Source organism: Bubalus kerabau, chromosome 21, assembly GCF_029407905.1.
Source record: "Bubalus kerabau isolate K-KA32 ecotype Philippines breed swamp buffalo chromosome 21, PCC_UOA_SB_1v2, whole genome shotgun sequence".
Lineage (NCBI taxonomy): Eukaryota > Metazoa > Chordata > Mammalia > Artiodactyla > Bovidae > Bubalus > Bubalus kerabau.
In genome coordinates this window covers 5,405,663-5,692,159 of record NC_073644.1, presented here as the reverse complement: position 1 = coordinate 5,692,159, position 286,497 = coordinate 5,405,663, and the positions used below count along the sequence as shown (strand labels likewise).

Genomic DNA, 286,497 nt, shown 5'->3' with positions numbered 1-286,497 from the left:
ACGGGCTGGGAGCTGGGAGTGGGGTTCAAGAGGGAGGCATTACACTTATACCTTTGGCTGATTCACTGTGATGTGTGGCAGAAACCAACACAATAAAAAAAAGAGAACCGAACATAAATATTATCAATGTTTGAGATAAATAGAATACCAAAATACCTAAGGACAACTATTAACAGATTCACATGGAACTAACAGAATTAAACGAAAATTCTCTTTCCTAGAGCAGAAATAGATAATGACCTAAATGCTTCAATCAAAAAACTTTGCTCTAAGCTGTAAGTGGGATAGGGAACATGGCAAAAATTAAAAACAAGCAGAAGTAGGAAGTGGTATGTGGGCTTGGGTCAGTAGGGGTGGGACTCAAGACTTTTGCCTTTTATTTTAAGATGCTTTTATACTGCTTGGTTTAAAAAAAACACACACAGATACTGCTTTCATAAAAAGTAAACTGTTTTTTAAAATGCACGTTCCTGGACCCTGCTGAACAGTTCTAACTTAGGAAATCTAAAGAGTATCCCAGGAATGTGCACTTTGACAAATGCCCCGGTTGTTTTCTTTTTTTTTTCCTCTTTGCATGTGTAAAAAGGTCGTGCTTTGAGAACTATTGCTAAGTACATTGATACTGCTTTTGTTGATGCTGTTCAGTCACTAACTCGTGTCTGACTCTTTGTGATCCCATCGATGGTAGCTCACCAGTTTCCTCAGTCCATGGGATTTCCAGGCAAGAATACTAGAGTGGGTTGCCATTTCCTTCTCCAAGGAATCTTCCTGACCCAGGGATTGAACCTGCATTTCTTGCATATCCTGCATTCCCAGGCGGGTTCTTGCCACTAAGCCACCAGGGAAGCCTTTAACACCACTTACTTAACTCTATATTCAATGGAAATTTCCTTTCCATCTGCAGAGTACCACTGATCCATCAAGTCTGGGTTTTATTCCTCTTCTAACCTGTTCCTGTGCATCCATCCATCCATCTACATTTTAAACATTCAGTTCAATTCAGTTGCTCAGTCGTGTCCAACTCTTTGTGACCCCATGGACTGCAGCACGCCAGCTTCCCTGTCCATCGCCAACTCCCAGAGCTTGCTCAAACTCATGTCCATCTAGTCGGTGATACCAACCAATGATCTCATCCTCTATCATCCCCTTCTCCTCCCACCTTCAATCTTTCCCAGCATCAGGGTCTTTTCCAATGAGTCAGTTCTTTGCATGAGGTGGCCAAAGTATTGGAGTTTCAGCTTCAGCATCAGTCCTTCCAATGAATATTCAGGACTGATTTCCTTTAGGATGGACTGGTTGGATCTCCTGGCAGGTCAAAGGACTCTCAAGAATCTTCCCCAACACCACAGTTCAAAAGTATCAGTTCTTTGGCATTCAACTTTCTTTATGGTCCACCTCTCACATCCATACATGACTACTGGAGAAACCATAGCTTTGACTATATGGACCTTTGTCAGCAAAGTACTGTCTCTGCTTTTTCATACGCTGTCTAGGTTGGTCATGGCTTTTCTTCCAAGGAGCAGGCGTCTTTTAATGTCACAGCTGCAGCCGCCGTCTGCAGTGATTTTTGAGTCCAAGAAAATAAAGTCTGTCACTCTTTCCATTGTTTCCCCATCTATCTGCCATGAAGAGATGGGACCGGATGCCATGATCTTAGTTTTTTGAATGTTGAGTTTTAAGCCAGATTTTTCACTCTGTTCTTTCGCTTTCATCAAGAGACTCTCCGGTTCCTCTTCACTTTCTGCCATAAGGGGTTATTCTGTGTATCTGAGGTTATTGAGATTTCTCCCGGGCAATCTTGATTCCAGCCTGTGCTTCATCCAGCCCGGCATTTTGCATGATGTACTCTGCATATTAGTTAAATAAGCAAGGTGACAATATACAGCCTTGACGTACTCCTTTCCCAATCCGGAACCAGTCCATCCAAACATTTAAACATTGGTGAAGGGTTAATATGAATCTTAAGATTTAGTATAAAGGAAAGCCACAAGACTTGTCTTGAAGGGGCTCATGGACTTAAAAATAATTCATAGTTACCCATCTAGTTTTCTCCTTTGATCTGTTACTAAACTGTAAATCACGCTCTGATTTAAACAAACAACAAAAAAGCAAAGCAAAACTGTCTTCAACTTTATTTTCATTATTTACTATTACTTCTGCCCAGGGTGTCATTAGTGATTACAGTTAAGGAGTTACATTGAATTGTAATGAATCTAAGGCCTTATGGAAAAAGTAGCCAAGTCTGCCCTCTCTCTCTTACACACACACACACACACACGCACACACACACGCACACACACGCACACACATGCACACAGAGGTAAAGTGAAGTGAAGTCGCTCAGTTGTGTCCGACTCTTTGTGACCCCATGGACAGTAGCCAACCAAGCTCCTCCGTCCATGGGATTTTCCAGGCAAGAATACTGGAGTGGGTTGCCATTTCCTTCTCCAGGGGATCTTCCCGACCTAGGGATTGAACCCGGGTCTCCCACATCATTGTAAGCAGACGCTTTACCATCTGAGCCACCAGGGAAGGACATATCCAGTCTAGTGAAAATCACCAGCCCTCCTCATTTGACCCATTTGGAATCAAACGGTTAGTGTTTTGAGGGATCCTAAGGACCCGATCCGTCCTTTCATTAAGAAGGTCGAGAGGCTTGTGCAAACCACTTTCTCAGTCCAGTGACTGCTCTGATAAACCACAACTTCTCACCTCAATCACCTTCTTTGCTTTCTCATCCTGGGATAGATAATTTAGTTTGTGCAAGAAATTGGTACAAAATAGCTTACATAGTGTATCAATTTTAATGTTAAATTCAAGTATATGCATCCTTTTTTTTGCATGTGAATTAATAAGAATATATCTTTTAATTAGAAAAGACAAAGCCTAAAATCTATTTTTAACAAGAATAATAAGCCTATCCATTAACACTCTGAAAAGCTTCTACATGAGGATTCATCTGTGTCTAATAGAATTTTACTTCTATCATTTACATAATGACCTTTGTCTTCAAAGTAAGGTCTCATATATTAAATTGCTATAAATGTATCTGAAGTCTTAAGATATATTCAGTTATATAGGTAATTTCTAAAGAGACCTAAAATCTGCTGCTGCTGCTAAGTCACTTCAGTTGTGTCTGACTCTGTGTGACCCCATAGATGGCAGCCCACCAGGCTCCCCCGTCCCTGGGATTCTCCAGGCAAGAACTCTTGAATGGGTTGCCATTTCCTTCTCCAATGCATGAAAGTGAAAAGTGAAAGTGAAGTCGCTCAGTCATGTCCGACCCTCAGTGACCCCATGGACTGCAACCTACCAGGCTCCTCCATCCATGGGATTTTCCAGGCAAGAGTACTGGAGTGGGATGCCATTGTCTTCGCATTTCCCCCCAAATCAGGAATTTAAGTGAAGTTGACCACAAAAGTAGACTTTAGTTGTAATTTTGGAAAAGATTTCTACTTTCTTAAAACATTGCTTTTTAGCAAATTCTCCCAGCTCACAAAATGCAGCAGGAAATGTGTGGTCTGAATGCCTCTCCACTGGCTCCAATGTGGTATATATGTATTTTTTTCCATTGTTATTAATACTGATTAAATTGTTATGAACTTTTTAAAAGAAGAAAAGATGGCCTGTTTTGAAAACTACAAGTAAAATTCATTATGTCTGTGAAAAAACTCAATGTCTAATCTACCAAGCTTTCCCAGTGCATCCATCCCTCCATCCATCTGTATTTTCAGCATTTGTAACAATTCATAATAACAAGACAAATGGCCATACACCATGAAACACCCTGTCCTGATCTAGGTTCGTGTCAGCGTTGAGTTGCCATTTGAAAGCCAAAGGCTGGTCTTACTTTTTTAACCATCAAGTGAAATTGCTATGCTCAGTGGGCTGTGTGCACCCTCATACAGCAAGGCGTTACATGGATGGATCTTGTTCTCCAAGCAAATTCTATGGTTTTAAAAATCCTCACACTCAATGGAAAGAAGAATTGGTCACCCTTCAGCCTTTTCAGTAATGTCCACATACACAAATAGTCACATTCACAAGGGGCATCTTTAAGATAAACTCGTAGAAAGAGCCTCTGTGAACACCCAGGAATGTGAAGGGGAGAATTATAATCAGCACAATCTCTCTTCTGTTGGGATGTTCATCTTACTTTCTTTACTAGTGATGGACGCTGTGCCAGTCTCCATGGAGAATGTCGTGGTATCTAGTTGAACATTCAAATTATGTCAGCTTGACCATCTAACCACACATAGCAAATGCTTTCTCTGCTTCTTTTTGGAAGAGAGATGGTGGAAAGAGTGAAAGTAGATCTCTGATACTCCACCCAGATGTCAGAGAGACACCAGCCTGGGTACAAACCACGTGTCGGATTTCCCCGGACTCTGTGGACAGCAAGACTGCCCCGTATGCCCACCTCCCCCCTCTGCCTCTTAGGATCCTCTAAGAGTACTGACCAGGTTCAGGTGAAGCTGGCCTCTACTAAGGGCAGCTCTGGGTACCTTGGATGGCATCCTTCAGAGACGACTGCATTAGACGCCCAGGTGATGGGGCAACTGGACCAAACACCTGACACCTTACCCATCCCCGCCCCTGGGCCCCTTGGTGATACAGCCTCCCAGACCTTAAACCACACCAGAAAGAGAAGCTCGTGGGGCAAACACTGCCTTCTGTTGTTTGTTTCCAACCAGGGCGCTCAAAGGGTAACTTGGGTTTGTTTGTTTAAGTAAATCGATTCATTTTATTCTTATAATTGTTCAGGGAAAAAAAGTGGTCACTATCATGTGTATTTAACAAAATACATGATAACTAACAATGCAATCCTGTTTTTCTTTTCTGTTTCTATTTTTTAATGAAAATACATACATATATTATGGGTAGATGTGTGTGTGTGTTAGATTCTGGGTAATCACTTAAATTTATTTTCCTGTGGTGGCAAGACACATAAATGTAAAAGGTGCTGTTTTGCCATTTTTAAATGCAAAGTCAGTGACATTACATTCCCAGGGTCAGGCAGCCGCCACCACTACTCTTTCCTGAACATTTCCATCGCTTCAAAGGGGAGGTTTGAACTCCATAAATACATAGTGCTGGACTCAACTAAGCAGACAGAAGAGTAAGAAGCAAGCTGTAAGGACTGATCAAGGCAACATATTTATTATGAACACAAAACTCTGGGAGTTTTGAACAAAGTGATGAAGCTTGCAGCTCAAAGCAAAACCCAGAATTGGACCTTGGGGTCCACATTCACCTGGACCACCAGCTTCTGAACGTACCCGTTCTTCTGAATTTGCCCCTGTTCTTTGGAAAGCTTCCTGTTCATTTGACCACGCCATCTTGGAGGCCTTTGCTCTTCCCCGCGTATGTAACTCCAGTGGCTCCTAACTTGTGTTTGGTGTTTTGTTTTGCTCTGAAATGCCTTTCTATCTCAGAGAATATGATACATAGAATACAGAACAAGATTCAGTCCAGTGTTACAGCCTCAGTGATGCATCATCTCAGGTCTTAAAATCCACGGCTGTCTCTGCCTTTGGAGGGGAGCAGCAGGCTTCTGCCGGGTGAGTGAGGGCTTGCGGGTTTGGGGGAGCCAAGAGTGGGGGGGCACCCTAGTTTGAGCTGGGGCCAGTTCCTCTGAGCCTGTCGCTTTTGCCAACCTTGTATGAGTCCACATTTGCGAGTCCCCTGACATCCAGCTGTCACTCACTGGCAACAGAGAAGCTGGAGTGGGGGTTTCATTGTAGCCCCTGAATTCCCTGCTTCCACACACCCTCCGGTCGACCTGGGGCTGGTGGTGTGGACGGATCTCTGAGAAGGATTCTGCCGCCCTCCGTGGCTCTGTATCTATGGTAACAGGAGGATGTTATGGTGAATAACTGGGGGAAAGAAAGGTGTTCATATCTCCCTTCGTAAACTGTCAATGCATCAGGCTTCAAAACCTTATTTTAAATGACGACATACTTTAACCGTGTAAGCAGTAGCGCATCTCTCTTTAGGAGCTGTGTGCTCCCAGGGTGTGCGATGGGAGGCATCTGGTTTCAGTTACACACTAGGGAAAAATGCTGTGAGTCAGAGGAAAGGGTATGTGTGCGTGTACATGTGTTTCTGTGTGTGTGTGCATGTGTCTGTCCATGTGTGTGCATGTGTCTGTGCATGTGTGTGCACTTGTGTGTGTGCGCGTGTGCGCGCATGTGTGTGCACGTGTGTCTGTGCATGTGTGCACGTGTGTGTGCACGTGTGTGTGCGGGTGTGTGCATGTATCTGTGCGTGTGTGCACGTGTGTGTGCACGTGTGTGCATGTGTGTGCGTGCGTGTGTCTGTGTGTGCACTGTGTGTGCGTGTGTGCGAGTGTGTGTTCATGTGTGTGTGCATGTATCTGTGCACGTGTGTGCACGTGTGTCTGTGCATGTGTGTGCACTGTGTGTGCGTGTGTGCAAGTGTGTGTTCATGTGTGTGTGTGCACGCATGCGCGCCCTCTGTGGGTGGGTGGCGGGCACTCTCGTGCAGTTACCGCTGTCAGGGTTTGTGTTTTACCGCACGAGGGCACGTCTGACCCAGCAGCTGGTGCTTAGGGCCAGCATGTCTTAATCTCACCCATCGGGTCGTGGCCGGTGCTCCCTGAAGCCGTGGTCCTTGCATCCTCCCCACTCCCAGGCTGGTTACCCCATTCTTTCCACCCTCTAGGATGGGAGGCCTCCCAGTGTCTGTGTGTTTGGACTGGGGTCTGAGACCACTGGCATTTACTTGGGTGGAGCAGAGAGGACGCTGGCAGAGAAGAGGAAGGAAGATGGAGGCATCAGGGGACCCCGGCCGTGCACCCCGGGCATGCGGTGAGACCTCCGGGCTTTGCCCGGCCCCCTTCCTTCCCATTCTGGCTGCCTGAACAGCTCTCCCACCTGGGGACCAAGAGACCCAATCCCTTTGAATGAGGCAGGGTCTAAACACAGACATTTTCTTTCACGCGTAGATACATACCCGATAGAGAAGCGGGACTTTTAGTCTCAGGGTGAAAGGTGAGTTACATGGAGAGGAAGGGGTGCCACCCAGTCCTGCCCAAATCTGCACAGACTCCTGGGTGCACTGCTCAGCCGATCCCAGGAGAGCCCCAGAGCCCAGGGTCACCACAGAAGGAAGGTCAGCCAGGCTGGGGGATCCAGAGGCCTTCCCCTCTCCATGCAAAAGCAATTTTGAGGACTTCCATTCCTACATCACCTCAACTCCTGTTTCTTCATTTTTAATTTAGAAAAAAAGATACAATAAGCAATTCACCACCACTGAGTTGGCTCACATTTTTCTGAGCAGAGAGAGCCTGCACGCTTTTAGGTTAAAGAAAAGGTATCACCTAAATTCTCAGTGATGGGCAAACGCAATCTTGAAAAGAAGGGTGTGGAAAACCAGCAACCCACTCTGATGGGGTCCAGGGACCCAAATTTTCCCTTGAATGTTTTCTCTTGATTTCCCTTAACTGTGAAGATAAAGAAATAAGATAACCAAAGCAAACTGAAATAAATTTGATAATACTTAAACTTTAGTTATATATTCTGGTTTCTCTTCTGTCTGCATTAAAACAATAGGGAAAATTCTATGCCTCTTAGAAACGAATTTGTCTGAGGTGATCGCTACCCTTGAATTGATACAAAACTCCTGAAAACATACAAGATTGGTTAGCCCTTCTGGGATCTTTCTGGTTGGAAGACAAATAAGCAAAAACATTTTGTTTCACTGACTTTACATTTTGCTCGGAGTCCGTTTTTCTCTGTTTCCTTGAGTACATTTTCTGCTGAGATTCTGCAAACAGGCATCAGGATGATTCAGAATCCACTGAAGTGTATGAGCCTCACAGTTTCTGAGATTTAATTACGTGCCGCGTGGCGTTCATAAAGGGCACACGGTCTGTCCGTGCATCAGATAGCCCCAAGCAGTGGTCGCTTTCTCTCTCGGGTTGTTCAGTGAGACATTAGGCCAGCTCCTGGGCACATCAGGATTACGAATGCAAGCACCTTTATATACTTGGTGTGTGTGTGCTCAGTCACTTCAGTCGTGTCCGACTCTCTCTGTGACCCCGTGGACTGTAGCCCGCCAGGCTCCTCTGTCCATGAGATTCTCCAGGCAAGAACACTGGAGTGTGTTGCCATGCCCTCCTCCCAGGGGATCTTCCTGACTCAGGGATCGAACCTGAAGCTCCTGCAGCTCCTGCATCTCAGGCGGATTCTTTACCATCGAGTCACCAGGCAAGCCCCATGTACTTGGTGTAGAAATGTGGAACTAAGGTTGGAATTGGTGATTCCAGGGAGCGTCTTAGTGCTCCAGTAGTTCCTACACTAAGGGCTCAGTGGACGATGTGAAAGTGTAATGGGGGATGCCCACTACCCACAGGTCCGAGCCTTGGTCCAGGGCTTTTGCTGGAGCCGGGTCCAGGGATGGGACCCAGAGATGTGCACACAGTTGGTCCTTGGCCGAACCCAAGATGTTGGCTGGTGGGAAGTGTTGAGCCCTGAACTGGAGAGCTCAGGCCTGGGGGTTTGTGGCTGCCATCAGGAAGAACCCAGACTCCAGAGGCAGACTCAGCCAAGATGGAAAAGGCCACTCACCACACCCCTCACGGTCTGACCAAGGATACCCTGGGCTCCCGACAGCCCTCCATCCTGAAGACTGGATTGTTGTCAGCGGGTTTAGGACTAAACTTGCAAAGGAAGAGGACAACCTCAAAGATCCGAGGGACCTGCAGAGTGAGACAGAAGAAGGGGGTCCTCCTGACCGCTCTCACGTGGTAACAGAGAAGCGCTAGGCTCTGGGCTGAGTTGGGGAATTCCTCCCCCGCCTGCTGCTCTGAGTCTATGGACCATTCCTTGCTTCCCTGCGCTCAGTGCTTAGAGAACCCGAGGTGCGGCCACTAGGAGGATCAGAGATGTCCATGGACACACGGCGTCTAAGGATGTCAGCGGTGGCCTCAGTAACAATCACTGATGTGACCGCAGGTAATGAAAGGGATGACGGCAGTTGGTGGAGAGAAATCCCGAGTCAGTCAAGTGCCTGGCAAACAAAATGCATGATGTCAGCCCCTGTGGATGGAAGTGGGAGGCAGTCTCCAGGGGTTTTCAAAGTCTGAAAGATGGGGAGAGGTCCAAGGGGTGGGAGGGATGACCACTGTCCCTGCACAGGTTGTCCCTTTAGGTGACTTGCCCGTCCAAGCCAGCATGGACACTGGGAACTAGCAGTTGAGGTCTTTCTCGTTCTACCTAACAACACTGATTGTCCAAGTGACCCATCTCATTCTGGAATTAGATAGCAGAGACAGTAGTATACCCTTGCAAGTGAACTAAAAACCATTGAATTGAACACTTCAAGATGAAGAATGTCATGGTACATGAACTGTACTTCACTAAAAGAAGGTGAATCATCACAGGGCGGTTGAAAGTGATCTTAAAAAATATTAAATGGTATGAAGTTAGAAATGGAAGTCTTTTGAGAACTCCTTGGCAGTCCATCGATAGGACCTCAACACCACTGCAGGGGGCACAGGTTGGATCTCTGAGTCAGGGAACTAAGATCCCACGTGCCCCAAGGTGCAACCAGAAAACAAAACAGAAATCTCTAGATTCTCCTGCTGACCTACATGCTACTTGTTCTCTCCCCACAAAGGGAGACCATAGTACCATCTTCCAAAAAGTCTCCCTGATCATGGAGTCTACATGTGTACATATAAAGGGTCAGACTATGCATAGTATCCTGCAGCTTCTTTTTTTTTTTTTAATGTAAAAATAGATCTCTCCAGGTCAGTATATATAAAAATTCCTAATTTTTTAATAGGCACATAGCATCCTGCTGTACTATCATTTATGCAAGTGGCCCACTATAAGTGGGCATTTAAGTGTTTCTAAAATTTTGTCTTCTACCTACATGTCTACGCACCTATGAAAGTTGCAAGTGCACGTGGATGAAAGTAGAAGTAATGGGCAGAGGACAGGTGCACTTAAATTTTAATGACTGTGCCACACTGCTTTCCAAAAGCTGTTCCCACCGCCCAGGGCCCCATCCCTCACGCTCTCTAGGTAGGATTCTTTGTCCTCCAGAGAAGCTTCAAGGACTACTTGACTGGGGGGCAGGGGAAGATGATGAAGGGCTTGGGAGGGAAACCAGCAACTCCTGTGGCTTGAACTAGGGCAGCCCTATTTTTATTTGTACATAAACTGTGATTCTGATATAAGCATTTGAAAAAATTTATTAAAATTATAGCTGATTTACAATTTGCATTGGCTTTAATTTTTATTGAAATACAGTTGTGATATATGGGGGTTTTGATAAAAGGGTTTCACTTAAAAAAGATGAGATAAAGAAAGGTTTGAAAACAGGTAGTCCTACAGAGTCATGTTTCCTCCCGGTTCCAGAGTTATTTCACCCGCTGGGGCCCCTAGGCCTCCATGCCCCTGGTGATCCCGCCCCACTGACTAACCAGTAGCGCGATGCAGACACTGTGCTGGGAGATGTCCCAGGTGTATCTGAAGACACTGAGGCTTCTGTCTTTATCCCTCTGATCACTCATTCTGGAAGGAGGTGTCAGTCTTGTGGCTGGATGCACAATCCTGTGAAGGCCTCCCACCAGGAGGGACCATTTTGCCCACCGTGTGAGCCAGCGACCTGGACGTGGCCTCTGGATGACCGCGGTCCCAACAAACACCTGATGCGGTCTCTGGAGCGGCTCTGAACCAGAACCACTGGCTTAGCCGGGCCTGAATTCTGATCCATAGTAACCATGTGAGATAATAAATGTGTGAAAGCGAAAGTGTGAGTTGCTCAGTCTTGTCTGACTCTTTGCAACTCCATGGACTGCAGCCCTCCAGGCTCCTCTGTCCATGGGGTTCTCCAGGCAAGAATACTGGAGTGGGTAGCCATTCCCTTCTCCAGGGGATCCTTCCCAACCAGGGATCAAAACCAGGTCTCCCACATTGCAGGCAGATTCTTTACTGTTTGAGCCACTGGGGAAGCCCAATAAATGTTTATTGTTACTCAAAGCCTCTGAGTGGGGACATGTTGTTACATAGCAGTAGATAACTAATGTACCTGGGATTGTGAGCTTTGGTGTCTCAGAGTCTATACTTTTGGTTTGATAGCTGGATTTAAACCTCACCTCTGCTCCTGTCCCCTTGGAAACTCTTGGTATTTCCTGCTAATTCAGGACACACCATCCCTTCCAAAGGAGGCTGCAGTCAGATGAGTGTCCTGGAGATGACCAATATCCATCCTGGTTAAGGACAGACACAGTGACTTGGCCACTGAACACTAAATCCAAATTAAAACTAAGCATAGGCTATTCATTCAGTCACTGTGACCTTTGAGACAAGCAATTTTTTGTTGGTTTTGGTTGTGCCCTGTGGCTACAGGATCTTAGTTCACCGACCAAGGATTGAACTCCCGCCTTCAGCAGTGAAAATGCAGAATTCTAACCATGGGATGACCACGGAATTCCCCGAGACACCAATTTTTGTACAAGGACAGAAGGACTCAGTTAGAAGCCAGATTCAATGGGTCTAAGTCAGCAGGGCTGGAACAGATTGAAGACTGTTCCCTTTAGGATGTTGGGAAGAAAAAGGAAGGTTCTTCTTTGTTCAAGGCTTGGAGATGGTATTCCCTTTTTAAGAGAAAGGAACGAGGGCCTGGGATGAAATGAAAACCATGATCTCTGGCAGTAACTGTTGGAGAGAGGGGTGAAAAAGAGCAGGAAGTCCAAGCCAGGCTTTAATCATTTCCTGGAACCAAAAGGCAGAAGATTCTGCCTCCTTCGCCCGGGACTGGAGATTCCAGACACCTGAAAATGTGGGGGTTCAGGAGCCCCCACCCCCAGTCACGGGGTTCTGGAACTCGAGCTGAGGATGAACTAGAGAAACGGTGATGCCTCCAAGACGGCAATGAGCCTGGTGCTGAGCTGCACATGGAGTTCAGTCCATACGTGGGGATGGAACAAACACTCCAGTGGGGTCCCTTCAAGGTGGCAACAGCCAAAGTAAGAATGGAGGAAGGTCAAGGCTGGGGTTTTACGGGTGCCCGCAAGAATCTCCCGGGAATCCAGGAGGTAAACCCAGTCCTGCAGGGCTTTGTGGCAGTGCCGCACTGCTTGCACCTGGACAAAGGTGTCCTCAAGCAACAGGATACAAAGGGACTAAAAATAACTGTGTGTGTGTACAGTTGGGGCAAGTTACGGACAATAAGATACAAGTCAAGATAGAAAAAACCCAACTGCCACTTCTGAAGACCCGGGAGCAAAAGCAGGGTCCTGCCTGTGCCTCCTGTATTCCACACCAGCAAAGGATGGGCAAACCATCTAAGCCACCCCTCCAGCCAGCCCCCTGGACACACCCCTGCCCTCACCCCATGTAAGGAACCAGCTCGCCCCCCTCGGGAGCGAGCAAGGGGACTGTTACCTACTTTTGCTCCCTCTGGCTGCAGCGGTGGCCCCAATAAAGCCTGGCCTGAATTTCTTGTCTGGCCTCTAATCAATTTCTATTGATTAAAGAGGACAAGAGCCCTGGTGGGGATGACGAATGGGGGCAGGAGTGGGCTGAGGCCTGGGGGTGACTTAGCAAAGGTAAGGGGCTGAGAGGGAAAGGCCAGGTCTGCCCCCCAAGGAGCTCTGCAGTGGTAGGCCAGAGTCCGGAGGTGGGGGAGGACCAGGGCCCAGGGGCTGGGCCCACCAGTGACTTTCCTTAATCAAGAGCCAACGCCTTTTGTTCCCATCTGGAAGGTCCTCCAGCCCCCAGGAGGCCCCGGCTTGTTCACGACAGTGGCGGCTTTGTGCTTCTCTCTGAAATAAAACTTTTATCTTAAAAAAGAAAATGTGTCCAATGCAGTCTGTTATAATCACAGTATTCAGATCGTCCCCACTCAGGCGAGGAGGGCGAGGGGGGTAGGGCGAGGGGGGTAGGGCGAGGGGGCCGTGGGTTCACTGGGGCACAGGAGAAAAGTTCGTTCCCAATGCCTTTTCCCTTCTGAATTTCTGTTCTAATGTATTGAAGATACACAGGAAATTTAATCTCAAAACTTGGCTTTGATTTTTTTTTTCCCCCAGCTAACCCCTTCAGTGTTGAGAAAGACCTGGCCATGTAGCCAAGGAAATTAAAGTTTTGGATTGGGTTCCCAAGAGTTTGGGCTGCGTGACAAAGGGCGCAGGAATCCCGAGCCCCCAGGTGTGGCCCGCGTGGGTGAAGAAGCTTCCGTGTGTCCCCCACTCATTGGGGAGGAGCCTATGCGTCGGCGGGGAGGAGCCTGACTCACAGGCCCTTTGTGTTCTCCCAGGGCCCCGCGCAGACTCTCCCGAGGCCCCGGGCTCTCTCGGCAGGTCCTGTCAGGCCGCCTTGACCCGACTTGCACTAGAGCCTGGCAGCAGCCCGAGCCTAGCAGGTCCCGGCTGGGATGGCCGTGCAGACGGTGTGCGCGCGGCTCCGCGCTCACCTGGTGCGGAGCGGGAAGCCGGCCCCGAGGGCCACGTGACGCCGTGCCAAAGTGACTCTGCTCGGTGGCGGGGGGCGCGGGAAGCGGGGGTGACCGGTACCAGAAATAAAGGCGGCGACTCCTCTAAGGACGAGGCCGCCCGCGCCGCGTGTGCGAACGCAAAAGCCTGCAAGGTCCCGGGCGCGGAAGGCAGGCTGCTCGGCGCGACCCCGGAATGAGGTCACCGCAGGGAGTGGCCGGGGGGCGGGCGGCGCGGGCGGGAGGACCTGCCCCCCGGGATGGCGCAGGCCTCGGCGGCTGTGCCCACACGAGCCTCGGGTCCCCGCCTCGCAGCACCCCCGGGCGGCCGCGCTGCGCCGCGGGGAAGCCCGTCGGTGACCCGGGGACAGATGCCCGCGACCCCGCGGCCCGTGGGAACCATCTTGGGAAAGACACCAGGTCACCCCCGCCCGTCCCCTCCCGGGGGGCCGGGCTGCCCTGGGTCAGCCCCCGGGCCGCGGGCGGGCTTGGGCTGCGGTGGGCGCGGGGTGGAGCCCCCCCCCCGCCCCGGGTGCCGCCCCCACTTCCCGGCTCCCGGCCGCGAGCCTTTGTTTCGACAGGGCCCGCGGCGTCCCCTGCTGGCCGGTCTGGGCCGCGCCTCCTTGACCTGCTCCGGTTTCTTGGGAGGCCGCGGCCACGCGGACGGAGGTGGTTCCGCTTCCATCCGGATGCTACAAGCAAGTGTCCACCGCCCCGCAGCGCCCGCAGGCCTGGAGAACCGAACGCAGGGCGCACAGACGGGGCGGGGTGGGTGGGCTGGGAGAACCCTGCTTAAACCCCCGCGCCTTTTCTGCAGGACAGAGGCCTGTGCTTGGTTCCACAAAGGCATTCTAGAAAACGGACTCATGTAACCTTTGCAAAGATGGGATCCAAGCTGTGCAGTCTTGGCCACTTGAAAACCTTTTAAGTCACTATACCAAAGAGCTTTAGCCTGGATTAAATGCAAAATGCCACTGCCTCACTTTTAAAAGCAAGCACAAGAGCTAAGAGCAATCCCAGACTGTTTGTAAACCGTGCGAAACAGGCACTCCGAGAGCCCTCCCTCCCCCTCCCCCATCCTCCCTCCCCCTCCCCCATCCTCCCTCCCCCTTCACGCCCCCATTTTGTGCAAACGCGGTTTGCCCGGAGCTTCTGGAACCCCAAATCCTGGGAACTCGCTTGTTCTGGGCGGCCACGGGGAAGGCTGGGCTCACAGAAGGGATTTTTAAATCTCTGAAGGATTGGTCAGTGCGTGTCGTGGAAAAGCCGACTCCCTCCTAGCTCAGGGCGGCCCGAAGAGGTGGGCCGGGGACTCGACCGCATGTCCCCAGGCGGCGTCCCCTCCTCCCCGCAGCCCTCCTCTGCAGCCCCTGCCCGCAGCCTGCACGCTGTGGGTGCCCCACCATGAAACAGGGTTCCGCCGGAGAGATGGACTGCCATGCACCTGGCTTTTTAGAGGCAACAAATGAAAGTCTCTTAGGAAAAAAAAAAAAAAGGTAAAGTCGTGAGGGAGAGGCAGAGAGCAGAGTCCGAGTCTCCTGAAGACTTCTTCAAAAAACGAACCTTCTGGCACTTGCTGCAGTAGCCAGCAAGTAGAAATTTCCACACTGAAGAAAACGTCCTTCCAAATGTAGCTCGTCCACCAAGAGAGAGGCATCGCAAGGTCCCCGGTTTTAGTGGCAAAGGGCATTATGATTTATTTGTTCCAGTTTGAAAATGATGTGCCCTGCCATTAGGACTCGTGGATGTAAACACCGATTCCCACGTGAATTGAATTAGTTCACACACCATCCGCCCCCTCCCCCCCACCCTCCGCATGCTTCAGAGAACAATGGAGGGAGCTTGCTGACAAATTATGCCTGCATTTAATGCTCTGATTATTTGGTGAGTTAAACACAGAGGTATCAAAAGCCAGACCTGCCTCATATTTAATCTGCACTTGTTACTCTGCTTTCTCCTCCTTTTCTGTTTCTTCCCCAAAGATTAAAAGAAAAAAAAAAATTCTGACTTGGGTTGCTTGTGCCCTGAGACTGAAACCAGTCATGGCCAGGTGGAACGTGGAATGTGTGGGTGGCAGAAGCTTGTCACTGGATATCTCATTGGTGATTTTTTCCCCTTTAATAAAAGTATTCTGAGGAGTGACTATGAGTTAGTTGGGGCTTCCTCCTGCCTTGGCCCAGGCCGGAAAAGCCCCTAGGCAGCTGGGCAGCTCAGGGAACTTCCCTGCTCTCAGCCAGGCTTCCGTTCACTGGAATGAAAAGGAATTATGCCAGGCGTGGACGAGTCATGTTTAATTCAAGTGAACTTCATTCACTCATTTGTTCTATAAATATTTATTGAGGACCTGTTTTGCGGCCCCTCCTGAGAAGCCAGGGTTCCTTGGGTGGTGGAGACCCCCACGTGGCTGCCCTGGGTGCTCAGCCTGGCTCCAGGGTGTTTGCTCCCAGAGTTCTAGGGTGCTATGTTGGTTTTGGTTTTTGGTTTTGCAAATCAGACTCTGCTTGTTTAATCTAAATTCTAACACTAAACCTAATCTATCTAAAATATGTTGGTGGCATTTAACAATAATGATCAATACAGCATATTGGTTGGATGGAAGGACTAGAAGATATGAGTGGCCGCTTTCCTTTCGAGGGCCCACAGTTTCCAAGTAACCCCTGTCCCTGGCTCATTAGTGAGCAAGGTTCCCTCCCCTCCCCCCTCTGTGCCCTCATTCCTATAATGTAAACAGCTGCTAATAGCTCCTATTTCTCTTTGTTCAAACAAACAATAGCCTTTATAACTAAGAAGAAAATTAGTATTAGGTGGAAGCCTCATTTTCGGGTTCTTAAAGCGCTCCCCTTTTTTTCCCAGAAGAATGAAATCCAGCAGTTAGAAGAAAAATTCACATTTAAAGTTTGGAAAGTGACAAGAAAAAGGTCCATCCTTAATGATGCATAGACACACTTATGATTGCATTTTAAATATTTTTCTTTTCTTTAATTTCCTAACTGAAAAGTTGTAATTTGGGGAACGAGGGTGGTCAAAGATTTGGGGAGTCACGGCCCCTCCTGGATCTGGGGCAGTCTTGCCCTCTTTGTTCAAGCCCAGGCAAAGGCCTGATATCGAGGGGGCTGGGTTTCTTTGCCAAATTAGGGGATTACACTTATTAATGTCTAAGGAGTGCTTGGAAATGAAAGATGAGCTAAAATATGCCCAAACCCCTTGATTCCTTTCCAACATAAAAGAAATCTCTTCCTGCTTGACCTCAGGGCTTAAAAACAGCATGGTGTGAGTTGAAATTTAAGTCCCTGGGAGATGTAGGAGGACTTTGTAAACATTTTATGTTTTTCTACGAGATAGATTCAGTGGGGGGCTAAGCTTCCAGAGTAACCCACTTAGTACATGTCGGTGGGGAAAACCTTAACCTGTGTGTTGTTGCATTTTTATATACATTTTACTCTTTGTGTATTTAACTATTATTATTCTGGAAGGCCTTGGAACAAGACCAACAACCTGATCCTTTGTGAATAAGTGCTTTCAGAGTGGAAAAATCTTTACCCTTTATTATCACACATTATCTTTGATATAACCTTTCTTCAGGTTTGTGGTAGAATTCGATGTTCTCATTTTGCATTCTAATATACCCATAGAAGGAGCTTCCTGCATAGCTCAGTGGTAAAAAAAAAAATCTGCCTGCAGTGCAGGAGACTTGGGTTCATTCCCTGGGTCAGGAAGATGCCCTGGAGAAGGAAATGGCAACCTGCTGCAGTATTCTTGCCTGGAGAATCCCATGGACAGAGGAGTCGTGGGTTACAATCCACTGGGTTGCAAGAGCCAGACAGGACTTAGCAACTAAACAATAATAACAACAACAAAGCCACAGAGAAAAATTACACTTTCCTTTTAGTTGATTTGAAGATGGGAAGGCGTCATTATTTAAGGAGATAAGAGAAAAAGTGTTCAAGAGTCTCAGGATTGTTCCTGAATCCACATTTGGTGATAAATATTAATAGGTAAAGGCAGTGTGCTGGGCCCTGGCTGGTCGGGCCTCCTTTCTTCCTGTCCCAGCTGAATCCCAAGTGCCCTGAGGTTGCAGCTTCCCCTTCTAGTGAATGAGCAGAGAATCACCAGGGATGCTGTTTAAAAGTGAGGGTCCTCTGTGCTCCACCCTGAATGCTTGTCTTCAGTAGGTCTGGGTAAGGGTCTTGGAAACTGTACTTCTGACAAACATGGGGCTGATTCTGATGCAGAAAAAGTTCAAGACACTTGCCGTGCGAACTAGTGGAAGAATCAAATTAGGTCGCTTTACAAATAAGAAACGAAAGTGATTTAGACTCTGTCTTGAAAAGCTGGAATTACCCCCACTTGAGTGTCATGAACTTCGATTTGGGAAATGTCTTCACAATACATTCAGGAATTGAGCAGACTTTGGAAGCTGCGCTGTTTGCCTGACTGTGCCAAGCCAGAGAAGTCGGACGAGCTTCAGCCGTCCCTCCCGCCACCCGCCCCACCCCCCCGCCCTTTTAACTGTCGACTTAAATACACCCACGAGTCTGGGTCCACAGGGAGAGTTCTGCACACTCCAACCAGCACGTGATTTATCCTCCTTTCCACACTCCTCACACAAATGGTTCTTTCTGGTTTGTAGCCTAAGCTGTTAACTGTGGGCTCAGCCTTCACCTCCTGGTGACAGAAAGCCTTTACCAAACCTGTGGTCCCATCCCTGAATGCCACCTCTTCTGATATTAGACAGTGCTACTTGTTTAGAGCCTCCTGTGAGTTAGACTTTCATACATGTGGAGTGACTGTGTAATTTATTGTTCAAACGGAAATACTCTTGAGAGTAAACGGGACAATGTTAAAGGGATGTCAGGGCAGCGGGGACTGTCTGGGGCAAACCAGGATGTACTGTCCCCTGAGCCAGACATCACAACTGCCATGGGAGTGAGGATTGTGAGGTCACAAAGCCAGGGAGGAGCCAAGACCCTTAGTCCAGATCTGGGAGACTCTGAACTGGGTTGAATAGTGTCCCCACAAACTCCTGTCCATCCAGAACTTCAAAATGTAATCTAACTCAGAAATAAGGTCTTTGAAGATGTCACTAGGTAAGATCAGGTCATCCTGGTTTAGCATGGGCCTTGTTTACAGTGACCAGTATTCTTATAAGAAGGTCCAGTACTTTGGCCACCTGATGCTAAGAGCCAACTCACTGGAAGAGACCCTGATGCTGGGAAGGAGTGAAGGCAGGAGGAGAAGAGGGCAGCAGAGGATGAGATGGTTGGATGGCATCACTGACTCGATGGACATGAGTTTGAGCAAACTCTGGGAGATAGTGGAGGACAGAGGAGCCTGGTGTGCTGCAGTCCATGGGGTCGCAAAGGGTCGGACACGTCTTAGTGACTGAACAATGAACAGCAACATCCTATGAGAAGAGAGGAGGGGACCTGGAGGCCAAGGAGGGGCCTGTGTGATGATGACAGGGGCTCAGATGGGGTCGTGGGTCCACAAGCCACGGAGCTCCAAGCATCGGCCTGGCACAGGCTCTCCCCCGGGCGAGGCGGAGCTGGCTCTGCCGACACCTGCGTCCTGGCCGCCTGGCCTCCAGGCCTGTGAGAGCATACATCTTGGTGCTCTGACGCCGCCAGCGTGGTATCGCCCAGGCTGTGAACCAGCCCCAGGAAACTGGTCCAGACCCTAAAGGCCAGTGACCAAGTCCACCACAATCAGTGCTCAGGACTTCCTGGAAACCTGCGTTTACGCCCGATTATTCACTTACTTTTTATGTGAACTTTAGTAAATGACTTACTCTTGAAGACTCACTTTTCTCGTTTGTACCGTGGGAATGAGGATAATTGTACCTGCCTTATAGGCTATAGTATTGTTATTCTCTTTTTCCCTCAACACATTTGTTTTATGTGGGACTTTCCCAGAAATAAAAGACACAGTCTCTTATGGAAAACCGCACCTTACAAAGAACCACAGGTTAAAGTGTTGAACAAAGCACGATCTTTGCTTTTAGGGAGCTTTCAGACAAGGAAACAACTATCCCAATTTGGATGTGGGCTTCCCTGGTGGCTCAGTGGGTAAAGAATCCTCCTGCCAACGTAGGAGACATGGGAGACTCGGGTTTTGTTCCTGGGTCGGGAAGATCCCCTGGAGGAGGGCATGGCAACCCACTCCAGTATGCTTGCCTGGAGAATCCCATGGACAGAGGAGCCTGGAGGGCTGTAGTCTATGGGGTTTTAGTGAAAACCCATCACCTGATACAGAGTCCTAATTCCTGATACTAAAGTCGAAAGGAAAAGTGACCTTGTTTTCCTTCTCCCAAATGGCAAGAACTCAGGCCTGACCCCCGGCAGGACCTGCTGGACGCGCCCACGCGGGATCCCATTGACTCATTGACGGGAAGTGGTGCTTAGGATCTGTTCACAGCTGTTGTATTGTTGTCCGCTGTATTGTTGGCCAGACTTTTCATGCAAAGAGAGAGCCTGCTGCTTCCTGTGCCTTGACCCCCCAGAATTCCGGATTCTTGGCAGCTTCTGAGTCCTCAGGCAGGCCTGTGGCCCTCCCTGTATTCGATCCCCCACTAGTGAACTTCTTGTACTTTAGATGGCTGGAAAGAATTGTCCCAGTTGTGATCAGAATACTGACTAGCAGATGGGTTTGCACTGGAAGCTGGGCCCCAGGAAGAAACCACCAAAGGAAGGGGGTCTGATCATGAGAGAAGGCTGCCCAGCAAAGGTAGGCTTGCTTCCTGGAAGTGATCTGGCTACTCTGCGTCTTAGTGTTGCTGACAAAAGATGGGGCTTGAGATGTTTCCCAGCCTTCTTTTTTTGGACAGGAAAGTAGGGTTTATTGCTGGGCTTGAGTAAGGAAGGGACAGCGACCAGGCTTTCTTGAGTGCAGGCCCCATTTGTCCAGAAGGTCACCAGAAGGGCACAGTTAGGGACCTATTTGATTCCACAGCTACCGGGATGGCGTCTCTTCCACCGTGTTTTCACATTCATCTGCATGAAACTTAGTAGATCCCCACTTGGAGATGAGATCTTCTGGCAGCAAGGGAACTTGACCTTGGCCCCGTAGAGGCCAAGAACACATGCTGCTTGTTCTGTAGCTTGGTGCAGATGGACATTATGACTTGGCTGATGTGCCCCTGGGCTTTCCAAAGGCACCACACACATCTGTCTGGAGCCTAGACTGGGGCCAGCATGCCAGTCATGAAGGCCCACTGGAAAGAGTTGTCTCCAAGGTCCCTTAGGGCAACCTGTCTGGGTAACAAGCTGCATACGCTACCAAGAAGGCTGTTGTTTGCAGCCATTGCACGCTGGGTCCCCATGGGGAAAAGAGCACAGTCAGCTTAACTGGCTGCCAACAGCCTTCTTCTTTTTAGAGATTCGGGGTCACCATAACCCTTACCATCTTGGTTTCTTCTTTACTGTCTACTGCTGCCCCAGGCACCTACTGAAAGCCTCTCACAGGCAAAAGCCACAAGGTATTCACAGGAGGATTAGCACCCTGTGTGGATCACAGCAAACTGGAAAATTCTGAAAGAGATGGGAATACCAGACCACCTGACCTGCCTCTTGAGAAATCTGTATGCAGGTCAGGAAGCAACAGTTAGAACTGGACATGGAACAACAGACTGGTTCCAAATAGGAAAAGGAGTACGTCAAGGCTGTATATTGTCACCCTGCTTACTTAACTTCTATGCAGAGTACATCATGAGAAACGCTGGGCTGGAAGAAGCACAAGCTGGAATCAAGATTGCTGGGAGAAATATCAATAACCTCAGATATGCAGATGACACCACCCTTATGGCAGAAAGTGAAGAGGAACTCAAAAGCGTCTTGATGAAAGTGAAAGTGGAGAGTGAAAAAGTTGGCTTAAATCTCAACATTCAGAAAATGAAGATCATGGCATCTGGTCCCATCACTTCATGGGAAATAGATGGGGAAACAGTGGAAACAGTGTCAGACTTTATTTTTCTGGGCTCTAAAATCACTGCAGATGGTGACTGCAGCCATGAAATTAAAAGACGCTTACTCCTTGGAAGGAAAGTTATGACCAACCTAGATAGCATATTGAAAAGCAGAGACATTACTTTGCCAACAAAGGTCCGTCTCGTCAAGGCTATGGTTTTCCCAGTGGTCATGTATGGATGTGAGAGTTGGACTATAAAGAAAGCTGAGCGCTAAAGAATTGATGCTTTTGAACTGTGGTGTTGGAGAAGACTCTTGAGAGTCCCTTGGACTGCACGGAGATCCAACCAGTCCATTCTAAAGATCAGCCCTGGGTGTTCTTTGGAAGGAATGATGCTAAAGCTGAAACTCCAGTACTTTGGCCACCTCATGCGAAGAGTTGACTCATTGGAAAAGATTCTGATGCTGAGAGAGTTTGGGGTCAGGAGGAGAAGGGGACGACAGAGGATGAGATGCCTGGATGGCATTGCCGACTCGATGGATGTGAGTCTGAGTGAACTCCGGGAGATGGTGATGGACAGGGAGGCCTGGCGTGCTGCGATTCATGGGGTTGCAAAGAATCGGACATGACCGAGTGACTGAACTGAACTGAGCACTTAATGGGTGCCTGGCCCCCAAATGCTGGAAGAACTAAAAGACTGTGGTATTGAAAGGGGCACCTTTGGATAAAAAGCCAAGCAAGCACCTGCCATTGCTTATTGAGCTACAATTAGATCACATCAGATTCTGCACATAAACCTTTGTTGATGAATCTAGTTGGGAATTCCGCCTGCTCACCAGGGTATTAAAATATACCATCCCACAAAGAGAGATGGTTCTTCCATAGCAGGTGGCTGAGACTGTAGATTATAAATTTAACACTTAAACCCAGATCGATTGCCTCCCAAGTCAGTGCTCTTTGTGTTAGAACCATTGCCAGACTCCACCTGGTTCTCCCTCTCATAGTGATATATCGGAGGGGAGAGCAGAGGCTGGGGATGGGTTGGGCTGGCCCATTATTTGGAGACTGAGTCCCTGGGTACACTCAGTGTTTTATGACCTTAAATAAGTTTCTTTTTGTACCTCTGCCTCTTAAAGAGATGGGAATACCAGACCACCTTACCTGCCTCCTGAGAAATCTGTATTCAGGTCAAGAAGCAACAGTTAGAACCGGACATGGAGCAATGGACTGGTTCCAGATTGGGAAAGGAGTACGTCAAGGCTGTATTTTGTCACCTTGCTTATTTAACTTATATGCAGAGTACATCATATGAAATGTGAGGCTGGATGAAGCGTAAGCTGGAATCAAGGTTGCCTGGGAGAAATAGCAATAATCTCAAATACACAGATGACACCACCCTTACGGCAGAAAGCGAAGAGAAACTGAAGAGCCTCTTGATGAAAGTGAAAGAGGAGAGTGAAAAAGCTGGCTTAAAGCTCAACATTCAAAAAACGAAGGTCATGGCATCCTGTCCCATAACCTCATGACAAATAGATGGGGAAACAATGGAAACAGTGACAGACTTTATTTTCTTGGGCTCCAATATCACTGCAGATGGTGACAGCAGCCATAACTTTAAAAGACACTTGCTCCTTGGAAGAAAAGCTATGACCAACCTAGATAGCATATTTAAAAGCAGAGATATTACTTTGCTGAAAAAGCTCTGTCTAGTCTAAGCTATTTTTCCAGTGGTCATGTATGGATGTGAGAGCTGGACTATAAAGAAAGCTGAACGCTGAAGAATTGATGCTTTTGAACTGTGGTGTTGGAGAAGACTCTTGAGAGTCCCTTGGACTTTAAGGAGATCCAACCAGTCCATCCTAAAGGAAATCAGTCCTGAATATTCACTGGAAGGACGGATGCTGAAGCTGAAACTCCAATATTTTGGCCACCTGATTCAAAGAACTGACTCATTGGAAAAGACCCTGATGCTGGGAAAGACTGAAGGCAGGAGGAGAAGGGGACAACAGAGGATGAGATGGTTGGATGGCATCACCAACCTGATGGACATGAGTTTGAGCAAGCTCCCAGAGATGGTGAAGGACAGGGAAGCCTGACGTGTTGCAGTCTGTGGGGTCGCAAAGAGTCGGACATGACTGAGCGACTGAACTGAACCACCTCAATTCCACATCAGACAGGAAGGAAACCTGTACAGTAACTCTCTAATATGATCTTGTTGTATTCCAGAAAAATCATATAAAGAAAGAAAGTCAGTAAAGATCCTCTAATTTGTATGACTTTGCCAATATCTTCTGTTGAAAAATTTATAAATCATTATCATTCTGGTTCACGGTTGCATTTTTTTTAAGACAGAAACTCATATATTTGTGAATTCAGCCACTTAGTTACTCTCATTATTACTGAATGGTAATCATGGGGGTTGGGAATCATTTATAATTCTCTTGTGCAGAGCATATCCTCTGAGCCAAGGAAGTCATCTTCTGTGAAGATGGGGGACAGCCCAGACTGGACAAGGGGAAAATCAAGGATTGCGGGTAGAGAAAGAAAGCAAGTCGATGGCCAATACTGTGGTTCACAAACCCAAAGGAGGTATCGAAAGTAGACGAGATACAAAGAATAATCTTAGGGACATCTCAGTCCAACCACTTAGCTTAAGCGTTAGAATTGGACCAATATTGTTGAAGGTCATAGTTGATTTGTTCATGTATGTGTGTGTGCTTGTTCCTTTTTCACTTAATTTTGTGATTCTTATTCACTTAGTTTTCTTTGGAACTTTTGTACATAGCGATGCGCCCTCAAACCTCACACTGCTTAGTCTTGCATAGTTTTGAAGTCTCCACAAGTAGTGCAATATTGTAAGCACTTTGTTCTTTTTTGCCTGTTTGTTTGGGATGCTGTCTGTGGGTGTGGATGCACATAACTCTTGCTCATTTTCACTGTGATATAGAATTCGATGGGCTTCCCAGGTAGCACTAGTGGTAAAGGATCTGCCTGTCAATGCAGAAGACACGAGACACAGGTTTGATCCCTGGCTTGGGAACATATCTTGGAGGAGGCCACGGCAACCCACTCCAGTATTCTTGCCTGGAGAATCCCATGGGCAGAGGAGCCTGGTGGGCTACCATCCATGGAGTTGCCAAGAGTCAGACACGACTGAAGCAACGTAGTACACACAGGCACGTAGAATCCTGTTGCATGAATACACAGTAATTTGTTTACCAATAGGAAGTTTCATTTTTTTCCCTTTTTTATTGCTCACACTATTATGGTATTTTAATATTATTTATACATACATAATTATTCCTAACTTGTAAACATTCTCTGAACATAGGCTCTGGTACATAAAAGACTGCACTGTGAATCAGTTAGTTTTCTCCACAGTTTCTTTGGAGACCAGAGGCCTAAGAGCCGAGGTTGTTGGCAATGCCCTCCTTTAGCCCCACTGTGCCTCTGTTTAAAATCAGTCACCTGTTCTTCAAACAATGTTTCTTCTCAACTGTGCCCCCAACTACATGTCAAAACCTCAATGCTATCAAATGGTGTCTTTTGACATCAAAACATCAATTTATGTCAACTGTAATTTAACCTAAAGCTGAGCTTCCGTTATTAGAATGATAATGTCCTTTGTCATATGTCTTTTCTTTCACTTTCCCTGATTTTCATTATTGAAACAACACCTGCTTCCTGTGCGTTGAGAGATGGTGCTGATGCTAATGGGGGTCTGTTACCAGAGCACCCTGTGAAGACGGTGTCAGAGCCCACGGTGATGAGCTGAGCATTCTATAAATGGGGATTGAGAATAATCAAGACATCCGTGGAGCCAAACCGGCCACAGAAATACCATAGCAACAGATGAACCATAATTGCGGCATTTCGGGCTATTTCCTCAGCTACACTCTCACAGAATCGATGTTCACACCGTGTCCTCAGGAGGAGCCCAGGTCAGGTCTGGCTACCCCCGTCCATGAGGGCTCGGCTCCTGGGCCAGGAAAAAGCGGGGTGTGCTCCCCTTTCCAGCCCCTCTGCTTCCTGCCCACTTATGCCTAAAGTGTTCATGGCAGCAACAGAGATGTGGAGGTTCTGGGCACCACACACCCCAAGTCAGCCAACCCAAGTGACCTAATAAGATTTTGCTCTCAAGAAACAGAACTACTGAGACTTCCCTGGTGGTCCAGTGGTTAAGAATCTGCCTTCAATGCAGGTTTGATTCCTGGCCTGGGAAAATCCCACACTCCATGGGGCAACCAAGAGCCTGTGCACTCTGCCACAGAGACCCAGAGCAGCCAAAAATAATTTTTAAAACATGGTACTGAACCTTTAACAAAGTCGAATTTAAATAAACAAACCAAATATCATAAGGTAAATAAGTGTTTTACAAGTTCTGTTCCCATAATGATGTACAAGCTCCTACAGGACCAACGCTCTTGAATGAAACATATATACTAAAAAAAGAAAACTACGCGTCAGCTGGGAGTTCTTATCTTGGTGGACAAGCAAGAAGACCAGAGCAGCATGTGGGGTTGTGAAGTGACAACACCGTCCATCTCTCTCAACAGCGCGGGGTCAGGGCTGGGCTCCCTTGGCCTTGGGGGGTCTGTAGACTCTAAACATTTGTTTCTGCAAATGGACCCCCGTAGCTAGTGGTAAAGAATCTGTCTGCAATGTAGGAGACGTACAGACGCGGGATCGATCCCTGGGTTGTCAAGATTCCCTGGAGGAGGAAATGGCAACCCATTCCCGAATTCTTGCCTGGAGAATCCCATGGACGAGGAGCCTGGTGGGCTACAGTCCACAGTGTCACATGAGTCGGACATGACTGAAGCTCCTAAGCCCAGGACAGCACAGCAGATGTGGCCCCTGCTTCTCTAAGGCACGGAGACTGGACAGGACTCTTGGGACCCATCGGACCATGACCTTCAATCCTAATCCTGAGAACACCCAGGAAGGGGCCAGCTGGAGAAGGAAGGATTGCCTCTCGAGGGACGTCCCTTGGCCTGATGCATCTTGCCAAGGTGTCTACTGAGAGAGGCGGGCAGGTTGGTGGGGACGGTTTTCTTGTGGTGAGGACTGTAGGGGACTGAGCTGCTGGAGAGGGCAGAGTCTTTCCCATGGAGTTCCTGAATGGCGCAGCTTTCTGGAAAGACAGACAGAGTGAGCCCAAGACCCTTGATATGAAGTCAGAGGATGGGAGAAGGCTTCCTGGCTGCTCTTGCCTCCCTTCAAGGCTGCAGGCTTACTTATCAGACACTTCTGCGGATCACGTCTCTCCCTGTCTCTCAAGACAGCCAGAATAATTGATTTCATTAAAGTCTAGATATTCTAGAACTAGTTCCTGTATGTTAAGTGGTGTAGAGCTTTCCCCCTCTCTGCCATCTTTAAAGGGTAATCTGAATTCTGGAGGTTTGCTTTCAGCCTTCTCAAACCCATTTTGTTTCCATGGTTACAAAGCACTGCTGTCCCTGACCCACAATGCATCAGGAGGGGTACACTGGCTGCCTAGTAATGGCTATATTGTTTTCCAGATTTGCAGACCTCCTCAACACTACCCGGATATTAGAAAGGTGGCTGCCCTTCTGTTGTGTGCGCCAGCTGGCAGTCCTCATGTAAGTGTTTTGCACGGAGCAAGGTAAAGGATATTTGCACTATAAATTACAAATATTGAAGCATTCCCCCAATAAATGGAATATCAAGGACAAAGGTTGGAAAGCAAGAAAGCATCAGCAATTGCCACGCATCCCAGGGGAATTTCCTCTTGCCTAGGCTAAGTCCATTAGTCTAGCTCTGTACTTGGAGGCAGGAAGCCCTGTCCGGGAGGCCGATGCCGCGATGGTCAAGGGTCGGCAGCCGATCTGAAAGATCCGAATGTGAATCTGTTTCTTGCTAGCTGTGGGTAGTTCATTCTCTCCTAACTGCAGTTCCCTAATCTTTGAAAGAAGCAACTCTCGCAGGCTTGTTGAGAGGATTAAATGAGATATGTGAAGGCTTTTATAGTACATATTATGCACTCAGTAAATGCTAATAGCCAGTTTTGGCGCTATGACTTCAAAAGTCATCAATCCCTGTGATATAAAATAGTGCACAGTATGTCAGTGCAAAGTGTATAGAAAGTGTTTGGTGGGGCTTTGGGATTATGATTACATCACCATGGTGATGGTGATAACGGTGGTTATGGTGCTGACAATGACCAAGTTATTGAGGCACAGAAATTACAGAGACTCCAGTGTAACTGGTTGCATTCGCTCCACTAAATGAAAGATGTAGTATACATAATGATTAACAGTGTGTGTTAGTCACTCAGTCACGTCCGACTCTTTGTGACTGCATGGACTGTAGCCCCCCAGGCTCCTCTGTCCATGGGATCCTCCAGACAAGAACACTGGAGCTGCCTTTCCCTTCTCTAGGGGATCTTCCTGACCCAGGGATCCAACCCTGGTCTCCTGCATTGCAGGCAAACTCCTTACCATCTGAGTCACCAAGGAAGCCCATAATGTTTAATGCATGATTTACATTTTGACCTTGCCTAGAGTGAAAAAGTTGGCTTAAAGCTCAACATTCAGAAAACGAAGATCATGGCATCTGGTCCCATCACTTCATGGCAGATAGATGGGGAAACAGTGGAAACAGTGTCAGACTTTATTTGGGGGGGCTCCAAAATCACTGCGGATGGTGATTGCAGCCATGAAATTAAAAGACGCTTACTCCTTGGAAGGAAAGTTATGACCAACCTAGACAGCATGTTCAAAAGCAGAGACATTACTTTGCCAACAAAGGTCCATCTAGTCAAGGCTATGGTTTTTCCAGTGGTCATGTGAGAGTTGGACTGTGAAGAAAGCTGAGCACTGAAGAATTGATGCTTTTGAACTGTGGTGTTGGAGAAGACTCTTGAGAGTCCTTTGGACTGTAAGGAGATCCAACCAGTCCATCCTAAAGGAGATCAGTCCTGGGTGTTCACTGGAAGGACTGATGTTGAAGCTGAAGCTCCAATACCTTGGCCACCTGATGCAAAGAGCTGACTCATTTGAAAAGACCCTGATGCCGGGAAAGATTGAAGGCAGGAGGAGAAGGGGACAACAGAGGATGAGATGGTTGGATGGCATCACTAACTCGATGGACATGGGTTTGGGTAGACTCCGAGAGTTGGTAATGGACCGGGAGGCCTGGCGTGCTGTGGTTCATGGGGTCGCAAAGAGTCGGACACGACTGAGCAACTGAACTGAACATGTGTAGATGTGACTTACTCGAAGTTGATGTGTCTGAGTTTCCTTCTCAGGAAAGTGGAGAGGACGATAATATCCCCATGTACCTCACTGAATGCACTGGTAGTTTTGGGGGCCTCGGACAGAACCAGGGCTGAGATCTTGGGAACATGCATCAAGGCATGGAAGAGGAGGATACCAATGAGGCAAGCAGGAAGCAACCATGCTATTCTCATCCCTCACGTGCCTCTTAATCTGCTTTGCCAGCTATTTCTTTCCTGTGTGAAATCTCAGGCTGGTCCTCAGAACTTTTCTGACCATTGGAATTATATAGTCTTCTCATCACTTCTCAAAATAATAACAGTCTTATTTGAGAAATTACAGTGCCTACATGGTAAAGTGCCAAACTTCATTTAGAATGACAGTGTCTCTCTTTCCCCACTTTGTCCTGGCTTCAAAGTGAATTTGTGACTTCTGCTAAGACGGTTGATGAGGGGCAAGAATCGTGAAACTGACTTTCACCACCTCCTTTGAAGGACAGATTGTCCTCACCGGGGCCACTGTGACTGTGTGACATTAAGCAGGCTGTCCCCTCCCAGGCCTCGTGCTTCTCATCAGTGGACCGAAGGAGGATGACTGCACATGGGAGAGTGAGGTGTGAGAGACATCCCTGCGGGAGACATCCCGGCATAGACAGAGCGCCCAGTCAATCACCATCACTGTTTCCACGTTACTTTTTTTTTTAGACTGACAGTCTTGTTGCAATTGTGTAAAAACAGGCTGCGATGCATTTGGCAGACTGAGAGTCACCTGCAGCCAAAGCTCGGGTTGTGCAGGCCGCTGAGGGCTCAGGGCCCTGCCCTGCATGGTGAAGAGAAAACCAAGAGGTCAAGTTCTAACCCAGGTGGGAAGGCTGGTCCCTCGGACAGTCTGACTCCCTTGCCTTGCTCTCAGGAAGGCAAAGGGCATCATTTCCCTGTGCTGCCGCAGTCTCCTTGGTGAGAGGCTGGGGAAGGTTTACGAAATCCCCAGGGAAGGCCAGAACCTCCCTGATGAGCACCCCCTACCTCCCACCCCGCTGATTGGTGTTCTCTTCCAGCCACTTCCCAGCCCTGGCCATCCTGACCGCCTATGAATCAGGCTGTGTGTTCCCATAACCTGCCAGCAGTACATCAATTACACGTTATAAATGTTGCCCTATACGTATAATGTGATTATGCATATTAACTATGTATAATATGAGCTGGAAAAGACCCTGATGCTGGGGAAGATTGAGGGCAGGAGAAGAAGGGGACCACAGAGGACGAGATGGTTGGATGGCATCATCGACTCAATGGACATGGGTTTGTGCAAACTCCAGGAGATGGTGAAGGACAGGGAAGCCTGGCGTGCTGCAGTCCATGGGGTCACAGAGAGTCAGACAGGATTGAGCGAATGAACAACAATCTGAGTCGGCTAAAGAAAAGTGAAGATTTGGAGTCTGGCTGGATACCCTTTCCATGGGCTCTTCCCATGGACGACTCTGTCTCATGAATCATATTCCATCCAGAACCTATCTCCTCCCCTGTATCCTCTCTCAAGTTGTTGTCTGCAAGGAGGCATGGATCTTAGCTATTTGAAACTACCCAATTAATGAAGAATGTTGGACTCTACTCAACACTAAATCTACTTTATAACTTTTTGATGTTTTTTATCTGGTGTCTCAAACTTCTTTAAAAGGAAAAGAATTTCAACCTTGAAAATGGCATCAGTAACTACTGAGGACTTTTCTTGAGAACACAGAGCCACCTCTTATTCATAATTAGTTTTTCCCAGACCCCTGCCCATACCACCTATGCAAAATCACTTGAAGACAAATGGTATTATTCATTATCTGCTTGTCAGATAATGAAGTAGATGTTCAGACACTGCTATACCTGCTTGAGTCCCAAATTATAGAATAAATGTCTTTACTTTTGGAAGCAGAAAGGAGTTTCAACTGTCTGGCCATTTCCAACAGGAAAGACTCAACCTCATTTTTATCTGGGCAAGTCCATGTTTTCCTTTATGTAGGAATTCCAACCAATTTCTGTGCTAAGAGACTGTGCACACACTCAATGCACACAACAACTCCCTGGGGAGGACTAAGTGTATCTCTATTTCACACTAAGCTTTGAGATTCGAGTCTATACAACCAGGAGATGGCAGGCCATGGCTTGAAGTTTGACATCTGCCATTCTGCCTCCTACTCAAATAAAGACCCTGGGTTCCTTCCCATACTGGCTCAGAAAAGTCTCAATACAAAATGTGTGGGATCATCTTGAGTGAAGTTTGGAATAATTTTAATATTCATATACCTTAAACTTATATAGTACTGTATGTCTATTATGTCTCCATAGAAAAACTGGAAGAAAAAATATTAAATATTCCCTTGTCTACACCCAGAAAAGATGAATGATCTCATTCAAAAAGGTATATGCACCCCAGTGTTTATAGCAGCACCATTTACAGTAGTCAAGACATGGCAGCAACCTGTGTCCATCAACAGAGGACATGGATAAAGAAGATGTGGTACGTATACACAAGGGAGTATTACTCAGCCATGAAAAGGAATTATATCATGCCATTGGTAGCAACATGGATAGACCTAGAGATTGTCATAATGAGTGAAGACAGTCAGAGAGACACTTACACATGATATCACTTAGCATGTGGAATCTAAAAAACAGAACAAATGAACTTATTTACAAAACACAAACAGATTCACAGCCATAGAAATAAACTTATGGTTACCAAAGGGACAGGGGGGAGGATAAATTGGGAGTATGATTAACAGAGGCACACTACCATATATAAAATAGATAAACAACATTTACTGTATGGCACAGGGAACTATACTCAACAAACTGTAATATAATGAAAAAGAATCAGAAAAAAGTGTTTATATATACATATACATATATACAAGTATCTATGTATAACTGAAATACTTTGCTTACACCCAAAACTAACACAATATTGTAAATCAACTATACTTCAATTAAAAAAAACTCCAATGACTCAGTTTAAAAAATATTCCCTTATCAAAAAAATATTTTCAAAAATTTTTTAATACAAAAAATTCAAAAAAAGACAAGAAAGACACTACTTTATTTACCAAGAAAGACACACTGTATTTCTCTTTCTAAATACAACTGATCCTTTAACATCCCATTTAAGAAAATAAACTTTCTCCCTTATCTGAACACTTACAATATATTTTTTGAAGCAGCTGATGATACATGGGGCATAAAAGTGAAATATTTACTAAAAATGTGACTGTGAACCACTCCGAAAACATCTCTCCAGGGGACATTTGTTGGTGATTGAAATGTTTTGAGACTGGAGTTTAATGAGCATGTCGGACTTCAACTGTATGTCCTGCAGTCAGGAAACGCAAAGCAGCAGAAGCCTGTAACTCACCAGGTTTGCTCCGGCCCCACCACTGGAGGAAGAACAGAGCCCGCGCCAGGCCCCCAGCAACACGGGAGAGCAGCGTACGGACCAGCCGACTCTTCTCACTTCTTTTCACTTCTCCCCTCGCTTGTTTGAAAAAACTGCATTCTCACTCTTCAGATTACGCAAGTGATCTTCTAACAATGTTATGACTGAACAGAGCAAAAAATAAATATAACAGGATGATACAGATCAATAAATGTGTCTAAATCGGACAATTGCTCTTTCTCAGACGTGTTCCAAATGTATTAGTGGAAGTAATATTTATTTATTTATTTATTTTATTTTGAAAGATTAAAAGTCTTTCTCTTACTGCACCTTTCTTTCAACATCTCTAGGTTTCTTTTTTTTTTGGTCGGTGATTAGCCCCAGTGTCAGGCAGAACGCTCTGTTCTGGCCAGGCACTTATCTGGGTCTGCATTGTGGGCTTTATTGGTGCTTGAAGGGTGAGGCTGGGCCCTCCCAGCTCCAAGAAAACAGAGTGAAGTACAGTTGCCAGAGAGGATGAGGAGCCTGGCTCAAACAGGAAGTGATAATAATCTCTGCTTCGGCTTTTGAGAGTTTAAAGTACTTGAAGAAAGTTTGAATCGAGGCCTGGGATATTTAACCCTTTCAGTGCCAGGACAGAAAAGACGACGACGGTGAGGGCAGAAGGGGTGCTGAAGTCCAGGAGAAGCTGGGGCAGGGCAGCTACTGACATTCAAAGTGCTGTGGGCTTTATCAGTGTCCTCCCTGAAAAAAAGAAGTTGCTTTAAAAATCTGCACAAAAGACACCACTTTTAAGTAGAGAAATCGTCATTTCTTTCCTTCCTCCCCCTCTCCTGTCTCTGGTAGCTTTCTGAAAAGACCAGACCTGAACAATTTGACCATCATAAACATTTCTTCAAGTGAATGAGAAATTCAGTTGTTTCGCTGCTGGGGAGAAAACCCTGCACATTCTCACAGTCTGCCATCATGGCAGGAAGGCTCCGCGTCAGTGGGGGTAAATGCCGTGATCCACTCTGTAAATTCTCTCAGGAAACCCGAGGCCGTGAACCAGACAGTGCTAAGGCCAAAGAGATTAAGATTGAGGACCACAGCTCGGTGGAATCTATTTATAGGCATCCACACAGAGAAGAGGTTGAGGAAACCTTTTTTGGTCAACTCGCCGAAGCGTTCAGTTACGTCTAGTTATGATGGGCTGTTTAATTCCATTACATTCTGGAAAAACAATTCAGCTGACCACAGACCACCAAATAGCTTTTTGGACAGCACTGGAGAGAATTTCCTCTTTCAGGATGTTAGAGGAATCGGACAGGACAGAGGCTGTAACCGATCCTTAACAGGGGAGAAGTGGTGGGAGACCTAAAGATAAAGCAGGTAGATGGTTTAGAGGAATCAGTCACAAACAACAGAGCAATATTTCAGGAGAAGGAAAAAAGTGAAATCAGAAATTAAGAAGAACTTTAGGAAGCAAACAAATGTTCTGTTTAACATGGTGGATTGCACAGGCGGATTATTATCTCTGTACCCAACCCCCTGCAAAAGCGTGTTAAAGGTTTTATTCACCGTGACAGAGAACAGCAGCAGAAGAGGTGTTTGAACAGGAGAATGGAACTTGGGGAGCAGAGGGGAGACAGTAAAGGCTTTGGGGAGAAGAGAATGTGTCTGTAGATGGAGACACTGATGGAGAAGGCATTGTTTATCTCAAAGGATCCACCGGAGGGTCCCCTCCAGCAATCTGAGTGGCAGGTGAGGACCACTACCCCTTGCTTCTCTGTATTGTAGGAAACTGAAGGTTATTCAGTGGGGAAAGTGAATAGCAAATGCTCTGAATTTGGGGACACAGGCCCTGCCAAAGGTCAGCATGTGGTCTCCAGGTAGAAGATACTAGAAATACCCCTTTGCTATGAACCTCCTCCCCATCTACTCCCAGACGTTCAGAAGCCAGGTGTGGGCAACCCTTACCCATCCACAAGCCCCAGCATGCACTTGACCAATCTGGGTTTTAGTACCCTAGTCATCAGGCAACACCGGTTCGATTCCTGGGTGGGGAAGATCCCCTGGAGAAGGGAAAGGCTACCCACTCCAGTAGTCTGGCCTGGAGAGTTCCATGGATTCCAGTTCATGGGGTTGCAAAGAGTCAGACATGACTGAGTCACTTTCACTTTTCATCAATATGAGAGGATAGTCAAGCATTACTAGAAATTTGATGGGGAAAAGAATAAAACAGAACAAATAAACCTAGAGGAGTTAGTCAATGGAAATGAAGGGAACATAAATAAACTTAAAAACAATCAATGTCAGATAGATATTAGATCAGCAAATGCATTCATAAAAAAAAGTGAATAAAAGCATCCATACACCCACACACATATGTGTGGACAAGGAATAAATAAAAGGCCTTGGAATTCATAAGTATGGTAGCTAAAATAAAAAACAATTTGTATGAACAGTTTGAAGGATAGAGTGGAGGAAAATTTCTCAGCACTGAAAGATATACAATGTAAAAATCCTACTGGGTGCCAACAAAATGGGGAAAGAAGGACCACATTTGGGTCCATCATCATGAAATGTGGGGACACCATCACCAAATAGAAGATCTTAAGGGCTTCATTATTTTTGTTAAAGAACGTTTCTGTGAACAGTCTTGCACCATCCCTGCACAGATGGATGGATAGGAAAGAAGGTTGGCAGAGGAAGAGGGACAATGGACCATTGCTCATCAAAGGACAGTCCCTTCTGGGGCCTCTGGGCCACTTTAGGTGTTGGCAGGGTCACTAAAGGACATAAACTGTCATAGGAGGGGCCCCAGAGGACAGAGAAGATCCCCTGAGTTTCTTCTAATGGAACGATGTCACCACCTTTTAGAAGAGATAGCCTGGGACCTAGTTACAAACTGTTCATCTTGAAATCAACATCTGGGAATATATTGGAACAAGTCATTGAGTAATCCACTGACCGCCCAGGAGGGCAGAAGACACTGGGAAGAACCAACAAATGCTTCTGGAAGAGCAAATGTAATCGGCAAAATTCAAGGTCCTCCCCCAAGTCTTCAGGGTGCAAAGGGGCCCCAGGAGATGGGCCTGGGGGTCCAGCACGGGGATTACCTAGGAATCTGCTAACATAAAAAAACATCGCAGAGTACTGTGATACACACACGCTAGAGGCAGCACAAACAGTGCATTTGGACACCATGCCAGTTTCAGCAAATCCCTCCAAATATGAAAGATAGATGAATATGTACATAATAGGGTATGAAATTTAAAGAGTAAAACCCGGGCAAGGGTGCCGGTGGACAGTGGGGTCTGAGAGGCATTAGGGACAAGTTGGGGGCTCCAGTCTCCAGTTGTAAAGCTACTTACTTGTTTTCTACCCAAGTCCAGACACGCCTGCGAATCAAAATTCAACCATAGCAACCAAGACTGGGAAGGCAAGTGAGTGCTGGGGAAGAATGGCCTGGGGCACTTTGTTCTCCTAGATCACAGTGGGAACCGGCTGGAGTTCTCTGCCAGATACTGTTCCAAGGGCCTTCGTCTTCCACCCTGTGTAATCCAGGCAGCACGCCTCTGATCGTGGGACTCTTACTATCTGCATTTTACAAACGGGGGAACTGAGGCTTTGAGAAGTAAAGCAACACGTCCTAGCTTACACAGTTGAAAGCTGCCAGCAGGAAGACTGTTAGAAAACTCAAAAACACAGTGGAAGTTTCTGTTTTCTCATGTTTCTCAGAGTTGTTCACGGGAGCTATGAACCTAGCCAACGAAATCCCGTTAAATGTAACTTTCTGTGCTAGATCAAATAGTACAAATGCTTTTACTCAACAGGTATCAGAAAAGTAAAAGGCATTTGTGTTGGAGAAAGACACAAAAATGAAGACATTCAAACCATGACCTTTGTGTTCTACACGTAGGGATGTCCACCAGCTCCAATTTCAGTGGGAGGGCAGAGTCTGGCTTTGTACTGTGGAAGCAGAGCCCGAAAGCCAGCCTTTGACGATCCGAGGACAGAGATGACCACGGCTCTGGGACTCACACGCTCTCGTGGTGAAGAAGTCATGGGTCCGTGCGGCCGCTGGTCAGCAGGACCCGTAGAGGCAGATGCAAGAAGCACAGGGAGAGAGGCCAGGCCAGCCCAGGGTCCCCCGCGTCCCCCAAGTCACTAACCTGGCCATCCGGCCAGGGCTCCCAGGTCGTGGCCAGTGCTGTCCAGTCTCTAGGTCGGAGCCCCTGGACGTGTCCCTCTGGCCAGGAAGGGCGGGGACGTCACACCCGCAGGTGATGTTCTGACGTCCATGGCAGAGACCACGGTGGGACAAGATGTGGGATCCTTTGGTTTACCGCATTTAACAAGAAAACTGGATGTGAAACATAGACGATGGCCACTGTGGTCAGGGTCACGCTTCCACGGGGCTCTGGTCGCAGAGGGAAGCTTCTGGGACACGCTGAGCAGTCAGTGCTAGATGGAGGCGATGCCCGCCAGCAGCCATGCTAAAATCCCCGCTGCGCCTGCCTTCTACGCTGGGACCGGAAGGCGGCACATGAGCGGGCCCACTGGTACGGGGGGAGCTGCTGAACTCTACTACAGACGCCTGATCACAAGCACTGGTCCTTGGAACGTAATATTTTGCTTTCTTTTTGCAGACCTGATGTTCACCCGTGAGATCTGACGTCCACACGGGGGAAAGCGTTGGTTTGCTCGCCGCAATCCGGAGGAGCGCGGATTCCAGGCGCAGTGCATCGTGGGAGCGCCGCTCACCTCAGGAGCCAGGAGCATCGTAAGCGGTCACACGGGAAGCAGGGCAGCAGAAGGCCGGCGGTTTACCAGGGTCTCCCAAGTCACAGGGCTGGGGTGGAACGTGAATCTGACTCCAAAAAGCACATGTCTTCTGGTCCACTCTGCTGTAGAAGGTCTCAAACAGAATTTGCTAACCTCTGGAAAATGGGCATAAACAGAGGAATGTGGATCAAAAGTTCCCAAATGTAGCAAAAGACATAAACCTACAAATCCAAGAAGCAGAGTGAACCCCCAATAGGATAAACCCTAAAATTTCATGCCAGGGACATCATACTCCAACTCCAGCCTCCTTGTACAGCTTTCTGTTGCTAATGGTAAAAACATTTTATTTTTTATATAAAAGAATTTAATGAAAATATAACCAGCTTCCTAATTTTCTACTGTATATCTAAAAGCATGTTAACTAAATCCATGTGACAGTAGACACACACAAATATAAATATCACAGAAACAAATCAATTGCTCTTAAATAACAAAATGTGAGAATTCCAAACAGACCATGACTATGCTTCTTGTCTGTTTCTGATATTATGACATGAAGGTAAATGACCATCTACATTTTAGTATATGTAATGAGCCAAAACCAAACAGGGTATAATATCTCATTTGAAAATGCATTTGTCAACAAATCATGCATTTACCATGTAATTATCTTAAAATAAATTACATAGAGGAGCATCACTATTTCCCCGTGGACAGTTGAAATGTGTCTTTATGTATAATCAAAATGATCAATGTTTGTGTTAAAATGAATGTTTTAATGAAATCTGCAGTGACATACCAATCAAAAACAACACTGCTTCTTCATTATGTATCATGCAAAAATAATCATGTGATTAAAAAAAGGAAACTCTCCCAGGGCTCTTGAGATTAGGTATTACCATATAAGACGCTGGCAAGACCAGAAGATGTTAAGAAAGTGTGCACATCTGTTTAATCGTGGGTGCCTTCATTTTTCCCAGCCACAAATGTGCCTTTCATTTCTTTACCTCCTCAATGCGAGGTGTTGCTCAATTGACCAGGAGCCCTAATTAAATTAAGATGTTTACCTGAGGTTTCAAGCCAGCTTCCCCGACAGCCCATTTGTCTTACCAACCTGAGAACAGGGTACTGTCCCCTGGCCCTGCCCACATTGCAAGACTGGGAAAGAGCAAGTGAGGAACTGGGGCCTCTGACAGGACCAGCTCTGTCTGAAGACATCAAAGTTGGTTCAGTTCAGAGAAATGTGAACTCATCAAGGTAGATAATACAGCATCCCCACAAGCATTGAGGCTTCCCAGGTGGCGCGTAGTACAGAACCAGAACCCGCCTGCCAGTGCAGGTAGACGAAAGAGATGCAGGTTCAATCCCTGGGTCGAGAAGATCCCCTGGAGGAGGCATGGCAACCCACTCCAGTATTCTTGCCTGGAGAATCCCATGGACAGAGGAGCCTGGTGGGCTGTAGTCCCTGGGGTCGCACAGAGTCGGACACGACTGAAGCAACTTAGCACGCATGCACGCACCACGAGCAATGCTGGGGTTTGATTTAGGCTCAGTTGGGAAGAATTCACAGCACGTCCTTGTTTACTGCATGGATGTACAAGACCTCCACATACTCACACCCAGGCAGGGGGTTCGTTTTCTTACATTTATGCAGACAGATCTAATGACACTTTATACAACAGCAGCAGAGCGGGCCGGTTGGCCATCCATCTTTCCTGCCTCTCAGCTGTGCAGTCCGGGTGAGCCACTTTTCCAGGCTGAACCCCATTTGTTCATCTGCAAAGTAGGGTTGGTAATGGCACCCGCCTTTATCAAAAGAGCAGAAAATAAGCAAATATCTACAAAGCCCTGAGGATGGTCCCCCCCATGATGAGCATTGCAGAGAGTCTATTTTATCAACTAAAAATAACCGACACAGAAGCAGACATCTACGGAAACGCTGAAAACAAGAGGGTGTCAGGGATCTGAGTGAGGTCATCCAAAGGGTTTTCCGTAGATTTAGGTCTTCCCTGGAGTCTCATCTTTGATGTTCTATTCTCCTATTTTTTCCTATTTCCTGTCCTGTTCCGCAGACTGAAGCAGCAGCGTGAGTTGAGCGTGTCACAGTGAAGACAGAAGGCCCTGGAGGAGACGCAGCACCCAAACGGAGGATGAACCTCGGGGCACTGTCTTGGTTCCAGGTGCCCGTGGAGCACCGGGTGACCTCCTCTGTCCAGGAGGGAGCTGCCCTGAGGGGGAGCCGCCTTCCCCCGAGTGGGCACTCCTGGAGGATTCTGCAGACAGACGAGATGAGGAGGTCCTGAGGACCAGGGGTGCAGAACCCCCCCAATTCACTGCTCTCCACGGGGCCCAGTATGATCACCTCTTCATGTTCTGGAAAGGAGCTGTCATCTCCACCTCTCTCCTTTCCAGACAAAACAACCTTCTTGGATATTTTCTCAGCTGCCCTCTTCTTGAAACATTAAGCACAGTTAGGAACACGGTGGGCATTATTATTTACCAGAACAAGACTTTAAGTTTTCAACTTCTTTAGCCTTTGAACGTCGCAATGGACTTTGTTCCCTGTCAGAGTTTCCGATTATGGAAAGGTGAAAGCTAAAAGCAGGGTTGGGTGGGAACAGGGCGGGGACCGCCTCTGCAGGAACGCTGTGTCTTCAAAGGATCGTTTCCCACTGGTTTTGCCAAAATTCCCTCGGATGTGGTGGCCTCTCCCTGTTACTTGGGTGGTTCTGGAACCAAAACAGGGTTTCCACAGTTCCCTACTCACTCCCTCTCCTGGGAAGGAACAAGGGCATCTCCCTGAGCTTCCAGGGAGCTGGAACTGAACTTCCTATCGCTGGACTCTCAACTGCAATGTAAAAATCTTTTTATTTACTTTAAAAAACATATGCCACTTAAGTTTTTTGAAAAATACCCAAGGAGTTCAATTTGAAAGAAAAAACTTCATCCTGCTATTGGCTGCATTCAGACCAGGTCTACTAGAGGGCTGATTCTTCTGAAAAGGAAACCCCATCTTCAAGTTCTTGATTTATATTTCAATTTACAATTTAGTGCTGGCCCCAGGGAAGATGCAACCATGTGTAGGATATACCCATGCTTGGAGAGTGTAGGTTTTAAACAGAACAGACTCATTTAGGATCAAAGAACATAGTAAAGATGTGTTGATTTGTTTGCTCAGGGAAAATGAATTCTTAAAAGTACTCTTTTGTTTTTACTGCTTTAAAATAAGTGTCAGTCCATGTGAGAGTTGGACCATAAAGAAGACTGAGCACTGAAGAATTTGATGCTTTCAAACTGGGGTGTTGAATACTCTTGAGAGTCCCTTGGACAGCAAGGAGATCAAACCAGTCAATCCTAAAGGAAATCAACCCTGAATATTCACTGGAAGGACTGATGCTGATGCTGAAGCTCCAATACTTTGGCCACCTGATGCAAAGAGTCAACTCATTAGAAAAGACCCTACTCATTGGAAAAGACCCTGATGCTAGGGAAGACTGAGGTCAGGAGGAGAAGGGGACGACAGAGGATGAGATGGTTGGATGGCATCACCGACTCAATGAAACAGAGTTTGAGCAAACTTCGGAAGATAGTGAAGGGCAAGGAAGCCTGGTGTGCTACAGTCCATGGGGTCACAAAGAGTTGGACACGACTTAGAGACTGAACAACGACCCTGCTATTACTGACATGTGAATTTTGAGTTGTCTCCTCAAGTCTCCAAAGACCCTCCTCATTCCCTTTCATGTCCCCATCCTGACGCTCCTGGGAGGATGGAGAGCAGGCATCCATCCTCCAACCACCCAGATGAAGACCCTGCTGCCCAGGTCCATGTGTGGGGGCCCAGAGCCCAGGCCTCCTGCGAGCGAGCTCTCTAGAGTGCTCCTCCTGGGTTCACATTCTCATATGGCGGCTCTTTTCCTATTAAGCAACTTACCAGGTTAGATTCTATGCCACTTTATCCAGAGATGTAGCCCGCTCATCCAGAAGTGGGGCCACTTCCCACCTGGGGGCAGGCCCACCTCAAGGGTAGACACAAACCCAGGCAATCCAGGGACAGTCAGGAACTCAGGTACAGGACCCTTATAAGAACTATTTGGTGAACAAGTATAATAAGTAATAGTAACAGTAATAACAATAACTAACAGTATTAAGTGCTTTTTGTATCCTAGACACTGTCCTGAGCAGCTCATGTAAAGTAGCTCGTTTAATTCTGGTTGGCCTCACGAGGCCAGCCAGTGTTTCCCTGGGATGCTGGTGCTGATGCTGATGGATGCAAGAGGGTTGCTTTGAAGCAGGCCCGATATTTCCATACCCTGTAGTTTCGTGGTTGGAACTGGGGCTTCTCCAATTTGTCTATCTCAGAGTCGAATGCCATGAAATGTTCTTTCTACCATATGTAGTTCAAAGGAGCAATTGCTGTGATATGTTCATGTGACATTCAACCATATATAGATACTTCCCTCCCACGCTTTTTACACATAATGTCCAAACTGTTCAGTTAAGGCAGATTTTGAAGTCATGAAGCTTAAAAGCAACTGATCCTGCGACCTGACTTCTGAAAGGGTCACATCCACCTCCCCATCAATATTGACTTACCAATGTCAACATCACACCCCCAGTATCACAAATAATGTTTCCTAATTTAGGAGAATTTTCTAAAGCTTGTCAGTATAGTAGCAGGATTTTTATCACTGTGGGTATGGATGAGATGAAGGAAATAAAAGTGGAAACAGCTGTCAGTTAAGGTTCTTGTCTCAGGAAGACTCTTATTGAAAAGCGAAATACTTTTTCATTTTAACTCTAGCAGAAGCTGTCTGAATTTGTAAAAAAAAAAAAAAAAAAAAAAAAAAGAGAGAGAGAGAGAGAAAGCATTCTCAATTGTCAAGAGTCCCAGACCCCATTGTTTGGATAATTATTGGGGAAAAAAAAAGGAAATATCTTAAAGGAAAAGATGCTTGAATGCAGGAATTCTGAGCTGTTGGTGCTTAACTTCACGGAGATACATCAAGGCATTCACACACCATTGAGTTCACCCACTTGAAGTTTTTTTCAATTTTTAAAAAATATATTCACAGGGTTATGCCACCATCAGCACTCTCCAAGTTTAGAGCATTCTGTCCCTCCTATAAGAAATTCTGGGCCATTAGCAGGAACACTGCCTTCTCTCACCCCAAACCCAGTTCGCACCAATGTGCCTTCTGTCTCGATGGGTTTGTCTGAGTACCCCCAGGTCTGTTGTCCTTCTCTCTCATCCATCCTTCCCCCAGGAGAGAGGTGTGCGGACCCCACCTCCAAATCTCTCAAGTGGGCTTTCCAGGAATGCTGTTCATTCCCTTGGGTTGGTGGTTTCCAGTGGTCTTGAATTTCTGGAACCCACTGTTGAAATGAAACCTGAGGATGGAGCATCAGCGGTGAGGGGAGAGTCTGGGATGCAGGCCCCAGAGGCACTGGCTGAGGAGAGGACGATGCTGCCCAAGGTTGGCTCCGGCAGTGCCTGACGACCCTGGAGCTCAGCCCAGACTCTGCGAGATGCGGGCCAGGTGGCAAAGCGTGTCCTCTAAGGTGCTTCATGCCACTGCCCAGGTGATTTTTCTCTTGACCCTGGGTCTCTGCACACCTGTAATAAATTAGTTTTTCAAGGAGATTCCAAAGCCCAAATCAATAGACAATAGCTCTGGTGCTTGGGGGTTTTTTGTGATAAAACACACAACACAATGTTCACATTCGGCTCATCATTTCCCACATGTTTTCATCTTGTAAAACTGAAACTGCACCCATCAGACACTTAACTCCCCACTCCCTGCCCCAGACCCTGACACCCAGCAGGCTACTTTCTGTCTCCATGCATCTGATGACTCTGGGTACCTCTTATAAGTGGATTACACAATATTTGCCTGGCTTATTTCATGAGCATAATGACCTCAAGATCCATCCAGGTTGTAGCCTGTGTCAGGGTTTCCTTCTTTTCCAAAAAGGACAATATTCTGTTGTCCAGTGATTCTCAGACACCTGCGTCTGCAAACTGCCAGTGCAAGGTGGGTGCAGTCCACGGGGCTCTGAGAGGCTAGACAGGCTGTGCCCTCGCCCACTGCGCCCGCCCCTGCCAAGCCCTCCTCCTCGCTTAGAAAGAACTGCCAGGCTCCCAGTACTGCCTGCAGAGAAGGACACCCAGCAGTTTTGTCCCTATAGACAAAACAGGAGGCACACTGAAAAGTTCCCAAAGTGAAAGGCGGCACGGGGTGGGGGTGGGGTTAGTGTCTTTCTGAGGGCCTGCTGTACAGCGAAAGCCTGGATGGCAGTCACAGGTCTCTGTCCGGGCCCTAGTCCAAGCTCTGGGCCCCACCTTCAGCCAGGCACCTGGGGAGATTGTCCGGGAATATGAAGGTGGAACATGGGCTTTGGGGCCACTCGGATCGGGGTAGGATCCTTCTCAGTAGGGTCACCTGCCCTGGCATCTATATTAGGATCAACAGCCCCTGTTGGATCCTGGTTTCTTCTTCCTGAATAGTGGAAAAACAGCCATATTCACACCATGCATTGATCTGAGAATTAAGAGCAGATAATCCAAAGACCCGGAATCAGTGTGGCTCAGATGGTGAAGAAGCTGCCTGCAAGGCAGGAGGCCCAGGTTCCATCCATGGATTGGGAAGATCCTCCAGAGAAGGGAAAGGCTACCCACTCCAGTATTTTTGCCTGGGAAATCCCATGGACAGAGGGGTTTGGCAGGCTACAGTCCACGGGATTGCAAAGAGTTGGACATGACTGAGTGGCTAATGCTTTCACTTTCAATCTACAGATGGACCTGAAGGGTGTCTACAAATAGTGAGGGCTCAGTGAGTGGGAGGTTTTATGTGATTAAAACCATAATTTAAGAGGGAAGAACATTTAAAGTGTGGCCCATCCATGTATTTCAGCTTTATGCAACCGTTAAAAATTTTGTTTACATTTTGTGTTTACAAAATCGTTTAATGCATGAGGAAATTTTTATGCCATGTTAAATTTTTTAAAGTTTCCAGAATTATAGATATGGAATGATTTCAATTATGCTTAAAAAAAAAACAGTAATAAAAACTCCAGAGGAGAAATGGCAAAATATGAACAGTGGGTATATCTGGGTAATGAGATTGTGCGTAACTATTTTTCCTTTTTTTTCTACTTTAGTATACTTCCCATAAAGCAGATTTCTATAATTATACATTATTATACATGGGGGCTTCCTTGATGGCTCAGATGGTAAAGAATCTTCCTGTAATGCAGGAGACCCAGGTTCGATCCCTGGGTCTGGAAGATCCCCTGGAGAAGGAAATGGCAACCCACTCCAGTATTCTTACCTGGAGAATCCCAAGGACAGAGGAGCCTGGTGGGCTATAGTCCATAGGGTCATAAAGAGTCAGACATGACTGAGCAACTAACATTTTCACTTTTCATAATTATATATACAGTAAACCAAAAATTCAAGGAAATGCAAATATATGCTCCTTAAGCTTTAGTTTTCCATCTCACAGGGGTCCTGGCCTGGTCCTGGGAGCCTATCATAGCAGAGATCCAGGCCACGTGCTGACCACCAGCATCAGAGCTGGGGAACCCAGAGCATGGGCTCCGTTCTGACGATAAATACAACTGGCAAATTTTTTTTATCAGGATCTTAAAGTGGCTCACTCGTGTTATCTGCAGACAAATAGTGTCCTTCCCACGTTAGAGTCCCAGAAAGAGATTAAGCCCAGATCCAGCATTAGAGCTGACTGGTTACACATTTTGCGGATATGAATCACCGCTGGTCGGTGACCCCTATAACCCAGGGTTACTGTTTCACTCCGTCTCTTCTCTGCCACGTCCCGGCTCTTCCTAAGAAGCCGGGAAGGAAAAGGAGAGCCTGGAGAGCCCTGTGGAGGCCACCAGGCCTCGTCAGCCGCAGAGGACGGCCTCAGGTCCTGAATGGCAGGACAGCTGAGCCGGGAGCCTCCGCCCCACTGGCCCGGGAGAGAGCTGCTGGGTTTCAGACGCTCTCACTCCCGACCTGTGTGGCCTTGTGCCGAGCCTTGTCTGTGCCTGCTGTCCACGGCCGCCCTCGGGATTCCTCCTGTGCCCACTGCCCGCCGGCGGTTGTGCCTCCCAGAGTGCCAGGCACCCAGACACCCCAGCCACTGCCTGCCAGTGTTCACCTCTGAGATATGGTTGTCAACTTCTGTTTTGTTCTTGTGGTGGCAAAAAAATAAAAAAGGGTTAAAGGTTATTTTTAGCACCTGAGGGATCCCCAGGATGGTTTAAAAAGGATATGCTGATCCCTGCTCCAATGTGAGGCCACTATTTAAAATCACACAAGCTTACAAGTCAGCTACACTCCAATGTAAAATAAACCATAACCAACAAGGACCTGCTGTGCAGCACAGGGAACTCTGCTTAGGGTGTGTGGCAGCCAGGATGGGAGTGGGGTTTGAGGGAGAATGCATCCATGTTTATGTGCAGCTGAGTCCCTTCACTGGGCACCCGAAACCATCTCAGCATTGTTAATCAGCTACCCCATGGACTGTATCCCGACAGCCTTTTCTGTCCATGGGATTCTCTAGACAAGAATACTGGAGTGAGTTGCCATTTTCTTCTCCAGGGGATCTTCCTGACCCAGGGATCGAACCTGGGTCTCCTGCACTGCAGGCAGATTCTTTACTGTCTGAGCCACCAAGGAAGTACCCAATATAAAATAAAAAGTTTAAATACATAAATAAAATCTGAAAAAAAAAAGAAAATAAAATCACACACTGTGTTCCAGCTGAACCTTATACTGTGTTACAAGACAAGCCTGTCTCCTTAGGATGACTGTCATTCCTGCCCTGGGGATGGGTGGGTGGGGGGCTGGGGGTCAGCCTGTCTTTAGGACAAGAGCGAGTTTAACCAAAGCACTTCAAACTTCCTACTTTCCAGAGGAGATATCCAGAGTCTGCCTGTTGTCCCCTCCATGTGCCTTGTGGGAGGGAAGCAGGAATGTCTTAAAGATTATTGTCCAAAAAGCAGACACCATCTCTGGAGCCTGGAAACTGTGGACCAGGAGCCAAGCAGGCCCTTAATACTGGTGTGTTCCATTCCTTCCTCTTTAGAGTCACAGGTAATTCCAGGGCAACCTGTCAACTTGTAGGTCAGACTGACCCAGATCCCACACTTGGAAAACAATAGCACAGAGTATGTCTCTCCTTGTGCCAACAAGTAAGTTATAAAAGGAATTGATGTCAGCAGATCTTCGCCATGATAAGTTTTCCTATTGCCAGAATGCAAGCTTCACGGGCTACAGATTGTGTCAAAGTGGCTTATAAACTCAAAATTTGGGGTTGCATCTGTGATCGCCTTGTGCCAGAAACATGGAAACACCAAGAAATCCAGGGAAAGATTCTTCTGGAAATTTAATGTAGGTCAAATCCATTAGCATCCAGCTTTTTTTTTTGTGCAGGTCCCTGTGTGCGTGGGGGCTCGAGGTACCAGATGCTTGGTTCTCTCATTAACCCTTGATCCCTTCTTCTTCCAAATACCGTTGAGCTTGTGCTGGAAAGGGAGACAAAGCAAGTAGGAGTGATTCATTTCTCATTTGACTAGACCTTTCATAAACATGAGTCATTTTCCCAAGAATAAGTCCTTGAGATGAAATTGTACAATCCATCGTCTTTCTAAATCTCTCAGGCTTCAAGGTAACAAGAAGACCTCCGTGTGGGGCTTGGAACAGGTGACCAGAAAGAGCAGAGTGGGGAGGGGACCGTGGACTCACTCTGGAGCTCCAGAGAATGAAACGCGGTGTTTAATAAGTTATTTTTAATTAGCTTTCATCTGCTATGGCGCCTCACTGGTGGTTATTTGTGCTGCTCTCCTGGGTTTTCCACAAGAGGTTCTGTTTTATGGCCACTGGTACCACGTCTGCTCAGAGCTATTATCAGAAAATATGGTAACTGACACACACACACAGAGACACACACAGTAAGCAACAGCAATGGTACCACAAGAGCAGCCCCTTGGGGTGACACCGGGGCAGCCCGCTTCAGATCACAGCCCTGTGATTCATCAAAAGCAGGGCCGGTCACGTCCAAGGGCAGCACGTGTCCTTTTCTGGGGGCCAAGCTCCAGGGACTGTTTGGTTCCGACTTTCTGATTGTTAGAAAGATACCAGGAGCAAACTTTCTGAAAAGGGTTCTCTGGGAAACATCCACTCTCAGGAGGAGGGTTCTGAGTGGCTCTACCTGGAATTGGGGTTGGCAGGCGAGCAGGGAAGGTCCCAGTGGGAACCAGGGGTGACTCAGCTGGACTCTGGTTCTGGAGCGCTTTCTCAGACTAAAGGAGCTCCGCACAGGCCGAGCCATCAAGGGTCCAAGAGGATGGCCAAGGGGTGTTGCTCAGTCTCTCAGTCATGTTTGACTCTGCAGCCCCATGGACTGCAGCACGCCAGGCTTCCCTGTCCTTCACCATCTCCCAGAGCTTGCTCAAACTCATATCTACCGAGTCGATGATGCCATCCAACCATGTCATCCTCTGTCGGACCCTTCTCCTGCCCTCAATCTTTCCCGGCATCAGGGTCTTTTCCAATGAGTCGGCGCTTTGCATCAGGTGGCCAAAGTATCGGAGCTTCAGCTTTAGCATCAGTCCTTCCAATGAATATTCAGGGTTGATTTCCTTTAGGATTGATGGTTTGATCTCCTTGCAGTCCAAGGGACTCTCAGGAGTCTTCTCCAGCACTACAGTTCGAAGGCATCTATTCTTCAGTACTCAACCTTCTTAATCAGAAGGCTAAAGTGGATGGAAACACAGGTGGGAGGAAGTTAAAGATGAAGGGAAGATGCTGGAGCTCTGTTTCTGGGCCAGCATGAACGCCTTCAGGAGTGCTCAGACATCCGCGGTTAGGCAGTGCTCACCACCCCGTGACTCCGCAGGGAGGCTGCAGTGGGTGCCTCTGTCTACAAATGCATGCCTGTGCAGAGCAATTCAACCATCCACTTTAGCCTTCTGATTAAGAAGGCTGAGGAGTCTGCTCTCTGCGCCAGTCATGACGTCCACACAGCATGGCGACACATGAAAACCGCAAATGGGACATCTCATCCCTCATTTCTGTCTTTAATCATTAGCTGCCTGCTCTTGAGTTACATACTTGGGCAGGTACTCTGGCATACAGGTGTTACTTCATAGGAAACTGTTCGACGACAGCCATCAAACAGGCCCAATGTCACCTTCAACCAGGAAGGATGTGCAGACTGAACACAGTTGAGTGGGTGAAGGGTTCCCCACTGGCATGTCGAGTCTCAGCTCACGTGTCACTGACAGGGGGCCTCCCGGCGACCCTGCCCCCGTGGGACTCAGGCCCACCTCTCACACTCTTTCACAGCATCCTTTGCTTCTTCTCGGCGTCCAGCACAAGTTCCAGTGAGCCTGGTTTTTGAGGCCCTCTGCGTGGGGAGATGCCTGCCACCTCCATCAGTTGCCAAAGTCCTGAGCTGGGGATTTTCTGTCCTTTCTTCACTGCCATCTACACAACACGCGAGCACATGGAGGGCCTGCAGGGACAGTTTCCAGACGAAGGGCCCAGGGATGCCTTGCACAAACCATACAATCAGGAAACACTGTGTCTTGCCAGTCCAGCTGCTAGCCCTGAGTGACGGGATTCTGTTTTTCAAATTGAAACATTTGGTCAGCAAGTTCCTTTCAGTAGTTTATCCTCAAAATAGACTCTGTTTCATTTGCGTCTCCCCTGACCCTGGGCTCTGCGCGTCTGACTCATACCTGGGTCAACCACAGCCGCGCAGGCAGCTGCACTCAGTCAGTTGTCACACTGGGCACAGAGGTTCCAGTGAGTGATGTCGGCAGCAATCCTGTCATTTACACTCAGAGTTTGACTTCTTAAAAAGTGTGATTTACTCATGTTGCTAATATCAAAACACACACAGCCTGTTTCATAGGGGTGATTTTAAATCCGATACCTGCTCTATACAGGCTCTAACCCTGAAGGCTCCCAGACCTGCCCGTTCTCAGACTCGCCTGCTGGCAGGAAGATGCGCCTTCTAACAATAGACGTCCTCTCCCGATGAAATCCAGGACCAACTTTTCCACTGACCCAGATCTTTCACACGCAGAGAAAGGGAGCGTTCACGGTTGCCGGACTGTGAGCACAGACTTGACGTTGGATAAAGGCCACACTTCTCAGCCCTGGGATTGTTTTCATTGTTTTCGGAATGTAATTTCTGGGGAAAAAAATTCTAATCCTGGCTGCAAACCATCTCCCAAACAATAACTGCTTTTAAGTACAGTTTTAAAGAGTGATTTCTGAGGCTTTGTTCTCATGACAGCAATTCATTCCTATGGCAATAGTCATGGCGTCCTACCGCTCACGTTGATAAAATATGTGTATAAAATATTAAAACGAGGCAGCCAGGACTGAGGCTTGAATGAGCAACAGCGATGTGATTGAAGGGCAAGTTTCAATGTTAGGGGGAAAACAAAAGCAACCTTAGACATCTGCCTTTTACTCCAAGGAAATTACACACTGGTGACTCTTGAGGAAGGAATACATACGAGCATGCACACCCACAGACACAGTGACAGACCCGGCTACCACTCAGCCATCCAGAGAGTGAGGGAGGAAATGAGCATCCAGACTTGACCCAATGGCTTCATGCCCCAAAATGACAAGTTTTGTTTTTTTTTTCCTAACTCTGTATTTTATATCGGAGTATAGCCTGGCGTGGTGTAGTCCATGGGGTCGCAAAGATTCAGACATGACTGAGTGACTGAACTGAACTGAAAGTGAAATAAAGTGTTAGTCACTCAGTTGTGCCCGACTCTTTGCGACCCCATGGACTGCAGCCCACCAGGCTCCTCTGCCCATGGGATTTTCCAGGTAAGGATACTGGAATGGGTAGCCATTCTGTTTTCCAGGGGATCTTCCTGACCCAGAGATCGAACCTGGGTCTCCTGCACTGCAGGCAGATTCTTTACTGACTGAGCTACCAGGAAGCCCTCAAGAAAGGCTATAGCCTATTAACAATATTGTGTAGTTTCAGGCAGACAGCAAAGGAACCCAGCCACACATATACATGTATCCATTCACCCTCAAACTCCCCTCCCATCCAGGCTGCCACATAACATTCAGCAGAGTTCCCTGTGCTATACAATAGGTCCTTGTTGGTTATCCATTTTAGCCGTATGTACCTGTCTATCCCAAATTCTGTAGCTATCCTTTCTCCCCCTCTTTCCCCACAGCAACAATAAGTTTGAAATGACGACTTTGTAGTTGGAATGTTTTCAACGTGTTAAGACTTGCAATTGGGCTTCCCAGGTGGCTCAGTGGTAAACAATTCACCTACCAATGCAGGAGACTCAGGTTTGATCCCTGGCTTAGGAAGATCCCCTGGAGAAGTGAATGGCAACCCAGTATTCTTGCCTGGGAAATCCCATAGACAGAGGAGCCTGGAGGTCTATAGTTTGTGGGGTCGCAAAAGAGTCGGACATGACTGAACGACTGAGCATGCACATACACAAGACTTGCAATGAGTCTAAGTAGAAGAAAAAATGATTCTCCCCCCCACAAGAGTAAAACAAAACTGACAGTAATGTACTAAGTTGGACTGTAGGATGATTATGGTTCACGCACAAGCCTTTATGGCATTTGGAAAAGACTAAGGAACAGGACTGGCAACTTCAGTAATAAAATAGCCAGTTATCTTTCTCAGTTAAAGTGAGTTTCTTTGGGAATAGCCAGAGGAATTGCAATTCAGGATATGGCAGACCATAGGAAAATTCAGGAAACAAGGAAGGGAAACTTGCTTTTATAGGGAAAGGGGGGGCCCTTGGGAAGAGCTGGGATGACCAAAGAGTTCACTGGAGGACCTGGGAGTCCAAAGCACGGAGCTTCCCATTGGCTGGGCTGCCGCAACGTCTGATTGACTGGTCCGTAGTCCAGTGGAGAGATGGTGTCTTCTTCCTGCTGGATGGAAAGTGGAGGCGCCTTCCTGTCGGAGATACAGGCCTGTTTCTTCCTGTTTGGAGTAATTGATGGTGATGACAGGCCTGAGAGCTCCCCCTACAGGCCTGTTCTGATCCAGCTTTTTAGCGGAGGTTCCCTTGTTAATTCCAAGGCCAGATGCAGAAAGGGAATGGTGCTTTTCAGCAGAGGGCCAGGCACTCCCAGAAATGTTCCCTTTCATTATGACTTGTCCTGCAGTTGTTGTAGCTGGAATATCAGGGAGTTTCCTGTCCGGGTACTTAATCTCCAGGCTCTGGGGAGAGTTACCTGGTGGCCAGCTCATAGACACAGGAGGGCTGAAGCTGCAGAAGCAGCTCAGTCTCCTTCAGTGCTCACCCTGCACACCTGATCTGCATTACCTTCACTCTCAATCTGTGCTACATCATTCTCTTAATTATAAACTCCTCTTGCCTGATGGCTCAGATGGTAAAGAATCTGCCTGAGATGCAGGAGACCCAGGTTCGATCCCTGGGTCTGGAAGATACCCAGGGGAAGGGAATGGCAACCCACTCCAGGAGTCTTGCCTGGAGAATCCCATGGACAGAGGAGCCTGGCAGGTACAGTCCACGGGTCGCAAAGAGTCAGTACGACTGAGGAACTAACCCACACGTTGTGTTCTGGGTCTTTTATACTTGGCTGAAAAAGAGTTACTCAAGGCTGATATTTTCATGAAAAGCATCTATTCAAACACAGGTGTACTCTCAGAAGGTAAAAACAGTCTCTTGTTTTCATTTATAAAATTTACAGTAAGAAGAAATATCTTTCTCAGATCCAGGTTTTCTTGTCTGGGAAAAAAACAAAGACCATACTTACTAACTAGGAAATAAGCAGATGATCTTGAAGGGTGGGATCAGAAAGTGGTTGTGTGTACCCATCTGAGTTGAGAAGGATGGTATTATCATACAGCAGCATTTCCTGCAGGATGTTTAGGCACTTTATAAATATTAATTATCTCATTTGTCCTCATCACTGTGTATGAGCCAGAGATATTATAGACGTCCGGTCACCCAACTCACTAAATATCTGAAGCCGCTATTTCCAATTCAAAATAGTCTCACCTCCCTATTATTCAGAGATGTCATTGAGCTTATGAAAGATCCCGTCCCCTCTGGTTCTTTCCATCTGTTTTACTCAACTCTATTGAATCACTAAACATCTCTATTCTGGCCTATTTCTTCCCCCTTTAACTTATATTAGTTTAGCAAAACTAGAAAATATAGATGCATAAAAATAAGGGTAAGCCACTCATAAGCTCATGATCATTAAAAGTTTGCTATCGCTAAGTTGCTTCAGTCGTGTCCGACTCTGTACGACCCTATAGACGGCAGCCCACCAGGCTCCCCCGTCCCTGGGATTCTCCAGGCAAGAACACTGGAGTGGGTTGCCATTTCCTTCTCCAATGCAAGAAAGTGAAAAGCAAAAGTGAAGTCGCGCTCAGTCGTGTCCGATTCTAGCGACCCCATGGACTGCAGCCTACCAGGCTCCTTCGTGCATGGGATTTTCCAGGCAAGAGTACTGGAGTGGGGTGCCATTGCCTTCTCCGACCGTGTTACCTGTGGCTAATTGGTTGTATCAATTCCGAAGAGATATGTGTGAGATCATGAATTTGTATTCCCTTTAATACTGCTTCCTGCTTATTAATATCATTATTTTTACTATATTGTATATACTTATTTTCATGTGTTATGTACCATGAACAGCTGAATATTATTTTACTACAGGCAGACCTTGTTTTATTGTGCTTTCATGAGTATGCTTTACAGACACTATGTTTTTATGAAATTGGAGGTTTGGGGTAACCCTGCCCTGCACCAGTCCACCAGCGCCGTGTTCCAACTGTGTTTTCTCACGCCCCATCTCTGTGTCATGCTTTACTAGTTCTCGTGCTGTTGCAAACATTTCCATTACTATTATATTTGTTATGGGAATCTGGGGTGAACGAGTGAACTTTGATGCTACTGTTGTGAAAGGATTGCAGCTCACTGAAGGCTGAGATGATGTTCAGAATTTTTTAGCAAATCTTTAGTAATAAAGTATTTTTAAATTAAGGTTTCTAGACATAATGTGATCCCACACCTCATGGACTACCGTGTAATATAAACTTGAGTTTTATAGGCACTGGGAAACCAGAAAATCTGTGTGGCCCGCTCCATTGTGATATTTGGTTTATTGGGGTGGTCGAGAACTTACCCGCAGCATCTGCCAGGTCTGCCTCTGTATGAACCTGCCATAATTAAACTAAACTCTTAAATCTAAGCACTGAGGTTGTTTCAGCATTTTTGATGATATAAACTGCTGCCTCCAAACCAGGCAATCAGCTTGGTCTGTATACTTCAGAACCATTCTTCATGGCCAAACAAGTATATAAAAACTGCATCCTCATATAAAGGTTTTTTTTGGTTTTGTTTCTTGTATGCAAATGGCATTATACCTTGAAATTCACTTTGCTCACTTAAAAAAAATACATCATGAAAGTTCTTGTAGAGAATTCTTTAAATAGCTGCAGAAAATGTTATGTATGAATATACCACTATTTGTCCAACCATTTTCCTTGATGGGCATTCAGATTATTTCCTGATTTTTGCCATACAAATCCTCCTGCACTAGACACCCTTGAACGTAAACACTAGTCTATTCATGTGTTTAGTTCCATAGCACAAGAGCAAAAAGGTGGGATTTCTGAGTCAAGTGGTGGATTTGTCATATGACTAGATTTGTTAGACGTGCCTCTTAAAGGCATTCACACCAATATGTGTAAGAATTTAAGCTGCTTTGTCAGTTTCTTTCATAAAGATGCTCCAGTTAGAAGCATCTTGTATGTTGTCATATAAACAAGGAAACTGATACTCAGAAAAGTAATATCTGAGTGTCAGGACTAGGATCTGGGTCTCTTGTTTCTTTGACCAGGACTTTTGGCAAAACATAAAGCCTTTACTGGGGGATGGGAGAGTTATTAAATGAGACAGAAGAGGTGTACCAGATAGTTACTGCTGGGTAACAAAGTGGCCCGACTTAGTAGCTTAAAATGAGAGCCAAGTACACAGTTATGATTCCATGGGTCAGCCCCTGAGGCTGGACTCTGCTAGGACTCTCTTCTGAGTTAGGGTTCCTCATGTCTCTGCGGTCAGCTGCGGGTCAGCTGGGATGCCTCGATTCTCCTGAGCTCTCTCTCACCCTGCAGTCACCGACCCAGGTGTGTCTTCACAGCAGGAGCTCTACGAGAGTAAAATCGTGTGAGTCTTTGTGAGGCTTTAGGCTGGGAGCCAGCAGATCATCACTTGTGCCGTATTTGGAGGCCCAAGAGAGTCCCAAGGCTGGCCCAGATTTGAAAAGCGATGAAACTGCCTCCTCCTCTTAGTGGGAGGAGCTGCAGAGCCCCACTGCGAAGGGCCAGGACAAGGGCAGATGTGGAAAAGGGGGCCATGTTTGCAAACACCCACCACGTTTTCAGGTTACTTTTTTCCCACTTTCCAAACAATCGCTCTGGTATCAACTTGATGTGGTTGTTTGGATATCATGGCTCTGTTAGAGATTACAAACAGTACAAAGAAAGTAATGTTTGAAGTGAAACCACAAGAAGTTCTCCCAGGATACCAAGGCCACATAGGTCAGAACTTTTCCCATGGGGGAAAAAAAAATTGTCAGATAAGAAAAGTGAATCACTGTGACCACTTTGCTCTCATTATTCATAATACTTTACACAGAGGGCTGGTGATTTATCTCTTATTTCTTTATTGCCCTCTTGGAGAGCACTGTTTGGGGTGTGTATCTTTTATGTCTTTAAAAAAAAAAAAACTTATTTCTATATGTGTGTCCCCCCCCCCACTTTTATTATGTAATTTTCCATCTCACACAATAAACAAGTGAAGAGGAGGGATTTACAGGTCATAAAACTAGCAGGCCATCAATAAAGTTAAACAGGGTGTACTTCCTTCTGATACCTCAGCAAGAGCGTGTCCTTGGGGGCGCGGGGCGGGATATGGTTCCGGCCAACGAGCCCCGCTCTGCCGGTGTCCAGGCTCGGCGTGCGCAGCGTGCGCCTGCACGATAGCCCCGCAGGGGCCCTCGTTACTGCGGAGAGGGAACAGCGTCTATATTTAGAAACTTCTGGCTTCAGCCAAATGTAAAATGGATTTAGGATGTGGGCTGAGGACAAGGAAAGGAACACACACATGTTAATAGTTCGTTTGTTCTTCCCTGAATCAGCAGCTTAGTGTGGAAAATGACCTTCTGTGACATTCCTGTTTGTCTGTAATTACAGATCTGCGTGGCAAGACAAGACACTCAAGGGGAGCTCTGCTGACTTACTGCACCGGGCATCTCCTGACGTCTGCACCCCTGCATCAGTGGGTCTCCGCCTCCGAGCCAGGCCCAGGGAGACCCCGCCCAGAGCCCCCAGGATTCTGAAGGAGGGAGCTGAGCGTCCTGGGCGCCTTCCATGGCAGAAATCCACAAAGAGGCTGAGAATGTTCATAATGACTAAAATGAGCATGGAGGGAAAAACTATAGGTTTCAATAAAAAGTGCTTTAGGGACATTCTGTACCAGAAATTCCTGTCCAAAGGGAACAGGAGACACAGAAAAGTGGAGACCCTATTGTTTACTTGGAGGTTTGAAAAGAAATAGGTCAGTGATTTGTTTCCATAGTGACTTACTGAAATAAGATGCCCTGACACCAATACTGATTTATCCTCCTATTCAAGCCCTTTTACAAGATCACTTTAATCGGCGTGGGTTCTTGAATATAAACAAGAGACCAAGTTATCTTTCACAATAATTATCTTTTTGTCACCTGCAAATGAGACTTTCTAAAAAGTAATAAAGTAATCCAAATTCATGCCATTCCAGCTTATGGGTTTAGATAAAGCATGGGTTTTACATACACGAATCGTGTCCTGAGGATTTGTAATTAAATTTTAGGTCTTAAAGTGTCAATATAATATGATTTCTGTGTTACTCCCAAACTGCAGGATGTTTATTTGCTGTTGGCGACCCCACATGACAGGAGGCTGGGCTGTAAACGTGGGCACTCATGCTGGCTCCTATGACCAGTTTGAATCTGACCTTTAATCCAAGAGCAGGGTCAGGCCGGCAGTGTGGAATGCAGCCTGACCAGGGGAGCCATCGTTTTGGCCATTTTAGCCACCAGGTTGAACCGTGCCTGATGATGCCTTCTGAAGTGATCAATATCAATTTGCAAGACAGCCAAGATGTCCTGACCAGCCCCATCTGGGTGAGACGGAGAAAGAAACCCGTGCTCGGCCCACACCCTCCATGGAGGCGCTGTCAGGAATCTGGGTCGGGAGGATCTTGTTCCCTATGGTCGGTTTTCTACGTCTGGATCATTTCCTTGGCTTAGCTCATAACCTTTGTAAACACAGCTGAAGTGGGTCAGTTCTCAACCGTGGGGTGTGGAAATCAGGTTCACCATTTTTTCCAGACTCATGGGGGACTGTGTGTGCAAGTGTGACAGCCTGCTTACGTGTGTAAGGGTGAGGGTGCACGAGTATGTACTTGCGTGTGAGTGCATGTGAGCATGAGGCTGCATATATGAATGTGAGTGTGTGAACGTGGGACTGTGTGCATGGGTGTGTCTGCGTGTATATGAGTGTGTGAGTGTGCCTGGGAAGGAGTGCTGTGTGGAAGCGGGCCTGCAGCAGGCAGGGCACTCCGCTCACTCTGGGGGTGATCCTTCACCCACCCGCACCCACCTCCAGGTAGCAGATGACTAGGGTCATGCTTCCTTGTCTCCATTTGCCTTTCAGCAAGTTTCTTCTGTTTGATCCCTTCACAGCTATGTCGAGGGGAGAAATGATTTGTTGAGTAAGATGGGGTGGCTGGAGTGGAGGCTGAGCCTTTTGGCTAAAATTAGGTGAGAAGATTATCAGTGGATAGGCATAAATGTAAGGAGCTTAAGTGCTGTGCTTCACTTCTGCACCAGGTCAGGCTCCCATCTTCCCTGTTTCCCTGGCACCAGTGTTTGTCAAATAAATGTGTTTCGTGTGCTTCAGTTGTGTCCTACTCTTTGTGACCGCATGGACTGTAGCCCACCAGGCTCCTCTGTCCATGGGATTCTCTAGGCCAGAATACTGGAGTGGGCTGCCGTTTCCTCCTCTAGGGGTTAGTCCCTCCTTCAGCTGATGCTGCAGGGGGAAGCCCGCCCATGCTCCCGGGAGAGTTCCCAGGGTGGCGCCACCCACCAAGGACGTCCCCTGCCCTCCTAATGGGAGGGACCAGCAGACCCCGTTCAGGGTGGTAGGAAGTCATAAGCAGTTCATCTGCATGTGTATGTTATGTGTTTCAAATATTTATAGAATTCATTTTATATATTGACTTTATTCTATAAATGGTATATGTTGTCACCTCAACACTGTCCTACACACTCTATCCATGTGAATATGTGTGTCTCCCTTTCATTCACTTCTCTGTTGAATGTGGGTCCACTGCGTAGAAATATCACAATCTACTACCCATTCTCCTGATCAGGATTCTCTTTGGACAAATATTTTAAATGTTATTTTATTGAAATCTTGTGTTTTTAAACCTAGTTTTGTTTTCTTATTCCTCAGAGGTACTTTTTCCAGTAACTCAGCCCTAAATATTCTAAGTCAGCTTAAAAAGAAAACAAAAAACCTATTTTTTCCTGACTATAAAATGAATTCATGCCCATTTTAAAGTAAACACACAAAAGTTTAGTTCTCCACTCCAGGAAAAACCACTGTGGACATTTTGATGTATTTCTTTCCAGCAATTTTCTTGTATCTTTATATTACTTTTGATTTGTACAAACCTACTGCCATCAAAAGAAGCAATTTTCCTCGCCCTTAAAACTCTTTGAAAATAAACTTTTAATGATTTAAATGCACTCCTTCCTGTGCTCCAATTGTTAGGCATTTAGGTGCTACCAATATTTCACTCTATTCCATGTAACAAATGTTCAGGAGCACCCGCTCTGTGCTCATATTAGGTGTAGAAAGTTCCCAAAAAAGGAAAATGCTGCAGTAACAAAGACGAGATTGTATCCTTCACAGACTATTAATCAAAAAACAAAGACTATACAAATGGCTATATGATATCATTGTGATTTGTACTATAAAGAATAAGCCAAAAATAAAATAGCTATCACAGGGAGGCAGAAAAGTAGTCACATGGGGTAGGTAGGACTCCACCAGGAAAAGAGAGATTCAAGCTGGAGTTGTGGATGCACAGAGGTGGCTGATTGAAGGTGTGTGTGTGTGTGTGTGTGTGTGTGTGAGGGAGGGGGAGAGACCTGTGGGAGGACACGTCTGTGCTGGCATCAGGCGTGTCCACTGGCATCGAGAACATGACCTCAGCTGGGCAGGAGAGAATACAGATCATCACCCCACTATGAAAACCTACACGCTTAACTCTGCGTTCACATTTCTGGTTCTCTCCTAAAGTGTTCATCCTGAACACTGAATGACTAGACCACAGTGCTTTGAAGGAATCACACCTGCAAGATTTTGATGTATTAAAAATAAAGTATTGCCCAAGGTTCTGCATTTTGGATGCCAATGCCAATTATTTATTCTTTGCAACTGGTGCCAGTGACCTTGAGCATTGTTCTGACAAGGTGGTGGCCAGGAAACAAAGTCAACCTCAGCTGCATTATCACCATTGTTTACTGTACATCGGCTAAGATAGGTGGCTATGAAACAAAAAAGTAGAGGAAACAAAGTTATTCTTAATGATTAAGAGCACTTCAAGAAACATATTATTAAAATAGCAAAGGTGTATATATGTGTATGTATGTATGTACGTGTATGTATGTATCTTTGCTATTTGAATAAAGCACACACACACTACTTAGGGTTACACTGAAAAAGAATTATCAGAGAGGATCTGGATGAGATAGGGGGATTCCACAGGTTCACCAATGGGCAGGAAAGGTTTTAGTAAATGGGAAGACTCTCAGGAAAGAAAGCATCAGTATTATAAATAAGTGATCTCAAATTTAATTTATTAAGTTTCAACAAAATTTTTTACGGAATTTTTAAAGGAATTTTTTGGTCAAAATAATTCCAAAGTTTATCTAGAGAAATAATAAGAACAGCCAAGAAAATTAGCAGGAAAAAAAATCCAGTAAAATCATTTAAAATATTCCTTCTGACAGATAAGAACAAGGTAGGGTAAGGGTGAAATGGAGGCTGCTATTTTTCATATAAGCCTCAAACCTTTATTTAACCCTATGCCTGCACTCTTATGATTAAAAACATAAAAAGATGCATTAATACTTTAAGATATAAAAAAGAATGTTTGCTTCATTGAGTAGTACAGCAATAGGCAGGGGTATTCGTGGACAGAGGAGAACCCCAGAGTTTTTATAAGAATTAAAGATAAAAATAACTTTTTAAGACAGTGGCACAATTGTTAATACTTTGTAAATAAAGTCAAACAAATTTAGAGTGCTTTCATAAAAGAAGCCCAAGAATACTTAGAGATGAAAGAATGAAAAAAAGGAAGAGTTGTAAGACAAGGAAGTAAATATATAGGTGAATAAATATCTTTGGTATAATAGTAAAATAAAAATATACAGTAAAAGGTAAAGATACTTGACTCCTAAAAATTTTAAACTTCTATATGCCAGAAAAATAAGTAAAATGTAAAGGCCAATGACCAAATAGGATAACTATGTACTACAATTATGTCAATATTGGATTTAGAAATTTTTCTTAGTTGGAGTGCAGCTCCCGTACACTGACTGCTGAGTCAGTTTCTGCTGCGCGGCTAAGCGAGTCAGCCAGGTGTACACACACATCCCCGGATTTTTGGATTTCCCTCCCATGTAGGTGCCCACAGAGCACCGAGTAGAGTTCCCTGTGCTGTACAGTAGGTGCTCACTAGTTATCTATTTTATACATGGCGTGTACATATGTCAATGCCAACCTCCCAATTCACCCACCCCCAATGTTAAATTTTAAGGATTCCTTACAAATCAAGAGTGATACACATCCTCATAGAAAAACATACAAATAACATAAGAAAGACTAGGTAGAGGAAGAAGGAAAAAGAGTTGATAAATAAATGAGCAACTTTGAATTTTTTGGTCAAGAAAGTGCATATTGAAATAATAACTAGACTCTGGTAACAATGAATGAGCACACCCAGTGTCCATGTCTCAGTTCCAATGAAGGCAACCAATGAAAGACATGACATATTTTAGTGGAAAAAAAAAAAAATCTACATGATCTCAAATAAGGGGGAAAAAAAAGAAGTGTAATGTATGTTTAAAAATAATATCTGGCAGAATACATACCCAAATGAATGAATGGGATTTATCTGTACTGCTAAAGTTAAGTTGGATTACCAGATTCCAAAAAAGAAAGTCACACTTAAGTACATACAACACTGTTGGAACAAACGACTGGGACTTGAGCCATATTTTAAAGCTGTAAGTGTCTGTTTCAAAAGAAGCCGAGTCAGCTCTGGAGGGTGGAAAGGCGGAGGGGCCTTGAGCACCAGCCAGATGTGGAGGTGAGATTCCACTGCTGGGTTCAGCAAGTCCCTAGGGCAGCTGGCGTTCTCTACAAGCAGCAACTTCTCATTCCTCGTCTTTCATTCTTCCCAGCTTTCATTTTCGGTGGTGCCTGACTGCTAGCAGACAAGGAAGTGACTGGAATCTTTCATACTAAGATGTGAATGGTCCATTGCTGACTCAGCTTGTGATCCGTCTCCCAGGCAACTCTGCATTCTAAGAGTGGCTGGTGAATCCAAGTGGACTCTAAGGGTCACAGTTACACTCATTATTTAAGCACATCTATGGATACTTTTTCTGCCCTAGTTCTGTTTCTTCTGCATGGAGATGGTACTGTTGGTACAATAGTTTAAATCTATAATTTCTAAACTTAAAAATATGGTGATGCATGCACAAGTCTAGGAATATACTAAAAGCCCTCAAGTTGTACACTTTATTTCTGGCCACTACATTGCATGCAGGATATTAGTTCCTGACCAGGGATGGAAACTGTGCCCCTGCAGTGGAAGCATGGAGTCTTAACCATTGGATTGCTAGGGAAGTCCCTTCCAAACTTTTGATGATGCATCTCTGTTATATTTTTAAAAATAAACACCTGCCCAAATAACTCATTGATTTCACATAAATGTGTACAACTACTGCACTAATATGCTTTGTTTACCATAAACATACACATAATTAAGGGCTTCCCTGGTGGCTTAGACAGTAAGGAATCTGCCTGCAATATGGGAGACCCGGGTTCGATCACTGTCAGCAAGATTCCCTGGAGAAGGAAATGTCTACCCACTCCAGTACTCTTGCCTGGGAAACCCCATGGACAGAGGAGCCTGGCAGGCTACAGTCCACGGGACAGAAAAGATTCGGACCTGACTGAGTGGCTAACACTACACTACTACATATGTTATAAAGGTCAGATAAACAATATTTTAAAAATATTTTATCTTAGCCTTAAAAACGTAGTTTTGTTCTCATTCCAATGTGTTTTGACTGCAAGTAGTGAGAATGAATATGCTTCTCACATGTAAACTACATGTATACCCCAAATGTTGAGAGAAAACAGCCAGGGAGAGCCTCCTGCCCCACCCTTCCCTCTGGGTGTTTACTCTATCTTCAGTGGTGATTATGCCTGCCAGACCTGCACATGTGTGTGTAGAGGGAGAGGAAGGGATCAGTTTGACCAGTGTTAGTAAAGTTTGATCTTACTTGATTAAAATAAGAGAAAGATACAGAAGGTATAATGGTTTCTTCCTGTTTTCCAGTTAATTATCCTGGGGGTGCATCCACTGATCCATATGTATTACTTAAAACAAGAACAAGCTCAGACCCAGATTTTGTGGAACTTGGAAGTGTTACAATTTGTGCTAAGAAGAAACTCTAATGCAAAAGAACACACAAAACAAAATCAAACACAAACCTTACTTTTCCAACTTTTACAAACTCTGTGACCTTAGGAGCACATGGCAAGGGCCCTGGCAGGGCGGTGGGTGAGGACTCTGCCTGGGACCCAGCACCTCCAGCAAGGATGTGGGGAACAAGCAGGCTGGGGGAGGGTGCTCCTGGAAACGAGCTGGCTTGGGAAAGAGGGCTTCTTTGCAAAACGTTGCTTAGCGGACTGGAATTTAAATTTCCTTCCCTGCTTGGGTCCTTTTCAATGGGCGTTCACTTTTTAAAATTCCAGATTTCTGTGCTAAAGTATTTAAAGAGCAATCTCTGCAGCACAGTGAGCTTGGAGGTCTGGAGCTGATAAGGACCCGGGCTAAAATATTTAGATAACATCATAGCCATTCACCCTGGCTGCCTCCTTTTCTCTTCCCTCACGCTAAACGCTGTGGTCTCAGAATAGCTGTGCTCTGGCCATGAGGAGGAGGATGTACAGCTTTTCAGTAAAGAACAGCCTGGACTAAAGTCACACTGTCAGCTTCTGCCTGAGAAGCGGGGTGGGGGTGGGGGTGGGGGGGTGTGTGGCTCATAGGCCCTATTCCTTGCCAGTGAGAAATCTGATATGAAACTGGTCTTACAGAAATCACAGCTGTCTCCCTTTTATGGCACTGTTTTCAACGTAAGATGGCAAAGGAAAACCCAAGGAAAGGCCTGGTCTAACAGAGGACATTTATGGGTGTGTGTGTGTGTGTGTGTATTTAGTCGCTCAGTCGTCTCCGACTCTGCGACCCCATGGGCTGTAGTCCATCAGGCCCCTCTGTCCATGGGATTCTCCAGGCAAGAATACTGGAGTGGGTATCCGTGCCCTCCTCCAGGGGCTCTTCCTGATCCCAGGGATCAATCCCGGGTCTCCGGCACCTCAGGCTGATTCTTTACCCCCTGGGTCACCAGGGAAGCCCCGCTGCTGCTGCTAAGTCGCTTCAGTCGTGTCCGACTCTATGCGACCCCATAGACGGCAGCCCACCAGGCTCCCCCGTCCCTGGGATTCTCCAGGCAAGAACACTGGAGTGGGTTGCCATTTCCTTCTCCAATGCATGAAAGTGAAAAGTGAAAGTGAAATCGCTCAGTCGTGTCCGACTCCTAGCGACCCAATGGACTGCAGCCTAACAGGCCCCTCCGTCCATGGGATTTTCCAGGCAAGAGTACTAGAGTGGGGTGCCATTGCCTTCTCCAGGAAGCCCCGAGAACACTAATATACTGAAAGTGGGTGGTGGGGGATGGACTTGAAGAGTTAAAAGGTTGCATGTCGATCTGAAGTTCAAAGCGGGAATTCCCAAAAGTGATTTTTATTCTTTAAAAGTGACAAGTCCACTCCTTATTGCCATCGCCTCCCTCCACCTGTGCATCGGCCAGGAGGGCCGGCCTCCATGTCCTTCTCTTCTTATGTGTCCGTCTGCCGGTCCTGCCACTTCTCTGTCCTGCAGTGACGCGCTTTATCCATCATACTACATTGATACACTCCTCCGTTCACCCGAACGCTCTGGGCAGCATCCTCCTGTTCACCCCGACTCCATTCAGGACCGCCTGGGGGGTGAAACTGAAGGCGAAATGCTTTGAAACAAAACCAAACAGAAAACTCACGGCGCAGCGTGGCAGGGTGTATGAGATAGGCGCCATGTTTACCAATAGGGCTCAAGGCAGCCACGTGACAGATTGACGCTGACGTACAGCCACGTGACTGGCTGGCACGGGTCACGTGAGAGTTCATGTCCTCCAATCAGCAGGCTGCGCGGGGAGTTCACGGCGGAGGCGCGAGGCCACGGGCTCGCTCCACTGCGTCCAGGAACACAGAAATGATGATGCGGAAACAATCCGCCGCTGTGGTTGCTGCGGAGGCTGCAGCCCTGGTCTCACGAGAGGCTGTGTCCTCACCGTTGCCCCACCCCAGAAGTGTAGGGGCGCACCTGGGTGTACAGGAGTAACGCGGTTATTTCTAGTAGGATCGGCTCCGCTTGGACCCAGGTGCCCGGTGGAGCGGGAGCGGCTGGGAGGAAGCCTCTGCTGGACTGTGTGTGCCATGAGCTCTGGTAACATTAATAACTAGTGTCTCTAGTACGAGTATAACGCTAACGCTTCGTTTGGATAATAGGAGAGACTGCCCCTCCGCCTCCGTCCTTTCTCGTCACTGGGACCTGCAGTCACCTGCTGTCTGCTGACTGAACTGGAAGGGCAGGAGGCCCGCTCCTGGGGACAGTTCCGAGGTGCCCTAGGCGTGTGGCGACCCAACCCAACCCAACCTAGGCGCCAGGTTGAGAACCTGGCGTCTGGGGCCGCGGTCATGCGGGAAAGGGACAGGCTGGACTTCGGCGGCCTGGGCCTCCACAGGCGCGGCCGCAGCCCGATCAGCGGGACTCAGCACCAGTGGCTCACAGCCCAGGGTCTCAGGTCCCTCGGAAATGTACTGTCAAGTCTGTGCATAGACGAGTAAACTCCAGGTGGGGCCTTGCCCACTGTCCGGTTTAGCCAAGGGGCCGAAGCCGGTGAATTAGGCGCCGCTGCCACCTGGTGGAGACACTCCCGCGTTCTAACGCCACGGTTTATTTTTCTGGTTCTGTGTTTTGTTTTTTTTTTTTGAAGGATGCAGGAAATGCCCTCTGAAGTTGAAGATGGGAGCCTTCAGGTCGGGCGCATCAGAGCCCCAAGGCAATGGGTGGAAGCTGTGAGTGTCAGGTCAGGACGCTGGACCGTCTTCAGGGCTTCCTGAGGGTGGGCTTCAGAGGCAGGCGGGCGCTTCTGTGAAGTGTTTGTGGAGTTCCCACAGTATCAGATGTACTCACAATGAAAGAACCACAGGGTACGCCAAAGTCAAGCTGTAAATTACTTGTATTGTATACATTTGGGGTTGTCTGTTTTACTCTTTCTCTCCGTTCAGATGTCCGGTTTGCTGTCAAATGAGCCCATTTATTCAGTCTGAAGCGTGGATTAGGGACTTCCCTGTGTGGTCAGTCCAGTGGTTAAGACTGCATTCCCAGTGCAGGGGGCATAGGTTCAGTCCCTGGTCAGAGAACTAAGATCCTGCAAGCCACACCGTGTGGTCAAAATAAAAAAATAAAGTGCAGATGACAATGACCTGATTGCACATGGCCACCCGTGAACACAGAAAAAGTCTGGAGGGAGCCCAACTGAGCAGAAATAACCTAGCAAAGAATGTTATATTTCCTCTGACTCCAGAAAATAACAGTTGTCCACATCAGTGTCATCTGTGCTTCAGAAAATCAGGTTAGACAATGATTAATGAAGCTGAATAGCCAATGGTGTCTAAATAAATGTCCTTTTGCTCTTCAGAGCATTGTACTCCCCCGTTTGTACTTTATTGCTTCAGATTTTCTAAGGCCTTTGGCCTTACCCTTTGCTAAGCCAGGTTAGGGGACAATAAGGACAAATGGTGAAAAAAGAACTGCGTCCACTGCAGCTTGGGCCTCATGCTCTTTGATTTACAAAAGTTCCTCCATCAGATGCTCTGAAATAAAAAACCAAGATGGAGAGAATTCAGTACATGGCCTGAGTTAGCCAGCCAGTACATGGCAAGGGCAGAGCGTGAGCCTAGAGCTCTCTGAATTAAGAGAGCGGGCTCTTGCAAAGCATGGACATGGCCTGCTAAGGTGCTGGGCTGCCGTCCAGACACCTGACTTCTCCCCTGCGGCCCAGCTCCCCTCTTGTGGCTTCCTGATGGACTTCCTGGGAAACTGGAAGAGCCTACTTCAGCTCAGGAACTAAGTGTGAGGAAGGTTTCCAGATAGGATTGTGTTAAAGTCATCCTGATCTTTTTTCCCTGTGTCGTGTAAGAATAAGCGTGGTGCAGGAGAAGGAGAGCTAAGCCAGAAGGCCGGATTTGAGGATTTTCAGCCCGGAGATTCAGGAAGCAGAGATCTTAATTTTTAGAGCCGTTCTGTCAGGCACTTTACAGCTTCCTCTCCTGACTACTCAGTGCTGTAAATTTCCAGGCTGCTGGTCTCCAAATTGACAAGTAAATGGTCCTGCCCACCAGTGGCGAGTTGGTGCCAGAACAAAGCCAGGGAGCAGGTGACCCTTAAATAAGGTGCCTGTTTAAACCTCAGCTGTTCAGGTTCTCCATCCATCCAGATGCAGGAACGGCCTGGGTGTGTGAGGCAGAGGGCTGCATGTGCTGGTCATGGAGACCTTGGTGGAGAGGGATGCTTGGGGGGATACAGAACTGCCTGGCGCTGGGGGCCTGCTCTTGGTCTCAGTGCTTCTGCAGTGCAGGTGGCCAGGACAGCAGGTCCTCTGAGCGTGGCTGTGGTGAGGCTGCGGTCACTGGTGGCGACCTTGGAAAGTGGACAGTGGCCACGTGTGGGCACTTGTACGTTAGTGATGGTGACCAAACATAGGAAGAAACACTGTTTCTGCCAACTCTGGGGCTGCAAGAGCCTCTGTCTTAGCACACATGGCAGGTGTTTTTAGGCTTCCTGTTGGATGAGCATGGGGCGGGGCGGATGGAGGAGAAGCTCAGACGTAAGAGTAGGTCTCACTGTGGAGGGTACAGGCCTGCAATTTTTTTTTTCTCCTGAAAGGGGCCAGAGAGTAAATGTCTCAGGCTTTGGGGGCTACACAGTCTGTTTCAACTGCTCAGCTGCCCTATGTCACGGACGCCTCACACACGTGACTTGATGAGTAGGCCTGCTAATGTTCCAGTAAAACTTTAATTACAAAAAGCAATGGGGGGAGGCCAGGCTTGCACTTCAGTCCTTCCTTGTTTGCTGGCCCCTGGGGTAGGGGAAGGAGGAGAGATGTTTCCCTAAGACCCCAGACCTAATCCCTGTTCTCCCATGCTCAGGCCCATGACCCTAGGCAAACTATATCTGAGCCTGTTTCCTTATTAGTAAGAAGGTTTATATTCAGTCGCTAAGGCGTGCCCAACTCTACAACCCCATGGACTGCAGCATGCCAGACTTCCCTGGTCTTCGCTATCTCTCGGAGTTTGCTCAAACTCATGTCCATTGAGTCGGTGATGCCATCCAACCATCTCATCCTCTGTCGTCCCCTTCTCCTGCGCTCAATCTTTGCCAGCATCAGGCTCTTTTCCAGTGAGTCAGCTCTTTGCATCAGGTGGCCAAAGCATTGGAGCTTCAGTTTCAGCATCAGTTCTTCTGTAAGGTTTACCTTACCTTATCTCCCTCCTAGAGTTGTGATAATGTGTGCAGAGCTCCCAGCACACCACGTGGCACAGAGTGGGCGTTCCATAACCATGAGGCTTCCCATTGTAATACTGACAGTTCTTGGGGTGGACCAGCTGCAATTGCGCTAATGTTCTGGTGTTCCTCGGTCTTTGATGGTCATCTTTTGCCTCATTTGTTGGACTCGACTCAGAGTGAATGAAGTGTCCTTCTCTCCATCTGTATTCTAAAAGTAGGTCTTTCTGAACTCTCTGACATGTTATTTCAAATGGTCTGGCAGCCTTCAGGGCTGTGTGGAGTCCCCTGGCAATTTCACTGCATCAGAACATTGCCTACCCTAACATTTTAAAATTATAATGGAATCCAAAACAGATGTACCAAATCTGGGGAGGGCTAGAGCAACATTAATTTGTTCCTTGGGAATGCCCTTCATAAGCACGTTTTGGGCAGACTTTTGTGATAAGAGCCAGGCAATAAAAGATCCCAGTGTGTTCTAAACACTGCAATTTTGGCAATTTGTGTCAAAGAAAATTTGGAAGGCATGGATAACTGAAACAGAACTGACTAAATTTATGGCTTAACTTTTCATTAAAATATCTGTGTTTGGAAGATGTCACTGATCTGAAAAATGAGAACTTGGATGGAAGATAATTAGATAGAATTCACATGGGTGGAACTCTTAGCTATGACACTGATCAGTACTTAGTTATTTAGAATATGAACTGGGGCCAACTAGCTGCCTTGTCTCTGTTGGGGCAAGCCCATAAATGCAATGAGCAGGAGCCATATGAGCAATGCTCAGGAAATAGAGATGGGACAATTATGAACATTGTTGATAAATATTTATAAAATGGAATAAGAAGAAGACAGTGCTATTTTAAAATCAAAACCTGTGTCCTTGATGATTAAAGCTGTGTGGATCTGGTTTCAAAGCTCTCATGAATCCTGTACATAATTGGGAAAAATGAAGTGTTTTTTTTTTTTTTAATAGCTAAAAAGACTGAAAGCTTTGTCCCTAAGATAAGGAACAAGTCAAGGATGCCAGCTTTCACCTCTGCTATTCAGCATTGTATTGCAAGTTCTAGCCAGAGCAATTAGACAAGAGAAAAAAAAAAAAAGATACCCAAATTGGAAAGAAAGGAGTAAAACTGTCTCTACTGAAGATTGCATGATCCTATACATAAAATCCTAAAGAACACACACACACATCCTACTACAGATAATAAATTCAGCAAAATTGCAAAGTACGAGACCACACACAGAAACCAGTTTTTTTTTTTTGTTAGTCCCTCTTTTTTCTTTTTTTATTAAATATCATTTTCTAAAAATAAGCAACTGATAACACAGAGTGGTCTGCTTCTGCCCTCTCTTGTTCCACATGAGGGGAAACACATAAAACCACCTAAACATCTTCCTCCAAAGCTCTGGGTTATAGAAATGATCAACAAATAACATTTATTTCACACCTAAGCATAAATAGCTAAAATGAAGATTACCAGTTGTTTCTATATACACGACCAATGAGTAATTCAAAAAGGAACTTGAGAAAACAATTCCTTTTACAATTGCATCAAAAAGAGTACAAGACAGCAATGAATTTAATCAAGTAGGTGACAGACTTGTACACGGAAAACTGCAAAACTTTGCTGAAAGAAATTTAGGAAGACCTAAATAAAATGAAATAGGTTTCATATCATGAGTTGAAAGACTCAGTGTTGTTAAGATGACAAAGCTATCTACAAATTCAAATGCAGTCCCTAATAAAATTCAAATAGCATTGCAGGAGACCCTGAGGAGCCAAAGCAATCTTAAAAAAGAACAAAGTTGGAGGACTCAAATTTTATGATTTCAAAACCTGTTACAAAGCTACAGTAATCAAAACAGTGTGGTACTGGCATGAGGATAGGCACGGGGATCAACAGAATGGGCTTTGGGATCCAGAAATAAGCACGTATCTGTGACCAGGTGCTTTTTGACAAGAGGACCGAGATTATTCAACAGAGAAAGAATGGTCTCTTCAACAAATGGACATCCACATGCAAAGGAATGAATTTGGACCCTACTTTCCACAATATTCAAAAATTAAATCACAGTGAATCAGTGACCTGAATGTGAACCTCTTAGAAGAAAATACAGGATGAATATTCACAGCCTTGGATTTTGTGGTTGATTTAGATGTGGCACAAAAACATGAGCAATAAAAGAAAAACTAGGTAAATTAGATGATTAGAATTAAAAACTTGTACAACAAAAGGACATTATTAAGAAAGTGAAATGAAAACCTAAAGAGAGAAAAAATATTTGCAAATCATATACCTGATAAGGAATTAAAATCCAGAATACATTAAAAAAAAAAATTTCTACCTCCAAAACACAGGGATCTTAGAAAGGGAGGAAGAAACAGGCATGTGCCCCGGCCCCTTTGGGAGGCGTGCAGACCAGCGAGTGGATAGCTGATATGGGATCCTCTCTGCTCTTATTTACTCTTGCTTGGGAAGTAAGAGAAAATGTTCAAATATACAAATGCATCCAGAGTCAGGAAGATGCTGAAGCACATGGGTGCCGGCCCGACCTGACTTCTGCAGTGACGTAAGAGAGCCGAGCACTCCTCGAGGTGGAGGGTCAGCAGTCTCTGTATGTCTGTGGGAGGGGGTGGGTGGCTTAGAATCTTGGGTCCCCCTCGGCTATATGCCTGGGTGAGCACAGGCATGTGCTCACTCATCATGCCCTTGCCAGTTACACCTTTGTGCTCCAGTCATGACAGGGCACTGGTAGCTCTGGGTGGGGTGGGGGGAGAATGCTGCCCTGCCACCCCGCGCCTCCCAGGTCCTGCACCCACACCTGGAGCTCCCCCCACGACCACACCAATGTCTCCTTCCACAGCATCCTCAGTCCCACCCACCCCTCAGGTGTCTTCTCTGGAGACCCTTTCACCCAAGGCTGGGTTAGTGTAACTGGAGAAAACTACGTTCTTTCCTGTTTGGCTCAGTGAAGTGGTCAAAACAAGAAGGAGTAAAATGCCAAGGACGCTTTGACACAGGGGAGAAGGAACCACCTGCAGAAGGGGGTACACCCCTGAGCAGACAGGTGTCCACGTGAAGCATGTTCTAAGGATGCGGCCATATCCTTAAGACCTTGAAAGATAACAAGTGTTTCCGCCAAATAGCTCTTCATCAAGATGTGATAAAAATGATGGGTGGAAATGAACCTTTATGGCTTTGTCTTTTGAGGGGGTCCTATGTCGGCCTCCAGGGGGTGGGGGGCGGCATGTTCTCGGGCCTCCACCCTTCCCTTTCTCTTCCTGCTTGGGTCTGCACTCTGCCCACTCATGCTCTCACATGGGTGGGGAAAGATGCCTTTGAGGAATCTTCAGGCTCTAAAGAGGATGTAGGAGGTTAGTGATTCAGTGAGTTGATTCCTGGGCATACATTGCTCTTTTCTGGGTGTATAACTGGAACATTGTCCTCAAACTCCCAGAGGACAGCGCTTGTGCTGTCAGGATGGAGAAGCAGGCGTCTAACCAGGACCCCACGAGGGTCATGGCGCATGTGAGTCCGGACACAATGAGGGCCTTTCACACTTCAGGGCAGTCAAAATGTCAAATAATTCTGGAAGCATAATGTGTGGCTTGTTAACCCTGAAGACGTCTTTGCGCTCTTTGTGTGCTGGGGAAGATGAGTGGGAGCTGGGGGCAGTGAGGGGCGTCTGTCTGGAGCGCCCCCTGCCTCGTGTTGGCCCTGCAGCCCCTGGAGCTCGCAGGTACACGGGCCCCGCACAGCGACTCCCAGAGCGAGGGTGCCGGGCCCAGCGTCCTCCAGGGGCCAGACGTGTCCTACCAAGTGCACAGGCACAGACCATGGAGTGTGTGGAAGGAGTTACTGATTAACGACTCTAGCAGTGTTCTCATGATAAATATATAAAACACCCTTCAGGTCAACTAGAAGAAGGAAGCCCTGTGACTCCGCCCCCACAGAAAATGGCCAGAGATCCAAGCAAGTGTTCACAAGAGACAAACTGGAAAGGACAGTGAGTAAATAAAAGTCCAGCCTCTGCTGCTGCTGCTGCTGCTAAGTTGCTTCAGTCCGACTCTGTGCGACCCCAAAGACGGCAGCTCACCAGGCTCCCCCATCCCTGGGATTCTCCAGGCAAGAACACTGGAGTGGGTTGCCGTTTCCTCCTCCAATGCATGAAAGTGAAAAGTGAAAGTGAAGTCGCTCAGTCGTACTAGTTGCCCAAAAAACGTGGAATGAAAACATGGTGACCTGCACCTCGTGGGCTGTACCGGTGGTGAGGACAGCTCTCCCCAAGGTGGTGGTGTGGCTATTCCTGAAGCTTCGGGAAGCAGGCTTGCAGCTGCGTTGGGGTGGGAGTGCAAGTGGGCCACACTTTCTGGGGTGTGATTCGCGCTCTGGAGGCCGTGCTCCCAGGTCACCCTTGGTTTGTTGCTGTTACTGATCTGAAGTGATGGCACTTGTCTCACTCTAGACTGAAGTTTTCCTTGTTATTTTTCATCATGTTTTACTCATTCACTTCTTCTTAAATGTGTTCAGCCAGACACCAGTACACAACATGTTCCTTACCCGGTTGTCACAATCTCCTTGGGTGGGTTTATGATTTTCTACCTACAACTTTGCTGTTTCAGATCTTAGCTGAGGATAAAGCGAAAGCTTCAATTTCCTTCCTTTTGTGGCAAAATGTCAGACATATCCTGTGACTTTTGCAGACTTTTTAATGTAGCAATTTCCTGTGACCTAAAGGTAAGCCTCTGGTAAATAGATGGGGAAACAGTGGAAGCAGTGTCAGACTTTATTTTGGGGGCTCCAAAATCACTGCAGATGGTGACTGCAGCCATGAAGTTAAAAGATGCTTACTCCTTGGAAGGAAAGTTATGACCAACCTAGATAGCATATTGAAAAGCAGAGACATTACTTGGCCAACAAAGGTCTGTCTACTCAAGGCTATGGTTTTTCCAGTAGTCATGTATGGATGTGAGAGTTGGACTATGAAGAAAGCTGAGCACCAAAGAATTGATACTTTTGAACTGTGGTGTTGGAGAAGACTCTTGAGAGTCCCTTGGACGGCAAGGAGGTCCAGCCAGTCCATTCTAAAGGAGATCAGCCCTGGGTGTTCTTTGGAAGGAATGATGCTAAAGCTGAAACTCCAGTACTTTGGCCACCTCATGCAAAGAGTTGGCTCTGATGCTGGGAGGGATTGGGGGCAGGAGAAGGGGACGACAGAGGATGAGATGGCTGGATGGCATCAGCGACTCGATGAACGTGAGTTTGAGTGAACTCCGGGAGTTGGTGATGGGCAGGGAAGCCTGGTGTGCTGCGATTCATGGGGTCACAAAGAGTCGGACATGACTGAGCAACTCAACTGAACTGAAAGGTAAGCCTCAAGAATTTTGAATCATAAGTGTTAAAACTAGAGAACACTAGCGATCACTTGCTTTATATTAAAATAAGATGTGGTGTATATATATGCAATGGAATATTAGTCATAAAAAAGAGTGAAAGAACGCCATTTGCAGCAACATGGGTGGGCCTGGTGGCTCAGTGGTAAAGAATCTGTCTGCCAGTGTGGGAAACGTGAGATTCGGGTTTGATCCCTGGGTCAGGAAGATCCCCTGGAAGAAGAAATGGCAACCCACTTCAGTATTCTTGCCTGGACAGAGGATACAACCCATGGGGTTGCAAATAGACACGACTAAAGTGACTTAGTACACGGGCTGAACATGTGTGTCCCTCCCCCAAGTTCATGTGTTGAAAGCTAACCCCCCATGTGATGGTGTTAGGAGGTGAGGCTTTTTGGAGGAGATTCAGTCATGAAGGTGGAGCCCTTGTGGTGGGATTAGTGCCCTTGTTAACGTGGCCCTAGAGCACTCCTCTGCCCTTTCTCTTGCATGAGGACTCAGCAGGAAGGCGGCCATCTACAACTCAGACGAGAGCCTCCCCAGAGCCCAGCCACACTAGCACCTGACCTCAGGCTCCCAGCCTCGAGCTGTGAGAGAGAGATGTCTGCTGTTCATGAGACACGCAGCCTGTGATACTCTGTTATAGCAGCCTAAATGGACTAAGGTATTTAAAAACTAAGAAATCAATATAATTTAAACCTGCACGTGAGTGGGTTTCCAGGCAGACAGTGCTAAACAAATGTTAGTGTGTGTTAAGCCCCCTGCACCATGGGTCGCAGTCGCCCATTTCTCTGAAAGGAGATGCCTAACTGAGGCTGCAGTCTATGAGAAGTGAACTTCCATGGATGCTGTGAGGGTTGTTTTAATCATATGTCCACAGAAATGATTCTGTGTTACTATTTCTCTTTGAGAGATTTAAATAATATAAACGAAAATGTTGTATAGATACAACAGTTAGCATAGCAAATTATTTTAAGTGACACACCAAGTGTTTTATTTAAATGTCTCTAATTAAATATTAGTCACTAAGTTGTGTCTGACTCTTTGCGACCCCATGGACTGTAGCTTGCCAGGCTTCTCTGTCCATAGGATTTTCCAGACAAGAATACTGGAGTGGGTTGCCATTTCCTTCTCTGAGGGGTCTTCCCAACCCAGGGATCAAACCGGTGTCTCCTTCACTGCAAGCAGATTCTTTGCCATCTGAGCCACTAGGGAAGCCCATAGATATTAAAATACATTGCAAAACACATATTGGTTAAAAAACTGGTACCCAAAATAGAGTTAAAACTCAACAAGAAGACAAGCAACCCAATTTAAAAATTGGGCAGAGAAGATACGCAGATGAAAAGTATAGGAAAAGATGCTCTGAATCATATGTTGCTAGAGAATTGCAAATCACAGCAGCAGTGAGGAACCAGGACACACCTATTAGTGACCAGAATCCAGACGCTGGGAGGAAGCAAGGCAACAGGAGCTCCATTCATCATTGGTGGGGATGCAAAATGGTGCAGCCACTTTGGAAGCCGGTTTGGCGGCTTCTCCTCAAACTAAATATATAGCCTTATCATGTGATCCAGCAAGCAGACCCCTTGGTATTTACCCAAGGGAATGAAAACTTATGTCCCCAAAGAAATGTGCATGGATGTTTAAAAGCAGCTTTATTCACAGTCGTGAAAACTTGGAAACAAACAAGATGCACTTCAGTAGGTGAATGGATAAATAAACCGTGGTTCATCCAGACTTTGGAATGTTATTCAGCTCAGTAATAAAAAGAAATGAGGTAGCAAGAAAAAAGACATGGAGAAATCTTAAATGCACATTGCTAACAGAAGCCAGAGACCTAACTAGAGACCTCTTCAAGAAAATTAGAGATACCAAGGGAACATTTCATGCAAAGATGGGCTCAATAAAGGACAGAAATGGTATGGACCTAACAGAAGCAGAAGATATTAAGAAAAGGTGGCAAGAATACACAGAAGAACTGTACAAAAAAGATCTTCACAACCCAGATAATCACGATGGTGTGATCACTGACCTAGAGCCAGACATCCTGGAATGTGAAGTCAAGTGGGCCTTAGAAAGCATCACTACGAACAAAGCTAGTGGAGGTGATGGAATTCCAGTTGAGCTATTTCAAATCCTGAAAGATGATGCTGTGAAAGTGCTGCACTCAATATGCCAGCAAATTTGGAAAACTCAGCAGTGGCCACAGGACTGGAAAAGGTCAGTTTTCATTCCAATCCCAAAGAAAGGCAATGCCAACGAATGCTCAAACTACCTCACAATTGCACTCATCTTGCATGCTAGCAAAGTAATGCTCAAAATTCTCCAAGCCAGGCTTCAGCAATACGTGAACCGTGAATGTCCAGATGTTCAAGCTGGTTTTAGAAAAGGCATAGGAACCAGAGATCAAATTGCCAACATCCGCTGGATCATTGAAAAAGCAAGAGAATTCCAGAAAAACATCTATTTCTGCTTTATTGACTATGCCAAAGCCTTTGTGTGGATCGCAATAAACTGGAAAATTCTGAAAGAGATGGGAATACCAGACCACCTGACCTGCCTCGAGAAACCTAAATGCAGGTCAGGAAGCAACAGTTAGAACTGGACATGGAACACGAGACTGGTTCCAAATAGGAAAAGGAGTATATCAAGGCTGTATATTGTCACTCTGCTTATTTAACTTATATGCAGAGTACATCATGAGAAATGCTGGGCTGGAAGAAGCACAAGCTGAAATCAAGATTGCTGGGAGAAATATCCATAACCTCAGATATGCAGATGACACCACCCTTATGGCAGAAAGTGAAGAGGAACTAAAAAGCCTCTTGATGAAGGTGAAAGTGGAGAGTGAAAAAGTTGGCTTAAAGCTCAACATTTAGAAAATTACGATCATGGCATCTGGTCCTATCACTTCATGGGAAATAGATGGGGAAACAGTGGAAACAGTGTCAGACTTTATTTTCTTGGGCTCCAAAATCACTGCAGATGGTGATTGCAGCCATGAAATTAAAAGACGCTTACTCCTTGGAAGGAAAGTTATGACCAACCTAGATAGCATATTAAAAAGCAGAGACATTACTTGGCCAACAAGGGTCTGTCTAGTCAAGGCTATGGTTTTTCCTGTGGTCATGTATGGATGTGAGAGTTGGACTGTGAAGAAGGCTGAGTGCCGAAGAATTGATGCTTTAGTACTGTGGTGCTAGAGAAGACTCTTGAGAATCCCTTGGACTGCAAGGAGATCCAACCAGTCCATCCTAAAGGAGATCAGTCCTGGGTGTTCATTGGAAGGACTGATGCTGAAGCTGAAACTCCAATACTTTGGCCACCTCCTGCGAACAGCTGACTCATTGGAAAAGACCCTGATGCTGGGAGGGATTGGGGGCAGGAGGAGAAGGGGACGACAGAGGATGAGATGGTTGAATGGCATCACCAACTCAATGGACATGAGTTTGGGCAAACTCCGGGAGTTGGTGATGGATGGGGAGGCCTGGCGTGCTGCGATTCATGGGGTTACAAAGAGTTGGACACTACTGAGTGACTAAACTGAACAGAAACCAATCCGAAACAGGACACATGCTGTATGGTTCTATGTGACATTTTGGGAAAGGTGACAGACAGTAAAAGATCATGACTGCCAGAGATTCGGGGGTAGGGAGAGAAGGGTGATCACGGAGAACACCAAGAGATTCAAAAGCAGGGAAACTGTCCTATGATATTACAATGGTGGATTCATTACAAGCATTTGTCAAAACCCACAGAACTGTACAAAAATGGGCCTTAAAGTATGAAATTTGGTTAATAGTACTGTGTCAGTATCAGTTCATTAATTCCAACAGGTAACACTAATGGAAAGTGTTAATAGGAAAAACTGTATACTGGGGCAAGGGCACGGGAGCTCCCTGTATCAGCTGCTCAATTTTTCTGAAAATGTAAAACTGTAAAAAAACAAAAACAAAAAACCTACTAATTAGAAGAAACCCTCAGACTCGTTGCTTAATGAGTACTGGTATCGTAAGTGGCCAGTATGTGCCAATGTGCTTCACGCTGGAGGTCGGGCCTGGATCCTAGATGGCCGGGTTGTCGCGGCTCCGTGTGCAGTGCTGGCAGCCTGATAGGCCACCAGGTGGCGCGCCTCCTCAACTCTGTCTCCTGCATTTTCTCCATTTGGTTCTCTTCCTTCTCTCCAAGTGCACACAGTTCTCCTCGATGTACTGACCTGGGGACAGAGCCAGGCACGGGAGCTCAGGCGCCCGGGGCAGCGCTCGGCAGCCTTGGGATGCTGAAGGTGACCCGCCCCTCCGTCCCTGCAGCTCCTGCGTGATGAGTCTCTAGACCCTGCGGCTCACCGCTGAGACCCCGCCTCGCCACAGCCCTGCAGCCCGAGGGGTGCGCTCACACCCGGCCCACCCCGGTGCTGGTCCCGTCTCAGAGGCCCTGCCTTCCCCTTCAAATCTCCCCACCTGGATGGAGAACGGATTCAAACATCTAAAATCTAGTGGGGGAGACAGCCCAGACAGTATCGAGGTGACGGGTGCAGGCAGGGCTGGGGGACACGCTGAATCCGGCAGAGGGAAGGCAACTGGAGGGCCCAGAACATGGATGGACGCCTAGGTCCCCTCACCACGAGGTGGGGATCCAGGCTCGGGCTTTCTAATTCTAAGAGAATTAGAAAGAATCGCAATGGACAGTGTGCATTCTCCTTGGGAAAGAGGAAAAGGCTGGTCCACAGAATTATGTTAAAATGAAAACTTGAATTTCTCAAAAGACAAACAAAATAGGCCACAGAATGGAAAGACATTTATCCATATAATATTAGTGTTCAGGATACAGTTACTATAGATTTCATAGTAAAAAATATAAACCTAATGTTTAAAATTGGCAAAAATATGAATAGGCAAATCAGTGAAGAGGAAAAACAAATGAAAAGTTCAACCTCACTAGAAATTAAAAAACTCAAATAAGACCCCACAGGTTGACAAAAATTAAGAAGTCTGGCCATACCAGATGGTGATCAGGGTATTTTCACCCACTGCTGGTAAGAATGTAAATTATTGCCATCACGTTGGAAAATCATTTTAAATCTCAGTAACTCCACTCCTACAACCCAGCATATTAATATATACACATGTATAAGGGTGTTCAGAGCCATATTATTTGTAATAACAACAAAAATATATGCAGAGATAGCCTACATTTTACCAACTGCAGAAGAGATAAGAAAATTATAATATGGTCACACAGCGGAACTGTTTACAGTGTGAAAATGAACAAGGTATGTATCTTGCCACAATACAGGAGAAAAAAGCTGTGGAAAGATCACACACAGAGAGGCACAGGCCGGGGGCTGGCTGTCTAGGACTCAGGGCAAATGGGGTAGGGTGCTCCTGGTCTCCCCAGAGAGGGGCGGGTCACTGAGTGTGCTAGTGAATCACCAGCCCATTTTCATTTTGCTTACAGCCCAGAGTAACGCTCACACCTGTGGTCACTGGCCACCCCACCTCCTGGCTCCTGGAGGTGTTTTCTGCAATCATGCTCAGGCAACTCTCCCTGAAGAAACAGTCTGATGGTTTATGGCTGAAGCACAGTGCAGTCACAGAGTTAATACTGCTCAGGACCTCAGACAGTTCAGCCTTCTTGTTTGGTCTGAGAGCCAGAAAGGCAAGGCAATCTTCCTGGGCTCACGCAGCCTGATAACCTCTTGTTTTCTGTCAGCACTCTGAGGACTCTGGGAGGAAAGCACCGGAAGTTCTTAGGCAATCGTTTGGCCTTCTGCAGTGACGCCACTCCACTCCATCCCAGCTGCCGCTCACCCACCCACGTCCCCAGCGAGCCACGCTTCCCATATTATCCAAGACACCAGCCTGCCACACACCACTTGCTTCCCTACTTGAGTGGTGCTTGAATACTGTCACTCCTTCACATCAGCTGCTTGTGTTTTCCGCAATCATGCTCTTGGCAGCAGTTTGGTTTACCAAACCCCCATCCCCTCACCTCATGAGCTGCAGCATGCCAGTCCTGAAGTGACCCTGGGAGTTGATGAAGGACAGGGAAGCCTGGCGTGCTGCAGTTCACGGGGTCACAAAGAGGTGGACATGACTTAGCGACTGAACAACATCCACTCACCCCAGTCAGCTTCCTGCTTGTCCTCACACTGTCTCATCTGTGTGGGCCTGTGCTCATTTTCTTGGGTTATTGAGTGTTTCTTGAGAAATTCATGAGATGAGGCGGATAGGTGTTACTGCAGTTCTAGCTTATAGCTAGTAACCATTTTATTTATTTACTTATCATAAGCTGTTATATGGGCTTCCCCAGTGGCTCAGCAGTGAAGAATTTGCCCGCAATGCAGGGGAAGCAGGAGATGCAGCTTTGATCCCTGGGTTAGGAAGATCTCCTAGAAGATATGCAACCCACTCCAGTAATCTTGCATGGAGAATCCCATGGACACAGATGTCTGGTGGGCTACTGGTCTGTGTGGTTGCAAAGAGTCGAACACAACTTAGCAACTGAACAAATTATTATTTCTGTTATCATATTATTTCAATTTTCTTAGATGCCAAACCATGTACCCAGTAACCATTTATCTACTTATCATGTTATTATTACTACTTCAAATTTCTTAGGTGCCAAACTAAGTCCATTTGCTTCTCAAAGTACTCCAGGCAGTTTGTTTCAGGTGGATTTCAGAGTCAAGTTCAATTTGTTGGGTAGTCTGAAAGAAAGAAAAAAAAAATGGATAAAACAAATACGGCACAATATTGACTCTTGAATCTAGGTGTCAGTGTATGTGTCCATTTGGCTCTTCTTTCAGCTTTTTTGGTATTCCCTAGAATTGTTTCGGAGAAGGCAATGGCGCCCCACTCCAGTACTCTTGCTTGGAAAAATCCCATGGACGGAGCAGCCTGGTAGGCTGCAGTCCATGGGGTCGTGAAGAGTCGTACATGACTGCGCGACTTCACTTCCACTTTTCGCTTTCATGCATTGGAGAAGGAAGTGGCAACCCACTCCAGTGTTCTTGCCTGGAGAATTCCAGGGACGGGGGAGCCTGGTGGGCTTCCGTCTATGGGGTCGCACAGAGTCGGACACGACTGAAGCGACGTAGCAGCAGTAGCAGCAGAATTGTTTAATTGCTAAGTCATGTCTTACTCTTTTGTGACCCCATGGACTGTAGTCTGCCAGGCTCCTCTGTCCTTGGGATTTCCCAGGCAAGAATACTAAGGTGGGTTGCATTTCCTTTTCCAGGGGATCTTCCTGACCCAGGGATCAAACCCACATCTCCTGCATTGACAGGTGTATTCTTTATCACTGAGCCACCTGGGAAACCCCAGGTGTCTGTTGCGGGAGGCCATTCTCAGGATCTTTCATGGTGCTGGTCTTGTTTTCTAGCTGTGCCTGTGTGGTGATTCTGGGGAGCGTATGTTTTACACTCTTGTTTTAATACTTGATACAGTTATCAACTTAAAAATGAAAAGACCAGTTCTCCATTGAACTGAGACATCCAAGTGGATGAGTCTATAAAACCAATCTATATACAGCCTACCAAGGCTGAATCATGAATAAACAGAAAATTTGGAGAAAATGACAAGTAACAAAATTCAAACAGTAATCAAAAATCTTCCATCAAAAAAAGGCCAGCACTAGATGGTTTCACTGGTGAATTCTACCAAACATTTAAAGAAGAATTAACGCCAATCCTTCTCAAATTCACTGAAAAAACTGAAGAGCCGAACACTCCAGTTCATTTTACGAGGCCAGGATTATCCTGAAAGTGAAGCCAGATAAGAACATTAAAGAAAACTATCAGCCAATACCCCTGATGAACACAGATACAAGCATTTTCAACAAAATACTAGCAAACTGGGACTTTCCTGGTGGTGCGGTGGCTAAGACTCTGTGCTCCCAAAGCAGGGGGCTGGGTTTAATCCCTGGTGAGGGAACTAGATCCCACATGCTGCAACTAAGAATCCTGAGTGCCACAACTAAGACCAGCACAGTCAAATAAATGTTTAAAAAAAAATACTAGCAAACTGATTTCAACAGCACAGTAAAAGGATCATATAACCATGATCATGCAGAATTTATCCCTGGAAAGCAATGAAAAGCAATAAATGGGATCTACCACGTTAACAAAATGAAAGGCAGAAATTGTATGTTCAGTAGATGTAGAAAAAGCATTTGACAAAATTCAACATCTTTCATGATAAAAGTTCTCAACAAATTGAGTACAGAAAGAATGTGACAAAAAGAAAGTTAAACATCATACTTATGGTGAGATGTTCAAAGCTTTCCCACTGCGACCAGGAATCAGACAGGGTGCCCACTCTCACCGCTTCCATTCAGCACTGTGCTAGAAAGACCTGGCCAGTGCAATTAGACAAGAAAAAGAAATAACAGGCATCTGAATGAGAAGGGAAGAAGTAAAGATTGTCTCTGCAGATAATAAGATCTCAAATACGGTACGTACAGATATGCACGTGTGGTGAGAGCAGCATCCAACAAGGGGCACAGTGACAGGGACACTGCTCTTTCATGAATAAGTAACTAATTGTAAGTAATCATCTCTACTTCTCTACGTGGGCTAAGAATCTGGTTTGATTTTCTATTTACCTTTTATAACTACACAAGATTTTATTAGTTCAGGTGCTTTACTTTGATTTTCTAAGTTTTTTTCCATTATCCTAATTTCCTCATCTATTTGTCTTGGTATAAATATAAAACGCTTCAAATCCTTTTTGGAACAAGAGAGTATACATTCACAAACACATCATTACCCAAATTGATTTACAAAAGGCCAAGGATTCTTATCATCTACCTCCAACCTATTTTCTCACCCTTCCATAGAACTCTAGTCATAATATTCATATGGAAGAACTGTTATATTTTGGCTAACCTTGTGTGCATTTTTGCTTGGATGCAGCTAGGAGCAGAGGATTAACAGAAAAGCAGATTTGGTTTGGGTCTTGGATTTGCCTAAGACTAAATGGCAACCCACTCCAGTGTTCTTGCCTGGAAAATCCCAAGGACAGCAGAGCCTGGTGCGCTGCTGTCTGTGGGGTCGCACAGAGTCGGACACGACTGAAGTGACTTAGCAGCAGCAGCATGTAGCCCCATAGATGGGGAAACAGTGGAAACAGTGTCAGGCTTTATTTTTTTGGGCTCCAAAATCACTGCAGATGGTGACTGCAGCCATGAAGTTAAAAGATGCTTACTCCTTGCAAGAAAAGTAATGACCAACCTAGATAGCATATTGAAAAGCAGAGACATTACTTTGCCAACAAAGGTCAGTCTAGTCAAGGCTATGGTTTTTCCAGTGGTCATGTATGGATGTGAGAGTTGGACTGTGAAGAAAGCTGAGCGCTGAAGAATTGATGCTTTTGAACTGTGGTTTTGGAGAAGACTCTTGAGCGTGCCGTGGACTGAAAGGAGATCCAACCAGTCCATTCTGAAGGAGATCAGCCCTGGGATTTCTTTGGAAGGAATGATGCTAAACTGAAACTCCAGTACTTTGGCCACCTCATGCGAAGAGATGACTCATTGGAAAAAGAGTCTGATACTGGGAGGGATTGGGGGCAGGAGGAGAAGGGACGACAGAGGATGAGATGGCTGGATGGCATCACTGACTCGATGGACGTGAGTCTGAGTGAACTCCGAGAGTTGGTGATGGGCAGGGAGGCCTGGTGTGCTGCAATTCATGGGGTAGCAAAGAGCCGGACACGACTGAGCGACTGAACTGAACTGAATGTGGCCCCAGGCTTCCCTGGTGGTGCAGTGGTAAAGAATCTGCCTGCCAATGCAGGAGACACAAGAGATGCTGGTTTGATCCTTGGGTTGGGAAGATCCCCTGGAGGAGGAAATGGCAATCCATTCTAGTATTCTTGCCTGAAAAATTCCATGGACAGAGGCGACTAGAGTCCATGGGGTTACAAAGAGTTGGACATGACTGAGTACACACAAGTTAGCTAAAAAAGTTTATGTGGCCTTAGGCAAATTACTTAACTCCTCTGAATCTCATCTGTTAAAATACCTTGAAGGCATGTTATAAAGATTAGAAGTATTTTACTTAAGGCAGTAAAACATACTTTTGTTTAGTTGCTGAGTCTTCTCTCTTTCTTGACCCTATGGACTGTAGCCCACCAGGCTCCTCTGTTCTTGGGATTCCAAAAGCAAGACTACCAGAGCAGGTTGCCATTTCCTCCTCCAGAAGATCTTACTGACCCAGGGATAGACCATACCAAGAAGCTGAAAAACAGGAAATGATAATAATTGCTAAATTCCATTTGGCGTTCACTTGCTAGCTGATGTTGGGAGGTTGAATAACCTGAGCTATTTTCAGGAGTGGGATGTATAACAAAGCACCTAACAGATACAATTAAGTTTTTTCGTTCTTTACCCTGTTGACTCCACATAGAAAACCCTTTTCTATCCTTTAGTACCCAACCATTTACTGTTTTAATTAAGAGGGTCTTTCCTATTTTTTTTTTTTTTACTAGGCCTGTGTCCTTGTCTTAAGGTTCCAAGTATTTTGGGAGACAGACTGTTTTGTTAAGTGTGGTATTCCCTCAAAAGGCCCTGCATGTAGTTGGTGGTCATTAGTTATGGCTTTGAATTAATTTTTCTGAGGATACTAAGATAATGTTAAGACTACTTTCTTTCGGCTTACTTGGCCTCACGTAACACTTAGCTGTCACCGTCCTGATAGGGTTTTGTGAAAATGTGGGCAACAACAAAAATAAAAGATCGACATATTTGGAACTGTACATTTTAGTGGCTTACACCAAAGGAACATCAATGACTTCTGGGTATGCCTTCCTGGACCCAAGATGGATGTTTTGGGTAAATTCGGGCTCCCAGGCTTTTTGCCCCTGTGGTTTGCATGTGGATGCTTTCAAGAGCCTTCTGAAACAACCTGGGAGATGAAGCGCTGCTTTCCTGGAACTAGAAAATGCAAATAAACACACAGGTCGGAGATCAAGCAAAAGGCACAGGCAGAAGCCATGGCTGGCTGGTTTCTTTTACCTGCCTCCACCTGAAAAGCTCCTTCTCACCACCTCTGCCCTTTAGAAGGGCACCTTTCCTACTCTGGCTTTCCGTGGTGGCTCAGACGATAAAGAATCCGCCAGCGATGCGGGAGACCTGGGTTCGATCCCTGGACCAGGAAGATCCCCTGGAGGAGGGCATGACAACTCTAGTATCCTTGCCTGGAGAATCCCACGGACAGAGAAGCCTGGCGGCCTACAGTCCAGGGAGCCGCAGAGTCGGACGCGACAGAGCGACCAACACACATTTTCCCCACTTACTTTACCGACGGCCGTACCAGCCGGGTGAACTCGGCTGCCCAGCACCTCGGGAGACCCGCCCGTCAGGCAGTCCGTCCGCCCGCCCGCGCCGACGCCCGGCGCCCGCTGCCCTCCGTCCGCCCAGGCCCGAGCGGCGGAGCGCGCATGCGCAGGGCGCCGCTCCCCGCCCCCACCGCGCGCCCGCGCCCAACGCCCCTAGCGCGGCCCGCCGGGCCATGGAACCCGCTGAAGTTGGCGCGGGTCGAACTCTCCCGTCCGTTCGCTTGGGCGTCTTTCCGCCGTGAGGCCCGCGGGCGCTCGCCCGGGGCTCGGCGGCCGCCCGGGCCGCCCCGCCCGCCGCCCTCGCCCGACCGGGCGCGCGCCGCGCCTCCGCGGCCGGTCCCCGCGCGTGCGCGCTCCGCCGGGTGTATGTGTGTGAGTGTGTGTGCGGCCGAGGGGTGGGCCGCCGCCGCCGCCGCCGACGATGCCGCGGGGCCGCCCCCCGAAGCCCAAGGAGAGCAAGGCGCGCGGCGACACCGGTAAGCGGCCCCGGCCCGGCCGGCCGCGCTGTGCCGCTCCGCGCGAATATAGTCCCCGGATGCGGCGCGGGGGGCGCCGGGAGCGGGCCGGGCCGGGGGCGGCGGGGCGGGCCGGGGTCGGGGCCCAGGGCCTGGGGGGGACGCCCCTCGGCGTCAGGCGCCAGCCGCCGCCACCACCGCCGCTGCCCGACTGCCGGGCCGAAGGGCGCGGGCGGAATGATACCGGCGCGGCGCGGCCGGCCCCTCCGCCGGGCTGGGCCTACTTTCCTGGGCCGCGCGGGCGGGCGGCGGGGCCGGGGGCGAGGCGCGCGCCGCCGCCCTCCCCTCCCCCTCCCCCGTCATCCTCGCGCGCCCCCGCCCGCCCGGCCCGGCTCCCGCAGGTCGTGGGAGGCCTTTCGGAGGAGAAGGCGCCGGCCCCGCGGCGCCGGGCGGCCCCGGCGGCTGGGGGCCCGGTGCGGGGGACCCCGCTGACACGTGGGGCGAGGCGGCGGGGCCGGCGCCCGGGGGTGCCGCCTTCCGGGTCCGCGCTGCCCGGGGACCTGGGCTTGAGGAGCGGGAGGACGGGGTTCTGGAAGCGCGGCCGAGCCGTGGGTCCCGCTGTGTCCGCCGCAGCCTCAGAGGCTGAGGGCAGGCCGGGCACACCCTCGGCCGGAGGCGGGCGCTCCCCCGGGCCGAGACCCGCGAGGCCGGCCCCCGCACAGGTGCGGGGCGGGTCCTGACCGGCCGGAGCTCGCGCGCGTGCCGGATGCAGTCAGGAAGGAGGTCTTCAGGACTTATTCTGTGCAGTTGATTGATTCTTGTTGTTGATAACGACTAATGCAGAAAACAAAGTGCAGTGTCTTTCAACTACATGGAAGGTTTAGGGTGGAGAAAAAAGACACAGTTTGCCTTGGGATAAGGCTGGGGCCTCTTGTTCAACAGTCCTTTCTGTCAAACTAGTGACATCACGCCCTGTTCACCTGGCATTTCAAGTCCCAAACTAAAAAAAGTAATTATCCTATTCTCCGAGACAGCCCATGGTTTGTAGCTTCTCCTCAGAAACGCGCTTTCAGTTGGCCTTCCTCTCCCCCCCTCTTCCAGGGTGACTCCTTGGCCCACTAGTTGTCGCCTTGGCTTCTGTGGGAGCCTTGACTGGTCTCTGCTTGTCCTGTCCTGTAAATCCATCCCTGTCAGCCCCAGGCAGCTCTCGAAAACGTAAATGAGATGGCCACATCCGGATTCAAACTACCCCAAGGGTCTCTCAACCCTTCAACTTAAGATCCCCTCCGGGCAGGACCCTCGTTGACTCGGCCTTTGTCCGGCTCTCCTTTCTCTGTCCATGCACTCAGCCCTTTGTTCGTTGACGGTGCCGGTGTGTCTCCGCACCCCATTCTGAGCGCCCGACCCTGGCTCAGTCTTCGCGTCCTGTGCTTCAGCTTCCTAGGAGTAGCCTCCTCAGACCTTTCTGAAAGTTAACGGCGCCCCCGTCAGCCATTCTGTACCACAGTGGTTCTGAAACTGTGGTTCCCCGACCCCTGGGAGTTCTGGAGACACTTTTAGGGGTCTGCAAGGTAGATGTTTTCTTAGTAGCACTAAGACTGTTGGGCTTCTTCACTCGGTTATTATTTGCACTAATCATACACAGGCTGTTGGGGGCGAAACTGCTGACTCAGCAGTAGTCAAGGTGGAAGAGGCCTCATATTTTGAATTTCACTCAGAAACAACAGAGAATGCGGAGGCAGATGTGAGGAGCCTCCTGCCTTCTATTAAACCAGACATTGAAAAGCATTTACAAAAGTGAAAATTTCTTCCTGTTGTTTTTGAAGAGTATGTTTTTCATAAAAATATTTTTGTTAACGTAATACATTTATTTTTCAGTTTTAAAAGTTGTTGGTTTTAATTTCTAGTAGGGCAGCTGTCAATAGGTATAGCCCATATAAAGTTAGGATTTGATATTTAAGAATGTCCTGAAGCGAAAAGATCTGGGGACCGTTGCACTAACAATTTACGATTTTAATGTTTTTCATGATCTGAAATTATTTTGTTTGTGTTTTGGTGTCACACATTATGAATTTTGTTCTAAGAAAAATCTGGAAGGTAGGTGGGGATTTTTACAGATAGAGGAAATGAGGCTCAGAGAGGTTAAGTGTTGTGGAAGGTGCACCCAGCTGGTAAGTGTCAGAGTTGAGTTTGAATCTACATTTGAGTCCAAAGTGTGCAGTACATTGTTCTGCCATGATCAGTATAAAGCCCTGAATGTGCGTTAACTCATTTCTTCAAGAAAGTATTTTAAAGCACTTCTTGTCACAGGTGGGCACTGTGCTGAGGGCTAGGGGTGCAAGGGTTAACAACAGGGACAAGGTCCCTGCCTTGGCTCCCAGGACAGAGTATGTTCTCCGATGGCAGGAACACTTCATGGCAGCAGATGACAGCCACTGGAAGTCAGGCTTCCCATTCAAAGCGATGTCAGAGCTGAAACTTCCAAAAATGACCAGGAGGAGGCCTGCCCAAAAATGTTTTCTTTTTTGTTAAAATACAATTTGATAACAGTTTAAAAATATTGAACTGTAGCTAGTTTATGATGTTGTGTTAGGTTCGTGTGTACAGCAAAGTGATTATCATACACATTATTTTTCAAATTCCTTTCCATTATAGTTTATTACAAGATACTGGGTAGAGTTCTCTGTGCTATACAGTAGGTCTTTGTGGTTTATTTTATATATAGTAGTGTGTATATGTTAATCCCAAATTCCTAGTTTGTTTTCTATGTGAGTCTATTTCTGTTTTATAAATGAGTTCATTTGTATCTTTTTTTTTAGATTCCACATATAAATGATATCATGTGATATTTGTCTTTTTCCAACTTACTTCACTTAGTATAATAATCTCTTGGTCCATCCATGTTGCTGCAGATGGCATTCTTTCATTCTTTTTTATGACTCAGTGATATTCCATTATATATGTATGTTTGTATATATATGGTGTATATATATATGTATATGTACCACATTTTCTTTATCCATTCCCCTGTTGATGGCCATCTGGCTATTGTAAATAGTGCTGCAGTGAAAACTGGGGTGCATATATCTTCTCAAATTGGAGTTTTCTCTGGATAAACATCCAGGAGTGGGATTGCAAGATCATATCGCAACTCTGTTTTTAGTTATACTTTCTCCATAGTTTATATTCCCAAGTGTAAAAGGGTTGCCTTTTCTCTACACCCTCTCCAGCAATTGTAGACTTTTTGACGATGGTCATTCTGACTGGTATGAGGTGATAGCTCATCGTAGTTTTGATTTTCATTTCTCTGATCATTAACAGTATTGAACATCTCTACATGTGCCTGGTGGCCATCTGTATGTCTTCGGAGAAATTTCTGTTTATGTCTTCTGCCCATTTTTTGATTGAGTTTTTTGGGTTTTTTGTTTTGTTTTGTGTTTTTCCTGTATTAAACTGTATGAGCTGTTTGCATGCTTTGGAGATTAATTCCTTGTTGGTAGCATAAAAGTGTTTCTTAAAGTAATAATTAGCTTTAGGCTGTAAGTGGGCTTCCCTGGTGGCTCAGACAGTAAAGAATTGGCCTGCAGTATGGGAGACCTGGATTTGATCCCTGGGTCGTGATGATCCCCTGGAGGAGGACATGGCAACCCACTACAGTATTCTTGCCTGGGGAATCCCATGGACAGAGGAGCCTGGTGGGCTACAGTCCATGGGGTCACAGAGAGTTGGATTCAGCTGAGCGACTAAGCACTGCACAGGCCGTAAGTAAAGAAGCCTCATCATCACTACATAGTCATTAAATTTTTCCCTCTTATCTCCTCCTGAGAGTTTTATAGCTTTAGTTCCTTAAATTGAAGTCTTTGATCCATGTCACGTTATTTTGTGTGTGGTGTGGACTGAGGGTCCACACACCTCCTTTACGTGTGCATGTCCATTTGTCCCCATAACGTTTGTTGAAGAGGCTGTTCTTTCAGTGAATGGTCTTGGCCCCCGTTTTGAAAATCAGTTAGTGATGGGTGGTGTGGGTTTATTTTTGGACTCTTTAATTCTGTTCCATTGGTCCTTACGTCTGTCTATGTGCTAGTACCTCATCTAAATTTCAAGTATACTATAAGACTTTGTAAAGTAAATACATAGCCAGGAAAATTGTGAGTTCTTGTTATGCTGCCTCACATCGCCTTACAAACTGCTGGTGGTATGCTTGTCATACGAAAACACTATCTCTGCACACTTTTAGGAAATATGTGGTTGCTAATCATTATTTCCTAATGCTGATTACTGCCTTGATTGAAAATGCTTGACAGAGAACATTTAGGAGGTGGGGTAAAAAGGCATGAAGTACATACGTAGGTATCAGGTAGAATGGTGAAATGCAGAGATAACTGCTTTTAATTGTGATAATTTTCTGAAAATTATTCTTTAGGGGAACATCCAATCTTCCTATGCAGTGACTAAGATAGAGATCTTAGTTTTAAAGAGATTATGCCTAATTAAATATGAAGGCTACTTATTGTAGAAGGTAAGGGATAGTATATACCAGCCCTGAATGCCTTTGTCAGTCTGGAATATCACTGTGGTGCTTCGGAGCTCGAAGGTCACAGCCATTCCAGGGATTGCAATAGTAATGGCTGGCGGGTGTGGAGTCCTGGTTTTCTGGCCAGGGCAAGGGCTGGCAGACTTTTTCTCTAGGGCCATATGGTAAACGTTTTAGGCCTTGTGGGCGTTAAGGTCTCTATTGTAACTCAGAATTGCTGTTGCAGCCGGAAAGCTTCCACAGTCATACGTAAACCCACGAGTGTGGCTGTGTTCTGTGAAGCTGAGTTTACCCGAAAGGCGAGACGCTGGTTAGTTGACCCCAGGCTGGAAGGAAAGACAGGAATGCAAAGGAAAGTTGCTTATTCTATCACTTTTCTTTGAGTAAACTTCATGTTGGTATATAACATACAGAGAAGAATGAAAATTATGTTCAATGAATTTTCACAACATGAGCTTTCTCATATAATCAGCACCCAGATTATATAGGTTATAATAATAATTCATATGATTATACATGTAATTTCTTAGATTAAGAAATGGGACTTTACAGCACTCTAGAAATCTCCATCTGATCAGTACCCCTGTAAGACTGACCACTGTCCTGGTATCGCACAACCTAAATTAGTCTTGCCCATTTGTCGAACTTTATTAGGTGAAGTCATTGGTAATATCTTCTGAGGTCTGACTTCTTTTGGTCAGTTTTCCAATGTCAGTCTTTGTCGCAGTATACAAAACTTTGAGCTGCTCCATATCCTCATCAGTCCTTGGTTTTGTCTGACTTTAATTTTAACCATCCTCTTGGACATGCGTTTCACCTTTTTGAAAGCTGTTTTTTGTTTCTCATATTTTGTAACTTGGATTTTACAGCAGCCCTGTGAGTGGGCCGCATGCAACCATGTGGTAGTTTGCAGAGACCCTCACTAGTGGTCGGCTGCCTCGAGACCGCTCTCATGACCCCCAGTCGGGCATTCTTTGCTGTTTGTTCCTGGCCTGTGCCCTGTGACCCATGCCTTCTGTGGACGCCGCTGTTGTTGGATCCTTACAGTAAAGAAGGCGTGCCCCGGGCAGGCACTGCTCATTGGAAATCGGGACTCGTCCCGGGCTGAGCTCTCGCAGTCCTGCACAGCGCTCTGTGGCCCTGCTTAGCGCTGCTGCAGCGCTGCCGTCAGCTGTCCATTTGCGGAGATGAAAAACAGAACAGCTGTATATGTCCAGAAACTAACTTTTTCCATTGTCATAGGGGCCGTTACACTCAGCAGGGCTGAATCCTCAGAAAAGCTCACTTGTGTTCAGACCCTGAGCCTAGAATTCGGTGTGTTAGCCGGAAGGTGAGGCCGTAGATAACTAGAGCTTTATTTTGCTATCATTTTAATGTTCTGTGGTTTTGTTAAATTTGAATAATGTACATGTATGTCTGAATGTACATCTACATGAATTTAAATCCGTTCTTTAGAAACAAAGTTTACAGGTGGGTCTGAGCTCCTGGGTCCACTTATACATGGATTGTTTTCAGTAGTAAATACTCCAGTATCATATATTCGTGGTTGGTGAATCCATGGATTCAGAGGAACCGTGGATATAGATGGCCACCTGTAAGTTACCTGGGTTTTCGCCTGTTGGAGGATCTGCAGCCCTGACCCCTGAGGTATTCAAGAGTCAACAGTATACATACAGAAGAAGAGCAGTTGGTGGATACCTGATAAGCTGGAAGGGTGTTAAAGCTAAGTTAGGTACAAGTGGAGGGCGTGAATCAATGAGGCTAAAAGTGGAAATAGACATACTGGTACTGGAAGCCTCAAACTAATGTGAAGAGACCAAAAAGTCATTAGCTTTGGTCTCATCTCCACGTGTTTAGCAAGTATTTATAAGGCACACATTATACACCAGGGCCTGTGCAAAGATTTGGAGAGGCAGTGATGAAGCAGAAAGGGTCCATGGGCACACACTTCAGAGTTTTACCTGAAAAAGCCCAAAGGAATGGTGACATAAATGGGCGAAGCCGTAGAAAATTGGAGAAAAGAAAGTAGAATTTTTTGTTTTTTTAAAGGAATCAGGAGGGAAAGAATGGTAGAGAGTAGCCAAGGTGGTAGCGGTTTGAAGTAGGGGTGATGACTGTCAGACTTCCCAGAGGCCTGTTGACGACTTCGTAGAGCATTGTGGTGTCAGAGGCTGACACGATGAGGGCGGCAGTTGATGGCTAGAGGGCTAGTTCTTAGAGGAATGTAGGGAAACATGGGAAAAGGGAAGTAGGGCAGGTGCCTGTTGAGAGCAGAAGATAGGGAGCTCAGCTCTATTTTGGGAAAATTCTTATTCAAAACAAAATAAAATCAGGTTAAAAGTTTGGGGCGAAGTTACTTTAGAAACTGAAAATGCCTCATCAGAATTTATGGGTAGCTGAGATTTTAAATGCGCAGTACCCAATAGTTTTAGTCAGGGGATGCAAATTTGAGTTAGATCCCGGGAACGCTATGAATGCAGTAGGCCTTGCTGGAACCTGGTGTCCCATCACAGGCATTTTGTGTAGAAGAGATGGACCTTGGTCCTTCAGGTTGGGGATGTGGACCACCTTTGCCGGAAAGGTGAGCGGACCGGCCTGATATGCGGGCCTGTTCCAGGGAAGAGCAGCGTGTAAGCCAGCTCTCTGTCCCCTTTGTCACAAGCCAGGCCTGACTCTGGATAGTCATGGCATGGCACGATTATGGGGTGACGGGTAGGGTGTTGAGCAGCACAGATGCGTGTTAGAGAGACGGCCATGCTCCTGGATGGTCCTACGCGTCTGTCGCTGCAGCCGCAGGGAGCAGCGTCTTGTTTAGTGTGCAGGACTCTGACTCTCTGTTATTTGGGGTGGTGGAGAGACAGCTCTTTTCATGTGCTCTTTAGAGTCTCTGTTTACATAGAGTTACACTGATCTTCAAACTCCTCTCCAGGTTTTTCTCAAGGAAGTGAAGTGCTCAGTTTCTGATCTTCCTTGATCAGTTTTTGATTCCTTTTGCTAGAGCCTTGGAGGAGGCAGGTGAGCAGTTGAAGAGTGGGGGACGCGTCTGTGTGAGGGGAGCATCTGGGTACACTGCTTGGAATTTTAGAAAAGTCTTAATCCATAAGCAAAATGACATCATTTTTCAGTTTTAAATATACCTTTTTTTTTTTTGTCCCTTAGGGTTTTGTCTATCAATCGCAATCAATTTAATTCTCAATTTTAGATAGCATATTAAGTGTAGTTTGAACATAGAGGCTATGAAAACTGTTTTATTCTGTGTCCTGAAAGAGCATTTTAATTTTTCATTTTATAAATTAAGTTGAGGGGCTTTTTTAATACTGTTTTCAGCCTTTAGGTTAAAAGACTTGGCTCCTGAGTTCTTACGTTTGTCAACACGTATTTCACTCATGCTTTCAGTGTTTCTTCCCATAACAGACTTGTCCAAAGGAAACAGCATATTAATTAGTGTGGTCCCAGCAATCATTTGGACCTAAGGAGTCATAGAACATTTTGCTGTTAGTTTAGTGTAGAGATTTTGAGTGTATGGGCTTTGGATAGGATGTGGATAGAGTTAAGACTAAATAGAAGTTATGAATATCTTTCCCTTAGTCAATCCATTTTGCTTATGAATTAAGTTACAGTCTCTCGAATTAACGTTAGTATTTCTCGAAGCTAGAATTTGCTTTACTTGAGGATCTGCCAGAATTTTTGAAGCTGTTGTCCACCTTCTCCATCCGCTACTGCTCTGCCTCCAGCATTGATTCACTCCACCTCCCGCCTGTGGGAGTTTCACGGTTCTTGCTTTCAGGAAGATTTTGCTGTTTCCCGGGGGGACTGTTGGCCACGGCGGGAGCTCCAGGCTGTCTGCTCAGAATAGGGACGCAAAAGTCTAGAGAAAATACTTGAGTGCTGTGTTCACCACATAGGAGACTTTCCTGAGCTTCGTTGAGTCTTAAAGTTAATCCGTTACCCTACCTCCAAATTTCTAAATTCTACTATTGGGGTCAAGTTGGATATAGAGAGTTATATATAACATATTTCTGTCTCTGTATAGTTAATATGTATTATGTATTTGTACCCAACTTATAAGACTTAGAGTACTTACTCTCAAGATTTGAAGAGATTTAGGACATCTTTATTTCATGACATTCTTGGTAAATTTTTGTGATTGTTGCATGTTTATTCTTATTTGGCCTGCAATGCAGGAGACCCGGGTTTGATCTCTTGGTTGGGAAGTTCCCCTGGAGAAGGGAATGGCTACCCATTCCACTATTCTTTCCTGGGAAATCGCATGGACAGAGGAGCCTAATGGACTAAATCCACAGGGTTGCAAAGGGTTGGACACGACTAAGGGACTAAACACTTTAAATGTATAGCTAGTAACCTGAATGAGTTTATAGAAAGCATACAGTGGATACCTGAGGGTTGTCTGTAGCACTGCAATCCTTTAAAACCTTGTGAACAGCTGTGAGAGAGAACAAGAGTTCTTACCTCTTGACTTCATCCTGCTTTGCAGCAGCTTTCAGAGATAGATTGAATTAGTGAATTAGCTTTTATATTTCTACTAGCATTTTGTTTACTGAGTGATTTAAGAAACTGGATTATTGATGAACTCTCCCAGTGACTAAGAGAAGTGCCTCCTGATTTGTTGTGACTTAGAAACAGTATTGAGCTGGCAGGCAAGGTTAAGAAATAGGATGGCTTTTGTGTGTTGCTGAGTGGGCATCGAACCTCAGGAGTTGAGTGTCAGGTTTCTAAAAACCCTGGGCATAGTCATCTCTGTCTCAGTCATCACAGTGTGTCTCATTTCTAACGTAAAAACACGTCCTTTTAAGAAATTTAAGGTATTGTTAATTTCATCTGAAATTTCTCATAAATCTGACATAATGTGGTTTTGAAACAGTAACAGGATAATTTAGTTTCATTTATGTGCTGAGAATAACAATTGGTATTTATTGTTTATACTTATGCAATTTTGTAGATGGAGTTTTAACATTGAATGCGGAGAACACTAATTATGACTATCAAGTTCCAAACTTCCATAAATGTGAAATCTGTCTGCTATCTTTTCCAAAAGAGTCCCAGTTTCAACGCCACATGCGGGATCACGAGCGAAATGACAAGGTATGTATTTATAAAAAGGATGTCGGAAATGTGAGCGTTGAAACTGGAGGAACTGTCAAATCAGCATTCTTTCTTATTCCTACATTTTGTATTATGTAAATGAAGATTTTGATGTTTTGTTTTTAAGCTGTATTTCTAGCCATGGTTAGGTGATGAGAGAAAGTGAGAGCTTGTCTAGTGAATCCAATGAAATTATCTGTGAGTGGACAGAGAAATGATCTTAAAATATGACTTTCTTCAGTAGTTTCAATTTCCCACGTCTCGATGTGTTTTTCTCTGGCAGGCAGTGTTACCCTCAAGTGGCCTTGCATCTTAAGGAATCTGAGGTATTTTAGATCGTATTTCCGCAGGCAGCAACCCTCTGGTACACAGGGGTTGAACTTAAGTGCCTCTGGTGGGATGTGTCAGGGTGGTTGGAACGTGGCAGCTGAGCCCCTGTGAAGAGAGTGAGCGCTGAGCCCTCTGGGCTAGCGCCGCCTAAGCCAGTGAGTCTTCTGAGATGGGACTGGCGCCCGGGTGCTCTTTTCTGGAGGGCGGAGTGTGAGCAGCTCCAGCCTCCCTCTGGGCACGAGTGATGATGTTGTAGCTGTGACCATTGTTGCTAACACCAGAACCAACTGGGTGTTAACCTCCCAGGTGGAAAATCTGAAAATCCCGACCCATTAGGGTCTGTTTATTTCCAAGAGAAATACCAGTAATTTTCTTTCTACAAGTAAGTGGTAGAACACCTTCCATTTGGGGGAAATTCTAGGTGGGGCTAAGCAGCCATGTGACAATCCAGTGAGAGTTTTTATGATTACTTACTTTGTTTGAAGTGATTTTGTTTACAGCAATGGAGTTGTCATAAAAAGAAGGGGGAAAGTCCCACCCAATAAGTTGAAGTCTCACTTTTGCTTTCATAGAGGTTACTTTCTGGTACATTTATATGCAGCATTTCTCATTAGAAATAATTTTCTACGCAAATGTGATGTCTCTGTATACTGCTTTGAGAAATTCTGTAAGGAGCTTTCCTGTGTCCATTTTGGGTTTATTGACTTCAGGTCCAGAAGGACTTCAGAAATTGCTTCTAAAGCTTATCTGTGGATTATGGTGCTTGCTAATGTTTGAATGACATTTATTGTGGAAAGATTGTGTTTCAGTAGCTTTTCGACTTTTCTCTCCACCTAGCCACATCGATGCGACCAGTGCCCCCAAACCTTTAATGTTGAGTTCAACCTGACCCTTCACAAATGTACCCACAATGGGGAGGATCCTACTTGTCCCGTGTGTAACAAGAAATTCTCCAGAGTGGCTAGTCTCAAAGCACATGTTATGCTGCATGAAAAGGAAGAGGTAATTATTTCGGCCTATACTTTGTTCACTGATTTTTAAAATGCATCTCATCTTGGGTCAGGAGGTTTTTAGGTTTAAACTAGTTGGAAGAAGTCTTGCGTGAAGGTGTCACGGAGTCCATTATCAAGAAACTCACCTTGGCCAGTCTCCAGGTCCCTGATAAAGCATTTGTTTTCCGGTCATGTCAGAAGCTTAGGGCAAGACTTTTTAATGTGTGGTATACTCAGAGGATCAAAGTTCATCCACGGTGGCTGGCGGAGGAGACCCTCGTTTTCTCCTTAACAGAAGTTAACTTCTGTAGGATTTTGGGTGGCCAAAGGTAAACTTTCTGCCTCTGAAGATGGTAGAGTCTCCTTGCCTGGCTCCTGCATCCCCTGACACGTGGGCATTTGGGAGAAGAGAGGAAATTCGTGAAGACCCAAAGCAGTTTATGCCCCCAGTAGTAGTCCGAAAGGGGACGGTCTTGAGATGGAGTGCAGAATGGTGGGGGTGCGCGGCCCAGGTGCACAGAGAGGCCCGCCTGCTGCTGGTGTGGGTGGGCTCATGTGAAGTGTAAAACATCAGCCCCACATTGTTACCACAGACAGTCAGGAACATGTGAATGTAGAAAAGAGAAGATAGCAGTCATCTCTAGTTCAGCCACCCAGGGCTAATTACAGGTAACTATTTGGTATGGTTTTCTCCTGAGACAGAAAAACATAGAATATTTAATTGCACATGTAAAATCTGCATCCTGAAAACTGAGTTTGTACATCATGTATAGGTTTGTGTCTTCTTTTTACGTCTTTAATTTTTTATATGAAATAATTTCTTTTTAACTTTTAAAATCTTATTAATAAGTAATACATGTTCATTTTGGAAACAGTTGGAAACTGAAGATTAACAAAAGTAAAGGAACCAGTGGTCACACTAGTGGGAGAGATGCATGTGCAGTTGGCCCTTGAAGCAGCGCAGGTCTGAACTGTGCAGGTCCACGTGCGCCTGGGCTTTTCAGTAAACACGTCCGACAGGACTGGGTGGTTCCGAGACCGAGGGCGGGGAACCGTGGACGTGGAGGGCCTGCTGTAAAGTTATGCTCGGATTTTCACCTGTGGGGTCGATGCCCTAGACTTCCATGCTTTTCAAGGCTCAGTTGTGTGTTTCTGGCTTTTTGAGGGGTGTGCATATACTTCCATGATGGTTTGTTTAGGAACAGTGTTTTTAGTGCACTTATATCCTATTATGTCATCTGCTCTGCCCCTTTCACATCTGTGAATGCATCTTTCCTTCGCTCGCTTCATGATTCATGAGTGTTTCCCCCACATTGCTATTCTAAATTGCTTTATTAAAGTCTTTAGCATCTGGATAGAGTGTCATGATATTTCTACCATTTCCTTTATTTTTAACATTTAAGTTGTTTATCCTTTTTCAGAACTATAAATAATGCAAATAATGTGTGTATCTTTAATTGTTTCATTAAGATAGATTCATGCAATTGGATTTACTGAATTAACAAGGCTTTTTCAGGCTCTTTGTAGAATGCCACCTTGTATTCTAGAAAGCGTGTGCCCTTCTGCACCTTCTGCAGACTGTAGGCCCGCCTGTCTCACTCAGCTGTAGCACTGTCCAGAAATGGCCAATGTGTTCCTTTCAAAAGGCAGAAAGTGTTTAATATGGTATTTTAAAATACCTGGGAGTCAGTTCAAATAGTAAGACTCAGACAGTAGAGAAAAGGGTAGAGAGTTAAGTCCCCTTCAGCCCCTGACCTCAGTTCTCCCAGGAGCAGCTTGTCTGGGGGCGGTCAGTGCACGCACAGACCTCTGTGCCCCACGAACGCAACCGAGTGCTGGCGTTCTGTGCTGTCCTCTTCAGGCGACTGAGTCTCGGGTGCTGCTTCGACCCCTGCGGTGCTATGTGGCATCCGCTGTCCTGGCCCATGGGGTCACCCTCGGGCTGGGCGTGGGTGGTGCGGCCTCGCGTTGCTCTGTGAGGGGCTGGGGGGCTGCGGGCGCGGGAAGCCTGCCCTCGAGACCCGGAGCTGAGCTGACTAGGGGCGCGAGCACAGACACATACGAGGATCGTGTGCATGGAATCCTGGGATCACTGCTGCGAACTGGTGTGTATGTGCTGGGTGGGAGGGGAGTGTGGGCTGTGCCCACAGCACCCGTCAGCTGGGTGGCCGTGGGCATCGACGTTCAGATGGGACCCGTGTGTGATGGAAGTGGGGAGTCGGGTGTTGGCGGAGGGCTGTAGTGCTGTGATGTGCTCGAGGCTGGTCAGCCGTGCGGGAAGCCTGGCCGCGGGGGCCCTGTGAGGTGGGCCTCCCCTCCCCCGGTTCTACGTGCATCCGCACGGGGCGCCTGCTGGCCCTGCCGTGAGCCCAGGGAACCATGCCGGGGGATGCCTGCTGCCGGGGTCAGGAGGGGTCTGTGGGGCGGCTGGGGTGTCTGCTGAGCACTGAGCAGCACCTTGAGGCAGATTCCTGTGGGCAGGGCAGAGGGCTCCTGAGAGCCTGGGAGGAGCGAGGGTAGCGCTGGGCGCCGGTGCCTTGGGGCGCGAGAGAAGGGCCAGGGTGGCCCCTGGGAGGGGGCAGAAAGGGCACGTGTTATAGACGAGGAGCCTGAAGGTGGTTGCTGTTTATTGTGTCTACTCTGACTTTAAAAATTTCATCTTCAGCCAGATAGGGGCTGATAAGAACACCACAGCACCCTGACAGTCTGCTGGCCACTCGGCGGTCACTGACATCACCCAGGACTGCCTGCCTCTGCAGGAGGCACGAACAGGAGCTCTGACCACAGGAAATGCAGTGCAGTGGACAGGCTGCCTGCTGCCCTCCAGGCCTCACACTCCCACTGGGACAAGCCCGGGACCCAGGCTGCTCTGACCCAGGCTGCTCAGACCCAGAGGGATGGGAGGCCTATCCAGGCCCCTTGGGGTTGGGTGTGACGTGGCGGCAGCTACAGAACCTCCCGTCCATAGCCCATGTCAGTTGTGGTTCAGTATGTACTCAGGCCTGCTTTCACCACGTGAATTAATTGTACACAAGCCAGGGTTTACTCAGAAAGTTCGGAAAAGTTTCAGAGGAATATCCATGTAGATAACTCCTGAAATGTACTCACCTGCTCATTTGGTTTAAAAAAAAAAGTACATTAAAAAAGAGGGTTGATCTGAGCCAGAGCAAATAAAGAACAGGGCTGGGAATGGGGGATAAAAAGTCATGGTTTGCATCGTGACTTAGTCGTCTGTGCAGGGCAGATGTTTTGCCTGCAGATTCAGGGTACACGTGGCCCCACCGCTGCATTCGAGGTGGGCAAAACAAGTTTTGTTGTTAGATGGTTTTTAAAAATTTTTGACAATTCACAAGAAAGAAATTTCTTTATTATCAGCAAGATACTAACAAAACAGCAGTTCGTTATTTCCTTACATCATTAAATATTCAGTTCAGTTCAGTTCAGTTGCTCAGTCATGTCCGACTCTTTGCAACCCCATGAATTGCAGCACGCCAGGCCCCCCGTCCATCACCAACTCCTGGAGTTCACTCAGACTCATGTCCATCGAGTCAGTGATGCCATCCAGCCATCTCATCCTCTGTCGTCCCCTTCTCCTCCTGCCCCCAATCCCTCCCAGCATCAGAGTCTTTTCCAATGAGTCAACTCTTCGCATGAGGTGGCCAAAGTACTGGAGTTTCAGCTTTAGCATCATTCCTTCCAAAGAAATCCCGGGGCTGAAGTCCTTCAGAATGGACTGGTTGGATCTCCTTGCAGTCCAAGGGACTCTCAAGAGTCCAACACCACAGTTCAAAAGGATCAATTCTTTGGCGCTCAGCTTTCTTCACAGTCCAACTCTCACATCCATACATGACCACAGGAAAAACCATAGCCTTGACTAGACGGACCTTTGTTGGCAAAGTAATGTCTCTGCATTTGAATATGCTGTCTAGGTTGGTCATAACTTTCCTATTAACACTAACTTAAAGTCATTTAAGTTGAAGTCATCGGATTGCTCCAAGTATCCCATTCAGCTTCATCCCTTCCGCAAAGGACGCGCTGAGTAGCGTCAGTGAACAGCCTCTTTCTGTGAGGTTTCTGTGCATTCACGAGGCCATCAGGTGCAGGAGAAAGTCTGGTGGGAAGAGAGAGCTTTGTATTCTGTTGTGTAGAAACAGCAGTTTATGCACACTGACAGGTTACATGCATCTTTTCCACGTTTGGATCTATTAAATACATTGTTGTATTACGGAACGCCTCACTTTGTACCAAGTCAGCAGTGCGTTCCTGAGCACTCCCTGTGTCCTGCGCTGTTCAGCGTCTCGAGTGCATCTCTGGGCTTCACTGTGACAGCCCCGTGAGGGCATGTGTTGCTGTCACCGCTGTTTCACACCCCTTGGGCGGTCAGCACACTCAGGTGCACATGGCTAGTGATTAGGAGCCTTAACATGAACCGAGGCCCAGCTTCGGAACACCTGGACCTGCACTGTTCTGAGACACGAGTAATTTAAAATTTACCCTGGCTGTATTTTCAGAAGTCAAAACAAAACAATGAAATAAATTTTAATATATTTACGAAAATACATCCAAAGTATTGTAAGCCGCACATTAAAAGTTACTGTGCTGTTTCACACCTTACCTTCTTTTCAGTAAGCCTTTGAAATCCTTTGTGTATCTTATGCTAGCTCCACAGGTGCTCAGCTGGGCACGTCTACATGGAGTCCCTGACTGTTCTGTGATCAACCTTCTATATAAACCAGACGGAAAGAATGATAGGTGTTTCCACTTAAGAACTTACCAGCTGTCAGTTTGTTTTAAGGAAGTCTATTAAACTATCATCTTAATTTAAATTCTTTCCTGACGTTTTTGTGGTGTCCAAGTCCTGCTTCAGAGTTTTCACAGTGTAGGTGGACAAAGCGCCATTACCCAGCAGTCAGTTTGAAGCAGCTCACTTTGCTCAAAAGCTGTAGTGGTCTCTCATCCTTTCGCCTGTGTTTCTGTCAACAAAGAAGTGATTCCTCATATCCTCGTACTTGGACCCCGCGGTGTATCTTTTGAGAGGCTAGGCGGTGTTTGTTCGCCAGGAGGGCGCACTCCGTGTGTCAGCGGTTTAAGCGGCGAGGCTCCGGCGCGTCCGAGTGCTTACGGGTGGCTTCTCCCCCTTAGAACCTCATCTGCTCCGAGTGCGGGGATGAGTTCACTCTGCAGAGCCAGCTGGCCATCCACATGGAGGAGCACCGCCAGGAGCTGGCCGGAAGCCGCACTCACACCTGCAAGGCCTGCAGGAAGGAGTTCGAGACGTCCTCACAGCTCAAGGAGCACATGAAGACACACTACAAGATCAGGTGGGAAGCCTTTCCGGGCTAAAGAAAATTACACCTTGTATGAAAAATTGGCATACTGCTTTAGGAACAGGAGCAGGGCGACTTGGGAGTGTGGTGCTGGGATGGCTTTCATAACCTGTGGTCCATGTCGTGTCTGCAGTAGGACAGATAAGGTCAAAAATGAAACATCAGACTGAGGGTAGAAGTTTTTAGCTGTATTACAATGAGAACAGCTGTAGAACGAGGTATCGGCAGTACACTTTTAATGGGCAGGTAAGGAGGTGTGTAGAGTGGACTCACAGGGCCAGGTTAGCTCCCTTTTTAGTGAGTTGGTTATTTGTACTACCTGGAGCTTGCATGTGTCCAACGCGTGCTTCGTGCGTCTGCAAGCAGATAAGTAAAACTTCCTTTAATCGTTAACAGACCGCCGCCCTTCAGGCCAGGATACTGCCGTGGTCCCCGTTTTGCAGATTAGAAAGCCTAGGCTGGAGGTTTCAGCCCAGCCTTCAGAATGCGGCAAGGCTGCTTATGGGGATGGAGCAGGGAGAGCCAGGGCGTGGGGCGGCGGCTGCGGGCCGGGGAGGCGGGAGCCTTCTGGCTACCCTGTCTGCGGTTGATCTCTCCTTAAAGCTTGCTCTGGTTCTGAAGCGGTGGGGTCACAGAGACCCCACTTACCGTGTGCTTTCCCTCCGGGATCCCAGGGTGGCCGGCACCAGGTCGTACAACAGGAACATCGACAGGAGCAGCTTCACATACTCCTGCCCGCACTGCGGGAAGACGTTCCAGAAGCCGAGCCAGCTGACGCGGCACGTCCGGATACACACAGGTGTGAGGCGCGCTGGCTTCTAGAGGACCCCTCACGGGGCCTGGGGGCCAGACTGTGGCCTGGAGCTGGCCTGGCCTGGACTGGGGCCTCGGCTTTCCCCCGCTTCCTTTGCGATGTTGGGGAGGTGGTGGGAGTGTGGGTCTGCGGCCTCAGGGAGACGTTCCGCCTGGAGGGGGCAGGTGTGCGGTCTTGAGTTTGGGTAACTTAAGAAGTATTTCTCTTAACCCATCAGGTGCTCACACAGTGCGGAATCATATTGTGATCATCTTTCTCCCTCTCCAGGTGAAAGGCCATTTAAGTGTAGCGAATGTGGAAAAGCTTTTAACCAGAAGGGTGCGCTGCAGACTCACATGATCAAGCATACGGGTGAGAAGCCCCACGCCTGTGCCTTCTGTCCTGCCGCCTTCTCTCAGAAAGGGAACCTCCAGTCCCATGTGCAGAGGGTTCACTCCGAGGTGAGCGTGCCCCCGGGGTGTAGGCATGTGGCGGGCGGGCTGGGGTGGAGCGGGGAGGTCCTCACAGGAGTGCAGACGTCAGGCTGCACAGGTGCCCCCGGAGTGAAGAGTGAGCCCGAGGAACTGTACTTGTTAAATGTAGATAAAGGGTTTGTGCGGAGCAAACCCTGTTTAAAAAAGTACGTGCGTGCTGGCTCAGTCATGTCTGACTCTTTGCGACCCCATGGACTGTGGCCCGCCAGGCTCCTCACATGGGATTCTCCAGACCAGAGTACTGGAGTGGGTTGCCATGCCCTCCTCCAGAGGATCTTCCCTATCCAAGGATTGAACCCACTTCTCCTGCATTGCAGGTGGATTCTTTACCACTGAGCCACCTAAGAAGCTCCCCAAAGTACATATATATGTATATATATACATAAGTACATACATACACATGAATATATATATATATAAAAAAACGTGAACCTTTTTGGCTTATATGGAAATATACTGTTTTTTGTCGTTTTACAGACAGTATTATAGCTTTGATGAATAAACGTTTGAAAATAATCCTAATACCATTGTTAGTTACGGTCTATCAATCTGAACGTGAACGTTATGTCATGCCTTTAGTGAACCCGAAACACGGATGCTTCCAAGTGTGAGGAACTGAAAGACGCGGTGAACTTGAGGAAGTGTTTTTCTGTGCTGGTGCAGCTGACCTTGTGTACAGCCCCACTCACGTTTTCTGTCAGCATTTTTAGTCCTGCCCAGTGTATTTCCCTCCATACTGCACATTAACTGATCATTTCAGCCAAACTGATGTTCCTCAGTTGTCTCCAGATAATACTGATTTGTCAGCCTCTGGAAGTAGCTCTCTTCATCCAGTTCATCTTTGCTCTTATTAACTGTCGTGATTTGGTGTCTTATTTAGTCTAGTTGGAGATAATGAAGATGTATTTAAGCAACACAAACACTCTTACCATGGATCATTTATTTTATGTAATTACTTTGGAGGATGAAAAATATCACAGTCCTAAAAGCAAGTGTATATCTTTTAATTTTTCCCTTGGTAAATCCTTAGGTAACAGTAAATCCTTAGGTAACAGTAAAATGAAGAAAAGCTCACATAGTTCTGATAGTTTACAAGCAGACTGAGAACTCAGATGCAGTGAAGCTACTTTTAAAGACTGTTTACTGTCGAAGGCCCAGGCCCTGGGAAGAGTATACGCAGACTCGCGAGGGTGCCTTTTGGCCTGCGTTAGTGCCTTCTGGAGCTGCCTCCGTGTGAAGGGGATTGCCGAGGATTAACTGTGTGTCTGCACACACAGCACCAGGAAGAGGAGGCTGAGAACCGCCTGGCTTAGGAGAGCCTTGCGGGAATGCCAGGGTCACCTGCCCCCGGCCGGAGACCCCTGGGGCCTGTAGTGGGACCGACTCTGGTGTTCTGGGAACAACCCCTAAAGATTGCTTGGAGTGCTGTCTAATCCTGTGGAGAGGCTAAAGCCGTGGGCTTGCTCTTCTCGAGGTGCCGGGAAGATGGAGTCTCCCCCTAGCTCAGAGCCGGCCGGCACAGCTGGCAGGACCAGCGCTGGCCCTGAGGGCGGGGCGAGGACTGCTGGGTGCTGCCTCCGTGCCGGCGGCCCTGCTCCCTCGCTGCTCTGTGCTCCACTTTCTGCTCTGCCAGAGGCTTAGAACGTGGCCACTGACATGACGCGACTATTGGAACTGGCGGCCGCCCTCCTGACTCGTGTGTTTAAGACTCAGAATAAAAGTCTTAACTGTCTGGCCTTGGTTGTTGAACACTTAAACCATTTTATTGAACGCTTAGCCATTTAAGAAATCGAGAACAGGTCAGACTTTTTTTTTTTTAACTAGAGCACAGTAACTGAAAACTGTGGGTTTTCACTCCCGCGCCAGTTCTGATTTATAGAAAAGACTGAAATTTGAATTAATCTCAGACTGAAAATATTGGTTACAGAGTCAGGTCATTGATTCTAGACCTCTCTAACTTAAAAGGTATAATAAAGGGTTACATTATTTCTGTCATTTTAATTGAATGGTTATAATTTGCCATCATTTAAATAGTTTAATCTAACAATTAATTGTAAAACATTGTTTTTTCTTTTTTGTTCTTTAAGGTCAAGAATGGCCCTACCTATAATTGTACAGAATGTAGTTGTGTATTTAAAAGTTTAGGTAGCTTGAACACTCACATCAGCAAGATGCATATGGGTGGACCACAGAATTCAGCAGGCGCTACAGAGACTGCTCACGTCTTAACGGTAAGCTTGGCCAGCTGGTTGACAGAAGGTATTCTGTTACCAAAATCTGTCATCTGAAGTATGACCTTTTTTTAAAATGGAATGGAATCGTCAGTAGTACCATAAAGGTGCTATGAAAGTTTCCTCTATGGAAGTATGGGTCCTACTTTTATTTGTTTGCCTAATTAATGAAAGAAAATCAAATTTTTGGAAACTTTAAAATAATTTTACGTGATTCTGATTTATGGGGTGTCATCTGAACCAGTTAGAAATAAGGCCAAACGTCATCATTGTTATGAAGTTGTAATTCCTACAGTCCGTGTTAACTGATGATGATTATTGAATATTCTTTATGCTTGTGTTATCATTGAAGAATCACCTTTCTTTTTAAGGTGGTATTTCCCCGAGTCTGATGTGATGGTGATTCTTTTTCCTGAAACCTTGCACCTTTGGGAAACTTAAGTTGTATTTTCCAGTACGCGCAGTAAGGGTTGTGACTCAGAGCATGCCCACTTGACTCCTTCCTGTAGACTGGTAGCTCAGCCTCCGTCTGCGGCTTCTCCTGCCGTCTCAGCCGAGCTGCCTGGCGGCATCTAAGTGTCGAGCGTGGTGTCCTGACCACAGCAGACAAGTCTCGCGAGTGCAGAGGTCCTCGTGAGTGTAGCCAGCCAGTAGCTGGTGTCAAGTCAGCAGCTGCCTCTTACCACGGAGAGGACAGGCCCAGTTTGTATTTTGTCCCCAAGCATGGGGCTCACGTTTAGTGTTGGCTTTTTCCTTTCTCACAATATTTGTGGCTTGGGATGAGTCCTCAGCTACTCTTGATTGGGAGAGTGTTGTAAAGATGTTCTAAAACTGGAGAGTAATCAGTCTTGTAATTAGGTCTTAAATTTTATTTTAGACTGAGTAGTTTTAAATAAAATTTTCAATATATAAATCAAGCAAATGTTAAGAGTTTTTTTTTCCTTTTCCTTTGGCAGTATGCAAATCAAGCGTGTAGGTGGAGTGAATTACCTAGAATGATAATCCAAGTCATTTAAAAAATCTACATTCTCCATAAAACACTGAGAGTGTCGTGCAGGGGTTTGTCCTGATATCCGCCATGACGGGGTCTTGCGGGTTCTCTGACCCCACTGTCTTACGTGTGTGTTTTTCAGATTTCCGGGTTTCTGAGGAATCAGATCAGCTCTCCCCTTACATACTCTTGGCTGTGGCTTTACAGAGCTATTATTCTTCCAATGCCCCTATTTTTCAGGAATCAAAAAAAATTTTAGATCACAGTGATTTCTTTCTTATTTCGTCTATTTGGTAACTTTTTTACTCCTTCGTTTTAGTGACCAACGGGGATGAGGTTTGTGTGCTTAATCCCTCATTTTGAAGTGATAATCTCTACTACCATGTAAAAGACTTTAAAAGAGTTACAGAAAAATTCATTGAATACATTTTTTTAAGAGCCAGTTTTGGTCTAACTTAAAAAGTCAGTGAGGCATATTTGCGATATTGTTAGATTTTCATGCTCAGAACAAAGATAATGCTGGTTTCTTTTTTTTAAAAAATTGCTGTACGAATTAGCATACTTGTTTACCATTTTTAATGCACGTCGGTGTGTTTCAGGCCACGTTGTTTCAGACTTTACCTCTCCAGCAGACGGACACCCAGGTCCCGTCGGCTCCCGGTCAGCAGAGCTCGCAGGTGGTGACCGACGTCATCCAGCAGTTGCTGGAGCTGTCAGAGCCGGGGCCGGTGGAGGCCAGCCAGCCGCCCCAGGCTGCCCAGCAGCTGAGCATCACCGTGGGCATCAACCAGGACATCCTGCAGGTGAGCCGCGCTGCCCCCACTGTCGTGTCCGTCAGGGCCGGGGTCACCGCTGGGAAGTCAGTATTCAGGGCTTGTCGGAGTAAAGGCATCTTCACGAAACATGTGTCCTAACTGAAACGATTATATTGAAACAAAGCATGCTTATTTGATTACTTATGGACAGTGCAGATTTTGAAATGATTTATTAATCTAGAAACAAAAAGTTTTAAAAACCTAACTTTTTTCTCTGTAAGTGAGTTTTCTGGAAAAGAACAGGGTTTTCAGGGCTTTCTTATATCTGTCCCTGGTGACGGAGAGTGAGGACTATTTGATTCTTGCCTGAGCTCCTTGGAGACAGCACTGCGTGCCCTGACCGTGTGTGAGCATCTCTGCTCTCACGGGGCTGGCGAAGGGGGGTGCACAGATGCCTGTCTCATTCTCCTCCCCCAGGCCCGCTCCATGGCCGCGGCCTTTACCCTCGCTCCCCTCCCTGTGTTTACTTGCTAATGGTAAATGCTGACCTCTGTGCTCCACCTTCGTGGTGACAAGTTGGCTGGGGAGTGAAGAGTCAGGCTGTCAGGACCCTGTGACAGCTGGTGTCCTGAGGGTGAAGCCCCTCTCATCTCTAACCATGATTCCCCAATGTGCTATAGACAACCAGGGTTGTCTGATACAACAGTTCTACCAGGCCGTGTAATTAATTTTAATTCCCTTTAATTTTGAAACGCAAATGCTTGCCATGCCAGATTTTGGGTAGAGCTGAGATGTCAGATTTCCAAAGGGACATTTCCACCTCCAGAGATGGACGTTTCGCTTATGTTAATAGAGGACTGCTTGGCGATGGAGGCTTTCCTCCTGGTGGGGTCGAGTCAGAATTCTGCAGGTCAGGCTTGCTAGTGTCTTTGTGATTGACTTTGGTGGGCAGGTGCGGGCGTCACCCCTCCTAACCTCCTAGTTCTGTTCTGTCTCAGCAAGCCTTAGAAAACAGTGGGCTGTCTTCAATTCCAGTTGCAGCGCATCCGAGCGACCCCAGCCACACCAAGGCCGCAGCAGCTCAGGGCCAGACCCCAGACGCTACGAGCGTTTCAAGTGAGCCAGCTGACCCTACAGACACAGAGCAAGAGAAAGAGCAGGAAAGCCCAGAGAAGCTGGATAAAAAGGAGAAAAAGATTATAAAGAAGAAATCACCGTTTCTACCAGGTAATTTTAGCACGTGTTAAGGTTCCGACATTTGGGTGGTCAGTTGCTATTTGAGTCGTGCCCTCCTTTTTCCTTCTGAAGGGGATGTGTTGTTGAAGGCTCCGATCGTCTCTACCCAGTAGTGTTTGTTTGTGGTGAGCCTTGTTGAACTTGCCGCTTTGCCACGGGCGGCTGATGTCCTGTGATTGAGCCCTCCTTCCTGCCAGCCCTTCCCACCAGTCTCTGCTCCACTGTCCCCCAGAGCCCCCACCTGCTGCTCCTGAAGCCCCCCTGCCCCACCCTCGGCCCTTTCCCAGCGGCGCTGTCTGCTCCCCGGCTCCCAGACTTTGGAAGCCCGCCCCACCTGCGTCTCTGCCTCCCCTCTGGGCGTCTGGACGCAAGCGCGTGCCGTGGTGAAGCTGGGTTCCTGCTGTCCCCTCAGCTTCCTTGCGTCTGCTGAGCGGTGTGCGTTCCCATAGACGGGGCTGCGTCATGCATGTCTCCTTCCTCGCCCTCCTGTCTCATTCTCTGGGGGGCTCGGGCAGTTGTTGGAGGCCAGCTCATGTCACCGCCTCATAGGAGCAGGGGGTCTTCCTCCCTCAGTCCCGAAGATAAGCAGGACCCCTGGTCCCCTGGGTCACTCGTGTGCAGCTGGAATGCATTCTGTGCATTTCTGCAATCCCTCGGGGCTCGGTTTGGCTCACCATGCAGGAGCAGGCCTTATTGTGTTTCTCATGGATAGGGTAGATCCCTGCCTTTTGGGAGAAGTGTTGCTGTAAAAATGTTTGCTTAATGCATTAACTGTTCTTGGGAGGCGTGGACTAACCCTGTCATCTGTGTTAACACTTCTTTCTGAGAACGCATTTTCTCATTGCCAACGTGTAGTTGTGAAATCTTTGATTCTCAGCCCACAAAACATCTTGGCCCTCCTCTCATTCTTCTCCCTCTTCTTTTGATCTGACCCTTCCTCCCCAAGTGAAAACCAGGATGATGGAACCCAAGCAGTTTATTTTCTGGGTTTTCCTGAAATCTGGAGAGGCAAGAAGGAAATAAGGGCCATTTCCACACATTTTTGTCAGCTGTGTGGTGGCCTTGGAGGTCCAACGTTAGCCGTGCGTTGTTGAACATCTCCTTCTCGTACACCTGATAAACTGATGAAAACCCACAGTCCCTGTGAAACGTTCATACCAGTTACAGCATTTGCCGTGCTGAACATATGGAGGTGCTCGGACGTGGCTGAGGGCAGGCCAGATTGGCCTCGGGAAGGTGCTGAAGGGGAAACTTCATCCCGGGTTGTCCTCCGTCTTTAGGGTTAGAAACGGCTTTCTCTTCTGCACTGAGCATCAGATGGAGATTTCAAAATGGAACTGCAGTTAACCCTATTATACATTATTTTAACACAGGGTGTTGTACTTACAGAGTTTATAAAGATACGGCGATTCCAGAATGGAACTGCAGTTAACCGTATTGTACATTATTTTCATATGCAGTGTTGTACTTACAGAGTCTATAAAGATTATGCAAATTTTAATTTTTGAAATACTTGAATAAATTATATATTTAAAGTACTGAGCAAATTTATGTAGTTCTAGTAAACTTTAGATTAAACATGATCCTTAGTATAGGTTGGAGCAAGCTTTTTTTGTTTTAATCATCTCTGATGTGTGATGAGAATATTACTGGGGGCATGTTTCTATATAAAGACACTCCTTAAAAAGAGTCCTTCCTTTTATAGGAACCAGTATACTTTTAATGTAATGATCATTTCCGAAAACAAAAACACTTCTTCAGGGGTAGTTGATACCATCGGGTGTACCCTAAGAAAACCCTGAGCTAACTATTCTTGTCTCATAAGTCATAACATTTTCTTAACAGCTGATAATTAACCTTAATTACATTTCCAAGTTGAACATATACAGGCATCTAAAGCCATCACTCTGATTTACTCAGTTTTGCAAGAATGAATATTTTTAGTAGAATTTGCTTTGTTGTTTAAGAAGTATTTTATGTATGAGTTAAATATTTAACAAATACTTTTATATTTATCATAAAACTTGTGACATGTAAATCATTGCTTCTTGTTGTTCAGCCACTAAGTTGTGTCCGACTCTTTGCGACCCCATGGCCTGCAGCCCGCCAGGCTTGCTTGTCCTTCACCATCTCCCACAGTTCACTCAATTGCTCATGTCCATTGAGTCAGTGAGGCCATCCAACCATCTTCATTATGAAGTTTTAATAAAGTCAGTTAACTTTTCAATTTTCTCATTTGTAAAAGGGACAGTGATGGGATAAATAAAAGAGAATCGAGTAGTGCCTGACACATAGTAAGTGTGTAATAAATACACGTGTTTTTAAGTCTTTCTGAGAGTAGGTGGAACTGGTCGTCACGCACAGCTCAGAAGGCACACTGGTGGGCGGTGGGCGCACCTTCTGCTCCTGCCGGGCCCCCGGCCGCTGCCTCACAAGGTCTTGTGTCTCCCAGCAAGCACAGGCATAGTTTTATGTATTCTGTGTTATTGTTTTTGGTGAGATGTGTGCCATGCTGCGTGTGTGGTTTTTACTCTTTTGCCACCTGGTATCTTATGTGCGAGATGCCTCAACAGTGTTCTCTGTAGCGTGTGTTCTTCTCTGATTTGCTTGGCTTTTGAGTTAAAAGGGAGAAGTATTTTTTGTTTTCATATAGCAGAAGGGAGAGATAGGTTTTATTTTTATATAGCCAAATTTGTCAGTGTTTTATGACCCTTGGACTTGTGTTAACACTTAGACTTCAACACTGACATTATGGAAAAAGTGCCTTTTACCTAACACTTTTACACTTTGATTTTCTTTTTTTTTTACATTATAAAATGATCACCACTGTATGTCCATTTACCATCTGTATACTTCTGTATTTTAAACCAGATCTTTGACTCAGTTTTATTTTTTGTTGCCAATGGGCACCCAGTTACCCAAACACCATTTATTAAGTCGTGTTTTCCCTGCTGCCATGCAGTGCCCCACCATCATCATATATTACACTCTCAAACCTGTGTGGGTCTTTTCTGGACTTTATTCCAGTAATCTGTCTTTTTATTCATGTGTTGTAATACCAAATGGTTTTAGCTTTATTGTGTGTTTTATAACTAGGACACCTGGTCCTTTCTCACTTCACTTGTTTTAGTTTTTTTTTTTTTTACTATTTTTCCATATTTATTTTTTCATATGCACTTTAAAAACATCTACTAAACTTCCAAAACTAGTTCTGAAAAACTCCTATTGGTATTTGTATGTACTGTGCTAAGTCTTGTTAGTTGTGTCTGACTCTTTGAGACCCTATGGACCATAGCCCACCAGGCCCCTCTGTCCCTGGGATTCTCTAAGCAGGAACACTGGAGCGGGTCGCATGCCCTCCTCTGGGCGGTCTTCCCAACCCACGGATGGAGCCCACTTCTCTTGCGTCTCCTCATCGGCAGGCAGGTTCTTTACCTCTAGCACCGCCTGGGAAGCCCCGGTATTTGTATGTAAGTGACTTAATTAGAGAGAACTGATGCCTTTGTAACTTTCTGTCTTTATACCAAAGAATAGGGTTAGTATGGGATTATATGAAATCATGTATGTGAAACTTTTGAAAATTGTAAAGCACTATATAATTTAAAGAATCATTCAGTAAAAAAAAATTAAAAAAGAATAGGGGATGCATTTCCACTTACTTAGATCTTTTCTTTTCTTCCATATTTTAATAGTAGTTTAAAATTTTCTTCTGGATTTTGACTGTAGATAGGAAGGATGTTGATTTCCATAGATTAAAATGTGGGCCTTTTTCTGAGTTTTAGTTTTTTAGGTATATAGCCATATCATTTGTAAACAGTAATTTTACCTTTTCCTGTATACTCTGTGCTTTTGTATCTTACCTAGTTACATCGGCTAGCATCTGTCCAACATGAGAAATTAATGGCAGTGGGATAGTGAACTCTTTCCTGACCTTATTTAGTAGGGCTGCTTTTAGTATTTTCCTAGTAAGTCAAACATTTTATTGATACATTTTATTCACCTCCTCCTGTTTTAGGCAGTTTTTTAAAAACTTAAAACTAGATGTTGAGTTTTAGTAAATCCCTTTTCATCTTGAGGATGACTATATGTTTTTTTCTTTTAAAATTTATTGATGTGTTTGAAGAGAAAAGCTATTGCCCAACTCCAGGAAGGATTGCCATGTGGGAATGAAGAACTGGTTTTCCAGATCTTACATTTTGTCATAGGGTCAGAAATCTGGATTCAGTTTTCTCTTTCTAACACTGCCTGGGCCAAGGAAACACTTGCAGGGTGCATGTGGAGAGCATCAGGCTCCAGCTGCAGCTGCCAGTCTGTGTCTCTGTCCCACTTTATCCCCAGAAATAACTAGAAGCTGGTGACGGTTGTGAGTCACCTTACGTGATTAAAGACGTATTTTCATTTTTGCTTGAAAAAAAATCTGGTTGAGGGAGGTGATTTCCAGACTTTAGCTAACAGAGACTTCCTTTTTGTTTCTTGCTTTTCTGATTTGTCATGGTAGACATTTAGGTAATTATTGCACTTTTCTAAATTAGTTTTTGTCTATTAGTTTAAGCAGTCTTAAGTTTTAGACTTTCTCAATATGAGAAATATCACCATAAAATAAATATCTTTCTCTCATTAAAAAAAAACATTTCCCTTGTTTCCTGCTCTTTCCCCCCTCCCCCACCCCCATGGTTTGTGTATGTTGTTCTTTGTTCTTGTTTTCAGAAAAAATATTATTTTGGATTCTTTTACTTAACCTCCTTTCCTATGTTACTTATTCCTGCAAAGAGCATTATCTTCAGGAATATACATTTTCTCTCCTTGCAAATTCACTTGTGCATAAAGAAAATTCCTTGTATTTACTGATATCAAAGAGAAGGAAACAACTTTTTCTCTTCCCCTAATAAAATAATGTCTGTACAGACACAGTTCAATAAACAGTGAAAATTTTCTGATGAATTTCCTCAACATGGCCCAAACCTTTTTGATTTCAAGTGGATTCTTATCGTAGGCATCTGTTTAATTTCTGATGAATAAATCTAATTAAAATTTTAAAAGGTGATTCTGTCAAATTAGAAGTTTGCCAGTTTAGATATTATTTTACGTATTATATTTCCACAAATTCTACTTGTGATTTTTCTTCTGATGGAAATAGTTTTAAGCCTGGTTCAAGGTTGAATAAAAGTTTTTAGAGTTTTTTAATATTTGAAGAAATTTCTATATTTGTTCATGAATTATGAACTTATTTAAATATAGTATTTCTTTGTTTTAACTGTCTAGTTCCTTTCTATCGCATGAGAACTTATCATTTCCTAATCATTTTATTTGTATTTTTATTAGTATTTTTATTTTTTTTTTGTATTTTTTATTAGTGATAACAGATTGGCTCAGACAAGAGTTACTATAACTTCACTCCTTCTCTTCTTGTTCCTTGAGTTAATTTCGTAGCAGTTGGATGAGATCTGCTGTTCTTTGCATTTCCAGCAGACGAGTCTATACTGCTTATTCTTAATTTATACCCTCGCACCTGTCTTGTTAGAGTTCTTCTCTCTCAGCCAATGATTTGTGTCTTCCCTGAGGCTCTTAGGATTGTCTGCAGGATTCAGTCACAGTCGTCTTTCATTTCAGTTATTACGGAAGTTTCAGCTGTCCCCACAGTTGATGACACACGCCCTCTGCCGTGGCAGAAAGCACACAGCTGTGGCGTGCGGTCTGAGTGCCCCCGGCCCCTGCAGGGCGTCTGCGCCTGCCTCCGCTCGGTGCTGAGCCGGGCTGGGCCCATCTGCCGCCCCCCAGGGTCGATCCGCGAGGAGAATGGCGTGCGCTGGCACGTGTGCCCCTGCTGTGCCAAGGAGTTCCGCAAGCCCAGCGATCTGGTGCGCCACATCCGCATCCACACCCATGAGAAGCCCTTCAAGTGCCCCCAGTGCTTCCGGGCTTTCGCCGTGAAGAGCACGCTGACCGCCCACATCAAGACGCACACGGGCATCAAGGCCTTCAAGTGCCAGTACTGCATGAAGAGCTTCTCCACCTCGGGGAGCCTCAAGGTGCACATTCGCCTGCACACAGGTGCGCGGGGACGGTGGGGCACAGGGGACTCGTGCACGTGAGTGTCACGAGGCCGCGTGACCTTCTGTAGGCTGAACCGCATCCGCACGAGCGGGTCCTCGTGGAGCCCACGGCCCAAAGAGGGAGTACTTCACGCCCTCTTAGGAGTGAGGGCACCAGCATGGGGTGGTGAGGAGGGAGCTGCCACGGGCAGCAGGTTCAGACACAGACCAGGAGCGCGATCCTCTAACACCAGAATTTACTGCTGGTTTACTCAGCGCTGGCCCGGCTGAGTGCTGTTGAGACCCAAGCATGTGGATGCTGGCCACAGGCCTGGGGCCATGCTGTTCCTCCAGTTACAGGTGGTGGATGGCGTGAGAGAAGCCCTTAACGCAGCCTAGTGTCTCAAGGGCACCTGGTTGCTGGAGCACCCACTTTACCATTTTAGGCTTTCTCCTGAAAATAGTAAATGCTCTTTTTTACATAAAATGCTCTTATTATGTGCCTTCACATCTATAAAGTGCACTGTATGCAGACAAGGGAAATAACTGATAATATCCATGAAATAATACATACATATAACGTGAAACGACAGATTGAATATTCCAATCAATATTGCAATACTAGAATTTTATGCTGACCTTAACTGAAATGTATGTCTCTGGAATAATTCCATTGTCATTTGTTTAGGAGTCAGACCTTTTGCTTGTCCTCACTGTGACAAGAAGTTCCGAACCTCAGGCCACAGGAAGACTCATGTCGCCTCTCACTTTAAACACACGGAGTTGAGAAAGATGAGGCACCAGCGTAAACCTGCCAAGGTTCGCGTGGGCAAGGCGAATGTCCCAGTCCCGGACATTCCTTTGCAGGAACCGATTCTCATAACAGACGTAGGTAAGAGTCCCCTCCTTGGGTACCTTGCAAGGTGGGGGAGTGTTGTGGTCTGCACAGTTAGATAGCTGTACGCGTGGAGCAGGGGGAGTTATTCTAAAGTGTTTTGCTCTGTGGGCCAGTATGTCCCACAGAGAAATTAAAATCCTAGTTCTGTCTGTCCCTTAATCTGCTGCTCAGATTATGTTCCTGGCGAGAAGAAGTGGTGTGTGAGTGAGGGTGTTGGCATCCGAGTCCTCGCCGAGGAGACTGTTCCTCCGGGACCTATCTTGTGGGGCACCTGGAATGCTGTGTCGTCTGCATCCTAGATCATCCTCTGGGCGGCTCTCACCTTCTGATTAAAACAAAAGTCTGCCAGCTTTTAAATTCTTTTTAGGCTTGATGTTATAATGAAGGCAAATTATGATTTTGTTAACTAAAAAGAAAACACTGCTTGTGAGAATGTTTGGGAAAATGTAGGTCTTAGAGCAAAATTAAATTTATTAAATTCTGTGCAAGAATTTACGTTTTTATGCAGTTCCTGTATTTCATTGTCTTAGGCAAGATAATCTAGTCTGTGAACAAAATTAGTATCAAACAAAATATGATTTGGTATAAATAAAGCTTAAAGGATATAAAGAGAGATATTGTGGATTAATGTCAGTGGTAGTCCACTGATAAGATGATCAACAGTCATGAGCTTTTATGTATTTAGGTGCATAGCATCAAAATATATAAACCAAAAACAGAAGAAAGGAGAAATATTCAAATTCTACACCATAGTGAGAGGTCGTCAATTAGATCAATTTAGACACAGCGAGACTGAAGAGGATTTGAAGCACCCATATAAAAAGGGTGATTTAATACCTTTAAAACTGTTTACTCCAAAGTACATGCTCTTTTAAATATGCATGAAGTAGAAGTTGATCACATTCTGGGGTATAAAGAAATTTCAGGTTTTCAAAAATAGAAACTGTAAAAGAAACAATCCTTTATTATAGTTCAATGAAAACATAATAGAAAATAGCTATCTAAATTTTCATTATATGGAAAAGAAAGACTCAAAACTGCAATTACAGACAGGAAATGGCAGATTTTATAAGCAGGTTGAATGGGCCAAAGCTGCTATCAGAGAAATTAAGACTTTTAAGAAGTGTTTCTTATTAAAGAAGAATGAAAATAAATATATAACTCAAAAAAGTAGAAAAATGAAAAACAAGTAACAGAAAGGAATAAGTATAAAAATTTAAGACAAGATGAAATTCTAGTGAACATAATTTTACAACTTTTAGAAAATAAACAGATAACTTGACATGTCTCTGGTAAACTCAAGACTGAGAAAATGCCTATAGTATTAGGAGTGAGACTCAGTCTATAAGCACAGGTACAGATGAGATAAACACTGCAGATACTCTGTAACCTTTTGCTAATACATTTGAAAATATAGATGAAATGTATTTTTTCTAGAGTGGTATACTTATCAGAATTGACTCTAGAAGAAATGGAAAGCCCCGAAAGACAAGTTTAAGAGCATTCTCCCCCAGATATCAGTCTACAGTGACTTTATGTATGATTTCTACCAAGCTTCCTAGGAACTGTCATTCCTGGGGTGTTTAGTTGTTTGGCGTACAGACACTGATCTGTGGTAGGTTAGAATACTTTGATGCTGTTACACAGTTTTGGCAGCTCACAAAACCAAACACCACAACAGACCAGTTTCACATAGTATTATTTAATCTTCACAAACGTGATCTCCAGGACTGGCAAATGGCAAAACCTAACAAGCGGCTCAGAGATGCTCAAATCCTGGCCCCTGCGTGACTAGGAGGATGGGCTAAGCATACTAGGAGAGCCGGGAGGAAGGAGTAGGTTTTAGGGCACAGGGTTGCTCTGTAACCTGCACCGTCAGGGGCCATCCAGAGAGCAGTGTGCTAGAGGAGCCTGCTGGTGACCCTGGCGTGGAAGTGCAAGGCAGCTGAGGGGCAGGGAGTGTGGTGGGGCCTGTTCTTGGACGGAGGAGGCACAGCCCAGCTAGTGCTGGCTGTGTGTGTCTTCCTCTTGTCGTTTCAGGTAGATATTAAATAATTCAGAGGGTTCAGTGTATTTTTGTCCTGAATTGGCTAAATTATTGCTTGATGAAGACATACTTATCACACGGTCAGCCTAAGGGAATTCTTTATTCCTTGAAAGTATGTAAAACCTGAAATATTTAAGATTGTCATTTTGCTGTTTGCAGATATTCCTTTAATAGAATTCCTGTGAAAACCCTGACTTTTTTAGAACACAAAAATGATGCTGGAATTAGTTCTGTCTTGAGTTTGTTGTAGTACCTAGGGTACAGTCTTCATACTGAACGAACAAGAGTCCAAGAACTCGGACTGTCCTAAATGTTGATGTAGTTTTAGAAATTTGACGCCAGCAGATGCTTACATAGAAAGTAAATGTAGAAATCCGTGAAAAACTGGCTCTAGAACAAAGAGAAATAACTGTGATAATATAAATATTCCTTTATGTTGGAAAAAAAAATCTGTCTTACGTTAACTTTGTGTTTCCTGATAGGTGTTCTTTCAATAGCCAGTTCCTAACACAATGAAAATAGCATTTAGTTGTTACATTGGAATCTAGCTTCTCAGGATTCTTATCTTCTGGGTAAAGCAGGCACCTTTTGACATTTAACTTTTTTTGGTACATTGACAGTGAATTATTCCTGATTTTCCTTTGCTTTGTAGGTCTTATCCAGCCCATTCCAAGGAACCAGTTATTTCAAAGTTATTTTAATAACAATTTTGTAAATGAAGCAGATAGACCATACAAGTGTTTTTACTGTCATCGTGCCTATAAAAAGTCTTGTCATCTTAAACAACACATCAGGTAAGATGACAGACTCAGAGATAGAAAGTAATTTAGTGACCTGGTGACTTGTATAAGTACTAAGAGTGGTAGTGTTCAGTTCAGTTCAGTTCAGTCGCTCAGTCGTGTCCCACTCTTTGCGACCCCATGAATTGCAGCACGCCAGGCCTCCCTGTCCATCACCAACTCCCGGAATTCACCCAGACTCACGTCCATTGAGTCAGTGATGCCATCCAGCCATCTCATCATCTGTCGTCCCCTTCTCCTCCTGCCCCCAATCCTTCCCAGCATCAGAGTCTTTTCCAATGAGTCAACTCTTCGCATGAGGTGGCCGAAGTACTGGAGTTTCAGCTTTAGCATCATTCCTTCCAAAGAAATCCCAGGGCTGATCTCTTTCAGAATGGACCGATTGGATCTCCTTGCAGTCCAAGGGACTCTCAAGAGTCTTCTCCAACACCACACTTCAAAAGCATCAACTCTTCGGCACTCGGCCTTCTTCACAGTCCAACTCTCACATCCATACGTGACCACAGGAAAAACCATAGCCTTGACTAGACGAACCTTTGTTGGCAAAGGAATGTCTCTGCTTTTCAATATGCTATCTAGGTTGTTCATAACTTTCCTTCCAAGGAGTAAGCGTCTTTTAATTTCATGGCTGCAGTCACCATCTGCAGTGATTTTGGAGCCCAAAAAAATAAAGTCTGACACTGTTTCCACTGTTTCCCCATCTATTTCCCATGAAGTGATGGGACCAGATGCCATGATCTTCGTTTTCTGAATGTTGAGCTTTAAGCCAACTTTTTCACTCTCCACTTTCACTTTCATCAAGAGGCTTTTTAGTTCCTCTTCACTTTCTGCTATAAGGGTGGTGTCATCTGCATATCTGAGGGTATTGATATTTCTCCTGGCAATCTTGATTCCAGCTTGTGTTTCTTCCAGTCCAGCGTTTCTCATGATGTACTCTGCATATAAGTTAAATAAGCAGAGTGACAATATACAGCCTTGACGAACTCCTTTTCCTATTTGGAACCAGTCTGTTGTTCCATGTCCAGTTCCAACTGTTGTTTCCTGACCTGCATTTAGGTTTCTCAAGAGGCAGGTCAGGTGTTCTGGTATTCCCATCTCTTTCAGAATTTTCCACAGTTTATTGTGATCCACACAGTCAAAGGCTTTGGCATAGTCAATAAAGCAGAAATAGATGTTTTTCTGGAACTCTCTTGCTTTCTTGATGATCCAGCAGATGTTGGCAATTTAGTCTCTGGTTCCTCTGCCTTTTCTAAAACCAGCTTGAACATCAGGAAGTTCACGGTTCACATATTGCTGAAGCCTGGCTTGGAGAATTTTGAGCATTACTTTGCTAGCATGCAAGATGAGTGCAGTTGTGCGGTAGTTTGAGCATTCTTTGTCATTGCCTTTCTTTGGGATTGGAATGAAAACTGACCTTTTCCAGTCCTGTGGCCATTGCTGAGTTTTCCAAATTTGCTGGCATATTGAGTGCAGCACTTTCACAGCATCATCTTTCAGGATTTGAAATAGCTCAACTGGAATTCCATCACCTCCACTAGCTTTGTTCGTAGTGATGCTTTCTAAGGCCCACTTGACTTCACATTCCAGGATGTCTGGCTCTAGGTCAGTGGTCACACCATCGTGATTATCTGGGTTGTGAAGATCTTTTTTGTACAGTTCTTCTGTGTATTCTTGCCACCTCTTCTTAATACCTTCTGCTTCTGTTAGGTCCATACCATTTCTGTCCTTTATCGAGCCCATCTTTGCATGAAATGTTCCCTTGGTATCTCTAATTTTCTTGAAGAGATCTCTAGGCTTTCCCATTCTGTTGTTTTCCTCTATTTCTTTGCATTGATCGCTGAAGAAGGCTTTCTTATCTCTTCTTGCTATTCTTTGCAACCCTGCATTCAGATGCTTATATCTTTCCTTTTCTCCTTTGCTTTTCACTTCTCTTCTTTTCACAGCTATTTGTAAGGCCTCCCCAGACAGCCATTTTGCTTTTTTGCATTTCTTTTCCATAGGGATGGTCTTGATCCCTGTCTCCTATACAATGTCACGAACCTCATTCCATAGTTCATCAGGCACTTTGTCTATCAGATCTAGGCTCTTGTTATTTAAAATGTCACTTTTGACCCCCAAATGTTTATTGATCATTGGTATTCTAACCACTCCAGTACTCTTGCCTGGGGAATTGCATGGACAGAGGAGCCTGGTGGGCTACATACAGTCCATGGAGTTGCAAGGAGTTGGATGTGACTGTGCAACTAAGACACACACACACATTTTCATACTTTAGTGTCTTGACCAAAATGTTTTACCCATAAATTGCTCCTGATTTTTATTTACGCTATTATTTTTCAGTTTTTGCAATTTCTAGGACTTGTCAGAGAAGTATTGGTTTGTTTCATTAGGGTTAATGTTCTTTCACAGTTTTTCAGATGGGTTCATCAGAGTTTAGATTAATTATTGTAGTGCAACAGTGAGAAGGAAGTAGAAACCTGGTCACAAGAGAGACTGTGAGGGGTCACGAGGAGAGGATGAAACGTGGACAAGGACGTGGGGTCTGGTTTTGTGTCAGGACTTTAGATGGGTCACCTGGGCATAGAGACTCAGGGGTCCCATTGGAATCAGGAAAGTGGGGGGCGGTCAAGTGCGATAGTTATGAGAATGCATTCTAAAGTATAAGGCACCGTGAAATCGTAAGGTGCTCATTCATTGCTGTTTTTTTTTCTTTTCAGGTCCCATACAGGTGAAAAGCCCTTTAAGTGTTCTCAGTGTGGAAGAGGCTTTGTTTCCGCAGGAGTGCTCAAAGCGCACGTGCGAACGCACACAGGCCTGAAGTCTTTCAAGTGTCTGATCTGTAACGGCGCTTTCACGACCGGGGGCAGCCTGCGGCGACACATGGGCATCCACAACGACCTCCGCCCCTACATGTGCCCCTACTGCCAGAAGACGTTTAAGACCTCGCTCAACTGCAAGAAGCACATGAAGACCCACAGGTAGGTGCGGCCCTGCTGGGCACCTTCTAATCATCTGCGTAGTTACACGACTTTGGTGAGAGTGTTTTCAGGAAATAGTTGTCTTTGTTTTACTGTATTATTACTTCTAGCTTGATCTAAGGAAGCTTCTACATCCGTGTTTAAGGATCTATTAAGAACCATAGACTAAAGCATAACATTTTTATTTTTAATATGATATTGAAGTAGTCTGTGTTGCACTAAATGCTTTGTAAACTGTCTTAAAACTGACCATCAGTAGTAGATAAAATGCCCGATAGACCATGCCTACTGTAATTATGAAGTGAAGATTGCAAAGAAGAAAGTCTTGGTTGACTCCGTGGCTTCCAGGCATATCATCAGTGTTACCTGCACAGTAATTATTCTAGGTTGTCAATGAAGGGAACATATATTTCAGCTATCACACCTCTGTCATTGCTGCTGACTTGGATTTTTGCTTGAGCAGAGGACTATCTCGTCTCTAGATGGAGCCCTTGCAGAAATGCATTTCTGATCACATCAGATCTGTATTTGAGCTGGGTTTTGATTTGGCTTTTTTTTTTTTCTTCAGTTTTTTGATTCACTCACTGAATTCATTGTTCATTTTTCTCTTTGAAAGAAAAGTTGTTGGCCTTGATGAAAATACGCTGGGTGTATTTTGTATATGGAAAAGTGATATTAACAGGAATAAGGCTCCTACAGAAAATGAACTTGGCCACATGCCTCGCCGACCAGATGCTGTAGCCTGTGGACCTGGTCACTGGGCTGAGCACGGCCTGGCAGGTCCCAGGACTTCCCATGTCTCCCACGTGTGTGTGTAGTGCTGAACGCAGTCTGACAGGGCTCCGCCTCATTTCATGCAGGTCTTCTTCCCAGCACTTGGGCTCATTGCACCATTTGGGTTGGGAGGGTTTTACTTTGAAACATGTGGCCTCTCTTGAATTTTTTTAAGCTTTAAAAAATTTCTTGTTTCCTTCAAGTCCATATAATCTGTGAAAGTGTTTAAGAATAAGGGGACATGATTTTTCTTTCAGAATTATTAATAGTATTTAACTTTCAACTGGATTGCCATCATGACTTCAAAACGAGATAAAGTAAATTTACTGAGTAAATTATAACTTGGGCAGTAGTAGCCCATGCCCCTGGTTTTTGACCACACCTGACACCGTGGACTGCTGTTGGTTCCTTTTGAAGATACGAGCTCGCCCAGCAGCTCCAGCAGCATCAGCAGGCCTCCGCCATGGATGACAGCACCGTGGACCAGCAGGGCATGCACGTGTCTACCCCGATGCAGGTGGAGATCGAGAGCGAGGCACTGCAGCCCAGCACCGAGGCCGTGGCCGCCAACCCCGGGGCCATGCTGGAGCTGGGGCCGCCTCACGGCGTGAGCGCCGAAGAGGCGGGGCTGGGCCCGCAGATGGCGGGGCAGCCTTTGGAGGCAGAGGAAGGTGAGCTTTACCTCCTAAGAGTTTGCAGCCTGCATCCCCCAGTCCTTCTTGTTCCTCTCATCTCTGACTGTTGCAGTCACAACCTGTGCTGTGTGGTACGTGTGAGCGTTTGCGAGGCATTTGGAGCTGTAGACATAGGACCTTCCAATACGTACTCTTTGTAGCCCACTGTTACCCCGAGGACACCAAGAAGCCTTTGGTTTTCATGCGTGTTCATCTGTGTGATTGTGTGTGCTCTGTTCCAGCGACTCCCAGACTCCACAGGGTGAGGCTGCCCGCCTTCTGTCCCTGGAGCCTCGGCTCCTTGTCCAGTGCGCTGCCTCTTGCAGGAAGGTCTCACTCAGAAAGACACCTGCTTCCCTGGGAACACTGAGCTTAGTGACAGAGTTCGGCCCAGGGTCTCCTACAGGTCTAACAGACGATTGGCCGGCTGGCTGACTGTTTTGTTATGGTCCCAAAATGTATTTGGTCTATGATCAAGACTTTGTAGTTTTTACCCCCAAATATATAAATTTATATACAGTATGTTTGCATTGTCTTCCTACTGTCTTTTCAAAATAAGGAAGCTAAGTTGTGGGAAAAAAAAGAAACCTATCCTTTTGGACAGACTGGTAGGCCTGCGGTACCTTCCAGGTCTGTGAGCCCCTCTTACTTCTGTCTTCAGACAGGTTCGTGGCCCCACAGCAGGCCCTGCAGGGGCATGTGGACCAGCTTCACGAGCAGGCACCCCCTCAGCAGTCCTTCGAACCGGCTGGCTTGTCTCAGGGTCAGTGGTGGGTCTCACCTGAGGCTTAATAATGAGCGGTGCCTGGCTGGGCTTAACTTTACAGTAACCTCGAGAGCTTCCTTTAATGCTCTTCTGGAATGTATGATTTCAATCCACAAGCTTTCTTGCATGGATTGTGTGTATGGGTGTGTGTGTGTGTGTGTCAACGCTCTTCTGGAATGTATGATTTCAAACCGCATGCTTTCTTGCATGGATATATTGTGTGTGTGTGTGTGTGTGTGTTAATGCTCTTCTGGAATGTATGATTTCAAACTGCATGCTTTCTTACATGGATATTGTGTGTGTATGTACATGTTTATGCACACATTATTTTGTAGTCTGTTCAGGTTTTCCAGAAAGTGATTTTAATAACCACGCTACATGTGGTTTCTAGCCAAGGAAAGGAAATTGAGTAGCAGTTGGGACTTAGAGGTAAGTGCGTCCTTGTGGCTGGTCTGTCTGCTGGCCCTGCGAGGATGCAAGCCTGTGCACAGGTCACTTCAGAGCCTGCTGATAAGACTGACGACCCTGGTTCTAGCTCAGAAAGCACACATGTGACTTGAATTAGCTTTATTTGTAAAACCAGCTTTTTTTGCTTTTCTTGTGTGTGTGTGTAGCTTTAGTATTTGGTGAAACTCACATTTTCTCACTTGTTTCAGGTTTTACAGTGACTGATACATACAGTCAGCAGACCCCGTTCCCCCCTGTCCAGCAGTTACAAGATTCTAGCACACTGGAGTCCCAGGCCCTCTCCACAAGCTTCCACCAGCAGAACCTCCTTCCCGTGCCTGGCACCGACACCATTAATGTAGTGAGTGTTACAGAAGTGTCCTCATGAGCAGATTCTAGCTTATTCTTCACTGTAATTTTTTAGGTGCCTGGCACCGACACCATTAATGTAGTTAAACAAGAATAAGTTAATTCTAGCTTATTCTTCACTGTAATTTTTTCACTGTAAAATTCACTTAAGAGCATATGCATGCTCGTTACAACTTTAACACCGTTGCATCACCTGTGAAAACTGGAATGTTTGTCATATAGGGCTTTTTTTCCCTTAAAACATTTTTGTATAACTTTAAGATTTCATTCCCATCACGTGGCCTGACATTTTCGATTAAAAGTCAGGGAAGTCAGGATAGTGGAACGGACTTTGGTAACATCTGAAGGATGTCATGGTGCTTTAGCAATCAAACCTGAACATTTTAATCTGTGGGATCTTGAAAGAAACATGTTAGAATGCATGCTAACGGACCAAATATAAATATTGAGACGCATCATTTGACATTTTATTTCTTAGTCAAGTCGGACTTCCCTGATAGCTCAGTTGGTAAAGAATCCACCTGTAATGCAGGAGACCCTGGTTTGATTCTTAAGCCAGGAAGATCTGCTGGAGAAGGGATAGGCTACCCATTCCAGTATTCTTGGGCTTCCCTTGTGGCTCAGCTGGTAAAGAATCTACCTGCAATGCAGGAGACCTGGATTTGATCCCTGGGTTGGGAAGATCCCCTGGAGAAGGGAAAGGCTACCCACTCCAGTATTCTGGCCTGGAGAATTCCATGAACTGTATAGTCCATGGGGTTGCAAAGAGTTGGACATGACTGAGTGACTTTCACCACTCACCAAGTTGGAGGCATGTAAGTTTTTGTTCTGGTGTTGATTTTGCCGTTCTCGGAAATCTTTCAGTAGTGGTGGGATGATGGGCCCATCAGTTGTTTCCCTCTTTAAAAGCCCCTGTGGGAAGCTTTTGCCAAGTGGAAGACCTGGATCCTCCAGTGAAACTTTCAGGGCCTATTTTCCTAGCTGCTACTCCTGGACTGGGAATGTGCTTCCCCCAACCCTGTGATTTTGTAGCAAGCGAGGAGACTGAATATTTTAAGAAAGTGGGGCTTTTTGTTCACTCTCAGTAAGAACAGAGCAAGTGCAAGTGTGATCTTAATATACATGGAAAATATGGTAAGATCAGTTTCATGCTTGGATAAACTTTGTATTAAACAAGTTAATGGAAGATAAATATTTCTTTAATAAAATTGGTGTAGATGATTTTTGTTGTTTTATTTGGCCCAAATGATTGCAATGGCCTAATTGGGTTTTCTCCATCATTAAATCCACATTTATGATTATGCTTATCCTTGGTTGTTAGGTGTTTATGTTCATTCATAGATATTCAAGTAGTCCACTCTGTGCTTCCGTTACATTTTAGACAACTCGTTTGATTCAGGAGTCCCCCCAGGAGGAGATGGACCTGCCGCCTCCACGCCCCCCGTTCCTGGAGGAGACCGAAGAGCAGAGCCGGCGCTCCTACAGGTACGCGGGCCTCTCGAGGCTCCTGCTGCTGCGCTTGCGGCCCTCCCACTGTGCCTCATGCCCACTGCACCATGCCTGCGGCGTCACAAAGCTCTGCGAAGAGACAGGCTTGCCAAAGCTTGTGCAGCTAATCAGCGATGTGGCTGGAGTCAGCACGCAGCAGGCTGTCCCTGTAAAGCGTCTGCTGCGGCTTCCTGTCCCCACTGCAGGCGGCTGCTGCCTTGTTTTCAGAAATGGCTTAAATTTCTAACGTGCCTTTTTGTCCGAGGCTCTTTGTGTACTTTATATAGAACTGCCGACATTTTATTCACACTCTGATTTATCCATTAACAAGTATTTGTTAATGTTTAATTTGGGATTTTGCATTGACATCTTTAGGTGAGACTAGGAAGTGTTTTCTTGTGATTCCTCTGTGACATCTCCCTAGGCTTTCCTGACATTCAGCGCTTTCCAAGAACTTGCTGTGTGCCAAGCTGTGTGCTTTGTGTTCCTTTCTATCACAGATGAAAGCCTGGAAATAGAAAAAATACAGAAATAAAATAATTTTTCTAAAATTTTGTTCTTAATAATATATGAATGGGAATGTTGAAATTTATAATTATTTCATCCTTAATATCTTTCATAACACCCAAGAGGAGAATAACAGTGGATATTTATATATTATTCAGAATAGCTCTGTTTTGTGAAAATATTTTACCAACCAACATGTATTAATTGACATTTCCAGGTGTCTAGACTCAGGTGATTCTGATCCTAATGCAGCAGAAGGGTTTGCAGTGTTTTATGACTTCATAAAGAAAACAGCACATAATAAGTTTCCTGTTATGTTTAAAGGAATAGTTTCTAATTAATCAACTATTTTGCTGAAGGATTGCTATAGGTTTTACTAACTTTGAAATAAAATCATTGCGGGTATAAGCAGAATCTGATCTAACACATTTTTATTGCTACCATCTTACAGTTTTGTTTAAACGTTGGTGCACACACTTCCTTTCTGTGACAGCTCTGCCTGACTGTATATAACTGTTGGTGCCCACACCTCCTTTCTGTGACAGCTCTGCCTGACTGTGTATAACTGTAGGTGCTCACACCTCCTCTCTGTGACAGCTCTGCCTGATTGTGTGTAACTGTTGGTGTGCACACCTCCTCTCTGTGACAGCTCTACCTGTGTATAATTGTAGGTGTGCACACCTCCTCTCTGACAGTTCTACCTGTGTATAACTGTAGGTGCGCACACCTCCTCTCTGTGACAGTTCTACCTGTGTATAACTGTAGGTGCACACACCTCCTCTCTGTGACAGCTCTGCCTGACTGTGTGTAACTGTTGGTGCACACACCTCCTCTCTGTGACAGCTCTACCTGTGTATAATTGTAGGTGCGCACACCTCCTCTCTGTGACAGCTCTGCCTGACTGTGTGTAACTGTTGGTGTGCACACCTCCTCTCTGTGACAGCTCTGCCTGACTGTATATAACTGTTGGTGTGCATACACTCCTCTCTGTGACAGCTCTGCCTGACTGTATAACTGTTGGTGCACACACCTCCTCTCTGTGACAGTTCTGCCTGACTGTATGTAACTGTGGTGCGCACACCTCCTCTCTGTGACAGCTCTGCCTGACTGTATAACTGTTGGTGCACACACCTCCTCTCTGTGACAGTTCTGCCTGACTGTATGTAACTGTGGTGCGCACACCTCCTCTCTGTGACAGCTCTGCCTGACTGTATAACTGTTGGTGCACACACCTCCTCTCTGTGACAGCTCTGCCTGACCATATTACTGTTGGTACGCACACCTCCTCTCTGTTACAGTTCTGCCTGGCTGTATATGATTGTTGGTGTGCATACCTCACCTCTGTGACAGTTCCACCTGACTGTATTACTGTTGGTGTGCACACCTCCTCTCTGTGACAGTTCTGCCTGACTGTGTATAACTGTTGGTGGAGGACGCTTGCTGTTCCTCCAGCCTGGGGTGTCTCACTGGTGATCCCGCTGTGCACTGACATTGTCTGCGTTGTGCCCAGGTGTGACTACTGCAGCAAAGGCTTTAAGAAGTCCAGCCACCTGAAGCAGCACGTGCGCTCACACACAGGGGAGAAGCCCTACAAGTGCAAGCTCTGTGGACGTGGCTTCGTCTCCTCCGGGGTCCTCAAGTCCCACGAGAAGACGCACACCGGTCAGTCTGCCTCTCACTGAACGCAGTGAGGTTCCGTGTGTTCACAGGTTGTGTTGCCATCCCACAGCCCTATTCTAGAGCATTCTCATCACACCCTAAAGGAACCCCACACTTGCCTCCGTGCCCAGCCCCCAGCAGCCACCGCCAGCGTCCTGCCTGTGGACTTGCCTCCTCCGGGCGTTTCCTGTCAGAGGAGCCAGGCGACCTGCTGCCTCTTGTTGCTGGCTTCCCCTCCTTAGCAGGCGCTCAGGGCTCGTGTGTTGACTTGTGTCCCCCTCCAGTCACTTTATGGCCAAGTCCAAGTCCAGTGTGTGGGCAGAGCACATCGTGCTCGTCCACTCATCATTGTTGGACAGCTGAGCTGTTGCCATTGTTTGGCTATCAGACTTGTGGACGCAAGTTTTCACTTCTCTTTGTTTCAGCTTTAAACAAAGCTCAGGCTTTGTTTAAAGCCTGGGCTTGATCAAAACCACTTTCCAGAGGGACTGGGCCATTTTCCTTGTCCACCAGCACTGATTTCACATCTTGTCAGCGCGTCCTGTAGTCTGTCTGCTTCATCATGACCATCCTTACAACACCTGACATCAGCTTCCATCTTCTTAAAGTAACCTCCTCTTAAGACACCCTCGGTTCCTAAGAGATAGGAGGCCACAGCAAGCAAACGGTCTTTAGTTTTGTGCTGACTGAGCACATCCTCGTTTGCTCTGACGTGTGGCTTCAGGTGGTGAGGTGTGTCTGCACGTCGTTTGTCGCCGCAGGAGTCAAGGCCTTCAGCTGCAGCGTGTGCAGCACCGCCTTCACCACCAACGGCAGCCTCACCAGGCACATGGCCACGCACGTGAGCGCGAAGCCCTACAGGTGTCCGTTCTGCGAGCAGGGCTTCCGGACCACAATGCACTGTAAGAAGCACATGAAGACGCACCAGACAGCCACCTCGGGCGGGTCAGTGCCAGGAGACACGGACGGAGGAGGTGAGGCCCCTTGGCTGATTCAGGTTTATTAACCGGTGCTTTAGTGGCTCATTCACTTCAAAGGTGATTGGTACATCAGCATTTCCCTTTCCGATTATGGAAGCGTACATGCTCTTTGAAAGAAAGGTTCAGGAAGGCACGAACAGTAAATTGTTTATCTCACTAGTCACCTCGCACCAAAATGCCAGCATCCCGCATGGCACAGTCTCCCGCCTGTGCACGCACACACATGTAGGTGGATCTCAATTCCTTAACCCAGAGGGAATCGCATCCCATGCAGTGTTGTAGTCCACTTCATCTTGCCTCCACTGATGTTCACTGCAGACACAGTGGTCATTGGTGAGCACAGGTCTGCAACAGTTCACACAACTGCATGGATTCCATTTGGTTCATGACATGAGCACCTGTTACGGACACGCAGCAGGTGCCCAGGGTTTCCGTGTGGCAGGGAGAGTGCTCCCCCATGACGCTGTGCCCACCACGTGTGTGCTGTCAACCTGAGAGGCACCAGACGCCGTGTGGAGCTCACTCAGCGTTAGGCAAGGATTTACCCCATTCCCATGCCGAGTGTAGTAATCCTGAGAGTGTTATTTCGTGTTTACACATTTTGTTCTTACCAGATGATTTCTTTTGAGCAAGTTCCAAGAGTAAAATTACAGTGAGAAAAATGTGTACGTTGCACAGTGTGCAGCGTGCATGCATTTTGACACGTTGACCTGTGACGCCAGTACAGTGTTCTGACTTTTGTAACTGGCGCCCCACACGCAGTGTTGAGCTGTGCTGTTTCACACGGTGTCCTGGGCCTGGGCTCTGGTCTGTGCTGTGCATTCACACCTCTGGCGCCTGATGTCTCTGGGATGGACGTGCTGCGTAGGGGGCACGGCGGGGAGGACCGTGAGCTTGTTGGTAGCTCACTCCTCTGGTTCTGCCCACTGTCCACTTTGCTATTTAGTGTTTCTCTTGTTTTTTTAAACATTTTTTAGACATCTGTGCAGTAATGATGTCCCTTCTCTCCCCCAGCCAAAGCTTTTTTCCTTCTCAGTGACATTTTAACAGCAGCTTATTCCTATTTTTAATGAATGTAAATATATCCTTACATTTCACTGAGAGAATACTTAAACACATTTTAAAGTGTGTGTGTGTGTGTGTGTGTGTGTGTTTCCTTTCAGTAAGTCTTTTTAATTGAGAGCTGTTTGCTGATTATCAGTTCGGTCTCTCCGTTTGGGCTGCATGTTTTCTCAGGCAAACTCCCTTTGTGCTATACTGGTGAACGCATATCTGTGAGTGTGAACGTGTGGACTCGTGTGGATGCTGAGCGTCTCAGAGCTCACTGCTGGCCTGGCTGCAGTGGCTGCAGGGGTGGGGGCCATGGCCGCAGTGTCCTCCCCATCAGCGATCCCTGCGCTGGTGTGCCGCCTTCTCCATGCCGCTCCTTTACCAGGGACCGCGGCCCCCTTGTCCACAGGCAGTGGTGGGAAGAAACCCTTTTCCATCCCACAGATAGCTTCACTCAGCTGCAGACTCTAACCTTCTACGTTTAAGGTACATGTTCATTTTTGGTGGTTCTGCTGTGACTCAGTGTCCCTTAGGAGCTGGTCCTTTGTCCTGTGTGTCGTTTAGAGATGGGTCTGGAGGAGGAGGAGGACGGCTCCGAAAGAAGCACATCCCGGAAGGCGCGTCCCGAGGTCATCACCTTCACCGAGGAGGAGACGGCGCAGCTGGCCAAGATCCCGCCGCAGGAGAGCGCCACAGTCTCGGAGCAGGTGCTGGTGCAGTCGGCCGCCGAGAAGGACCGCATCAGCGAGATGAAGGACCGGCAGGCCGAGCTGGAGGCCGAGCCCAAGCATGCCAATTGCTGCTCCTACTGCCCCAAGAGCTTCAAGAAGCCCAGTGACCTGGTCAGGTGCGGCGGGCAGTGGCTCTGGGGGGTGGGGGGCTGTGCCGGGCCCCCTTGCTCCCCGCGCTGCGCCGTCTGAACCCAGTGCCCCGAAGGGCGCCCTGCTTTCTCCATCTGCGTTCCGGGCTGGGGCATGTTAGAGGTCCCCCTCAAGCTTCTCCAGCGCGTTAGTCCGAAGTCCGCTTGCTCTGTAGGTTCTTCCCTACGGTGTTTTCTGTGTGACTGTGGTGGCAGTGAAATAAGAGCTACCGAGGACGTCAGGCCCGGAGTTGGCGGCCGCAGGTGCCACCTGCCCACAGCCCAGGGGCAGGGCCCCGTGGTGGGGCGGTGATTGAGGTCTCGCGGCTCAGGGGAGACGGCTGGGGCGGGGGCTCCCAGGAGGAAGGCCACTGTGCAGTGCTCCCAACCTTGGAAAGTGCCTCACAGACAGCATGGCGGACACCGCCTCTGCTTAAGGAGGTGGAGCTAACAGGGAGCGCAGAGGGTGACGGGAGGGAGCGCCTTCGGGGTTGAGGGTAGGGGCGATGGAGCTGGCTTAAGGAGGTGGAGCTAACAGGGAGCGCAGAGGGTGACGGGAGGGGGCGCCTTCGGGGTTGAGCGTGGGGGAGATGGAGCTGGCTGCTCCAGGAGCCCCAGCAGGTGTCCTGGCCTTTTCATACAGGACCTTGTGTGGGGTGGGAGGGCTGGGGGTCCTGAGGCGCTGCTGGGTTGGCAGTGCCTTCTGAGCGCGGCCAGCAGCCACCAGCGCCCGGCTGGTGAACGTCTGGTTCTCGGCGCTGAGCCCCACTGCCCTCTTCTCTGCGGGCACCTGTGTGGGTGCGGGGTCAGGGCTGATGCCCGCCGTCACAGGCCTGAGGCCGGTGCTGTTTCTGGCCCCAGTCCCTGGATGCCGCCCCCCGGCCACCTGCCAACAGTGGGCCATCAGGCAGGCGGGACAGCGGCATCTTGTCTTCGTAACTGGCTCCCTTTGATTCTGAGTCTGGGGAAATACCTTTTCATGTGGCCTTTGGATGCATCTGTTTCTTTTCTAAGCTGCCTGTCCATTGCCTATGTTTCTCCTGTGATATTTGTTGTCTTACTGCTGATCTGTAAGAGCTCTTTGGTTTTTAAGAAAATCAGGCCTGTTATCATTGGTCTTGCAGTTACTTTTTTGTTGGTGGTATTTTTTGTATAGAGTAAAGCTAAAAATTTTTGTTTTTTATGAAAATTTTTATTTTGCTGAATTAATTTAGTACACTGTTGGTGTTTAGTTGATCAGTTGTGTCCCACTCTTTGCGACCCAGTCTTTGGACTGTAGCCCGCCAGGCTCCTCTGTCCATGGAATTCTTCAGGCAAGAATACTGGACTGGGTTGCCATTCCCTTCTCCAGGGTATCCTCCCAACCCAGGGATTGAACTCTCGTCTCCTGCATTGCCAGCAGATTCTTTATCACTGAGCCACCAGGGAAGCCATATTGATAGCTATAAATTTAAAAGCATTAGGTTATTTGTAACATCTAATTGCAAATGCTTCCTGGCTAGGCATGTTCGAATCCACACTGGAGAAAAGCCATATAGATGTGAGGAATGTGGGAAGAGCTTCACAGTGAAGTCCACCCTAGACTGCCACGTGAAGACTCACACAGGTAGGAGCAGACACCTGCACGGTACTTCGTGCCTCCCGACAGCATCTTACACTTGTTCCTGTGCATTTTGAACACAGCCTTGTCAAGATTATAGAAAGCTTAAAAATCAGGAATGAATGAATGAAGAAATGAATGTAAAAGAATTGAGATTCCTGATCTAACACTGAAGGAAAGATCTGGGTCTCCAGTGTGGAGTTACCGGCCATCACTCAGACTTAAATACCTGTGTTAGTTAGAAAGATTACCTCGTGGTCTGGTTCAGGCTGAGAAGACCACGGTGATAGGCAAACTCACCCTTCCTAAAATCGGGGAGCAGAGACCCTAATGCATGGTGCAGTGTGCCTCTGTATTGTGAAAGACGGAACTCCAAACTCAGGTCCTAAACAGTGACCTTGACTCACTTTTAAGTTTTCAGCCACATGTCCTGGGGTCCTGTGAGCCACGGGGGTTGAGGGGGTGGGGAAGGTGGACGCAGCACATGGGTCCAAGGCTGGAGGGGCAGGGGAGGGGGGAAGGAGGCCGGGGCGAGTCCTCTGCCCGGCTGACTCTGGGCTCCTCCCCCAGGCCAGAAGCTCTTCAGCTGTCATGTGTGCAGCAACGCCTTCTCCACCAAGGGCAGCCTGAAGGTGCACATGCGCCTGCACACGGGTGCGAAACCCTTCAAGTGCCCGCACTGCGAGCTGCGCTTCCGCACGTCAGGGCGGAGGAAGACACACATGCAGTTCCATTACAAGCCAGACCCCAAGAAGGCCCGGAAGCCCGCGCCCCGGGCGGCGGCCGAGGGCCCACAGCCCGTGAACGCAGCCCCCGCACCGTCCGCCGACCCCGGCGTGTTCATCATGAATAGCCCGGTGCTGACCGGGCAGCTGGACCAGAGTCTGCTGCAGCCGGGCTTGCTGGGCCAGGCCGTCCTGCCGGCCTCCGTGTCAGGTGGGCCACGTGTGCTGGGGGCGCGGGGAGAGGCTGCAGGGCGACTGATGCGCTGTGTCCACCCAGCCAGCTCCGACGCTGCCCTCCCTGAGATTTTCCCAGGAGGCAGTGGGAAGATGGAATTCCATCCTTCAGACGTGCTGTCTTTCCGTTTCCCATTCTCTCTACCATCCTTTCTGCATTTTACCCTTCAGCTCTTTGGTCTGTTGGGCTCAAACCTGTTTGTTTCTTAGCATTCTCAAAACTTAACAAACATAATTTATTACTCCCCTTAAGCCTTATTTTTAATACACTGCAAATGTTGAATTGCTCTTGGGTCACAATAGTGTTTGAAAAGCATTACATTTTAGTCAGGTAATATTTACTAATAATATGAAATAAACATTATCTTTTGTGTACTTACAAAGAGTGAAGCAAATGTTCATATTTATTAGACGTCTTAGAGTGGCTGTTTTTCTGTCTAATGACCCATGGCACAATTAAAGCCCAGTAAAATAATAGCATAGTTTTCTATCATGGGCTTAATCAGGGTGATCTCTCTGAGCCTAGTTTCCTGATGTGTTAAAAATGGATGTTACCTATTTCACAGGGTTTGTTTTGTGACAGTTAAGTCGGACACATGGTGGTGGTGGTGTTCAGTCGTTCAGTCGTGTCTGACTCTTTGGGACCCCACGGACTGCAGTACTCCAGGCCTCCCCATCCTTCACTATCTCCCAGAGTTTACTCAAACTCAGGTCCATTGAGTGATGCCATCCAACCATCTCATCCTCTGTCACCCCCTTCTCCTCCTGCCCTCCATCTTTGCCATCATGTATTTATATATGTATGATATAAAGTAAATACTAGTGTTTGTTAACTGGATCGTACTGATATATGGGTAAAACATATTGGGAAATCCTTGTATAGCATTGAGTCTTTCTGTTTAAGAAGGTTTCTGGCTCCCAGTCACCCATGTTGCCTCTTGCAGCTGGTGGTGACTGGACAGTGTCTTTGACGGACGGGAGCTTGGCCACCCTGGACGGCATACAGCTGCAGCTGGCAGCTAACTTGGTGGGGCCCAATGTCCAGATCTCCGGGATCGATGCCTCCACTGTCAATAACATCACTCTGCAGGTAAGACGCCTGCTTGGCGTCTCTGCACTTCCCGAGTAGGAGTCACACTCCACGTGACTTTTCCATTACAAGGCCCTCTGTGCTTTCAGATTGACCCGAGTGTCCTGCAGCAGACCCTACAGCAGGGCAACCTGCTTGCTCAGCAGCTGACAGCGGAGCCCGGCCTGGCCCCGCAGGGCAGCTCCCTGCAGACACCGGAGAGCACGGTCCCGGCCAGTGTGGTCATCCAGCCCATCCCAGGCCTGTCCCTGCAGCCCACGGTGACATCTGCCAACCTGACCATAGGCCCACTTTCGGAGCAGGACTCGGTGCTGGCCACCAGCAGCAGCGGTGAGAGCTGATGCCCGGCGGTCATGGCAGCTGGGCTCCGGCTTGCTGCTCACAGTCATGCACTTGATCCTAAGATGTTTTCTTCTCTGTGTGAAGCTTAACAAGTGCATCACGTGTCCTAAGAATGCAGTAAGCTTTTTTTTAAGGATAAATGATGTTTAACCAATACACGCACAGAGATTGCATTCATAGAACTGGGTTCCTGTTTCAACATAAGAGTTTGCTCTCTCTCTTTTTTTTTTTTATCATTTTAGATGAAGGACCTAGAGATGACTGATACTGTGTTTTGAATCTTAAAGTCTTAGTTTCACTAAAGTTTTAATAGGAGAAAGGAGAGGATTATTATTTTTTAAGCCCAGCTTTGTTCTGTTTTATAACGGTGACCAGGGACGCAAGACCTCTCTCAGGTGATGACCTCACAAGGCCTGGTCTCCACCTCTGGCGGCCCCCACGAGATCACCCTGACCATCAACAACTCGAGCCTGAGCCAGGCGTTGGCCCAGGCTGCCGGGCCCGCCGCTGCCGCAGCCTCGGGACCGCCACAGGAGATCACCCTGACCATCTCTGGTGAGTCTTCAGCTTTTTAAAATCTGTTCACCTGCAGTTTAAGTAAATCTTATCTGGGTTTTTTTTGTTTTATTTTTTTCCTGTGAGACTGAGCTTTGCGTAAATCCAGTGCTTCAGGAAGTGTTTGTAATTTATCTGGGAAACTCCATTTAGTGAAAATGTTCCTGCAGTTCATATCTGTTGGCAGGAATTAAACGTGGTGGTTCCCCACGGCACTTCTAGTTTGAGCCAGTTAGTTTGGTCACGTATTTTTCGTTTAGTCAAGAGCAGAAAACCATACTTCATAAATGCTTATTGTGCTCCTTTGAGCTGAAGGAGTGTAATTGGTTTAAGTGTATACTTTTGGTACCCCAGAGCATTACAGATACCCACTCTCCTTACCTTTCAGAATTCTTCTCGGATCATGTAGAAAATAACGATAGAAAAATAGGTAAGTGGGTAGAAAACACCCTTTGGCAGCGCAGGCCCCTGGGCCGGCCCGCCGAGCCTCCGTGTCGGTCACCAGGCCTGTGATGCTCGCCGTCAGCCTGCCCCCTCGTCTCGTCCGAGTTAGCTTGGAGCGCAGTTTACAGGTGTGCTTTGTCCACATACTTCTTAGCCATGAACTCTGTGTTAACTGAGCAGTTCTTAAATTTAGCAACAACTTCTTGGACCCTTACTGTGCACCAGCTCCCATTCTAGTAACTTTCACAAATATTAACTCATTTAAGTCTCATAGAAACAACCTTGTGAGCTTTTAAAAAAAGTATTAAAAAAAAAAAAAAGAAACATCTTGCTGGGAATCATAATAGCCTCCCTGGAGATCCGGTGTGATGGCAGGAAGCACCGTGATTTCCCTGACAGTGCTGGGGGTGTGGCGGCCGGACCCTGGGTACAGCCCCGAGAGAGGTCCGCAGAGTGTCCCCTCTGTTCCATGAGGCTTCTGCAGAAACCATTATTGGCATAGCGCAGTTACTGAGAAGGAAACCAAAAGCTTTCTCTTTTAAGACGTGTCTATTCCTTTCAATTTGTGAGAGAAATTGGAGGAACTGTTCCTAGATGGAGCTCTTTAGTGACAAGCACTGATTTTTAGGTTCTAACATGCAGCAAAAATTAACTTTGAATTTTATCTAATCCAGCAACCTTCTGGGTGTATATATATATGTGTGTGTGTGTGTGTTTGTGTGTGTATATGTATATTTGAATTTTACTCTTGGAAACAGATGAGTTACTTTAAGAAAGCTATTTTGTTGATCAGATAAACTTTTTTGAGTAATCTCAATTTTAGAGGTGTTTTGCTAGTCCTATACAAAAAGCACAAAATGTGGGATTCTTGCTTATGGTTCAGAAAATGTGTTTTTTTTGTTTGTGGATTGTGCATCTGTTTCTCCTATGTTTTCCTATATTGATCATTCAGTTATTTAATTGCTTTTTAATGTATTAGATGAATATAACTAATTTTTTCTTAATTAGCTTAAAAGGTTTATTATAGGAGAAATCTTTATTAGTTGATGAAACTGGTAAAGTTTGCCCAAACTTTAAAGGCCTAAGATTTATTTCCTGTCTCCTCATTATTGTATGTGTTGAGCACGGGCTCTGAGGACTCCTAAGCCAGCAGTTTCTTAGCCCATTCTGAGGAGTCTGGAAGAGCTTTTAATTTGTGGCCACTTACAGAGATTTTCAGTTATTTGTAGAATGTTCTTTTTTTCCATGAGTATATGGAATTATACATGCTTGTGAATGCTAGAATACAAATATTACTTCAGTTAAGTTGTGTAGACCTTTCAGCAATTCATAAGAAGAGAAGTAGACATTGGGTGAAGGTGAGGACTGTGGTCGGCCTCTCCAGCTGTCTTAGCAGTAAGAGCACTCCTACCTGGTGGCTCTAGTTCCTTTATTCACAGAGAGCCTTGCTGAGCAGAGAGAAGAGTGGTGCCACGTGGTTTTGAGCCTTTCCCTGAAGGTCTCTGAGCTCGGTCTGCTCTGCTGGTGGAGCTGCGTTTTCCGCCTCGCCCACAGCTCCACCGTTGCTCAGCCGCACTTGCAGGCATGCGCCCCAGGGTGGCGCGGGGCTGCCGGCGCTGGTAGAGCCAGGTGCAGCACCCGTTTGTCTTTTTGCCCTCCAGTTTCGTACATTTGGAGAAGGCGATGGCACCCCACTCCAGTGCTCTTGCCTGGAAAATCCCAGGGGCGGAGGAACCTGGTAGACTGCAGTCCATGGGGTCGCTAAGAGTCGGGCACGACTGAGCGACTTCACTTTCACTTTTCACTTTCATGCATTGGAGAAGGAAATGTCAACCCACTCCAGTGTTCTTGCCTGGAGGATCCCAGGGACAGGGGAGCCGGGTGGACTGCCGTCTATGGGGTCGCACAGAGTCAGACACGACTGAAGCGACTTAGCAGCAGCAGTAGCAGCAGTTCGAATATTTGTCTTGCTTCCCCCTGGCTCGACAATAGCTTTTTTTAAAGCAGCTTCTCTTTGCCAGGTCTTTGCAAAGCATTCAGCCTGGTTTTCACTGAAAAGGCAACAGGTTTTTTATGTTCCTGTTCCTCTGTTTGTACACTGCTTGATCATGTTATGAGACTGTGAAACTAACGAGGCTGGTGGAAGCCCAAGTCTCCTGCACGTCCAGGGCACTGCGGGGCAGAGAGCCTCCCACAGCAGAGCCGCTGTGGCCACGCTGCCCTCCTGTCCCTCCATCAGGCCCCTGAGGCTGCAGCTGGTCGTCCGGCATGGTGGGAAATAGTTCCAATTCGGTTTAAGTTGTATTCAACAAAGCATGTAGCCATAAGTGCCTAAACAGGGAGGAATTAAAGTAGAGCTCTTAAGAGTTACTTAGAAACTTCACAGATTAAAGCATGTGGACAGATACTTGCATTTAGGGCAATGACTTTCACAGTCTTGTTTTCATTTTTTTGTATAAATGTTAAAAATGAGACAGCTTACATTTTTAGAGGGGTGTTGTTGTATGTTTAGCACACTTAGCAGTGTGTAAGTTAACATGTTACTTTCAGATATCACAATGTTAATTTCTGTTTAGGTCAAGATCTTATTCAACACAGTTCTAATGGAAGTAGTGAACTAAACGGAAGCATAAGACTGTCAGCACCTACAATCAATAATCAATCCACAGGTGCCACCTTGACAATAAGCAATGATCAGCTGCTCTCGCAGAGCGCAACATTAAACTCTTCAGGTATGCAGTGAACGACCGAAATGCTTCCTAATGTGTCAGTTGAAGGGCTGTGTGCGTCGTCAGTGGAAAGGGCCACCTGTCTTTCCAGGTGACAGCTGTGTCAGCCGCCTGTTCTCGTGCGTTTGGTGTAATTCCTGACGATTAGAGGCTCCTGTGTAGTTCTGGGACCCAGAACTCTCGAGTATTACTGACCTTTCAGGGTTGTTCCTGCCTTCTGCAGAGTAAAGGTAAATGGTCCTGGGCAAGTGTGCAAGGCATTGTGTGTGTGCAAGCTGGCCCTGATGGCCCCATCACACCCAGGCTCTGAAAGGCTCTCAGACTCCCTGCTCTGTGCTCTGCGGGGTGAGCCCTGTGCCACATTTTCCTGAGTATAGGATAGAGTGTAGAATTATTCATAAAAGAAAGCATCTTTCTAAGGTTTTGAAGTATCGACTTTAATAAAAAGTAAAAGTAAATGAGCGCCATCAAAATAAAAGTGCCAGAGCTTCAGTGCCACTATGCCCCGCCTCATAGGTGATGCCCTGTTTTCTGGACCTGACAGAGCTTCCATTCCTTCCTCAGCCCTCTTGTTTGACAACCCTGTATTTTTTATTTCTTTTTGAGGGTAAAGCTTCATCTTTAGATATGTGTGGCTCTTCTCAGTACCCAGAGCCAGACTTGTTTTCCTGCTCTCTTGGAGTGCCTTTTTACCTGGTGGCGGTCCGTCCCCCCAGAGTGCGATGTATGCCGCATGCTGAAGGCCCCTCTGAGTGGGGACGCCGGGCGAGGTGGCCGCGGGCCCCTACGTTTTGGATCCTAGAAACTGGCAGAGCGCCGGTATTGACCACAGAGTCCACGTGGCAGTGCAGGGTGACAGCCGTAGTGCCACGCGGGAGAGAAGGCCGCCCTGAGCGCAGGTCACGGGGTCACTGGGCCAACCCGATCTGGGTGGCGTCCCGAGGGGAGGCGCGTCCCCGGCCAGGGAGGTTGCGGGAGCTGTCTGTGCTGCTGGCTGGCCTTGTGTGCTGGGGCGGGCGGTGAGCCGAGGGCTGCGTGTGGTCAGGGTCCACTCAGGACCCCAGGGGGCCTCCTGCCCGTGCTCCCCTCGGCTGAAGGGGTGCCTGACAGCCTCATCAGCATCTCATGTCGCTGGACCGGGGTGGGTCCACAACCCGGGCTTTTGACGGTCGTTTCCACCTCTGCTCTCTGTTTTCCTGTCTCGACTCTGTCCCTCCTTCATCAGTTTGTTGTTTAATTTTGGGGAGCTAAGAGAGTTGTGTCATAGAACTGCATTCTTTCACCTATTAATTTTGAAATAAGAAACTTTTTTGTTTTCAGTTAAGGGGAGTTTTCAGTTCTGATTTCGTCTGTGGTGGGTAAGATGTCTGCAGTATGTCATATGCTGCTAAAGTTACATGGCGTGCTTGTTTCTGTGGATGCTTCCTGACGGTCGTGATTTGTGTCTGGCTGTGAAGGACCAGCTCTCACCACCTCCTGGGCTCTGACATCTGTCCCACCCCGTGGAGTGCGGCACGTGAAGTGACAGGCGGCTCGGTGTCTCCTGTTCGCCCGAGTGCCTGCTGTCACGCCCTGGTGGCGGTCTCTGTCCCAGAACATTCGGGGTCGGGCCGTCTCCGCCTCCTGCTTCCCTGAGGAGCAGCCTGCTGTAGCTGATGGGACCGTTCCTCCCCTCGGGGGCTCTGGTGGGACCATCCATCCCCTCGGGGGCTCTGGTGGGACCGTCCTTCTCCTTGGGGGCTCTGCTTGGTGTCTTTAATGAGTCTCGGGCCAGTCAGTGGAAAGACAAGGAGAGTCTTGGATGCTTCCATTTAAAGGGAGTGGCGTCTTGCTTGGCTTGGTGATCCCGGCATTCGCTGAGAGAGCAGTTCCTTCAAGCTGGTGATGTTCCGATCAACGTGGAGCAGGGGGTCGGGGAAGCCTCTGCTGAGGGCTCTGCCCTGGCGCCGGCGCCTTTTCAGGCCTCTGTGCTGTTGGTCAGCCCTCAGGCGTCTCGAATTGAGCGCGGCCTGCATGGGACTGGCCAAAGCTCTGCGTGCCAGGACAGCGGCCTGCGGTGTGCGGGCCCAGGACGCACACTCGGATGTTTCTGTAGAGACGGCAAGCACGCCCCTTTCTTCTGATTTAGTTTTTCTTTTGTTTAGACTAACTGTTGTAGAGCCACCTGAGAGGTTTTCTCTCTCCTTCTTTTCGATGCCCCTTTAGCTTAATTTGGTACCTTATTTAAAGAAAAATTTTTTTTCAGGAGTCTAATGATATTATAAAATAAAAGATGTGTTCATAATTAAACATTTGTATCAGTTATAAATAGAGGATTAATTTCACATAAGCACTCAATTGCAGTATTAACTTAAACATTTTTGGCATCTTTGAAGAATCCTGACTGTAGGCAGAGATTCCTCAGATGTTGAACCATTCAATCCGTGGTGCCAAGCAGATGTTTTTAGCAAGGTTTGCACATTCCACTAGAGCTTGTAAGCCGATCTTGTCTGTACCTTATTGTCAAGAGACTGTGTCCTAATGGGCAACATTTACCTTCAAGTCGTTCATGCCCGGACCGAGCTTCAGGCCACACGAATAAGAGCTGAAATGGAAATGACTTGGAGGTTAAACATGCCTCTTGCAGGATGAGCACCAGAACGCAGACCCTCAGGGTGACCCTGTGACAGTTACGCTGCAGGCCCGTCGTCACCGCGGGAGGAAGGTGACGCGGCGGGCGTTGGTCTCCACCCTCCCTGTGAATGGGGCACGGTCGGGCTGGTCGGCTTCCGCAGCAGCGCGGGCTCCTTGCGGCTCGGTGGGGAGGCGGCTGCCACTGCCGTTTAGTGGGTCACACACGGTCTCATGCGGCCGTGAGTCGGTGTCGCGTCCAGGTGAAGCTCGGGTGCTGGTTCCGCGCTGTGCCAGGCTTTGCAGGCTGTTTCTGAGTCAGTTCCAGGTTACACCCCTGGCGAACAGTTTTCCTACAGAACAGTCAGAATATGTTGTCAGTACCCTTTGGGAGGCAGAAAGTCGTTCCTGATAGAGGCCTGAATTTAGCACACCTTTTTAAGGAATTTATCTTAAATGGGTATTACCTTTTTGTTCTTCCATTAGTCCATTTTTAAGATAATTTTGGTGAAGAAATTGAGTTCTTCTTTCAGTGAGAGAAGAGATTGTTTTTTTGTTTACTAGTTGTTTGTGAGGTTATTTTAGTTTTAGCCCGTTTCTCCTAGACTTAAGTACAGTCTGACTTAAGTACATGTCTGACTCTTTGTGACCCCATGGACCGTAGCCCACCAGGCTTGTCTGTCCATGGAATTCTCCAGGCCAGTGTACCGGAGTGGGTTGCCGTTTCCTCCTCCAGGGGATCTTCCCCACCCAGGGATGGAACCCGTGTTTCCTGCATTGCAGGTGGATTCTTTACCCCTGAGCCGGGCTCTTTTCAGCCATATGGAGGCTCGCTGTGCTTGAGCCAGGATCATGCTTCTTGTGGGAAATCTCTCGAGTGTTACTCAGGGTTCACTCGCCTCACTGTCTGGTTGATGTGTGGACTCCAGCCCTCCTTGCAGTTGTTCGGTGTCCTCTCTGGGCCCGGGGTCAGGGTGCCCCGAGGTTAGTGACGCTGCTTCCGCTGTCTGTGCTCTCCTGGGCTGCATGTCCTGGGTCCTTCGCCTGCTCTGACAGTCAGCAGAAGGGCGGGCGTATCTTGTGGTTTTGGCTTTGTCTCGGGAGTCACGGTGATGTTTGGTATCCCGGCTGTCTGCCCTGGGGTGAGCCCTGCCATGAGCGGTTTGCTCTTGCTTCTCTCACCCAGGGGTCTCTCCTGAGTGATGCCAGTGGAGCCCCCGCTCCGCTGGCTGGACCTGGCCAGGGGCTGCGGTCCCTGTCCACCTCGCCCTCCCGTTAGACTCACCTCTGCACGCCGTGTGTGAGCATCCAGGCGTGTGGAGGGCACGGCGGCTGCAGGGTGCTGCCCCTCCGCAGATCCACACTCGCGTCCGTCCTGGAGGGGGCTGCGCGCGGGTGGGGGGGAAGGCAAGGTTTTCGGGAGCCGCGTGGTGCTTCAGAGCGGACACACGCAGCCTCCTAATGGTTGTACTGCTTTTGAAGGTTCCAGGTCTGCGCAGCACAGTGTGCGAGTCCGGGAGTGTGGATCTGTGGAGGACGCCAGCCACAAGTAAGTAGCCTGGCCCCTGCTGTGCCTCGGAGCAGGCCCGGGGTCAGCCAGGCCCCGCGGCCACGTGGTGTCCGTGCTCAGGCATCCCCAGGCAGCGGCGTGTGGCACTCTGTGGGAGGGCCAGTCCAGGGCCCTGGCACCGTGGCTGCAGCCAGTGGGCGTCGAGTCACTGTCAGACCGGTGGAAGGATGGCCTGTGTGTGTGTACACGCGCATGTGCATGTGTGTCACGCTCACACGTTGTCTTGGTTGGAGCCCCCAGGATCTGGGCGCTGACCCCACGCTGAGCTGTCTCGTTTGCCAGCGGGTGCATGAGTCTCTGTTGTGTGGAGAGAAGGCCCGTCTCTGCCCCGCCTGTCCCAGTGTCCTCCTTTCTCGTATCGTTGGCTGCAGAGGGAGCTGGAGTGCTGCGCAGGATGTCAGTGCTCAGGGGGTGCTGCGAGGGCGTTTGGAGCGCCCATGTCTCAGGCTAGGCAGGCGTGCAGGACGGTGGGGTTGTGAATGTGAGCGGAATCGCCAGACATCCGCTCCAGAGCGGGTCATCGCTCAGGGTCCTGGTGAGGATGGGACCCTGGAAGTTCTTGTCTGAGTTCCCTTCTGTGTTGGCCACAGGGGTGGGACCGTGGGGTCACCTTTCCGCTCTTCTTTTCCCTGCTTGTTCCTGTGTGTGACGCTGGAGGGGCAGAGTCTGTGTTCAGAGATACGTAGGTATTCACGAAGGCCTTGCGGTAGCGTCGGAATCTGAGAGGAGGTGGTCTTGATGGTTCAGTCTCGTGAGCCTAGGGCTGTAGATGCTGACCGTGACCGACTCCTTCCTGCGTGAGAGCCGTCTTCCCGAGCCAACGCCCATGCACTCACCAGCTTCTCCACTCATCTGCTCACTTCGCCTCTCTTGTAGAACTTAACGCCACAGCTGGAAGCCTGCCTCCCACAACGCCGCTGTCGCCGTCTGCTGTCTCTGCGCAGAGCCTGGTCATGTCCTCGTCCGCGGTGGGGGCAGAGGCCAGCGTCACGCTGACCCTGGCAGACACCCAGGGCTTGCTGTCCGGGGGGCTGGACACCGTCACGCTCAACATCGCCTCTCAGGTGGGTGCCGCGCCCTGCCGGCGGGGTCCTCCCAGGAGACGCCTTCTTTCTGAGGGAATCTGTGCAAAACGCAGCCGGTGGTTTTGCGATTAAATTTAAAAAGTAATTTTTTGATGCCAAATGGGAAATATAAGACAATCCAGACAATGCAAAAAAGCATAAGTAATCCACCCCCCTCCCCCGATGGAACTGCAGTGAACGTGTGAGTGTGTACATGCTTCTGGACCTTTCTACACACACATACGGATGCACATTTTCTGACTTTTACAGAAACAAGCTCATGTATGTATTGTGTAGTATAAACTCTTCCCCCCTTGTTAATTTTACTGTGACTATGTTCGCATCCGTGATTTTAGCTGTGCAGAAGTTTTAGTGCACATGCAGCTTCTCGCCCTGTAGATGGGGGCTCCGAGGGGGCTTCCAGGCCCCTCACCCTGTAGACAGGGGCTCCGAGGGGGCTTCCAGGCCCCTCGCCCTGTACCGGGGCACTGAGGGGGCTCCCAGGCACCCGGATGATGTCAGTGGTGTGGGAATTCCAGTATTCCTTGCCACTTAGGTTCTTAGATGAACCCCTGCAGTAGGTGTGCTGGATTGAAGGTTAAGATGCTGACAAGCCTTCCAGAGCCCCGTTGGGAAAATCCTGAGAAGCGGTGATTAGCTCTGGCGAGGCGTGGTTGTGAGACAGCCGTGTGGAGTTCCGACAGGGGCTGTGCCTCTGGCCCTCACGTGCAGTCAGCCTGTTGCGCGGAGGCTGCCGCGGGCGGACGGCAGGGCAGAGGGTCACCCCGCTCCTGTCTGAGCCCCGCCTCCGCCTCCAGGCTCTGCGCTGGGGAGACGCGGTCCAGGCATCCCCCTCGGCTGCGTGGGCTTTCTGACCTCGGGGGGGACTTGGTTCCTTCCCATCCAGACCAGTGACGCCACCTCGGCCTGCTCCTGGGTCTGTCCACACAGCAAGCTTGGCCTGACACACGCCCTTTGCTCTGTGAGGTCCCCGCCAGCAAGTCTGGCCCTCCCGAGGGGACTCAGGACACTGAAAGGCGAGGGGCTTCATCCTGGCCCACGAGATTGCTCAGCCACCCGGACCCCTGAGCAGTTGAGGAGACCCTGCTCTGCTCAGGCCCTTACAGAATGCATGTGCACTTGGGGAGTGAGAACTAGTGTGATTTCCACATCAGTGTAATCAAAATACAACGAAGAAAGAAATAGTCTGCAAGTAAGAATACAAACCCAAAGTAAGTGACTTTCAGGTGACGCCGTCTTAGTGGATGCAGGTCACCACTTTTGTGAGTATCGCTAATTGTCAACATTTATTGCATTAGGCAGTTGACTTTTGAATCAGGGCATTTGCATTAAGGTTACTTAAATTAGCCATTGAGATACCAGTAATAAGCTAGTAAATGACATTGTATTCAGGACTTTTTATTGTTGTTCTTGTTGCTTTTTTTTTGACTGAGCTGTGCAGCATGCTGGATCTTATTTCCCTGACCAGGGATCGAACCCCAGCCCACTACAGTGGAAGTGCAGAGTCTGAACCACCGGACTGCCAGGGAAGCCCTGGGGTTTTGTTTGTTTGTTTTTATTAAGCCTTTTTTTTTTTTTTTTTTTTTTGAGATAATTGTGGATTTGCAGTCAATTAAAAGAAATAGCACAGATCCCATGGACCCTCCCTTAACCCAGTTCCCCCAGTGTCAGCATCTTATGAAACCAGTGCACAGCACCCACCAGATATCACCGTGTTTAGTGACAGCTGGGTGGGGTCATGTCACAGCTGCTAAAGCAGTAATCCTCTCCACAGGGTCAGCAGTTCCCAGCCTTACTCACGGACCCTTCTCTCTCGGGCCCAGGGGGCACGGGCTCACCCCAGGTCATCCTGGTGAGCCCCCCTGCACAGCCGTCGTCCGCCTGTGAGGAGATCACCTACCAGGTACAGCACACGTGTCGTCTGAAGTGTCTCAAGGTTTTCAAAGCACCTCGCTTCAGAAGGGGCGGCCTTGGAGGGTTCTGGGGAGAGCCGCCGGCCGGGGCTTGGTGCTCCTGGGGCCACATGTCTGCTGTGGATGGGGAGAGCCGCGGCCAGGGCTCCGTGCGCCTGGGGCCACGTGTCTGCTGAGGATGGGGAGAGCCGCTGGCCGGGGCTCCGTGCGCCTGGGGCCACATGTCTGCCAAGCATGAGCAGGCGCCAAGCGCAGGGACCCAGGGTGGATGCGGGGTCTCCTTCGCGCCATGATTCCGGGTCAGAAGGAGATGGAACCAAAGCTGTGAGACCTGGTTTTCAGTTTACCAGTGTCTCCTTGATTTGCCCACTGATCAGATTGCATGTGGAGAAGGCAGTGGCACCCCACTCCAGTACTCTTGCCTGGAAAATCCCATGGACAGAAGAGCCTGGTAGGCTGCAGTCCATGAGGTCGCTAAGAGTCGGACACGACTGAGCAACTTCACTTTGACTTTTCACATTCATGCATTGGAGAAGGAAATGACAACCCACTCCAGAATTCTTGTCTGGAGAATCCCAGGGACGGGGGAGCCTAGTGGGCTGCCGTCTGTGGGGTCGCACAGAGTCGGCCACGACTGAAGCGACTTAGCAGCAGCAGTAGCAGATTACTTGTGGTCATTCTCTTGCATTTAGTTCTCTTTGTTGGATTTCCTGTGATACCTTTGCTGTTTCTTTCATATCTTGTTATGCCTTTTCATAGGCATTTTCACGTGTGTGTACGAGACCTGTTTGTCATCTGACTAGTCTCTTTTCTTAAAATGTGTTTTTTGGAGGGGGTGGACAAAACTCTTAGTAAATGATAGTTCTAAATATAAAGAGTCTAAAAACCCCTAAAACTTTTCAGAAAAGTAAAATACCAATAATAAAGCTCTGAAATTTTTTTATTTCTGAAGAATTAAATTTTATTAAGCAGTTTTAGCAAATGGATTTTAAGGAAATTAGTTTTTGGTCTTTCGGTGAGACTAGGACTTCTTTCAAATAGAAATTAGATGTAATCAGCGATGGGAATTTCTCCCCATCTGGCCTCAGTAACCAGAACCCATTTGGCTGGATTTTGGTTTGTGTTGCTGTTAACACAAGAGCACTCTCAAGTTCAGGGATGCACTCACAGGTCTCAGGACTCGGAAGCTCTGTTGTCCTTGCGGTTACAGTAAAGGCGACAGGTACTGAGTGCTCCCATCCGTGAGAGGAATGTTTGAGTCAGAAACATGTCCTGTGCGTTTTAGTTATTGTAAGTGTTGATAAACAAGTGTGCGTGGGCCTCCAGGGCTTTTAATGGGTGTCCTGCCTTAAATGTCATTTGTTTAATCAGGTGGGTTGTTTCCTGCAGTAACAGAATAGCCTTGAGTGTCATTTATTCCCGGTGGTTTTCAACCTTTTGAAAAAGACGAGAAATGCATTTTGTGCGGGGAGCTGAGCACAGGTGTGCCTGTCGTTTTTTTTCTTCGCTCACACAGACGCTCCTGTGTAGACGCATGCCCACCTGACACAGGAGTCACAGGCCAATCGTTTTCGCATGGCGTGTGACGTCCTTGCATCGTCAGAACTATTTGATTGATTTTTTCATCCTTTTTTTTAAAAAAAAAACCACAGCCCAGATTAGTGAGAGCAGTTGGCAGAAGCCTGCGGCGGCTGTCAGGTGTTGTCTGGGAGTCGGGTCTCAGCGGTTCGGTTGGGATTCTGCCCCGTTGCAGGTGACGGACGTCTCCGCCAGCCTGGCCCCGGGCGGAGCGCCTGAGAAGGAGGCCCGGCTGCACGCGTGCCTGGAGTGTGGCTGCAGCTTTGGCTCGGCCGGCCTGCTGCTGCAGCACAGCAAGGCAGCCCACGGGCGTGAGCGCATCCACGTCTGCCCCGTGTGCAGGAAGGCCTTCAAGCGCGCCACGCACCTCAAGGTACAGCCCCGCCGGGAGAGCACAGAGGCGTCCGTGCCGCGCTTCGGGTGGGGCAGGGTGTGTGCACCTGCCAGCCCTGGGAGCCCCGCCAGTGCCCTCCCGCCTGCGGGGACGGGTGGATCCACTGGGGCATGCACGCAGTAGAGGAGAGTGGGAGACGGAATGGGTACTGGGGCGTGGCTTCAAGGACACCTGGAGGGGCACAGCCCAGGGCACGTGTGTCCGGCCGCCCGCGACATCCGGGCCGGGGCCCCTCCTCTGTGCCCAGTCACTGGAGCATCGGGCCCTGCAGACACCGAAGTGCACACAGGGCCCAGGCCGCCTTTCTCAGGGCCTGCCGAGGAGTCACTCCGGCAGCACACCAGCTTCTGTTCTCCAGGCCTGCAGCTGGTTACACTTCTCACCTCTGTTTCTACCATGTTTTCTGAGATGGGAAAGCCCAGTATTAATATGCTTTGAAAAACAGAACTCCACGTTCGTTTTTAAAAATGAAACACTGACCATCCAAGCAGCTCTCCTTGCAGAGGCCACGGCCAGGAGGTTGGTGAGGTTGGGGTTCTCCCATGACCCTCTGAGGCTGTCGCTCAGAATGTCTGTGCTCTTGGTCAGGTCATGCGACACCTGCAGCCCCGCTTTCCTAATGAAATACTCAGGCCTGTCAGAGGAATGGGAGTGCTTAGCTCTACACCCATTGCAGAGTCCAGAAATTACAGCCTGATAGAGAAGAAATACTTTTAAAGAAACAAAAGAATAAAAATGGTTAAAGAAAATTGAAGGTACTTGAAATCATACACATTGATGTTTCTGAGGCGTAGCTCTCTCCCATGACCATTCTGGGGTGGTGTGTTACAGACAGACCGCCTTTCGCTGAGAAGCCTGGCAAACGCTGACCGCTCCCTCAGAGTCGGTGCAGCAGTGGACGCGTGGCGTTACGGGATGGCAGTGGCACCGCCCCCTGTCCCCCCAGCCCACAGCCCTGGTCTAACTGTGAGGAAAACGTCAGACACATGTCAGTTGAGGAACATCCTGCGAAGTACCCAGCCAGCCCTCTAAAACCTGTCACGGTGGCTGACAGGGAGGGAGGCCAGGATGAGGCCCCAAGCTCAGGGGGCTTGGGTCTCCCTGGCGGGCCACGTCCCAGCACCCACCACCCCCAACTCTGCTCTGTGGGGTCTTGACCGGAGGTGAACCTGGGGTCCTGCTCCCGCCGACCAGCCTTTCCGCGCTGGTTTTCCTGTCCCATTTCAGGTCTGTAAGGCTCTGTTATGATCGTCAGTGTCCTTCATATGTGTGTGTCTTCCCCAGGAGCACATGCAGACGCATCAGGCCGGTCCTTCCTTAAGCTCTCAAAAGCCACGGGTGTTCAAGTGTGACACGTGTGAGAAGGCCTTTGCCAAGCCCAGCCAGCTGGAGCGCCATAGCCGCATCCACACAGGTAACCCGGGGAGGGCCCCGGGTGAGAAGTCCTGCTGCCCACTGCTCGTGGTGGAACGGTCACAGGCAACATGCGAATGTTCGTTTGTGACACAGCACCTAGTTCATGAAGCACAGCCCACTCGCTCAGGTCTTCTCCTGATTTTTCATCAGTTTACCATGCAGCTGACTTCCCCAGATAGAGGCTGTTGCTGTTTGCACGTGCAGGTCTCGGGTCCTCCTGCCCACCTCTGTCTGGCACCCAGCCTTCTCACGGTTCTCCCAGCCCTGGTGCCCCTTCAGCAGCTACCTCCGACTCACCCTCAGAGGGCTCCTCCTCCCTGGTGCCCCTGGCTGGCACCCGGGCCTCCTGTGTCATCAGCAGGTGCCTGGCAGCCTCTACGGGCTGCATGTCCTCGGAGATGCCCTTGCTTGTCAGCACAGATCCTGGAGCCCACTGGGTGCCAGCCACGAGCTCGAGTGACAGACCACCGTTGCTCCATAGTGCATCTTTTTAAAACCTTGACTCGGGGCTGGAAACGATTGCCTTGTATAAGAGCATGCACGCATGGGCAGGGTTTGCACACCTTCGCAGGCACCTCGTGACTGTCGCTGGGGCCGCTCCCCTGCCCACGGGGGTGCCTGTCCTCAGTCCAGGGCCTCTCCTCAGCTCTGCCTCTGTCTGCGGGGAGTGCCCTGCTTCTGCCAGCACTGCGAGGAGAGCTGCCTGCAGGGTCATCTCCCTTTTCATCACCCTGCTCATCTGACAGGGCCCTCAGTTCACCCGTGGCTGTTCTTTTCCTTGGGTGTGATGTCACGGTCCCACTCCAGGGATGAGGGCAGAGACCCTGGGGCTGTTTCTAGGACTCTGCCTGCCATTGAGAGCAATCCTGAGACCTCCCTCGTCATTGCTGAGGAGGGCCACCTAGAGGATAGCGACCCATTGCCTCCAGAGCAGCCTTGGGGTGCTGGCACCTGACCTGGGGGGCCTTGTGGGGATGAGAGGCAGCCATGCAGGGCATGTGGGAAAGAACTTTCTAGGCCGAGGGAAGGCTTGTGCACACTCTGGACAAGCAAGGACTCGGTCCTGGGGCTGGGAAGTGTGTGAGTGACAGCAGAGGAGGCGGAGCAGCCAGGACCACAGTGGCTGTGCAGCAGGTGCTCTCCTGGGTGGTGCTCCCCTGGGCTGTGCTCACCAGGGTGGTGCCCTCCTGGGCAGGTGCTCCCCTAGATGATGCTCCCCAGAGGGTGCTCACCGGGGTGGTGCTCTCCTGGGCAGGTGCTTACCAGGGTGGTGCTCACCTGGGCCAGTGCTCACCTGGTCAGTGCTCACCAGGGTGGTGCTCTCCTGGGCATGTGCTCACCTGGACGGTGCTCACCAGGCCGGCGCTCACTGGGACAGTGCTCTCCTGGGCAGGTGCTCACCTGGATGGTGCTCACCAGGGTGGTACTCCCTTGGGCGGTGCTCACCTAGACAGTGCTCCCCAGGGTGGTGCTCACCTGGGCCGTGCTCACTGGGACAGTGCTCTCCTGGGCAGGTCCTCACCGGGTAGTGCTCACCTGGGCAGATGCTCTCCTGGGCAGGTCCTCACCTGGATAGATTCTCACCGGGACATATGCTCACCCAGGGTAGGCTCCCTGCAGAGGTCATTCTTGGCAGCTTTTTCTTCCATTTGTCACGTTTAAAAGATACTGTATAAACCATACTTTAATCAAGTGGATTTGGTATTCCCATGTCCTTGACGTTCAGCTTTTCTTTTGGAAGCATGTTGTTTGAACCATGTTTGTTTATATCTGGATACTTCGGGACTTTGCATAGCTTTGTTTTCTGTGTCTCCCTGCAGAGCAGCCTTGCTAGACCCTGGGTTAGCCACCTGAGTAACGCATCAGGGGGACGTCACTAGGATCCTGTAGAACTTGCATCCCTTCCTGGGAGCTCGTGTGTGTGTGTGTGTGTGTGTGTGTGTCCCTGGGAGCTTGTGTGTGTGTATGTCCCTGGGAGCTCGTGTGTGTGTGTGTGTGTGTGTGTGTGTGTGTGTATACACTCCTTGCAGCCGGCCCTCGGGGTGCTGACCGCATCGTCTGTCCGCAGGGGAGCGGCCATTCCACTGCACGCTCTGCGAGAAGGCCTTCAACCAGAAGAGCGCGCTGCAGGTACATATGAAGAAGCACACGGGGGAGCGGCCGTACAAGTGTGACTACTGCGTCATGGGCTTCACGCAGAAGAGCAACATGAAGCTGCACATGAAGCGGGCCCATAGCTATGCAGGTGAGGCGGCCTGCAGCCACCGCAGGCGGCAGGAGGCCCCTTCCTCGCGGCGGTGGCCTGGACACTGTGTCCCAAAGGCTGGGGAGCCGCTGTGGGGTCAGGGTCAGCCAAGTCTGTGTCCTGTGGTCCCGCAGACAGGCAACCTTGTTCCCATGGTGACTCGCCGATGTCGGTGCTGGCAGAGAGGGGGCATCTCAGTGGGGCCCTGCTGTGTCCCACCGTCCGCCTCGTCCCACATCATCTCAGAGTGCCTGGAAGCCCCAGGAGACGGGTGTGGTGGCCAGTCGCTGGTGGGAGCTGTGCCGGGAGGGGCTGGACTGCAGCCTGTGTCTCAGGTTCAGGCGCTGTGGCCAGGCATGCAGTCAGACCTGAGTGCAGGGGTGAATACCCCAGGGTCTCTGGGAGCCACAGGACAGAACCCTTCATGCTGGGCCCCTTTGGAGGAGGAGAAAATCCATCCTGATGCCTGCACGCTAGTGCTTCCTGCGTTACTGTTAGACAAGTCTTGTCAGTGGTAGTAGTAACGACTCAGCAATGTCACGTCAGCATCACCTTTACGATACATCGAGTGTGAGAGTGTAGCACACAAGGGCTGTGTGCTTTCATGTTCAAGTAGCAGTAATTGTCAGAGCCATGAAACCTGCAGCTCAAACGATTCTTTCTGTGTTGTCCTTGTTTATATGCGCGTCATCTCACGCTGCTGCATGTCTGAGGCTCTCTCATTGTCCCCACGGCAGGGGCGGTGCCGGAGCCCGTGGGCCAGCAGGACCATGGAGCGGAGGCGCTGAGCCACGCGCTGCACCTGGACGAGGTGGTCCCAGAGCCTGCGAGTGAGTGGCAGGCCCTGGCCAACGTGTTTTGACGGGCGCCGCCCCGAGGATGTCCTGGAGTCAAGTGTGGAGGAGAACAGAGCACTTGGGATTTCTGTTTTGAAGCCTCAAGTGTTACAAATGTCACCACAATAGTTTTTTTAGCTACAAAATGGTCTAAAGATCACTGACTTTCAGCGACTTCCAGGAAGGAGCTGGGCGAGGTGGAAGGCACGGCGTTTTCATGTCTCTGCAGACCACTAAACTCAGGTCCACGTCAGCAGTCTCACCCTCCCCGTGGCCAGTGCAGCCAGCTAGCCATCCGCCGGATCTTCCTGTCATCATGGTGTGATCAGTAAGACAGGTGTCAGTGTGGGGGAAGGCAGAGGGTTCTCTTTTCCTTCATGCTTCCCATGACAAAAAACATAGCTCATGAAACCAACATAAGCTAGGTGCATGAAGTTCAAAGGAAATGCTATGACACACAGGGAAGTTTTTTCCATTTTTTTCTGTGTGTGTTTTGAGATTAGTAGAAATGGACTCTTTTTTTTTTTTAGCCTACCGTATGTTAGTATACTGGGACCTTGAGAGATGGCTGGACCACTTCTCTCCAGGACAGAGAGCTACCCGTCAGTCAGGAGAAGGCAGCACCTGGGGCGTGAACGTGAGGACAGAGTCAGCCTGACCCACAAGCGAGGACTCGGCCGTCCCTGCTGGAGGCGGTCGCACGCGCCCGAGTCCCCGCCGGGCCCACGGCTGGGTCAGCAGAAAGCACAAGCTGCACCGCAGACTGCAGACCGCGGCGCCGGCTCCCGGGAGCGGAGACGCTGCCGCCCCGTGCGCCCCAGCGACCCAGAGGATAGGAACATGTCCAAGCCCCGCGGTGTTCTCTTCGTCCATAAGCAGGTGTACTTTTTATTTCAGGGAATCCTTTAGTATCATCAATGGTGCCACGTTGAACATGCCCCAAACCAACCAAATCCCGCCCTCGCTGGGGCAGAGTGCGCGTCGATCCCACGGCATTCCAAAGACAGAAACTTCTTACTCCACGTGACTCTCTCCTTGGAAATTATTTATATGTTCTATATATAAATACGTATGTACATATGCAGATATATGGGCCTCTGTGTGGCTGAACAGTATATTTTGTAAATAAGCACTATCCCTGTTACAGAGAGAGCGGCAGCATTTTTACCTCCAACGAGCACTTCAGATCAGTATTGCATTCATTTTGTTAATAAAGAAATGGACATCCTCGTCATTGTGACATAAAGCTGGGGTTGCTTTTTTTGTGTTTGTTTTTCCTAAGAATAATTGCCTTTATTTTTTCTCATTGCCTCACTGGTTTCAGAAGAGAGCAATTTTATTATAAACAGTGTATGGACTTTGTGTGTTAAGAGAGGAGCTCATTGCAGGTTCCTGAGGAGAGACGTTTCGCTGTTAACTTTTTGAAGGGGCATCTGTTGACTTTTTGTTGCTCACACTTTTGGCATATGTATATAAGTAGTATTGATGGTGATATAAAAACTTTTGTTATGTGAAAATATTTAAGTCTGAAAACTTAAATAATATTACTTTTTTTTTTCAAACTGCTTTGTGTATTGTATATTTTTTTAAAGAAAAAAAAAAAAAAAGCCTTATTTGACTTGTGATACTGGACTTCTGTATCCTGAGGTTTTTCTTGAATGTCAGTGTGTGTACCTGGCTGGAGTCCGTATATTCAGAATAACTGTAATTGTGCCAGAGTTTTAAAGGTTCTGCTTTTAATGCACTTTTCTTTTATAATTTTGTATTAAAATATTTTAGAAATGTTGATTAATTTTGGTGAACAAATATCTCCAAAGTTGAAATTATTGAAATTTTAAAAATTTTGTTCTTGCTAGGTTATTTATTTTGGTTTTAGCATTAAATGTCATCTCAGGTCAGTCTCTGCAAGGGGTTTGTTTAATTCCTAATTGTATAGAAAGCATAGTTCAGTGAATTGTATTGGTGCACAGCCTGTTTAAGTAAGGCCTTACCAGGTGAATCTAAAGCCTACTTTTATTTTGGTTAAAGAAAAAAAAAATCTATCAGTAATCCATTTTGTGAGTCTTCTCAGTTTATTATCAGGCAAACACAAGACATTGATGTATTATTTTTATTTACTTCCTAATTATAAAAGCTGCTTCTTTGCAAAACATTCCTTGAAAAATAAGGTTTTGTAAAGACATAATTTCACTTGAACTTTTGGTGGAGTGGAGTACAAGTTGATCTTTATACTTTACTGGTTGATAAAAAGTCTTCTGACAAGAGATTTCTAGTCTCCTGCATAACCAGGGTTTTGAGGATAGATAATTGTATTTTTTAAAAATATCTATCATAGCATATCTGCTTTGGAATAACAATAAATAAAAAAAAATGAAGTTAGGAAATGTGATTAATTTTTTTCTTTTAAAATATTTACTGTAAGATAGTTTGGCACATGCATTCAGGTATGTTTTCACAGAAAAGAACTTCAGTGATGTTTTCCTGCGCCTCCGTGCAGCACACAAGAGCACCACCCTCGTGAGGGCCACATGAAGAGATTCCAACTTAAAAAGCAGGCTGTGCCTTGAGGCCGGCCCGCCATCTGTGCTCGCCGCAAGTGCCTCCGTTGCTGCCACCGCTGACCATAACAAACGCCACCCTGGTCACTTAGGTGCCTGTAGAGAGGCCGAGACCGCCTGTAGCTGTGTCCCGTGGTAAAGGAGCTGGGCAGCTCTGGGCCGCTGCAGGACGAGTCCCCTTCCTTCGGAAGCTGCCCCAGGAGCTGGGTGTAGTTCCCGGGTGCTGGGGTAGGGAAGCTGGAGGGTGTAGAGAGGGGAAGGGTTAGTGCTCAGTGGTGTCCAACCCTTTGTGACCCGATGGACTGTTGCCTCTGTCCGTGGAGTTCTCTAGCAGGAATACTGCAGGGGGCTGCCGTGCCCTCCTCCAGGGGGGTCTTCCCGACCCAGGGGTCGGGGCTGGAGCCAGGTCTCCTGCGTGGGGGGCAGACTCTTTCTCATCAGGGTGTGTGGCGCCCCATCTATGCGTGCTGCAGAGGCGGGCATGTCTGCACAAAGGGCAGCGGGTGAAAACGGAGCATCTTTTCCAGCGCCCCTCCCCACAAGCTTCCCTCGGCCCCTCAAGGACTTGGCAGCTTGGACAGGCCTATGGTCAGAGGATTGGGCATGGAGGGAGCTTGGGCTGTTGGTCCAGCGGAAAGGAGCTCCTCGAGCTCTGACCACGAGTCACTGACAGAACGAGACAAACCTGGCCTGACACAGTTCCTGTCTTCCCTCGGATTTCCATTTCATCCAATCTCAGCATTTAACCAGCGAGTGTCTCTTCATGACAGTCGCTTCACAATAGTGGTTTGTACACCTGCCCTCCGTTTGTAAGGAAATGTGAGCCTGAGTTTTACAGTCACACCAGTATTCGTGGGCAGGAAGGCCACACGGTAGTACAGGGTGAGATTCTAAAAAGGAGGTGGGCTTCGCTGCTTCCTGTGGATTTTCCTCTTTGCAGAAGACATTCATACCTCACAAAGAAACACATTCTTTAGAAGATCATCACTCCAATTTATGTAAATAACATGACCTTAAGAAAATGTATAAGACATGGGGCTTCCCCTGTGGCTCAGTGATAAAGAATCCATCTGCCAATGCAGAAGGTGCAGGAGACAGGTTGCGTCCCTGGGTCAGGAAGATCCCCAGAGGAGGGCACGGCAACCCTCCCGCTCCCGTGTTCTTGCCTGGAGAATGCCGTGGATGGAGGAATCTGACGGGCTGCAGTCTATGGAGTCGCAGAGGCAGACACCAGTGAGTGCACACACATGCATACATAAGATACGCACAGAACTGCCCTCCGGTTGTTTTACACATTGTATACCTGCTTTTTACCTGATTTTTTCACATGATTATTTCAAAGTCAGTACTGTGCCCTCTCTTCCCTGGTCCCCGCCCCCCTACGCCGCCACCACAGTTAATCTAACTGTTACTAATTTGTTCTTTTTCTAAAATCTGTTGTATACAGTGAGGCTAAGATAAAATTACGGAACTGCTACTTTTAGACCACTCTTTTTGTCACCTAATCTCTACTCATGTAATGTAGGCATTTTGGAGTTTTTATAAAGGAATTTCAGAAGTGCCTTGGTACACATTTGGAGCCTCTATGTCTCTACCTAATACTCCTGAAAAGCAGCGTTTTTAAACCATCTCACTGTTTTATAACAGTGGAGGCGAACACCTTGCTGAAGCAAGAGCCCTGCCTCAGCCTCCTGAAGCCTTTCCTGGATGAGGCCCCTAAACCTGCCACGTTTGTCCCATCTGAGCTCACCCTCTGTCTCAGCTGGCCCCGTTCCCTTCATACCCACTGCCCCTCACTTACATGGAGGGGTGCGGCAGATTTTTGTATGGAGGACTAATAAAATACTTAAAGCATGAAAAAATAAAGAGTGACAGGAACAATAGGCAGTGATCATAAAATATTCTATTTAATCTTGTGGTGCTTCACAGCATGAAGGCTTTTGTGTTAAGTCAAGATTTATAATCCATTTGGCAAATTTCTAAAATGACAGTGATTCATTCTTGATTCACCACTAAAGGACATTTTTAAAATTAATTGTTTTTGATTTACAGGAGAGTCCTTTTTTTCAATCTTCAGAATTGTCCTATGGCCTATTTCTGCATTGGATGACATTTATTTAATACAATTTTGTGTTATGAATGCATAGTTATTCCAAAAGTCACTGTGCTGGCTTTAAGAATAACAAAGTTAGTTTTGTATTATCTTAGAACTCCTATATATTTACTTATTTGGGTTTGGGGTGAGTTATAAGCATTTAAAGGTAGACGTTTTCTCTAGGTAACATTTTCAGCATGTTAACAAAATACGATGCTGAATTTGCAATGAATTCAGATCCATGGGACTCAAACAGTCTGAGGACATCTTGTTTCCCATCCTTGAGGGTATTTTCCACTTTTTCCCTTATTTGTAAGGTAGTTGAAGGTACTTAAATGAAAATCAATCATAATATCAACTTCTCTATTCATGTAGACATGTAGGACATTGGGTTTTCCCAGAAATACCGATGGAGTTAGTTGATATTACAGCATCTGGTCCCTTTTAAAGATGCATCTCCAAACTTTCAGAAATTCATAGTTTATAGTCATTGTCCTGTTAAAGTAGAGAATTGAAGATAACTTTTTTCTTTGTTCACCTTACTCCTAGAACACGGTGGGCACTTCATGCAATTTTTCTGACTGAAATAACTCAAGTGGTTTTTATTTTCTCCTGGGCTTTGCTCAGAGAGAATGGTAAGGAATCTGCTGTTCCTCCTTGTCTGTAGGAGGAATATTGTTCTTTTGGTGTTTAAAGTACGGCAGGTGGGGAGAGGGTGCTGTTCTCTAGAAATGACTAGATTATGGCTCATCTGCTGCCTCTACCATGGATTGCCTCAGCTACTTAAAATGGCCCAGTTGCGTTTTTCCAGAATGTTTGGCTTTCTGATGATGTAAGATTGCTGATATTTAAACACAGTTAAGGGCGTGAGTTTACGGCGCATCTTGTGCATGGGCAGACCTGGAAAACATGAGAGTTGGACTGTGAAGAAGAATGAGCATCTTAGAGTTGATGCTTTAAAATTGTGGTGCTGGAGGAGAGAGTCCCTTGGACATCAAGGAGATCAAACCAGTCAATCTTTAAGGAAATCAACCCTGAATATTCATTGGGAAGGACTGAGGCTGAAGCTCCAGTACTTTGGCCACCTGATGCAAAAAGCCAAATCACTGGGAAAGACCCCGATGCCGGGAAAGATTGAGGGCAGAAGAAGAAGAGGACGACAGAGGTTGAGATCGTTGGATGGCATCACTGACTCAATGGACATGAGTTTGAGCAAACTCCGGGAGATGGTGAAGGACAGGGAAGCCTGGCGTGCTGCAGCCCATGGGGTCGCAAAGATTTGGACACGACTTAGCAGCTAAACCACCACCATATGAATAGAAGTATTTTTTACAAATGCCAATGATTAATTTATTCTGCATCATCCATGTTATTTCTATCACTGAGGAGACTTTATTGTCATGTAACTTTAAAGGAGCCTCCCAGATGGCTAAGAGGTAAAGAATCTGCCTGAAAAACAAGAGAGATGAGTTCAGTCCCTGGGCCAGGAAGATCCCCTCGAGAAGGAAATAGCAACCCACTGCAGTATTCTTGCCTGGGAATCCTATGGACAGAGGAGCCTGATGGGCTGCAGTCCATGGGGTCTCAAAGAGTCAGACACGACAGAGCGACTAAAACAACAAGTACAGTGAAAGTGTTAAATCCCTTTAGTCTCTAAGGAAAAATGGAGAAACGGCAGTTTCTATGCTCACACCCACGGCCCCACACTCTCCTTTCTGCTGATACACAGATATTTCCCTGATTTTTAAATCCTTACTCAAGCAAGAGAGATGGTTTTATGACACTGTTTTAGCATTAGAACAAAGTTATTGTAGGTTACCCTGGTAACCAGCTTCAGGGGAAGAAATTCTTATAAATTAACACAAAATAGCTCTTCTTAGAGTGCCCTCAGCTAGCTCCTCCATCATCCTGGAGAAGGATGGACAACAGCTGGCTGTCTTCCCCAAGATACTCCTCACCATGCACTTTTTCTAGGCTCGCTTTGAATTATCTTTTTCAAGTTTAGTAATCTGAACTCTTGATGCTTTCTGTGTAAACTCTTTGAAGCGATTTCAAACTTTTAGCAAAGTTGCAAGAGTAGAACAAAGAAGTCCTCCTAGACTCTTCCCCAGAGACAGCTTTCCAGCATTGCCCGAAGTGTGAAGACTAAGACCTCCGTGTGGCAGACCCAATGCAGGCTTGCGCCTGGCAACCAGGCCTCCTGCCCCGCCGCCTCTTCACCCTGGAGCAGCACCCCCTTCTCCTCAGCTCTGCAATTTAATTAAACTCTTGCCAACTGGGGGGAGGGTGTCTAGGAAACCTTTGTCATTGCAGGAGAAACACCCCTGCTGTGGGCTGCCTGGTGCCCCAGATCCATTTGCTGGAGTGTTAACTGCTGATGTGATGGGACTTCCAGGAGCTGAGTACAGCTTAAACGCAGTCATGAGGGTGAGACTGGAGCCCTTACAAGGAAGGAGAGACACCACGGTGTGTCGTGTGCCCTGGAGAGCAGGCAGTGTGTGCAGCCAAGGAGAGGGGCCTCCCCAGAAACTCCCTGCTGGCGCCTTGGCCATGAGCGTCCAGCCTCCAAGGTCTGAGAACATAAAACGTGCGTTGTTTCAGCCCCTCAGTCCTGGCTGTTGTATCACCACAGCCTCAACTTAACGCAGCACCAAGGGCTCATGGAAGGCTTGGCGCTCTTGTTTTCAGAGGTTTCCCCCCCACCACCTATTTCAGTGTTTTTCTCAGGCCCATTTTCTCTCCTCACAAACCCCAAACCCAGCTCACAGCCCACACCTGGTTTATAAAGCCAGCCCGCTAGATGGAGCCAACATCCTCGCTGCTAACCTCTGACCTGCTCCTGACCTCTGGCCTGGCCTGCTCTCCCAGGGCTTGGTGCTGGGGCCCCTGGACCATCCTCTGCCTGGGGGAGCGGGGGCAGACAGGAGCCCACAGACGGTTCTCGGTCTGGACCACGTGGTGCAGAGGCGGCTGGGCGGATCGACAGGGTATCTGAAAAAGCGTGATCACCGTGCTGTTATGTGCTGGTGGGAACAGGCTTCCTTCATCAGATAGACTCTCCTGGCACCTCTGGACTCGGTGGGACGGTCCGCAGGTGAGCACGCAGAGATGGAAGTGTGTGTGGCTGGGGGTCTAGCACACCCCCCACTCAGAGCTCCACCTGGAAACGAACTTTCCTGCAGCTTTGGGGTGATGCAGACCTCTTGGGCTTCCCAGTGGCTACCGGTAAAAAACCTGCCTGCCAGTGCAGGAGACCTAAGAGACACCGGTTCAATCCCTGGGTCGGGAAGATCCCCTGAAGAAGGAAATGACAACCCACTCCAGTATTCTTGCCTGGAGAATGCCACAGACAGAGGAGCCTTGTGGTCCATAGCGTCAGCACACACACTCATGTTCTGCAGACCAGAATAAAAGTCACAGAAGACAAGCCATGCAGATATCATTAAAAGTGTATTACTTTATTTCAATATTCAAGAACAGTGCATACTTTCCTTGAGACCCGTGGTCACAGCTCTCACTGTTGGGTGTGGCCACGAATGGAGGTCACTCAGTCACAACCAGCTCAATGACGCAGTGTGTGTGTTGAGCAATTTGGAGATTTTGTTTCTGAAATTTTGTTTTTTTTTTTCTTATCCTCTCATCATTGAGGCTATGTATTAATAGACATTATAGTAAACCCACGCGAAATATTCAGAATTAGAAGGGGATTAAAGAGCCACGTTTGGGCGTTATGTTGACTATTCCTCATTTTCATCCTAAGGGGGGTTGTGACGCCAGTGTGGGGACTTCGTGGGGGTCTGGTGGGAGAGATGCTGAAATCAAAAGGTGGGAATCAGTAGGTTATGGGGGAAGCACGGGAGATGTCAGCTGGGGTTAGAAAAGAGTGGGATAGAGGACCCCTCCCCGTCCTCACTGGGGCCGGCACCCAGTCCGGCAGCGATTCGGGAAAAGCGAGTGTGCTGGTCAGTGGGTTTCTGGGAGGAAGCAGGTGGGGTGGTTATCTCTCCCCAAGGGTTAGTGTTCGCTGTGCGCACCAGCGTGCCGAGCACGCCACCTGTCACCTTCGCACTCGCGATGGCCACGGCCACCGCGAGGCTCCCGAAATGTCCTGCCACCGCTCTGAGCTGCGCCGCCTCCGCCCTCCGGCCGGGCTCTGTAGAAAGTAGGTCGTCGTGGGGGCCGCTGCGGTCCCCGCACGCCTGCGCCGTCGCGGGACCCCCGAGGCCCGGCCGAGTCCGCCCCGCGTCCCTTCTCCGCACGTGCCGATCCGGCTCCTCCGGGGTGTGAGCCGCGGCCACCACACGGGACACTCCCAGCTGTCTGCCCGCCAGTCACGTACCAAAGCTCCCGCCGCGAAGCCGCTCCACTGTGATCGGTTAGGAAAGGAAGTGCTTAAAGAGGTGAGACGAGGCGGGAAAGAAACCAAAGGAAGCTCAGAGCCACAGGTCGGTCTCCACACCCTGCATGGGGGCCTGGCAGCAGGGTCCCCAGGGCCGCGTCCAAGGCCGTCCCAGGGCAGAGGGTGGGCATGGAGGGTCGCCCACCCTGGACCCTCAGGGACCTTGCTGATCTTCAAGGGTGAGCTGGCAGCTCCACCGTCTTCTCCATTGAGCCGCTGGCCAGGAGCCCGCAGGACGCGCATGTGGGCAGGGTTGGGGGGATGCCGGCTGCACTAGGGAATTTAGACAATGGTTAGCGTCGAGGCGGTTGTATTAAGAAGCTGGGGACGGGGTTCCGGGAGGGGAGCTGGGCTTCAGCGTCTTGCCATCGGGGACCCGGAACGGCTGTCTCGTCCTCCCTGAGAAAAAGAAACAGAGAGTTGGGAGAGCCAGGGCCCTGTGGTCAGTGGTCACCAGGTGCAGGGCCTCTCTCCTCGGTCTATCTCTAGTGAAGCTGCATGGGGCTGGTCTCTAAGTCCGCAGCTCACAGCATCCTTTATCTCACTGCACATCCAAGCACCACAGGGCAAACAGGACAGGGCGTGTGGGTGCTGCCTTTGAGAACCATGCGTTTCTGGGGGTGAAAAACTCAACTGATACATTGTTATGTCTCAAAGGAGGGCTTGTTTTCTCCTAACATTCCCCCCTCAAGAGATGGGAGGCCCAATTCCCTGCTGTCCCTGCTCAGCAGGAAGTAGCCAGAAAGACCTCAATGCCCCATTCCCAAAGAATTTGGCCTCCCGTCTCTTGAGGGGGGAACGTTAGGTAGTTAGAATAGGAAAAAGGAGTCCAGATGGCGGTGGCTAAAAGACAAGGAAGGGAAAAGCCCACAAAAATAGAACAAAGGAAGGTCTGAGGACCGGAGTGAGGACCTCAGGTAAAACAAACAGCACTCCTGGCTGGCCCAGTTTACAAAGCAGGCCCAGGGGGAGGAAAAGACATATGAAAAGAGGAGCCAAAGGGCCAGGGGTCTCTCTCCAGTGCACACTCGCTCTCTCTCTTCTCTTCGCATCTTCTGGGTCGGCATGCCCTCACACCTCGAGGATGTATTTTCCTTTACTTTCTAAATAAAACTGAGCTGTAACACGGCACTGTAACACTGTCTGAGAGCTGTGATGCTCCGAAGGCTTTAATGTCCGTAGCTTCAAATTTTTGTTGTGATGAGACAGAACCGAGGAAATTACACACTCCCCTGATATCTAGACTAGAGATTCCCAGGGACCACGGGAAGTGGTCCATGAACGATGCCCGGGATGGGCTCATCCGCGTGAGGCTGAGATGCCAAGAGCGCAGACCCACTCGGTTCACCAGGGAGCAGCCTCTGCCCCACCTGTGAGCCCTCTCCTGCATCACCAAGGAAACCAGCCTCCCAGATGAGCCGTCTACAAACTCTGACCTCAGGGTCTTAAAAAAACAAGAGTTGACATGTTTTCTGGACAAATACAATTTGCAGAAGACCTGGCAGTGGTGGAGGTGGAGAGAGTGGGTGGGGATGATGGAGAGGAGGGAGCTTGTCCAGGCATTGGCTCGAGAAGGCAACTGTCACCCCAGGTGCCACTTAGATGAACTTGGAGGAAGGTGCTTTTTTTTTTTTGCATTTGAATTCTTATTCAAATTTTAGTCTCTTGTTGGCTTTTCCTTTTCTCGTAGGTTATGAATGAAAACTTGATCTCTTAAAGATCCCCTTGAGACTGTGAGGCCCCGGAAAGAAAGATGAACATGAAATATGCTATTGATCCGATGACAGATGGGCCTCATCCATGTCTTGCGTCCCCCATGTGACCCAGAGATTAGGCAATGGAAGCACAAGGCCCCAGGTCTTATAGCTAACTCGGTCAACAGAAAGATGATGGTTCTGATTTCTTGCAATTTTGCTTTCCCCCAAAACATTCCTCCATTGCTGATTCACTAGAGGCATTTTATTTTCACGTGTGGGGAAGTCTGTGGAATTCTAGCCTCTGGAGGTGTCAGGCATCATTCAGAGATAACTCCCCCTGCAGGAAAGGGGCTTTGTTCCCCAGCCTTGGGGCCAAGCCCTTCAGCAGGGACCTGGATCTAGTCCCGGGTGAGTCTGGCTAGGCTTTGGGTACTTGGTCCTCAGAGCTGCTCCTGGAGTAGCCCTGAGCCAGGCAGCACTGGCCCCTCCTTGTCCTGAATTTCAGAGAGATTAACCTTAGGGCCTCCTGGAAAGTGTGATTTAGTCATGCACAAGAGCAGACCGCCGCTCCATCTGACCAAGCACATCTGCGCTGAGATGGGCTTAGTCCCCCTCCTACCCTGTTTGCTGAACAGTTTACGTGAGACACCACTGAACACCCTGAGGGCAACTTTTGAATAAAACATGGCATATTTATGGCTCTTCTTTTTGATTACTGTGCCTATAATTTATTATCTACTGTAATCTAAATCTCTGACATCTGTTTCATCTTGTGAACAAGCCAGCCAGCCTAGGGGGGTGGGTGTTCTTAGCATCCCTGTTTGCTAGTTGAAGGAGCTGAAGCTCCTCAGAGAGGTTGAGTCATTTCCCCAAAGTCAGCCAGCAGAAGGGAGCTGGTGTTAGAAACTCTGATGAGGACGGACATCGTCCCATCTGCAGACATCTGGGTTTTGCCCTTGGTCGCTCTGGTCCGGAAGTCTTGGGGACTCAGAAATGGTCTGGACACTGCAGGTGACCTGATGGAAACACTGCAGCTCCGGGTTTAGACCCAGAGCTCCTCCAGGATATGCGTCATCGCCGTCTCATTTCAGAATCAAGACACGTGTATTGTAAGGCTCTCTGTTTCTTGGACATTTGAGATAGTATTTATCTCCTTATCAGATTTGCCTCAGGATCAACATTTTGAAGACTGAGTCCTGTCCACATTGAATCTGACATCAGCCAACTTAGCAATGGGTCACTCACCACTCACTTCATGTATTTAAATGTCTTCCTGAAGAGACTGAGTCTCCTCAAAGCTGAGTCCTGCTTCTCATCACCCTTCAGAGTCCAGCACCTTTCGGAGCCTAGGTCGCTGTGTCTGTCCTGGCCGTCTGTGTATCCTGACCACTGGACGTGCCACACACACACGGGACTTGATGTAGAATTAAAGTTAGGTGACTAACCTACGAGTCTCTGTGTTCCTGACCAAACCATTTCACTGTAAATTGTAAAATCTCGACCTTTCAATGAGCTCAGCAGGAAGCACACTTCTGCAGGTCAGAGGTGATTGGGGTTGAGGAGCCATCACGCTTTGCTGGTGGGGACTGAGCCCTTGGACGGGGCGTGTGGGGCTGTTGGTCTCCTGGTGACACAGCCTCGCCACAGACCGCAGGACCTTCTCGGGTGAAATCACACTGTGACCTGCCGTAAGCCAGCGGGTGAGCCTCGGGAGACACTCCTGGTCTCATCTGAGACCACAGACACCTGGGACAGGAGTCCGTGGAAACGCAGGTCTCCCCTGGGGGGCTGCTGGCCTGGGGCACGGGCGGAAGAAGCTGCCACACGGGGTGACAGCATGGCAGCGACGCCAGCACCGCGATGCCCGAGGCTGCAGGACGGTCCCGCGGCCCTGGGGGCACCGTGAGTGCCACGTCCTCGCGCGTCTGCTCCTGCTGTAGCACGTGGACTCTGTCTTTCCTCGCTGGCGTCTGTCTTCCTCATGATACTTCCAGCTGGAAGGGGAGCTGACCGGACCCTTGTAAGAGTCAGGACTGCAGCTGTAGCTGGACGGCAGCAGGGAAGTCATGGCCTCATTTGGGTCAAGAGTCAGTGAAAGTGGCGGCTGGGCTGATGCTCTAATGAGAAAACCAGTGGGATCGGTGATGTTTGTTCCTTCCTGCCAGGCTGCCGTGCAAATGTGGTTCTATTATCAGGGATGAAAGGCACCCCTGCGAGCCTCGAATCTTTGTGGAAATGGTCCCAGCTGCTCGAGAGGCTTGCTGTGCCCCTCCAGCTCTAAGCCTGCTGCCCTTTTCCACCTTCTCGAGGCCTGTCCGGACATCTGGGCCCTGCCCACTGGGGCAGCCTCGTCTGCTCTGTCTGAGGAGACTAGAGCCTGGACCAGCCCTTGGGCATCCTGGCTCTAGGGCCTCTGTCTCCAGGGTGTTCCATCTCCTCACAGGTGAGCTTGGCCTCTGGCCTGGGCACCCACCCCACTCACCCCAGGACAGCTCTGCCTGCTTGCAGCTGTGGGAGGAAGGAGTCTGAGGGGCCTGGTGTGAGGGGTTACTGCCTGGGGTCTGCCCCTTCCGAGTCCAGAACCTTCCCTTCCCTCCTCCATCCGGCTCAGGCCTGGGGGGGCTGTGCCTTGTCCCCCATCAGAGCCCCTCCTGAGATCTCAGGTTTCTGAGCAGGGCTGACGTGTCACTGGCAATGCCAGATGTTTCGAGGGGGTCTGGGCAGGGAGCTGGGCAGGTGGCATGGTACCCCTCCTGTCAGAGCAGCTCCCCACACATCCCCCCATCTCACAGAGGAGAGACGAAGCCTCAGGGAGGCCGGGGGACCTGGGCGTGTGGCTCCAATGTGAATCAGCAAGACAGATGCCTGAGGTCCCCAGGTCCCTCTCATCACCCTCAGGGACCAAGGTGCTGCTGCCCCAGCCAGGGAGCCACCTGACCTTCCAGACGGGTTGGTGCCCTCCAGGCTCCTGAACCTCTCGGGGTCCAGAACGACCCCTCTTGTCCTCAAGCTCCCTGAGGAACCCTGGCCTGGCACCTGGTGCAGCACCTGCTCAGGTGAGCTCTGCAGAAATGCCTGCCTCGAAGGGCTGGGATGTGCAAGAGCAACTCCTGAGAAGCAGCAGGTGGAGGGTCTGGAGACTGGCATCCCCAGACCGACCCAGACTTGTCCCCGGGCCCCTCCCAGCGCCTCCCATGTGGAGAAGGTACGTTACCAGCTTGAAGATTTTGGAAAGCGTGCCCTGGGCGTCGTGCCCCTTGAGTCCCTTGTGAGCCGATTTGTAGTCAGACGCTCTGCCTCCATAGCCGAATCCTGGCTTCTGGCCCTCAGCCCCCTGCAAGAGAGGGTGAGGCTTGCGGTCTGTGCCTATGGCCCGCAGCCTCACCCCGGTCCACATCCATCCGGCCTCAGCGGCCGCTCGGCCACACACTGGGCGCCCAGCGCCTCTGGCGTGGGGTGGGACCTTCCCTGTGGCAGTATCTGCCCTTCTCCTGGCTGAGCTGGTCCCAGGGTGGATCAGCCAGAGTCACACACACTCTCCAGAGTCTTTGTCTGCACACATTGGGGGAAGCGGCGCCTGGACTATGCTGGAGAAGGGTGGGGGAGGCTGCGCCCCTGACAGGAGCCCAGGAGACAACGCCCAGCCCCAGGCTGTTCTGGCCGTTGGCACAGACCCTTCACGCCAGCTCCCCCAGGGCTCAGCAGACTTCACACTTGGGGAATTGGGGGCTTATCTGTTTTTAAAGGGCAAAGACACAATTTCCAACTCTCCAGCTTGGAGAGGCCTCTTGCAGGCCAGAACCAGCTCCCCTGGCTGCGCTGTGGGTGCCCTGAGTGTGGATGGACCAGGATTCTTCCAGGGGCTCTGGGCTGTGAGTTGGTGATCATAGAGGGAGGGGGGAAAGTGGGCTGGGAAGCCGCGTCCCCCAGCTGTGCACCTGGGCACTGTCCCAGGGCCAGCAACCAGAGTGGGTCTCAGCAACCCCACTCCCTGGCTGTGTGACCTTGGGCAACTGTCAGAAGCTCTCTGAGCTTCAGTTTCTTCTTCTGTAACATGGAGATGATGGACAACCTGCTCTGAGACTGGAGCTTGTGGCTCTGAACTCTCAAGCTTGCTGAGGGGGCTCCTCAGGCAGCTCCCACCTCTGCCTCCAGCTTCTCTGGGGGGACCTCTCTCACTTCAGCGAAGATGGAGAAAGCTGGCTTCCCGCAGGTAGCAACGACACACAGTTCCTGAAATGTAAAGGCGTGTGTCTCTGGGGCCAGTTTGCATTCATATAAGCTCTAGTTTCAAAGGGACCTTGCACTGTGAGCACGAGAAGGAAGGGGGACTCTGGGGCTCAGACATGATGAAAGTTAGCACTTTGGGGTGCATGTCCCTCGCACGGATCTCATGCAACGGACAGGCTCTGGGATCTCACTTCACATTTTGCCAACAAGAAGCGGGACTCTTTCTACCTGGGCCTCTCCTGAGAATTCTACAAATGAAGTAAAACTGTCTCTGATCGAGCAATAGAGCCCTTGGCCTTAGCCTGTGATCCTTTTTGGTGTCGGGACAGTGTTGTGGGGCTGGAGGGAGCTCGGGAAGCGTGGAGTCCATCCCTCTGGTTCAGGGGTGCTGGAGGTGGGCTCCAGGAGCTTCAAGGATCTTGCAGGCCAGCTCTCTCATGTTTGGACTGAAGCTGGACCAGGGCCACCTGTCTAGGCCCCCCCCTCCCCCCACCCCACCCCAGCGCTACTTCTGCGGGTTCCTTCATTTTCAGCCAGAAACAGATGCTGGGAATAGATGCTGGCCACTCAGAACGAGGCAGCCACTTTCACGTGAAAATCTGGTTTCAAGGGGTGTCAAGCGCGTGAGTCTCGGGGACTACACACGAGGGGCGCCTACTGCTGCCCTCGCATCCCACAGTTTCCACGGACACACTCCCTTGGTCATGGTCGCAGGGGCCAAGGACTGTTAAAGAGAGCTGCGCTGAAGGATAGACCAGCAAGGGAGAAAGCCGTGCTGTCCCACGCGAGCCTGTCATGCTCTGACTCTGTTGATTTTCTCCAGAATAAAGTGCTTCTGAGAATAAAATTCAAGGATTGGTTTTCAGATTGATAATCTGCTTAATTTTTCTCCTTTCAAATTTTTGGTCACTTTTATCTTTGGACAACCTAGAATTTGCCAGAAAAACATACAACATAGTTTAGAAAACTAGTGAAATTTTCAGGATCTCCAAATGAAGACAGTCATGCGGATCTTGGAAACCAACAGACCGGCTCACGGAACACAGAGCAGAATTTTGCTTTAGAAAAAAGAGAAAATTAACGGGTTAGTGGGAACAAAAATGGAGACATGGAGAGGCATGCAAAGGCATTCTATTAGCTGCCGGGTTGGAGGGCCTTAAACGACGGGAAGAAAGAAGGTCTCCTCCCCCCATCACTCCCAGTCGTCAGCGGCTCTGCCCTGGTCCACCACGCCTAGAAAATTAAGAGGCAGGTCGAGTAGTTACTGAAGTAAGATTTCTGATCAGAAGTGGGTTTCATTCTTCAGTGTCACCTTTTTCTCCTGCTGGCACAAGAAGTCCATCATTAATTGGCTGTGGCCGCTGGCCCGCGTCAGTTCTCTACATCATCGGCACTCTTTGCAAATTCATCAGATCAGAAAAAGGCTCACGTGTATCTGTATGAATGTCCCAGCAACCTTTCAGTTCACATCATGTGTTGGAGCGGTTCCCAGAAGCTTCCTCTGCCTTTTCTCTGAGGGCGGATGCCTCCCTCCCTCCTTCCTTCTTTTTTAAAAATGTATTTACTTTTTATTGAAGGATAATTGCCTTACAGTATTGTGTTGGTTTCTGCCAAACATCAACGTGAAGCAGTCCCTCCTCCTTCCTTCTCCCCCCTCCTCCCCGCTCTTCCCCTTTCTCTTTCCTTCCTTCCTTCTTTCTTCCTCCCTCTTCCCTTTCTTCTTTCTTTCTCTCTAAATTCATGCATTCATTTCTATGTTGCCTACTAACTGTGCATCTCTCTAGCATCAGGCTCTGTGCTAGAGAGATCTTGTGTCTCCAAGGACACTGGAGAATGTGTTTCTCTCCAAGACAGACACAGTTCCTGGCCTAGAGGTTAGTGGGTCTCTATTTATTCTGTAAATTTGATCAAGACTGTATCTAATATTTACTGGTAAATACTGCTGTTTGGTTGCTTAGTCGTGTCCAACTCTCTGAGACCCCATGCATGGTAGCCCACCAGGCTCCTCTGTCCATGGGGTTCTCCAGGCAAGAATACTGGAGTGGGTTGCCACGCCCTCCCCCAGGGGATATTCCCGCCCCAGGGATCCAACCTCAGTCTCCTATGGCTCCTGCACTGGCAGGCAGGTTCTTTACTACTGAGCCACCAGGGAAGCCTTTACTAGAAGGTAATTTGGTTAAAATACAGATCAGCATTAGAAGTTGGTGTAGACACCAAATTTTACTAGAAGCTGAACAAGTCAGCCCTTTAAGATTTTCATAGACACTTTGTTCTCAGAAATTCCTAAAAAGGTTTTTCTTGGTATCTAAGCTTTAGTTATTACTAAATCACAACCCAAACCAAAATCTTTTGGATCACTTAGGTTGTTATTATAAACTGAGTAACTGAACTCAGCCTCCTTTTGTCTTGTTAGCAGAATCACCGTTTCTCAACAGAAGGTCAACATCTGGCGGGGTGGGGTTAGCTCTTTGGACAGGTGCGCAGGCCGACTGCAGGGACTGGACTTCCTCCTCCGCTGTTTTGGAAGGAAGTCAGGAACTTTCTCAAAGACGGGGGTCCTGCTTTCCTGGGGAAAGTTCAGCAGAATCTCCTAGGAGCCCCTCTGTGCGTGGGCCCCGGGGCGAAGAAACAGGAGCGCTGGTGGAGCTAGGAGGAAGGGCCTGCTGGGGGGAAGCAGCGAGGCACAAGCCGGGAGGATGGAAGGAACGTGGACGCGCGAGCCTCCAGGACGGAGAGGACGAGGGAGGGGAGGGGAGGGCGGGGCGCGCGGCACCTACCCAGCTAAATCTGCTGAGGGACAGTCCTCGCCCCTGCGTGAGGAAGAGAAAGAGAAAGTGACACAGGGATCAGTGCAGGCGTGGCGCTCTTTCATACAGCAGGAGACACAGAACAGCACTGAGTTGAGGCAGGAAATCGGTTTTGTCAGACTCGGCGCATCCCTGCTCGTGGCCACGGCTGCCCGGAGCCGCCCCGGAGGAGGACTTCCGATCCAGAAAGGGAGGGGACGGGAGTGCTATCTGCCTGCGACAAGCGTTTCTCAGCCCGTTCTAGTTCTACGTGGGTTCCATGTGGCAAAACATCTTGGGGGGAAATGAGGGAGCGCTGAGTCCAGCCCGCTGTCTGGCCCATTTAGGGGTCCCAGGCGGGAGAAGCGACGGAGGCTCAGTGCCTTCAGAGCCCTTACCTTTCCTTGCGATGGAGGAGGTGTGCGAGGTGTCACCTGCAAAGACACAGCAGAGTGGTGAGCTGGGGCGTGGTCCCTCCTTCGCAGCGGCCCTGACCGCCTCCAGAGGGCCTCCTGTGGTCACCTGTCACCCCGTGTTCACCCAGCTCGTGTCCAGTTCCCAGCTAGAGGGAGCTGCTTGCTGGGAGGGTCTGGCACCAATGGTATGAGAAGCCACCCACTCGGTCTCTGCCCTGCGACCCTGTTCTGTCCCAGGTGAGGGAGAAACACAGGATTTGAGGATCTGAAAGCACCCAGTGGCACCCAGATGGTCCAGAACACTCGGAAAGTGTTTGGGAGGATGTGAAACACACCCAGGGCTCTGCACTCTGCGAGGCGAGCCCTTGATGGAGAGGGCGAGTGTCACAGAGACCCTCTCTGGGGTCGGCAGTCAAGGGCCCCAAATACTAGGAGCCTCAGAAGGAGAGCCCTCAGGTGTGTGGTCCCTAAAGCCCTCATCATCCTGAAAAAGGAGGTCTATAACTAGAGCCTGTGCTTTTGCTTCTGTTTTTAAGAGTTTATTTTTTTTTAGAGCCAGTTCTAGGTTTCTAGAAAAATTGCACAATAATTGCAGAGCATTGTCATGACCTACCATCCTCTGCACAGCCCACCCCCTGCCTTCTGTGTGGTCCATTTGTTACAACTGGTGAGCCAATCTACCATCCTCCCGAGGGGTATAGCTGTGTCCCATGGGGATATTCTCAGACCCCACGCCTCCCATAGATTAGAGCTGTCACGTGGGGATGTGCTCAGACCCCTTGTGGATCAGAGGTTAGAGTCACCTGGGGATATACTCAGATCTCTCCCCCCTGGATTAGAGCTGTGTCACCTGGGGACACACTTAGGCTCTCCTGGGCGGGGGCACGGCCGGGCACCCCTCACCCCTCCGCTCCCCCACCCCGGCCCTGCACCCCTCCACTCCCCACCCCCACGCCGACACTCACGATGTTCTTGAAGAAGTGCACTACGGGGTTTTCGTCTTGGGGCCGGCCGTGCTGCGCCTTCTGGGGCAGGGAGCCATAGTGGGTGGTTCTGGCTGCGTGGTGTCCATCCTGAGAGACAGGGGGAGACGTCTGGAAGGTCAGAGGAGATCTTCACGGGGACCTCCTGCAAGCCACCGGGACAGTGAGCCGCAGCCTCGCGAACGCCTCCTCCATCCCCAGCTCGGGGCGCGGTTCAGAAGGACCCTTCTTGCTCTCAAGGTGCTGTTGTCAGCAAGCCTAGAGTGTGCTTCTCGGGAGTTCGGTGTGTTTACTGGGCTCAGTGTTGCTGCTGGACTTGCGCTCCTGTCTGGATTGTCATTGGCGTCACTGGCACTAGTTACAGGGGCGTGTTCCCACACGCGTCACCATCAGTGTCCGTGACTCTTTGCAGATGTCCTCCCACCCCATCCACCAGTTCGGAAGCCCTGCAGTCATCCTGGCCTCTCTCTCTGCTCTATTTCCCGCTTTGGGTCTGTTCACAACCCTTATAGGTTTTTCTTTAAAATAGTCCCTGCATTTGTCTCCGCCCCACATTGACAGCAAAGCCAAGACTGGGGCAGCCCTGCGGGGCCCCACCCTTTCCCGCCCAGATTCATTTGCAAAAAGAGGATGCTCTGCGCTTCCTGTCCACCCCCGCCCCCCCCGCCCCCCCCCCAACAGCCAGCCCCTGCGTCTGCTCACAAACTGGACCCCTTCTCTGCAGCCCGGGGAGCAGGAGGAGCAGCTGAGAGCTTACACCACACAGCACATGCAAGTTTTCTCCACTTTCTGAGAACTTGTCTTGGCTTTGAGCGGTCCAGTCCCTCTCTGTTTTTTGAACGAGGTGTCCACAGGCCCTCCAGTCCTCCTTCTGTGACTCTGCGCCCTGCTCGCCCCTCAGGTTCTAAGTCCCTCCTTCTGCGGGTCCTGCAGGGGCCCAGGCTCCCTGCTCGCCCTGCCTCTCCCCACTGTGCCCAGACCCCACCTCCCCGATGTCCCGGCCATGCATTCTGCCGGCTGCAGTTCTCAGTTTCCTTCGGGCAGGCTCAGCAAGTGACCTGTTTCCTGTGCAGCTCAGTCACAGCCTCCCTCGGAGGATGGAGCCAGGCCTGGGGGTCACATGCTGAGCCTCCCTCCCCCCATGGGGCTGGAAACTTCATGGTATTCAGGTTCCCTGTGCAGGAAACCCAGGGATTTGTGTTATTCCAGGTGGTGCTCGTGGTAAAGAACCTGCCTGCCAGTGCAGAAGATGTAAGGGACTCAGGTTTGATCCCTGGGTCGGGAAGTTCCCCTGGAGAAGGAAATGGCAACCCACTCCAGTATCCTTGCCTGGAGAATCCCATGGACAGAGGAGGAGCCTGACAGGCTACAGTCCATGGGGTCGCAGAGACCTGGACATGACTGAGCAACTCAGCACTCAAGCACATGGGCATGACGGTGTGGGTGAAGGCCGATGCAGTGGACATTGGAGTTGAAGACGTTGGCCACAGGGGCAAGCTGGAGCATTTCAGGAAGTGCTGAAACACCCCACCCTCCTGACTCTAACTCATCCTCTCTGTGGGTACTGCCAAATAATCTGGTTCTCCCTGGGTTGTGTTGTCTGTCACCCAGGGCCAATCAGATTCTGTCACCGCTGGCCAACCCTACACATTCTTCTCCAGTGAAGGAAAATGTGAAACCAAGAAGTAAAAGAGAAAACAGATGAGCTAGGAAACTGTTTAAGTTACTTGTGCATATGTGCTGAGTCACTTCAGTCGTGTCTGACTCTCTGTGACCCCGTGGACTGTAGCCCACCAGGGCCCTCTGTTTATGAGATTCTCTAGGCAAGAATACTGGAGTGGATTGCTGTGCTCTCCTCCAGGGGATCTTCCTTAAGTTACTCACTTCAAGAAAAGTATCTTTTGTGTTTAGACACAAAAATATCTTTGTGTCTAAATATCCAGTGTATCTGGCAAGTGAAGTTATTTGTTAAATAGCACCTTGCTGCTACTGCTAAGTCACTTCAGTCGTGTCCGACTCTGTGCGACCCCATAGACGTCAGCCCACCAGGCTCCCCCGTCCCTGGGATTCTCCAGGCAAGAACACTGGAGTGGGTTGCCATTTCCTTCTCCAATACATGAAAGTGAAAAGTGACAGTGAAGTCGCTCAGTCGTGTCCGACTCTTAGCGACCCCATGGACTGCAGCGCACCAGGCTCCTCCATCCATGGGATTTTCCAGGCAAGAGTACTGGAGTGGGGTGCCATTGCCTTCTCCGAAATAGCACCTTAATGGCCCCAAATAATGAAAACAGCTCAGATTTTTGCACAACTAATGCTTATTTTGGGGTAAGAAATGGCAGTCCACTCCAGTATTCTTGCCTGGAGAATTCCATGGACAGAGCAGCCTGGTGGGCTTTAGTCCATGCTGTTGCAGAGAGTTGGACATGACTGAGCTAATGAATGCATGCTTACTTTGGTGTTTATACACCATTTTTCTGCAGGATGTGTTGGAATTTTCGTCCCAGAAATACTGTGTACTTCGATTGGCCCATTCTGTGACTAAACTAAGAAAGTTTCTTAAACTTTATGAAAAAGTTTTAAATAAATATTCAGTAGTATCATGCAGACCTGATATTATTAAACTTATTTATGCTGTGATGTAGTTAATGAAGTGTTGTGTGGACAATAACAATGTTTCACGCCTGAACCACACACACCAGCTTCTAATGCTGAAAGAAACAGATTTTTATAATGAGTACATAGGAGAAGAAGACCTCCGTGACATGAGGGTAGTCATTAAGTTTACAGACCTGCCGCTGAAAGCAAGATCCATAAAAGAAACAAAATTGATAAATTGGACCCAATCAATATTTATAACTTTTGCAAAGGTCACTTTTAAGAGAATGAAAAGAAGCTACAGACTGAGAAAAGATTTACAATCACATATATGATGTGGGACGTGAAACCACAATATGTAAAGAACTCTAAAAAATCAATGGTAAAAAAAACAAACAACCAAGTTTAAAAATTGGACAAAATGCGTGACTAAACACTTCATTGCAAAGGATGAGCAGAAGGCAAGGAAGCACATGAAGAGATGCCCAGCATCATGAGCCATTAGTGAGATGTAAATCAAAGCCACCCAGAGACACCACTCTCCCCTATTAGCATGGCTGCAGTAAAGAATACTGACAATACTAGGTGTTGGCTAGGATGTGAAGCAGCTGGACCTCACGTGCATTGCTGGTGGGAATGCAAAATGGTATCCTCACTCTGTAACACAGTTTGAGTCTCTTATAAAGTTAACCATGCACTTACCATATGACTCAGCAATCCCACTTCCTGCTTTGAATGATAAAAGAAAAATTACATGTTTTTGGAAGTGATTTTTATAATTAATGTATTCATCTCTGCTCTTTTGATGCAAGTAATTTAAATCTTACAACTTACAGTCACACAAAACTCGGCCATGAATGTTTATAGCAGCTCAGTTCATAATCACTAGCTCCGTAAATCACGCAAATGTCCCTCACTGAGTGAGGTGATAAACAGACTATAGTGTGTCCGTGTGACGCCGTGCTGCGCGGCAGTAGGAAGGAGCAGACTTGGATACACTTGACAACTCAGAGGCATCTCCAAGGCACTGGGCTCGGTGAAAGAAGATGCTCCAAAGAGGCTTCATACTGTGTGGTCTCACACACACATGATAGTCTTCAAAAGACTGCACTACGGGGAGGGGGATGAGAGCAGGGCTTGGCAGAGGTTGGGGTGGGGGAGGGAGGGTGTGGTGTGAACTGGAAGGGAGGTTTGGGGGCAATGCGTCCCTATGGTGGTGGCAGCCATGTGCGTGTGAGAATTCACAGACCTGCACACCATGCACAAGCCAGTCTCACTGTGTGTGGTCCCGCCACTTCATGGGAAATAGATGGGGAAACAATGGAAACAGTGAGAGACTTTCTTTTCCTGGGCTCCAAAATCACTGCAGATGGTGGCTGCAGCCATGAAATTAAAAGACGCTTGCTCCTTGGAAGAAAAGTTATGACCAAGTTAGGTTATTAAAAAGCAGAGACATTACTTTGCTGACAAAGGTCCATCTAGTCAAACCTATGGTTTTTCCAGTAGTCATGAACGGATGTGAGAGTTGGACTATAAAGAAAGCTGAGCACCGAAGAATTGATTGTTTTGAACTGTGGTGTTGGAGAAGACTCTTGAGAGCCCCTTGGACTGCAAGGACATCAAACCAGTCAATCCTAAAGGAAATCTGTCCTGAATATTCATTGGAAGGCCTGATGCTAAAGCTGAAACTCCAATACCTTGGCCACCTGATGCAAAGAACTGACTCACTGGAAAAGACCCTGATGCTGGGAAAGATTGAGGGCAGGAGGAGAAGCGGATGACAGAGGATGAGATGGTTGGATGGCATCACTGACTCAGTGGACAGGGGTTGGGTAGATTCCAGGAGTTGGTGATGGACAGGGAGGCCTGGCGTGCTGCAGTCCATGGGGTTGCGACTGAACTGAACTGAACTGAACCCCTCAGAGTAGCAGCTGAGGAAAGCAAACCAGTTCTCCAGAGGGGTTTCTGTATCTGGGGTTTGTTTGCTGACACCCTGGGGCTGGTCTTGACCCCGTTTACGCATCACTAGAAGGTTCTGTGGTGAGCACAGGAAGAAGCACTAAGAACTCGGCCTGGTTGCTGGCAATGACACCCTCATGCAGAGGTGGGGAGGGGCCCGCAGTGTCTGAGTCACCCTTACATTTTTTTTTTAATTTTGGTAAAACATACCTAACATGAACCAGAGATCAAATTGCCAACATCTGCTGGATCATCGAAAAAGCAAGAGAGTTCCAGAAAAACATCTATTTCTGCTTTATTGACTAAGCCTTTGACTGTGTGGATCACAATAAACTGTGGAAAATTCTGAAAGAGATGGGAATACCAGACCACTTGACCTGCCTCTTGAGAAATTTGTATGCAGGTCAGGAAGCAACAGTTAGAACTGGACATGGAACAACAGACTGGTTCCAAATAGGAAAAGGAGTATGTCAAGGCTGTATATTGTCACCCTGCTTATTTAACTTCTATGCAGAGTACATCATGAGAAACACTGGGCTGGAAGAAGCACAAGCTGGAATCAAGATTGCCGGGAGAAATCTCAATCACCTCAGATATGCAGATGACACCACCCTTATGGCAGAAAGTGAAGAACTAAAGAGCCTCTTGATGAAGGTGAAAGAGGAGAGTGAAAAAGTTGGCTTAAAGTTCAACATCAGAAAACGAAGATCATGGCATCTGGTCCCATCACTTCATGGCAAATAGATGGGGAGAAAGTGGAAACAGTGTCAGACTTTATTTTTTGGGGCTCTAAAATCACTGCAGATGGTGATTGCAGCCATGAAATTAAAAGACGCTTGCTCCTTGGAAGGAAAGTTATGACCAACCTAGACAGCATATTAAAAAGCAGAGACATTACTTTGCCAACAAAGGTCCATCTAGTCAAGGCTATGGTTTTTCCAGTAGTCATGTATGGATGTGAGAGCTGGACTATAAAGAAAGCTGAGCACCAAAGAATTGATGCTTTTGAACTGTGGTGTTGGAGAAGACTCTTGAGAGTCCCTTGGACTGCGTGGAGATCCAACCAGTCCATCGTAAAGGAGATCAGTCCCGGGTGTTCATTGGAAGGACTGATATGTTGAAGCTGAAACTCCAGTACTTTGGCCACCTGATGTGAAGAGCTGACTCATTTGAAAAGACCCTGATGCTGGGAAAGATTGAGGGCAGGAGAAGAAGGGGATGACAGAGGATGAGATGGTTGGATGGCATCACCGACTCAATGGACATGGGTTTGGGTGGGCTCCAGGAGTTGGTGATGGACAGGGAGGCCTGACATGCTGCGGTTCATGGGGCCGCAAAGAGTTCAACATGACTGAGCAACTGAACTGAACTGACCTAACATGAAACCTACTCTTTTGCCATTTTTAATAGCACATTTTGGTGTCATTAAGTACATTTATGATGTGTATCCATCAGAGCATCCAGCTCCAGACCTTTCCCATCTTCCCAAACCAACCCCGCACCCAGCAGATACCGGGTCCCATCAGCGGTCCTGGCCTCCTGGAAAGCCCCACCCTACGCCCCATGTGACTGACTGCGCCAGGGACCCCTGACCAGTGGGATCACGCAGTGCTTGTTCTTTGGGGACTGGCTCCTTTCTGCCATGCACAGCTTGCATCTGAACTTCCTTCCTGCTCAAATGCCATCCCTGGGGCCCATGTAAACCGCGTTCTGTTCACTCATCGCCCCCCTGACGGACACGCGGTTGTCCCCACCCTGGCCGGGCTCGGGCCCTGCAGTGCCGGCGGCTCTGAGGGTGCAGCCCAGCCTGCTTCCCCCGCGTCCTGAAGTGCAGCCCTGACTCTGCGTGAGCTGGACGGCCGAGACCCTGCGGCTGCACTGAAGGCCAGACGGTGCTGGGGAAAGGGGCTCACATCCAGCCCGGGGGCGCCGGGCGGGGAGGTTCCGGCCAGGCCACCGGCGGTCTGTGCCATCGGCGGTCAGTGTGCGGTCAGAGCAGTGCCAGCCCTCGTCACCCAGGCAGGGCAGGAGCCCCTGGTGGTCCTGGAGGCGTGCTTTAAAGGCAGAGTGGTTTGGCTTGTTACATTTCACAATTTGCGGGGAGCAGATACTGCTTTTCTCATGCCTCGCTGTAAACAAGGGGGTCTGTTCTGTCCTGCAGGGCGATGGGAGGCCGGGGAGGAAGGGAGGGGAAGCCAGGGAGGAGGGTAGACGGCGGGGCCGTCTGGTGTCCAGGGGGCCCCCGCAGCCTCACAGCCCCTCAGGGATGCAGGGGTGCGGCCTGGCTGCTGACGCCCCCCACAGCCTCAGGCGGTCCCCTGACCCCATCTCTGCCCCCACCCTGGGGACCCCAGCCTCTGTCTCCGAGCTTGTGACGCACACGTTTCCCCCTCAGGAGAGCCCTGGACTTGGCTCCTGACTCAGATGGGTTAGTCACTCTCTGAGGGGTGAACGCTCCTCCTCTCTGCTCAGAAAGCACAGAAAAGCCAGAGCCGCTCACACTTTGAATTATTTGCCAGGACTGGCATCTCTTTGTCTGCATCTATCCTGCTTCCTGATGCGAAGAGCTGACTCCTTGGAAAAGACCCCGATGCTGGGAAAGATCGAAGGCTGGAGGAGAAGGGGACGACAGAGGGTGAGATGGTTGGATGGCATCACTGACTCAATGGACATGGGTTTGAGTAAACTCTGGAAGTCGATGATAGACAGGGAGGCCTGGCCTGCTGCAGTCCATGGGCTTGAAAAGAGTTGGACATGACTGACCAACTGAACTGAACTGAACTGATCCTGATCCAAGTAGCTCGCCCACTTTGCAGGCGATGGAAAGGCAAAGGAGGAACTTGAAGGGTGGTCCTGCTGTAAAATAAGAGCCGGGCCAGGGCGGAGGAGGTGGGGAGGGGCAAGCGGCCCTGAGAGATCAGAAAAGGAAAAAGGCTGGAGGTGGGGACCCCCCCCCTCCACACCATACTGCTCTACACATGAGGTTAGGATGTCAACACATTCTCTCCAAAGTACACAGAGCTGAATATTTGGGAAGCAAAGTTAGAAAATTAGTCCAGTTCTTTAAAAACGAAAGCTTCAGTTGTTCAGAAAAATAGCACTTATTACACAGGGATTTCAAATAAAGTAGAGAAGTTTGTAGAAGAAATCTTGCCACTTGGGGCTGTGCTTTGTTCGCACGCTGATGAACCACGGGCAGACCTGGCCCTCTGTACACAGGAAAATGTGAGTCGTGCAGGGCCTTGGCACGTGATCACAGCACGCGCAGGGTTACATGCCACTGACGTGTCACTCTTTCTTGACGTAACAATTAAAACAACAAAAAACTTCTTGGTGGCAAATAAAATAACGTTATGCTAAAAATCTAAATACTATGGAAGGAAAGCCATGGGGTAAAGGACAACCGGTCATTAATGTTTAACATAAATTGCTTTTTCCATGAGCCTGTTTGAAAAATTATGATTAATTCCCCCCCCACTTGTGGTAACGTGTGCTTCACCAGCAGGGGGAGCTCGTGCACTTGGCGTGCCAGTCCCATCTCCAGACACCATGAAGGATTTTTAACTATTTTCCAATTTGCTCAAACTTGCAAGTAATAACAGGAGATTAGTTTTCGCCGGACACAGTGAAGATCAATGGTCATCCTATTGGGTAAAGATTCATTCCCTCGACTCTGACGGCTATTTTATGAAAATAGGGTCGAGGCATTTGTCTGCGTCATCATTTGCATTTGGATTTGATTAGAGACGAAGGGATGGAATTGTTTCCTCAGAAGAAAATGCTGCAGCTTGAAAAAATGAACACCCACTGTGTCTGGGGTTTATGCTCAGGGGAAAATGAGTCCTAGAGCTTGATTTAGTTCTTGTCTGCAAGAAGAATTTAAAATCTTTCCTGAAAAATTGATTCTTTCAAATTGTGGTGCTGAAGAAGACTCTTGAGAGTCCCTTGGACGTCAAGGAGACCAAACCAGTCAATTCTAAAAGAAATCAACCCTGAATACTCATTGGAAGGACTGATGCTAAAGCTGAAGCTCCAATATTTTGACCACCTGATGCAAAGAGCTGACTCACTGGAAAAGACCCTGATGCTGGGAAAGATTGAGGGCAGGAGGAGAAGGGGACGACAGAGGATGAGATGGTTGGATGGCATCATCAACTCAGTGTATATGAGTTTGAACAAATTCCAGGAGATGGTGAAGGACAGGGAAGCCTGGCGTGCTGCAGTCCATGGGGTCACAAAGAATTGGACACGACTAAGTGACTAAACAGCAAGAACAACAACCTGGATCCACCATTAGAATGCCCGTGGCGGAAACTTGAGTGAATCCTGGGTCTGGGACACGTCTCCCCTCTGCGTCCACCCTGCTTGAGCTCTGCACCCTAGACGCAGTCATACCAGTCAATCCTGAGGACAGTTGGACCCTAGAGCCTGGCCCTCTCCCCTCTCTCTGCCCAGGCTTCAGTTTGCTGGCCTTTTCTCTGGATGGATGACACTGGGCGGGTGCCGAGGAGGGGCCTGGAGAGTAGTGATAAACACCAGGCAGACAGGCATCTGAGGGCCCCCCGGATGCAGACTCACGACTTTGAGATGTCACACAGGAGAGGCGAGCCTCTAGAGGACCCGCGCTCTGCCTGGTACTTTGGAGCGCAAGGCTCTGCCCTGCGGTGTGTTACGGGGAGCACGTTTCTGGCCCTCACAGAGCGCCGGCTACCCTCAGGTCACAGGCGGTCGTGAGAGGCACTTTGGCTCCTGCTCTTGCACACTCTGTGTCACTGTGCGCTGGTGGTGGGGAACTTGGTCCTTCATTCACAACATGCGTTGGGTGACGAGCGTCGCTGACACCTGCTCCATCTTTTCTGCATTGTGGGGAGGGACGTGAGGTCTTTGTGGAGCTGCTGTTTGGAAACGGCTGCCCTTTTTAAAACTTGAAATCGAGCATTTTCATGGAGGTCACGAGTGGAGGTGCCCTCATGCCAGGGTGCCTCACCCACCATCTGCGGGTCTGTTGTGATGGGTACCTCTGAGGTGCCCCGGGTCTGGCCCCTCAGCAAGCACCTAACCCTGTGATGGGGACCTTGAGGTGACCGAGGCCTGCGTCCAGCAGCCCGCCTCACTCAGGGACAGGTTGAAGCGCCGTGTCAGAAGGATGCAGCCCAACGTGACCTCTCTGTGGATCAGCCTCGGCCTCGTCCAGATGGTCGTCCAGAGGCTAAAAGCAGGACCCTTTTCTTTCTGGCACTTTCTTAGTCAAGTCGATCCTGTGAGTTCTAGCTATGCATGCAGCCCTCTGTGTCCCCAGGCTGATATAAAAGAGGAGTGAGGAAAGCGGTTCCTCCGTGTTTTACGGGGTGCACGTGTGGTTGTTTTCACTTCATTTTACAAATGTGGACATGGCTACTCGAAGGGGTTGTGTGAAGGGGTGAAAAGCATCCAACGAAGCAGCCGTGCAACACACACACACCTTGGTGTTTCAGTTTACAGGTTGAACGTGGTAGAATTCCGCTTGTACCCACAGAGCGGCGGTAAGAATACACACCTTCATAGGTGGTTCCACCAGTGGTCTAGAGAGTGAAGGAATTTGCCTTTTGCTTTTTTCAAGCTGCAATTTGCATTTTTATTTTTCCAAAATAAAAGCCTTTGGCTTTGTGGCACCCTAGGAAGCCCAAATCCAGCGGGTCATCTCTTTCACCTGCTCGGAACCGCATGCTCCAACAGTGTGGGTGTCTTCCTGAACTGCCGACGATAAGGCAGAACAACAGAGTGAGACTTGGGATCAGTAAGAGAGTTGCTTCTTGGGAAAGTGTTAAGAAAACCAAAAGTGCTTCTTCCACATTGTTGTCTTTATGGGAACCAGGAAATGTAGTCACGATGGCACGGCTTTTCTTTTCCTGCCCTTTTCCTCTTGCCTTACACTTCTTCGGACGGTTTACAGAACTCCCCCAGAAATCTTGTTTTGGTGACTACAGGGAGTTGAGGACTTAAGGAAGTCCTCCTCAAGGACTTTACGAAAAAGCAGTGTTGTGAACATCTTGTGCTGAAAGACTCTAATCCACGGCCGTCCCGTCTCTTGGCCCGTCTTTGGAAGGCAGGGTCGTGGCAGTTATGTGCTCCTGTGGCATCTGGCTCTGAGCTAGCTGCTAGGAAAATATCATCTCCTAGAGCATGTGAACTGAAGATCACAGGCCTGCAGAAGAGATAACACATCTGCTGGAAACTGTCGGAGCTGCAATGCGCCCCCTTTCAGAGCTGGCCCCACTGACCACGGCGTGTTTTTGCTCCAACACCCTGACCCTGCGATGCTCTGGCCGTTCCCAGAAACCACTGGACAATGAGGCCTATCTTGTTTATGTAAGTTTTTCAGAGGAAGCGATTGCTCCACTTCTGGTCAACCAGCCCCACGGTTCGCCTCAGGGGAGAGCGTTAGATGCTTTCTGGCAAGGTCGCTGCATTGTGCAATCTGGGGAGAGAATTCTTGTTAGTCTGAATGATCCTTGCAGTCCTCCCTTGCGTTTTCACCCTTGGCAAGTTTAAGAATATGTTTGCTCCTGAATCATCGACTCAACGGAGTTTAATTAAAGCAGTGGACTGTCTCTTTCTTTAGAGAAAGCCATGCTGGGTCAGCAGTGGGCTTTTCTCAGTTACAGGAGGAGCACAGGCAGAGCTTTCGTTTAGGTGGAGATTTTAGGTGGCCCATGATATGTTTTTTCCTGGCCATTAGAGAGTGGGAAGGCCGGCGGGTGGTCTGTGTTTGTGGGGAGCTGTCTCATATTCTGCCCAGAGGGACTGTCGCTTGGGCCGAGACAGGAGGGCCTGGCTTCCAAGCTGGAGAGTTTCTACTCTCTGCAAGTTGTGAAGCTGAAGGCAGTGAGGGGGGCAGTGGGGGAGGGCACATCAGTCTGTTTCCCTCTGGGATGTTTCGCCTGAAACGAGGGAATCAAAGCCCCCGGACTCTTCTGGACCAATTCTTTGCCTCCATCGATGGCCATGCAAGGACTGGATTAGAGGCCTCCGGGCAAGGAGGGAACCAGATCTCCAGGCTGTGGGTGTGAGGTCACCCTGGAGGGCAGTCGGTGTCACACGTCACAGCCTATGTGCCCGCTGGTTCTGTGAACACGCAGTGGCTGCCTGGCTTCTGGTGGGGGCTTAGCCTCAGGTGGAGGCCTTCAAGGCTGGCCTCAGCTCTCACCCTGGGGAGTGGAGCGGCAGGGGGAGGAGGAGGCCGTGTAGGGTCCCGGCCGGAGCTGGGAGCTGCCGTCAGGTCCACGAGGACGTTGCCTATGGTTGTGATTTCTACCCGCAGCTCCACCGTCTCATACCGCCTAATATGCAGCTGCCCGGGGCCTTCCTGCCCAGGAGCCTCCAGGAGCTCCAGGAACGTGGGCGTGCAAGCTTCCTTGTCTCCTGTCCGCAGGAGGCAGGGCTGGAAGTTGGCATTAACTGCTCCGACTTTTTTCTTTGCTCCCATTTTGAAAGACCTCAGTGTGTCTATAGTATGCACATGACTTCCCAGCATAAACATCCAGCTACCGCCTTGGTAGCTGCGCAAACCAAATAGTTTCCCAGGGCACCTTTCCTTGGCTTAGAACTCAGTTGTCTCCTTACGCGGAATGGCAGCGGGCGGTGTGAGGGATGCAGAGTCTGGAAGGCTTATTTTTGGGAGGAAAACCCAAGTTGCAATGGGCTTTCCTGCCACTGAAGGCCATGGGCCCCTGGGCAGCTGTGGTGTGAGGTAGCCCCTCTGGGTGGGGAGGGCAGAATGGACCCTAGGCATGACCCCAGCCCGACCCCTTGAGAGGGCCAGCCCCCGGAGACCCAGACAGCCTGCCCCACATCAGCGTGGCCCCCAGGGAGCCTGATCTGCTCTGGGTCCCCACAGCCAGACCGTCAGTGCCTGTCAAGACCACCCAACTCTGGTCCGAGCCATTTCCTTGGAATGAGGAAGAAATCGATTCAGAAAACCTGGAGACAGAGTACGAGGGAAGTGTCTGGAAGGCTTTCCGTGTGAGCACAATGCCTGGGGCTGGGGACTGACAGACGGAGGTCTGTCCCCCGAGCAGAACAAGGTCGTACACACCTCAGGCATGCGGAGTAGCTCCCGAACATCTGCCTCTGGGCTGGAGGGGGCTGTGCTGTTCACGTGGTTGCAAAAGGGCCCTGAGACGGAAGGAAATGGCCATGAGTCTGTCCCCACAGAGACGTTCGCAGTCCCTGACTCTGACTCTCCGGTTGAGACGCTGAGGCCCGAGGGCAGGAGCGCAGGGGCTGCAGCCAGAGCTAGGCTGTGGGGCCCCGGGGGCGGGGTGGGGGTGTCTGCTGCACCCGTGATGCCCGGTTTACTGGCACAGGGTGGTGCTCCCGTTTCCCTCCATCAGCCCGGGGTCCCGGGGCGTCGGCAGGACAGACGGTTGCTTCTGACGCCGCTGCCAGTGGCTGGGGAGGGAGGCTCAGTGCAGACACCGCAGGTGGAGGGAGAGAGCAGACCCTCAGCATGTGCTTCCACGCACGCACAGTCCGCGCTTCTCCAGGCGCCAGGAGCCCAACGCGGCGAGCCCCGGCCCCTGGGATGGTTGGTGCGGGTTCAGAGCGGGGAGGGCGGCTCTGGACAGACCTCTGGGTGCTCCTCTACCCCTCAGGCGGGTGGCCCCACAGTGGCCTCTGCAGGCTTGTGAGGACCGGGTCCCCAGGGGCTGCGAGGCAGGCAGGGGCTTAAGGAAGCCGGCAAGAGCAGCTGCTGGGCGTGGGAGCGGGGCGTCCCTGGCTCTGCCTGCGTCTCCAGGCCCAGAGGTGTAGGTGCCGGTGGGACAGGGCCCGTCCAGGCATGGCTCCCTGCTGCCCGCTCCGGGCGCCTTTCCACCTCCTTAGTCCACACGGCCTCTGGATGATGCGGCTTTCGGAGGCCCGGCTGTGCGGGGCTGGGAGACCCAATGGGGAGCCAGGAGGAGGAGGCCCTGTATCCCCCACGGAGTCGTCTTCCCCGCTGTATGTGCATCTGCTCCTTGTTCCTCCCTTGGAGCCTCTGCTTTTCCGATTCATCTTGGGTCCTCCAACGTCATCTCCTGCGTGGACGTGGGCTCCCTGCCACCTTCAGGTCAGCCCTTGAGTCTGGCTGGGGTGGAACTAAGTAGTGATGCGTCTCCTGGAATCGAAGGGCTCCTCATGGGAGCCCCATTCTGGAAGGGCCTCCAAGGCGCTGAGCCTGCTTGTTTCTTGACAAACAGCCAATGGGGCTTTCTCACCCTTCCTGCGGAGTTTGTGCAGAGAGACAGACAGAAGGTGGAATGTTCCGGAAGGTCTGGGTGTAGAATGTCAGCCTGACATCGCTCCCCAGCTGAGTTTCTGAGCCTTGGGGGGAGGATGGGGGAGGTTTCGGTGCTGAGCCGTTGGGCCTGGTACCATGGTTCCCAGCGTGGCTCCAGTGGGCAGCTCTGTCTCCTCCAAGCTTCTTTCACGGCCCTTTCTTGTATCTGAAAACCATTTAGTGCCACCAGGCGCTTCAGCCCTTTCCCATGGCTGGTGCCTTTTCCTCTCCAATAAACATAACCTCTTTTTTTTTTTTTAGTCCAGAAAGTAGTTGCTATATTGTTTTTTAAGGGAATAAAGAAAAGTCAATAAACCTTTGGGTTTTTTAAAATTTGATTTAATCTCTTTCCTGAAATAATGAAGAATTTGACGTGCTGGGGGGAGACATAGTGAAGAGATCGCAAAGACAGAGGCCTGTCACTGGAGGCCCTGGCGCCCGGCCCCAGGGCTGTGTCTGCAGAGTCCGGGGATGGCACCCCTGCAGGTGTGAGAGCATGCATGTCCGTCCTGCTTGTACACGTGGGCAGAGCTCATCTAGCATGAAGATGTGGAGGGCAGGCCTGTGCCTTTGTTCCAGCAAAAGAGAAAAACCAAACACTCTGTTGAAGGTTTCTATTTATCCCCCGAACACCGAAGCGCTGGCTTCTTGCCCCCCCACGTTCTGTGCCGAGTCTGGGATTTCTGGCAAAGTCTCTGCCTGTCGGCGGAGTGTGTCTGCTTTCTGATGGTGATGTGACCCGTGGAGGCAAGGGCGGGGCTCCAGATGGCTTCAGGGCTTAGGGCGCAAGGGGGTCCTTGTCTGACCCCCACATCCCTGCCACAGGGTGACTGTGTACCTCAGCTCCCACACCCTTGCCCCAGGAAGGCATTTAGGGCCAGCCCCGGCTTCCTCCTGGCTGAGTCTGAACCAGCTGAGGCCCAAGGGCTGCAGAGAACATGTGCTTCCAGGGGGTCGGGCCCACACAGCCTTCCTGGGGATGGGGTGTTGCTTTGAGGAGCCACCGAGGGGGCTCTCTGTGCAGTGAGCATGGCGACCACGCCTGAAACACGGTTCCCCTCTCTCTGGGGGCGGCACCCCTCCGACCCCCTGCGGCCTGGAGTGGAGGCTCCATTCAGCCCCGGGGGCTTGACGACAGTGCCCCCCATAGCCTGCAGCCCAGTGTCTGCCCAGGGGCCCGGCGCCTCTGAGCCTCCTGTCCCCTGGCCTTCCGGCCGCCCCGCCCACCTTCCTGGACCGGCTTTCCGGAACCGTCTGTCAGGCACGTCTGCTCCTTCTCTGGGGCTTGCCAGGTCTGAGGTCTGTGGCCCCACCATCACACAGGGTGACAACCTGTCTTCCTGGCTCTGGCGTTTCAGCAGATGTGGGCGCCCCTCCCACCCGCCTCCTTCCCGCTCCTGCCCCTCCCCTGTGCATCTGTGGAGGGAGATGCACAGTGAGGGTCCCTGAGCCCCCACCCGGGGCCCTCCCACACCCTGTTCCAGCACCAGGTGTCCTCCTCCTGCGTCGTCCCAGCGTGGAGAGCCCGTCGCCGGGACACGGTGCCCGCTGGGACTCATGGGCCGGAGAGTGGAGTCTCAGCCGGACGGCACCCCGCACCTCCCCGGGGTCACCCCAAGGTCCCTGTGCCCCCCATCCTGCGCTCTGAGAGTCAGCTGAGACTCTGGAGGACTGACCACAGGCTCCTCCTCCTCCCAAGGATGCTCACTGGGCTCGCACCTGGAAGGGCTCATCCACCTGGCATTTGGCGGGCACGCAGAGTCTGTTAGGCGCTGGTTCTTAAAGGCCACCTCAGGGTGGGCCAGGCCTGCCGCGGGCATCTCCCTGCCCTCACCCCGCCCGCGGCCCTGCAGGGCCCCCCAACCCAGAATCGAGGCCCTGCTTCCCTTGCGAGGCCCCTCCTCTCGGTCTCTGCGTTTTCCTTTGCCGTGCCTCCCCAGGAGCCGCCCTGCGGGGGAGACAAGCTGCCTCTCCGAGGCTCCTGGGGCGGGAGCGAGACAGGCCCGACGCCGTGTGGCCGCGGCCGCGAGGAGGAGCCGTCTTACCTGGTACATGTTGCACAGCCCGGGCGGGCTGCGGGCATGGGGGCCCAGGGGGCTCTTGCTCTGCTTGAGCCACGGGACCTGCCAGAGGGACAGAGTGGCGCCTGAGTCCGCGCAGGCACCTGGGCTGGGCCCCACGTCCTCCGGCGGACCCCGGGCGGGGAGGAGGGCTGGCGGGGTGAGGATGGGAGGATGTGGCCTGGCAAGAGGGTGGGCCGTGGACCAGCCGGGGGCTGGGTGTCAGGGGACACACGGAGCGAGAAGACAGAAGGGGGAAGCCTCCGAGAGGACCACAGAGAGATGGGACGAGAGGGAGGCTCAGGGGAGCGTCCTGCCCTAGCGCCTGCTCCGGGGCCATAGCTAGCTTTGTGGCCACCTTCTCTTAAACACGCCGCCGGCACCAGACATGTGGGTCCAAGACAGCTCCACGTGAAGAGCTGAAAGGGCCTTTCCAAGTCCGTAGTGGAGTGGATTTGACACGCCGAGGCATTTTATTTTATTATTCTTTTCCTTTCAGAGTTGAGTGTGTTAGCTTCTGCACGGGACAGACACGTCTTTCCCACTCTGTGGGGGTCACCGTGACATCTGTTATGCTGGACCCTCTCGGTTTGCCCTGGAGTAAACGGAGGTCATTGCAGGGGCAACAGAGTGTCCCTCCGGCAGACCACTTGCATATTCTTCTCTGCTGTTGCTGACATTTAGGAGTCTAATATTAATAGGGACTTAATAGTCCTTCGTGAGTTATGAATGAATGTAAACTTTATTATAAATCTTCCTCAATAGTATTTGCTCTGAGTGCATTTTTCCTGTTCTATTACCTATGAGACAGTTGCCAAATCGAGCAACTTTGAGGGATGTGGTAGAAAATATTATTACAGGACTAAGGACAGGGGCCTGCAGGAAGGGCCTCTGATGGCGATGGCAAAATGGTGAGAGAGAGAAACAGACAGCGGACGCCTTACAGAGGTCAAGAGATGAAGGCAGTGTAGTAGATGTCAAGAGATGTCTTAAACTGACGACAGATGAAATGGATTTTTAAAAATGACGTGAATAGCTGGTTATGCACGGAAATAAGCAGTAGTTGTGACATGGGGAAGCATTATGGTGTTCTAGAAATATTATTGCAAAGTGAACAGAATTCCCGAAGGCAAGTCTGTGGTGAGCCTGTGCTTGGCTGGGTAGCTCATGTTCAGTTTTCTGCACATGTGAGATGCATGCTCTGTGCTAGCAAGAAGCACTGGGCGTTGGGTACTTAAACGAGTAAGACATGGAGTATTTATTTAGCAGCATGTCTCGGTGGACAAGCTTGAGAATTCTCTGCCTCTAAGAGGCATGGCTGCTCCCACCGAGGGTGAAAACCCTCAAAAACGGCCTGTGGGCCAGTGCACGCTGGCACTTGGTCCACAGACAAAGAAAACTTTCTGGTCCTCTATTTCAGACCGCGTCCCTTCTCCATGACGATGTCGTCTCTGCAGCACTTTCAGGCAGCTCTGGGGGCTGGTGGTAAGCGCCCACCACTGCCATCCATGGCCTCCTGAGTGTTGGTCACAGAGCCTGGGACGCTGGCCCGAGGCTCTGAGACGGGGTGGCCCCCTGGGCGACCCCCCAGTGACCGGCCCCTCCCACAGCAGCAGGAGGGACGATGTAGTTGAGGCGGGTTCTCTGCCTCCTGTCCAGATACGCTCAGGTCAAGGGGAGGTTATCTCTGGCAGAAGAAGTGGGGGAGCCAGCCCGGGTGGGAGGAGAGGAGGCAGGAAGGCGTCACGTGTCACCCCTCCCCGCCTTTTACTGCTTCCAATGAAGCAGGATGATTGCTGGGCATGTAAGAGTGTCATGATGTCTGTGACGGAAAAACTCGAAGATAACCTATTAACCAGAGTGTGACAAGAGGCTTCTCCAGTTCTGGGATGCTGACACCGCACCTTAGTGATTCGCACGAGAGACTGAGGGTGTGTTTTTTTCCCTCATGATGAGATAGTCTCTCAGATATCAAGCGGAGCTCTCTGTCAACCAGTAAGAATCGGCCATTCCTTTTGCCAAAAGGAAAGTCAATGATGATGGAAATCAACACAAGAAAGTGGAAGTGAGTTTTACAGGAGATGAATTAAGAAGAGGGTCTGGTGGCAGGGTATGGGTACAGATGAATGGAAGATAAATCAAAATTAAGTCCGTATCTTTATGCTTATTTCTGGGGCTTTCCTGTGGCTCATTCAGTAAAGAATCTGCCTGCAATGCAGGAGACTCAGGTTTGATCCCTGGGTCAGGAAGATCCCCTGGAGGAGGAAATGGCAACCCACTCCAGTATTCGTGCCTGGAGAACTCCACAGACAGAGAAGCCTGGCGGGCTACAGTCCACGGGGTCTTAAAACGAGTCAGATGTGACTGAAGCGCCCTAGCACAGCACATGTGTTTATTTCCGGCTCACCAAGGCTCCCAGCTTGCACTCCACCTCGCACAGTCACTGTCTGTCTCACACTCCGACTTCAGATTCTCCAGTGTTGATCTGACTGCCTGGTCTGCACCCTCCGGGGAGTCCAGCTGGGGGCAGTCTTTCTGTGCTCAATCACTCAATAAATGCTGTTGTGGGTTCCGTGTCCCAGACACACAGGAGGGTAGAGACACTCCCCCGACGTGTGCAGGACGGCATTTTCAAGAAATACTAACAACATTAGGCAGAGTGAGAACTGTCCTCACAGAAGGATGGGAGAACAGAAAGCTCTGTGTGTAAAGCTGATGCTTGAAAGCGGAGCACAGAGGGGGTGCGCAGGCGCCAGACTCACCTGTTGTTCAGCTGCTGTCAGGAAGCCAGTTACACATGTGTTTAGTAAGGGAGGGACGTCAAAAAAGACAACTTAAAAAACTCACGTGCAATGAATTAGTGTGTTAAAATGTTTAATAAATGCATTAAAAAGGGAGAGATATATAAAAAGTAAAAGGTCATCACAAAATGAAATCGGAATACAGACAGCAGAAGGCAATCAGCATTAAATACATCAACACAATTTACAAACGTTTCGCTCGGAGGACCAGCACACCGCCGCCCACACAGGGGCGTCACATTCTGACCGACTTTTCGCCCAGAGCGCTGAGGGTGTGGAGGCCGCAGGAGGACTAGGCGAAGTACTGGGAGCCAATCAATAACTGATCCATAATTGATCAGAAGAATGACATTAATACCTCAGAAGGGATTCCTGTAGTAAATCTCAGCAAGTGTTTTTTGGGTGTGGAAACCAGTACACCCAGCATAAAGAGATTTTTCTCTACAAAGGTCTCTGGCCAAATCTCTTGGCAAACCCATGTGCCGCGTGGCTGGGTGAGTGACACTGAGATTCATGGGCTGTGTGTTGTGAGCGGAGTCACTCCCAGCAGAGGTGAGTGAGTGCAGCTCAGCTGGCCCCAAGCCCAGGGCCAGACTCACACGAAGGGGGCACCTTACCCAGACCCTTCCTGCCGTGTCCTTCACGTCACCCTCCAATGTCACCCTCCCCGGGGGTGACAGAACACATCTCCAGCATTAGGGTACCCTGTTAACAATGAGGAGTTAGCAGTTACTGTACAACTAGAATGTGAGTGAAGTTAAAATGCAGCTGGGAAAAGGCAGGGAACAGAACACTATGACTAATTTCCAAGACTGCTTGTCCCCAGGGCGCTAATCGGCAGCAAAGGTTCTCACCCCCCAACAGTCAAGACCAGGGGCGGGGAGGGGAGGCTGGACACGGACGGCCATGGGCGCTGAGACCAGCGGTCCACAGATGCGGCTCTGACCGCAAAGTCAGCAGCGGGAAACAGGCATAACGGCCAGGACCTAAGCCTGCAGGAGGGCGGGCTCGCGTGGAGGAAGGTGACACAGGCCTTCTCCTCGAGTCCCTCTACGGGGCTGCCCAGGTCACTGTGGCCACCTTGGTTACTGTCCAAGCTAAGGGGTCAAGCTTCTGGGGTGAAGCCTGAGGACACAGTGCTGGCCCTCACAGGGCCCCACTGTCCAGGGAAACCTGCTCCTTAAACGCAACAACTCCGTCTTTCTTTCCTCCCAAAACAAAGGCGAGTGGTCTCCATGAATGCACTTTTCATTTAAGGCTCTCAAAAGAATATGCCTCCTCAAGGAATTTGTGTGTGCTTTCCCTGAATGCCAACTCCCGGCCGCACAAAGGGTGGGTGTGTTGGTAAACTCCCAGGACTGGGGGCGCTGCTCACCCCGGGGCCCCCAATGTGTCCTCGGAGGAGGGGGGCAGGTGACAAGCAGCCCCTTTTCCAGGAGCCAAGGGCCCCATTCAGCTTCACATGCTTCAGTCCAAAAGGCCTTTCTAGCATCTAATAAGATGAGGGCTCTCCTGGTTTATCAACAGAGCAAAGCAAAAATAAAATCAAAACCAAGAAACAAACCCACACCAATAAAAAACCGCAGGCTTCTAGGCATTGCAAGTGTGTCATTGGGTATAGAGTGTATTATGCTCATACCTCCAGTGTTTAAAAGTGAACAAAACATCCACAGGAAAACAGGTGAGCTGAAAAGTATTTCCAGGAAGCCCCACTGCATATTTCCAGCAAAGACAGGAATGTACCCTGGCCAGTGTTGGTAATAAGCAATCACAGATATGATTTCACATTCAAATTCTAATGGATTTCATTGGCATCAAAGGGCAAAGCTGTTCATTTAAAAATCTTTTTTATTCAAGACCCAGGCGTTTACAGAATTGATACTTTTAAAAGTACTAAATCAACTATTTCAACATTGTTTTTATTTTTTAAGTCCTGTGAAAATGTTTTAATCTAGATCCTTGATAATCTAGCAAGGCTAGTTTGCGACATGGATGTCTACTTCTGAGGCACCTTTTCTTCGAAAATGTTGAGGAATATGAGACTTTATGCAATCAATGTTGAACTTTTACACAAAGGAAGAAAAACATGTATGTATAATACAGTCATTTTGAGATAAGGTCACAACAATTGACATAAATGCTTTCACAGTCTGATTTTAGCTTAACCTGCCACCACTGAAACGAAGCTTGTTTTATAATAGATGCTCTCCAGCTGCTTAGTCTCCGCACCTGTATTTTTCCTTTGGGTTAAGCAGCATATTTAAGGTTTCGAAACTGGCGACACTACACGCATGTGAGGTGCTTTGCAAGACTGGGTTAGGCAGCCAGGCTCCGGTGTGGCTTGACAGCATCTCGGACTGAAACTAGCATTTTAAGGGGTGGGGTACGACTGCCCCAAAGTACAGGACGCAGAAGGAAACCGTCAGGAAACAAACTCTAGAAGCCCGGAAGGTACACTGAGTTATTCACTAGAAAGCCACACGACAGACCTCAGCTCCAAGCAGGTGCCCGAAAACCTCAGCAAACCTTGACACCACACAGGCGCAGCTGACATCTGTTTTATCTTTAACAACATCAGGACCGTCAGTCATTTTAAGAACTGTAGCTAGAGACTAAAGCAAATCTGAGAAATTCTCACGCTCCCAGGGCCCCAGCATTGAGGATGAGACCAGGACATCAAGGGCCTCTGCCCACACTCGGCTCAGAAGCCTCGTGCCTCCCTGGGCCTTTCAGGATAAGCACAGGACACAGCCAGAAGCAAAGGGCATCTTAGTTTTGTGAGCACCCCCAATAAACCAGGGGCTTTTATGGAAAGCCTCACTCTTTCCAAAATCCCCCAGCTGTCCAACGCTCTAAAATCAGGTGCCACGCAGGCTGTGTATTTGCTATCTGATTGTCACTTGGGGATTAGCTCTTCAATGAAACGTCAACCACGGAAGCTCTATTCACCATCAAGCCCAGTAGCACTGCTGCAACCTGGGCCACAGCAGGAGCAAGTTTCTCTTGTGACACATTTTTCTCTACAGAACATTTAAATAATGAAAGCGCAAATTCCATATTCAAACGAACAGAGTAACAAAATCATACAGTTTTGATTCACAGACACACTTCATTTATTCCCCTCTGTGACTCAGACAAAAGACAACGTCTGCTCAAGGCGAATTTAAATTTGTCCCAAAGTCCTCAATTGCAGTATTGTTACAAAGCAACTCGAGGCTAGCGGCACTGAGTCCAAGAACAAATCGGCTTAGCCCAGTGTTGACCCCGGAGCACGGGAGCAGAAGCGGAACCAGCACTCAAGCCCCCAAGCACGAGACACAGGAGGCCCCAGCACAGGGCTCCCTTTCTGCGGCGCCCACACCCACGCCACCCCAGAGATGCGAACTCAGAATGTTCTCCACCCTGAACCGCGGGTTCCGACTGCATCCCTGGTCAGCGGGGGGAAGAGGGTGGGAACTTCAAAAGCCGAGACCCAGGGGCTCCTAAGCATCTCCAGCAAGACGCTGCGCCTCCTCTCGGGGCTGAGTCCACCCGCGGGTCCCCTTCCCGCCCCACTCACTCCCCCGGGGATGCCCGTGTCTGCGCCTCTACTCCTCGGAGCTCACCTTGCCTGAGCCCCGCTTGGGCGCACCCCTGTCCGAGCCAAAGAAGCGGCCGAGGGAGTCGAGGATGCCCGTGTCTCTGTGTCTGGGGAGGAAGCCGTGCCTGGCGTGGTCCATGGTGCTCGCCGAGGCCAGGTACTTGGATCTCTGGGAGGGTCTCTTCTGGGCCGCCATTGCGTCCACCGCCCCGGGAGCGGCCGCACTGTCTTCCTGGATGGTCTGGAGCTCGTCTGATTCCGAGGGCCGGTCTTTGAAGGTGTTGTCCTCCCGGCCCGGGGCATCTCGGGAAAAGAGGCGGACCAGGTGGGGGCGGCCCCCCGGGTCAGCTGGGCTGGCCTCGGGCCAGGCATTCTTTGGGTCCGCTGTGCGCTTGGAGTCTGTCACCGCCGTGTCCTGCGAGGGGGCCCCATTGTTCGGGACCACATCTGCTGCTCCTGCAAACAACAGCGAGATGTGAACGCGGCTGTGCAGAGCGGGCCACGGACAATGCCGCTTTCTTCCCGGTTGGCGAACTGGCCGTCTCCTACAGAATCCACGGAGGGTGTGGGCGCCATGCAGCTCAGTGTGGCCCCTGACTGCCCTGGGAAGGACCCGCCCTGCCCGAGCCTCTCTTTCGGTGGCGGCTCTGTATCTCAGGGCCCCTGGGGATCGTCTCAGGGGCTCTGGACTGTGCACCAGGCCTCCCCGAGCGAACACAGCCATGCACAACATCGCCCCTGGGTGCTGCCACTCCTTCCCTGGGAGGCTCCAGGGTTCTGGGCACCTTGATGGCACATTTATCACCTAAAAGGCCACTGGCGCCCAAGCCAAGCATGTTGGAAACATGTATTTGGCAAAAGGTATTTTTAGTGTTCTCAGTAAAAATGGAACCTCCCACGTCTTTTGCAATTCATGCCTTAAAGAAACGGGGCGTTTAGAATTCTTTACTTCCCAGAGTCCACAAGAGGCCTCTTGCAGGACAGAACTGCTTATTCAGGACATTTTGGTTGGGCTTCTCCTCTGCAAGCAGTGACAATCAGAAAACTTGAGTGGGAAGGGGGTGTCTCATGCTGCACACCACTCTCCCTTAGCTTTTCACAAAAATATACAGCATTTCTCTTAAGAATGGCAGGACCTCATCTTGCCCTCAATTACAAAGATGGGTATAATTGAACATTCCTCTCCAAAGTTTATTACACATGGACAAAAATTGTGGGTATACTCACACTTTCCTGTAACAGCATCCATCCATCTAACTGCCCAGCAATCTATTCACTGACATTTACCAACAGCATCCACCCACCCACTCATCCACTTATCCATCCATCCATCCACTTATCTATCCATCCATCCATCTACCCATCCATCCACTTATCTACACTCCATCCATCCACCCAGCCTTACCGAGTACCTAGCAAACGTAATGTCCTGCACTAGTTCAACAGAAATGTGGTCCTTGTCTCATGAACAGAGATGAAAATGAGCAATATGAGTTGAATGGTGTCCTCTAGATGGTGTGTCCACATCCTAACCCCCAGCACCCACGGATGTGAACTTCTCTGGACCTCTGGTCTTGGCAGATGTTATCAGGTCAAGATGGGGTCACACTAGTGTAGGGTGGGCCCTGACCCAGTGACCGGTGTCCCTGTGAGCAGAGGGCATCTGGATGCAGACACACAGAGGAGAGGCCATGTGGTGTGGAAGCAGACCGTGGCCTGGTGTGTCCACAACTCAGGGTCTCCAGGACTCAGGGAGGTGGGAGGCCCAGGGCAGCCCCTCCCCAGAGACACCAGGGAGAGCGCTGCCCCGCCCACACCTGGTGCAGGTTTCTGGCCTCCAGAGCCGGGAGAGGAGAGTTCCCCGCTGTTTCAAGTCCTGTTTGCGGTCATTTGCTGTGGCTGCCATAGGACACAGACAGTGTGTGAAGTCACGTTGAGTGACATGAAAGGAAGCGGGACACGGGCATCAGGACGACCTACTGAGGGGACAGTGTGAGAGTGTGGGCCGCTCGGGGACGGGGGGGTGGGGGGCAATGTGCTTCTGCAGGGAAGGATGCCCGGGAGACAGTCCTTGGGAAGGAGCTTGGCGTGTTCACTCGGGAGCAGGGAGGCTTGGAGCCCCAGGAGGCAGGTGTGAGGCCTGAGGGAGACGGGGAGCCAGTGGGGGCGGGAAGGGGTGATGGCGGGGCAGGATGCGGTGGGGGGGTGGGGAGGGGGCCGGCGGGGGGAGGTAAAAGGGGATGGGGGGAGGGGCTGAGGGGAGGATACTTCAAGGAATAGGCTGGCCAGCCTGTGCAGGCTTCAGGGGTTGAGGTGAAGGGATTTTTTTTTTTCTTTTTTTCCAGAAAGTGCCCAGAGACAGTCAAGGAACAGGGTGTGGGCAGGACCAGACCTCAAGGGAGAAGAAGACTCAGCCTGAGCACAGGTGCGGGTGAGCACAGGTAGGAGGGGCTAAGTCAAGGCAGGGCCAAGGTTGTGTCCGGGGGTGTCAGGAAGAGTTGGCCAATCTGGGTGATGGGTGCATGGAGGGCCTCTCCTTTCATCACACGTGTTCAGGGGAGGCTTTACATCTACAGCACCTACTTCCACAATATAAATTACAAAAGCTGAAGGGTGCACACTCCTTTAACAAAATCAGAGGGCTCAAGAGACTGTCCCATGGGTGACATTCATTGTGCAGTCAATATATTGACCTATGTTCCCAAAGCAGAGTACGGACATCATAAATGTCTGTCGGACACCAAGTACCAGGCAAACAGCCAGGGCCCAGGGTCCTGGGGTCTCTTTCCTGCTCCTAAGAGGGTGCACACAGGTGTCAACTGTGCCTCACGCCAGCCACGCTACAAGCCTTACAAACCCATCACGTAGAGCGTGGCACATCGTTTCTGACACTGATTAAATGAACCACACGAAAGCACTCATATTTATCACATATCAAGCCCTCACCACCTCGCACCGTTCTGAAACAGCACCCTGAAGAACGCTGTGGCCGGCATCAGGCTGTAGATTTTTGCAGGGACGCAGAACTAATTTATAGGTTGCAACAGAAAGGGTCTGCTTTTCTCGCTGTGCTTTAGATTCTATGGCTAATATAAATTAATGCAAATGTGAACGGGAAACAATTCGCTATATTGTATGTAGTTAAATGCATTAACGAAACACAAGCGCATCTGAATACTAATATTTTTACAACAGTCAGCCTTTGTGTCCCTGAATATGGTTATTTGTGAGGCACAGAGAAGGGCGTTTGTGTCCTGGAAGTTGCTTCTCTCGGGATGCAAGGAGCCCAAGGAGAAGCTAAAATCTGTGGATCTGCAGCATTTTGGGTAAGGACAAGTGCAGTGTTAATTTGTCAATTCATAACAGCTTTCATCGAAGAGGCAGAGTTCTTATTTAGACGGTAATTCTGGAGCAGAACTCTGGTGCACAACGTGAGTGGCTCAAATCTGGCAGGACCCCAACAGACATTTATAATCCTCTCTCAGTTACTGTTCAGATTCTACAGGAAATTGGAAGAAAATGTCTTAAAAAAAATCACACCTCCGTCTAATGGGTAAACCCATCCCAGGAAACTTAGGGAAGTGCACTTTTGAGGGTGGTAGTGTTAAAATCACAAATGTCTCTGAGAAGCTGAGGACCTAGTAAGTTGGAAGGTGGTTTCTGGGGCACAGAGACCCCCCGCCCTGCAGACCAGGATGGTGACATCGGGGCAGTGATGACTGTTTGGAGCAACTCACCAGTGTCACACCCCCTGGGGAGGCTCCAGCCCAGGGTCTCGCTGTGACCACCTGGCCTGTGGGTCCTTAGCATCCTGCCCCTCCCCTCCCCCACCCCCCGCCACCAGCAGGCCGGGGACGGAGTCTACGGTTTCTCCCGGATTACTCCAGACGCCCCTGACCACATCACCTCTTCCTTTACTTACCCCTGAGCCGAGTTTGCTCACGGCCCTGCTGGGCCCTGCAGCTCATGGAATGGGAGCTCCTGGGCACTCAGCTCTGGCGTGACCATGACCTTGACCGTGACCTTGATGGTTCCCAGGACCGACCCTGCCTCGGCCCTCAGGAGCATCCTCCCCTGCCCTCCAGGCCGGGCTGCTCCGGCCTCTCAGTTCTCCCCCAGGCCCTGCGGTGTGCCCGGCTCCGCGTGCTTGGCCTCTGCCCCCTGTCCCCCCTGACCTTGACACCTGCCCCCCAGCCCCCACCCACTGGGAGGTCTGCTCCAGGCAGTTGGACCGAGCTTCTCTCGATGCAGCTTCTACGCGGTCAGCCTCACAGAGGGACTGCCTCAGGTCCACCTAAATTGTTCCCTGCTGGCAGTGCCATTCCTAAAGGCAGGGACCCTGCCAGACTTGTCCCCTTGGGTCACTGGGGTGGCACGAGGTACGGAACCTGGAAGTGCTGTCTCCCAGGCCGGACTCCACCAGCAAGCAACAGAACCCAGACTCCGCTCTCTCTTCTCGGCTGGAAGGACTTAGTTCCCAGCTGTTCCACCATTTTTAACAGAGAATTTCCTTCCATCCCAAAAGGCTGGATGCCAGGGTCTAGAGAGCTCTGGCTTAGAAATGAATTCACCTGCACAACTGAATTCTTTCTGGCAATTTGCAGAGGTTCAGAGAAACCCCTCAGCACGGCTCCAAGGTTCCGGATAAAGCCCTTAGCATCCCTGCCTTGCCTTTCTCCAAGTGCAAAGTCGAGCGCAGGTGCTGGGCGAGTCACTCACATGGAGCGTGGGCGTCAAGCAGGGCTCATCTCCCAGGTCGTTTCATCCACCTGTGCTCTGCAGTGTCTGCAGCAAACCAGACCATGTGGCCGGCACAGGAAGCACAGGCTGCCCCGTGTGCAGGGTCAGGACCCACAAGGTGTTGCCAGGAGGGTCTCCAGAGGCTGACCTTGACCCCCTGCCCACCAGACGAGGGCCCCAAGCCTCCGGTGGTGTCTGTGGTCATGAATAGGGAGGTGGGGCCGCACACTTGTCTCTGGCACCTTGAGGCTCCTGTAGCGGCACACGTGGGGACCGTGCATGTTGGGGGTCCGGCCGGGCCGCCCCTTCCATAGATGCAGCGTCTGCTGATGGTCCAGGAGGGAAAGCTGAGCTCTCACTGGAAGTTTTATAAGTGTGACCAGCAGCCGTACGGAGCAGGTCATTTACAAGTCCACTTGCTCAGGTGAGCAAACCGAGGCAGAGCAAGTGAAGCAGGGCTCCACGGAGAAGGTGATGCTCACTCTGAGGCCCCAGCTGCGGGCCACCCCCAGTTCTGGGTGCTCCATGCGGGCCCCCACTGCCTTTACCTGGCCCTAGGTTTTGCCTCTCAGGGTGACATTAACTGCAGATGGCTGATGGCTGAGACATTTCTGTTTAACAGAGGCACTGACTGGGAGAGATGGGAGGGCTTCCCAGAGCCCAGCCAGGGCCTCCTCTGCGAGCAACAGGTCCCTGGGTCCCCCAGAGCTCTGCAGGGTGGGAGCAGCTGCCTTGCCTCCCCCACACCCCCATCCTGCCCACCCCACAGGCACGCATAACCATCCGCTCACAATTTACTACACCAGCTGTCCTTGGCAGAATGTGCTAATGCCTGTTGAACACTCAGAAAGGCCGAGTTGAGGGATCCTGAAAATCACATTGCAGCTCCGACAGCAGACACGTCACCCTGCGACCACGGGGAAGCTCTGAGCCCTTGCTTGTTTATATAACTGCTACTTATACCCATTGTCTCACTGTAACCAGAAAATGACAAACATCACACATTCATACACGATGGTCTCAAACAAACCGTGATGATTCAGTGAGTGCTGTTTTGTATTTAAATGGCTGTTTTTACCTAGATTGTATACCTTATGCTGTTTTCCATCACATTCCTGGAAATTATATTCCATCACTGGCTTGCATCAAAACCATATGTGTGAGTGTGTGTGTGTGAACATACCAGAAGCAATACAGATGCCAAGCCACACCCCAGACCCAGAGGCAGAATGCGCAGCTGCTGCTGCTGCTGCTAAGTCACTTCAGTCGTGTCCGACTCTGTGCGACCCCATAGACGGCAGCCCACTAGGCTCCCCCGTCCCTGGGATTCTCCAGGCAAGAATACTGGAGTGGGTTGTCATTTCCCTCTGCAATGCATGAAAGTGAAAAGTCAAAGTGAAGTTGCTCAGTCGTGTCTGACTCAGTGACCTCATGGACTGCAGCCTACCAGGCTCCTCCGTCCATGGGATTTTCCAGGCAAGAGTACTGGAGTGGGGTGCCACTGCCTTCTCCAGAATGCGCAGGGTGGCCCCCAATTCTGCTCTTTTTTTGACAGGCTGGGGAGGAGTGGCCAGTGAGCTATTCCTTCTCCAAATAACCAGGTTGACCCTTTAACCCAGCACTACACACGTCCAGTGACATCTGCTGTTCACCCACGCCCCAGTGCCCAGTAACTACCAGGGAAGGGCAGCGTAAGAGATGCTGACGACCTTGAGACCCAGCGCCCTTGACGCACTGTTGTTTCCCACCCTCTGGGCTCTTAGGGAAGGCTGCACCTTCCTCCTCTGCGGGGAGAGCGCTGGTCTGGCTGGGACTCACGGCTTTTCCCAGCTTTGGGCCGACGTGGTGGCGGCTCTGTTCCACCCCCCGGGAGCCGCTTACAGCCTCCTGAGTGCAGGAGAGGCCAGCGTGAGGACGGCTGCAGCTTCACCTCTGAGTTTTCCTATATCTTCAAATGCCACAGAGGGTGAGATGGTTGGAGGGTATCACCGACCCAATGGACGTGAGCGTGAGGAAGCTTCGGGGGACAGTGAAGGATAGGGAACCCTGGAGTGCTGCAGTCCACGGGGTTGCAAGGAGTCGGGCACGACTTAGTGACTGCACAACAACAGCAGCTCAGGGTCACACAGTAGAGAGTACATGCTGTTTGTCAGAGCAGGACTGTATCCCTCCTCCCACTAGAATAACACACATATAGAACCCCCCTCTGTGAAGGCGAGTCCATCTATTAAATTTAACAAAATGAAAACCTTCTATTGACAAGATATAAGTCATGGTGGGCTTCTTCTCACTATAATTAATTTAACTTTTTAAAATTCCTGTGATTAGATAGCTTGAAACATAAGGCCTAAGGGATCATGCAACTATAATTTCATCAGGGAAGTTTAATAAAATTTCATATTCACAGCTGACCAGATCTTTAATGAAGCTAGAGACAATAAAAATGATCATCACTCAGCTAATTAGAGGTTTTGCCAAGAATACACTTTAAAACTGCATGGTAGAGGCTTAGCCCACCACACATCATCATTGCTGGCTCATTCATGCGCATCACCCTCATTTAAAGGGAGGTTCCCAGGCTTCATGGAGCAGTCAAATAGTAAAAATGAAGAGTGAGGTTTTTAGACTGGCATTTCCAGAAGTCTGGGAAGCTTTCATTTTTGTTAAGACACAAAGATCCGTCTAGTCAAATCTATGGTCTTTCCAGTAGTCATGCATGGCTCTGAGAGTCAGATCATAAAGAAGGCTGAGCATAGAGGAATTGATGCTTTCAAACTGTGCTGCTGGAGAAGACTCTTGAGAGTCCCTTGGACAGCAAGGAGATCCAACCAGTCCATCCTAAAGGAAATCAACTCTGAGTATTCATTGGAAGGACTATTGCTGAAGCTGGAGCTACAATACTTTGGTTACCTGATGCGAAGAACTGAGTCATTGGAAAAGACCCTGATGCTGGGAAAGATCAAAGGTAGGAAGAGAAGGGGACGACAGAGGATGAGATGGTTGGATGGCATCACTGACTCCATGGACATGAGTTTGAGCAAGCTCCAGGAGATAGAGAAGCCTTGGCATGGTGCAGTCCACAGGGTCTCAAAGAGTCAGATGTAACTTAGTGACTGAACAAGACATTAAGAGAAAACAAGAAATTACCATGTACTAGCCTACACAAAAGGAAGAAAGGGAATTTGGGAAAGTACAAGAAAAGAACAAGAAAGGCGTCATCTCAGAATAAAAGGGATGCACTCAGGTCACTTTCTGACCCTCCTGCCGAGAGCCTGCATCTGTCCATACGTCCATTTACCGAGGAGAGGCTTGTAGTCCAGCCTTGCCACTGGTCTTCTGGGCAGGGCCTGGACATGCCGGGAAGCCCCAGAGTCCCAACAACCCTCCCTCCTGCCGTGCAGGAGTCCCAAGCCCTGAATGCCACTCTGAACCCACAGTCCTCATTTTGCCACTGACCTCCAGCAGCTTCCCACAGAGGAGCTTTTGGTACATATAATACACATGTGCTTGCTCCCCATATGACATCTCTCAGAAAATAAAATTTGTTCCTTCATTTTGAGGGCTCAGACTCACTGGTTGTACCTACATTTTTGCCTTGGTTTTCAAAATAGTAGCTTTGGGTGGCATATCTAATTAAGTTTACAGCCCAAACTGTAATCTGTAATTTTACTTTCTTATTCTAGGGCTTCCCTGATGGCTCAGATAGTGAAAAAAAAAAAAAAGAAAAAAGAAAAAAAGAAAGAAAAAGAAGGGAAAAAAGTCTGCCTGTATTGCAGGAGACCAAGGTTTGATCCCTGAGTCAGGAAGATCCCCTGGAGGAGGGCATGGCAACGCACTCCAGTATTCTTGTCTGGAGAATCCCATGGACGGAGGAGCCTGGGCCGGCTACAGTCCATGGGGTCACCTGTTAAATTACAGGAAAAAAAATCCCCAAACCAAAGTCACAACTGAATTGCCTTGCTTGGCGTGTGCCCCAGCACAGGTCTCTCTGGCTCAGAGCCGTGGGTCTCCACCGTCTGCCCTTTCTCCCTGGTGGGTCTGACACACACAGCGTCCCCACGTACAGTCCCCTGTGGACGCCCCATGGAGAGCCCCCCCTCCCCAGTGGCTCCCTGGTGTCTCTCATGGGGCCTGCATGCAGGCGAGTGCAGACCATGTCTCAGGAGCTGTTGAGGTCCACACAGTTCATATTTGAGCTGCTGGCACCAGGGTTCCCAGGAGCTCAGGCAGCGCTTAGGAGGCCCACTGAGGTCACGGGGACCCCGCCCTCCCATCCCCACCCTGCTGTAATGTCCGTGGTACCCAAGGCAGAAACCACCTGGAGACGGATCACACAGTGACCCTGCGTGAAACGGGGCCCTCCCCTTCCTGAGCCGGGGTGGGCACGGGGCTCTGGGGCACTTTCCTCTAAATGCACAAAGGAGGGCTTCAGAGCGGCTGGAGGCCCCTGGCCTGGCACGCGGCGGTTTTCTCCTGTACTGATTTGCCACCTGGTCTCCTCGCTCACAGTCGCGTTAGAAAGTGTTCTCCAGAAATGAATCCACGGGCCCCAGTGAACCACAAGGTGCTGCCGTCATAACTGTTCATACGAATCCTTTGTTTCTCTCTAAGAGGACCAGAGTGGAGCAGATGACAGCAGCCGTCACTGCGGAATCCACAAAAGCGCAGGGAATCTTTAGGGACCTGGTCTTCCACTTGCTGTTTTTACACTCATGCTTTACAACTTACACTTTTCCTCCATATTTCCTCCATCAAATATTCTTTTAAAGATTATCGACACCATTGACACCCCTGTACAATACAGGTTAGCACAAAGATCGCAGTTCCAGGTCGTCTCACACTGGGACACTGACCTGCCAAACGTGTGACCCCTAGGCCAGGTCCTCAGGGTGGGCAACCTGGATCAGAAGGCGGGGGGGCGGGCCACCTGAGGTCATAGGCTGTTCTTGAGAGCCAAGAAAACCTTAAGGGAGACAGAGACGGTGAGGAACCTAACAAGTTATCCAACACTCCAGCCCATTGCAGAAGATATTCAGTCAGTCAGTTCAGTCATTCAGTCATGTCCAACTCTTTGCGACCCCATGAATCGCAGCACGCCAGGCCTCCCTGTCCATCACCAACTCCCGGAGTTCATTCAGACTCACGTCCATCGAGTCAGTGATGCCATCCAGCCATCTCATCCTCTGTCGTCCCCTTCTCCTCCTGCCCCCAATCCCTCCCAGCATCAGAGTCTTTTCCAATGAGTCAATCCTTCGCATGAGGTGGCCAAAGTACTGGAGTTTCAGCTTTAGCATCATTCCTTCCAAAGAAATCCCAGGGCTGATCCCCTTCAGAATGGACTGGTTGGATCTCCTTGCAGTCCAAGGGACTCTCAAGAGTCTTCTCCAACACCACAGTTCAGAAGCATCAATTCTTTGGCACTCAGCTTTCTTCACAGTCCAACTCTCACATCCAAACATGACCACTGGAAAAACCATAGCCTTGACTAGATGGACCTTTGTTGGCTAAGTAATGTCTCTGCTTTTGAATATGCTATCTAGGTTGGTCATAACTTTCCTTCCAAGGAGTAAGCGTCTTTTAATTTCATGGTGGCAATTACCATCTGCAATGATTTTGGAGCCCCCCAAAATAAAGTCTGACACTGTTTCCACTGTTTCCCCATCTATTTCCCATGAAGTGATGGGACCAGATGCCATTATCTTCGTTTTCTGAATGTTGAGCTTTAACCCAACTTTTTCACGCTCCTCTTTAACTTTCATCAAGAGGCTCTTTAGTTCTGCTTCACTTTCTGCCATAAGGGTGGTGTCATCTGCATATCTGAGGTTATGGATATTTCTCCCAGCAATCTTGATTCCAGCTTGTGCTTCTTCCTGCCCAGCGTTTCTCATGATGTACTCTGCATAGAAGTTAAGTAAGCAGGGTGACAATATACAGCCTTGACGTACTCCTTTTCCTATTTGGAACCAGTCTGTTGTTCCATGTCTAGTTCTAACTGTTGCTTCCTGACCTGCATATAGGTTTCTCAAGAGGCAGGTCAGGTGGTCTGGTATTCCCATCTCTTTCAGAATTTTCCACAGTTTATTGTGATCCACACAGTCAAAGGCTTTGGCATAGTCAATAAAGCAGAAACAGATGTTTTTCTGGAACTCACTTCCTTTTTCCATGATCCAGCAGATATTGGCAATTTGATTTCTGGTTCCTCTGCCTTTTCTAAAACCAGCTTGAACATCTGGAAGTTCATGGTTCATGTACTGCTGAAGCCTGGCTTGGAGAATTTTGAGCATTACTTTACTAGCGTGTGAGATGAGTGCAATTGTGCAGTAGTTTGAGCATTCTTTGGCATTGCCTATCTTTGGCATTGGAATGAAAACTGACCTTTTCCAGTCCTGTGGCCACTGCTGAGTTTTCCAAATTTGCTGGCATATTGAGTGCAGCACTTTCACAGCATCATCTTTCAGGATGATGATTTCAACTGGAATTCCATCACCTCCACTAGCTTAGATATTAGATCTAAGCTAGAAGAGATATTAGATCCTCAAAAACCATGAGAAGGTGACTAGGTTTCCCACAGCCCAGAAAAAAGCTAGCAGAAGCTCAGAAATGAAAACTGATGGACAGCATGACTTCTTAAAGCGATCTTTGTAAGTCTTGACCCTCCATCGGCTTCTGTGGTGGGAGGATGGGTTGGCCATGCTTTTGCAGGAGTCTCACTGCAGAGCTTTGTGGATGAGCAGTCCCACCTCCCGACCCACCCCTCTTCCGGCTCAGCAGGGACAACTCAGAACCCCAGCCTCCTTCCGCAGGCGTCTGTCCCCCCAGAACAGAGTCCAGGGAAGCGACTGTAAAGGAGGCAGACTTGGTTTCGTCTGGTAGACCTGGGCCCTGGCCAGATGATGGTTGATGGTGTGAAACTGCTCAAATGTCCAGGTCACTTTGCTCTGAGTGGGGCTAACACCGGGCCTGCTGATACACATGATCCAACAGAAGAACATCTTGTCTTATCTCACGGGATCGTCCACACAAGAACCCACAACCGCCTGTGGGTTGCCAGCCCCTCTCCATCCTGGTGGGAGTGGAGGCACCGCCCTGGCCACCAGGCGTGGGGCCTGCTGGGCTTGGGTTAAACACAGATGCCGCCCTTCCTCCCTGAGATGGACCCCTAGGTGCTGGCCTCACAGAGCAGCCCGTGGGCTGTGCCCGAGAGACTGCCAGGCTGGACTGGAGCTCAGCCCAGGCGCTCAATTCCTGTCCTGCCAGGTGCTTCCTTAAACCGAAGGTCACAAATCAGGCTATGAGCGCAAGGCCTTGGACAGAACCTCAGGTGAAAATGACGGGGACAAGTGCGTGGTCCAGAGGGTTGAAGGGCAGGAGGGAGCCGCTCCTCACAGGCAGCGGCCAAGTGTGGCCGGTCGCCCACGCAAGCAGGAGGGCCCAGGCACCTGCATGTTTCTGATGGGACCGGGCCATTCCTGCAGTGGGGCTGGCGGGGCCCGAGGAGCCTGGAATTTGCTAGTGTGGGCCAGGGCAAAGAGGACTCTCCTTGTTTGTGGAATACTTCTGTCCCTGGCACTCGGAGCTCGGGGTCACCAGGGAGGGCGGAGGAACAAGAAGGCCCATGGTTATGGCCGTGGCCGTGCAGGGGCAGACTCTGCTTCTATGAGAGGCATGCGGCCGCCCGCAGAGGTTTCTTGACAACTCTGCCACAAACGCGTCTTATCAGCCCACCCACCTCACACGAATGCCTCCTTTGTGGACATAGAACATACAGTTTTTATTTACTCTAAATAGCTGGCCCCTGGAACCCTCCCACAGCAGGGATGGGGTCACAGGCAAGGGAGCCCCACGCAGAGCCGGAGAAGAAGGGGGGCGGGCAGGCTCCTCCCCAAGCCTCTATCGCACGCCTGGCTCCCCAAACCCAGCTGCTGTCAAGACAGTGAGATTCCGAAGGGCCTGATGATCACAGGGTTCCATTTCTTGTGCAGCCTCTGGGGGGTCTCACGGTGACCCTGCAAGGCGCCAGAAGCTGTAGGACCCCTGAGAAGGTGACATCACGGGCACCACTACCCTGTCAGCAGGGAGCAACACTGAACAAATATGTGGTGCCCCCTCATGTCATTGTTCTGACAACATGCGAGGAGCATAAAACAACATGTTGTTAATGCCAGGGCATTTTGTTACTGTTATTATTATTTTTATGTTGCAAAACTAGCTTGGGAATACTTTGTGTAAAAACCCATAGTTTTCCATCCACCCATCCATCCACCTACCCAACCACCCATCCACACATCCAACCATCCATACATCCACTCATCCATCCATCCACACATTCATCCATCTATCTATCCATCGATGCATCCATCCACTCATCCACACATCCATCCATCCATCCATCTATCCATCCATCAATCCATCCATCCACTCATCCACCCACCCATCCATCCATCCATCCATCCATCTATCTATCCATCCATCCATCCATCCACTCATCCACCCACCCATCCATACATACACCCATCTATCTATCCATCCATCCACTCATCCACACATCCACCCACCCATCTGTCCAGGCATCCACTCCTCCATCCATCTATCTATCCATCCATCCATCCACACATCCATCCATCATCCATCCATACATCCACTCATATACCCATCCATTCATCCACACATCCATCCATCCATCCATCCACTTATCCACACATCCACCCACTCATCCACACACCACCCACCCATCCATCCAGACATTCACTCATCCATCCAATCTATCCATCCATCCATGCACACATCCATACATTCACCCATCCATCCATCCGTCCATCCATCCACACAGCCACACATCTATCAATCCACCCATCCATTATTCATTTCATGCCTGTGTGGGCAGAATGCTAAGAATGGGTCCCAATCTTCACCCCTTGTATAATCCCTCCTCTCCGAGTGTGTGGAACCTGTGAACATGACAAGGTGTATCTATGGCAAAGCAGAGGTTCTCTGGGACTATTTCACTAACCACAGGAGCCTTTGGAAGGCAGAGTCTTCTTCATCTGGGGACAGAGACTGAGGCCAGGGAGAGAGATCCAGGTACAGGAAGGATGGGGAGCATGTTGCTGGCTTTAGAAATGGAAGGACCACCCGCAGGGTCCAGTGACTGGCCTCTAGGAGCCAAGGGGGCCGGCATCGTCCACAGCTCACTCTGCAAAAAACGATCGATAGGTTTGCTCTCGGGCGTTTCAGTAACTGAGAGCACGATGCCGAGGTCTCCTCTCGGGCACAGATCTGTCCCGCTGCCCTGTCGGTCCCTGGGAGCCGAGGGAACAATGGTGTCAAACGTCTAGCGGCAGAGATGGCAGTGCCTCGCACAACGTCTGCCTTTCACAGGCGCCTCCCAGCACCTCCCAGTGCCAGTCTGGTGCCAGCCAGTGTCAGCCACTGCTCTTTTTAAGGATAAAAATAACTCGAACACTCTGCAAGGGAAGAAATGGTCAACGAAATACTTTAAAAAACCCCTCAGGAAATAAGACATGATGTTTCAGATGAAGAAAAGTGATGTAACAGATAAATGGAAATAAAGGAAACATTCCAAGATACCAGTTATAAAGATGGTCTCAGGTAAACTGTCTTTATCTGCTGCTTTAACTGTTCCCAGATACATATTGTTTTAGTTAAGGGTGTGCTAACAGTTTCATGGTTTTTTGCTTTGTTTAGCTCCTTTTTCAGAAATTGTTTTTAAACAATTTATCATGATCATATAATCAGACACCATGTACATTTTATCAAGTATCTGACTGAAGAAATAGAAAATATTCCCTGCCTACTCATGCAGTAAAGGTAGACACTTGAAAACACTTATTTCTGAAAATTCTGAAATTAAACAAAACAGCTGCTTATGATAATCTATATTGTGTGGTATAACTTTGAATAATTTGATAATTCCATAAGGAGATTACCATATTCAGAAAGTCAACATTTCCATATCATGAAAATAAATTCATACACATACACCTGGGTGTATTACCAAGTTCTGCAAAATTGAAGAAAAATTGATCTCCCCGAATCTCACTGTGACATTTAACATTTTCATCTCAGATACAATTTGGCATCATTTGTTACAAGTCCTGGATTACTTTTGAGGGACCCTGGTTTCTGAGGAATTGGAAGAACAATGAACAGTGCAACCTGCCAGGTGGGGGAGCGGGTCCCATGGACTGAGGTGCTGTCATTACCTCGCTCACCTGTGATCACCCAGTGTCCTCATCACCTGTGATCTCCCAGGCCAGCACCCACGCTCACCTGTGATCACCCAGGCTAGCACCCTCGCTCACCTGTGATGACCCAGTGTCCTCATCACCTGTGATCACCCAAGCCAGCACCCACGCTCACCTGTGATCACCCAGTGTCCTCATCACCTGTGATCTCCCAGGCCAGCACCTGCGCTCACCTGTGATCACCCAGGCCAGCACCCTTCCTCACCTGTGATCTCCCAGTGTCCTCATCACCTGTGATCTCCCAGGCCAGCATCCGCGCTCACCTGTGATCACCCAGGCCAGCACCCTCGCTCACCTATGATCACCCAGGCCAGCACCCTCGCTCACCTGTGATCACCCAGGCCAGCACCCTTGCTCACCTGTGATCTCCCAGTGTCCTCATCATCTGTGATCTCCCAGGCCAGCACCGGCACTCACCTGTGATCACCCAGGCCAGCACCCTCGCTCACCTGTGGTCACCCAGTGTCCTCATCACCTGTGATCACCCAGGCCAGTACCTGTGATCACCTGTGATCATCCAAGGCCAGCACCCGAGCTCACCTGTGGTCACTCAGGCCAGCACCCACACTCACCTGTGGTCACCCAGGCCAGCACCTGCACTCACCTGTGGTCACCCACACCAGCACCTGTGCTCACCTGTGATCACCTAGGCCAGCACCCGCGCTCACCTGTGGTCACCCAGGCCAGCACCCACGCTCACCTGTGGTCACCCAGGCCAGCACCCACGCTCACCTGTGGTCACCCAGGCCAGCACCTGTGCTCACCTGTGGTCACTCAGGCCAGCACCTGTGCTCACCTGTGGTCACCCAGGCCAACACCCTCACTCACCTGTGATCACCCAGGCCAGTACCTGTGCTCATCACCTGAGATCACCCAGGCCAGCACTGCTCAAGCAGGTCTGGAGAAGGTGACAACGTCCCCTCTGGCCTGAATCTCTATGTATGCCTAAATGCAGCGCATGAAATGTCGTTCTTAGAAAGTGGCTGCTAGGGACAAAGCTTTAATCCCCGTGAATGCTCTGTACATGGTGAAGCAGTGAGCTGTTGCCCCATGTTGTGGTGTGAGGGGTGTTAGCTCATCTGAGGGCTTTCCAGGGGGACCCTGAGCAGAGGAGGAGGGACTCGGATCCCCTGGGGGCTGATCCATCCACATCTGTCTAGACCCTGTGTTAATGTGCGTTACTCTCACGCCCAGACCTTTGGGCCAAGGATCCTGCAGGTCAACCAGCGCCATTCCTGTGGGCTCTCGGGTCCGGACCCTGCCCAGTCACCACCCTGGACATTCCCTGACCCTGACTCCCGCTACTGCCTGGCACCGCTGGCATCAGGCGCATCCGAGCTTCTGAATCCCCGGCTCTGCTGCTCCTCGTGCCACCCTTGTGGCCCTGCAAGCCCCACCTCGCCAGGGTGTGAGGCCCCTCCCTGGACACCAGCAGACACCAACCGCACCTGCTGTGCTGCCCAGTTTTAAGTCGAGGTGACGGAGGCGTTTCAGGCTCTTAACCTTGATGAGCTTCCCTGACCCCTCAGGACAAGTTGCCTGCCCCTTGGCCCCGTAGACGCCGCAGGGCCAGCATCTTGCTGACCCGGGGCAATGTCTAGGGAACCGACGAGAGGGCAACTGGAGGATGCAGAGAGGGAGGCGAGATCCTGGGACTGTGGTTCTGTGTGGCCCAGAGCGAGAGGCTGTGACCCAGGAAATGTCTGGAAACGCAAGTGCAAGGAGCCAGGCTGGCCCTGCCCTCACGGCTGCTCCTGCCTGTGGCTGGCAGCTCCGCAGCCTCGTCGCAGACCTGCGGCATCCCCCAGGGCCGGCCTCTCTGATCCTCAAGGACAGAGGACTTGGAGCCCACCCACTGCTGATGAGCCAAAGGCCAAAGGAAAACTGCGTGCAGACTCGCCTTTGTTCCAAGTGTTGGCCCCCCGCTCCCGACGGCTCTGGGCACAGCATCCAGCCCCCAGCCCCTGCTGTGCACGGCCTCCTGGCCTCAGGCTGCTTGGAGGGGATACCCGGTAATGGCCACACTGGTCTCACCCTGCAGGGATGGCTCAGGGAGACCCCAGGACTCATGGAGCCCCTCATAGAGGCCAGCCCTCTGCTCAGGACCCTTCCTGGAGTGGGGGCCGGCCTCCCTACCGCTGTGCTATGCTCACCTCCCCACCCAGCCTGCAGCACCCCCACTGAGGGGGTTCTTGCTCATTCACACCTTAGGAAACCCAGGGATTATGTGCTGTGTCAATAGACAAGATCAGATTTGAAAAGCTAAAATCAAGTTAAACTAAAAGAAGAGAAGAAAAACATTCATTAAAGAGAGTTGTAATTTTTTTCAAGTAAATATGCTTTGAAGAAATGGAAATGTCTGTTTCCTTAACAACAGTGGTTATGATGGTTGTATTTTTGTTGTTGTTGTCCTCTTCTGTGTGTGTGTGTGTGTGTGTGTATAGGTGTGTAGGTGTTCACATGCACTCCCAAGGTTAAAGGATGCCCTTTGTAACAAGATACCTCTGGATATATTGATCAGTGGATGAACAGGCTCTTGATAATTACAATCGTGGTTTGCTTTCTAAGTAATCAGCTCACATGTCAGGAGTTAATCTGCTTATTCTTTCTCATTAGAGAAGGAACTCGGCGATGGCTGAAAGAAACAGGTGACAGCTGGGGACAAAGCAGCCTCTGACAGTAGCAGGCAGACAGAGGGCCCTGGCCTGGTCTCTCCAACCTCCACACAAACAGCAGAGACCACGGACAAGGCAACACTGATCACGGGATTAACTGATCAGTATTGGCAGTATCTGACTACAGCAAGCTAGCAGCATGGCTTGAGGACAGTTGCCCCGTGGAAACATTTAAATGACAGGTTTCCTAACAGAAAGCACCTGCACCACGACCACTGACCTCCGACCTCTGGGGTCACTTCTGCCAACCTCTGCAGGTTAGAGTGTTCCCACAAGGACTAGGATCACTGGGATAAACAATCACAAAATCCCACACTTTTCAATACGTTCCTTCTTCTGTAGCAAGGCCATCTTCAGTTTAAAAAATTACTCTCATGAATTTAATCTCTTTTTCTATTAGAAAAGGCACAAAAAGTGAAATTGCTTGAGTGATGGCAAGTGGGTGGAAACAGGAGACCCACGTTCCCCAAAAACTGCGAGGACTGAAAACAATCACACATTTGTTCTGAGGGAGCAACAGAAAACGTTACTAAAAGTGCATGGGGCAGGAAGGTACCGCTTGAAAAACCCAGCAGCAAAGTTGAAGCAGGAGTCGGTGGCCAGCGTGTGCACAGATCTAACATTCGTGTCAGGGACATACAGCACTTCACTGATACACACGGTTAACAAAATGTGCAAACACTTAATGATCTGCATATTCAAGTTGCTGGGCCAGATTGCAAGTTAACTACAGATGATAACGTGTGTATCTCCTAAATATCACATTTCACTTTTATGAAATAAAAATCCAGGGTCCCTTGGTGTCTAGGAGCCTCGGAGCTGTCTGCCAGTGAGGCTGGTGCTCCTCCTGAACGTTTGCAGAGATGGAAACACGCTTGTGCACGAGCAAAACAGCCAGTCCTGTGAGAGCGTGTGAGATCACCCACCACCCTTCTCCCCAGTGTAGGAGACATTAGAGATGCAGGTTCCATCCCTGGCTCGGGAAGATCCCCTAGAGAAGGGCATGGCTACCCAGTATTCTTGCATGGAGGATCCCATGGACAGAGGAGCCTTGGGGCTACAGTCCATGGGGTCACAAAGAGTCCAACAGGACTGAGCAACTGAACTGAACATAACAGCCTTTGTGGGAACGACGGAAGGCAGACCCACCCGTCAAGGATCCTGGAGGACATGGCCCCCCTCCTCCACAGGAATAAGAACAGACAAGGCCATGGCCACCTCCTGAACTGGCAGGAGGAGGACAGCCGGCCCAGAGAGGCGAACTGGCCCTGTCCCTCTAGTAACTCGGCCTTGAGGAGAAGGGTCTCCAGCTAACCCGGGAATCGGAGGCAACAGCGCTCCAGCCTCACGCCAGCACCCGAGGCCACGTTAGGAGTTCAGGTCGGGTTGAGGCGGAGATTGGACATGGTCCCTTTTCCTGATGGAAACTAAATGTGGGTGCTTTCAAGGTGGGGACCCAAGACCCACCAGGCTCACCAGTCACAAGAGTGGTGTGGGTGAGGGGAAGGGGCCACGAGGGGGCCACGGGGCTTCTGAGGCCGCGGACCTCGGCTGGACGCGGGGCCGTCCGTCCGCCAGGCCCTCACAGCTGCTATTTGTGTCTGCGCGGCCTGTGTCCCTTTTTGTTCTGGAAATGGTCCCGTTGTCCTTTTGTGAGTCTGATGGCCTCAAGTGACTCTGAGCAGCACATGCTATTCCACAAGCCAGGGCCAGCGGGGGAGCGCCCGGGCAGCCGGCCGCGGGCCTCTGCCCGTCTGACCACCAGTGCCAGTCGAGGCCCCGAAAGCTCGCCGTGCGGAACGGGGGCCTCACTTCTGCCTGGACCACAGTCCTCACGTGGTCTTGGCACTGCGGGTCCCCAGGGGGCGTGCTCAGACATCCCAGCAAACAGGCAGTCACCTGCCCCCTGGCCCCTCCCACGTCCAGGCCCCACGGCCCCTCCCACATTCAGGCCCCCTGGCTCCTCCCATGTCCAGGTTCCCCCCCCCGCCCCGCCCACATCCAGGCCCCCAGCCCCGCCCACTTCCAGGCCCCTGCAGCCCAGTCCACGTCCCAGCCCACCTCCCAAGCTGCTTGCTCAGCCGCCGCCCAGGGGCAGAACGCCTCAGGAGTAAAGGGCTCAGGCAGGCGGTCACACTGGCTGCGACATCCTTGGTGAAAAGCCGCAGTTTGCAAAGGTGTCTTAGAGAGAGGAGGGGCAGGGGGCGGGGTCCCAGGTCCCACCATCCTTCCTTCATCCACCGGGTGACTGAGCTCCTCCGAGGGCCGCGGGTCGGGCTGTGGGAGGCAGACGACACACGATATGCCGACCCCCACTGGAGGGCTGCAGCCAGAGCAGGCCCACGGACCCTCAGTGCACGCGAAGGGCACTGTCCCCTCAGGGACGTGGCCCCACGTCACAGCCTTTGGGTAGAAGCCGTCCACCGCCCCAGAGTCCCTGCGGACAGGGAGCCTACCCTCGGTGGGGTGTCACACAGCTCAAGTGACACTGAGCTCTGAGGGCTGAGGGCTCGTTTCAGGGCTAGCACAGCCCCCCATCCCCGCGCCGCTCTCTTCTGAGGGGCTGGTCACCTGGGTGCGGAGGCCTGGGGAAGGGCTGTCCGGGCAACGGCCCTGAGCTCCAGGAGCCAGGAGCAGGTGGGGGCGGGGCAGGGAGTGCCGGCCTGCAGGGCTCCAGGGGTGTGGGGAGGCTAGGGGGCCTGTGAGCAGGGGTGATGAGGGCAGAGGGGAACGCTGAGGATGGAGGCCAGGCTCTTGGAGGCATCCAGGTGAGCCGTGCTGGTGGCCTGGACCACATGCCCTGACAGGTGCCAAGTCAGTGCCAGCCAGCCAGTAAGTGCTACCCAGGTGGCGCTAGTGGTAAAGAACCTGCCGCCAGTGCAGGAGACACAAGAGACTCAGCTTCGATCTCTGGGTGCGGTAGATCCCCTGGAGGAGGGCATGGAAACCCACTCCAGTATTCTTGCCTGGAGAATCCCATGGAGGAGGAGCCTGGTAGGTTACAGTCCATAGGGTTGCAAAGAGTCAGACACGACCCAGTGACTTAGCACCCAGCACAGTGAGTAAGTAAGACGAGCTTATGTGGATGCTGTAGGCTGGAGACCAGCGCTCTCGGCAGAGAACACACCAGCAACGCGGCCCACCCTGTCCCCGCGGGAAAGGGACAAAGGAGCGAGTCGGTGCTCAGACTCCTGGAGACGTTGGTGAGTTATCACTGCTGCTGCTGGTAAGTCGCTTCAGTCGTGTCCGACTCTGTGCGACCCCATAGACGGCAGCCCACCAGGCTCCCCCGTCCCTGGGATTCTCCAGGCAAGAGCACTGGAGTGGGTTGCCATTTCCTTCTCCAATGCATGAAAGTGAAAAGTGGAAGTGAAGTCTCTCAGTCGTGTCCGACTCTAGCGACACCATGGACTGCAGCCTACCAGGCTCCTCTGTCCATGCCTGGAGTTATCGCTAGATGCCCCTTTCTCTTCTGCTGTTTTCCTCTGATGATCTACTTCATCTTTAGGAAAACGAGGCTCAGAGCAGAAAACCCAGAAGAGGGGCCGACTCACAGCCACACCCATTTAATTTAAATACTGTACATGTGATTGAATACCATATTTGTATGTGGACTAGTTAAAGGTCATGGGGGCTTCAGGCAGGCCGCCTGGATGGATGGGCTGAGGGCCACCGCCTGCCTGGCTCAGCACCTGCCCTGGGCACCAGCCTGGCCTCTTACGGACTGTTTAACTCCGATGACCCCCCACGACAGCCTGGAGCTCTGCGGTGCTGGGAGCCCCTTCCACACGGGAACCGGAGCCCACAGAGGCTGAGCCTCCCGCCCAGAGGTCTGCTCCACACTCCCAGCTGCTAGGTGATACAGCCTCACTCAAGAAATAAGATGATCCCAGAGGCCAGGACATCGGTCCAGCAGCTCGTGGTGGAGGTGGCGGAGCAGACCTGACACCTCACAGGCACAAAACAAACCTACGCTCACCCTGAGGGTGTCACCGAGCACCTCTGGGAGCTGTGGGCCTCAGCTCAGTTCAGTTCAGTCACTCAGTCACGTCTGACTCTTTGCGACCCCAAGGACCGCAGCACGCCAGGCCCCCCTGTCCATCACCAACTCCCAGAGTTTACTCAAACTCATGTCCATCGCATCAGTGACGCCACACAACCATCTCATCCTCTGTTGTGCCCTTCTCCTCCCGCCTTCAATCTTTCCCAGCATCAAGGTCTTTTCCAATGGGGGGGCTTCAGCAAGAAATAAATACAACTGAGAGTGGGGAGAGTGCCCCCAGAGGACTGTCTGGGAACTACAAGGAGAAACTAGTACTTTAAAGACCGGGCTTCACAGGTGGCTCAGTGGGAGAGAATCCACCTGGCAATGCAGGAGACCCTGATTTGATCCCTGGGTTGGGAAGATTCCTTGAAGGAGGGCATGGCAACCCACTCCAGTATTCTTGCCTGGAGAATCCCATGGCCAGAGGAGCCTGGCAGGCGACAGTCCGTGGGGTTGCAAAGAGTTGAACACAACTGAGTACTTTAAAGACACAAGGTATCATCTTATTCAGTCAAATGCACAGAGAAGTGATACCCTACGATGTTTCACTGCTCTAACAAATCTGTCAAATGAGCACTGCCTCTTTCCCTAAGGACCATCCTGGACAAGCCCCTGTTCTCCTGGTGGGGCTCAGAGCAGGGCGGGTCCCAGGGCTGCCATCCTGTGTCTCCCTCCACCTCTGTCTTCCCTGTCCTGGCAGTCAGACTCTCATGGACACAGTGAGCGGGTGGACAGGATGATTTCTAACATCCCTCAAGTTCTCCACTTGTGACTTTGACTCCATGGTTTTTATCCACCCAGGAGCTGCACTCACAGGATACTGATTCTATCACTTGTCTGCCTCAGGCAGCAGCTGGTTCATAATCAGCAGCTCATTAAGGCTGCCCTCAAATATTCCGGGGAAGAGGTTGTGCAGTGATCGTTTCTGAAGGACTTGGATTCTATCTGGGATGTACTGAGCTGCGTCTGCCAGGCAGGACAGAGTGGCTCCCTCATCTTCGGCTGTTACTGAACTGAGATAGAATTTTAGATCAGTAATGACTGCTGCTTATGGATTTTGTAACTCAATCTGATCATCATAGCATATTAAATATCACTTAAATAGCATCTCAAAAAGATTTCCTTGTGGAAGGTTCTTGGAAATTAAAAAAAAAAAAAAAGCAACTTTTTTTTCTTTTAATGCTACATGAAGATTCTCAGGGCAATGTCTGTCTGTGGCAGAGTACCTTCCAAACTTGGCCGGGCGTTATCTCAGGCCGCACAGAGCTCACAGGTCCTCCCCATCCAGTGGGGAGCCTGCTTCCGCTTGCCGTGGGCTCTGGCACCAAGGGCACCTCGAGCCTCAGGGAAACTCATTATCCAGTTGATCACTATTTGCATATGAAACAAATCACCAACACGCCATAAAAATACCTCGAGGTCACTGACTGCCACGTGATCGCCTGTGATAACAATTTAAACAGGAAAACACCCGCGCAGTGTGCTAACTACAGCTCTGCCTCCTTCGAGGAGCACGCGCAGGAGGAGCACGCGCAGGACGAGCACGCGCAGGACGAGCACGCGCAGGACGAGCACGCGCAGGAGGAGCACGCGCAGACGGCTGTCTGAAAACAGCAGCTGTCAGTGCGGCAGACGGGGGCGGGGCGCCTGCAAGCCCCCAGGCGTCCGCTCGCCAGTCACGCACGGTGCTTCTGCTGTCACCTCCACGTGCTGGCGAGGAGGCCGGCACACAGACAGATGAGGACGGACCTTGCCCCGGACCACATGGCAAAAGGTGGGGAGCGGGAGTCGATGCCGCCTGCCCTGGACAAGGAGAAGCTGATGAGGTCTCACTTCCATCAGGCAGCTGGGAGCTCCAGGTTAAATGTCAGATTCAACTGCAGCAACTGCTGCACAGTCAGCAAATGTACGCGCGGCCTTACTTCATCTCCACCTGATTCTTTTATGTTTCATTTCTTTGTGTGTTTTCTCAGAGTAAATTAACTCTGGCCTTGTAAAATAAAATCACATATATATGCTTATATATATATACACATATGTATGTATATATTCTTCTACCCACTTAAAATAGTGATAAAGAACCCGCCTGCCAGTGCAGGAGACGTGAGAGATGTGGGTTCAATCCCTGGGTCAGGAAGATCCCCTGGAGGACAATCCACTTCAGTAGTCTTGCCTGGAGAATCCCATGGACAGAGGAGCCTGGTGGGCTATAGTCCATGGGGTCACAGAGAGTTGGACACAACTGAAGCAACTTAGTATGCATGCATGCCACTTAAAAAATATATTTATTAGTAACACATAATTTATATGCTTTATAACTTTATACTTGTATGTGCTGTGCTGTGCTTACTCACTTAGTCATGACCGACTCTTTGTGACCCCATGGACTGTAGCCCGCCAGGTTCCTCTGTCCATGGGATTCTCCAGGCAAGAGTACTGGAGTGGGTTGTCATGCCCTCCTCCAGAAGATCTTCCTGACCCAGGGAACAAACCTCTGTTTCCTGCATTGCAGGCGATTCTTTGCCAGCTGAGCTACCAGGGAAGTCCTTATACTTATATATATATACTCAAATGTTTCTAATGTGACTACTTTCCCCCTAGACATTGAACCTGAACAATTCTACGTCCGTTATGTGACCTGATGTGGTGCGGCCACGTTCTCAGGATCCCATGACCCTGTGAGCTGCAATAGCGTCCATCCAGGCTGACAGGACTCTGCTCTGACTTCAGAGATGAGCGGCATGTCTGGAAGGGACCACGGTAGCTCTGGAAAGAGCAGGGCTGCCCTCTCTTGGAGACTTCTGTCCTCTGGGCATCGTCAGGGAGACCTGAATCTTCTGCCCGCCTTGGCTGAACCACCTGCCCTGCTTTAGTCCCCTGACTAGTGAGCTCTGGGGGAGGGGTTGGGGTGAGTGTCTACCTTTCTTCCTGCCTGGATTTCCAACCACAAGGCTAGTTTGTGCCGAGTGTGTGGGTGTGAGGTTCAAAAAAAGCCCAGTAACTGTCCCACCACAGAACACCCTGGTTCCCCAAAACCCAGGCAGCTCATGGTTCTCATAGGGTGTGACTGAGTCCTAAACTGTTTCTTCCTCTTTGAGTGACCAGGCAAAACAGTCCCAAGTGTTTCCACCTGTGGCCCAAAGACAAATTAGAGAAAGATTTCCAAGAGCGCTCCAATGAGTTACTAACTTAGATCTAAATCATTCAGTAAAAATTTTCCAGGAAATGAAAAAGTAAATATAACTGCTAAGTAAGTCTGGGGCTTCCCAGGTGGCACAGTGGTAAATGCAGGAGACCTAGGTTCGATCCCTGGGTCGGGAAGATCCCCTGGAGAGGGCGTGGCAACTCCCTCCAGTATTTTTGCCTGGAGAATCCCATGGACAGAGGAGCCTGGCAGGCTACAGTCCATGGGGTTGCAGAGTCCGATATGCCTGAGCCCAATAAAGTCTGCAGGTGCTCCCCAGAGATGGAGGAAGTCCCTCTGGTTTGAGTTGTGCAACTCATGGCTTCAGGCATGTGAGCCTGGCACTCAGCACATGTGCGGGGTCAGTGCCGGTCAGAGCCTCTAAACTCTCCGTTGGGCCTCTAAGTAGGACTGTCACAGAGCTGTCTTGACCTCTGCTGGGACTCTGAGGACACGCATTCCGCGGACTTGGGTTAGGAAAAGGCTGATGGCCTCCTGGCACCTCTCACCCATCCCTGAGTTCTCTGACACGTGGACAAAATGATGCCCAGGAGCCTGAGGAGCATGGTTAAGTGGCTGCTGGTGACTTGTGGCTCATGGACCATCATGGGAGCACAGTAGCTTCTTGTGTTTAGGGAGTTTCTGTCTGGTCAGGGAAAGACCCAGTTGCTGATTTGGTTGGAAAGACATTTGTATACACTTCAGAATTTGACAAGAATTCATATATACGTCCCCCAGGAGTAGACAGTCAAGACTGATAGCCAAGATTATTTCAGCCTCTTTCCCCCTCATCACTTTAGACTGGGTGTCTTTGGCCCCCAGGAAGGCATTAGGCTCTGGAGATTATATGAAGTTCAAAAGCAGACATCTGACAGCCCCGCAGGGCCCACATCTGCGTGACTCAGGAGAGCAGAGCACCAGGCAGGGGGGCCTGGGAGGGGCCCGTCCCGGGCCCTCATCCGCGGCCACACTTCCCCCCTGCCGTGACTCAGCCATGACAGCAGCTCTTGCCCGGAGGCTGACAAGCAGGGAACTGCTCCCCAGTCACCCCGATGGGCTGAGAGCCTGGCCCTGAGCAGAGCCTCAGACCAGCAGATATTTGAGCTGGTCTTACTGTTCAAGGCACTGGGAGCGCACAGTCGACAAGACAGGCAGAAGCTGGCTGATGGCACGACTCTTCCCAGTAAAAAGCAAATCTAGCTTTGGACTGGGATGTTTGCACTTCCATTGGTTTTCACATTCAACTCTAGATAATAAAAGACTCTCCAAATTGCAGATGGATCTGAGAAGGTTAAACAGGGCTTCCTTTCAAAGTACTTCAGGAATTATACCACATTTGTAACTTAAGGAAAAGGCTTATAATAGATTTTTTTCATATCATACAGACATTATACACATGTGTATATCAATAAAACTGTGTGTGGGCATGCTGATAGCAAAAGAGAAGGCTGATGTTGTTATGAATAATCCTAAAAGCAATTAACCTGCAGAATAATGATAAAGATGATGCTTACTTTAAAAATAAGTGAGCTTAGCCAAAACAACTCTAAAAACTTGCTCTTCTTTGTATGTAGAACCTAAAATTGGACATTTCTGTTTTGTCACTTTCTTTTATGTGTTTATACACATATGCAGTTGGAATAGAAGACTAAAGACACCTTTTAATCTAGAGGATTACAGGCAGCTTTAGTGTTAAAGTCTCTGACACTCAGAGGCTCTGTACAGACTCACAGACTGTGCCCCCCTCTAGACCCCAAGGCACGCAGGCTGCTCTCCAGGCAGGCTGCCCCCTCTCCCTCTTCCTCTGTCCCCATGGAGTGCAAACCCCACCACCAAGAGGCGCTGGGCTGTTCAGGCCCCAAGAAAACCCCCAAGGAAATCAGCACACAGCAATGGCTCCTCTCCCGCCTGCCTATCTTGACTCCACTACACTAATCCTCAGGGCTTCATCTCTGGGCCTTTGGGTTGATTTTCATGGAAGCTTAAGATACTGAGAAAGTGGGCAGTGGTAGTATCTCTAGTTCCATCCTTCTTGTGTGCCGCTCAACAAGGATGGGATTATAGAAAAGGAAAGGATTTTTTAAAAACAGCAGATAAATCGGGAACAAAATAAAAAAAAAAAACAAACTGGGGTGGATTTTCCTGCCGGACAAGTGAAGTGTGAACAGACTCTTTTTTGGAAATAAGCAAAGACCCAGCCAGACGCTGTGGGGAGGCCTCGTTCTGTGACCGTCAGACCTGCAGGCAGGGCTGACAGAGGCTAAGGTGTGTCTTAGCAGCCAGAGAACAGCCCTCCGTTTTGATAAGCGAGCCACCAGGAGCCAGCCTCTAGGAATACAAACACGTGGAGCAAGGAGCGACACCCAGGGCAGGTCTGCTCGAGTCCCAGCTCGGCCTGTGGCCCTGGGTGGGCCACCAGGGCCACCATCATGCGGCGGAGGGGACCCAAGAGTGAACATCCAAAGATCGGTGGGGACCTGCCCGTTCACTCCTGGGCTGAGAGGCAACCTCCGTCTCTAGGGCGACGAGTAAGTAAACTTTTACAGAAAACATATTTCCCAACACCTCCTGAGTCACTGTTGGTAGTTAAAATAAACACCAGCGGGTCCAGGCCCTGGGACTGCTGCCCTTCCTCATTAGATATTTCTTATGTGCACTGTTACCACTTCTAATGTCCACACCCAACTGATCAAATAAATGATCGGAGAAACACCGTATAGTAAGGGAAAACCTGGGAAGTTTCTGGTGTCTGTGGGCACAAAACAGCACGAGAAACCCAACCAAGAGCACAAGCAAGATGGAGACGGGTACTGCAGGTAGCCAGGGCAGTCTCATATGGGGGCGGAGGATGCAAGGGTGTTCTCAGGAGGCGGGTGGAGGGAACTTAGCCTCCAGGTTTCTGCACAGCCTGCTCTTCTAACAATGAGAACGGATTCTCAGTTCACTCATGCAATTAAAAAATAAGACCTTCTCCAAATGAGAATGTGTTTGCCCAAGATCACCACAGGAAATCACATCTTCTCATGTTCACGTTACGTACCAAACACATCACTGTCTTCCGAGATCTCCCGGGAAAGGTCACGAGTGTTTCTCTTCTTATCATGTTCTCCTCTGTTAGTTTCACTGTCCTGGGGGGTGGAAAAAAAAAAAAAAAAACACAACATAAACTCTTAAAATAGTCTAATATGTTTTCCTCCTGACACATTTTGGAGCTGATTAACAAATTCTCACATCCATCCTCAAGGTCTGAGGTGGAATTTCAGTTCAGGGTGTGGATTTCTGTACAGGATGTGGAATTCTGCTTTGTTTTCTCTGCCTGAGCAAGCAAGCATCCGGAGGATGTATTTCCATACAGAAGACACTGAAATGATTAAACACGCTAGACATCATCCCATGGATCTCAGGAATGTGGCTACTTGGTCCCTGTTTTGGACTGTGAGCTGAAAGCATGGGAAGGAATTGATACCAAAACTGATTCCCTTGGGCTCTAACTCTCTCCCAGTGGTAGCCCTGGGAGAGGACAGGACGTGGAGCTACTGACTGGTTCAAAACTGGGACAGGAGCACATCAGGGCTGCCTACTGTCACCCTGCTTATTTAGCTTATATGCAGAGCACATCACGAGAAAGGCCAGGCTGGATGAGTCACAAGCTGGAATCAAGATTGCCGGGAGAGATATCGAGAACCTTAAATATGCACATGATACCACTCTAATGGAAGAAAGTGAAGAGGAACTAAAGCACCTCTTGATGAAGTGAAAGAGGAGGGTGAAAAAGTTGGCTTAAAGCTCAACATTCAGAAAACGAAGCTCATGGTATCTGGTCCCATCACTTCATGGCAAATATATGGGGAAACAATGGAAACAGTGACAGACTTTATTTTGGGGGGCTCCAAAATCACTGCAGATGATGACTGCAGCCATGAAATTAAAAGAAGCTTGCTCCTTGGAAGAACAGCTGTGACCAACCTAGGCAGCATATTAAAAAGCAGAGACATTACTTTGCCAACAAAGGTCTGTCTAGTCAAAGCTGTGGTTTTTCCAGTAGACATGTATGGATGTGAGAGTTGGACTATAAAGAAAGCTGAGTGCCAAAGAATTAATGCTTTTGAACTGTGATGTTGGAGAAGACTCTTGAGATTTCCTTGGACTGCAAGGAGATCCAACCAGTCCATCCTAAAGGAGATCAGTCCTGAATATTCATTGGAATGACTGATGCTGAAGCTAAAGCTCCAATACTTTGGCCAACTGATGTGAAGAACTGACTCATTAGAAAAGACCCTGATGCTGGGAAAGATTGAGGGCAGGAGGAGAAGGGAACAACAGAGGATGAGATGGTTGGATGGCATCACTGACTCAATGGACATGGGTTTGGGTAAACTCCGGGAGTTGGTGATGGACAGGGAGACCTATCGGGCTGAAGTCCATGGGGTTGCAAAAAGTTAGACATGACTGAACGACTGGATAACAGCAGCAGCCCTGGGGGAGAGCCACTTCTAGGGTGCAGGACTGATACTAATGTCCTCGACCCACCTGGACCTCTGAGGGGAGGGGCAGGACTGGCTGGGTCTCCATCCTGTCTGCTCTGGGAACCTGCACCCTCAGAGTTGGAATTTCTTCCCTCCCTTCCCCCACTCCCTCTGCTCTTTTATGGAGACCATTGTGCTCTTTTTTGGGTGTGGGGGGACCCCTTGTCTTTTTTCTTGTTTATGTCAAATTTTTTTTTTCCTGGGTGCTTTTTGAATTTAAAAATTTAAGTGCACAAAATAGATGTGGTTCAGTTCCTATTTTAAATCAATTTTATGGTATTTAATTATTTTCCTATGAAATGCCTGTGCTTGACATCAAATTCAAAAGGCACTGAAAAGGTCACGGGGAGACGGGTAGGCTCCCTGGGCACCTCCCAGCTGCCACCCCGCCTGCGGGTGAGCTTCTAGCCTCTGTCTTCCTCAAAACAGCCTGGGCTCATTGCAGCCATTGCCCAAGTTCACTCCCTTCCTCCTCCTTTTTGTGTTTATGTAAATGCTGCCACACTCTGGATACGGCTCTGCTTCTTGCTCTGTCACTGAACCAGGAGTCCTGGAGAGGGCGTCCCTGAGGACACGCTGTCCTGGTCAGCAGGGACCCAGCCCCGCGTCACAGCATCACTCTTCCCAGGTGACCAGGCTCTTGCCCATGACCCTGTGACCTGTTATGACTGACGCTGCCTTAATCCTTGCCCGCTTGCTCAACGTTGCACAAGACACATTTCTGGAGGCTGAATGAGTCAAACTGTAATCTTTTAAAGACAGTGCCTAACTTGGCTTCTGGCCAGACCATGGGCAGCCTGCCTCGCTGAGCTCCCCTCCCTGCTGCTTCACTCTCTGGGCTCCATGCACACTTCGCATCGCTATCTTTCAGATCATCACTTCCGCCTGACCTGGGGGTTCAGGCCCTCACCGAGCTCCACCCAACGTCAGTGGCTTCCCTGCCTCCAGTCCCCTTCTTGTGTTCCCCCTCCCCCCATCCTGTAGAGCTGAGCTGGTCTCTACTGTAGACCAATATGCCCCATCCCTGTCTCCCCACCAACACTGTAAACTTTTTGAGGATGGGGCCTTGCCTGATAAATCTTTCTAGCCCCAAACCCAGCACAGTGCCTGGTCCTCCGCAAGTGCTGGAGAGAAAACTTCAATTTTATGCTGTTTAAGAATAGCTTGAGGGCAGGAGGACAAGCGGACAACGACAGAGGATGAGATGGTTGGATGGCATCACTGACTCGATGGACATGAGTTTGAGCAAGCTCTGGGAGTTGGTGATGGACAGGGAAGCCTGGCGTGCAGCAATCCATGGGGTCACAAAGAGTTGGACACGACTGAGTGACTGAACTGAACTGAAGACTAGTTTTAAATGGCTAAGTTCTGTTTTAGCAGAGGGAGCCAAAGGTAACGTAGTATGCATTTTTTCATATCTACCTATTTATTTTTAGAAGAGAGTAAAACCTGGAACAGAAAGAATTTTGTGATAGATTCATCAGCTATAAATTCTTGTTATCTGTGTTGGTTTCACACGTCCCTTCTATGCTGGTACCAATATCAGGTGCTGTGCTGTGCTAAGTCATCTCAGTCATGTCCATCCCTTTGTGACCCTATGGACGGTAGCCCGCCAGGCTCCTCTGTCCATGGGATCCTCCGGGCAAGAATACTGGGGGGGGGTTGCCATTTCTCCTCCAGGATATCTTCCCCACCCAGGGTTGGAACCCGAATCTCTCCTGCATTGGCTGGTGGGTTCTTTACCACTAGCGCCATCTGGGAAACCCATCAATATCATTTCCTTCACTAACTACAAAATAATAAGCTTTATTGGAGAAGTGGTTAATTCAATACAATTTAGCTGTTACTATAAATCGTTGTGGATATTTTCCCCCACGTTTTAAAATCAGGATGCTCCTGCAAAATCAATGATGTCTTCTAACTAGAATGGACAGTGTTTTCCTTCTCGGTAAAACTCAGTAAAACAGTGCTGAGGGTCAGGGAGGATGGTTCAGAGGAAAAGCTTGATATTTCAAGCAAATTACTGTGCTTTCAGTGAATAGAGGCTTATGATATGGTCACACAGCTTCCTCACATCCATGGGTGAGGCTGGAGTGGCATAGTGCTAAAGACATGCTTCGTGTCTCACACCATGCCTCACGCAGCCTCTGGGCTGTGGTAACAGGGCGCCCTTCCATCAGAGCGCCCACAGGTGCAGCCCCCGGCGGTGATACAGGCAGGACCAGGGAGGCACCGCCGCCTCCGCCCCCACCTTCTCCCTTCTCCTTACCAACCCTCTACTTGAGTAAACATCTCTCCCCCACACCATGGAGCACGAGGGTGTGTGGAAAGTACATGCTGCCCTGGGAACTTTACTGACTAATTTCTGTCCAAAGAAAAGAACTTGTTTCCGAGACCTGATACTGCTGCTATTCGTGAGTATAAAAAACATCCCTATAAAGAACACATTTTCAATAAGTGAAATGTCCATGCATGACACAAAGAAAATAAAGGTGATGTGCCTCAAATGGGATGAAATTTTCATGATAAAGAAGAGCTTCCTGTAAGTTATAAAATGTGATAAAGGGCTCAACCTGTAAGAGGGTCAAGCCCAGGACATGGAGACCCCAAGTGTCCTCGTCCCAGTGCGTCCTCATTCTTAAATTGTGCCCGTGACTGTAAATCTCTGAGTGTGTGTCAAGCTGTTAGGACTTCTTGCAATATTTGTGGCAGTTTTCCCTTCCATCAGTCTAACAGTGTAAGAATCCACTTACTTTCCCCTGTGAATTTTAGGGGAAAATACAACAAGCAAAACTCCCATAATCATCAAGGAGATTCATTATTCAGCAACGTTGGCACAATGTTCATCGTAACGGAAGCAATTTGCTGTGCCTGCCAACCATCGTGTCCAATTCCCTGGCAACAGACCCCATCCTTTCAGTGCATCGCTGTCATTTTTAGAGATTTTCTTCTACTTGGTACAGCTATTGACACACACATGCAATTATGGAGGAAAAGCTGCCTTTTGTCAACCCAGCCTTTTTATAAGACTGATAGTCTCAGGGTGGCAATTTTAGGAGGAATGACCCAGAGGATAAGTTGCTCATCATTATAGAAACTTCTGACAAATAACAAGAAAGCTCTGGGGGAGGGGTAAAAAAACCCACTGCAGGCACATTTTTTAGAAGTTAAAAAGTTTACAAAAGTTCTGATTCAAACTAGACAACACATATCAGGAGAGGAAAGGTGTTGAGACATTTAAAAAGTGACATTCTAAACTGCAAAACCAGGTAAATGTTAGACTTGGAGACATGGTCCAGTATAGATTGCTTAAAAAAAAAAAAAGAAGTAAGAATTGTTTTTGAGAAGTGTGCAGTACCTTAAAAAAAGACATTTCCTGAACTGCCATGACACTTGAGTGGGCATCATGGGTTTAGATTCAGGGGAAGTCTTATCTGGTTTTATTTCCTCAATTCTCTTCCCATTCACTCATCGATTCCCATGAGGATCTTGTCGCAGGAGCTGAGGATGTGAGGAGTGTGAAGGCGTGGGCCTCACTGGGGAGCTCCCATGTTGTAGATAAAATTCAAAAAGAAAACCAGAGAACCATCCAGCCAGTCCCTATCAGATCAGCCCCATTTAAACTGGTCCCGGGTGGGGTGAGCCAGCTTGCTGAGTGAGCATCAAGCTTACTTTTTCTGAGATACCCTAGGAAAAACGCACGGCGTGATCCACCACACTCAGTTCCTTGGATGTTGAGCAAGGTAAGTTTCACTGGTCACCCCTCCTCCCTCTCCCATGATGCTCCCTCTGTATCTTAGGCTTGACTGATGTCATCATCTTAAACAGAAAGAAGAAACCCAGCAGAGATTTCATTACAGGTTCAGCAGCGGCACATTCGCCACACTCTGCATCCACATTTCAGCCTCTTGGGCTTGCCTGACAGAACACAGCCTGGTTGGACCCACAGAGCTCTGGGTACCAGTCACCATCCCGCATTATAACCCTCATCAGAGAAATTTCAGGGTGCCACACGCATCTTTGACCTTAGTCATCATGGAAGGGTGGTGTTGTTATTGTTTGGTCACTAAGTTGTGTCTGACTCCTTCTGACCTCATAGACTGTAGCACGCCAGGCTCCTCTGTCCTCCACTATCTCCCAGAGCTTGCTCAAATTCATGACCATTGAGTCAGTGATGCCATCCAACCATCTCGCCCTCCGCCGCCCCCTTTTCCTATTGCCTTGTCTTTCCCAGCATCAGGGTCTTTTCCAATGAGTCGGGTCTTGATTGTACCAAATCATGATTCGCACAAAAGCTAAGAACCGGGTCTCTGAGGACCATTTCTTGTACCTGAATCCAGCCCCCTCACCCCCAAGATGGGTAGCTTTGGAAAACAATTGAAGTTCTCTCTACTTCATTTGCTCAAGTGTGGAAGGAACATCATAATGCAGAGGTTTCTAGCTGTGTGATTAGGATTAGGAAATTCCTGTGAACTGAGGACTTTTTAAAATATTCTTGTTTCATCAGAGGAAAGGTAGAGAAGACTTCCTATAACATTGGAGTGATGATTCCCAGAGACAGAAAGAGTGACAGCAATAAGGGAGTGTCTTTGCACACTGTCTTCCGCTGGGGTCACTGATCTCACACGCGCTTTCTGACATGAGCCTTCTTCCCACTCTTTTCTCCCTGGATATCGAGCCAGGGCCTCAAGCAGAGGGTGGACGCAGCTCCAGGGTCAAAGAAGGCAGAGCGTCCCTGGTGGGAGTCCTAAGGGACTGACTCACATCCCCGGAGCTGGAATGTCACCCCTCTCCAGGGTGGTCACCCTCTGACACCCCTGAGCTGCCCATGACTCCCAGGAGCTGGTACAGGCTTGGCCACTAGGCCAGGATCACCTGGCCAGGATCACCCAGGACACCCAGGCCCAGGATCACCCCTGGGTAACCCTGGCGGTCACCCAGGACAGCCCCAGCTCAGGATCCTCCCAGGAAGGTGCTCTGCTGGTAGAGAGAGGAGCCTGTGAAGCTGTGACCTGCGGAGGGGGTCGGGCAGGCACCTGGGGCAGAAGCCAGGATGCTAACCAGGCAGGCCCAGGCTCCAGAAACACTGTGTTTTCAAGGCAATTGAAGACTCTCTCTAAGGGAAACTCTCTCTTTTTCTGTTTCAAGAAGCAAATCATTCCTTTCACACTCAGAATAAATTGAGGCCCTGTAGGGCTGGCTGTATATGTGTTTAGCTTCAGTTCCCATCGTCTGCTCTCAGTCACTTCTCAGAGACCTCAGCTGCCAGCAGAGAGGGCAAGGGAAGCAAGGAAACCACCCAGCCGACGACCAGTCAGCCAGGGTGGTGTGGGCGCGTCAGGGACCAGAGTGTAGTGGGGAGGATCGAATCTACAGGTGTTTTCTGTGGGTGAAAAAGTCTGTGTGTTCCTTCTGGCTTCCCTGGGAGCTCAGTCAGTGAAGAATCCACCTGAACGCAGGAGACTTGGGTTTGATCCCTGGGTTGGGAAGATCCCTTACAGAAGGAAATGGCCACCCACTCCAGCATTCTTGCTTGGAGAATCCCATGAACAGAGGAGCCTGGTGGGCTACAGTCCATGGGGTGCAAAGAGTCAGACATGACTTGGCGACTAAATCACCACCATTAGTTCCTGTTACTTAAGTCTGGTGATAAACTTTGTTTGAAACCATTAAAGTACTAAAGTTCAAGCACCAGAAAAAATCACGTGTGTGTTTGTATACATGTGTGTGTCTGAGTGTGTGCGTGCCTGTGAGTATGGATGTGTAAGTGTATATTGTTTGTAAACTATTAAGAAGTATATAAAATACTTCTGATTACTCTGCACTTATTACTCAGCATTTCTGGTTTATTTCTTAAAATAAACAAGGATCATAGTCTTATTCTTGCTCTTGGCTGGATTTGGACAAGTAACAGAAGATACCAGCAAAACACTGAAAGCTTACGGGATCAAAGTAAAGAATAGGAAGAAAAATGAAAACTGCTTACTCTGGCAATAAAATGGTGCAGCTGCTGTGGAAGAGTCGGCTGGCCCCTCAGAAGCAGAGTTACTTATTTGACTCGGCACATGCATCCTCTGTATACACCCAGGAGAAATGAAAACATATGTCCAGGCACACACACACACACACACACACACACATGTTCATAGCATCATGATTCACAATCCCAACAGGTGGGAACAACCCAAATGTCCACCGACCAATGAATGGATAAGTAAAGCATGGCATTTTCCTACAGTGGAATATTATTCAGTAATAAAAAGGGATGACGTACTGACATGTGCTACAACACGGATGAGCCTTGAAAACACTGTCAGTGAAAGACGTGACACACACACACACACACGTGTTGTATGATTACATACATAAGACATGTCCATTGTATGATTACATACATAAGACATGTCCAGAACAGAGAAATCCTTAGAGACTGAAAGTACATTAGTGGTGGGCTGGGGCTGGGGGTGGGGGTGGGGGTGGCTAGAGTGATTAGCTGGAATAGATTTATGACTAAAGGCACCAAAAATGCTTCCTATTCAACACTGTGGACTCCAGAGGAAAAGAATTGTGACTCTCAATGAGATGAGACTTCAAATCCAAGGCCCCTTTTCTAGATTTGTCTGGAAAACATAAGAAGAACTTTTGATAATATGAGTATATGAAAAACCTAGGATTTTTAAAAGTTAAGAAGCTAAATGAGAAAAACGAAAACATATGTCCACACTAAAACTTGTCTGTGAGTTTTTGTTTTTAGTGGTTGTTATTTATAGTAGCCAAAACGTGAAAACAACCCAACTGTCCATCAATGGATGAACGGGTACACAAAATGTGAAATATCCAAACAAAAGATACTATTTGACCTTAAAAACAATGACACCGGCTACAATATGGACGACCACTGAAAATGTCATACTACCTGAAAGAAGCCAGAGAGAAAAGACCACACGTTAAACGGTTACATTCAGACATTCAGACACAACGTCCAGAGTACAGAAATCTAGAAGCAGTGGTCACTTACGGCTAGGGGCCAGGAGGCTGGGGGGATGAGTGACATCTGAAGAGTACAATTCTTTTCTGAGGTGATGAACAGGCTCCAAAATCAACTGCTGTGAGAGTCCCATGCATCTATGACTAAACTAACAAAATCACTGAATTGTACAGATTATACAGGTGAATTGTACGGCATGTGCATCACATCTCAATAGAGGTATTTTAGAAAGCATAAATGCTTAGTTTGCAGGCAGTTTAAGCGAAACACCAGCATCACTGAAAGGAATTCAGCACTGCACGTCTGAGGGGCTTGCAGCCCATTATCTTGGATTAGGAAATGATCCTTGTACTACTTACTTTTAAAGCCACCCTCTCTGGAAGACCATTTAGTAGCATAATTACGATCGCAGTGTTCTGTAAATAAGCCACGCAAGGAAAGGAGCTCAGGACTTTATTTCATCACCGACTTTCAGAAGTCAGAGCAACATAAATCTTAACGCGTGTCACAGTAAAACTGCCTATCGAGGCCTGTTATGTAACTGGACATTCTAACATCTATTTTAGGAATGCAAATATCCTGCTATTTATTTCTGTAAGTCACTGCTCTATCAGCAGGTTAAGTAGAATAAGAAGGATGCCGACACAGGAAGGGCATGGGGTGGGGGGAGAGGGAAGTGGGTTTTAGTAGAGCTCTTTTACTGAAAGAGTTTGATGGTTGGGTGACTCGAAAGCTTAATTAAAATGCACTTAAAGCTAATTCACAGAAGGACATTCATTTAGCTCAAACGGATATTCTACATTACTGAAAACAGAATAAGGTAATGGAAAATTCTGACTTTCTTCATCTGAAGGTGAATTCACGTTCTTTAGTTCTGTAGAATGAAAACCTCTCCTACCTACTGTCCTTGAACTTGTTGCTCTGAGCCTGTATGTGGGTATTCAACTGCCTCCTTGATGCAGACAGGATGATGAGCAGAAGGCTAGTACTGGAAGATGCGTCTTTGCTCAAAGGACAAACACGCCGATGTACCAGGTTCCAACTATTTTTCTGAATATAAGCCTCACCTCTGTCTCCTCTGTTTCCTCCTTCCACACAAAATGGGCATAACGACACCATGTAGTTCCTGGATTATCCTGAACACGAAATAGTTCATATGTGTCGTGACTGTAACAGAATCTGACCCTCAGCTAGTATGGTCACTGCTCGACTTCATCACTACTGATTTTACTATATGCATTTTCTGTTTTTTTCCCCCACATTTTAGTAAAGGTGGAAATAAAATCTTCGTAAGTAAAAATCAGGCTTTAATGTACCTGTTAACGCGATAAGATTGAGAAACAAAAGGAAGAGAGATTTCACAGACAACTCAGATTGCGCCTGTGTTCTGGTTCCCTTGCTCAAAAGGAACGCACTTGTTTTGCAAAATGGAATTGCCACTTGCCTCTGTGGTGCTTTTCTTCCTAGCTGAGTTCCGTATGCACGATCACCCAGGCGGATCCCCGAAACAGAGAACCTGCTCAGACTCGCTCCAGGAATCAGAGGAACAGTCAGGCCGAAGCTGGTTTCCACCCGATCAAGAGCAAGATGAGTCACCTGAACTTGGTTAAGAAACCAAGTGCTCTCAAGAACTTGATACACACAGATGGCGGATGCCGATCACCAAGACCACTGGGATCAATTCCTTGCTCCATCTAGAGTGTGTGCTTGACACTCTCTGCAAATGCACATTAGGTATTTCCAGCAAAAGTAAGGGCCCCCGCAGGGTCTGAAGTTCACTACCGAGGTCAGCTTGGATGCCTCCCGCTGACCAGACTGCACCCAAGCCGACCCTGGGGTGAAGCGCCACTGACTTGCTGGCCATGCCAGTGCCCGGGGGCCCGGGAGGTGCGGGCACAGGCGGGCCGGTCTTTGTTCCCACAAGGTGTGCATTGCAGGGTGGAGGGGAGCCAGCCAGGGAAAGAGAATGAGCCCAGGGTGTGGGTGGACACCAGTTTGAGGGGCACACGATGAGTAGCTGGAAGAGGGGGTCTGAAGCAAGGGCGGAGGGTAGGGGGAGTGGTGGGTGCAGGTTGGGGGGACAGGGGCTGGGGGCCAGGCCCCGGGTGTGCTGGCAAGGACACTCTGCAGACTGAGTCCTAAAGAGGCATTATCCCACCAACACACTCAAAAACATTTTACTTTTAAATTCTGAGATGCTGTTTTTTTGTGATTTAGTGCAGCTCGGAGAAGGTCAAGTGTGAACACACACACATCTGTGAATAGCCCGGGCTGCAGCCACCCTCACTCTCCAAGGGGAATTAGAGTAATTAACAACTTGCCTTATTTATTCACTCACGACTTACATTTGGTTACATATGATGTGTGCAACAGCATAATTTAGGATGCAGTAAATAAGAGACTTTGTTTTTCAAGTATCAAAAGTCACGGAAACAATAATGAAGTTTATCTACACTTCTGTTTAACCATATGAAAATTAAATTAATGTGCATATCAAATCTCATTTAGGACCATCGTGTGTTAGACTCGTCCGAGTGCAGAGCTCGGGCTGAGCCTGAGAAGATGTCCACACAGCTGCCGATGGGTATTTTGCAGTTTGGAGGCTGGTGGACGAGAAAATGTCCCCCACCCTCACACACACACACACACACACACACACACACACACAGAAAGATAAATTTTCATTAATGTATTCCGGTCTCTAAAATCTCTCAAATTTAAACTTTAAAGTCACATTGCTTTAGTCATGAGTGAAAAGGACAGGAAGCATCACTCTGAAATCTGGATTTTTAGGTTTTGTTTCATTTAAAACATTCTAAGAGTGTTTGATTAATTTTTTAAAAAGCTTTTCCTTAATAACAAAGCAAGTGCAGAGTTTTTCATACGAAAGGACACACTTTTCACTGTCAGAGTTGGAAATAAACTTGTCCTCAAAGATAAAATAACACAGTGGCCTTTCTGAAATTACCTGGCAAAGGGTCAGAGACAGCAGCTCGGGAGCTGCCTGTGGGCACCCCAAGTGGCGAGCCCTAAAGAGACTGGGAATTAAAACCATGTACCACCCAGGCCCTCTCTCCAGCCGGTCCACCCGGACCCCTAAAGGAGGGTGCTCAGTACACTCTCCAGTCCTGGGAAACCTAACTCTTCCACCCTCTTCATGCTTGAATTCAAGTCACTAACAACTCGTGAAATCTTATCTGCAGTGCCATGCTTGCAACTATGTTCTCAATCCAATGCAAACCCCAAACCGAACCTGAACACGATTTTCAAGTCAAGTGTATCCATCTTGAGCTCAAATACTTCCCCAACTTAAAAGAAAACAAACTATTCACTGATGTCAGCATTGCCTCAGCTTGTTCTGTGCTGCGTGTCTGATGACGGGCCAATGTCTCTGGCCTCCTCGCCCCATCCCGTCAGTTCTCAGAAATGATTCAGTGTCACAGATGCAGGAACACAGGAGTCAGGGGCCAGGACAGGGAGGGAAGGAATGCGGAAGGAATGCCTGTGAGACCAGCTGTAAACAAGACGATAAACAGGTGCGTCGTAGGTCACTGGGCTCCCGACCCTGTGTGATCAGCTGTTGGGGGCCCAAGAACTTGACTGTGAGAAGAGAAGGCTCATGGCAGGGTGGGGGGTTGGGGCTGAACATCCATCTGAGAGCCGTCCATTCGGGGGCGGGCTGCTCTGCTGTAGTTTCATCCAGAGGACAAGTTTATTGTCACGTTGTTTATAGTTAATGACTGGTGTTCAATGTGTCGCTTTTCTTTTTTTAAAAGTTTTCCAGTTTCTTTTCCATTTAGGCGCGCGTGCGTGTGTGTGTGTGTTGAGGGCAGGGCAAGGTGGAGGAGGTGCAATACAGAATCTCTGATCCATCTCAGAAACGTCTGACAATGTGTCACTTCTACTGAACGACTCTTGTGGCCCAAAGTCAGCTCTTTGCAAATTTGTTCGTGGTTTCTGATAAAAAACTAAGTTTGCTCAACCCTAATAAGCCCTATGGTAGGGTGACAGGACACAAAAGATGTGCACTGCAGGGGGCTCCACGCCCCTGGGGTTTCAAGCCCTAAACCCTCGGCTGGGGGCCTCAGGTCCCCTCAGGGCCCTTGCTTAGCAGGTGAGCAGAGAAGGTCCGTCTAGTCAAGGCTGTGGTTTTTCCAGTGGTCATGTATGGATGTGAGAGTTGGACTATAAAGAAAGCTGAGCGCAGAAGAATTGATGCTTTTGAACCGTGGTGTTGGAGAAGACTCTTGAGAGTCCCTTGGACTGCAAGGAGATCCAACCAGTCTATCCTAAAAGAGATCAGTCCTAGGTGTTCATTGGAAGGACTGACGCTGAAGCTGAAACTCCAATCCTTTGGCCACCTCATGCGAAGAGTTGACTCATTAGAAAAGCCCCTGATTCTGGGGAAGATTGAGGGCAGGAGGAGAAGGGGACGCCAGAGGATGAGAGGGGCCCCGGGCAGGGGTCCACGAGCCCATCCTGGGAGGGGCGGGGCTGGCCTGGGGCCGAGCGCGGGTGGAGTGCAGCCAGGTGGGGTCATGAATCAGGGCTGCTGAGCTGCCTCCCTCGGGTTTATGCTCCCTGGGGCACCACCTCATCACTGCCTCATTATTTTTATGAGGGCTGTTGAGGGGGCGGTTTGCTTGCTAATGACACCCATGTCTCACTCCTCACTCAGGTCTGTTTGTGAGGCCCATGGCTGCTCGACTGACAAAGGTGTACATGTTCTGAGCTTTTCAGAGGCAACAAAATGCTCCCTCACAGTCCTTACAAATCAGAATCAAGCGTAGGCTCGTGCTCGGCACCCAAGACTGTGACGACAGACTGTCTTCAATCCCCTTGGAGCGCAGGTGGGTGCTGACCCCACACATCTGGGGCCCGGCTGTGAAGTGAGAGCTCAGGAAGTCTCGGCAAGGCTGCGCTCTCCTGCTGCTGAGAAGGGCTGCCTCTCAAACGTGATGTTCACCACCCTCCTCGGGGACACCGCTGTCCCTCGGGGCCCAGAGGACAGCTGGGAGCCTACACCCCCTTCAGAGGCGGCCCTGGGTCCCTCAGTGCTGATTTCACAAGCTTAGCCTGGACGAGGTCTTTCATTTTATACTCCTGTGGTCCCTCCTCAAGTCAGATACAGATCCCATGCTGATTTCTCCACGACTCGAATCAGAGACTATTGATCACTTACAGATTTTGGAAGGCCTCCTTGAAAGGGTGCGTTTTCTACATGATTTTATTTCTCTTTTCAAGAGCTCACTGAAGTTCTATCACCAAGCAAGTCAGGCGGTCAGGCTTCTACAGGAAGTGCAGGAAACGCAGAAGCAGTTAGACTCATGGATGCTGTTCGCCATGTGTGACTCCCAGTCCTGCAGCAGGCGGCCCCCTTGGGCGGGAACGGGGAACCCTCATGGCCGAGGTCCGCGGCTGGAGCTCACGGCGCTGACCTCTGCAGCTGCTGGTACTTATGAGGGTGTGTTTTCAGAGGACTTCACCTTCTGAACTTCATATTCACTGCTGTACGAAATCGTATGACTTTGAGAGAGGCCCTGGTGTTTGTCATTGACAAGAAGGAGCTGATGTGAGTCTGCCAGGTTCTGGGGACGCTGGGACTAAGGGTAGGTGCCTCAAGCACGGTGGGACCACACTGCCCCTTGAGACATGCAGATCTTAAAATCTAAGTCCTTTCAACATCAGTAACATTAAAGATTTGGTTCTTGGGTTGTACCAACCACACTTCACATGCTTCTCAGTCATGTGTGTCATGTGACTGCCCACCGGGTGGCTGGGGTGCAGGGCAGCAGCTCCTGCAGGTCTGCACAGCGAGGAACCGACGCGAGGCAGCTACTGGACAGCGTGCTGTCTGCCCACCGGGAGGTGGTTTGTGAAGTGAAGTGTTGGTCGCTCAGTCATGTCCGACTCTTTGCAACCCCATGGGTAGCCCGCCAGGCTCCTCTCTCCATGGGATTCTCCAGGCAGGAATACTGGAGTGGGTAGCCATTCTCTTCTCCAGGGGATCCTTCCAATCCAGAGATCAAACCTGGGTCTCCCACATTGCTGGCAGATTCTTAACCATGTGAGCCACTAGGAAAGCCTGGAAGGTGGTTTAATGCTCCTTCGTTGAGGTGAAGGGGGATTCTTGATAGGTGCACGTGTGTGTGTGACACAGATGGACATACCAATGGAGACAGAGGGAGACAGATAGACAGACGAAGGACTCTGGGACTGTTAAAGACAGATTCGAGTGCAACTGTGCCCGCATCTCACAGTCTAAGGCTTTACTAGACGCTGACCAGGTGTTTCCACATATCAGACTAGACTGGTGAGTGTCTTCAGGGAAATACTTTCTATTTTTCTGCCCTCTAAATTTTAAAACATCTCTTATTTAGCTTAGTAACTACTTGAGTTTTCCAAAATAATTATTCAATTCTCAGCTAAGACAATGAAATTACCCGAATACGGGTCTGACAGTCGCCAACACAGAGTAATGACTCCCTGCTCGAAGGCACGGCAGCTCCGTCATGTGGGTCTGGGCGACCCGACCCAATGGAAGACAGTCTTAGCAAACCCGCTTCCTGTGCTGTGCAGTAGTCATGGCGACAGTGGTCGGTTCAGGAGGAACCACAGGAGGAAGCCTGACGTGGGGAGAAAGCACCCTGGCTTTGGGGTTTAAAGGCCCCACTTGTGCTCTCCTCGGGGCAGGCGGCGGGGAGGATATCCTGCCCCGGGGCTGGGACCCTCAGGTGAACAGTGCCGGCCTGGAGCTGGCAGTGTGGGCGGGGGGAGCACTGGATCCCCCCAAGAGCAGCACCGGGAGGGGCACGGACACACACATCCGTGAGCGGAGCCTCAGGGCTCTTAGTTTCCGTGTAGGTGGAGAAAGGACGGCAGGGACCCAGCAGCAAGTGACAGCTTCAAGTAGAAAGCTTCTTCCTCTGGAGGCCGGGGTGGCAAGTACGGGGCTTCCTGCATCAGAGAGACCACTGACGGCACCCCACACTTGGGGCAAGATGATGCTAGATCACGGTTCTGTAGAGGAATACACTGAGGCACAAACCCCCGGGGGGAGAAGCCCGTCCCACAGCGCGGATGTCAGCCGGTTTGCAGGAAGGGTATTTTCCTGGCAAATCTACATTTTCATCTCGGTGGTGGGGAGGGCTGAGCTGCTTGGTGCTCCTGTATGTATTTGCAAACTCCACCTCTCACTTCTCAGAGTGGTGTTGGCACAGCATCCCAGGGGCTCATCAGACAGTGGGGTTTGATGATTAAATACCAAATGGCTTCCCCAGGGCTATGATTATCCCTGGAGGGGCGGCCAGCATGCTCTGGGCTTGGAGGAACAGCTCAAAGAGCTAATCAGTTTAACTGGAAACACAAAACAGACTAACCAGTTACTCCCCGCTGTAAAATTCCGAGAGGCATCTGAATTCCGCAATTGCTCTCGACCTTGTTTCTCAGCATGGTATCTTTTTTCTTAAGTTGATTAAATGGAAAAATCCAGAAACATGGCCGGGCACCTTTGGGGAACTTTTGTGTGCCAGATACCACTGCCAGGAATAGTAAGGAGGTCCCACAGGTGAAGAGCAGGCTTTCAAAATTATTATTGTTAGATTTCCCAGAGTTGGAATGGATCAACAATTGATTTCATCATTTTGGAAAATCTGTGGGAATGCCTGATAAAGTGCTCTTTATTTCTCACGTTTCCTGGTTATAATGCTTCTAACTGGGCCTCCCTGGTGGCTCAGGGATAAAGAATCCATCTGCCAACTCAGGAGACTCAGGTTTGATCCCTGGGTTGGGAAGATCCCCTGGAGGCGGAAACGGCAACCCACTGCAGTATTCTTGCCTGGGAAATCCCATGGACAGAGGAACCTGGCAGGCTGCATTCCATGGGGTCACAAGAGCTGGACACGACTTAGTGACTGAAGAACAACAATGCTTATAAACTAGCGAACAACCTCACCAGTTTCAAATGAGAAAAAGACAAAATGAGATCTTAGAGCTCCTTCTTCAAGTTGATCCCCACGTGGACTGGGGTTAATTCAAAAAAGAAAGTTAAACAAAGCTTAAGACCCACCGGGGAGAGACTGCCTGCGGTCAGAGTGACCCTGGATGGGACGGCAGAGCAGCCTCAGGGACTAGCCCGGACCTGAGCACCAGTGGGCTCTGCCGAGGGTCAAGCGGGCTGGCTCTGATTGCGCCCATTCCCCAGGGCCCAGAGGGGCCCGGAGTCACGTCCACTTTTGCGTGGGCCCTGGGCTGCCCGGCACAGCCTTCCCAAGGGGTAGGCGGTGCTATTTTTAGCTTGAGGAACTGGTTTTTCCTCCTGGAGTCTCCACAGGCAGGGCTGCTGAGAACTGTGTGTCCCCGGAGACAGGTCACCAGCTGAGTACTTCCCCAGTTCTGCCAAACGACCTTGTAAATACGCTCCGCCCGAGAAAGAGCTGATGAGTTAGCGAGGGGGGCTTTCTGGAAACCAAGTCCCCCACGACACGCAGGAAAACAAGGACCCCAAGGTGAGTAGGCGGCCTTCCTGCCTGAAGGCCTCTGGTCCCCCTGGAGGACGGGTCTCCCCCAGCCAGCCTCACTCTGCTCCTGACGGGCCAGGAGGATGCTCACAGCCACCTCGCTGCTGGAGGGGAGCCTGCCACACGCGGACACGCGAGGCTGGAACAGGGAGAGAAAGGCCGGAGCCCCTTCCCTCACAAGCTCCTCCCTGCATCCTGGCACAGCTTCATCAGGAGAGAGGAGCAGTGAACCAAGAGTGGGGTGCCACGGGGAGGAGCCTGGGGGCAGAGGTCGCGTGCTCCTGGCAGGGAGCCCCCGGGGGTGGCGGTGGGTGCCTGGTATGGGACGGGGTCGCCACACGGAGCCCCTGCCTCCCGCACCCAGCACAGGCCTGCAGGCCACGAAGGCAGCCCGCGGGGGCCTGTGGACATGGGGCTGATGGTGGAGGCCATGCGGTGGGGAGAGGGGGCGGCAAAGAAGCCAGAGCTGGGAGGATGCATGGGCTGACTCTCCTTGCAGGCCCCTGCCTGCTAACGGGTCAACAACTGCTCCCAGGACAAGCTCTCATTGGTCCATTGTCTTGTAAGTGAAAAGAAAGCCTCCCAGAATGACTGCAGAAACATGCAGGATGGTAAACAGCAGGGCATAAGCACGTGTAATCTTTTCTGTTCTAAGCTGAAATGCTAAGTAACACCACAGACCACTCTCCCTAAAAGGCCTCAGACATTTTCTATCAAGTTACAAAAAATTAAAAGAAGAGTCATGTACAGATGTGAGAGCTGGACCATAAAGAAAGCTGAGCACCAAAGAATTGATGTTTTCAAACTGTGGTGTTGAAGACTCTTAGAGTCCCTTGGACAGCAAGGAGATCCAACCAGTCCATTCTAAAGGAAATCAGTCCTGAATACTCACTGGAAGGAATGATGTTAAAGCTCCCAACATTTTGGCCACCTGATGCAAAGAGCCAACTCGTTGGAAAAGACCCCCATGCTGGGAAAGAGTGAAGGTAGGAGGAGAAGGGGACGACAGAGGATGAAATGGTTGGATGGCATCACCGACTCAATGGGCATGAGTCTGAGTAAGCTCTGGGAGATGGTGAAGGACAGGGAAGACTGGTGTGCTGCAGTCTGTGGGGTCGCAAAGAGTCCAACCTGACTTAGCGACTGAACAACAGCAAAGAAGAGGACTGTTCCATGTAACAGCGTCCCATAGAAGCCATAGGTCTAAAATGACTGAATTTTTTTTTTTTTAATTATCAGAATGTTAAAATTTAGCTTTCAGATAACAAAAGCCTAAGTATGGGCTCTTCTGTTGGTCAGAAATCTGACTTTGGTAAAAATTAAACCAATGAGAAGGATGTTTTGGTGTTTTACAATGTCCAACAACAGGAAAGAAACTGCAAGCCACAGAGGTTTTTAGAAGCAGACTTGCAAATCAGTTGCTCTGAGCCTTAAAATACCAGGTGTTAACAGGATGGGGCTCTCTTGAGAAGAGCTGCTTTTCCACTTTCACTCTCAGCGGGGGCCTCTGTGCTCCTGGGGCAGACACCGCCCAGACCCGTCTTCACAGTAACTGAACATTCAGAGTCACCACATCTTCACAGGGAGAGCATCAGTGAGGCAGTTCTTGCGCGAGTTACACACAATACCAGGAGTCCCCAGTCAGTATCCACTCCGACCGTTTACACACTGAGAACACGGGTCCTGCTTTCAGCAGGGAGGGGAGAATCCCAAACCAACAACACTGTAGAAACGGAAACCCCTTCTAGTTGCCTTGGGCCTGAAATCATTAGGAAAGAAACACCATGGCATTGTTTTAGATAAAGCAATGTTTTCTCTCAAGTGTTTGAAACACTTTATAAAATATGAACAAAAATAGTTATGTAATCACGTATTTACATGCATGCTGCTGCTACTGCTGCTAAGTTGCTTCAGTCGTGTCCGACTCTGTGCGACCCCACAGATGGCATGGCATGGAAGCAAATTATGGAAAATTACCCACTTGGCTGATACAGAAATGTTTGAGTCCAAATATAGATCAGAGAAGCAACCATGGCAGAAAGTTCATTATTCTTAAGTGAAACCTGACTACAGACCCTTGGCAAAGAGGGCTGGGGGTTGCAGCATGACGTAACTTAATCCAGTGGACGTTTATGAAGCGCTTCTGTGCGCATGCGGGTCCATCCTCAGCATCATGACATTCTGTGAACTGTCCCTAGTCTTAAGTTAAAGGACCAAAGACATGGGAGAATTAACCTTTCCCTCCTACAAAGGAGGGGGAAGCACACACACATCAGGACTATTTCCTCATAATCTGAAATGGTTCCTCAGTGGAGGGAGGTGCCCTGGTGATGGGTCATCGGTTTGAGGGGCTCAGTCACTCTGGGCACCCAGAGGTCATCCCTAGAGGCTCCTCACCACACAGGGAAGCCAATGCCTGTGGAATGAGGTGGAGAATGGGAAATCTGAGCCTAAAAATCCACAGAGGATTCATTCTGAGTCGCTGGAGGGATTCCAATGGTTTTTACTTGCATTTTTTCCCGTTTGTTCTCCTGCATCTTCCAAATACCCTAAACAACAGTGCGGAAAGGGACGTGGGGGCAGGTGCCACCAGACGACCAGCCACAGTGAGACCGCAGTGGGCCTGGTGTCCTGGCCGAGGAATTCGGGTCTTGGTCTGTGTGCCGGACTAGCATTCTCAGCCCTAGAAGTTTCCAGGGAAGGAGTTTAACAAGCCAGTGGCTTTAGGGGAAAACCCTGGCGGCCACAGGGCGTATGAGCACCTGAAGGATTGGGAGTGGCTCACTCCTTACCTTATTGCCCTTCTCGGCACCGAAGTCCCGCTTCCCTGCATGGTTCCCCATCCTGAGCCTCGAGTCTTCAGATGCTGAAAGAAAAGAGAGGCCGTTAGCCTTGGAACTGGTACTTTCAGAGTTTCCAACATGGTTTTTCAATCAGAACAACAATCCCGTTCCGAATGCGACATCTGTTTCTGAAGAGAGAAAACGAAAGCCCCCAAACTCAAGGGGCACCTGAAGTCTCCGAGGGAGCGTCGCTGTCTTCTAATCCCTGGCAAAAATCCAGACCCGGATTCTGTCCAGGGAAAACGCACGGTTCAGCGAGTTTCCTCGTCCAGGAAGATCAGCCCATCTCTAGCGCGCTCACAGACCGTGCGCAGAGTCCCGACCAACAGAGTCACACTTCACGCCCGGTGATGTAAGGAGACGGACAGACGTGGGGAGGAGCTGCGGACGCTCCACAGACACCCATAGGATGCTTGCGGCTTTGAGAATCCCGCGAGCCCGGAAACAGCAGACCCGACCAAGGGCCACTTATCAGACAAGCACCCCAAGGATCTGCAGAATTTGCAGGAAGATACTGCTGCTGCTGTCGCTTCAGTCGTGTCCGACCCTGTGCGACCCCATAGACGGCAGCCCACCAGGCTCCCCCTTCCCTGGGATTCTCCAGGCAAGAACACTGGAGTGGGTTGCCATTTCCTTCTCCAATGCATGAAAGTGAAAAGTCAAAGTGAAGTAGCTCAGTCGTGTCCGACTCCTAGCGACCCTATGGACTGCAGCCTACTAGGCTCCTCCATCCATGGGATTTTCCAGGCAAGAGTACTGGAGTGGGATGCCATTGACAAAACTGGAACGGCTTCAGTGCAGAAACCAAGGGGTTTCCAGTGCCCATGGATAAAGATTTGCCCAAGCAAATTCTAGAGGACATGTACATAATTTCAAGAAGCAAGCTGCAAATGCAAGAGTTTGGGTCCTGTTAATGTGCACCTTAAAAACAGAAGTTTCATAAACATTCTTGAAAAACATCTGCTTTTCTTTTCCAGGTACTTGCAACCTCAAATGAAGCAGCACAAAAATACAGCACAGGAAGAGCTGGCAGGCAGCTGAGTTTTCTCTGAAAGGATACCTGGACCAGAAAGTCTTGGCTCTACCCTATCTGACAGGGGTCTCTGCAAACCTGTGTACAGGGGCTCTGTGAGAGGGCTGCCAGGACACGCAGGTGAGCAAGGAAGGCCGATGGAGACAGTCATGAAGCCTAGTAGCACAACCTGGGTCATCCTTTCCTTGATTTCCTGTGCTTGTTTGGTACCCAGACAGGGGCATCTCCACTAGCCCCTGATCCAAGCCTTGCAAAGCCCCCTTTGTTCAGGACCCCCACAGCTGTCTGCCCCCCATGTACTTCTCTTCACCACTAGAGACCACCTAAAATGAAGCCACCACAGATTCCAAACCAAAAGCACCTAACACATATATTGTAAAAATTTCAGATAAAATAAATCATATCTTTTCCAAGTCTGGTGGGTTTCTGCTTATTGTTCCTGAGACTGCTTTATAAGTAGCAAGAGACTTGAAAGGTTGTTAGCTGCTATGGTTGGTTTTCCTTCTAAGGTCCTGAGTTAACCAAAAACCAAAATGAAATAAGTATACAAAAAACCCTGGAGAGTGTAGCTTTCCTATATCCCCCTAGCTGGCCAGTGGTAAAATTAGGACTCAAATTAGATACCTGAATGAGCTTTGATGCTCGCTCAGGCAGTTCTTGGTATCAAACTCCAATGATATTTCTTTGTCTGGTTCTTGAATTTTCCTTTAGAAAATGTGGAGGTTAAAATACATCAAAGTACAGAAAGGAGAGGGAATCTTAGGTTTTCTACAAATAATGACTTCTTCATTTAGAAATCTGATTGATGGGGGCTTGGTTGAATCATCTAGGATCTCAAAGACATTGAGTTTCAACCTTGAAACCCAACAGTCCACATTCAGAGGTGACACGATTCATCAAATCAACATCAACCAGAAACAACATGAAATGAAGGTCACAGCTTTGGAACATGAAAAGAACGCACACAGACCTCACCCACCAATCCCTGTGCTGCAAAAGCAAACACTTGCCTTGAAACTTGGAAGATAAAGTTGTATTTAAAGAAAAAAAAAGCACATGTGCCTCATTTATATTTTCTTGCCCAGACTTTTGCATCAAATGTACTGTTTTTCTCCCCCAGAAAGGTACTCAACTGAAGAACTCAGCAAAACTCATTCCACACAGGTCCCTCATCCTGCTCGCATCCCTGGACCTGCAAGAACCACGAGGACCACTTGCACCATCACCTTAGACCTGTCACCTGGCTCAGGTGACCAGTCTTGATCATTGCAAAGTTCAATCATCATGTTGCTTTGTTTGGTCGCTAAGTTGTGTCTGACTCTTTGGGATCCCATGGACTGCAGCCCACCAGGCTTCCCTGTCCTTCACCATCTCAAACTTTTGAGCAGGAGTTTGCTCAAACTCATGTCCATTGTGTCAGTGATGCCATCCATCTCATCCTCTGTCACCCTCATCGTGTGATGATTCAAAGAACACGTGAGGACCAGCTTCCAGCTGAACAAGGAACAGTGCTCCTTGAAAAGCAACAAAATGAACTGTCCTCTAAACATGGGGTGGGTTTCTAAAATATTTCATACACCCAATGAAAGGCAAGTTTCATTCCTGCAAAGACACTCTTTAGAGAAGCGTGTCAGGATCAGTATCTGAACTTCCCCAAAGCCTCCCATATCACTGGGTATCTCCTCAGTGACTGTGAAGGATGTTGGATGCTCTTCCCCAGGTCGACTGGTGAGAAAGGGGGCAATAGCGTCTGACAGCGTCACCTCCTGTGTATGGGGAGCAGTGGGTGGTCGCCGGGGGAGAGCACAGACAGCCAAGTCCCTGCAGAGTGGAAACCCTTCCTGTCTTCATATTTTTCAGGTGGAACCCAGGGCAGATCTTTCAAGATCTGAGTTTCAGATTAAGTGCTGAACTTCAAATGACGTAGATCCAAGTGGGGACAGCGTGCTCTGGTAAATCAAAGCCAGGGCTCTAGTGGCGATAAAAACACTGCTGACTTAGAGGAACCACACGAATGCGTCACGGATAAAGACATACGCGTGGAAATGTGCTTTAAATGTGTGTGTTTACCTGGTGGCTACAGTTAAGAGCACTGTAATGTAGACAGGCAGACCTCGCTTTATTGTGCTTTGCTTTATTGCTCTTTGTGGCTGCTGCATTTTTTATAAATTGAAGGTTTGTGGAAACTGCATTGTCAGATGATGGTTGGCATTTTTTAGCAATGAAGTATTTTTAAATTTAAAAAATGATGCTTTTAAAAAATACATAAAATGGATGCTTTTAAAAATGCAAGTTGACCTTTGCAGATAATTTCAGTATTCTATCATCCACCTTCCCAATTCACTTACACGGATCACCCCCAAAAAGCCTCTATGGGGGTCGTCTCACTGGGGAAATGGGGGTCTGAGGCACACACGGTAGTTTGCTTGCTGAGACGGGCACAAGCAGAGAGGAGGGGACTTGCCTTTGTCCCCTTGGTGCCCGAACTGCAGTTGGAGCTCAGGACTGTGTGTTCTCTGTGCAGGATGATGGTCTGAACCCCAGGAGTAGAGCTGGGGTCATTCTGAACTTCTAGCTCTCTGTGCTCCCACGCAGGGTCGTGAGTATTGATAACCAGCATGGTGCATGTAATACACAAAATACCATGCATCGAACATCTGTGCATCCATTTCTCTGTTTAACAAATAACAGCTGGTGTATTTGATGGGAGATGGATAAATTAGGAGGCTGGCATTAACACATACTCACTGCCACATACAAAGTAGACAGAAGGCAAGGGCCTGTTGTATAGCACGGATAATTTTATTCAATATATATTTTTTGGCTACATCATGCAGCTTGTGGGATCTTTGTTCCCCGACCAGGTGTGGCACCTGGGCCCTCAATAGTGAAAGTGCAGAGGCTGCCAGGGAGTGCCCTCAAAATTCTGTAATAACCTACAAGAAAAAAGAATCTGAAAAGGAATCTGTCTATATCTATATATCTGAATCATTGTGCTGTATACCTGAAACTAAAACATTGTAAACAACTATACTTCAATTATATCTAACTATATCTAAATTGTTATATATTTGCAACTATTCAATTTCTACAAATATATACAAAAAAGTGATAAAATATAAATATAAAAACTTTTTCAATTACATACAAATAGTTATTTCCAAAATAAAAAAAGAACAGAGTTGTATTTGAAACTAATCACAGGCAAAATAGTTAACTTCTCCAGTTGGCAGCCTGGACTTTGGGGTTCCCTGCCCTGGCACAGAGAACCGCCCACTGGCATCCACGTTCTCCCCTGGCAGCACCTCCTCCGGCCTCTGTCTTTCCCTCGCCTCCTCAGTCACCTCCCCTGCAGGTATTAGGCAAATCCTGACTCCCTGTCCCCTCCTTCCAGAACACAAACCTCAGGATTTAACCTAAGAGGATACTGTGCAATGTGTCAGTATTGGGGGACGGGGGGAAGCATTGCTTGTGGACACAGAGGAGCTGTTTTTGGACCAAACGCTCTGAAGCACAGCTGATCCAAGCATGAGACGCCCGCACTGCCCCTTGCAGACGGGAGGCTTCCTCCAGGCCGTGTGTTCTGACCAGAGCTTCATCACCCCTTGGAGCATAACTTTAGGTTGTCCTTGGGAGGACTGTCTGCGAAATACATTAATCAGTACTTTTAAAACTCAAGACTACTGGGCACAGAATAGAAAGAAACAAACATTCCAGGTCAGACTTCTGTGTGTGTACAGATTTCTCCCTTGGTCTCAGATGAACAGAAAAAGCATTTATGCATCATTTCCAATAGGCAGATTCTAGCCTTAAATGCACAAATTCACACTGGCAGGAAAAGAAAGACAGGAAAAGCCATGTGACCATTCTTAGCTCAGGGTCCCTCATCAGCGGGGCCATCGGGACGTGAGGCGTGCGGCGCAGCCCCGACGGCAGGTTGTGGACCTGACTTCGGGTGACTGGGCCCCACTTGCTGGGGACAGAAGGAGGCAGGCTTACGGAGGCAGGCACCCCACAGCTGGTCTCCGTAACGCTGCAAAGAGCCATCTGCAGGCGGAAGAGCTGGACGTGTGAGGTCATCTCTATTCCATTCCATTTTTGCAATTAATCAAACAGAGAGAAAGAGGAAAATTCATGCAGAATGCCCTTGGAACTCAGGCCGGAAGCATCACTGGGTTATTAGGAAGCTTTTTGTGAAATAATATGAAAGGAGCACGGTGGGAGGGGAAGGGGAGGGTCAGTGCTGGGAGCAGGGCGGACTCCAGGTGACAGCGGCTGCCTGTACTCCTTAGGTGCAAATTCAGGCCCACGTGAGATTTCTAAGCAGCCACTGGGGTGACTAAGAATTTCCATAATGTTTTCATGACCATGAATGCTTGTGTCATTGTGGTGGGAGTGGTGGCATGACTCCCCAGGGTGGGTGTTGACCGGTTGAGAAAACATCTTCCAGCCATCTAGCTGTCTACGATCGCACACCTTCTGCAGAGCACTTGACATGGGCTCTCGCATGTGTGGACATCCACGCTGAAACTCTGAGGTCAGGGGAGGAGAAAGGGGTGAGAAGCTCAGGAACCCAGAAGCGACGCTCCTGCTCGGTCCTAACCCTGACCCTTCTCCATCACAGACAGCCCCGCACGGGACACGGCGCGACTTCTCCTAGGTCCAGACCAGACTGGGGGTGATGGGGCGAGGCGGCAAGAAGAGAGAAGCAGGGGAGACTGAGACCCAGGGGAGGCTGTGGACACCAAAAGGCTGAGCTGGTTGTTTCTGAAGTAACTCTGAGTGCATTTTCACAGGTGATGGGATTGTCATGAGATCATCGTCTCCATAGATTCACTGAGGGAGAGACGAGGCCTCAGTCCAAAGTGTTCACCCATTTCTAGATTGTTCATCAACACGATAAAGAGAAGCCTTTGCTCTAATAAGTCACCTTGAGAAAATGGCTGAATTACACACCAGTTCGCGGTCCTCATGAACGCCTGTACGTGGATCCTCAAGCTTAATGAGGAAAATGACAGCATCTTTCTAATTTCCTGCCTAATATCTTGCAACAACAGCTGGTGGAAAGTATGTGCGAAGAATTATTTGGGTTTTAATTCCACGCCCGCCAATTCCTATTTACTGCAGAGCTTAGAAATTTGGTTCTGCGAGCTCCGGATTTCTCATCTGTCAAAGCAGATCATAATACCTGCAGTGCATCTGTAGAGGATTCAATAAGGTAACAGACTCAAATTCCCTGGGCCCCTGACAGTCCATCCACAACATAACCACCTCTCTTCCCTCCCTTAGAGAATGGCTTGTATGTTACATAAGACGGCGACAGCAGAATGAGACAAATAAGGAGTTAATTACGACCCTGAAGGGCCAATCATCCGCAGATATTTTAACTGTCAAAGTTCAACTTCCTTGTAATAAAGATGTTCAATGAATACATTGCCTCATAATCAGGAGAGAGCCAAAGGCCATTTGTCTTTCTCAGCTGACTTGGGTGCAATTTTTCACGTACACTAGCTCAGAGTATTCACAGCTTTTCTCCGTCCTGTTTGCACTCGCATACGTGTGAATACTGACGGTACAAGCAACAGCAGGATGTCGTCTGCAGGGAGGGGCTGCAAAGGACCCAGAGGCTGAGGTCGCCTGGGATCACAGCCGTGGGTCAGGTGTGAAACCGCAGAAGCACGCAATCCACAGTCAATGTTTTAACAACTACCCACTGGAATCCGCGTACAGCCGTCCCAGCCGGGAGAGGATTAACATGGGCTTTGGCAGCAGGATTGAAACCCCACCAGGGGGCTAACTTCTGCTCTCTCTGCTTTTCAACATCATTAAAGCAATGTTTTCAAAATTCCATGTACTTTGGTATTAACCCTTAATGGAGTCCTAGCATCTTTGCTGTTGCTGTTCGGTTGCTCAGTCATGTCTGACTCTCTGTGACCCCGTGGATTGCAGCATGCCAGGCTTCTCTGTCCTCCACTATCTCCCGGAGTTTGCTCAAATTCATGTCCACTGAGTCAATGATGTCATCCAACCATCTCATCCTGTGTCGCCCCCTTCTCCTCCTTACTTTCAATCTTTCCCAGCATCAGGGTCTTTCCCAGTGAGTTGGCTCTTCACATCAGATGGCCAAAGTATCAGAGCCTCAGCTTCTTATTAGGCTTTCAGGTTTATGTAAAGTGATAACTTTACTGCTCTCACTACTGTAACACTGTGTGCCTAATCTCTGAGCTGATCCAGATGACTCGCAGCCCCTAGTTCCTGTGAACTACACGCTGAAGGGGCTTCGAGGTGCCCAAGGGGCACCGCATTTCCTTTCTGGGAGCCGCTGATGCGAGGCGGGGTGAACGTGCTGCAGAGCTGAAGGTGGGCCTTCTGCCTCCCCAACACCCGCTGCACCTGCCTGGCACCCCACAAGCGGCAGCTGCTGGCTTGCTCCCAGCCGCCCTTCTGTGCTGGGCACAGCCTGTCTTGGGGTGTGGACCTTGAGAGACCACACAGATCCCAACCCCCTAAGAGGTGGGTGGAGGCTGCAAGGAGTCTGAACGACAGACAGTAGGCCTGCTCCTTTGACCTTTAAAGGAAAACCCAGAGAGCAAGTGTGAAAGAGCAAGGAGCTCACGTAGAAAATCAAAGGGCCTAACAGAGAAGAGTGAGACAAACTGAGGACTTCTACCCCGCTGGGGTCTGTCCTCCTCCTCCCCTCCCACCCGCATCCCTCTGCCTCCTCCCTCCACCAGGACCCCAGGGCTCATGCCTGCTTTCTGCAAACAATCATTTTTATTTCCCAGGTCAAAAACATTCCTGTAACACCTTGTGCTCAGAACACCATCACCAGAACAACCATCCCAAATAAACCCCCACATACTCCTGTGAATGAGACAAAACAAAAGCCCATTTTAGGATGGGAACCGGGGCAGGACACCCAGGAAGCCACCCTGCTTTCAGGAACGCATGTGATGCTGAACTCTGAGATCCTCGGGCTCCCCCCAAACTCCCTCGCACCCTCAAGCTTCCAGCACGAGACCACCCGTGGTCTCGCATAGGAAGTGTCAGAAGAAACCAGCTTCTAGATTTGATGGGATGGGACACTTTGTGCTGGGTTATCACATAATATCCACAACTACTGATCACAGTCCCAGAGATGGTAAAGAATCTGCCTGCAATGCAGAAGACCCAGGTTCGATCCCTGGGTTGGGAAGATCCCCTGGAGAAGGAAATGGCAACCCACTCTAGTATTCTTGCCTGGGAAATCCCATGGACAGAGGAGCCTGGTGGGCTACAGTCTATGGGGTTGCAAAGAGTTGGCCATGATTGAGCAACTAACTATCTTCTCCAGGCTTATGAGATTTATACCAGGGACGAACACTGCCTGAAAGTTCTCAAAAACCATTAAAAAAAAAAAAAAAGAAATCACAGAACCACAAAAGGGCGGCACTGTGGAGTCTGACTGTGGTTCCTTGTGCCTGGTCCCGGGTATCAGTTGACTCTGCAGGAAAGTCATCACCAGAACAGGATGCAGGTGACGTCCTGGAGTCCCCGGCTCCAGGTGCTACCATAACATCACCTTTCTCAGTGACAACAAAGCATTTCCCTGAAGGAAAAAAGCAGCAAACCAAACAGTAATTCATTAATGCTTAAGTAAGGATGACTTTTAGAAAGCCTTGTAAATATATTCACACATATATGATTAGCCAACATGTTTAGCTTTTCATAGCTCTCATAGGGAGACAATACTTTGGCCACATGATGTGAAGAGCCAACTTGTTGGAAAAGACCCTGATGCTGGGAAAGACTGAGGGCAGAAGAAGGGGGCGACCGAAGATGAGATGGTTGGATGGCATCATTGACTCAATGGACATGAGTCTGAGCAAGCTCCGGGAGTTGGTGAAGGATAGGGAAGCCTGTCGTGCTGCAGTCCATGGGGTCGCAAAGAGTCGGACACAACTTGGTGACTGAACAACAACAATGGGAAGACAGGAAATTCTGTGTGAAAACAGCCCCTCCCAGGAAGCTGGGCTGCTGGGTCCCCGGCCGGCCAGGCTCGCGGTCACAGGCTCTCTGATGGGTGGGAAGTGGACTCAGGCACATCAGGACACACACCTCCCGCAGCAGGTGGGGCGTCCACAAACAGCCCTGTCCTGTGGCATGCAGGCCGGGCCCCGCTGACCCCCCTGCCCATGCTGTGCTCAGGCAGCCCACCTGGAGGCCAGCAGGTGGGGCTTCCAGAGAAACAGTCCCAGAGCTCCAGTCCCTGGGGTACCCCTTCTCGTAGGCTCTCTGCCGCTTGCTCTGGGGCTTTGGTCCCGGAGTGCACATGTTTACTCCAGGAGGGTTGTGAAATGACCAGTTAATATTTTACTAGCCAAGTGCAGGGGGGGTCACATGCGTGCTGCTCTCCCAGGTACCAGTGTGCCCATAACCAGGACATGGGCGCTGGAGACAGAGGAAATATGGACTTCATGGGCCTCACACAAGGTCAGAGCCAGCGGTCAAAGAGCAGGAGGCGTGTCGAACTCGTGTATTTAATCCACCTCCAGAACAACTCACATGTTCCCTGGTGTCAGACGTGACGGCTCCTAATAACTGCATGGGGAAGGAACTTGTGTATTTAATCTACCTCCAGATTAACTCATGTTCTCTGGCGTCAGACGTGATGGCTCCTGATAACTGTGCATGGGGAAGGAACATGTTGCTCAGGCCCAGGTTGGCGTGAGGTCTGCAGTCAAGAGACCTACAGCCCGAGTCCTCATCTTCCTGAAAACACAGAGGACATGTGAATCCTGGGACTGCCGATCTCACCGCTCCAGCTTCAGACCAGCAGCCCCACGGCGGTTCCAGGGAGAGGGTCAGTCTCCCACCTGGCACCTTCTTCCCAGGTGAGCTTCCAGATGCTGAGTGGGGAAAAGAAGGCAGGTGTGATCATGACCCCATCACAGCCCCACAGGCACAGGGCTCAGAGCTGATGTCAGGGCTCCGTGTGGTCACTGGGGCGTGTGGGACTGCAGAGGGTGAGGGACATGAGCCGGCGGCTGGTACAGATAAAGCAAAGGGAAGAAGACATCCCGGGAGATCAGGACTCAGCAGACAGGGCTCGACCAAGGCAAGAGGCCCAGAGGGTGGCCAGTGTGATGGTGCTGCCCGCATGCTGGGTGGGAGGGACCTCTCCGGATGCCCATCCTCCCAACCTGCTCCCGTCCAGGCGGAGGTGGGTGCTGTTCCAATGCTCCTCCTTTCACAGACGATGAGACTCATGAGGTTTGGAAAGTCCTGATGACACAGGTTCACAGTCACAGGTTCAAGGCTGACCTGGTGACTTGGGCAGGGTGCTGAATTTCTGCAGGAAAAGGACCCTCGATGCGTGCAGTCTCGGGTTTATTAGGGATCAGAGCTGCCTGGGGGTTAGAGGCGCAGCTTTTTCTTCATTTCACATTTTAATGTACGTTCTGATAGCTCAAAACTCATTAGCAGCAACCTGGGCGGAGCCTTGACCATTGTTCCCCACGACGTCACTCCCCGCTGCAGAGAGCAGTGAACGGTGGAGCATTAGAGGAATATATCCTACAAGTGAATCTTTTTTTAAAATTAGTTATTTATTTTCGGTTGCACTGGGCCTTTGTCGCTGAGTGTGGGCTTGCTCTAGTTTCGGCGAGGGGGGGCCTGCTCTTCACTGCGGAGCTCGGGCTTCTCAGTGCAGCGGCCTCTCTGGCTGCAGAGCATGTGCTCAGGGCTCGAGAGCTCGGCTCAGCAGCGGTGGCACCGGGCATGGTTGCCCGCCGCATGTGGGATCTTCCCGGACGAGGGAAGATGTGTCTCCCGCACTGGCAGGCGGATTCTCTGTCACTGAGCCACCAGGGAAGCCCCTTTTTTAAAAAATTCTGTTATTGAAAAATTGTATTGACATGTAAATGAATAAATAACAAGTATCTATAGAGCACAACAGACGTGAAGAATATGAGGCTGCTGATAAGCTTGTCGTTTGAACCTGAACTTTTCACCTGGCTCTGCCTGCTTTTTAGTTTCCAAGTGTCATCTTTAAGGCCTAAAAGGATCAGTATCCTTTCAGAGTGTGTGTGTGTGTGTGTGTGTGTGCGCGCGCGCGTGCGCTCAGTCGTGTCCGACTCTTTACGGTCCTATGGACTGTGGCCCACCAGCCTCCTCTGTCCATGGGATTTTCCAGGCAAGAACACTGGAGTGGGTTGCCATTTCTTTTAAGAAGGATGCTTTATCACCACAAGGTGGAGGCCTTACGGTTTTATTTCTCCATCACGATTACGATTATTCAGAAGCCTTTTATAGAAAATAAATGAAAACTGAAAACATCTTGGCAGAGAGCACTTACAATACTGTGTTTATCCGACCAACTGTGGCCATGCGGACACTGTGCTAGAGGGTCTTAATCACTCACACTCCCCCCAAAGCATGGTTTTTGATGCCAAGAGGGGGTAAAAAGGGGGTAACGTCCAAAGACAGTTCAGGACCCACTTGAAGAGCTCAGGAGGGTGACTGAAGCGGGGCGTGCGGGGCAGGCAGCCTGAGTCTAGTCCCCTCCGCCACCAGCAGCAGGCAGCCCTGGGCAGGTCACCTGCTCTGCTGTCCTGGGGAAGCGAGGGGGCGGGGTGGGGGCGGGGGTCGCACTGACTTCCGCTGGGGTGGCGCCACACGTCTGCCCGGTAACCCCGGGAGCTTTGAAAACTGAGCCTTTCCAGACAAGGCTGCACCATGTCGGACACGCAGACGGCTGGGTTCCCGAAGCTGGGGGCCGGGTCCAAACGAGACAGGACAAGCTCTGTCACCCGAGTGTCTCCTGGCCACGTCACCTTTCCAAAGGGCTAACTGTGAACCACACTCTAATGGGAGTGGCGACTGAAGGCTGGACTAGAAACCGCTGAACCCAGGGCAGTCCACACTGCATCTGGTGCAGTGCCTGGCCTTTCAGTTACTGGTTTCCAGCCCGGTTACCTGGTTACCAGCCTGGTTAGCTGCGCAGACAGGCTACACACAAGGGGTCTCAACAGGCAGCCAGGCCTACGCAGTGCAGAGACCTTAGCCTGGTGGTCTCTCTCTCACGGAGCCCAAGGCACCCATTTGGGTCCGGGTTCACCTGCTGTGAGGGGTGAATGACACCCCCCGTCTCCTTCCTCTCTGCGTTTTCACACCTGTCTCCCAGGTTCTGCATCACGCACCCTGGAACATCTGTAATTAGTCATGAAACCCACATGAGCTGCCTGCAGAAAACTCCATAATGGGCAGACTAACCTGAGAAATGGATGGCGAAGCAGCGGGGTTTGGGACCGTCACCCGTCAGAGCTCCAACAGATCACAGACCTCACAGTCACCGAGGGTGGTTCCAGGCAGAAAAAGCCAGGAACAAACGTGGCATTGAGTCCAGGGTACATTTGTCAAATTCTTCTTCAACACATGTTGTGTGTGTGTGTATATGTATGCTAGTGAAGTGAAAGTCACTCAGTCGTGTCTGACTCTTTGCAACCCCATGAACTATACAGTCCATGGAATTCTCCAGGCCAGAATACTGGAGTGGGCAACCTTTCCCTTCTCCAAGGGCTCTCCCAACCCAGGGATCAAACCCAGGTCTCCAGCATTGCAGGCGGATTCTTTACCAGCTGAGCCACCAGGGAAGCCCGTATGTATGCTAACCCGTGTCCAACTCTTTGCAACCCCATAGACTGTAGCCCTTCATGCTCCCCTGTCTATGGGATTCTCCAGGCAAGAATACTGGAGTGGGCTACCATTCCCTTCTCCAGGGGATCTTCCTGACCCGAGGATCGAACCTGCATCTCCTCTGTCTCCTGCATTGGCAGGCGGATGCTGTACCACTGAGTCACCTGGGAAGCCCACATGTTGTGAAAGCGATGAAGTTAAGTCTCAGAGATTCCAGGCTGTGAGGTGATTCTGCCATATAAGCCCACAAAAACGGCACCTGGGGCCTTTCCTGTCTTCAAGAACGAATGAGGTTTTACTAAAAAAGAGTATAAATATTTGTATGGGTTTTCATCTACCTTCACGTTAAAATCTGCTTTAAGCTCCCATCACACACTTTATTTTGGTGTTGCTAATCCTATGTAAAAATTTCCATATAAATACACATATTTTACTGTTAGGACTGTTACTTAATGTGGCTTTAAACATGCCACTTCACTGCCCTTTCAGAAAGGCCGTCTGGCAAGTCAGTACTGCTATGTCCTTTTTCTTTTCACATAACAATTTCCAAACACCATCTGAAATCAACAAGGCTAGCTTTTAATACCTGGTTCAAATCCTTCTCTCTTCAAAAATGAGTCTTGACATACAGAGATAATGACAGAATAAAGTAATCATCATCTGCCTTTTAAAACAGACAGCATCTTCCCTACAGCCGTATAAATGATCCTTCAAAACCAGTGATGCTTTGGGCTCGAGTCTGAAATATAATTTATCCTCTGTTTCCAGGAAGACGGCGCCAGATGGGACCCCACCTTGTAAACCCCTGGTCTTAGCTCGTCAGCCCAGGGTTATTTTGTTTTCAGATATCCATAAGGATCCGAATAAAAACAACGGAAGCACACCCTGACCCCCACCACACTCAGAGAAACCTAGCTGCTAAAATACGAGAATCATTTGTGTCTAAGTTCCTGCTTGATGTGGTCTTTTAAGGCAACACAGTGAGCTGAATAAACCACGTCCCACGTCCTGGCTGGTAAAGAATAGACTTGGACAGTGGTTGTTGTTGCTGTTATTCAGTCGTTAAATTGTGTCCAACTCCCTGCGACCCCATAGACTGCAGCACACCAGGCTTCCTGCTCTTCACTGTCTCCGGGAGTTTGCTCAAGCTCATGTCTATCGAGTTGGTGACGCCATCGAACCATCTCATCCTCTCTCGCCCCCTTCTCCTGCCCTCAATCTTTCCCAGCATCAGGGCCTTTTCCAGTGAGTCAGCTCTTTGCATCAGGTGGCCAAAGGACTGGAGGTGACTTGTGTAGAATTCAGACTCTCCTGGGTGTCAGCTGGATGGTGATGATCAGGGTTAGTGGAACCAGCCATCAGAGATGCAGCAGACACCACCCTGACCTCCACGCGGACGACAGGAGATGAGAAAAACTTCTTCTAATTTTCCCAGAAAGTAAGTGCGGGGTGGAGTGCTGAGCTCTTTATAAACTAAGTGTGATCAGAACCAGGGGACGGAGCTGCTGCTGTGAACAGCTGTCCAGGGCAGGTGGGCATCCTGGAAAGAGCCCTGAAGAAGCCACAGATCCTCACCCCAGCCCTCACCCTAACTCACCCCCAGCCAGGCTGCAGGCAGGGGGGTGCAGGGCTGCTAGGAGGGTCAGAAGCGGCCGTTGAGTCCCTGCCCTCTGCTGGCACAGCCCCCCGTCAGGAATCTTGCGAGGTGCTCAGCAAACGTAGTGCCTTGGGGAACCTATCTTAGGGCCCAAGCTCCCTGATGACACACTACAATTCAGTCTTCAGGGCCAGAGCCACGTCTCTTTCATGCAGGGCCTCTGGAAAGGCACGGTGTGGCCTCTGAGTGTCCTGGAGAATCAGGGAACTTAGACTGTGCAGCTGCCTCATCCGGGTGCCTGCACTGCAGCTCTGGAGCTTTTGTCTCAGAGCAAGTTTAGCAAAAATGTTAGGTTCCAACTCTCCAAGAAACCGGATGGAGAGGATGAATATCCATAAATATTCCTTGTCAGATACGCCAGCGCTCAGAGGCACGGAAGAGAAAGTCACCCCCTAAATGGAGAGAGTATCAAAAATAAACGATACGCACAAGAACACACTGCCAGTATAGGATGTGATTTTCCATGAATCATTCTTTGAACAGAAAGTCATTTACCAGGAAATAGAATTTCTCGATCGGGCCGAAGTGGATGAGCGGGGGCTCATGCAGGTGTGTTCAGGTGAACCTGGGTCCCCGAGACGCACCTGGGGCCCTCCTCACCCGTTTCTGCCTCTCACTGAGCAGTGGGCCTCGTGACCACTAGAAACACATGTTCCTGGGCCGAGACCCCAAGACTCAAGGTGGTGTCCAGGCATCAGGGCCTAGGACTCTGCATTTAATGAGCACTCTGGCCGACGTGCAGGCAGGTGGCTGCCAGGTCGGGTGTGGTCGTTGGGCGTCATCCTTGTCCACAGCCCCCGAGGAGACTCGGGGTCCCACTCCGGCCGCTGCAGGTGCTCTTCTAGGGCGCTTATATCCTGTTCCCAGCCAATCTCGGCCCCGCCCGCCATCTCCGCCGGCTCTGGTAGGTTTCTGATCAGACTCCGGGGGGAGGACCTCCGTCTCTGGGGAGGCTGGCGGCTGCTGGGGGAGGCTGTGGTTCTGGCTTCTTTGCTGGAGGAGCTGTCTCTGCCCCTGGCTCTTTGCTCCTGCCGGGTGGGGCCGCAAACTGCAGCAGAGGGTGCCGGATGTGTCTGGGGGAGACCCTCTGCCGCTGACACACCCCAAAGGCGGGGCCCACACTTGTGAGCGCAGTTGTTACTGGCGAGGGGGGCCAGCGGGAGCCCGTTCTTGACTGAAAACCTCGAGGATGGGGCCACCAGGCTCCTCACACTCTGACAACTCAAACCCTTGCCAGCTTCCACCTCCCAACCCCCTTGTCCCGTGAAACAAGGGGAAATTGACTGCAGGAGTCATGCTCTGAAATAAACATTTCAGAAAACCCCATGACAGCGGGGCATGTCACCTAGTGGCTCTGCCTGCCTTTTCGACCGCCACACACAGGAAGTCTCATTCCAGCCGGGTTGCCGCTGGCCGAGGGGCTCCCGGCAGCTGGGACCTCAGCGCTCAGCCATCATCTGCAGGGCCTGGGGCGGGACCTGGCATCCCAGAGTGTCCCTCAGAGCTGCCCGCGGGGTGGTCCGCAATGAATGTCGGCCACCGATCAAAGCAAAACCTGATGCAATAAGCCACCAAGTCAACTCAGCTTTCAGAAGAAGCATCACCACCACTCACTGTTTTCTAGATTTTTAACACCTTGGAGGTATAAACCAAATCCAAGCCTAGTCACCAAGTAATTAGCATCAGCGCAACGCTAAAATCCAGTGTGTTCACTAGAACACACCGATCGGCTCCTGTGTCCTGGGTCTTGAAATTCACAGCACCCCAGAGAAGCGTCACTCTCCAAGAACAACGGCTGGGGCTCTGAGCAGAAGCTCGTTTCCTGTGAAAGGCTGTGGCTTCGGGCCTCGGAGATGCCGCCTTGCACCCTGGAGGGTGGCACCCCCTTGTCGCCAGCTCTCAGCCACTGATTCCTTTTCAAAACCGGCAGCACTTCTGATGTGGGCGCCACGTCCCTGCTGAGAGAGACGCTGCTCTTGCATGTTTTCATACCGACTTTTTCCTTCAAAAGTGGGGCCCTTTTAAAACAGCAGCCCCTGGTTTCTGGTTGGTCCCCAGCTCCCATGAGCAGCATGGGGCCAGGGCCTGGGGCTGGCGGGGGCCAGGAGGTGGCCCACCGTCCCTCCCACCCTGGGGACAGTGACTGGGGGTCTACGTGGTCAGACGTGGGTGTAGAGACACCAGGTTTGGGAATGTGCTCCCGAGCCCTCAGGAGCACAGCGCGGTGTCACTGGCTGTCACATGGTCACCGGACAGAGCAGAGGACGCCCTGGGCGTCACAGGACCTCCCGGGTCTGCTGACCCCCGAGAATTCGCGTCTCCTCACCTGTGATGAGAGGAGGACCCCACTCATTCAGAGCATCGCTGAGGGACAGCGATAAGCCACAGACTACACCCAGCTCCCCATCGGGGGCCTAGGGGGCAGGAGGGCCCCCACCTGCTGGGGGATGGTCTGACCCCAGGATGCTGACGGAGCCTGTCTGGACACCATCACTTCATTTTCCTGTGTCCTTTCAGAAAATAAGTCTGTCTAGGAACAGACTCACAGACACAGAAAACAAACTCACGGTTCCCAAGGGGGAAAGGAGTGGGGAAATAAATTAGGAGCCTGGGATTAGCAGATACAAACTGCTGTATATAAAACAGATAAAAGAGGTCCTACTGTGTAGCACCAGGAACGACATTCAATATTCTGTGATAAACTATAATGGAAAAGAACATGGAACAGAATATAAGTAAATTGCTTTGCAGTACACCAGAAATGAACAGAACACTGTAAATCAACTATACTTCAATTAAAACAAAAAAACAGAACTGAAAACTATAAAAAGAGAAAGAAAGATAGTAAGTCTGTCTGGGTGGCGGGGAAGATTAGTTAGGCTTCTTAGTGGTTTTGGGGCTTCCCTGGTGGGGTAAAGACGGTAAAGAATCTGTCTGCCATGCAGGAGACCCAGGTTCAACCTCTGGGTCGGGAAGATCCCCTGGAGAAGGGCAAGGCAACCCACTGCAGTATTCTTGCCTGGAGAATCTCAGGGACAGAGGAGACTGCAGAATTACAATTCATGGGGTCGCAAAGAGTCTGACACGACTGAGCAATTAACACTCAGTGGTTTTTAGATACGTCATAAAAGTATATATATATACACACACACACACACATATATATATACACACACACACACACATATGAAACAGCAGGGGCTTCCCTGGTGGCTCAGATAGTAAAGAATCCACCCATCAACGCAGAAGATGTGGGTTCGATCCCTGGGTTGGGAAGATCCCCTGGAGAAGGAAATGGCAACCCACTCCAGTATCCTTGCCTGGGAAATGCCATGAACAGAGGAGTCTGGCGGGCTACAGTCCATAGGGTAACAAACAGTTTGATACGACTAGGCACACACACACACACACACACACACTAAATATTCCAGCAGGAGTTTTGTAGACACGATAAAGCTTACTCTAAAATGTGCAGAATGGTACAGGAGCCAGCCCAGCTAACAGGATTCTGATAAATAAGAAGGAAGTGAGAGGGCTCAGGCTACCTGATGGTCAGGGTCACCCTTCAGCCCTGGTAAGCAGTACGGTGTGATCCGGGTGGCCGGACAGACATCTCGATCACGGGAACAGAGCAGGGAGCCCAGAGATAGAGCCACACAAAAATGTGGACACAATTTATGATGAAGACGGAAAACCAAGTCTGTGGAGGAAGGATCATCTTTTCAACAAATAGTATTGGGGAAGGTGGCATTCCTATATAGGAACAAAAACCAACCAAAACCAAAACCCTCCACCTAAACCTTACTCATCATACAAAACTAACTGGAAATGGACAACTGATTTCAGTGCAAACTGTAAGTATAAAACTTGCAGGACAAAAAGAAGCCAGGAGAAAATCTTCCAGACTAGGCAAAAGGTTCACCCAAATCACAATCCATAAAAGAAAAAAAATTAGACTTCCCTGGTGGTCCAGTGGTTAAGAATCTGCCTGCCAAAGTAGGGGACATGGGTTTGATCCCTGGTCCAAGAAGATTCCACATGCGGAGCGACTAAGCCTGAGTTGTGTAACTTAGGCTTACACTAAGCTGTGTAACACAGCTACTGAGCCTGTGCTCTAGAGCCCGTGCTCCACAACAAGAGAAACCCTCAAAGTGAGAAGCCTGCACCCCGCGTTTAAGAGAGTAGGCCCCGCTCCCTATAGCTAGAGGAAGATCTCGCAGCAACAAAGAACCATCACAGCCAAAACTAAATAAATAAGCAATGCAGATTTCAATTCAGTGGGTCTCAGTAGTCTGAGATTCTGCACAAGACACAAAGAAAAAAAATCAACAAATGGATCTCATCAAAATGAAAAAGTTTCTCCCTGCAAAAGCACCCATGGTTAGGCTGAAGACAAGCTACGCTGACTGAGGAACTGCAAACCACCAGCTCCGTCTCCAGAGCGTATCTACAAGGAACTAGCGAGACCAAACAAGCCAATCAGAAGGCAGGCAAAGGCAAGACCAGGCTGCTCCCTGGGAGGATGTGCAGATGGCAGACACGCTCGTGGAAAGACGGGCATCGCTGTCTGCGATGGAGACGCAGACTGCAGTCACGGTGAAGTGTCAGCACACACCTGTCAGAACAGCTCAGACACCACGCAGTGGCGGTGCCAAACGCTGTCACGGAGACCCAGGACCACGCACACCTGGCCAGTGGGATGTAAACACTGCACACTTTCTGGGAAAAAAGAGCGCAGAGTCTTGTGAGCTGGAACACGCGTTCGCTGTATGACTCAGCAATGGCATTTATCCCAGAGAAGCAAAAACCAAAAACCGTGTTCTCACAAAAACCTGTACGTCACAGCAGGTGCCCTCAAATAGTCACAAGCTGGAAACCCTCGAAGGGTGGACGGTTAAAACCAAAAAACTAGAGGAGTAGGGGGTGGGGGGCATCCATTCCACAGAATGCTACTCAGTGATAAAAAAAGAACGAGCTGTCCAGACACTGAACGACTTGGAGACATCTCAAGAGAACTGCGCTTAGTGAAAAAAGCCAGTGAAAAAGAAGGGGGCATATTGTATGATTCTGCCTAAACAGCATTGTCAAAATGACGAATTACAGAAAATGGGGAACAAAGCAGCGGCTGCGAAGGACACGGGCTGCAGGAGGGGGAAGTTGGCTGTGGCCACAACGGGCAGCCTGCAGACCTCGTGATGGAGAGGTCCCACCTGCGTGGGTGGCCACGCGATGATCCACGTGTGATAAAATTATACAGAACCACACACAGACGCATGGGAGCATGTCACCTGGTGAAATCTGACATCTCAACCCCTCTGATCAGTCGTACCCATGTTAATTTCCTGGTTACAATATCTTCTACAGTTTTGCAAGATGTTATAAGCATATGTGGAGCTCTATTATTTCTCACAGTTGCATGTGAATCTACAACGATCTCAAAATACAAAGTTTTTAAAAGTGCTTCCAGGGGACTTTGCTGGCAGTCCAGTGGCTGAGACTCTGCACTTCCAATGCAGGAGGCTCAGGTTCGATTCCCGATCAGGGAACCAGACCCCACATGCCACAGCTAAAAGTCCCACTGGCCACAACTAAGACTCAGCACAGCCAAATAAATAAAAGTAAATAAATATATATTTTAAAAAATTGCTTCTGGGAGTAACCTTTGTGTGTGCCCTGTGGCTGAGCCCAGGTTCTCCCTAGAGGATGCACTTAGAACTAAAAGCACCGGTCCCAGGAACGTCTGCCTTCAGCTTTTCTGGGCTCTTGTCTAAAGTGTCTGCTTTTGTTTATACTCCTACTCACCACCATGGGAGTTCTCAGTTCTCCTTGTCTTCCTCAATACTTGGCATAGATGGTAAGATCTTTACAGATGGGTATGAAAAGTTATCCCATTGATGTGATTTCTGCTTCTGAGAACTGGTGGGTTAAACATCCCTTCCCATTTTCCTAGCCTCCCTGGGCTTTCTCTTCTGGGCCAGCCTGCTCAGTTACTTCTCCTCTTGGGTGGTTTGTTTTATGTTGCTGAGTCTTAGAATGTTTGGAACATTCCAGATTCTTCACCCGAGTCTGTCTATCCTCACTCTCCAGGCATCCATCTTTATTATTATTATTATAATAGAGCCTCACACTTACTCAGTGATGCTCACAGAGTTCCGATCCATATTTATGAATTTTTAACAGTTATTGACTCTCAGACACTGCTAAAAGCTTCATAGTATGCATTGCTGGTTATCTCTTCCTGGCTGTAAAGTAAGGGTGGCTCTTTCTCCGGAGGCAGCCTCAGCTCGCGCCCGAGAGCTCCAGCCTGCAGCCTGCAGGCCTCTCTGGCCCCGGTTCTTCATGTTAAGTCACACGTGTGTGTCTGCTGGTTCCGTTTCTCTGGCTGAAGCCTGAGACCACACGTTTAGGAGGACATTTGAACTGCGCTCACTGCGCATCTCTGTGGTGTGAGATCAGCAGGGTCTCCCCGTGTATAATTGCTCAGTTGTGTCCGACTCTTCACGACCCCATGGACTGCAGCACGCCAGGCTTCCCTGTCCTTCACCATCTCCTGGAGCTTACTCAAACTCCTGTCCATTAAGTCAATGATTCCATCCAGCCATCTCATCCTCTGTCGTCCCCTTTTCCTCCTACCCTCAGTCTTTCCCAGCATCAGGGTCTTTTCCAGTGAGTCGTCTCTTCTCATCAGATGACCAAAATACTGGAGCTTCGGCATCATTATAATTACTGTTGGTTAAATGACTGTACACTTACTGTTGATTAAACCCACCTTCTGGGGCCCCCAAGCTCAGGCTGACTTAAGCTTCCTTCGGTGGCTCTAAAGGACCAGTGGAAGCAATTCACTGCTTAGTGACGACTTACTAAAAACCGTGCTGAGGCATTAGAGAACTGTCTTTCCCTCTTTATTGACAACTTTACTGAGGAAGTTAGGGAGAAGATGACTAACAGGGATGTGACAGCAGCCTTCCAGTCCCACCACCCTGAAGAGGAAGCACGTTTTGCTGGGCGTAGCCACCCTTTAGCGGTGGAACTTTAAAGACAGAGAAGTAAAGTGAAGTGAAGTCACTCAGTCGTGTCTGACTCTTTGCGACCCTGTGGACTGTAGCCCACCAGGCTCCTCCGTCCATGGGATTCTCCAGGCAAAAGTAATGGAGTGGGTTGCCATTTCCTTCTCCAGGGAATCTTCCCGACCCAGGGATCGAACCCAGGTCTCCCGCATTGCAGGCAGACGCTTTAACCTCTGAGCCACCAGGGAAGCCAGAAAAGAGGAAGGCAGCTCGGTGGGTGTTGCAAGTTGCCCTCTTCACCCTGCAGGGCAGCAACAGGGGCTGGTGGCAGATTTCTGGAACTGAGTCCTGGGCGCCCCCGGGTGTCTCTGTGCCTTGGTTTCCTACTCAGTGAAAATGAGGGTTCTAATAGGGCAGTTACATCAAATGAGGGCATCCCAGGGTATCACACCTGTTAATGCAATGATATAAGGCTCTCAGAAGACAGCCTGGCCACTGGGAAGTGGTCAGAAACGCTACCTGGATACCTGGGGAGAAAAGGCCCAGGGACAGCTGTGATCCAGTGTAAGATTTTTAAAGACTCGAGACAGAAACTGAAAGTCAAACAACATAACCTCCCATTAATGTTCAAAAATTCAGGAAGAAAAAGAAGAATTGCCAGAAAGCTTGGTCTCTGCCCTTTTCCACATTCACAGATGCCTTTGCTCAGGGCAAGTGGCCAGAGCCATTCCCGACCCAAACCAGGCTGGAGTGGTTCAGCACCAAATCACAGCACAAGTGACTCAAAGTGTTCTTGTCTTTGGGCAGAAATGGGATACTTTGGAAAGTTTTTAAAGTGAATTTGAACCAAAGAGCTTTTGTTTAACCCTGAGTTAGTAAAGGTAGTCATTTCGGAACAGTTAAACCATTGGGAGCTACTATCAGCCACCATTTTACATAATATTTAACTGGATTCCCTCCTTTCAGGTTTTGGTTTATCCCATTTGGAAAAAAAAAAAAAAAAAAAAAGGAGGACTGACGGCTCCTCCCCCGAACTGGGAGAAACAGCTGTGAGGCTGCGTCCCAGTGCTGACCATCCCTTCCTGAAGGGCTGCTCCGGCCTGGCTCCGGCTGGGTCTGCACCCCACTCAGCTCCCCACGTCCATGAAGGCCCCCAGCACTCTGGTGTGACTCTGCCAGGGAGCCGGGGGCATGACGGAGCCCGACTCGGGGTGTCCCAGACCCCTGGGCCACACTCTGCAAACCGTTTCCCTGAGCTGGGGGTCTTGTCCAAAAGCCACAGGTCTTAAATAGGACACACCCTAAAGCGCCCTCTGAGAATCTCTCCAGGCCAGGTGTGGAGTCCCTGTCAGAACAGCCAGCGCCCCCAACCGGGTCTGCGACTGCCCACACTCCAGCCGCGCGGCAGAAGTTAAGTGAAGTCACGGTATGGGTTCCCTCACCTTGTCGCGACTGGAAAACAGAGAACCAGGAACCCAAAGGCGCTTGTTTCCTGCCAGAGTCCTACTGAGATCCCCAGAGAAACTCTAAGGCTTCTCCAAACCCACCTCTGCCTTCCGAAAGGAGGGGAGAAAGGAGACCCTGGGAGAAACGAGACAGTGCCCCCAGCAGTCCAGAGGAGCCAGAGCCACCGGGTGCCCGGGAATCGTGCAGAGCACGCGGTACCCTCTGGACGCCGGACAGTCCCCGGGCCCAGAGGGGCTTCACACCCGGGCGCCAGGCGCGCAGGTGGGAGCAGGTGGACGCTGCGGCGCGGCGGAGCCAGGCCAGGCCTCCGGAAGGCGGAAGCCCGGAGCGTTGCCTGTCGCCGCCCTCGGCGCTCAAAGGGAAACTGGTTTTCGTCCGGGCTGGGGGAGGGGGCAGGCAGGAGTCGGGGGTAAGCTCCAGAAGTATCCTTACGGAGCACGTTAAGCGGCGGGGACCCCGGCCTGCCCTAAAGCTTGCCCAGGCAACGGTCCCACACCGCCCAGGGTGGCCTCCTTGACCTTTGCCACCTCCCACCCAAAACTCCACCCCGAGCGCCTCCTACGCTCTGCCCACGACCCCGGCCCCCGACCCGGCCTTGCCCACACCTGGACACCCGTCGGGGACAGCCCCGCCGCTCCGGATCGGCGTCTACACCCGCGCCCACCCCTCGCAGAGTGGCCACCCGGGTGCCACCTGCCGCCACCTGCGCTGCCGCCCGATGGAGCCCCGCTCCCCGTCCCCGCGTCCCCGCTCCGAGGGAGCAGACAAAGGCACCCACCTGCCCTCGGCGAGGTCACCCACCGCGCGGCGATCGTCTCTCCAGGCTGAGGGCGCTGCGGGGTCCGGGCCGCCTCCCGCCGCCCGGGCCCCAAGCGCGCGGGGTCCCGGGGCTCCGGCGCTGCCTTCGGGGTCGGGGCCGCGGTCTCCGGGGCCGCAGGCTCGTCCTCGCTGGCGCGGCGGCGCAGTCTGGCTGCTGCTCCGAGGGCCGGGCGCGCCCGCCGCTCCTCCCCCGCCTCCCGGGCTTCCTGCGAGGCAGGTAAACACTGCCGAAGGGAGCCTGGCCTCCCACCTGCCGCCCGCGCGCCGACCACCTCCCCGCGGCTCCGCCTCGCGGGCTCCGGGCGCACGCGGGCCCCGCGTGGGGCTGCCCTGGGCGGCGCGGACTCCGGCCCGGGCTGAACTGCGGCTCTAGAGCCTCCGCTCGCGGCTGAACCTCCGAACCACCCCGCCCGAGCGCGGGGAGGGACCTGCGATAGCATCTGCTCCACGCCCCATTCCGCTGGCGGCGAGCGGCCAAGCGCGGCCGCCCGGCTGACTCCGCTGCACTGGCTCGGGGTTCGGGGCCGCCGCAAGACTGGCTCCTTGAGAGCTCCCGGGGGTCCTCGTGCATCCAGCCTACAGACTGGCGCTCCGCCGGAATCCGGCGCCACAGTGGGAGGGCGCGCCCTGGGGTCTGCGGCCTGAGCATCTGTTGGCTTGTGGTCAGTGTCACGCTCTTGGTCCGAAGGAAGACTGTCCTTTGGACATCAGTCACCTGCACACAGTCAGATGGCCCTTCCCCCCATCCCCAACCCGGATTCTCGACCTCCTGATGCTGGAAAAGTAGGAGGCGTAGGGGGAGACGCTGGCGGAGATGCTGGAGTCCTCACGACTTAGATTCCGGGTCGGGGGTCTGATCTGATGCTTTCTGGGAGCCGGCGGGGACCCTCCCTGTTTACCCCAGGGAGCGGAAGTCTGACCCCTGGCGAGGCTCAGCCCGGGTCTCCTGGGCCGGCCGCGCGCCAGGAGAGCCACCTCCCAGTGTGGCTTCAGGGCCACTTGTCCCAGCCAGCCCTCACAAACCGGGAATCTGGGAACCACGTTCCAGTGCTGGTGATGCCAACAGAACTGTGTCCACCATCGCAGAAATATTTGCTTTTCTTCGGAAAAGATTCGTCTGGGAGTTTCTGGAGTTGGAGAGGGGAGGTCAGGAAGACAGCTGAGCAGCAACGCTGGCCGATCGGAAGGTGAAGTTTGCCTGTTTCCCGGTTTTCTGTGGGGCCTTCCCTCCTTGCAGTAGAGGGTGGCTGGGTGCAGGTAGGGGAGCCGGAGGAATCCAAGGACGCTCAGGACACTGACTGACCCCAGAAGCTCCCTGACTCCCAGGTCCTTGACTCCAGTCACTCTTAAACTGCCCCCCCCCCCATATATACTGGGTTCCATGTGGGAGACAGTTTTAGGTGGCTCAGATAGTGAAAAATCCACCTGCAATGCAGGAGACCCGGGTTCGATCCCGGGGTCTGGAAGATCCCCTGGAGAAGGGAATGGCGACCCACTCCAGTATTCTTGCCTGGGAAATCCCACGGACAGAGGAGCCTGGCTGGGCTACAGTCCATGGGGTTGCAAAGAGTTGGACATGACTGAGTGACTTTCACTTTAGCATCATAAACCACATCTCATCTTCTTCCCCCAGATGTCTTCCTGGGGTGACCAGGAAATAGGAGGATGGCCTTCTGACCTGCAGAGGTCAGTGAAGGCTGAGTACCGGGGAGTCCAGGCCACACGGAGACAGCAATGTTTACCCTGCTTCCTGCTTGTAGAAACTTCACAGATGCCAGCAGCCATCTCTGCAAATGGCAGACCTGCCAAGTTCCAGTTAAAACTGTCCTTATAGTGTTTATAAAATCCCACCATGCATGTATTTGGGGATGTAATGCCCCCTGATTCATGGGAACTTCAAGGACAGTGTACGTGAGGGAGCAAGGAACACGATAAAGTGATGAATGGGTGTTTGGAGGGCCCCTCGTGCTGGTGGGAGGAACCAGCGTGAAGGAGGCAGAGGGGGGCGCTTCCCCTTGGGGCTGTGGGGTCACACTTCACATGAAGATGGTCTTGCATCTGTGAGCACAGTGACAGAGGTTTATGTTATTCGTTTCAATAAAATTGAAGTGGATCTTCTGACAGGTAAAAGATAAACTATCCAAACCTCATTGTCTCGGATATTTCTGAGCAAGTTATACCACCGCTCCCCCTATCTCCCACTGCTCTTCACATGATGAGAGGAAGCAGCCTTTCGCATTTCATGTTGGAGCAGGGAGCACAAAGTTTCCTGCATGGTACACACAGTACATTTTTATTCAGTCCAGTTAAATCTCCAAATTACCCAAACTGAAGGAAGTCAGGAAATTAAATAATGTCCGGGAGACCAGACTGCATGAGTTTTTTTTTAAAAACAATCCCTTCATCAACAGATATATCTTTGGAATTATATTTTTGCTTAGACCTAGAATCACTTTCATCTCTGGTTTGTAATGAATAGTTGCTGACGATACCCACAAAGTAGATAATCTACTTGTACACTGTTGAGGCTTGATGGTTCTGCCGTAAATTCCAGTTAATAACTGAACAGACTCCACTGTAGCTGTGAGTGCCAGAAAATTAGGTGCATGAATTCCACAACGTGTAACATAAAAAGTTATGTAAACAAGGAAAACATTCGAGAGAGATCTCTTGACTACATGCACATACACAACACAAACACATACAAGCCACCTGTCACTTCACTTCTTTTTATCCAAGAAAAAAAAGGCAAGGAGATATGTACAACTTTGGTTGTGTGGGAAAAAACAAACAAAAAAAATTTTCATGCCTTTTTCTACCATCAATTTGTTGATTTTGTATTTATACAAAAAGTGCATGTATATATATACACATATGTATCTAGCATTTTTCTTTAAGTATAGCTCCTTAATTTTATTAATAAAAATAAAAGCAAACTGCTTTCCATAAGACCCAGTCACTCTTGAACTACAGAAGGATATTCTGGATTCAGCGTATTTTTGAAGGAAATGTGTACACACACAATAAGTATCATCCTCCCACTCTAATTGCTTCTAGAGTTTCTGTTCTCCGGTGAGATCTCAACCTTGAATGGCGTGTTTTCAACACCATGGTGAGCCCTTGGGCGCATGCGCACTGACAGGGCGATGCTTAATCCGCTGTGTGTCCGTGTGGCAGGTGTATTTTCCACACATGGCCCCCAGCCATTGCAAACCCACAAAACCCACGTTCTCCTTCTATTGTGACTTTGTTGCCAGTGCCATGGAGAAGAGGGGGTGCGTGTCCCTGCCCTGACCCTGGTGCACCCCTGTGATGTCCGGCCCTAGGCGTCCGGCTCTGCGCCTCTGGGGTGAGGTCCCAGCAATGCTGAGCCCGTGTGCACCCCTCTCCCGGGCCAGCGTTCTCGGAGCCCAGCCCCTGTCCTGCAAGGGCGGCCCAGGGACACGCCAGCACCTTCAGCAGGGAACCAGCCTGGGTCCCCTTGGCCTCTGGGTCCCCCTGGCTGAGCTCCCAGGCCTCATGGAGCAGGAAGCAGCCATCTTCCCCGTGTGCTCCCCAAACTCCTGACCCCGAATCAGGGAGCACAGAGACACTGTGGCCTTGCTCCACTGGGTAGGGAAGTCGGGTGCCTAGGTGGTGCCTGGAAGGCTGGTCAGAATGACAGGAGGCGGGGCCGGGGGTGATGAGGGGTGAGGGGTGGGGGCCACCGGCCAGCCTGCAGCTTACTTCGCCCCTAGGAGATGAGCACGGGCTCCTTCTCCAGGAAGGCCAGCGTCTCACTGAGCAACAGTTATGGATCGAGCATTTCACCCCTTCATTTGCTTTTACGTGTTCAGGACTATTTACGATGCACTTAAATCAACTGTGTTCTTAAAGCCAGACAAAGGAGGAGATAAGAGGGGCTGAGCGCCGGAGGAGGGCAGCCACCCCAGAGGAGGCGGGCGGTGGGGGTCTGGGAGGCTTTCTGAAGGGAGCGGCCTGGTGGCTGTAGAGCTTGGCCTGACAGAGGGGGTGAAGACGGAGGAGCCAGGACAGGGCAGCGTGTGCCGAGCACGCACGTGTGCCACATGTGGCAGGGACAGAGCCGCCCAGAGCCCGAGGGGACAATGCAGACTTCCCCCGGAGCCGAGGCGGGTCCACCGGCGCCCGGGCTGGGGGGCGGGGCGGCGCTGGGGGCGGGGCGGCGAGGCCGCTGTCCTGGTGCCTGCCTCGCCTGCTGCCAGCGACACGCAGGGAACTCCTGCCTTAGCCCCGGTCCTCACAGCAGCTCTGAGATGAGATCTCGATCCCCCAGGGTCTGGGGCGGCCCGAGGCACCAGCTGGAGTGGAGGCGGCCGGGCACCTGACCTGCACGCCTGTTATGATGAATGACTGCCTGCCCGTCAAGCACTCGGAGGGGTGCCCGGCTGGTGGGCCCCTGATTAATACTTGCTGCCTTTGTCGAAAGGGCTGGAGTCAGAATTCGGAAGTTGCAGACCCCACCTGCTTCCCTCTTTGCTGACCGCAGAGGGCAGGCAGTCCATTGAAAGGGAAAGGCAGGGAGGGGCGCTGAGGAAGAGGGAGGGCTCCCGGGGACACTTAGACCTCTGGCAGGGTGGCTGGTGGATGCTGACCAAGATGAGGGACGGCAGATGATGTGCACGTCTCGGGGGGACAGCAGGGAGGTTAGGCTGCACGCAGGGGTCTGGGCCGCCCAGATAACAGCCACGTTCTCCAGCTCCTGGGCACAGCCTCTGCTGGCTGCCTCCTCCCGCCTCACCCTCCCTGCTCCAGCTGCTGGCTGTGGGGACTCAGTGAAGCTCTGGGATCCTCTGCACAGTGCCACCTCCCCCCCCACCCCAATCCCCCTGCGAGGACTCGTCTCCTTGGTGCCTGTCGTCCACTGCTGTGTGCATGACAGGATGGGTGGGGAGCCAGATAGAAAGACTGCAGGAGGGAGGTCTGCCTGGAGATAAGGACTTGTCTCTGTGTCAGTTAATAACAGCCAGTGGGAGCAGGCACAGAAGGACACAGGAAGTCGGGATAAGAGGTGACAGGGTGGTGAGGCGGGGACCAGGGCAGCAAGTGTTGGAGGGGAAGGCGTGCAGTTCAACATGGAAGGAAGGGAGCTGCTGTGCCTGTCTTGGGGGAGGGGGCGTGCCTTTCAGGACACTCAGTGGCAAGTGCAAAGGCCCTGGGGTGGCCGGATGCCTGCGTGTTTAGAGAACCATTGGAGCCACTGTGCTGGAGGGAGGAGAATAGGGGAAGCGTGAGAATAGGTTAGAGATTCAAATTGGGCAGGGGGTGGGGGGCGGGCACACAAGGGCCTTACCATCTACTGCGGCCACTCTGGGAGATGACGTCTGGAGGGAGACTGGAGTGGGGAGAAGCAGAAGCAGGAAGCCAGTTAGAAACCAGTGAGGTGGTCCAGGGTGGAGACTGGCCGGCACTGAGAGATGCTGGGTGCGGGGCGTTCCTTCAGGCAGAGCAGGGACAGGCTGAGAGGCTGTGGGATGAGGGCAAGGGAGGAGCAGGACCTGGTGGGCCTTCCGGGGTCAGACCCTCCCCCGCAGCCTCTGCTCAGCTCCTCTCTGAGGGACGATAATAGATGAGGAAACAGTGGAAACAGTGTCAGACTTTATTTTTGGGGGCTCCAAAATCACTGCAGATGGTTATTGCAGCCATGAAATTAAAAGACGCTTACTCCTTGGAAGGAAAGTTATGACCAACTTAGATGGCATATTCAAAAGCAGAGACATTACTTTGCCAACAAAGGTCCGTCTAGTCAAGGCTATGGTTTTTCCTGTGATCATGTAGGGATTTGAGAGTTGGACTGTGAAGAAGGCCGAGTGCCGAAGAATTGATGCTTTTGAACTGTGATGTTGGAGAAGACTCTTGAGAGTCCCTTGGACTGCAAGGAGATCCAACCAGTCCATTCTGAAGGAGATCAGCCCTGGGATTTCTTTGGAAGGAATGATGCTAAAGCTGAAACTCCAGTACTTTGGCCACCTCATGCGAAGAGTTGACTCATTGGAAAAGACTCTGATGCTGGGAGGGATTGGGGGCAGGAGGAGAAGGGGACGACAGAGGATGAGATGGCTGGATGGCATCAGTGACTCGATGGACGTGAGTCTCAGTGAACTCCGGGAGTTGGTGTTGGACAGGGAGGCCTGGCGTGCTGCGATTCATGGGGTTGCAAAGAGTCGGACACGACTGAGCGACTGATCTGATCTGATCTGATGCACATCTCCTGAATGGTTTCCCAGACGTGAAAACCCCCCACCAAACGGGAGATCGTAACTGCTCAATGACAGTGAGCACACAGCCCCAGGCCTCCAGGAGTCTGAGGAATGAGCTCAACCCCTGTGACCCCACCCTGCTCCCTCACCATCAGCCAAGCAGAGGTTTGCGCCTATCTGATCACAAACCCTGAGACCACCCCCCCACCCCCCCACACACACTTTACTGGCTTTTAAAAATGCTTTGCTGAAACCCTTTGGGGGAGCTGTAGGCTCTTTAGAGCTTGTGCCACCCATGCATGACCATGCAGTAAACCTCTCTCCACTCCAAACTCCGATGTTGCGGTTTGTCTGGCCTCACTGTGTGCTGGGGGCACGTGGCCTTGTGTAACAGGAGGGCCAGGATGACTGGTCTGAGCAGCTGGAAGGGTGATGTCGCCCTGACTAGGGGGAGGTCAGACACTGTCTTTTGGTCGTGCTTCTTAGGTGTCCAAGCAGATGTGGGTGCTTGTGTTTGAGTCAGTGGTCAGGGTGGGACATATGGTTTGGGGGGTTGTCTCTTCTGTGGGTGCCTCATGAATCTGGAGATTGGCTGACTGAGGTCACTTGGGGTAGGAATAAACTGGAGAACAAAGGATCTGAGGATTCACCCCACCAGGACGAAGGCCGGGCCGAGCAGGGATCAGCCAGGGGCGGGAAGGATGTCTGGGAGGGGACTCTACAGAAGGGGTGGTGGGGGGCTGCCCAGGGGATAGGCCTTTAGGGCAGGGAGAGGGTCACTGCACCTTTCCCAAACCCAGTGCTGAGAGCCCCCCGCAGTGGGGGCTGGCACTCCCTCTGGGAGTTTGTGTAAAGGGGAAGAAAGAAAGGGTCATATTTTAGGATGAGAGAATGGACAGCATACTCGAACACTGGTTGGAATTGTCCAGAAAGAAGGATCCCTTGTTATCTATGTTCACATTTGAAAGTGTTTCTTGGCTTCCCTGGTTATTCAATTGGTAAAGGATCCGCTTGTAATTCAGGAGACTGCCTGCAAAGCAGGAGATGCAGATTTGATCTCTGGGTTGGGAAGATCCTTTGGAGGAAGAAATGGCAACCCATTCCAATATTGTTCCTCAGGAAATCCCATAGACAGAGGAACCTGGTGGGCTACAGTTCACAGGGTCGCAGAGTCGGACACGACTAATCGACTAAACCACCACCAACCAAAGACAGTAAACTTTTAAAATTAACATCTACCCTTTAACTTTCTTTTGTGCTTATGGGCACAAGGGTGTCCCCAAGTTTGATGGGACCCAAAGCCTATAAAATTTGGCAGTCCTTTTTAAGAAGGGCTTCCCTGTGGCTCAGCTGGTAAAGGATCCGCCTGTAATGCGGGATACCTGAGTTCGATCTCTGGGTTGGGAAGATCCCTTGGAGAAGGGAAAGGCAACCCAGTCCTGGAGAATTCCATGGCTGTATAGTCCATGGGGTCACAGAGAGTCAGACACGACTGAGCGACTTTCAGTTCTTTAGAAACAGAGCAGCGGACCAGGAATGTGCAATGAGGCGCAGGCGGGAGTGAGGCCAGAGACAGGCGCAGGCCAGGCGTTCACAGCTGACCTCCTGCTTACACCTCCCCGGGCAAGAAAAGATGGGCTTCAGGCTTGACAGTTACAGCCAGCCTCCTGTTTGCATTTCCTGAAATGGGCTAGGTGAGCTCCAGGATAGGTATTTACAACCAGCCTCCTGTCTGCTCATTGAAAAGGAAGTGACAACAGGAACAGGGTAGATAGCCACACTTTGTCTCCTGAGGACACTTTGAAGATAACAGTGGTAGGATGCTGGGAAAGATTGGGGCCAGGAGGAGAAGGGGACAACAGAGGATGATTTGCTGGATGGCATCACCGATTCAATGGACATGAGTTTGAGCAAGCTCCGGGAGATGGTGAAGGACAGGGAAGCCTGGTGTACTGCAGTCCATGGGGTTAGAGTCAGACACGACTGAGCGACTGAACAACAATGTGGCAGGAACAGAGAGAGGCTAAACTTTGAGAAAAGGATCAGGGGGTCCTGTATGTCCCATCGTTGGGGCAGCAGAGACATTTCACATGCACAGGAAGGCTCCTTAGGAGTCAAAATGAAGGGGACACCACTCCATACATGATCCTACAGGCCTCTGGGCTGGAATCCATCTTTGAAAAAAGGTGTGCACACATGTTGGGGAGGGTTCCAGGTTAGGTCAGGTGTGGAAAAAGAAACCAAATAATTGTCAAAAGGTCAACAAAGACCTGGAAGAACTGATGAATATAAATGAGTAACCGCCTCTTCTCTGCGCTCCTCCGCACTGGGGAGGACGCCCACGCCCTTCCTCTCTGAGTGTCATCTCTGCCTTGCCGCTGTCTCATCTAAACAAACTGTGTGCGCTTCTGCTTGTTGTTAGGCTGGGTCTCTAATAATAAACTGTACCTGCATTTACAGCTTCTGCCTCCATGAAATTTGCATTTGTCACTGGGGGCAAGCTAGCCTCTAGCCCTTGCTGGTCTGGAGGTCAGAATCTTGGCTTTCACCCAGGCTTCCCAGGTTCAATTCTGGGGCAGGGAATTAAGATCTCACCTCACCCACTGCTCAGAGCTGCCTTTCTGCGATCAGGAGGGAGTTTGGCCCCATCACTCCCAGGCACCTGCCCCTGACAGCTCTGGGGTCCCGGCAGGTAAAGCCCTGATGAAAAACGAGGCCCCAACCCTTCCTGTTGGTCCCTCCTCCTCCGCACGCTTATGAGTCTCCCTGGACCCAGGGTCTAGTGTTCCTACGGCCTCAGCCTTCAGAGACCAAGTGACTAGGGCCTAGGGCTTACGAGACACATTAGATACCCCATCAGCCTCCAGGGAAAACCACTGCTTCTGGGCATGTTTTGTAAAACACGCGCCACCCCACCAGTTATTGGGAAAAGATTTTGTATTTGGAGCTTCTGGCTCAGTTGTGCAAGATAAGTGGATCCAGGAGAATTTACTGAATGAGGGTTCCTTCTGGCTTTCAACTCTGCCACCTCTTAAAGTTTGTGATGCTAGTTGGTGTCTGCTAAAAAGTATAGTTACAACCTGAAAGTGGAGAGTTACTTTATTTGGTGGGAATGTTTAGGACTCTGAGCCCGGGAGACAGTGTCTCAGTAGCCCTGAGAAAACTGCTCCAAGGAGGCAGGAGAGGGAGTCAGGCTATATGCAAGTTTGCAACAAAGGGAGCAGGCAGTCTGAACATCAAAGATCCGATACCAAATTAAGGAATTTAGCATTCTGTGCACGGGAAGATGCAAGCCTCTGGGCTCACTGAATTTGCTGTTTTCAAATGCACCTCAGCTGCTGCTGCTGCTAAGTCACTTCAGTCGTGTCCGACTCTGTGCGACCCCATAGACAGCAGCTATCTGGGACCAATCCTGTCTCCTCGCTCAGCTTGAGGACTGTCAGATGTAGTGATCTTCATTCCCCCAGCTCCTCAGCAATCACTGTGTGGGTTAGCGGCATCCTCTGGATTGCATTTTTGGGAGCCCACAGTCACATTTGGAGGAGAGAAATAGCTTATGGCTGTGACATTTCTTGTTTATTGATATGGCAGGAGATATTTTCACTTCAAGGTCAAGAAGCAACAATTAGAACCGGACATGGAGCAACGGACTGGTTCCAAATTGGGAAAGGAGTACGTCAAGGCTGTGTACTGTCACCCTGCTTATTTAACTTACATGCAGAGTACATCATGAGAAATGCCAGGCTGGATGAAACACAAGCTGGAATCAAGATTGCTGGCAGAAATATCAAAAACCTCAGATATGCAGATGACACCACTCTTATGGCAGAAAGTGAAGAAGAACTAAAGAGCCCCTTGATGAAAGTCAAAGAGGAGAGTGAAAAAGTTGGCTTAAAACTCAACATTCAAAAAACTAAGATCATGGCATCTGGTTCCATCACTTCATGGCAAATAGATGGGGAAACAATGAAAACATGGAAAAACTTTATTTTCTTTGGTTCCAAAATCACTGTAGATGGTGACTGGAGCCATAAAATTAAAAGACCCTTGCTCCTTAGAAGAAAATCCATGACCAACCTAGACAGCATATTAAAATGCAGAGACATTAGTTTATTGGCAAATGTCTGCATAGTCAAAGCTATGCTTTCTGGTAGTCATGTATGGATGTGAGAGTTGGACCATAAAAAAGACTAAGTGCTGAAGAATTGATGCTTTTCAATTGTGGTGTTGGAGAAAACTCTTGAGAGTCCCTTGGATTGTAAGGAGATCAAACCAGTCACTCTTAAAGGAAATCAATCCCAAATACTCTTTGGAAGGACTGATGTTGAAGCTGAAGCTGCAATACTTTGTCCACCTGATGCGAAGAGCTGACTCATTGAAAAAAACCCTGTTGCTGGGAAAGATTGAAGGCAGGAAGAGAAGGGGATGACAGAGGATGAGATGGTTGGATGGCATCACCAACTCATTGGATAGGAGTTTGAGCAAACACTGGGAGATGGTGAAGAACAGGGAAGTCTGGTGTGCTGTAGTCCGTGGGGTCTCAGAGTTGGACACTACTGAGCGACTGAACAACAAAATAGCATGGGAAAGTGTATTAGTCAGGGTTCTCCAGAGAAACCTAATCAATAAGAGATGGAGATATTTATCTGTGGATGGATCGATGAGTCACCTATAAAGAGATTTCTTTCAAGGACTGGGTCACAAGACTGTGGGCACTGGTAAGTCTCCAGGCCAGCAGGCAAAAGCTGATGGTCTGGAGACAAAATTCCTTTTTCTCCAATAAACCTCAGTTTTTGATCTGAAGGCTCCTAAATGACTGGATGAGGTCCACCCGTATCAACAAGGGTAATCTCCGTAAAGTCAACTGATTGAAGATATTAATCATGCAGACACCTAGGTTAGGGTTTGATGGAAAACCTGGACACTCTAGCCTAGGTAAGGAGCAATCTGTTGATCCCTAGGGAGGCATTGACTACGTCACAGAAGAAAATGTGAGAATTTGTCCAGACTTTCTTGAGTGGCAGATTTTCTGAAGTCTTTGACTAAAGTCACCCTTGGTCCCTTTTTCCCTACCGCTTTTAGAGTCGTAGTGGAATTTAACGTTTAATGTCTATTGCCGGTGGACAAATATGCAAAAGTTAAAATGTATTTTTCCTTTGTCTCTGATGCTCTATGAACTTTAAGGAAATAATTGCCTTTAGGATAGACATCTGGATGCTTTTAAAAAATAGCATTTGGACAAGCTGGATGATAAAGTACTCGAGGATGCCTTAGAGCTGTGTGTGCCTGACACACTGGAGCAGGGTGGGTTTTTGTTCTAATGTGCACCCCGGAACTTCTTTAAAATGCCAGATTATTCTTTTCTCAGAGGCATGCAATTTGTTCTCTGTTGACTATTATAAAAAATATAGATAAGAGCAAAATTTCAAACGCTGTTCAACAAAAATTATTGAATCATCGCTGGCCTACTGTGGAAATTCACTTGAAATGTGTGTTGATGAGTAGCTCTGAAGTCCTGTCTTGGCAGATGCAATATTAGCCAGCTTTATGAGAAATTCAGTTTATTCATCTGTGTGATATATACTTTCTTGACAATCAGAGTGCAGCCAAGGTCAGCCTTTTATGAAGGCAGAATATGGTTTGAACCAGGAGGCACTGAGGGGTCCTCTCCTGCCTTTCCAATAATATCAATTTTCTCCTGGCTGATGATAGCAATGCTAACCGTCTAACGTTTTAACTTTATTTTAAAGCTCTGATTCATGATCAAATGCAAATACCGCTGGGAGAGGTAAATGAAATGGAAACTTCATCAACCACTTTCATTTTAGATGACTGGGTGTGAGATCTTCCCTTTTCTGATTTCACGAAGATGGAGAAAGATGGTGCGTGTGGAGGCAGGAGGCAGGCTTCTGGTGCCTCGTTCTCCCGACCTTCCTGTCACACAGACGTGACTGCAAGTGTTTTTAAAAATATGAAAGAAAAAGTATTTCAGTATAACTCATATGATGTTAAAGTGATAACAGTTCCAAGAATAACTACAGGATGAGAAATTTCTTGGAATCAAGGGGCAGGGTATGGAGTGGGGGGACGGGGAATGTCGTGGAATAAAGACGGGTAGGTGAAGACAGGGAAGGTCATTAAAATTTAGGATTCCGAGGTTCACACTCAAAGGATAACCACTGGCTACTGAAAAGTTACAAGTGAGGAAGTGTGAGTTCATATTTATAGGAAATATGTAATACCTTTTAAATATTTATATGAACAATTGACACAAATATCAATTTCTGGAATAACCCTTCTGGACACCTTGGTCATCCCAGGCTGCCTGATGCAGAGTGAAAGAAAAGAGAGATTTGTTTAAAAGACATGTCCATCTCCCAAGTGTCCAGCTGTATTACAGACTTTGTTTCTAGGTGATTATTTTATGTTTGCTCAGAGAATCCTGTTTTACTTGAGCTGATTTGAGTGGCTTTCTGCACCCGGCAATCCTTAAGTAGTCAGAAAATGCCAGGAGAACCATTGCATGTGAAGTAGGGAAATAAAAATGTAAAGAGTGGGAAAATATTTACATTACTAGGACCAGTATAAGTTTGCACTATTATTTGGAATTTTTTGTTACTCTTATTTATTGATTGATATTTCTCTTTCTACATTGTCACTTTTGGGAGAGTAGATAAAGAATATTAATTTCATGTAGCATTTTGCAAGCACTCAGTTAATGTTTTTTGAATGAGATAATACAACATATTTGAGTTAAATTTTAGTAGATTTATATTTGGAAAGTGATTTGTGAGAATGTGTTGCCCACAGTACTAAATCTGTAATACAGAAAAATCATGAAAAGTTGGATTTTCACAAGAAACAGGTTTCTTGCTTCACAGAAACAAGTCGTGCCAGAATACCTTACCCCCGGATCCCTAGCACACGTGGAAATGGGTCCGTGGGGTGGCTGCCGGGTCAGGGGCGTGTGCAGAAGAGATCATCACGTCACAGAGAGCCTGTGACTGCAGGCCAACCCGCCAGCTGCCTCAGGCGATCCCAGGCTCCTCAGCCTCCTCACCCCTCCCCTGTCCCCGGAAGTGGGTTCTGGCCTCAGGGCCCACCCAGGGGACCACGTTCAGGGAGGCAGCCTTGGAGAGTGATGTGGGGTTGAGATCACTCACACTGAGTGATCATAAAAGAGTTCTGAATCTTTAGGTTTAATTTACAACGCATGAGATCATGTTTAGCGGTTGTAATCTTTTTGAGGTTCTGCCCTATTATTATGAGAAATAAACTAAGATATTACCATGGTCATTTAGTCTATCGACAATTGAAAGCCAAACAATGAAAAAACTGACTTTCCCCACATCAATGATTTATGTGTTTTACGCAGGGGAGATGAAAGTAACATGAGCAATTGAAAAAAATTAATGTAAAAGTTACAGATGTGATCCTTGTAGTCACTCAGGGAGATTGTATATAATATTCAAAAAGTTGTGACGTTGTTTAAAGTACTTTTGTGACAACTCATCATTTGGAAAGGCTGCCTGAAATCTGCTCTGAGTCGTAGGATGTAAGACCCAGAAGAGGATGTCAGCAAAGAGTGTGGCCGCCCAGAGCCCAGTGCTCACGGGCGCACAGATGCTGAAGCACCGTTTCTCATCGTCCATTCTCAGCCTTGAGTCCCCCGGGGCATATCCTTCCAGAAATACATACACCGTGACTGTGTGTGTTTCTGTGTGCACTATTTATATGCATGACACCATGTATAGGTAGCATATATAAATACATTCGCCCCTCCTGAACACCTTATGTAAAGCTTGTCTCCATAATATAAAGTATAGAAGCTGCTCCACAGACTTAGCAATATATTAGTACTCCTTTCACAACACCCGCATAACATTTTCTTTTGGGAAAAAGAAGGGAAAGTGTTAGTCGCTCAGTGGTATCTGACTCTTTGCGACCCCTTGGACAGTAGCCCGCCAGGCTCCTCTGTCTGTGGGATTTCCCCGGCAAGAACACTGGAGTGGGTTGCCATATCCTTCAACGTGGCGTGATTTATTAATCAGTCCCATAGTGAGTGAGAGGCATGTAGGTTATTTCCAATCTTTCATAACAAGTCGTGCCAGAATACCTTACCCCCGGATCCCTAGCACACGTGGAAATGGGTCCGTGGGGTGGCTGCCGGTCAGGGGCGTGTGCGGAGGAGGTCATCACGTCACAGAGAGGCTGTGAGTGCAGGCCAACCCGCCAGCGGCCTCAGGCGATCCCAGGCTCCTCAGCCTCCTCACCCCTCCCCTGTCTCCCAGGAGCGGGTTCTGGCCTCAGGGCCCACCCAGGGGACCACGTTCAGGGAGGCAGCCTTGGAGAGTGATGTGGGGGTTGAGATCACTCACACTGAGTCCAGGCCTGGATCCACTGAGGCCTCTGGATGAACTTGGAGACTCCATGGGGCGGGCGTAGAGACCAGCCTTGTAAGTTGCTTGCTCTTTACACCTGCTGCCACGGCCTGGGTCACCCGCCTCTTCCTGGGCTCTCCCTGATCTCTGTGTCCCAGGCCAGTTGCTGACCAACAGTGTGTGCGTGTGTGTATGTGTGCTCCGTCACTTCAGTTGTGTCTGCCTCTTTGCAACCCCATGGACTATAGTGAGCCAGGCTCCTCTGTTTATGGGATTTTCCAGGCTAGAATACTGGAGTGGGTTGCCATGCCCTCCTCCAGGGGAATCTTCCCTACTCAGGGATCGAACCTGCGTCTCCTGCACTGCAGGTGGATTCTTTACTGCTGAGCTATAAGGGAAGCCCACAAACTATCAGTACCTACATTATATTGATAAATCTTGCCAAGGTGCTTGTGTCAGAATCCGTCTGCCTGTGTCACCAAGCTTCTGACATGCAGAGCTGAGAGGAGAAAGTGAATTCCCAGGGCACCTTTCATTAACTGTGAGCTTCTTTTCACACTAGTAATTCCTTTGATGTGAATTATCTGTTCGTGTTCTCTAATCACGCTTTTTTTCAAAAGAGTTTATTGGCCTTTTTCTTAATGCTTTTTAGAAATTCTACCTTAGGGATATTAGCTATGTGTGATATGAGTTGGAAGAAAAAATGGCTCTTTTTATTTTGTGGAGGGTTTTACTCTTTTTCAATATATTCATTGTGATATCTAATCTCTGGCTGTTCTTGGCAGTGTCTTTTGAGATACAGGTAAAATTTTTTTACATATATCTATTTATTTGGCTGCATCAGCTCTGTCGCAGACTGTGGGGTCTGCACCAGGCGGCATCTTTTGTTGCAGTTCTCTGGGTTTTCTCCGGCTGTGGCTTGCAGGCTTGGGTGCCTCAGAGCATTTGGGACCTTAGTTCCTGGCCAGGGATCAAGCCTGAGTCCTTGGCATTGCAAAACAAGTGCTTAACCACTGGACCACTAGGGAAGTCCTGCAGGACAGGTAAGGTTGATGAATTGCTGATGTTCTCCGTGAGAAATGACATGACTTCATGGTTAGCTGTTTTTGAAGGTAATTCCCAAAGAGGAGCTTCAAAATGTTTTGAGCCCTGCTCCAGGCACGTAACGTCTCAAGGTTTGTGTAATTTCCCAAGGGGACGGTTATGAAAGATGAGGGTTGTGTAGGTATCAGCTCCATCCTGTTGTTTAGAAACATCCTCCTGATCTTAGAGTCACCCCAGCTCTGTAAGATGCTGGATGCTGGTCCTAAATTGGATGCTTGGTTTGCCAGGATAGCCGCTCGCTGGGTCGGTTGTCTTCTCACCCTCTGCATGGGGTCTTTTGCAAAAGTTGTAAATTTTGGTGAAATTGCCAGTTTATTGCATTTTCCCTCTATTGATGCTGCTTCTGGTGTCAGTCTCTGAACTCTTTGCTTAACCCTAGATGCCAAAGGTTTTATTTTTTCTTAAAAGTTTTATAATTTTACATTTAAGTCTGTGATCTAGGCAAGGGATGTTTTTCAGCGAAGGGTATGAACCTCTCGGCTCCCACGTGAGTTCCTTGACAACCTCCCAGCCAGGGTGGTGGACATTCGTCCCAGGCTGCGTGAGGGGCATCTTGGCCCCCTATCAGCCTTTGCCTGCGTGGTTGTTGGGGGACACCATTTTCTCTGGTGTTTAGTTTGATCCCTGGGTAGGGTAGATCCTCTGGAGGAGGGCATGGCAACCCACTCCTGTACTCTTGCCTGGGAAATCCCACGGACAGAGGAGCCTGGAGGGCTACAGTCCAAGGGGTCACAAAGAGTTGGACACGAATGAGCAGCTCACACTTACCTGGAGGAGGAAGCTGACGTAATTTTTTAAATTAATATACTCTTCAAACCAGAAATATTTTATGACTTTTACCTGTTTTTCAAGTTGTGCTCGTTTCTAAGTCTAAGGACATTTGAGACTCAGCAGGACCTCTGTGAGATTGGAACCTGGGGCCTTCCCATTCCTTTTTGGAAGTCTGCTTTCTGAATGCCCAGGAATATTCAGCTTTGTGCGTGCCTGCTCAGTCATGTCCAACTCTTTGTGACCCCATGGACTGTTGCCCTCCAGACTCCTCTGTCCATGGAATTTTCCAGGCAAAAACACTCAAATACATTGTTGTTCCCTTCTCCAGAGAATCTTCCCTGCCTTGTGGATCAAAACTGTGTCTCCCGTCTCCTGCATTGGCAGGTGGACTCTTTACTTCTGCACCCCCTGGGAAGCCCATATCCAGCTTTGTGTGTGTGTGTGTTTAGTCACTCAGTCATCTCCAACTCTTTTGCGAACCCATGGCTGTAGCCTACCAGGCTCCTCTGTGCACGGAATTCTCTAGGAAAGAATACTGGAGCAGGTTGCCATTCCCTTCTCCAGGGGATCTTCCCGACCCAAGGATTGAACTCGGTTCTCCTGCATTGCAGGCAGATTCTTTACCATCTGAGCCACCAGGGAAGCCTCTATCCAGCTTGGTTCCTGCAGAATAATCTCCCCAGTGATCTTCCTTCTGATTCTAAAAAGTTCTAGCTACTTGGGAAACACGTATCCCATAGTTATTGTCTGTTACCCAGGCTCTCAAAATGAAACAAGAAGGCAAGGGATTTGAACATGAAGATTGATTGCAGATGTTTCTGCATGCTGCTGCTGCTAAGTCGCTTCAGTCATGTCCAACTCTGTGCGACCCCATAGACCGCAGCCCAGCAGGCTCCCCTGTCCTTGGGATTCTCTAGGCAAGAACACTGGAGTGGGTTGCCATTGCCTTCTCCAATGCATGAAAAGGAAAAGTGAAAGTGAAGTCGCTCAGTCGTGTCTGACTCTTAGCAACCCCATGGACTGCAGCCTACCAGGCTCCTCCGTCCATGGGATTTTCCAGGCAAGAGTACTGGAATGGGGTGCCATTGCCTTTTCCAGATGTTTCTGCATATTTGACCCCTATTTAAGCCTTTGCTGGTAGATGGGTTTACTAATATCCTCCAATGAGGATTCCTGAATTTTTAAGGAAGCAAGGCTGTAACATGGAGACTGTCGTGGTCTGTGCGTGTGTTGGAAAAAAATTTCCAGACATGAGGCAGAATGAGAGAATGAAGTTTATTAGAGTGGGAGATGCTGTTAGAATGTTGGGCAGGCTCAAGGGAGAGCCGACCCCATTAAAGGGCTAGTAGCCAATTTTTGTAGCCTCAAGATGAGAAAATTCCTACTGGAAGGGGAGCATTAGGTGATTGGTTAGGACCCCATACATAAGGTGGGTATTTTACCTAATATGGGGTCAGGGAACCTGCCTGTTTAAATCAGGAGGCTCATGGCAACAGTTGCTATGGGGCTTGGTCAGTTCCGGTGACCTCGGTGCAGGGCTCCACACCTGTGACCTTGGTATAGGGCTCCACAGAGACACGTATAGACAGTCTTTGATTCTGTATTCTCATACTGTCTCCCAAATCGTGATTAATAAACACACACACACTGTCCTCACATCTGTGCATCCTCAAGTGAAGGATGACACAGAGAGTAAGGGCGTAGAAAATCAAAAGGTAAATTTGAACAAAACTGATCAATGCAACTCCGTACTGCAACTGGGGATCAGTCCCAACGTCTAGAAAAGAGGCAAGAATTCTGAGTTCTCCTTTTGCTACTCTGCAACTTGGATGCATTATAGTCATTATTTCTAACTTATTTCCTCTGTCACTCAGAATTAAGGTGATAATATTCACAGCTTAATTATACGACTCCTCGAGAAAAGACTTGTAGAAGTTCACTTAGGCGGTCCCCACCATTATCTGGCAAAGTTAACCAGTAAAAGTCACTTAATTTTTTCTAGCCCTCAATTTCCTATCATATAAGTGGTAGGTGGAACTTGATTCTTCTCTCTGCAAGGTCCTTCTCAGCTCGAAATCCCTGTGACTTTACAATTCTGAAGAAAGCGGTGTTTAAACCCAAGGCATTGTGATTACTACTTTCTTTTTTTGTTGTGTAATTATGGTTGTGTGAAAAAATGCTTCCTCTTTTCAGGCAAACCTTTTTAAAATGCAAATTTAAATGTTGCGAAATGACTTTCTTTAATCCTATGACTCCTTATAAAGTAAGAAACCCCACAGGATTATGAATCCTATTATGGGTTTTTGGGTGCATTTTTAACATGTTCCTTGCTCAGAAATAATACTCATGATAGAAAGTAAGCCCCATCCAAACACGACAGAAAGGAACGCATTCAGATAATGTGTTGTGTGAATTGTTGGTTGTTCTCAGCACTTTGGCCAGAATAAAGGATTAAAAATTGAAGAATATGAATAGTATAAACTTGAGAAAATGATGAAAGTCATGATACAAGGCCAATTTTATTTGCATGAGACTAGACAAACATTTGAATCTTATTTATAAATGGTGATTATTGGCTAAAAGTTTTAATTTCTTTGCAAATAAATATTCAAAATACATAGAAACGGTATGTGGCTTCCCAGGTGGTGCCAGTGGTAAAGGACCCTCCCTGCCAGTGTAGGAGACACGAGACACAGTTTCGATCCCTGGGTTGGGAAGATCCCCTGGAGGAGGGCATGGCAACCCACTCCAGTATTCTTGGCTGGAGAATCCCATGGACAGAGGAGCCTGGTGGACTACAGTCCATGGGGTTGCAGAGTTGGCCACAACTGAAGCGACTTAGCATGCACGCAGAGACAGTATAGATTGCACTTCCTAGACTTTGAAAGGCTGAAGGAAAAACTTATTTACCAATCATTATGTAAAATCGATAATTATAGGGGATTTTATTTCCATCTTGGAAGCAAACCTGGTCTTGAAACTTGTGGGGCTCCAGGGTACAAATGTTTTCTGTGTCCCCCGTTCCTTATTGGTAGGAAATGGGCTTCATTCAGCCTCCAGAGACCTTCCCTCAGTTCCAAAAGGCAGATGAAAACAGTTTCTTAACAGAAAGGGGAGAGAATGAAGAAAGAAAGGAGAAGCAATCAAGAAGCAGTAGTGCAGCCGTCTTGCCTGGAGAATCCCATGGACGGAGGAGCCTGGTGGGCTGCAGTCCATGGGGTTGCTAAGAGTTGGACACAACTGAGCAACTTCTCTTTCACTTTTCACTTTCATGCATTGGAGAAGGAAATGGCACCCCACTCCAGTATTCCTGCCTGGAGAATCGCAGGGATGGGGGAGCCTGGTGGGCTGCCGTCTCTGGGGTTGCACAGAGTCGGACACGACTGAAGCGACTTAGCAGCAGCAGCAGCAGCGGCAGCAGCAGCAATGCAACTGTGGGGTAGGATCCTGGTTCCTCTTGAAGGAATATTGAGACAGTACCTCTGGATTCTCCTGCAGGAACTAAGGCCCCCGCCCAGGTGGAGGAAAGTAGCTTCAGGCTGAGCACAGGATACCTGAAACCCTGCTCCGTTATCCCACCAGCCAATCAGAACAAAGTCGCACCCTGCAGCCCGCCACCCCCGCCTCTCAATTTTGCCTATAGAAGCTTCTCCCCGGACAAAACCACCAGGAGCTCCCGAGTGTGGGAGCACACGCCGCCACTCCCTTTGGCACGCCGCCACTCCCTTTGCTTGACTTGCAACAGACCTCCCTCTGCTCCCAACACTGACGTTTCGGTTTGTTTGGCCTCACTGTGCGTTGGGCACGTAAACTTGAGTTCAGTAACAAAATCAGAAAAGACCCCTTCAGCTCCATGCCAGCCTTCACTTCCCTGGACTATTGTTAGCAGGTACAGATTTGATTGCTGTACCAATTGTGAAAGAAAATTCATATTTTATGGTGGAACAAGCAAAGTTTAAACATAGATCTCTTTGCTGGCCTCCTGCCTCCTCTCTCCCATGTACTGTGTGTCATGTACCTGCCTTGTGCGTGGACCTGACCCCCCATCAGCAGAAACACCTGCTCAACCATGACAGCAGCATTCTAGCATCAACAAGACACCTCCTTAAGGAGAACGTGCCTTCTTGATCTTGTGAGGGGCGACGCTGATCCACCAGGGAGACACTTAGATTTGGATGATGTAAACTGTCAGTAACACATCACTTCCCATACATCGTCTGTCCCAAAAAATTTAACTGTGCCTTGACTTCTCATGGCCTGAATGGTTCTCAGAGCTTCTGAGATGCTGCTGTCCCCAGGTTATAAGCCTCAACTTGGCCAGAATGAAATCTTCCATTTCTTTCCTTGACTGACTGGTTGTTTTTTTGTCCACATGTCCTGATCAAGTTGCTTTCTTCCCGTTGACGATGTTGAACTTCACCTGAGCCCTGTTTTCCCATGTGGTTCATTCTGGGAAATGGCTGAGCACACATCCTGAGTCCAGACTAGCCTCCTCCTCCTTCCCCAAGATTCTCTTCTTTCTAGAAACTCCGGGTTTCCCTCCTCCTGCTAGAACTTTGCTCATTAGTGCACCTCTCTATCAGAGCAGCTTGAATAAAACCGTATCCTCAATCAGCTGGAGCCCTGATTTGAATGGGTCCGACCTTGTCTCACATCTGCGTTTTCTCCTCCCGATACTAAGGCTTTCGGGTCCTCTGTGCTCCGATCCTGCTGGGACGCCCAGTGATGGTGAGTTTTACTCCTGGTCCTACGCTCGGGACCCTGCGCCATCCAGAGCCTGACGTGGATTTGAGCTTGGACCTTTGAGTACTTGCTTGATTGTGGTTGCTGAATCCTTTTGGTTTTGTGATCTGACTGTTTGGTGATCTCTTGGTCTATTTTGTGCCCAGATCAGTTAAGAATTTCATGCCCAACAGTAATTGATCAATTTTGTGTGTTCTGTGTTTATGCTTGATCCGTGGCTGCAGTTTTAGGGTTAACGCTGTCAGCTTTCCCTCTGTGTCTATAGATCTGTATGTCTAATTCAGGAAAACCTTTATTTTTCATTGTGTGTGAATTGGTATTTCCCTACTCTCTGAAAAGTTTCAGTTGCTTGGTCGTGTCTGACTCTGCGACCTCATGGACTGAAAACCACCAGGCTCCTCTGTCCATTGAATTCTCCAGGCAAGAATACTGGGGTGGGTTACCTTTCCCTTCTCCAGGGGATCTTCCCAACCCAGGGATCAAACTCAGGTCTTTGCATTGCAGGAAGATTTTTTACCATCTGAACCACCAGTAAAGAAAGCTTTACCAAAGTAAACTATAAAGTCTCTTAATTAAACTCTATCCTGATCAAATTGCATATAAGTAAGTGCTTATATAAATTAATCTTTTAAAAATCCTAGGAATTAAAGAAACTGAAAATATAATGCTTTCAATGTGAAAAAAGTTATTCTTTTAAAAATAATTTGAGCATGTTTTAATAATTCAAGTTAACAGGTCTTTGGCAAATAAGGCTACTTTGCAATTGTTTTAATAAAAACAAATTGTGTGTTCTCTGAGATATCAGTGTCAGGTACAATATAAGTATACATTTTGATTCTACTTCGATATGTTCTTCCTATACCTATATAGGACTTGCTGAATAACCCAGCTTTGCTTCTAATAAATGCTTATGGAAAATGCAAAACTACACTTAACCAAAGTTGATTCATTATTCTGACAACCTTTATTTCAATAGTAATTATAGTAACTTGAAGAGAATATCCTGATTTTTTAAAAAGTTTTTTGTAAACTAAAAATGAACTGGTATTAAATTATTAATTAACAGATATTGTTTAGATGCACAGAACATTTATAAGTAAAATAGAACACTGAAATGTTGATTATTAACCATAATTTAAGTCTATGTACTTTTACTTCTTAGTTTTATATTCTCAGAGAGGCTGTAAACATATATATTTGGGCCTGTTAGTAAATGTGCTCATTTTGTCATTTTGAAAAATTTTACCTTAAAGGATGTATTGTTACATAGAAACTTTAGGAAGTTTCATTAGAAGGGAATTTTATTTGTTGTACTCAAAGCTGGCTAAGGTTTGACAAGTTTAACTGTAAGATTTATTGGCAAATACACAATTAAAAATCTAATATGAAATATTATATTGATGCAAAACTAGAACTTGGTTTTCTATCTGTTAAAATGACAATAATAGGATTTTTACTTTGCTCTTAACATGAGGTTGTGCAAGGTTATTCTTTACCTCCTGTGTAAACCACCTAGATATTAAAGTCTGTGTCTGACCAGAATAATCTTCTATGGCTTATACTGACTGTATTGTGTCATTTATCGTGTAAGAAAATGCGGGTTACTCACTTAGAGTTAAGGACCTTCACATTCATGTTACCGCTGTGATTTCTTTAAAACTTTTTATGGCCACTTTGGCTAAATATGTCACCAAGTGTTGCTTCTTAGTAAACCATGATCCTATTTTTGGTGCTGAAACCCAGTATCAAACCCTGACAATTTTTGATACTTTGCTTTCCCCAAATAAAATTGTAAATACTAATGTTGGCAATTAAAGCTGTCCAAAATCACTGCAGATGGTGAT

At 49.1% G+C, this 286,497-nt stretch overlaps 2 protein-coding genes, 1 long non-coding RNA gene and 1 other non-coding gene across 16 annotated transcripts; 1 reads left to right on the top strand and 3 right to left on the bottom strand.

Annotated features, from left to right (window-relative positions):
• Window positions 1-20,682: 20,682 nt before the first annotated feature.
• On the bottom strand, window positions 20,683-20,817 carry LOC129636373 (small nucleolar RNA SNORA70). The gene has a single exon (XR_008706910.1). It is a non-coding gene; the product is annotated as a small nucleolar RNA SNORA70 (small nucleolar RNA).
• A 56,205-nt stretch (window positions 20,818-77,022) lies between these two features.
• On the bottom strand, window positions 77,023-83,546 carry LOC129636260 (uncharacterized). Its single transcript, XR_008706835.1, has 4 exons — window positions 83,278-83,546; window positions 83,035-83,196; window positions 80,525-80,618; window positions 77,023-78,973 (listed from the first exon to the last, which is right to left on the bottom strand). It is a non-coding gene; the product is annotated as an uncharacterized LOC129636260 (long non-coding RNA).
• Window positions 83,547-83,648: 102 nt separating this feature from the next.
• Window positions 83,649-153,413, top strand: ZNF236 (zinc finger protein 236). 4 transcript variants are annotated; one of them, XM_055559646.1, is made up of 34 exons: window positions 83,652-84,076; window positions 93,550-93,692; window positions 94,860-95,024; window positions 100,157-100,335; window positions 101,016-101,140; window positions 101,423-101,595; window positions 103,716-103,859; window positions 105,450-105,653; window positions 106,604-106,832; window positions 112,620-112,892; window positions 113,562-113,765; window positions 116,471-116,612; window positions 119,336-119,596; window positions 120,788-121,041; window positions 121,706-121,807; window positions 122,467-122,618; window positions 124,008-124,111; window positions 126,132-126,283; window positions 127,042-127,254; window positions 128,875-129,157; window positions 130,672-130,775; window positions 131,340-131,705; window positions 132,673-132,818; window positions 132,908-133,148; window positions 133,536-133,715; window positions 134,104-134,145; window positions 136,736-136,891; window positions 141,945-142,132; window positions 143,928-144,056; window positions 145,820-146,017; window positions 147,323-147,452; window positions 149,523-149,699; window positions 150,437-150,529; window positions 151,066-153,413. In XM_055559646.1, exons 1-34 carry the CDS (start codon window positions 84,022-84,024, stop codon window positions 151,191-151,193), a joined length of 5,835 nt encoding a protein of 1,944 aa, XP_055415621.1. In that variant the 5' UTR covers window positions 83,652-84,021; the 3' UTR covers window positions 151,194-153,413. The 4 variants fall into 4 exon arrangements, with proteins under 4 accessions (XP_055415622.1, XP_055415623.1, XP_055415624.1 ...); XM_055559647.1 differs by having other exon boundaries at window positions 83,649-84,076; window positions 100,977-101,140; window positions 150,437-151,208; XM_055559649.1 differs by lacking the exons at window positions 134,104-134,145; window positions 136,736-136,891 and having other exon boundaries at window positions 83,651-84,076; window positions 150,437-151,208.
• A 3,539-nt stretch (window positions 153,414-156,952) lies between these two features.
• MBP (myelin basic protein) lies at window positions 156,953-263,829 on the bottom strand. 10 transcript variants are annotated; one of them, XM_055559494.1, is made up of 10 exons: window positions 263,396-263,829; window positions 239,727-239,800; window positions 219,942-220,029; window positions 192,018-192,448; window positions 185,597-185,674; window positions 169,682-169,789; window positions 168,699-168,734; window positions 168,292-168,324; window positions 164,499-164,618; window positions 156,953-159,986 (listed from the first exon to the last, which is right to left on the bottom strand). In XM_055559494.1, the coding sequence occupies exons 2-10, from the start codon at window positions 239,775-239,777 to the stop codon at window positions 159,942-159,944; spliced, it is 990 nt and encodes a 329-aa protein (XP_055415469.1). In that variant the 5' UTR covers window positions 239,778-239,800; window positions 263,396-263,829; the 3' UTR covers window positions 156,953-159,941. The 10 variants fall into 10 exon arrangements, with proteins under 10 accessions (XP_055415469.1, XP_055415478.1, XP_055415472.1 ...); XM_055559503.1 differs by lacking the exon at window positions 263,396-263,829 and adding an exon at window positions 205,743-205,925 and having other exon boundaries at window positions 239,727-239,743; XM_055559497.1 differs by lacking the exons at window positions 239,727-239,800; window positions 263,396-263,829 and adding exons at window positions 228,446-228,558; window positions 228,775-228,862.
• Window positions 263,830-286,497: the final 22,668 nt, after the last annotated feature.

Bases quoted from the DNA above. Each gene is read 5' to 3' on its own strand.
- ZNF236 (XM_055559646.1), top strand. From the start codon at position 84,022: ATGCCGCGGGGCCGCCCCCCGAAGCCCAAGGAGAGCAAGGCGCGCGGC. The intron at 122,619-124,007 runs GTGAGTGTTACA...GTTACATTTTAG, and splicing joins GCACCGACACCATTAATGTA to ACAACTCGTTTGATTCAGGA. The intron at 134,146-136,735 runs GTAAGTGGGTAG...ATTTCTGTTTAG, and splicing joins AAATAACGATAGAAAAATAG to GTCAAGATCTTATTCAACAC.
- MBP (XM_055559494.1), bottom strand. From the start codon at position 239,777: ATGGGGAACCATGCAGGGAAGCGGGACTTCGGTGCCGAGAAGGGCAAT. The intron at 220,030-239,726 runs GTAAGGAGTGAG...TCCACCCCCCAG, and splicing joins GTGCCGAGAAGGGCAATAAG to GACAGTGAAACTAACAGAGG. The intron at 192,449-219,941 runs GTACGTAACGTG...TGTTGTTTGCAG, and splicing joins GGAAGACAGTGATGTGTTTG to GAGCAGCAGATGTGGTCCCG.